We start from the raw sequence: 232,883 nt of genomic DNA on the forward strand, positions 1-232,883 counted from the left end.
GGAAATCATTTTCTTCCATGGTTTTCTGCTGCCCTGCCCGCCCCCATCTAATGTGCATTTTTGACTTTGATAATCCAATTATAAAAATAATTCCAGCACCAAAAGAGAATATTATCTGTATTTTTTTTTCCCAAAATAGAAAAATCAATTTATAATTTTTTCTAAATTATTTTTAAAAAAATCCATAATTTCTACATAATATAATCACTCCATTTCTAAAATTTTAAATACAATTTAAGAAAATAAATAAATTAGAAAATTTTCCAAAATTTTACCTTATAAAAATAAAAATAAATAAATTCCAAAAAAAAAATCTAATAAAAATTATTAATTTAAACTTATTATTTTCTTCAAAGTTTTAACCTTTGTCTGGAATTTTCCATTTTGATATTCCACCACCATCTTCAATGCTGTCAGCATTCTAGAAAGAAAAGTGGGTCACGCGACTCACACCCCACAAGCAGCAGCAACCCCATGCATATGGAATAAAAAAAAATGGATTATTCTCTTCTGATTGAATATCCAAACGCGCTCTAAGAGTTGACAGCATGCCTTTGATCTTTTGTACTAGAAAAAAAATGGTTGGAATAAATATCCAAATATAAGTTCTAGTCCATGCACAATAATGGTAAGAAAAAAGGAAAAGAAAAAGATGATGAACATGATGAATAATGATGCTATGATGATGAAATCATGAGGTAAGAAATTTTTAGATGTACAATTATCTCTTTGTGGGGACTAACCCTCAATAATCGAGGATTTGATGTTTTACTTTTACCCCTCAATAAAAATAAAAATCATATTAAATACGATAAAAATAATAAAATAAAATAAAATATGATGATAATCAATGATGTTGATAATCATTTTAATGATTAAGATCAAATATTATTAAAAAACATGATACCGGAACCCAAATTCTATAAGTTTAAAACTTAAAATTGATAGTTGAATATGATATAAAGTTTGGTTTACAAGGAAGTTAATATAATTCCAAATTCTGTCTCTATTGAATATGAATTCAAATTATGTGTAATTCAAATCTTATCGATTTAGATTTTTAAAAAATTAGTATATGGACATCGTATTTTTCACGATGCGTTCTCACTCAATGATACAACTCATTTTTTTATTTATTTGGTGAAAATATGATTTTTAGAAAAAGACTTGGAGTCGTAACTTATTTTCGTTTTATTTTTAGAGAAAAAACAAAATAAGAAAGAAAATCCTAAGTCTAACTCTTTATTTGGAAAATGCGATTCGTGAAAAACCAAACTTGGGTTTAGGGGTCATATTTATTAGGAAGGTACTGTAAAGACCATAACATCTCTCTAAGCCTTTAAAAACGAGTCTCTATTAAATAAAATGAAACAAGTGTAACAATTGATAAAAAAATTAATAAATACCAAAATGATCACATATCAAAAGCAACTCATGATAACAAATAAATAAACAAAGTGAGAATGAGAACATACCTTGACAGCAGGTAATAAAGCGTTATCATAAAACAATATTAGTATACATTGATAAGTGTAAAATATTTCACACAAAACCAATCAAAATCAAACAATATCAACCATACAATTTACCTGAATTATTTTCGAAATAAATGTTACGACTGTTGGCCCCACTATTGTTATGAATTAATTCTCATAAATTCCATTATTTTGGAATTATAAAAACTTAATCATTAAAAAAAATTGAAAATGAGAGTTTTGAAAACTAAATTCAAAAATTGGAATTTTGGAAAATTTATTTGAATATGGCATTTAAAAAATAAATAAATTTGGAAATTGGAATTTCGGAAAATTTATTGGAAGATGACATTTTAAAAATTAAATTTGGAAATTGGAATTTTTGGAAAATTTATTTGCATATGGCATTTTATAAATTAAATTTGGAAATTTGAATATTTGGAAAATTTATTTGAAGATGGAATTTTATAAATTAAATTTGGAAATGAAATTTTTGGAAAATTTATTTGAATATGGTATTTTAAAAATTAAATTTGAAAATTGAAATTTTTGGAAAATTTATTTGAAGATGGTATTTTAAAAATTAAATTTGGAATTTTGAAATTTTTGGAAAATTTATTCGAAGATGGCATTTTTTAACAAAAATTAATTTTGGAATTTTGGAAAATTATTTCGAGAATGAAATTTTGGAAAATTATTTAAAAATTGAAGTGAAAAAAAAAATTATTTGAAAGTTTGGAATTTTGAAAATTATTTTAAAAAAATAATTTGTGAAAACGTGTGAGCATAAAGGATCAAAAAGGAATATGGGCATGTATGCTCCAAGGATGGCCACCAAATGTTAATTGTGTATGCAGAAGCTTAAGATTTTTATAACAGGTTATATATAATAAAAAATACACTTTGTTGACTTCTTTTTGCTTGTTTCAGCCCTTGGTCCTTCAATTGCATGAATAACCTCAATGAACTCTCAACTTGCCCATTCCGAGATAATCCAAAAATGAAAGCATTGCAATATCCTACATCCATGTGATCCATTTGATCAAACACTTGTGACATCTCAGATGTGCAAGAACGCTTCCCGTACATATCAACAAGTGCGCTACTGACGCATTTATCTGACACAAGACCTTGCTTTATCACATAACCATGAATTAGTATCCCATAACCAAATCCTCCTAATCTCTAACAACCAAGGATGAAAATATCGGTAATCACGGATATATCGGTATTTCGATTTTACGGATATATCGGAGATATATCAACAAATATTTTGAAAAAAAATATCGGTAAGCTTAAAATTGTTAAAAACTCATGAAAATGTAAGGAAAACCTCATAATAATATAATTAGAAGTATAATAGACATTTTAAAGTTATTTTATTAAAAATTTTGATATATATATAACATGATTTATCATATTTGATAATAATATCGTATGCATCGATAAAAATGTGAATTTTATAAATGTACATTTATTATTAAATTACACCTAATATTATGATATTTGATTATAATATGTCTAATTTTAAAATATATATTAATATTAAAATATGATCCATTTAATTCAATTGTATTAAACAATATAAAATAAATTATGATATATATATTCACCACCCTTATTTATGCATTCTCAAAGTTTCATCAATTTCATCACACACTTGCTACTTTCTCTCAGATGCTCACCCGAGGCCTCAAGCCTAACAATCGTGCCTTCCCTAGTGTTGCTAAGGCCTGTGTTGGACTATCTGCCCTGAAGCCTGGCCGACAGGTTCATGGCATTGCCACGAATCCTAATTCCCTTAAGAGGTATATTGAAAGTCTATTATTAGTCCTAGAGTAAGGCACTCTATTTAGAGAGTAGGACAAGATGAGTAAAAGGTAGAGGCATAGCAGTTCACATGTATATTAAATGCATGTGGTTAGTTAGAGTGCTTTGGTTGCGACTTTTAAGAGGTTTTGAACCTGAAAGGTATCGACACACGCAGGTCAACGAAAGTCAGGGGATCGCTTACCATCTGGGCTAACTTGCCCTTTGATATATTATGTGCAATAAATTTATATATACTTAAATTCATTATATAAAGAAAATATTAAAAGAAATATAATTTTTATATTTTTGGTAATTAATTAAAAGATTTTGCATTTAATTATAAAATAATTATAATTAATTTGCTCTTTAAAATATTCTTTTAATATTTTTTTTATATAATGAATTTAAGTATATATAAATTTATTGCACATAATATATCAAAGGGCAAGTTAGCCCATATGGTAAGTGGGTGAACCCAAACCAAAAGGTTTGGGGTTCAAATCCCCTGACTTTCGTTGACCCTTGTGTCGATACCCTTCAGGTTCAAAACCTCTTAAAAGCCGCAACCAAAGCACTCTAACTAACCATATGCATTTAATATACATGTGAACCAAAGAAGATTGAACAAAATAATCTGAATCAAACCCAGCTACTGCTACGCCTCTACCTTTTACTCATCTTGTCCTACTATGTCTTACTCTAGGACTAATAATAGACTTTCAATATACCTCTTAAGGGAATTAGGATTCGTGGCAATGCCATGAACCTGTCGGCTAGGGAAGGCACAATTGTTAGGCTTGAGGCCTCGGGTGAGCATCCGAGAGAAAGTAGCAAGTGTGTGATGAAATTGATGAAACTTTGAGAATGCATAAATAAGGGTGGAGAAAGAGAAGACATTGGGCTTAGGAACCAAATCAAGAACAAGAGTTGCATCCGCAAAGCACATGTTAATAGCATAATGCGATAGAAATTTGGTGGCGAGATGGGTATCGTTGAAGAGTCTAGTCTTGAGGATGTGGGCATGAGCTTGACGTGTTTCAACATTGAGGATGAGAGGGAGCTCTTGATCAACCTTCCCCTTGGGATGCATTGTATGGTTCACTTCCTCAGCACCAAATGCATTTTAAATGGAGATAAAAACATGATTAGGCATCTCAAAGGAGAACCAAAACAGAGCCGAAGAAAGAGGGCCAAAACTAGACATAAAATACAGTAAAAGTAAAAAAAAAAAATCGCAGATTCCACAAACAGGCACAACATATAGTGTCCACAATCGAGCATCAAAATGAACTCAAAATCAATAGGAGGTAGGACATAACAATGTGAAGTAGAGAAATATGGAGCATGTTGTAATCATACCTGGACAAAACCGGTGAGCCCCTCCTCTACTTCTTCTTCAGTTCCAAATTTCCTTACTCCAGCTCCTTCCCCTTACAACTCTTTTTTTCTCTCAAAACCTTCGAAAAATCTCCCACCTGTGAACAACCTTCTTCTTCTCTCGCTTGCTCTTTTTTTTTTTTTTTTGTTTATCCGCCTCTCCTAGCTTCCTTTGCGAGCTTCTAACGGCTCCATTACTGACCCTTTAACAAGTCCCCATTTTCAACCACCACTATGGCAAGGTGGGCATATGTCCCATGCAACTCGTTTTCTAGAAATCGTCCCCCACTCCAAAACGAAATGATGTCCAATTCCTCCCGGGTGCTCCTTAAAGGTGGCAGGAAAAATTAAAATAAAAAACTATTAAAATGTAATAAAACAATGATAATAAATAAATAAATAAATAAATAATCCAATGATCTAAAAAAAAGGGGAGTCCACATAGTAGTTCGATAAATATTATTTATCACAAAAAACGTGGTTTCGATGAAAAATAAATTAATAATAATTTATTTTTGTCTTATTAATGTCAAAAGCATGTGAAGTCGTAGCGCCAATTTCCACAAGACAAGATAATATTGAGTTGTCTTATTGATTGGATGCTACCATGCTACAAAATATTTTAGACAATTAATAATTTTTTTTTCTTTTATCAAATAAAGTCTACGACCCTTTATGGAGTCCACGTATAAGAGCATAACTTGTAATAAAGTGCTTAAAAAATGTTGGAAAAAAAATATTTTTAATTGTTTTTATTATTTTATTTTCAAAAACATCTCTCCGTATCATGCCATATCTTAACTAAATCCAAAAAAGTAATAATAATATTAATGTAGGTGTTTAATCTAGGTTATATGGTCCCCGCGTTTATTCCGTTTTAGACCTACGCGGAAAATAATTTTGGGTTGGGCCCCATTATTGGGTTGTCCTCAGAAGAGTTGTACTGAGTTTGGGGTGTAGGGGTCTTAGGGTGTCAAAATTTTTAATTTTTTTTTAAATATTTTATTTTGGAAAATATTTGTATTTTTCAGATCTTGACTAAATCGAATGGCTATAATTTTTTAGATTAATAAATTTGTCACATTATGAATAGATAATTAATATGAGTAAGTTAATTGTTGGACCAACTACTTTTAATAATTAAATTTGCCCATAATTACTATTGGTGTGGGAGTTAGAAAATAAGTTGAAATGACAAGAATAATAATTTATTTTGGAATAAAAAAAGGTAAAAAGCAAAAATCAACTACATAGTTTTGTGATAGTCGTAAACCTAAAGGCAAAGAATCAAATCCTTATTAATGAAGATTTGTTTTCCAAAATCTCGAGGGGTTCATTTACTCCCATAAGCCTTATGTGAGTTCACTCTAGTCACTGACGGTGTTATTTTTATTTACGATCAAATTAAATTTTGAATGAAAGAAGAAAAGCTAGAAGAAGAGTTGTTTTCTCAAATCTAATAAGTTATAGCCCTTTTGGAAGTGATTTTGAGAGAGAAATATTTTTCTAATGTTTTGAAGTTTTTTCTTGTGAAAATTAAAGTGCGTTTGACAGTGATCGTATGAAGTGTTTCTAATATTTTTAATACTTAAAGTATGAAAATTTTCAAATGTTATAAAGATTAAAAATACTTCATAAAATCACAATCAAACGCACTCTTAAATATGTAATAAATTTTTTAATATCATTTTTATAATTATGAAGAATCACTTGAAATGATTCTTTAAAAATCACTTATCAAGTGATTTATTTCAAAAGTACTTTTGAAAAACACTCCAAACTAAAAATACTTTAGTTAAAATCATTTAGACTATTAAAATAAAGGTTAATTTCATTTACAATAAGAGTACGTTTGGTGGTCTTTTTCTTGAAAGTGTTTTTTAAAATGTTTTTAAAAGAATCATCTATCAAATGTTTCTCCAAAAAATAGTACAAATGTTTTTCAACTTTTTAAAAATGTTTCCTAATTTCTACCAAATGTATAAGTTTACCTCAAAAATACTTTCTAAAAGTGTTTTTGTCAATCAAAAGCCACCATTAATTTCAAATTTTGTTAGTTACTCCTATAAATGTGTTTCGTACATAATTTTTTTTTTTAATTATTAAATACATCTACTTAAATTTTTTTCATTTAAAATATTTCTAAAATTAATTTTATAAATTTATATGAGTGTTAATCCACGAAATTTGAATGATTGGATGTATTTACATCAAACATTAGGGTTTAAGTAAATTTAAGCCCTCAAACTGGGCTAAACCTGTACTGGGCCTAAGCATATAGGCCAGGAAGAAAGGAGTAAAGGTTTGGGCACAACTCGAACTGCTAACCCAGGCCCTGGCCCAAAACACTTCCAATTAATACCCGCCTAGGTTCTGATCCAGGCTGTAATTTAAGTTGGTGATTCAACAGCAAGTATACTATTTCGTCCCAAATTCTAGAATTTGATGACTGCTTCATTAATTGAATTACTAGTTGGGTCCACTCAACTCACCTGCTACAATTCAATAAAATATACATATAATTTAAAACAGCAAGAAGATATACAAACAAAACCTAATGTATAGGTACCTAAAAAATCAGGACATATAAATAGAATTACACAAGGAAAAAAAAAAAATTTTCTAATAATTTTTGTGAGCCTTCCATTTTTGAGCCACGGTTGCGAGTGCCTTTGTAGAAGACCCATCAGGGCTCAAAACTTTTGCGGCGGCGTCCTTAAGGTCCTTCATTCGACTGCGTACATCCTTTCCTTCTTCCTCTTCCATCAGACCCTTAACAATTTGGGCAATTTCATTACGATCGATTAGACCATTTTCGTTAACTTTTGGCCTCAATGCCACTTTTAAGCCGTTGGTTAATGTTATTGCGTTCATTTTTTGCTCGGCGTAGAGCGGCCAAGCGATCATGGGGACACCGCAGGCAACGCTCTCGAGAGTGGAGTTCCACCCGCAATGTGACAAGAACCCTCCGGTGGATGCGTGGCTAAGAATTTGAGCCTGTGGTGCCCAGGATGACACCAAGAGGCCCCGCCCTTTGGTTCTATCTACAAACCCTTGAGGTAAGAAAGAGAAAGGGTCATCTTGAGAATGGACACTGAAGAATGGAGAAGCAGCCACACGACTAGGGCTCCTCACTACCCACAAAAATCTTTGCTCACTCATCTCTAAGCCCAAGGCCAGCTCATTTAATTGCTCACTGGGAAGGGTCCCACCGCTCCCAAAAGCGACGAATAGGACGGAGCCAAGTGGCTGGTCGTCCAGCCACTTCAAACACTCGTTCTCACCGGATCCCACCTCCGGCTCCCTCCTTGTCAGCGGTCCGACCGGGTAGACCGGCGGTTTACCCGGTTCGAGTGTCTGCAGAGCCTTGAGCGGTCCAGGCTCCAACTCCATGAAGCTATTCACCATTATCCCTTCAGCCAGTCGATATCTCTTGGTGTGGTTTAGAACACACTTGTAAGCGTCGCTCCTCCTATCCTGAACTGGGTCGAGCAGCTCCGAGCCGTGGACCTGCACGCAACCAGGAATCGCCACCGGTTCATTCATGTCCCGAAATTCGCACGCCACCATCTCATCCAGCTTCGGCAGGAACAGAAACAGCGAGAGAGCCATCGCCGTCGAAGTGAAGAAAATGTACGGCGCCACCCCGAACTCCGCCGCGACGTCGAACGCGTCGGTTCCGAAGAGATCGACGACGAGCGCCACCACTCGAGTCTTCGAAACCAGCAACTCCAGCGAGCTCCGGAGATGGGAAAGTGACCGAAGCACAGTGAGAGAAATCATAGTCTCGATCTTCGTATCCGCCGGCAAGTCGTCAAAACTAACCGGAGGAAGAAAAATGGAGTCTATGCTGGGAGGGAGGCTCTGGAGCACGGCCTTTGGGGCTTTGAGAAAAGAATTTTCGTTGGCGATGATGAAAGTGACTGTGAATCCATGGTGGGTGACGAGGCGTTTGGCTAGTTCAATGAGAGGGATGAGGTGACCCATGCCAGGGGTCGGGACAATGGCTATGTGGGGAGGTTTTTCAGCCATTGAAGATGGAAAAAAGAAGAAGAAAAACCAGAAAAGCTGGGTGGAGAAATGATTGAAAAGGAGAGCTGGAGTAGGAGAGGAAGTGGGTAGCGGTGATAATGTAGTCGTTGGTCCTTTTTGGGGGATTTTGGGGTTATGCATGGCAGCATGTGGGGCTCACAGTGTAAGGGTTTGTTTGGTTTTCCTCGTTGGAGGGCTGTGGAGGAGAGGAGTGTGGAACACGATTTTTGCCTTATTTTATTTTATTAATATTATTATTGGATTTTTATTTGGGATAATTGTGTTTTGAATCAAATTGGCCTAAAATTTAAGCTTTGATTTCATCATTTAAGCCAAAAACCTAAAATAAGCGTGAAAATTGAGAAGAAGAATATGAATTTGATATATTTCTAAAAATAACCTTTACTCACTATAAAAAAAAAAAAATATTAATTTAAATTTTATTCCTTTTGTAAACCTTAATAAAATTTAATATAATTTAGAGATTTGGAAAAAAAAATACACTATTCTCCAAAAAAATAAAAATAAATTATTATTATTATTATTATTATTTAAAAATCAAACAACTTGAAAATACATATTTTTAAAATTGTATATATAAAAATAACTAAAAATATTTCATTTTTTTTAATTGATATATTTTTAGAATATATTTTTTTTACAAAATTAGTTTTCTAAAATTAATAAATTTTCAAAATAATTATTAAATAAAATTAAGATAAAAAAGTTTGTTAAATATTATAGTAGAAAACAATTTTGAAGGATATATTGGTCTCTTCATATTTCATATCCTCCCCATAAATTATTTTAGGTCTAATTGGGTCAAAAGTACAATTGTCTATTTTTATTTTTATTTTTTATTTTTTTTCTGATGTGGACATCTAAAGGTGTGACGTCGGTGAAGCATAAGGCTTATGTTATCACCTCATCTCATCAATAAGGCTTCATTAACCTATTTTCTTTTATTAAAACAAATATGATCTGGCCTTTTTATGCTAGGGGTTAGTTCCTAAATGCGCAAAAAGAAAAAAGAACTGTTACTTAATTAAGTAAAAGTTATTTGTTATTTTAAGAAAAAAAATGGTTAAATATTAATGTGGACCCCGTATTTCTACTCATGCACTTCCACTCAATGACGAACTCGTTTTTTATTTGAAAAAGATTTATTTTTCAGAAAATGACTTGTAGTCGCCACTTATTTTTGTTTTATTTTTAAAGGGTAAACAAAATAAGAAAGAAACCCTAAATGTAACTTCTTATTTGGAAAATATGGTATGCGAAATACCAAATATGGGCTCGGGGGTCAGGTTACTTATTGGGAATGTACGGTAAAGACCGTAACACCCCTTTAAGTCCCTAAAAACGGGTCTCTACTAATGAGATGAAGTAAGTATGACAATTGGTAAGGAAGTTAATGGATACCAAAATGATTAAATACTAGAAGCCAAAACATGCATAGAGAAGAATCGAAGTGAGAGTGCTACCGTGCCTTAGCTGCAAGCAATAATGCACTATCATGAAATGGGGTTAGTGCACAATAATGAATATAAAATATATCGCATATATCGCTAAACAGAGTAAAAAATCATTAGATATCATTCTTCACTCAAATTTATTTTTTTAGAGAAAAGATGACCAATGTTGGGCCCCCACCAAAGCCCGATTTATTTTTGTATAAATTAACTTCATAAATTTTAAATTCATGCTTATTTTAAAAAAATTTTAAAATCAAGGAAAATGTGAAAATTGCTTGCCGAAGGAAATCGCAGCAAATTTTTATTGAAAATGGGATTTTTGGGACCTAAAAATTCTAAGGATGAAGAAATGTGGAGTCAAAACAAGATTCTTTTGAAAACCAATTTTTAAAGACATGCATGAAGATGGATGAAGAAATATATGAGTTTGGAAAAGGAACATAAGAGGGTGGCTATGCAAATTTGGAATTATGCATGTGGGCCCGAAGTGCAACAGGTGTCGCACTAGGAGGTTGGTGACTGCAGCTACCCTCTTCGCATTATACCTGGTCACAAAGTTGATTGCCACCATTTTCCTCCCAAAACGTCTGCTATGCCCAATTCAATGAAGGTAAGAGAGACTTGTTGGGCACCAATATGTCACCGAGTATTTTGTGGTTGGATTGGCGTTGTGGATATCGGTATTGAGCTCGATGAGGAGACAACTATTGTTAGATTTTCGCTAGAAATCACCGACGATGCGATTGCACCATCGGATCCAGGTTCGTTGGGTCGCCCACAATGTTCTTACATGTTGGCATGGGAGATCCACAAAGAACCGCATTTCGGTCAAAGACGGACATAGGGAACACAGAAAGAGTTTTTGGTATTTCACCGACGAGGCAGTTTCCAGAGACGTTGAAGTCCTGTAGATTCGGGAGATTCAAACTTTGCCGAAAAATCGGTTTTCTTCCAGACGTAGAGTAAGAATATGCTAAGTGGTTGACTGTCACTAGAATCTGGCCCGATAAGTTGTTGTGAGACAAATCGAGACGTTATAGCGGGAAAAGAGACGGACAGAAGCAAGAAACTCCCCCGAGAACTCATTGTAAGAAAGAAAAAACAGCTTTAGAGCAGTGAGGTTGGAGATATTCGAAATAGGGCCAGAGAGACGGTTTCACTTGAGACTCATCACTCGAAGTTGAGTGAGAGATGCAAGGGGCCGGAAACTGCCTTGCAGGTCGAGACCCTTGAGCACGAGGTGAGACACTTTGTTCTGGAGACAGGAAACGTCATATCAGCTACACAGATTAACCGTTACATTCCAGGTAGCAAGCTTGTTAGCAACATTGACACTTTCTTTGAACGCCATCAAAGCTTCCAAATCAAAACTCGTAGAAGCGCAAAGTAGAAAGAAATGGAGGATGAAGAGAACAAAAGCAAAATCCAAGCTGGTGAGAGTGGGTTTCGCCATTATCGCTCTGCAACTGATTGAAATATTGGAGGAATCCATGACTTTGATGGCATCGTTACAGGCGCAGACAATGTTGAAGACTGATTCAAAGTGGCTGTTGGCATATTCCTATTCTTATGGTTGAGTTAGTCAAATAAGGAGCTTGTTGCTAAAATCGAGTTAGTGGGTGTAGTGGGTCAAGTGTTAGTGGTGTAGTGGGGCAGATTGTGTCCTCTTTGTTTTTTTTATAAATAGACATGTTTTCTGTAGTGGAATTAATGACTGCAATAAAATATCCAGAAGCATTTTCTTTGGTCTGGTGAAGCTCTGTTTTTTAGAGTTAAAGAGCTCTATTTTTTTCCTTGCTATTGTTTTGTCTTGTTTTTGTCCAACAATTTTTGGTATCAGAGCAACCAGGTTCCTTCTGAACTGGGCGAATAATGGCAACAACCAACGGCAGTATGGTGAGTGTGTCTCAACCAGCAATTCCCATTTTCAAAGGTGAGTGCTATGAGTTTTGGAGCATCAAAATGAAGACTTTATTCAAGTCTCAAGATCTGTGGGACTTGGTTGAAAATGGCTATCCTTATCCGGACGAAGAAGCTAGGTTGAAAGAAAATACGAAGAAGGACTCCAAGGCATTGTTCTTTATTCAACAGGCTGTACATGAATCAATCTTCTCAAAGATTGCAGTAGCAACCACAGCAAAAGAGGCGTGGACAACCTTGAAAACTGCATTTCAAGGTTCCTCTAAAGTGATCACGGTGAAGCTCCAGTCCTTGCGTCGTGACTTTGAAACCTTGCACATGAAAAATGGAGAGTCAGTGCAAGATTTTTTGTCAAGAGTTGCTGCTATAGTTAATCAAATGAGGTCGTATGGTGAAGATATTCTTGATCAAACTGTCGTAGCAAAGGTGTTAAGGAGTTTAACGCCTAAGTTTGATCATGTAGTTGCAGCCATTGAGGAGTCTAAGGATCTGTCAACCTATTCATTTGATGAGCTCATGGGATCCTTGCAATCTCATGAAGTGAGGCTGTCCAGAACAGAGGAGAAGAATGAAGAAAAGACATTTTACACGAAGGGGGAGACATCAGATCAGAAGAATGGAGGCAGAGAAGCTACTGGTAGAGGACGTGGCAGAGGAGGTGCTCATGGAAGAGGTGGACGTGGCAGAGGCCGAGGTGATGCACAAGGTGACCAAAGGCAGTCAACTGAGAAGAGCAGAAACAAGAGTAATATCCAGTGCTACTACTGCAAGCGGTTTGGACATGTTCAAGCTGAATGTTGGAAGAAAGAAAGGCAAGAAAAACAAGTTAACTATGTCGAGCAAGAGGAAGATCAAGTCAAGTTGTTCATGGCCTATAATGAAGAGGTAGTATCTTCCAACAATATTTGGTTTTTGGATAGTGGATGTTCTAACCACATGACAGGGATAAAGTCACTCTTTAAGGAGCTGGATGAATCACACAAGTTGAAGGTGAAACTTGGTGATGACAAACAAGTGCAAGTGGAAGGCAAGGGGACCGTGGCAGTAAACAATGGTCATGGTAATGTAAAGCTCCTTTACAATGTGTACTTTATTCCTAGTTTGACTCAAAACTTGTTAAGTGTGGGGCAACTTATGGTTAGTGGATACTCCATTTTGTTTGATGGTGCTACTTGTGTGATCAAAGATAAAAAGTCTGATCAAATAATAGTTGATGTTCGTATGGCCGCAAACAAGTTGTTTCCTCTTGAAGTGTCAAGTATAGAAAAGCATGCTCTTGTTGTTAAAGAGACTAGTGAGTCTAATCTGTGGCACTTAAGGTATGGTCATCTAAATGTCAAAGGGTTGAAGTTACTAAGTAAAAAGGAAATGGTGTTTGGACTACCTAAAATTGACTCGGTGAATGTGTGTGAGGGCTGTATTTATGGGAAACAAAGCAAGAAACCATTCCCTAAGGGAAGGTCAAGGAGGGCATCTAGTTGTCTTGAGATTATACATGCTGATCTATGTGGTCCTATGCAAACTGCTTCATTTGGTGGCAGTAGATATTTTTTGTTGTTTACAGATGATCATAGCAGGATGAGTTGAGTGTATTTTCTTCAATCAAAGGCAGAGACTTTTGAGACCTTCAAGAAGTTCAAAGCATTTGTAGAGAAGCAGAGTGGCAAGTGCATTAAGGTGCTGCGGACTGACAGAGGTGGAGAGTTCTTATCAAATGATTTTAAAGTGTTTTATGAAGAGGAAGGCTTGCATAAAGAGCTGACTACTCCTTATTCACCATAGCAAAACGGTGTGGCTGAGAGGAAGAATAGAACGGTGGTTGAGATGGCTAGAAGCATGATGAAGGCCAAGAACCTTTCAAACCATTTTTGGGCAGAAGGAGTTGCTACAGCTGTATACTTGTTGAATATTTCTCCAACCAAGGCAGTGTTGAATAGAACTCCATATGAAGCTTGGTATGGGAGGAAACCTTGGGTAAGCCATTTAAAGGTTTTTGGTAGTGTTGCCTATACGTTGATTGACTCACATAACCGTAGTAAGCTTGATGAAAAATCAGTAAAGTGCATCTTTATTGGTTATTGCTCTCAATCAAAAGGATATAAGCTATATAAACCTGTTAGTGGTAAGATAATTGTTAGCAGGAATGTGGTGTTTGATGAAAAAGCTAGCTGGACTTGGCGTGTAAGTGAAGACGGTGCTCTTGTGGAGATTTCAAGTGAAAGTGAAGTGGCACAGAGTGAAGATCAGCAGCCTTCTATTCAGATTCCAGCAAGTCCAACTCCCTCTCATTCACCCAGTTCCCCAAATTTGAGTAGCAGCAGTTCTTCACAATCTTCAGAGGAAACCCCTCCAAGGAAATTCAGATCTTTAAGGGACATCTATGAGACTACACAAGTCTTGTTTGTAGCTGATCCAACAACCTTTGAAGAAGCAGTGGAGAAGGAAGAATGGTGCAGTGCTATGAAAGAAGAAATAGCTGCCATTGAGAAGAATGAGACTTGGGAACTGGTGGAGCTTCCTGAAGACAAGAATGTGATAGGTGTTAAATGGGTTTTCATAACCAAGTACTTAGCAGATGGTAGTATACAAAAGCACAAGGCACGGTTAGTGGCAAAGGGCTATGCACAGCAACATGGAGTTGATTATGATGACACCTTCTCACCAGTTGCACGGTTTGAAACAGTAAGGACCTTATTAGCCTTAGCTGCTCATATGCATTGGTGTATTTATCAGTTTGATGTCAAGTCTGCTTTTCTTAATGGAGAGCTAGTAGAGGAGGTGTATGTATCTCAACTTGAAGGCTTCATAGTTCCTAGTAAAGAAGAGCACGTGTATAGACTAAAGAAGGCCCTTTATGGGTTGAAACAAGCCCCACAAGCATGGTACAGTAAGATAGATTCTTACTTTGTTGAGAATGGCTTTGAAAGGAGTAAGAGTGAGCCAAATCTTTACCTGAAAAGGCAAGGTAAAAATGATCTTCTTATTATTTGTCTTTATGTAGATGACATGATCTATATGGGTTCATCCTCTTTTCTTATTAATGAGTTTAAAGCCTGTATGAAGAAGAAGTTTGAGATGTCAAACCTAGAGCTGTTGCATTTCTTTCTTGGTTTAGAGGTAAAACAAGTAGAGGATGGAGTCTTTGTTTCACAAAGAAAGTATGCTGTTGATTTGCTTAAGAATTTCAATATGTTAAATTGCAAAGTAGTAGCTACTCCTATGAATTCAAATGAGAAGTTGCAGGCTGAAGATGGCACTGAAAGAGCTGATGCTAGAAGGTTTAGAAGTCTGGTTGGAGGCCTCATTTATCTGACACATACACGACCAGATATAGCTTTTGCAGTTGGGGTGATCTCCAGATTTATGCATTGTCCTTCGAAGCAACATCTTGGAGCTGCAAAGAGATTGTTGCGATACATTGCTGGAACATATGATTTCGGGATATGGTATGGTCATGTTCAAGAGTTCAAATTGGTTGGCTACACTGATAGTGATTGGGCAGGGTGCTTAGAGGATAGAAAAAGCATTTCAGGCTATATGTTTTCTCTTGGGTCAGGTGCAGTCTGTTGGAGTTCAAAGAAGCAAGTAGTGACAGCCTTGTCCTCTTCTGAAGCTGAATATACAACTGCAACCTCATCCGCATGCCAGGCAGTGTGGTTGAGGCGAATTCTTGCTGATATTAATCAAGAACATGAGGAGCCAACTGTAATTTACTGTGACAACAAAGCTGCCATAGCAATGACCAAGAATCCAGCCTACCATGGAAGGACAAAACATGTTAATATTCGGGTTCATTTCATAAGAGATCTTGTGGTTGAAGGTAAAGTTGTTTTGCAGTATTGTAACACCAATGAGCAGGTAGCGGATGTGCTGACAAAAGCTTTATCTAGAGACAAGCATGTCTACTTCAGAAGCAAGCTTGGAGTTTGCAACTTTGAATCAAGGGGGAGTGTTGAAGACTGATTCAAAGTGGCTGTTGGCATATTCCTATTCTTATGGTTGAGTTAGTCAAATAAGGAGCTTGTTGCTAAAATCGAGTTAGTGGGTGTAGTGGGTCAAGTGTTAGTGGTGTAGTGGGGCAGATTGTGTCCTCTTTGTTTTTTTTTATAAATAGACATGTTTGCTGTAGTGGAATTAATGACTGCAATAAAATATCCAGAAGCATTTTCTTGGGTCTGGTGAAGCTCTGTTTTTTAGAGTTAAAGAGCTCTATTTTTTTCCTTGCTATTGTTTTGTCTTGTTTTTGTCCAACAGACAATGAAGGAGCCGTCAAAGGCGACGATGAAGAGATCGCCTGTGTAGAATCGCTGCAGCGTCGGTGTGGACTTGTAGTTCTTCTTCAAGTCGGAAACGTCATGAGAGATGATGAAGTGTTGAGGGCAGTGCACGGGTTTGGTGGGTATGAAGGGAGTGGTGAAATTAAATGGATTTATAAGGTTGGGTGTTGAGTGGAACTATGGGTAGTGAGAGAAATGACTAAATGAGTATGAGAGGTAGACTAGGTAGGGAGATGTGAGCATGGTTTTACAAAGGTTTTGCGTGGAAAATGAGGGAGATAGTGGTTTCATCAACATTCACATCCTTGAGCACCGTGTCACCCTTGTTCATCAAACAACAAACATGTATTTTCCATGGCATGAGTTGCATTTGATCATCATGGATGAGAGCTTAAAGACATTGTTGGTGATCTCCGCCACAGAAAGCATCCCATGGTAAGCCTACTCGACTGACATGACATATGATGGCTTCTATGGTATCAGTGGTCTTATTACAGCATGATCATCTTCTTGTAAGGAGCGGCACTAGGTGGAAGTAGTAGTCTCATCATTGGCCCAGGGGATGTTCTTCAACGAAAAGATCCTTAATATTCAAATTTGCTTCATTCAATGATCCAAAAAATTGATATATCATTGCGACTTCTGTAAACACTACTAAGTTCATAAACAGTTCTCTTAGTGTCTCAGAATTTAGAGATTGAAACCAACTCATTGTCTAAAGGGCTTCTTATGTGTCTCATCAATGCACTCTCAGCTTCAGGACTAAGAAGATTAGCCGATTTTATAATCTCTATAGATCTTAGCTCATATAATAGCCAACACAGGACACTACTCTCCGAACCATCCCTGAACTGTGGATTCTCAATAGCAAAGGCACCCAAAGGTTGAATGAACTTAGAAAGCCCACTGAAAATTCTTATACAGCCTCCGAAAAAGGCCACCCGATCCAGATTTCCTTGTTCACATGCCTAACAAATACATGTATAAAGTCACCTAGCCATGACAAGCATGTTACAGCTCTTCATACCCACAGACTGAGAATACATACTTCGTAGTTCCTTACTCTCTCAAGCAGAGATGAGAAAACTGATGCGCACCATGGATGGACACCAAGAACAGAGGAAGACAACAAAATAGAGCACAAAGGGTAGAGACAAAAAATGAACTCGTACAAGTCGTGCTTCACATTTTAATCAACAAGCTTAGATGAGGGTGAGTGAAATCAAATGAGTACCAAATAAAAATCAAAATATGGTTGCAAATATCTTATGGGGAAACTGAAATAGGGCCAAACTGATCTTCAACAAGAATCATTAAAAAAAGAGATATGAACATGCTTACTCCCAACCATCAAACATCATCCAAGAATCAGCAGGAAAAGAGAAGAAAAGCATACCAGTTGAAGTGAATGGGAAATCCACAATAAACATACTTGACAATGATCATCTCCAGCAATGTCGGCAAGAACTCAGCAAGCCATCCTTCTTCTTCTTCTCCTAGTTTATTTTTTTCCTCTCTTCCCTTTCCCAGCTATCCTTCCTGCTCGAGCTTTCTTTTCCCTCAAACCACCCACACGATCCTCTGTAACCCAGCTCTCCAAAAGAAAATACCCCTCTAAACCCTCCACCTCCCTCTCTAGTTCTCTCCAAAGCTCCTCACTCGTTTCTGGCTAGCTGATTTTTTTCTCTCTCCAAGCTATCTCACCCCTCCTCTACTTAATGGTCTCACTCTCTCTATAACAAAATACTCTCCTCCAAATCTTCAAAAACCACCCAAGAATATTCTATCACACGTGTCCTTCCCTCATTGCATCCTCCACCCACCATTGTGATTCCCCAACAGCCTCTCTTGAGGCAACATGTGGCTCTTTAAGAGCCCTCCACCTGGCAAAATAATCTGCAAAAAAAATACACCCCAAAATAGGGGTACACAATTAATATTTTTTTCATATTTAATTTATTTTAAAATATACAAAATAAAATCAAATATGGTTAAAACCTGTAATCCATATCTTATAATATGTATTATCTATCCTATAGGACGGGATGTATCCACTGTATTTTTATAATATGGTTTTTTTTCTTTTTTTTTTTTTTTTGGTTTAAATTTATATTCAATGTTGAATAATTACTTCTGGACTGGAGATTTTTTGATTTTTTTATTTTTGTTGTCTCAGTGACAATGAATTGTTTTCACTTTGCACTAATTCTCAACTTATCATACAACATTCTGCAAATTTTCTCAGCGGTCAAACACCCCATTTCCATTATCTATGATGATATTCCTTTTCCCACTTCCCAATTTGTCAAAAGCCTGGAAATTTCGATTTTGCTGGAAATCATTTTCTTTCATGGTTTTCTGCTGCTCTCAGGGCCCCAGCTAATGTGCATTTTTTACTTTGATAATCCAATTATAAAAATAATGCCAGCACCCAAAAGAGAATATTATCTGTATTTTTTTTCCCTAAATAGAAAAAACAATTTATAATTTTTCATAAATTATTTTTAAAAAAATCCATAATTTCTACATAATAGAATCACTCCATTTTTTAAAATTTAAATACAATTTAAGGTAAGGAAAAATAAATTAGAAAATTTTCCAAATTTTTATCTTATAAAAATAAAAATTAATAAATTCCAAAAAAAATCTAATAAAAATTATAAATTTAAACTTGTTATTTATAAATCTAATAATAATTGAGGATAAGATTTTTACTTTTACCCCTCAATAAAAATAAAAATCATATTAAATATAATAAAAATAATAGAATTAAATTAAATATGATGATAATCATGATTAACGATGATATTGATAATCCTTTTAGTGATTAAGATATAATATTATTAAAAAACATGATATGAACTCGAGTCCAAATTCTACAAACTTAAAATTTAAAATTGATAGTTGAATATGATATTAAAGTTAGGTTTGTTGTGAGATTAATATGATTTCAAATTTTGCCTTTATGGATTGAATATGAATTCAAATTCAATGCATTTCAAATCTTATCCGTTTAGATTTTTAGAAAAAATAGTAGTTCGATAAATATTATTTATCACAAAAAATTTGGTAGTGTTAGAAACACGATAATAATTTATTTTTGTCTTATTAATGTCAAAAGCATGTGAAGTCGTACCGCCAATTTCCACAAGACAAGACAAGATAATATTTAGTTGTCTTATTGATTGGATGCTAGTTAGGGGTCTCCAACGGGCGGGCCGGGCCGTAAATAGGAGGCCCGCGGCCCAGCTCGGGCCGGGCCTATGGGCCCGTTGACTGGTCAACGGGTCGGGCCGGGCCGGGCCAAGGAAAAATCTTCGGCCCGCGGCCCGGCCTATGAGCCCGCGGGCTGGGCGGGCTGGGCTGCGGGCCGGGCTGGCGGGCCAAGCCTTGGGCTTTTTTAAATAAGCCAAAAGGCTTTAGAAATGAATGGAGAGGGGGGGATTCGAACCCCTCCCCTCATGGTTCAAAGTAAAGGCTCTAACCAATTGAGCCACATTACTTTTGTGTTTAATGTTAGAGTTAGTTATATATATATAACATAAAGTATATTATTTTTTTAAAAAAAATTAAAGGCTCCAACGGTCATGTGACCGTTGGAGCTCCAACAGTCCAACCCATGCTCCTAGCTGCCATGTGACCGTTGGGCAACGGTCACATGGCCAATTTTTTTTTTTTTTTTTTTAAAAAAAAACCTTCCTATAAATACATCTTCTCCCTTTTCATTTTTTCATCAAATTCTCTCTATTTCTCTCTCTATTTCTCTCACATTCTACAATATTTCAATTTTTTTTATTTTTCCCTCAAATTATACAATATTGTTGGTGGTGCAAAACAAGCATTGGTGGCTCCAAGAGTTCAAATTTGCTAGGAATTTCTGCATCGGTTCTCTAATTGAGTAACATACTTCACCCCTACTACTTTATTTTTTTGTTACATTTTTTTTTATATTTATTACTTTATTATTTTTGGCATAATATTTTATCAATAATTATAATATGACAACAAGTGCTTCTTCATCTAGTCCATGTGATGAAATATCATCAAACAAAAAATTTACTTCAAATATATGGAATTTTTTTGATAGAGTAGAAATAATTTTAGAAAATAATAAAAAAGAAATAAAAGCAAAATGTAAAATTTGTAATAAATTTCTTACTGGTGGCTCAAATGCAGGCACAAGTCATTTAAAAAGACATCACGAAAATTGTAAAACTAAAAATAATGTAGATATTAGAAATTATATGCAATTAGGTAAAAATGAAAGTGGAAATTTAAAAACATTTTCTTATGATGAATCTAACTGTCGTGAAGAAATGATTGATTATATAATAAGAGCAGAACAACCTTTCAACATGATGGAAACTCATGATTTTGTAGGAACAATTCAACGAGGTATTAATCCTCAATTTAAAGGTTGGTCTGGAAATACAGTTAAAAGAGATATTATGAAAAAATTTTATACACAAAAAGAAATTTTAAAAAAATTTTTTGCAAATTTTGAAGGAAATATTTGTTTAACATCTGATATTTGGACATCTTTAACTCACACTGGTTTTTTATGTATAACTGCTCATTACATTGATAATGAATGGAAATTAAATAAAAGAATAATTTCATTTAAATTAATAAATGCTCCACATAGTGGTAAAAATATAGCAGCTTTAATAAATGAAGAAATTATAAATTTAGGCCTTCGTGATAAAATATTGACAGTAACATTAGATAATGCTGCTAATAATGATGCAGCAATAAATAGACTAAAACTATATTGGCAAGTAAAAGATGATCATGCTAAAATATTTCATGTGCGTTGTTGTGCACATATTTTAAATTTAATTGTAAAGGATGGATTAAAAAATGTTGATGATACATTGGAAAAAATTAGAGGCATTGCATATAGTATTAATAGTTCTCAAGCAAAACATGAATTATTTTTTGATTGTTGCAAAATGTTAAATATGAAAAGAAAAAATATAAACTTGGATATGGCCATTAGATGGAATTCCACATATAAACTTTTACAAAATATTACAAAATATAGAAAAGTAGTCGAATTATATGAAATACAATTACTTAACAATGATTGTGATGCAGATATTGATGCATTAAGTGATTATGATTGGCATGTTGCGGATCTTTTAAGAGATCTTTTTGAAATTTTTGATACTTCAACAAACATTTTTTGTGGTGTATATTATCCAACTTCAAATCGAGTTATTATGCAAATAACTAATATTTTTATTGTACTTCAAAAATATTTAAGTTTTGAAATATTTAATGATACAATATTTGCAATGATAGAAAAATTTAGAAAATATTGGGGAGAAATACCTTTAATTTTTTATATTGCTTTAATTGTGGACCCTAGATTGAAATTTGAAGCTTTGGATGAATGGTTAACAATTATTTATTTTAATGACCAAATAAAAATTGAAGAAATTAAAAATGAAATAAATTCATTATTATATAATTTATATAACTATTATAAAGAAAAATATGGTAATGATATTAATACTAATAAATTACCACCTACATCTACAAACTCCTCATCTTTTTATAAAGGAGCTCTAGAAATGTTGAAAAGTCGAAAAAAGACAACAAATAGTTCTCCAAATAATACATCTGATTTAGATAAATATCTTAATACTGATATAATTCCATTTGAAGATCAAGAAGATTTTGATATTTTAATATGGTGGAAATCACATCAACACAAATATCCTGTGCTTTCTATAATTGCTCGTGATGTACTAACAGTTCCTGTGAGTACAGTTGCATCAGAAGCTGCTTTTAGTGCAGGTGGAAGAGTTATTAGTAAAAAACGATGCAACTTAGCGCCAGACGTTATTGAAGCAGGGATATGTGTAAAAGATTGGGAAATTGCAGAAAAAAGGATGTACGATTCCATTCGAGAAACAGAGATGCTTGTCGATATGGAATCTTTAAAACTATCAAGATCTTCATGGATGCATGATAGTTCGCCATCACCGCCAGAAAATAATGACTAAATGTATATTATATTTTTATTTTTATTTTTTGTGGTTGAAAAATACAAATGATTGACAAATAAATAGGTGCCAACCTAGTTGGGATGTATTTATTTTGTACTGATGTAAAATTTTCCCACATTTTTAAATGTAATTATACATTCAATGAATAAAATTTTGAAATGAATATTTTTTTTAATACTTTTTATTTTTGTAGTTTTTTTTTTTAAATGGGCGGGCCTAAGGGCGGGCCTACGGGCGGGCCTATAGGCCGGGCCTAATTTTAGGCCCGCGGCCCGGCCCACCCATAAACGGGCTCCGGCCGGGCTCGGGCCCGGCGGGCCTGGGCCGGGCCGGGCCTAAAGCGGGCCGCGGGCTTTTTGGAGACCCCTAGATGCTACCATGCTATAAAATATTTCAATTTTTTTTTTCTTTTATCAAATAAAGTCTACGACCCTTCATGGAGTCCACGTATAAGTGCATGACTTGTAATAAAGTGCTTAAAAAATGTTGGAAAAAATATATATTTTTAATTGTTTTTATTATTTTATTTTCAACATCTCTCCGTGTCATGCCGTATCTTAACTTAATCCAAAAAAGTAATAATAATAATGTAGGTGTTTAATCTAGGTTATATGGTCCATTGGTCCCCGCGTTTATTACTTTTTGGACCTACGCGGAAAATAATTTTGGGTTGGGCCCCGCTATTGGGCTGTCCTCAGAAGAGTTGTACTGAGTTTGGGGTTTAGGGCTCTTAGGGTGTCAAAAATTTTACTTTCTCTTTTTTTTTTTCTTTTTTTTTTTAAAAAAAACATCTGTATTTTTCAGATCTTGACTAAATCGAATGGCTATAATTCGAGAGATTAATAAATTTTGTCATATTATGAATAGATATGAAAATTGATAGAGAACCTGAAAAAAAATTACAATTAGTGTGGGAGTTAGAAAATAAGTTGATATGATAAGAATAATAATTTATTTTGGGATTAAAAAATAATAAAAAAGAAAACATTATCCACATAATTTTGTGATAGTCGTAAATTTAAAAGAAAATGATCAAATCCTCATTAATGAAGATTTGTTTTCCAAACTCTCGAGGGTTCATTTGCTCATGTAAGCCTTATGTGACTTCATTCCTAGTCACTAATGACATTATTTTTATTTACGATCAAATTACATTTTGAATGAAAGAAGAAAAACTAAAAAAAGAGTTGTTTTTTCAAATCTAATAAGTTAGAGCCTTTTTGGAAGTGATTTTGAGAGAATTATAAGTATTTTTTTTAATGCTTTGAAGCCTTTTCTTGTAAAAATTAGATGTGTGGTAAACTTTTTAGTATCATTTTTATAATGGTGGAGAATCACTTGAAATGATTCTTAAAAAACCACTTATAAAGTGATTTTTTTTTTCAAAAGTACTTTCGAAAAACACTCCAAACTAAAAATGCTTTAATTAAAATTATTTAGACGATTAATTTCATTCACAATAAGAGTACATTTGGTGGTCTTTTTCTTGAAAGTGTTTTTTTAAAATGTTTTTAAAAGAATCATTTATCAAATGTTTTTCCAAAAAAAGTGCAAGTGTTTTTCAACTTTTTAAAAATGTTTCATAATTTCTATCAAATGTATAAGATTACTTCAAAAATACTTTCTAAAAGTGCTTTTGTCAATCAAAAGCCACCGTTAATTTCAAATTTTGTTCGTTACTCCTATAGATGTGTTTCGTACATAAATTTATTTTTTAAAAGAATTATTAAATACATCTACCTAATTTTTTTTCATTTAAAATATTTCTAAAATTAATTTTATAAATTTATATGAGTGTTAATCCACGAAATTTGAATGATTGGATGTATTTACATCAAACATTAAGGTTTAAGTAAATTTAAGCCCTTAAACTAGATCAAAGTTGGGTGCATCATAGAAAAAATCTAACCATAAAACTGGGCTAAACCTGTACTGGGCCTAAGCAGATAGGCCCCGAAGAAAGGAGTAAAGGTTTGGGCACAACTCGAACTGCTAACCCAGGCCCAGGACCAGGCCCAAAACACTACCAATTAATACCGTTTCTATGGTGTTCTTCGGTGTTTGGCACGACAGAAAAAGAGGTGGCAGAGGAAGAAAAGGAAGAGAAGAAGATGATATACCGAAAATGGAGTCTGCTAACTGGCCCAGTTGCCATATTGGCAGCGATAGCTGTGCCTGTCACTATTATCAACTACATCATCGTTAAAGACGTGAGCATTTCTCATTCCCAACAAAATTCAAAACCCTAGATTTCTTTTTATTGCGTTAATATATTTTTTCTTTTTTTCTTTTCCTTCGGGAGATTTTTTGGTGGGTCAGTATGGATCTGGTTTGGAATTGGGTTGGTTAAAAAAATTAGGGTTTGGAAATTTGGGCCATTTCAATTTGTGGATCTGTTTCGTTGCTGGGAAAACTAAGGAAAAGAAAAGAAAACAGATTTTCGATCTTGTGTTTAGTTATTACAAGTTTTGTTCACTGTAGTTCGATTGGGTTTATTCGAATGGAGGGGAGTAAAAGGATGTCGTAAATTTAGGATTATAAGATTCTTTATTTCTTTTATTTTCCAGCATTTTCTTGGCTACCGAACGGAGGAGGATTAGGGTGTTGGAGTTTACCCGCCTAGGTTCTGATCGAGACTGTAATTTAAGTTGGTGATTCAACAACAAGTATACTATTTGGTCCCAAATTCTAGAATTTGATGATTGCTTCATTAATTGAATTGATTTTGCAATACCCTAAAAAAATGTAGCTATAATTGATTCAAAACTGAGTCTTGAACATTCGATTTGGTTTATTTCTGTGTACTTGAGGTCATTTGCATAAATTCTCGACTGTTTAAGAAAATCCAATCCAAGTTCTTGGTCTCCCATAGGCCTAATACTTGCCCATTCCCAACATTCGGAGGATTGGTTTATGGTGACCACTTTATACCGTGTTCAAGTTTGGTGGCATTTATGAAACAACGCAGGAAAACATCTTTTAGGCTCCTTCTGGTGTTTTTGGAAATTTAGCTCTTGGAAATGATAGTAACAGAAGAATAATAAGTCCTTTGGTGATAAGATCTAACCTTTCTTCAATGTCATGGCAATGTATTTGTAGCTTCGGCTACTGAACTCGGAGTACTATTGCACAGGTTGTTTCAGGAGTGACACTTGGACTAACATCATGTAATCTTTGGTTTGCAGGATTTGTTCCCTAGCCCGGAGAAGGTGAAGAATGACCAGGGATCAACAAACAAGTAGAAACAAGGGATTTGGTGCCTTCTCATCTCAAATTTGGTTTAAGCCTGTGTCAAGGACTTGAGGTCTGCTTGTGTTGGATATGTTAATACGCAAACTTATGTTTAAGTTGCAGTTTGGGGCATGGAATTTTTGTTGAATAATGTTGACAGTTTGAACCAAAACTTCTGAGCTAAGTTCAATAGATTTGGTTGTTCAACCCTGATTCTTGTGATTGGCTTTTGCTGTTAGTCACTCCATGGTTGCCTTGTCTCATTTCATGCTTGGCAATGGCTAATTTGTGCTGTGCTCATTCAACCCAGCATGGGTTTTGAATTCATGAAACAATCATCGAGACAGAGATCTCTAGATAGAAACATCCTTGATAGGCATTAAGGGTTCAAGTTATCGATCCTCTGCTTCGGCCACAAAACTTTGGTCTATTGCTTCGTGCCAGAAATGAGACTATTATCATCTAAGATAATTGATAGTTTAAGTCTCTGTAGTCATTAGGAAGCTGTCCATTCTCTAGCATCAATTTCTGATAATCCAAGACAATATATGTGGGCTTTATAGCCATTAATGTTATGAACATACCCAGGCTTCTAGCCTAAACATGGTTCCATTAATTTTATCACTATGTTCAGCTCCCTGTGATGGAGGAGTCTTGCATGCCGAAAAACAAGTGAGACCATGTTTGGAATGTTGGAATAGAGAATGAAAAATCAAATTTATTTCCTTTTCTTTAATGTATTTAGATTGTTTTTTAGAATGAAAAAGGGAATGGAAAATTCCTTGTTATGAAAACTACATATCAAAGGCAACCTAAATGGCTAGTATTCAGGTACAAGTTTGGAGTTGTAGTTTTGCCATATGGGTTGTTTTTCTATCCACGCTGGTGCATCAACATCAAGAATGTCTTATCTTTTTATGAAATATTGAGAGGTAATGCCCAGGGATGGAAACAGACTCCATGCCCTCTTAACACTACTCAAATAATGTATAACAAAAATCAGGCCTCTTTTTTTTTTTTTAATATATATAGAAATGACACAAGGATATGGATGGACAGGGTATAATTTGGTAGTATGGTAAAAAAATTTGGTATCGGATAAATACTTTTGCAGGCCAACAGCTTCCCAAGGGCCGGGGCATCGCTGGGTGATCATTGGTTCTGATCACCCATGGTGAGAACCTGTGTTATAAGCTATAAGAATCTCAAAAATCATGAAAATCAGAGTTAAACAAAATCTGCTTAGGAAGTTGAATTGTTCAACCATTAACCAGCATTTCCATAACCAAATCGTTCCAAGAATCTATGGGCCCTGGCAAGCACCAATGCAGACAGTCATTCTGCACTGTTGCATTTTTATCCTCTGCAAATGGATGGAACTGCCTGTAAGGCCCCGGGTGCCCGTCTGGCCTCAACAACGAAAGATGGGTAGTGTCTAGTAGTTTCAGAATCACACCCCTTTCTGTACCTGCATCTGCAACTACCTTCTCAAATTCTTCCAGCTCGATATCACGCATTATCCTGTCTATATCTCGCATATCTATCTCACCTTCTTTGAAGGGTACCATTCTTTTACATGTCCCTCCACTGAACCACTCTCCATTCTCAAAGTGATCTGGTGTGGTAGTTCTAAGGAATACAAAGCCCTTGTGATCGGACCCTGTGACAAAGTTGAGAATCATCTGGAGTGCTTTCCGATATGCAAACTCAAACCCAAGCTCAGTCAAGTTCCTTCCAGGGCAGTAATGGCAGCCCATGACTGTATCATTCACATAGTAGATAGCAGTCTTGAGAAACCATTTCCCACCAGCAATTACCACATAGTCAAAGCTCTTGTACTGTTCAGTCCAATTTTTGTCGAGTTTGTCGAGATGAAGCATAACATCAGATGAGGAAACTCCATTGATGTCTTCAAATATATCGGCTTCTATAAGAAAAGGGGTCCAAATCACTGAAAGGGTGAAGTTGTGGGAGGGAAAGTGCCATCTCTTGGATCTGTACTCCTCATCATGGTAGACCTCAACGGCTTCTTCTACCTGCAGTATATAGTAACCAGAATTTGATCGATAGCCATTAAAAAAGCTAAAACAATTCTCAAAAAGATGCAGACTAATGTCATTTAGAACAAAACACCATGTGGGGTAGGTGTAGAACGCAGCTTTGTTGGTTAGAAGTAACAATCTATAGTTCTTATCGCATTGATTGCAAATAAAGCCCAAGCAACAAGGATGGTTCATCAACCATTAAAGTTCCAGAGAAGACAAGAGGAGGGCATGGAAACGGAATCAAACCGAGGAAAATCATTCCACATGGTAATTTGGTAGGATACCCAGCTCGGAAAATGACTTTTCAGCCTCTAAAAGGAGAAATTTACAAGAAAACTGGAAGCTGTCATCCACAATGAAATCAAAATCTTCACATAACTTAGCAGCATCAAAGGGAATATTGAGAAAAAAAACAGACCACACAAGCCACCAAGCCTTGCCCTAATGTCTCAACATTTGACCATGGAGTCAGGGACCAGGACCCAGCTCCATCTGAGTAAGAGGTTGATGGAACAGTCCAAAGGAGATCCACCATAGAACCCTTAGATAGAAGGGAATGCCTTAAATCACAAGATGACACAGGAAACGATGAATCACAGACAAGTTCTGGTAATGATCCTGAGCTTCTTCTACTCGTTCTGACGAAATAAGAAATGTAGGTGGGTAATCAACCAACAAACAATGCCGAAAATTATGCAAAACCAACTGAAAAATAAAACAATTCTTAGAGGAGAAATCAACACAAGGGAGATGGGAGATTTTCAGGATACCTGTGATAGAATGCAAAGCAGTGACTGCACATGATTGCGAGAAATGGAGTCGCCGATAAAAGCCCAAGATTTATTCCTCATTAAATCGAGAAATCTCTCTGGATTGAACCTGGGCAGCTCACAGTCTCTTGGATTCCACCTCCAGTATAAATACCCGGAATCCGGTCTGCCATTTCTCATACAATTTTGATGATTTTCAATGGCATGGCAGCTCTCATTAGTATAAACTGGACCTGATGGGTCTGGGATCCAATCTCCAGTGAAAATATCACATTTTGCTGAATCTAGATTGCAGAAATGAAATCATTATCAGTGAGGTTGCAGGGCATACAGATTAAACTCAAAAACAACCCACCAAATATGAATTATAGCACACATAGAAGTCTGGGAAAAGACAAAGATTCAATCTAATGGTAGACATATTTGTCTATACCCAATGATAGAAACTACCATTAGACAATTGGGTTATTCATGAACTCCTTTCATTTTCTCGGGAAAATTGGATGAATGAAATCATAAGTACTCTCAGGAATGGAAAGCAGAGTTGCTAAATATGGGAAAACGAGCAGAAAAATCAGAAGGCAGGTTTAATCTACTTTATTATTTTAAAAAAATGAATTAAAGAATGGAAAATCCATATCCTGTTTGGTTTCTTAGCATGGAAGTTGGGAAAATTAAAAAGAAAAAAATTGAACAGGTCTGGGAAAAAAAAAAGGACTAGCCCATCGATTTTTTTTTCCCCTTTTTAAGAAAAAGAACACCCATTTACTTCATGTGATTCGAGGCCTCCTCATTCACGCATGGTATCAAAAAAAGAAGGAAACAGGAAAAAACATATCCAATTTTGATCTAAAAACAGGCAATTTTATAACTTACTAAAATGATTTTATTTTTTGGTTTGAATCAGAAGTTATACTCAAAGATCTTTATGGACAAAATGAAAAAAAAAAAAAAAAAAAAAAACCAATTCGAATTTTCTCATTCATGCATGACTTGAAGAAAGAAAGAGAAAATGGGAGAAAAATGGCTCACCTTTCTGGGAAGTTTGGTTATCATTTCCAGGAAAATCAACTGAAACTGGGGTTTGAATGGGCAAAGAATCTTCCAGAGACTCTGCCTTTTGTTCTTCAGGAGCCAGAGACTCTGTTTTTCCTTCAGGAGGAGTCTCTACAGAATCCACAGCACTAGAAAATCTGATTGAATCAGAAAACCAAAGGCGAACAGCAAGACCCATTAACACAAAACAGAGAGCACACTTCACAAATGTGTGGTTGTGCTGGTGAAGTGAAAATGGGTTCATTTCAAACCTCATTTCCTGCACCATCAAAGAGAGAAAATGAAGAAGAGAGAGAAAAGTTGCAGAGTTTTCAGAGCTACCAAACAGAGTTATAGCAGGACGTGCGTTAAATATTAGTTGAAAAGAGAGAGTAACTTGGAATAAAGAAGAGTTTATAAAAGGACATGTCAGTCAGTTCATTTCTCTGTAGGTGTGGGTGTAAACCGTGGGGCAATGAGTGATGGTTTTTGTTGGGCTCTGTTTGGTTGGTGTGAAAATGGGTAGAGAAAGTTTCATACTTCCTCCGTAAAAAAAAATTCACATTTTGAAGCCTCTGGCTGAAAATTAAATTTTTCTCTGGAGGCCCATTTAATTTCCAAATCTCAAAATGGATAGCATACTTCTCTTTCAATGGAAACTCTATAGTTTTTTTTTTTTGGTAATTTATAAGAAAATGAACGGAATTAAGGACCATATTGATGTTCTTCCATTATTATTTTTTAAATTTATTATTTTAAAAAATAAAATACATAAATTAAGGCATAAATATTGTATATCAATTACCAATCTCTTTTTCTCTTACCAAATTTTGTTATAGCATTTAATCGAATAATTAATATATATCTCATAATCAAAATCCTAACAAAAATAAGATTTGATTTTCTTCGAAAGACTAAATAATTCTATATTCCCATTCTTTATTCCAATATTTCGAACATATCCTAAAAAAACATGTTTTAGTCGCTCTCATTCCGATAAACATTCTCAATCATAGCTTATATTTTAATTAATCTTATTCACATATGACATTCTCATCATTGCTCATATTAACATCGTGTGACAAAATTCATATAAATATTATCCTAATTGACTAGTTTTAAAAATTTGATACCACGTTTATGTGTTATAAATGAATCACCATTGGTAACCTTGTTTGGGCAAATATGGACATGAAGGTAGTAAGGTTATTGGTGTAATATGGGCCATAATTTTTTGTGTATGAAAGGACAAAATTGTATACAAAAATAAAAGAGTAAGGGAGATATGAGCATTAGAAGCAGGGGAGAGAATCTATGTCAAATGGTCTCCAACTCTTTTGTTCTCTGGCTCTCTGTTTGCAAATGGAAAGTATGAAGGGGACAAAGGGGTAGTGTCCCCATGCACATGCCTTTGATCCCAACAGTGTATGGATGGTGTTATCACAGCTGTATCCTTCGCCAATGCTTTTATTGCTGGGTCACTTCTTGCCTGGACACCATTCATTTCCCAAAGCTGCATCCCTCTGTCTCTCTCTCTCTCTCTCTCTCTCTCACTCTCTCCCTCTCTCTCTCCCCCTCTCTCTCTCTCTCTCTTCCCATTTTTTTTTTTTTTGTTATGGGTTTTTTTGGGTTTTGAAAATTGAAGAATTTTATATATATATTTCATTAGAAATTTATTAATTTTTTTACTTTTGATGAATAAATCCACTCTAGGATGATTACCAACTTTTACACTAAGAATCAACCCATTTTCCCACTTTAATTTGATTTAACTTTTTGGCCAGTTTTCTTAGGTTTTGATTTAGGGTGTAAGTGTGACCTTCTAACTTTAGGGTATTGTAGGGACCCCTCCCCTTGGAAAACACGTGGCAAGCAGCTCATGGTGACGCGTGGCATGTGTTATCAGCCGGACCATCATCATCCGGATTCCCCTAAAGATATGCATGGTGCAGTTATCCTACCCGGACCGCCTCAAGGAAGAGCAAACGACGCTGGCAGAGCGTAGACATCCGGATAGCCTCTACAACACATCCGGATAATCAGCATGAGCCATCCGGATATAAATCGTCTGATGGTCAATTAAAGTAAAGCGAGTCTTACACACAATCACAACAAGCAGCCATGGCCCACATCCCATCACTTGCAGAATGAGAAGACAAGAGGAAGTGACAGCAAGTCACTTCCCACGATCATTCTACATAATCACTTCCCACAATCTCTGACAGCCGCATCACCTACCATGGTCTCTGACAACCATTCGTAGGACGATAGTGCTCCTACTGACACCTATTATCATCATCACAACATAAAATATCTCTTCACCATTAATGAAAGGAGCAGTACCCCTGAAGCTATATATATATGCCTTCACACGAAGAAGGAGGGGATCCCCTGGTAACCTCTTGATACCTAGTAAAAGGCCAACTGATTTATATATATCTCTCTCACCATGGCTAACAAAACCATCGGAGGGTGCATCCGGACACCCTGTCCGGATGCCTTTTGCAGGTACAACCGCTGAATCAAGAACCCCTTGTGTGTTGAGAATCACGTGTCCATCCATCTAGCAGCAACGTGGAGCGCCGGATACGCGAGGCGACAACATTGGCGCCATCTGTGGGAAGGCTTTACTTTTTATTTTGATTCAGTCACTAGCAAAGATGGCCACACCTTCCCAAAGTCGATCATCTGGTAGAGGGGAGGAAGATAATCACGAATGGCGTCAAGCCATCGAAAAAAGACAGTTGGCAAGCGAAAAACAGCTAAGAGCTCTCCTCCAGGAGACGGAAAGGTTAAGGGAAGAAAACGCTGTGTTACGCATTCAAGCCTCAACGTCAGGTCCTCCTCGTCGTCAGCGCTCAAAAGGCCAGGTGGCAAACTCAAGGCCAGAGCCAGAATCAATATATCCTGGGTCAACAGGAGCTGTCCCAGGAGCATACAACGCAAGGCCCCATGAGCCACGCACACCCATGCCTCGAGCTCCCCGTGAGGAAAGCTCAGATTCCACTCATTTTTCAGCAAAAAGACAACGTGATAGAAAATCACAGTTGTCAAGTTCTATGCGCGCAAAACTAGGCCCACAAGAGCCTGGGAGATCAAGGCCACCAGTAGCCACAACCCGGGCGCCACGCCCCGATCCTATGATCGTTCCCATGGTGCAGAATGTACCTCCGCATCGTGACCCCATGGTCACCCCAGCGATGCGGAACGTTCGCTCACACCTAGCAGAGCGACCAGCTGGGAGAAACCTCCCAAATGAGCCACTCATTGGCTCCATCAGCAAAAGGCTGGATGACATGCTCTCCATGCCCTTTTGCTCTCATATCACCCATTACGAGCCCCCAAGGGGATTCCTCGTACCAAAGTTTTCCACATACGATGGGACCAACGATCCCTTCGATCACATCATGCACTATCGACAGCTTATGACGCTCGATATTGGCAACGATGCATTACTATGCAAAGTATTCCCCGCCAGCCTTCAAGGGCAAGCCCTCTCATGGTTTCATCGCCTACCTCCTAACTCTATTGACAATTTCAGGGACCTCTCTGAAGCATTCGTGGGACAGTACTTATGCTCTGCTCGACACAAGCAGAATATCAGCACCCTCCAGAATATAAAAATGAGAGACAACGAATCCTTGAGGGAATTTGTGAAACGATTTGGCCAAGCCGTACTTCAAATAGAGGTTTGCAGCATGGATGCTGTCCTACAGATCTTCAAGAGAAGCATTTGTCCAGGCACTCCATTTTTCGAATCGCTGGCCAAAAAGCCTCCTACAACGATGGACGATTTGTTCAGACGTGCTAACAAATATTCAATGCTCGAAGATGACGTGCGTGCAGCCACTCAGCAAGTTTTGGTTGCCGGACGGGCTTCTAGAGATAACGCGGACAGACATACCAAACCTCTGGACCGTCCAAAACCAGTTGACCGGAGACAGGACGGGCCAAGTCGTCCGGATAGGCCACCCATCACACCCCTATCCGTATCGTACGAAAAACTTCTCCCAATGATCCAAGGGTTGTCCGACTTCAGGTGGCCTAGACCCCTCGAAACGGACCCATCCATGAGAGACCGCAGCAAGAAATGCGCCTTCCACAAAGACCATGGTCATACAACAGAGACATGTTGGTCCCTCCAATATCTAGTTGAAAGGCTCATCAAAGCAGGACATTTAAAACAATACCTCCGCTCAGATACTGGAGGAAGGGACGCATCTCAACATCATAACTCTGGGGCCCCGAGGGCCCCAGTCGCCCCCAAGGCTGTCATAAACTATATCAACGGGGGCCCATCTGACGAGGAATACAATTCCAGGCGGAAAAGGCAGAAATTGCTGCGAGCCGCGTCAATACGCGAACGCATTAATTCCATCTGGCCGGGTCTCACTGGGGAGGGCCCTCGCCCCATAGATGGGACAATCATTTTCCCACCAGTAGATCCCACCCGGACGCTACAGCCACATCGCGACGCCCTCATCCTCTCCCTAGAAATAGGAGATTTCGATGTAAGACGTATCTTGGTCGACCCAGGTAGTTCAGCCGATCTGGTGCAAGCATCAGTCGTTGGCCATATGGGACATAGTCTCGCGGGTCTCGAAAACCCCGGACGAATCTTATCCGGATTCAACGGGTCATCAACCACATCCTTAGGAGACATTATACTGCCGGTTCGAGCTGGCCCAGTCACTCTCAACGTGCAATTCTCGGTGGTACAAGAGTTGTCACCCTTCAACGTCATCTTGGGACGCACATGGCTTCACTACATGAAAGCCATCCCTTCCACATATCATCAAATGGTGAGTTTCCTCACCAACGAATGGCAAACTGACTTGTATGGCAGCCAATTAGCCGCTCGCCAGTGCTATCAAATAGCACGTGAAGCAGTCGCTAACCAGGAGGATGCATCTCCCCCTGAATCCAGCCATACGCATGACCAATAACAATTATTGGGCCCGGCGGACAAGGATCCCCCGGCAGCAGATCCCTTACAAACAATCCAAATCTCAGAAGAGAATCATCACCTCACGAACATCAGTTCCCTCATGACACAAGAAGAAACTCAGAGCATACAAAATATCCTTCGAAGCAACCATGACATCTTCGCATGGACACATTCGGATATGAAGGGAATTCATCCCTCTATTGCCTCTCACAAGCTTAACGTCTTTCCAGCAGCCAGACCCGTTCGACAGAAGATTAGACGCTTTCATCCGGATAGACAAAAAGTTATCCGAAACGAAATTGACAAATTGCTGGAAGCCGGATTCATCAGAGAAGTATCTTATCCGGATTGGTTGGCAAATGTAGTGGTGGTACCAAAGAAAGAGGGCAAATGGCGAGTCTGTGTTGATTACACCAATCTCAATAACGCATGCCCAAAAAACAGTTTTCCATTACCACGAATAGATCAAATTGTGGATTCCACTTCCGGGCAAGGGATGCTCTCTTTCTTGGATGCCTTCTCCGGATATCACCAGATTCCCATGTCTCCGGATGACGAAGAAAAGACAGCATTCATAACACCACATGGCCTCTACTGCTACAAAGTCATGCCATTCGGACTCAAAAATGCTGGCGCCACTTATCAAAGATTGATGACTAAAATCTTCAAACCTCTGATAGGCCACTCAGTAGAGGTATATATTGACGATATCGTGGTTAAAAGCAAAACTCGAGAACAGCATATCCTTCATTTGCAAGAAGTTTTTCACCTCTTACGAAGGTATGGCATGAAGCTAAATCCTTCTAAATGCGCCTTTGGCGTGAGTGCTGGCAAATTTCTAGGATTTATGGTCAGCCAAAAGGGCATAGAAGTCAGCCCGGATCAAGTCAAGGCGGTCATTGAAACACCTCCTCCCAGGAACAAGAAAGAGTTACAGCGCCTCACAGGCAAACTCGTGGCGTTAGGGCGTTTCATAGCCCGCTTCACTGATGAGTTGCGACCCTTCTTCTTGGCAATACGAAAAGCTGGAACGCACAGGTGGACGGACAATTGCCAAAACGCTTTGGAAAGAATTAAACGTTGTCTTATGCATCCACCCATCTTGAGCAGCCCCATCCCAAAGGAGAAGCTATACATGTATTTGGCTGTCTCAGAATGGGCAATCAGCGCCGTTCTATTCCGCTGCCCTTCACCAAAGGAGCAGAAACCTGTCTACTATGTCAGCAGGGCATTGGCAGACGTAGAAACCAGATATTCAAAAATGGAGCTAACAGCCTTAGCCCTTCGAAGCGCTGCCCAAAAGCTCCGGCCCTATTTTCAAGCTCACCCGGTGATCGTGTTGACTGATCAACCCCTTCGCAACATTCTGCACAAGCCAGATTTAACCGGGAGAATGCTACAATGGGTCATCGAATTAAGCGAGTTTGGAATTGAATTCCAACCAAGGCTATCCATGAAAGGCCAGGTAATGGCTGACTTCGTGCTAGAATATTCCCGAAAACCCGGCCAGCATGAAGAATCAGGTAAAAAAGAATGGTGGACTCTGCGAGTTGATGGAGCCTCACGTTCATCAGGTTCCGGAGTCGGGCTCTTATTGCAGTCCCCAACTGGGGAACATCTGGAGCAAGCCATCCGGCTGGGATTCTCCGCGTCTAACAATGAAGCAGAATACGAGGCCATCCTGTCCGGATTGGACCTCGCCCTTGCTCTATCCGTCTCCAAACTCCAGATCTACAGCGACTCGCAACTAGTGGTAAGGCATGTCCAGAAAGAATATGAGGCTAAGGACGCACGCATGGCGCGATACTTGGCCAAAGTAAGACGCACCTTACAACAATTCACCGAGTGGACAATCGAAAAAATTAAGCGAGCTGACAACGGGCGCGCTGACGCCTTGGCCGGTATAGCTGCTTCCCTCCCCATCAGAGAAGCCATTCTATTGCCTATCCATGTACAAGTCAATCCCTCTGTCGCAGAAAATTCCACTTGCAACACCATTGAGGCAGACCAAGCGGATGATCAAGAATGGACGCATGGTATTGCAGAATATCTCCGGACAGGCACTTTACCCGAAGATCCTAAACAAGAACACAAAATCCGGGTGCAAGCTGCCCGTTTCACCCTGATTGGGGGGCACCTGTACAAGCGATCCTTCACAGGGCCTTATCTTCGCTGTCTTGGGCATTCAGAGGCCCAGTATGTGCTAGCTGAATTACATGAAGGAATATGCGGAAATCATACGGGAGGACGATCCCTGGCACATAGAGCTCATTCACAAGGATACTATTGGCCAACAATGAAGAAAGACGCGGCGGCATATGTCCAAAAATGTGATAAATGTCAAAGATACGCTCCCATTCCACATATTCCATCGGCAGCATTGAAATCGGTCTCAAGCCCATGGCCTTTCGCGCAGTGGGGCATGGACATAGTGGGACCCCTCCCAGCAGCACCTGCCCAGAAGAAATTCCTCCTTGTCGCCACTGATTACTTCAATAAATGGGTAGAAGCCGAAGCATATGCAAGCATCAAAGATAAAGATGTCACCAAATTCGTATGGAATAACATTGTTTGCCGCTTTGGAATTCCCCAAATCATCATAGCTGACAATGGTCCACAATTTGACAGCATTGCATTCAGGAATTTCTGTTCGGAACTGAACATCCGGAATTCATACTCCACGCCGCGTTATCCTCAAAGCAATGGGCAGGCGGAAGCCACAAACAAAACTCTAATCAATGCCTTAAAGAAAAGGCTTGAGCAAGCCAAAGGGAAGTGGGTGGAGGAGCTACCCGGCGTCCTGTGGGCCTATCGAATCACACCCGGATGACCAACAGGAAACACTCCTTTCGCCCTCGCATATGGAATGGACGCAGTCATTCCCACTGAAATAGGCCTTCCTACTATCCGGACCACTGCAGCAAAACAAGAAGATGCCAACACGGAACTAGGAAGAAATTTGGACTGGGCAGACGAAGTCAGAGAAAGCGCGGCCATCCGGATGGCAGATTATCAACAAAGGGCATCAGCGCATTACAATCGAAAAGTTAAGCCCAGAAACTTCAAAAATGGTACGCTAGTACTTAGAAAAATTTTTGAAAATACCGCTGAAGTAGGCGCAGGAAAGTTCCAAGCCAATTGGGAAGGACCCTACATAGTGTCTAAGGCAAACGAAAATGGAGCCTATCATTTACAAAAGCTAGATGGCACTCCGTTACTCAGACCATGGAATGTGTCCAATTTAAAGCAGTACTATCAATAAAAAGTAGACACAAGTACAAATGAGAAAGAAGTATGTTTTTATTGATATGAATAAATGTAATTACAAAGAGACCTCCGGACCACAAAAATACAGAAGGAAAAATTACAGCAGAAAAATTGCAAAAAGAGATAAACTATCAGGAAGCGGGCTTCTCGTGGAGCTTCTTTTCTTCACCCGGAGGAATCGAAGGGGTATCTCGCTTGATACCATTCTTCTTCATGCAGCAGCGATACCCAAAGATAAACGTATCATCAACTTGTTGCTGGTAATCCGCTGCAACCTCCTCCCTTTCCACAGCAAACTCCCGTTCAAGTTCTTCTTTTTGCGCATCCAGGCGCAGCTGCAAGTCTTCCTTCTGTTTCTTTTCATTCGAAACTTCTGTCCGGAGTTGACTCACTTCATCCCTTAGTCGGGCTGCCTCACCCTCCGCCTCATGTAGGCGACCCGCAGTTGATTCTTCTCGACTCTTCGCCTCAGCCAACTCCACTCGGAGGGCTTCATTTTCCTCCCGCATGGTGGATAAATTGGCCTCAGCCTCCTCCATTCTCAGACGCAGCTGATTTTCAATCTCTTGGCGCCAAGAGGAGAAGGTCCTCATATAGTCTGCAGTCTGCAGCAGCTAAGTAAAAAGATCGTGTTGTTGAGCCATGCCGCGGAGGCCCCTCACCAGCTGACACGCAAACAAGAAAAGCAAAGACTTAAATCGTACTACAACAAACACATCAGTCCAACAAAGAATCAAAAAGCAAAAGCACAAGACAACGGTATACCGTTTCTATCATATCAAACATCTTAGCAGAGGGCTTGACGGCTTTCCAGTCGGGTGTAATCTGCTTTAGCTTAGCCTCCAACTCCGCGTAGCTGAAAGGGCTAGCAGGAGCTGCGCCGTCAGCAGGTTCCTCCTCAGATGAGGAAACAGAAGGTGACTCTTGTCCCGGATTCGGGACCCCCAAATCTTCGTCCGGACGAAGATGTCCGGATGCACCTTCAGCCGGAATTATTACCGGGGCGGCTGAGGTCTCAGTTGCCATCTCCACCTCGCCTCCATCCGGATGAGCGTCATGGGCAGAAGCGCAGCTAACTTCAATCTCTTGCTGCCGCTCCTGAAGCCGCCCAAGGAGTCCGGACCGTAGATCGCGCGTCGAACGCGGCTTCTTTGGAGGAGGCCCTTTTACCAGGACTATGGCCAAGCGATCCGGGTCGTCGGAAGGCTGACTTTGGCTTTCTGCCCCCGCTTCCTCCAACGGGGCCGTTTCAGCTGCATCAGCATCCGGATTAAGGTTGCCCGGACGGTTGATAGATGCAGTTTCCTCAGCCACGTTAGCCAGACGCGCAACCGCGGCTAAGGAAGGGCCCGAATGATTCAACCCCGACATGCGTCCGGGGCCGCTTGAGATAGAGTGCGGAGCAACGTTTACTGGCTCCTCTATCATTACTTCCCCCTCATAGGTAGTTTGTGGAGGAGGGAACTCCTTGGGAGGAGTGGGTTCCTTTACATCCTTCCCATGCTTCTTCACCAGCTTCCTCCTTTTTCCTGAAGTTTTCTTTGGAGGAGAGTCCGGACCCCGCTTTTGTCCAGGAGCCTTCCGGATAGTGCCTTCAGTTTTTTTCTGATCTCGATCCTCCAGGAGCTTTCGCCGTCTTTCAGCATCAGCCTCTTTAGCTTCCTGATAGAGGGGCAGCTCCTTCACAGTATAATGCTCCCCAGGCACTATCTCATCCTTTGACAGTTTCCTGGGAAGAATATTGATAACATATTCCTGGGACTCCCGGACGACCGCTATCAAATTCCGCGCGGAAAGCAATGTCTTGTAGGCCCTCTCCTTGGGGTTTATCTCGAATAATTTGCAGACACAGGCGAAGGACGCCTTTCCCACCCAATCCACAAGGTGGCCCCTGAGTTCCAGACCTGCATTAACAGCAACAAAAGGTGAGAATTCCGTCCGGAAAAATCAGAAAAAATCAGCAAAGTAAAAACCGGACAAAGAATCGCAAAACAAGATTACCCGGAATTTTTAAGGTATAATTTGGAGAAAAAGGCCTCGACGCACGCTGCGATAACCCCGCTCATACACCCCGGACCGCCACCAGCCCCTTCGCCCCCCCCCCCCCCCCCCCTTTGTCGAATCTGGCAGCTCTGTCACCATTTGAAGGGAGGGCAGGTGCGCGGACAAACTGAAGATATCATTCTTTGCTTTCTTCAGGGAATAGACAAAGAACACTTCCAGTAGCGTAAGGTCGAGGCTATACAGCATATTGATGATGCTGCATCCCATCAGCACCCGGACAAGGTTGGGATGAATAAAGATGGGTGGAATCTGGGAGAAGTGGAGGAATTCCTTGAACAACGTCGGCAGAGGGAACCGGAGCCCTGTGTTGAATTGTTCCTTTGTGAAGAGGATAACGTTTTCTTCACCTTTCTCAGTAGGCATAGCCGCCTCCTCGTTCACCAAGTCTATAGATACGCCATTTGGGATGAAGAACCGCTCCCGGAATTCATTCACATCTAATTTGTCTATCGCCTTTTCACCAGCCTCGCTAACCCAGGCAGATGAAACAGTCTTTTTTGGAGCCATTTCGTACCACAAAGCCAAACCACAACCTACATACAAAAGCAATGCAACGGTTCAAACCAAGCAGTCAGAAAATACACAAACCCTAACCCAAAGCAGTCAGAAAAACCCCTCAAAACCCCCCCCCCCCCAAGCACCAACAAAATACCAACATTCAACAACAATCGCAAGCGACTTGTCCAAAACAATGCCCAAGCAAGCCAGAAATCAAGATTAAAGAACCAGCAAACGCAAGCAAAGGAATGACAGTAGCAAAGAGGTACGTACCAAATAAAGCTCTGAAGAAGAAGAACGGTTACTGTCTCGGTACAAAATCACCAGCAGCAAACAAACGAAGTCGCAATACAAAAAACACCGGTACAAAAGAGCTTTCGAAATTTTTCTCAGAGAAGCAAAGGGCGCAGAAAAAGCAAAGAAGAACAAAGGCTCTCAAGAGAATGCAGTAAGGAAAAAATACAAAAAGAGGTACAATGCCCTATTTATAGCAGGCCGGCCCCTCGGAAAACCAAATCAACAGCCATGTTATCATTGAAACGACATATTGCTTGGGGATACACAGGGTCGGCGGCTCGTCATAAATGCCTTTTATAGCTTCCGCACCCCCCACTCGCCACGTGGCCCAGTCAAACGAAGGGACCTCTTCAATTTTCAAAAGCCAGTTATTTTTAACCCGCCCATTTTTTCGGGCAAAATAGGCAAGTTAAAAAGGGGGGCAATGTAGGGACCCCTCCCCTTGGGAAACACGTGGCAAGCAGCTCATGGTGACGCGTGGCATGTGTTATCAGCCGGACCATCATCATCCGGATTCCCCTAAAGATATGCATGGTGCAGTTATCCTAACCGGACCGCCTCAAGGAAGAGCAAACGACGCTGGCAGAGCGTAGACATCCGGATAGCCTCTACAACACATCCGGATAATCAGCATGAGCCATCCGGATATAAATCGTCTGATGGTCAATTAAAGTAAAGCGAGTCTTACACGCAATCACAACAAGCAGCCATGGCCCACATCCCATCACTTGCAGAATGAGAAGACAAGAGGAAGTGACAGCAAGTCACTTCCCACGATCATTCTACATAATCACTTCCCACAATCTCTGACAGCCGCATCACCTACCATGGTCTCTGACAACCATTCGTAGGACGATAGTGCTCCTACTGACACCTATTATCATCATCACAACATAAAATATCTTCTCATCATTAATGAAAGGAGCAGTACCCCTGAAGCTATATATATATATGTCTTCACACGAAGAAGGAGGGGATCCCCTGGTAACCTCTTGATACCTAGTAAAAGGCCAACTGATTTATATATCTCTCTCTCACCATGGCTAACAAAACCATCGGAGGGTGCATCCGGACACCCTGTCCGGATGCCTTTTGCAGGTACAACCGCTGAATCAAGAACCCCTTGTGTGTTGAGAATCACGTGTCCATCCATCTAGCAGCAACGTGGAGCGCCGGATACGCGAGGCGACAACAGGTATGATGTCAACTTCAGTGTGTTTATTGTTTAAAGCTTCATCTAACTTTAAGGCATGAGGTCACTATCAATGTCAATGCTCCCTCTCCCCAAATATTAGGTTAGTCTCAGTACATATAATAAAGAATTATAACACCTAGATCTCATTATTAATAAATCATACATCAATATTTGCCCTCCAAGTTTAAATTATTCTTTAAATATTTTAGTCATATTTTTACAATCAAAGATGGTTAGGAATTTGAAGCTAATCCAACCTATGGTAATCACCCTATAGGGGGGTGAATAGGGTGATGGTCTCTTTTTCACAAATTTAAACTATGCAAAAATAAGAGACAATTATATGTAAATATATAATAAATAAAATAAACACAATTGCATATAATTTAAAAGAGTTAGGGAAGAGAGAGTGCAAACACGAGAGTTTATAGTGGTTCGGTACTTCCTTGCCTACGTCCACTCTCCTCAACCTCCTAACTGAGTGAGGGTTCCACTATCTTGAAGCTTCAACCAAGTTTCCAATCTCTTTACAATTGGATTATGGTTCCAATTCACCCTCTTGGACTTTTGGCTCCAAGCACCCTTTACACTTCTTCAAGAGATATCCTCCTCTTGAATAACCTCTCAAGTGATACCCTTCACTTGATAAAATTCCTCACAAAGATATACAAATAATGATCTCACAAAAATCCTAGTAATAGAACTTTAGGCTCAAAGATACAAGAAAAACTAGGATTGAATAGTGCACTAAAGATATGCAAGTTATGAAACAATGGTGCACTAAAAAACACTCTTCTAATGCTCAAATAGAATCAAGAATGATTTGGGAAGGTTAAGTTTTTAAAACAATGAAGATTGGAGCCCTTTTATAGAAGAGAAAATCCAAACTAGCCGTTTGGGGGTTCGTCCGGTCGAGCTATGGGTTGACTGGTTGACTAGTCATTAGCATTTAATGTTGGCAGGTGACTGTTGGGCATCGACCGGACCTCGACCGGACCTCAACCGATTGAGGTTCAACCTTGACCGGTTGAACAAGCATTCTGGAAGAGAGAGAAAATTTTTGTACCAGTCGATCGGGTACTATTCATGGGTCAACCGGTACTGTTCATACCTCAACCGATACTATTCATACCCTCAACCGATTAAGTTAGGAGTCGACCTGTTACTATTCATCCGGTTCACCCGATTTAGCCGATTGAGCCGTTTTTGGCTCAAAAACCAACTTTTTCAACTTAAGACCTTTTAAACAAGTTTGAAATAACATTTGACACAAAGTTTTAGTTGAAAACATGAAATCATCCAATTTTAAAAATATTTAAAACAAAATAACTCTTTGATGATTTAGGTGCATAAGTAAGGAAAATAATACATGGAAATTCTAGTGCACCAACAACCTTACAAAGAGATCTTATGAAGCTTAGATCTTTGAAAAACACTTCTCTTTGAGGTGGTCTTCTTCTTCATGATTTCTCTTTGGCTTGAATTGTCTTTGTGATTGCCACTTTGGAAATCGTTTTGCCTAATCACACTTTGAAATATAATCATTAGTTATAAACTTTGCTTTGTTATCATCAAAACCGAGATTAACCAAACCTTGGTTTCACAAAGATATTATCACTCTTTGGTGTATTTTCCTTTTTTTTTTCAAAGATATTATTATTTCAAAGATTAACATAATTGATCCATGTGTAGTATATGTAGTTTCAATATGTTATGTTTGCTTCCTAAAAATATTATAAAAAGAAAAAAAATATTACAAAAAATTATTTTCTCATGGTTGATTTTACTATAGATAATATAAAAAAATATAATTAAAATTATACATTTTTAAATTATGTAATTTTACTATAATGGAGGGAAATAAATAAAATGAGTTTAGAGAAACGTATAAAAATCATTTATTAAATTTAAACTATTTTTTATTTTTCTTCTACTTTTCCTTTCTATTTGATTTTCTTTGTATTTTCCCTCGGGAACCAATTATAGTCTTATTTTTACTTTATGTATGCCATTTGTCTTTTTTTTTCTTTTTTTTTTTTTCCATTTCTAGATATATTTTTTAAGAAGTGAGATCTTGTTGAGACAAAAATGGTTGTTAAAAGTATTATTATATGGTATTTTTTAAAAACAAATATATAGCATTACTATTTTTATTTCTTAATATTAAAAAAATTATATTAAATGTCACTAGAAAACAGAGGCTATTATATTTACCAATGGCATTTTAATATTAGTTATTAAATTTTAATACCAACCACTGAATTTTAGCATTATAATTTGAGCCTTTTCATGGTTCATAATTTAATTTTATTTGTTAATCAATCATATTTTTCGTATTTTTTTAATAATGTATTTTATATCTTTAATTATATTTTTCATACCATAATCACTTAGAGGGCTAAAAACTTAAAACCCACAAAGGGCCCAGTAGGAAATATGTGTCCCACAAGCCCATAGGGGCCCAAAAGGCTCAAAACAGAGTGAGCCCACCACTGAGGGGCGCTGAGTCCCACAATCATTTGCTCTTGGACCTTGAAATTATAGGTGCCTACCCTCCCAAAGAGTACAGAAAAAAATATCACAATAATAATAAAAAATTAAAAATCCTTTGTCCTTTTGTACCATATATGCCAATGATTGGACTGCCCAATCCCAATCTCTTTAGTAGTTTGGGCCTTTCACTTCTGATCCAGCCAAGTCAACTCAGCGACCCAACTCAGTCAAAAGAAATATCAATTTCTCGTGTGGATGCAGGGAAACATAGAGAAGCAAAGTCCAGAAAGAACACAACAAAGTAAAACAATTTAATCTTGTTTTTTGTTTTTCTTCATTTTCCCCAACCATGAAAAAACAAAACAGCACAGCACTCAGGATATATTCTAAGCTGCAAACAAAGTTAAGGGTTCATTTGGAAGTGATTCTAGGAAGCACTTTTAACATTTAAAAATTTCATCTTTCAAGTATTAAAAATGCCAGAAATGTTTCTTAGAATCATTGTCAAACACACGCTTAATCAAATTCCTTCTATCTTTATATATTCAAGAAAAGTAGCACCCACACAGTATACAATGAGACAATATGAGGAATGAAGAATTTTCCTAATTTACAGAAACAGATGCCAAACAGCACAAATCAGATTACTTCAATCGAATCAAACTACTACTAAAAAAAAAAAAAAAAGCTAAATGTGATTTCCTATAGGTTGTATTTTTGGTATGGTAAGAAATGTTTGTACAGGTGTTATTGAAAGAGATGTTTTCTTTCAATAAAATTCAAGGAGATTGTATTTACTAGTCTCCTTCATAGCACAACTTCAAGATCTTCCAGATGTTAGGCGCAATGGAAAGGCGTGGTACTTCCAATGAGTTTTCTGTTTATGCAGCAGACCTTCGAATTTTCATGCCAAATCCTCGCTTTGCCTTCTCAACCCTGTTCAAAATGTTGAGTCAAGATTCAGTACTAGTTTAGGGGTGATGCAACCATTTCTATTTCAATTTTCACAGCAACAAGATGAAGAAATTCATCACCTAAAATGGAGCCATATCTAAGGATTTTCAGTGGAAAACACTGTTTTTATGGAGTTTTGACATTTTCAGGAGAGTCTCTATTTGATACTAGTGATTATTTCAAACCCGAAACAATATATTTTCACTCGAATTCTAATTTCATTTAAGCTCACCTGCTATGTGTCCTAAAGCAGAACTTAGATTTTACTCTCTTTCAGATCCCCATGTAACCCTTGTCCGATTTACATACTAAGAACCCCTCTGACTGTACCTGCAATTAGCACAGAGAGGAGTCTACATGCATTCTGGAGTTTTCCTAGGGGTGGGTCATTAAGCACAGTGGATGGTTGATGGAAACATTCTACTAATTCAAGCAATTAAAACTTAGGAAAACACCAGTCAGAGAATTGGGGCTTACGTTGGAGCGAGTTTGCCAAGGCTCTCTAGCACTTCACCAGTGTCTCTATCTTGAACGCCTCCTGAAATATCAATGGTGTAATCCCTGTCTCTGGTAGTTGGGAGTCCTCTACTGGCAAGCAAATCTAGATCCTTTTGGTTCAGTTCTCTCCCATTTACATAAACACCAGTATTTCCAGCAGCACAATTCTCTGGCATGGGGTATTTGAATTCTTCAATAAATGGCTACAAGAAAGACAACATTTTTCATCAATATAATTTTGGGTAAAACCCAGATGAACTTAAAGTTGGTTTCAGAAATAATTTATCTTACAGGAATTATGCCAAGACAGCGCCCACCCATCATACCCCAGAATCCAGCGTAGAAATCATACCTGATAAAGGCAAACAGAGAGGGAAAACTATTAATGCCCCTGAAGTGTGAGAACCCGATTATAGAATTAGCTAACAAGCACACTGAAAATGCAACAAAGCACAGTATTCTGGAGCACGGCTAAGGAAGAATCTCCGAGCTTCCATGTAAAAGAATACATAACTAGAATTCAGAAGGGACCAGGGTATATCTGAATACTTGGCAGACTACAATACTGATGGTGGACATAAAAGGTTACTCGCTTTAAATGTCAGATAATACCAATTTTCCCAGATAAAGCAAACACAATACTTTTGGGAGGAAAAAATTAATGCAACTGATGAGAGTCATTATATATAATATCCTTACCAGTATTCTCCCGGATGGATTGTTCCAGCTAGCTTTTCAGCCTTCTTAACTAGACGATCTGGTATAAGGTGCCCATTAACCATAACAATATTTCTGCCTTGCTCAATTGTCTGGTTAGGTCTAGAAGAGTCCCTAAGGTCCTTCTTAATAATGCCAGCTAAAAATGGTTCCTCCCCTTTGTTGATTCCCAGATGATCATGTTCTCTGCTTGCATCCCCTGAATCTTGGGACACTCCAGTATTCGAGAACTCGTTGAATGAAACCTCCATCTCAGTTGCCACTGATACATCTTTCACTGAACTTTGTTGGGAGATGGCCTTTGATGGTATCACCTTCTCATGATCTGAGCGGCTACTTTGGTTTCCATTCCCAAAACGGTTCAATGCAAGATTATTAGAAGAATAATCAAAATGCTCTTGAAGAGATGAACCCGGAGGTGGTGGAGACAGGACAGCTTTCTTAGGCTGCTCAAGGGGATTGTCCACCTCTCTTGGAGCAATCAAACCTTCTTGACTACCCTCATTCTCAGGCGTGCTGGGAGATGAATGGAGGTTCTGTACCCTCTCAGGCTTCCTTGAGTTCAAACCTTGATCTGTTGGAACTGAACCAGCTTCTCTATCCATCGACTGAAAATCATATGCAGAATTATCATAATCATCAGAAGAGAAATTCTCGCTATACTGGTTCACATGGCCATGTGAATTTGAAGGGCGCTCATCCACTAGCTGATTCGTGCTATCATCAATCTCCTTAGAAGTTTTCTCTGTTTCTTCATGAATAGAAGCAACAATTTTATGGCGGTTGACAGCAAGGAAGATTATTGCTGAGCAGGCCCCACACCGGATTTTCTGTTGATTCTTCTTTACAAGGAGTATCTTCTTTGGCAGTCGTAGCAATTCACAGCAATTACAGCATGTTATAAATGGGGCACCTCCGGCTAAGGGACGGCAATAGTGTCTGCCATTAAGGAGAACCTCCCTCTGGGGAAGGTGGTGAACAAAATCACTTGTTTGCGTGTTAAGGTCACTTGGCAATCTTGTGTGGGACTGTGAATCATGAGAAGGCATCGGAGGAGGATTGGCAGTTCTAGGATTATAAACCCGTGGACCAAATGCAACAGGATTTTCTCGATGGTATGACATGGGATCATTTGGAATGTCAGGAAACCTTCTATTCAATAAGGCATTGGTTGGGATTGACCCCGGAACTTGTTGATGTCTAGTGTAACAAAGAAAACAAGAGCAAGAAGGATGGTGAAGGTTGGGGTCGTGGGGGTATGGTTCATATGGATTGGAGTTAGGTTCCATGTATCCTCCTGAAAAGTATGCATAAGGTGGCTGTTGTCTGTAATGACCTGGTGCTTGATCTGGAGGTCGTCTTTGCCTAAGCATTTGGGGTCCAAAAACATCCTCATATCCTGGAATATGATTTGAACCGTGCATGGATGGATAGGAGCCATGCATACCCTTCTCATGCCTATTATCATAAGGAAATGGCTTGGTATAATGCTGGAAATAAGGAGGTTCTGAAACATGCTTGTCTAGCATGAAAAACGGCATTGAACTCCTTCTTGGTCCAGAAGAGCTAGTTGGAAACCAAGCCTCAGAATCCTCATAAGCCTCCTCATGAAACATTCTCCTATCTAAAGGAACCTTTTCTTTAGGTTTGTCGGTCACATCACAAGTACGATTTAATCGATCCTTCAACTCGTCAAGTTGTCTTATAAGCCTGGCTGGATCATGTCCAAAGTACTCAACTCTATTACCTCCATCTACGGAACTACTACCATCCCTCAATGGCTCTCCATAACCATAATTTGATGGTCCCTCGTCTGAGTAGGTAGATTGCGAATATCTCATACCTCCTCCAATATTTGTTCTTGGGTTTCTCCGAAACCCCTCCACCTCGCCTCTCTCCCCAAATCGCCAATTAGAACTCCGCTCTGATCTCCAGGATGTGCTTGCATTTTGGACATGGGACTTCAATTCCCCAGTTTCCTTTTCCATTTTTATACCACCCAATTCATCTCTATTTGTGTTCGTATCAAGAGCAGTCTCGACAACCCATTTATCAGCTCTGTCCTTAGAATGATCCGGACTTTTCTCAGCATCTGAACCCCTTTTACCAAAATTTGAAGAACTATCATTTGACTTGACATCTGCATCAGAAATGTCACTCAAGTTATTGAAATTCTCTGTTTCATTTTCCAATAAATTCCCAGAATTTAGGGAAACTCTTTCAACCCTTTCTTCATTGGACGTCTCTGATGAAGTGTCCACGCCAGATTTTCTATTCTTTTTCCCTGTAAATTAAAAGAAAAAACAGTCAAACCCCCAAATTATTGAAAAAACCTCTCAACACTCCGTTTGTTTCTCCATAAAATGGCCGAAAGCAAAAGAAACTAGAATCTAGGACCTCACGGTTTACATTGTTCTGATTTCAAAAGAATGAAAAACAATACCACATAGTTGAATTAGCAAATGGCACAAAAAGAATTCGAGATTTTTCATTCCTTTTCTTCTCCAGTAAATTCTCTCAGCAACCAAATAACGGTAAAGGAAAAACAGAGAGCAACAGAAATTGCGCAAAACACCTCTAAAACTCTGTTTGTTTGAAGAGAAAACATATGAAATTAAAGAAATCGAACCCTCTTGTCTCAACCGAGCAAAATAATTGCATCAGGAAATGGCAAGTAAATGATCCAATAATTTGACTATTGCTCTTTCCCATTATTTTCTCGGCAACCAAACAGAGGTTAAAGAGAAAAATCAGCAATAGAATTGAAGAAGCTGTAAATTTCGACCCACCCCAATAACTGCTTGGGCAAACAGCACCCAAATAATCCGAGATCTCTATTTCTTTTCATTTCCCATTACTTTGTCTCAGAAACCAAACAGAAGGAAAAAGAACAAAAAAAACAATAATAAAATAATAAGAAGCTGTAAAACCCCACCCACTCAAATCCTTGCAGAAGCACAACAGCGCCCAAATAATCCGAAATTTCTATATCTTCTCATTTCCCATCACTTTTTCTCAGCCACTAAACATAGAACCAAAGAAAAACAGAAAGCGTAAAAGAAAATTGAAGAAATCGTGCCTTGAAGAACAGCACCGCAACTGCCACAGAGATAAACAGGCACATCAGGACGCTCTGGAAGAATATGCTTGCACTTTGGGCAACGAACCAAACGAACTTTAGCCGATTCAATCATTGCAGAAAATCGTACAAAAATAAAAATAAAAATAAATTTTTGAGCTCTGAAGCTTCGAAAATCGCTTCCCAATAAAAGCAAAATGGGATTTTTTTTTTTTTTTCTCTTTCTGAAAATGAAAAAAAAAATATAGAATTTTGGGAATCACTGAGATTCTCGAGAGCTAGAGGGCAGACAAATCCGAGCTTCTCCTCTGTCTTTTCTCCCTCAATTCTTTCGGATTGAGAAAGAGAGAGGTGTGTACGAGTAGTGGCGGAGGCCGCGAGTACCCGGATCCTTTTTTTTAATGTTGCCACGTTGGCAATAAAGCACACCACTCAAATGAAGCGACGTCGTTTGGAGGAAGCTTGGGAAAAAAGATTTAATTATTACTCAAAATGATACATCGTTGCTTGCTTCATAAAAATGTTTAATAATGGATTTGAAAGCATTGTGAGACAGAAAAATTAGGAGTAATTGATTGATAAGAAAGAAAGGAATATTTTATTGAAGGGTTAATGATAATCCCTATTTTACAAATCTAACCCTCATATTTTAAAATATGGAATGTAATTTCTTTTTCTCATAAATATTTTTTGTTAATTTTTTTTAAGCTCTCACATTAATGTACTTTTAAAAAACAAAAATATTTATGTCTAATTGAGTTGAATCTAAAATTTTTAAAAATTTATCATTTTTCTAAATTACTTCGTCTAAAAAGAAAAAAATTTCAAGGGGGATTAATTCAATAATTATATGGATTTTAATAGGTTTCAATTTATTTAAAACTAATCTAATTAATTCAATTCTAGGGTTGATTAAAAGAGGTGTACTACACAAAAGTTTTAATTAATTAAGCCTAAGTTTTGATATTAACTAGTATTTTAATTTAATGTATAATTTTCACGAATGACAATAAGATGGGTTTTTTTGGGTATTTGCCCATAACGATTGAACCCTTCGATTTTGAACTTTTTCTTTCATTTCTTTTTTAGTTTGGTGCACCAAGTTACTTTCGATATTTTCTTGTTCTATGAGTAACCTCTTCTATTAGGCATATGAAGACACTGATGCAAAGAAACTAATAAAGAGAAGACGAATTTCATGAATTAGGAGACCTAATCCTCAAACTCATATCTCATCGACGAAAGCTAAATATCTTATTTTACTGAGTCTCTCCTTTTTACTTAGGGAGCGTTCCACCATTAACTTTGATTGATGCGGACATCGTTCCTTCGTCATGAAATAAATAATAAAAAGGAAGTCCTGGATCAAACCGCGTTTGTTATTGAAGAACACCGATTAAGGGATAAAACATCCCTTTGACTTTGTCCCAAGACATGAAGGAGTGAAAGAAAAAAGATATCATAGTTAATAAAAGGAGTCAACAACTCAAAAGTGAAAGAAATGACACTTCTCAAGAACGAAAGCATTCAACCAACAATTAAAGAAAAAGTCATAAGGCACAAACCAAAATCTATAACATAATATGAAAACCAAAATGAAAACGAGGTTTGAGATAAATAAACATATTTTAGATAAGTTTGAAAATTCATTTAAAATCCAGGATGGGCTCCAAGTGGGTTTGGGTATGACTTTGTCCTACCCTACTCAGTCCGGATTATGTATAATATTAAATAAAAATTTATTTTAATTGATTTTTTTTTTTACTTTTATATATATATATATAATATTATATTTCATAAAAATAAATTATAATATGTATAATATTTATTTAGTTATAAGTTGTGTTTATTTTTAATAAAATTTAATATTTTCAAATTAAAAAATTTTAAAATAAGATTATACATTAAGATATTTATTAGTGCTAAATTTAATTTTTATTTTCCTGTATTAGCTTTGCAATTGTGAGATTTTATTAAATTTTAACTCATTTTAAATTAGGGCATTTTGGAAAAAATGATTAAAATATGATGTTTGAAATTATTTAATTTTGTAAGTGAAGCTGTTCCTTCGATTAGTCTATTTTTTTTACTAGGTACAATTTGTTCACCGCCGGCTTGGAAGAATCGTAGCCTTGGCAGTATCAATTTTTGCTCTCGGCGGTTGTCGGCAGACTTTTCTCTTGGGCAAACGCTACGTGCGCTCCCAATTTGCTAACTTCAGAACCAATTGTGGTGGAAGCAGTAAAAATTGGAGCCTTTCATTGGTGGAGGGAGATCCGAAGCATGGGATTGGGGGTGGTGGAAAGAAGAGAACCCTGCACGAAGTCAATACGAAAAGTCTGACGCGGAATCGGTCTTTGATTCTCTACCCCACACCTACAAGTTGGTCTCGTGGTCCCTATTCATGGTCATTGTGTGCGTCTAGTGGTGAAATGACATATTATTCCCTATGATATGCCGCTATTCACGATATACTCCTTGAAACGTGCTAGAGTCACTGGTAGGAGGTCAGATTTTTCATGACAGCTCGGTTAAGGCCATAGGATCTGTTGAAACTTGAAAGTAGGATAAACCAAGCCTTTTCTTTTTCATTTTTAAGATTTTTTTTTTCCAATAAGTCTAGGCTGGCTCTCAACCACCTTAGGAATTGGTATTAAATCAAGTTGGTTGGTTCTTCAAGAAATTAAAGTGTTAGTTAGAATTTATTTAAGTTATTAAATCAAACCTTAATGATGATTTTCTATCCATTTAAACCAAAATTAGGATTCACATAAATAAAAAATAAAAAATAAAAATAAATACCATCTTGTGTCTTACTCATTTTTTGACCAATTCCACAAAAGAGTTTTTTGTGGTAGAGATTATGACAATTTGTTTGAAAAAATCATATTTTTCATTCATTAATTTTATGGGACCCTTGACTTACTTGAGCATTACTAAAAAATTTTCCAAGTGTCATGGGAAATTCTAAATAAATTAAAAAGAAAAACGTGTGATTCATCTTAAAATAACGCGTTAATTTTAATTAATACTTCGATAGATATGGGATTGATGTGATATAAAACATTACAAAGACCTGTATTACTTTCAAAAATTGTAAGGTGGCTACTTGAATTGACTCGAGAAAAAGGAAAGAAAGTGTACAATGTGTTTAGATTGTTGAATGTGTTTACTCGGTATATACAAAATAAAGTTTAATATTGTGTTTTTATAATTTGTGGTGGTTGTTATAATTAAAGGGCAATATTAGAAATTAAGAAGGCCAATTTTTTTTATTTTAATATTTTGTGCCTTCAAATGGAAGACTAGATTAGGGTGACGATTAGATAAAAGTCAACTTTCTAGGTGTGACCAAATAGTAGTTTCAAATTAGGACATTTAATAGGTCAAATGCAAACCATTGTATAGTGGTTGTTTTGGTTTTGAATCTTAAAAGTCATAAGAGAAAGATTAAGGAAAAATTTTGAAAGCAAAAAATTAATATTTTTCTTTTGTTTATTTAATACTTAATATTTGGATGAACTACAAAAATTCACTTTTATCTTTTAATTTATGTCCTCACTTTGATTTAAATAATATCACTATTAAATTATGCCTAAATATTTAATGGTTTCTTTTATTAGTGTTAAGTTATAACTCTTCTTTACCGTAAAGACATATAAAATTACAGAAAAAGTGGTTTGAACTCACGGTCTCTCACCAAATCGAGTTTATAGGATTTGAGTTCAAGATCCATATCACGTTCCTTAACAATTGGTATAAGCTTTTATATAATATATTTGAATATGTTTATATTTCACATTTAGTCATAATTTTAAATTTAAATTATTTTTAAAAAAAGTTTAGGCTATAAATTAAATACAATTTAAAATATGAGAATTTATTTCTACAAATAAAATCATCTAAAATGACTACTAATATATACAAATATTAGTATTTCATTTATAATCTAACATTTGATAATTAATTTTATGTATGCTTAAAATGAAAGCATCAAATTATTTCATCACTAAGGAAAAACGTGCGTTGACTTCAATTCATGCGTCTCCATATAAGCTATGAGTGCAATACAAGATATTAAAAATTATAATAATATATACTTTTGAAAATTAGTGTGGTAGCCATTAAATAATTAGAATTGACTTAGTATAAAAGTTGAAGTTTGATATTGGACTTGTACAACTTATTCTTTTTTATTATATAGATAAAATAAAAAATTGAGAAATTAATTAAATTTTTTTTGGCTAACTACTCTACTTGCAATTTGTAGAGTGACATTTAAATCAAAGCCAACTCTATATCTTACACCCAAATAACTTGATATTAGAGAAAGTAGGTGTGACCAAATAATAATTTCAAATGGGTATCTTATAGGTATAGGGGTTAAACCATTAGATAACAATTTATATATATTATTAAAACTAATGAAAAAAAAAACGGATTTTGATATTATAATAAGAGTTCATTTGATAGTAATTTGAAAAAGTATTTATAATTTTTTTTAATATTTAGAGTTTGTTTGACATTGTTTTTAATGGAAGTGTTTTTACTACAAATGTTTTATTTTACCGCACTTTTTGTGAAAAATGCTTTTATAAGAAGTTGAAAAAGTGATTTTAATTGTGTTTTTTACAACACAACGCATAAGTACAAAATCGCTTTTAATAATAATAAATTAATAAAAAGAACATTTATTACAAAAAATATTTTCATGAAAGGAAAGTAGAAGAGGAAGAGGAGAGTGAGAAGGAAGTGGAAAATGAAAGAGAAACGAAAAGATAGTAGGAAAATGTATTTTAGGAATATATAAAAAAATTTAAAGTGTTTTTTTTAAAGAAACACCTCTCAAGTGCTTCTTTAAAAAACACTTTTAAGGGTTTTTCAAAAGTGTTTTTTATAATATTATCAAACGTCCATTTTTTTTTACCTTAAAAACGCTTTTAAGTATTTTTAATACTAGAAACATTTTTAAAAAATACTGTCAAATAGACACTTATTTTTCAAATATTAAAAAAATTGGAAACATTTTTCTAATACCACTATCAAACATATCCTAAAAATGATATCTAATTCAAAGTATGAGATATATAGACAAAATATGTTATATTTATTTGTATCTCAATAATGAACTTATTTTTATTATTTGGGTTTTCTTCTTTTTTTATTTTTTTATTTTAACGCTTGTTCAATGGCTTTGATTAATGTTTGAAATTAAAGTTTGGTACAAAAAGAGTTGAGAATTAAATTTCATATGATAAAATTTTATTTTATATTATTTGAATATTTTACATACATTTATGATTGGTGTATTTTGGATATTTTAGGCAAACAAGAAGATGGATGCAAGTCTGCAATAACATGGCGGCTCGCAATGCTTTTTTGGGCTTCACCATATTCGGGCTTGTAAAAGGTCATTCCCAAGGCAAGGCCCATATCGAAGGCATGGAAACTAGCCTGAGCCTGATCTGCTCCATAAGGCCTATACAAGCCCAGCCCAAGCCCAGATCGGAAGATATGGGTCCCAGTAGCAAAGCTCCTTCGCGATTGGTGAGTGGAGCAGCGCGTGGCGGTCATTGCTTCTGCTTTGAAGGAACTTGTGTAGACATGGATCAACTAGGTTTTATCCAATCCTAATGCAAGCCCAATACATGACCCAATCTATGCGGACTCCACACAGCCCAAAACCACGGCCCATTTCACAAACTACAAAGGAAAACAAACAAAAAAGGAAACCATATGTTGGAAGCAAAAAGGTCAGGAAATTCATTTTACACCATGTCTACTTAAATATCAATTCAACATTATTAAAGATAATAAGGTGGTGTTTGGTTGTTTTAAACTCAATTATAAATAGAAATTAAAACTAAATGATGTTTAATAGTATTAAATATTAAGTTATTTATATTTCTAATAAATATTAAGAAGTAAAGAAAAACTAGCAAGTTAATTTTAACATTGATGTCCTACATTGAACAAGAAGAAATTTTCTACTGCTATATATGTATATGATCCTTTTAACTTTATAGATGTCTTTTAAAGTTGTGAGAACCCTTTTGGGGTCAAAAGTAGATAATATTTATATGATTGGATGTGAATTGTTACTCATTATATCAAATTCTATCCCCGACCCTGGTGTGGGGGTTTGTTTGACCCGTGTGGGGATTTGTTTAGTCCTATGAAGGGGATTTATTTATTTAGTCTCGTACTCTAGGGTGTTTGTGATATCACACATCGAATAGGAGAAAAAGTTTCTGATACTATATAAGTATGAGTTTCTCTTAACTAAGTAGGCAACTCTTAAAACTTCTTGGACCTAGAAGAAACAGTCTTTAAATAATTTTAAAATTTTAAGAAATAATTAACAATTTGAAATTTAAAAACAAATTACTTTCCGTAAAAGTTTTGAAAAACAAATAACACCTTAAAAAAAAATTTATTTAAATTATTGTGTATAAAGATTGTTATTAAGTATATTACAACTTTAAGTTAAAATGACTTAAAAATAATAAATCAAAATAATTGTTTTTATCTAAATCCTAGACATCATAATAATTAAAATAAATAAATTAAATTTATTAAATAATCTTAATACTTTAATAATTTAATAAACCGAAATTCATGGATGGCTTCACAATTATGGGAAGGCAACAAAAATTATATTAATTGAACTTGCTATGTATTCTTAGTACAACTAAATCATTCAATTTTCCTTAAGCATAACTACACATAATTGCTTTCTTTTTGGATGGTTATGGACTCATCACTCATGAATATAATTTTACAAACAGACTTTTGGCAATGGAAATTCACATAAACTTGAAAGTTAAAACTACATTCATATCCCAAATTATTTAAGCTTTTTTTTTTATTCTTAAAAAGTAATAAGGAAGGGAAAAATTTTATTAAGAAGAATAATTTTTTTATACATAAATGTTATGGAAAATGGTGAGAAAAAACATGCTAAATTAATAAAAGAGGAAGAAATATCTTTAAAAATAAGAGTGAGAAAAGTTCGAGGAAAATGTATGTTCTAATGGTTTAATTTCTTTTTCTTTTCTTTTTCTTTTTCTTATAATTTCTTTTCCTTAATTCTTTTTGGGACCAAAAGACTAATAAGACTTGTTTAGTAATTGTTTTCAAAAATAGCTTTGAAAAATAATTTTTAAGAGTAGTTTTTAAAAACTTTTGAAAAATAGTTTTTAAAAATCATTCTTTGATATTTTGTAAAATAGAAATTTGTTTAAAAACTTAAAATATTTTTAATTTTTTTAAAACCCTTTTGATAGTGATTATAGAAAGGACTTTTAATTTTTCTAACACTATAATTTGTTTATCTTTCAAATATTAAACAACTAAAAATATTTATTAGAGTTATTGTCAAACACATTCTTAGTATTTTTAAATATGTTTTAAAAATAATTTTTATGTCAAAGTGTTTTGTTTTTAATTATTTTACTTATTTGTATAATTATTTTTTAAAACGATTATTAGAAAACAAATAAAAACAATAGAAAATAACTAAAGGTGTATTTAAAAATACCTTATTTTTTGTTCTTAAAATAACTTTCTATTGTCATTTTGATTTTTTGTTTTAGAGATCAAAAAATTATTCTCCAAAATAATTCCATAAAAATAATAAAAAATGGTTGTGATAGGGTGCAAATATCATCCAAAAACTGCTAAATATCCATCATTACGTTATGAAAAAATAAGGTTGATGCATTACCAAATTGAGGGAAAAAAAATAAAAAAATAAAACACCCACAAAAACAAAGAAAAGATGAAGATCCAAAAACACTGAATTAGATCATTTGTTCATTGGGATTGGCTCCTTAATTTCTTCAACAAACCAATCTTGCTACAAAAGCCATAGAACTTATTCTCACACGTCTTGGTCGTTTCCTTCTTTTTCTTCTTCCCCACCAACCCTGCCATGGAAGAAGAGATTGAAAGCTTGTTTGATTTTCCGGTCCACCGGCATCGGTTGGATGCAGAGATCACAATCGGCAGGGGCTGAGAGGCCTGGGTGGTGGCGTAGGCGGCGGCTGCGGCCACCCTCTTTGATCTTCCGAAAGAAGGCAGTTTCATGAGATTTCTTTCGATGATACTGCTGACAGTAACCAGTTCATATGAATCATATAGAGGGCTGCCGCAGTCCCATACGCCTCTGCCTTTTTCTTCTTCTTCTTTTTCTTCATGAATTTTTGCAGTTTTCTTCATAATTTTGCTTTGTGTTTCTGAGTGAATTCTCAGATGGGGTTTGGGGTGGTTTGTAACGGAGAGTGAGAGAGGGACATTTTCTGCGACCAACCACATTGATTCTCTGGGCTTTTACTATTGAGGCTTGCCCCCTGAATTCGATATGCCACTGCCATTTTTGCTCTTTGATTAATTATGCCACCCACCATCCAACTTTGAAATCCCTAAAATGCCCTTTATTATATATGTCAAGGGTTTTTTTTTTAAAAGAACCTAATATATATATATATTACATGATTTTATATTTAAGAATTAAAATTTTTTAAAAATTAATGAGGATTTTCTATTCCTATTCTATCTAAGATGGGAAACAAAAAAGATATGTAAAATAAATTTATAAGTAAGATAGAATGAGAAAATCTTCCCTGATCTATCCTATTTGGTGTTGTTTATATCTTTATTTATATGTGAGTTTTAGTTATTTTATTTTATTTTATTTTTATAATTTTTAAAATTTTAAAAAATATACTACTTAAATTTAAATACGAGCATTTAGACAATTAACAATAAAAAAAAAATGTTTTAAAATGTCTGAGCTTGAGTCATGTGTCAATAAAAAAATCATAATTTAAAAAAAATGTTTTTTTACAAATGGTACTAAATTTTTGTTATTCTATTATAAAAATAATATTTCTTCTTTATTTTAAAAATAAAAATATAAGAAAATATAGTCCAACCTCAAATCCTTTTCCAAATAAGATTAAATTCTTTTTTAATACAAATAAATTAGACTGTATTCAATTACTTAAATTTAAATTTCTTGCATTGCTCAAAAGGATTTGTTTAAAAAAAAAATCTTAAAATGAACCATTAGATTGAAAATAATAATAATAATAATAATAAAGCTTAAGGGATTGTGTCTAATTCTATTTTACAAAATAATAGTCGCTATTTTTACTATTGGGCAAATAATTAATTGGTAGGGCTAATATTGTCTTTTAACAGAGGGTGCGCCATGTGACAATACTATGTTGCCCCAGACCAGTCCTTCAGGTTTGGTGAAGAAAATGACAGATGGGCTAATTTAATATTGGCTTACAATAATAGAAAAATTAAATATAAGGAAATATGCAGTCATACTTGAATAATTTCTAGCCTAACTTTATTAAGAAGGGTTTATTAATTTTTTATAAATAAGAATTTTCTATTAGTTGAAATTTTCATTTTGTATTTTTGCTATAAAAAGTTAAAAACATAATTTAAAAATCTGTGTAGATGTAAACAAATCTTAAATAAATACATATTTTTTCAAAATTTCTATTTTTATTTTAAATTCTCTATTTTTTTCTATAGGAGTAAACAAACTTTAGATATTTTTTTTTTGGGAAAAAATTTCTATTTTTAAGAAGATAAAAAAAAATTAAATAACAATATTGAATCATTTTTATTTGGGTGCAATTTGGATAGGTTGGATAGATCTAACCTGAATCCAACCCGATATTTAGACGGATTTGGATAAACATTTTTATTACTTTAGTTGAGCTTGAGTTAAGTTTTCTCAACCCAATTTCAATTTGGATTGGGCTTCGAGACTGAGGTCCGTACAACTTGAGTTTTATCCAAATCAGATTTAATATTTTTATAATATTTATAATGTCTATTATTATATATTGATAATATTCATTTTCTTTTTAGATTAAAAAAACTATAATTATATCATATAATTTTTTATTTTTTATTTTTAAAGATATATAAGTTTATTTTTACTTTTTTATTGTTATATTGAAATTTTGTATTACTTATTATTTAAATTTTAGTATAAAATATATAGAAAAAAAATGTTTTTAAAAACTATTATGGATGAATTTTGAATCTTGTAATCCAATGAACCCAAACAACTTGAGTATAATCTAATCAATTCAGGTTTAACCTAATTAACTCGAATTTAGAAAATAAGGTTGAGTACATTGGGTTAAAGGTTGAGTTAAGTTGAACTTGGATTAATTATTTCTTAATTCAGGTTGAACTTGGATTGATTATTTCTTAATTCAGGTTGGGTTAGCCATTAACCCAACCAATTCATCCAAGTTGTAGCCTAATTTTTATGAAACCCATGTATTTCTTTGGAAACCCATTAAAATAAATTAAAATAAAATTGAAATTTTAGTTAGTGGTTGACCTTTGACCTAACACAACATCTATCTACTCTTGAAAATGGTGTGCCACCTCTTATCCTATTAATTATGCAACTTTTTCAACTTATTATTATTTTAAATTTTTTTATCAGTCAATTATTATTAATTTCTTATTTTAGATTTGCTTAAAAAAAATTAATGTCTCTCTTTACTTAAATAAAATAAAATAAAATTAAACATTAGTGTGTAGAGAGAATATATATATATATAGGATTTAAATTGAACCTAATTTAGTATTATTATTATTTTTTAAAAAACTAGGTTAAAGGAAAAGTATTGGATCCAAGTGGAATCATGTTAGCACCTTGACCATATTGACATAGATGATGACAACTTGTCAAAATGTTGAATATGCTAACATAGATGATGGCACCTTATAAAAAAATTCAGATAAATTTCATGATTGTGACAAATACCATCTCTCAACTTTGAATGAATACATAGGATAGATGTTGGTTCATTCATATTGTCATTGTGGCCAACCACAGACCCATTTTATTTTATTTTATTTTTTTTTAAAATAACTCATTACCTCACTTTTCCCCCATATTTTAGGGGTAAATTAAAAAAAAAGACAAGTATGAAAAGAAGGAAAAAAAGAAAAGAAAAAGAAGATTTTGCAACATACATAATTTTCCAAGGTAAAATTCCATCCCCATGAATGGGCACAAAGTCCGTACTTTGTTGAAGCAAACCACTAATTGGCCACTTGAAAAGAAGATCAAATCAAATTGTTGCATATTGGGATATTGCATATCAACACAAGTTGAGTGGAATCAAAGTCACAATCCAATTTGTCTTGGGCTCTTATTTCTTGTCCCCTTCATGAAGTGGACCCTTTTTTTTTTTTTTTTTGGCCTTCCTTTTATCCCTCTAACATGTCCATTACAACAGGAAAAAAAAAAGGGGGAAGAAAACAATGGGCACTTTGGCTGTGGGCTAGTGGGTTGTTGGTTGCATGCTTCTACTTTTCTTTGGTGAGATGACACATAACAAAGCCCAACCCCACCCCTATATTCAAACCCTATTAAGATATTTTCATGGTTAAGATACTAGAGACAGCTTTCAATTTCTGTTTTTAGTAGTAGAAAAAGTAAAAACAACTAATTTTGTAATGTTTCAAGAATCAATTTTCTCACTGTTAGTATAATAACACAACTACTTTAAAATCACTTTTCTACTTTAAGATTCTAGTGTATGAATGATTCTAAAAAGCATTTTTAATCACTCTAATATTTAAAAAAAATTATCATTCTAGTGTTAAAAAAATCACATAATAAAAATACTTCAAAAATGCTTTAAGAATAAGAAGTTAAGAACACACACATAATCAATATTCAAACACCAACTAATATTTGATAAAAGTATATATTTATTAATAGAAGTGATATCACAAAGGTTCCATGGACTGAAGACTTTTTCAAGAGAATCACTTCCAAACAGCCATCAGAGCTAGAAACAGGAAATAGATGTAGCTAGATGTACCTATAATTTAATAATTTAATGGGGAGTCACTAACTTACAATTTGCAGTTCATTCACCCAAAGGCAGTACTGAAATGGCTCTTCACAACATTGGAGTACAGAATTTGCAACACCATGTTGTTATTAGGATTTACACATCTTGGTGTTTTGTACTGGCTCAAGACTCCTCCTATTCCTAAATAATGATCTAGAATCTTCTGGAATGTTCCTCTCCGAACGAGCTTGAGCTCGAGTGGCCCAATGCTATTGACCTTGCGAGAACTGATGTACCCTGCATCAACAAAAGATCGGTCCAGACAGTTGCAGCATTCGCTTGAGACCTCAACGCTCACTTCGCCGCTGATTTCCCAGAAGATTACATAGTGCCCAGGATCAGTCGATTTATCCACTTGGCTGGTGAAATCAATCACTTCTACCTTCTCTGGGGCCAGCACTTCGGCTGCTGCTTCAACAGCTAGCTGGAGATCCTTCTCTGTGTTCTTGTCGATGTTGATCGTCAGCAGAAGATTCCGCCTGCACACGAATTGGAGTTCTGGGGTCATGTTGTGGAAGCCAGCGATCTTCACCACATCACCTAACCTATACCGGTACAGCCCTGCAAGTCGATGCAAAAAATGAAGGTTTTGAGTAAAACCATGTTCTAAATCTTCATTTTGGAATCATTCCAACAATTAGAAATTATAAGCAGATATGGATTTTTTGGGTTTACACATGGGAAGTAGGTTTCATGCACATGGTATATGCAGGCCCAAAAAGATTCTTTGATTTGTGTGTAACGGTCAAATGATGAATAAGGATTTTTTTAACTCAGGATTAGGTGCAACCATCGGTCTACCAAACCCTAGACAACAGAACCATATTTTAGACACCAAGTGAAATCGATACCGACATGGGCAATATGTATACATAACATCTGTTTCCCTTAAATATTTTATATATGCATTAGGCATGTAAGCATATCATGAAAGCAGGTTATGCTACAGACACACATACAGAAAGAGAGAAGACAGCATCAAAGATTAGCTTTGAAAGCTATGGTTACTTGCAGATCCAGGATCCAGTCACCGATATTGAAAAATATAAAACTATCAGTCAAACTTTTTAATAAACAATTGTAGTTTAAATAGTCACTAGAGGCATAACCAAAGATGGTTTTGTTTTATATGGTCTAATTCAAACTTCTGCGGCATACCACATCAATAGATTAAGTGTACAATGCCACTAGAGCACACATTTTAGTTGGACTTTGTTCCATGTTTCTGGATGTATGATATCGATGCTATGGATCGAATCAAAATTAATATATAAGCAAGCACATGCGGACACGAGTATGATAAAATGACCAAAATACCCTTTTCAAATGTTCTAGAAATACAATAGCATCTTGAACCTTGCACTCTGTTTTTAGAATACTTTTCAGCATTGTCAAAACTATTGACTTGTCAAAAAAAGAAAAATATTCTTTATAGGTACACCAAAATATGGACTTCCTCAGTGCTCTGAAGCTTAAGAACATGGAATTGTAAATGTGAACATAGAGCCATATGCAGTTTGTTTTGTGTTTTGCAGCATGCGCTATTCCAAAGTTGTTGAGTTACATAAACAAAATACCTTATAACACAAGCCCCTGCCCCAATGCACACAGACCTTGTAAGGAGGATATTGTAAAAACATTTCCCAGTTACTGGGCTAAAAAGCCTCCCTCCACATAAAAGAAAGACAAAATAAACTAGTATAGAGTGAAGAAAACCAATAGTCATATCAGTTTATAGAAGCAAACGTTAAACATTAAAAACAATAGAAGAAAATAGAGAGAAAAAACAATCTTATCTCAAAGAACAGTGGCATGCACATGGAACAAGGAAACAGAATTCTTCTTTAAGAAGGCTTTATCTGAATCTATAAAGAAATAGATTTCATGGAGGTGTCCTACCGTAAATATTAGAGGCTACACATAGGTAAACATAAGAAATGGAGGGAAGTTTTCTAAGTTGCATATACATGGGACATTTAGAAATAGCAACTACCTTTCCACGAGACTATATGCTTACTGGATCTCATACGAAAATGTCAATCAATCAACTGTCTTTAATAGTTCATATGGTAATTCTATAAGCGAGATATTCAAAGATGCTTGGTGTTAGCCAGCTAGGTTAGTTCTGTCAACAAGTGAATTAAGAATCCTATTCGTGAAACTACAGAGAAAGTGTCTAATGATAGAAAGAAACGAGACAGTATGGAGAGGATGTATAATTCATCAGGATAGAAGCTGTTCTCTCTGAACCATACAACCACATGGTGAGCATTTAAGGAACTTCAGGATCCCATATACCCATTAGATGGATGAAGGGTCAAATAAACCAATGGCTTGACTCATCGATGATTTTAACAGCAAACAGGAGAATTTCATGGAAATTGCCACAAATATTATAGGCCAATTATTCAAATGATGCAGATGCAGGAATTGATGCTTATTCTTTTTCTTTTTTCTCAACAAACCAAATAATTTAGTACCTGCGAAATTTGTGACAATAATCTCATACTCTTCGCCGATCTTGACTTCAGTTAAGCCCACTGGCTTGGACTCAAAAGAAGATTGGATCTTGTCTTGCCTGTCCTCCTCAGCACTCCCCCTCAGAGGGATAAACTCAAAATACCCAATATTAGGAAGCACAGCATAAGTGGCCAACTCGGGGGGCAGTTTTGGATTGATATTTGCTCCGATCCATCCTTCTGAAGATCCATAATCAGCACTCAGAAGGGGCACGTCCCCTGCATAGTGCCTCAATTTTTTCAAATAAGGCTCCATTGAGCCAGTCATGATCCCATATACATACTTAACATTGGGAAAAAGGGCTGGTATTACTCCATACCAGTTACTTAACCCTGAGCATTTTTTATATATCCATTCAGCCAATTCAGGGTTTGGCTTGAGCAGTTTTGACATAACTGCACGAATAGAGGGGACGGTGACATCCTTGGTGAGAACCCCATCTTGTATATCTGCACAGAGCTGTTCCCAGACTTGTTCAAAGGTTCTGAATGCATAGACAATGCTGTGGGCGAATGTCGAGCTCACCAGTTGGATTTCATTATGGTGGATTAGTCCACAAAGGAGATGGCAGTACAAGGACTGACGGAAGTCGGGACCAAATATCACTTCATCAGGACTGCAACATGGGGACTCAATTGCCTTCATCGTAGTCTTGAACTGTGAGCTACTAAACACATTTGTAGTTGCAGTTCCGGCGAACAAACCCCCTTCTGTTTTGAACTGCTTGCTTCCATAGATAAATTGTAAGGCCATTCCATTCCTAACAGGGAATTCTCTGGAGAACAAAAATCATTGTTCACATTAGCAGAAGACTAATCAAAACATAATCGAGAAAATAAAGAGAGACAGAAAGCTTAAAATTAGAGTTTTGAAAAGCTCAATAAATGTAACATGAATATTCGTGCATGACTTGTCCGAAGCACAGAAAAATGCGTAGTGCATTTTCCATTCAAGTTCAATGCCTAAAGAAAATGTACTATCATATGAACAAAGAGAAAGTTTTAGCCACCTGCACAACTCTTCCTCTCTCTTTGTATGTTCACATAATGTCCATAATGGAACATCTAGATCTAGGAGTAAGAAAAGTAGAATCATCATATCTTAGCAGATTACAGAATAATTTACTTAAAATGACAAATGATTCAGTTAATTCCTTCACAAAAAAAGATAAAACACAAGGTAAGTATCCATAGACAGCAACTGGCTAAAAGGCATTGAAACAAAAACAATATAACCAGAAGCAATCTCCCAATTCAACGATCCATTTTACCTGTTTCTAAAGGCGAAAGAGGTTCGATAAATCTGCAGGGTGGTTTCCAGCAATTCATCATTGAAGGGTACATACTTTTGCTTCCCCTGCGTCGTCCCGGAACTGCACAAAGAATGACAAGAAGAATACACATACCTACATGAGCTAGCAATTCCTCAAAACTCAAGAATCACAAAGATTAAATTCAATATGCATTTCACACAATTGAACAAGAAATTCAGAACATAAAATGGAGACATTATGTATTATGCATACCTCAATGACATTGTTTTTATGGGTTTTCCGGTGAGAACGGGGGAAGTATCACCATCCGCAATTCTCTTAATGTACGGTACCAAATCCGCGTGAGTAACCAGTGGAACACAAGCCTGGTAGCTTTCGGGGTCGGTTCGACCATTCAGACCTTGCTTTTGCAGGTACTCTGCACTGGCATTATCCTCTAGAATCTTCTTCAGGGTCTCTCTTTGGACTCTTCCAGCATCCTTTGTCAGCTCTTCGAATTCTTCGATCACTTTCTCGGCTTTAAATTCCTCCATTTTCTCCAACATCTTCACAGGCTTCTACAATTAGAATTGAAAATTAAACTATCAGCAACTATCAAACAGCCTCTAATTCAAGAAATGGGTGTTTGAATTTGCAGAGCTGTAGAATAGTAGAGTCAATTCTTGGATATGGGTGTTCGGAGACTCTAGTTTTCTACTGGGACATTGGAAAAATGGAAATAAAACTCTTTTAAAAAGGAAAAAATGAATGGGTCCATAAAAAAATGCTTTGAAAAAGACTTACTTTCTCAGTATTTTCTCTCCTTTTTCTATCTGTTTTCACGGAAACCGAACCAAGTTTAGGAAAGAGAGTTGTATTTTTGAAAGCTTTATCTTTCCTTACCAGTGGTAAACCTGTTCAGCAATCAAAGTTTTACACAGAAAACGATTATCAGAAGAAAGAGGTTAAATTTTTTTGAAGAAATTCAAACTCCAGTTGATGAACCTTCGCCCAAAAGGAGGAAAAAAAATCATTTAATCCATTGAATGCAATCCCAAATTCAAGCTCATGGCCGAATTTAAAAGAAAGTCACAGTTGAGAAAATGTAAATAAAAAATAAAAAAAACAAAAAAAAAAACACACAGGAAAGAAAAAAAGGTCTGAATCTCCCATTTGACTCACTTAAGCTGAGACCTCCCGTTCCTCCGAAACCAAAAACACCCATCCCCAACAACATGCTCCTATTCTTTCCCATTGTTTTCCCAACAAACAAACAAACAAGCAGAAAAAACACACACCAATTCAAAAACAGAAGTCCAACAAACCCGACAGACCCAAAACCCAACTGCAAAAAAGCAGACAAACCCAGCTCCAATTCAATCAAAGCGAGAGAAAACCAGCAAGAACGAAGAATCAAAGCCAATACCTTCAACGACTACTCTCTATAAAGAAAAGAGAGTAAAAAAGGAGGTAGAGATTTACACAAAACCAAAGCTCGTGCAACCCCCTACCTTTTTATACTCAACTCAAATTTCCAAAAGACCAGCCTAAGAAAACTCCAGAAAGAGAAAGTCCAACATCTCCGTCTCCCTGCCAAACACCCGAAACCCAAGAACACAGAGCCTTTTTCTAGAGAGAAAGTGAGAGAGTTTCCATAGAGAAAATCATTTTCTCTCTCTAATTTTTTTTTTTACCTTATTTTCTTTGTCTGGCTCGCTGGCTTGAAGGGCTAAGATTCCTTACGGTTACATTTATATAGGCGCCACCAATCTGCCGTCCATATTTTTTTAATTCCACTTCCGCCCCTCACTTTTCTCGAAAACACCGAAGTTAATATGATGACGTGACGTTTTCCGAATTTCCATTTTTACCCCTGATTTGGAATCTGAATTACGTCCCAACTGATGCATCTTTGATGTGGATTTAAATCTTATTTTAATTTGGAGTATTCTGAAGTGTCCATGAAGTGTCCACCACCACTCAACATGGACGGTTATTATTATTTTTTTATTATTAAATCATTGTTGACTGATAAATTCGTATTTTTATGAAAAATGAGTTAGCATTTTGATATAAATAAAAAATATTTTTAATAATTTGTTATACATAAAGAAATAATTTTTAAAAAAAACATCTTTAAAAATTATTATAAGGCTTTTCTTAAATTTTGGAAACATCGTGTTTTTCAAATATTATATAACATTTTTTAGATTTAAAATGATTTGTAAGGAGATTGAAGTTGAGATTTTTTATATTATAATTTTATTTAAAGAGGTAAATTATAATATTCATGAGGGTTAATAATATTATTTTAAAATGTTTTCATATGTATTTGTATTTGAGATATAAAGAGACTCTTACGACTTTAAAATATATTTATAAGTTAAAGAAGAGTTTATACTTATATGCCATTATGAACTTACTTTTTTATTCGATGTGGGATATCTCAATTACTTAACCATGAAAACACATCTTTTTAATTATATAAACGCATTTTAAAGTCATAAGAGCTTATTTGAGTTTTAAAATAGATAATATCTACATAATTAGGTGCAGATTGTTACAAATTATATCATAACCAATCTTTGAACCCAGTGTAGGGGTTTATTTAGCTGATGAGATGTGTTTATCTATTTAATCTTGTAATCTCACAAGACAAAATGAGAATGTTATATTTGCACGAGATAGTGATTGTGATATCATATATCAGATGTGAGAGAAAGTTTCTAACACTATATAAGCATAAACTCTTTTTAATTAAATAATGTATTTTGAAGTCGTGTGATGACCCATTTAAATCTATAATAGACTATCTACATGGTTAGATACGAATCATTACAAGAAGAACTTTTAAAGACTTATAATGAAAATGAAATGAATTTTAAAAACTCATTAAAAAAATTTGAGATATTAAAGATTTTTTACCACCTAAAAATTTAAAGTCAGTTTAAGTAATTTTTAAAAACATTAAGTGTAAATTTATAATTTTATATTTTTTTTATAAGAGTTTCCATTTTTTTATATCAATTAATTTTTATGATGCAACAATTTTATTTTACACTAAAGGTATGTAATCTATACTATTAATAGGAATATTTTATTTTATTGATTTGATTTGATTTTTTGGTCTTTTTAATTTCCTACCTTATTATAAAGGTCAACACTTCATTTCTTTTTATTCCCAAATCTTTTCTTCTTTCTTTAGCATCAACCCATTAATGATTTTGAATAATTTTAAGTAATTGAGTGAATTCAAACTCTATCACAACATTTTAAAATTAAAATCATATGATTAGCACAACACATAATTAATAAAGACTTTTGTGACTAGCTGCCTTGAATCCTAAAGAGGATGAAAACAAATTTCAATTCTCATGATGACATGATTTTAACCAATAAATGAGACAATTGCTTAGCACAATGTAAGGGGGGGTCCAACAAGGTTGGATTCTATATGAAAATTTAAAATATTTATCGAAAAAAAAAAAAAAGAGAGAAAAATCCATGACTCCTCATCATCACAACAATCTAAATATTATGTTAACCAACATGTTTTTAACACTTGTTTTGTCATTTTTCAATCTAAATGGAATGGACCCATTGGAATGTAGTGCACCCCCATGTTGGTGGTCACAAGACCAACCATCTCTTATTAGGGTTTTGGAAGTATTAGGATTTTTTTTTCTTTTTTCCAAACATTAAATTAATTAATTTTACTTCTTTTGTTGACAATGATGTCTCCACTCTTCACAAGGTTTTTGTGATGGGTTCACCCTCTTGGCTGTGCTTTATCCAAATGTGCGTGAAACTTTCCCTCTTTTATATGACTTTCCCAATGCAACTTGTCTTGATTGATATGCCTTTAAATTAATTGCATTAGGTGGATAAGTTTTGGACGTGGATTACTAAACATGGGAAACCAACGAGCAATATACTATGCCTATGCTTCCCAAGGGCATGTGGGCATGTGACTATTCCTTGCAGCCCCTTCATTTGGACAACCCATATTCTAAACCTTTGTGGGTCCAATTACCTTAACCCATCACAAGTATTAAATATGTTGGTGGGGTGTTTTTTTCTTTGGATGGATTGGAATTTTGATTTATCTTTTTCTGAAGAAAATAGACTCGAGATGGGTGAACCAATAGACTTAAATGAATGGTCTTTTTTTAAAATTGACTAGACCATAGACTTTTCACACTAGTTTAGGACAAGAGTTGATACGCTTAAATAAAAGTTGAGATGTGGAAAGTTAATTAAAAATATTAATTTTTTATAACTACTAAATTAACAATGAGCAGATTTGAACTTCTCTCCTTTTTGTGGATGTAAATATGTCATCAAATCATATAAATTTTTTGTATTTAGTACAAAAGTTGTTAGACTCAACTGTCAAAAGTTTATTAAGATTAATGAATCTTTATAATTATTAAATTGATTATGAGCATCGTGGATGTAAACATATCATCAAATCACGTAAATTTTATATATTTAATAGTTTGGGACAAGAGTTGAAAAGCTCAAATGAAAGCTGAGATGTGAAAAATTAATTAAGAATATTGAATTTTTATAATTATTAAATTAATTATGAGAACTGTCGATGTAAATATGTCATCAAATCACATAAAATCTATATATTTTATTCATATTTATGTTTTTTTTATTGCTTGAGTTTCATGTAATAAAATAGGTTGACATTTAATTTATTTTTGGTGGTGTTCACAAGTGGTGGAATGGCATCACTTTCTTTTTTTTTTATTGATTGAACAAGAAACGAGGCAATAATTATACTATGTTTATTCATGGGTACAAATTTATGTTTGGTTAAGAGGATTAAATTTATCTCATTTAGTTTATATTTAAAGTTTACTTAATGGGATTTTGTTTTGAAATCATCAAATGAATAGAAAAAATATATTGTAGCTTCAACATATATATAGAAAATTTTCTTCATGATAATGCAAGAAAATTAGAGCGCTTTCACAAGTGAAATAGAGATATTATTTTTGAAAAGTTTAATAATCTAACAACGGAATTGTGGATTGCAAAAAATGATAATAAATATCTTAAAATTAAGGAAATTAAATATTATTTTCTAAATTAAGAATGTAAATTATGAGTATTATTATTACTGTATTATGGATTATAAAAAAGATAATAAATATCTTGAACAAATATTATTTTCTAAATCAACAGAATAAAATATTTTTAATATTTGATTGCTCTTAATTTATGGAAATATTAGCTAGAATGGATTCTTATTATCGTGCATTTCGTTTATGATTCTCTGCATCTCTATTATTATTTCTATTTTATGTCTTATCATTTCATCTCTTATTATCCTAATTCTTTGCATCTTCTTTACGATTTTCATTTTGTGTCTTGTCACTTTGTATCCTATCATTCTATGATGTCTTTTATTCTTTCTCACAATATGCTCTATCAAGTAGGAGTGAGAATGAACATGGACTGTTAATTTGCTTTCATGAAGACACCCTTTGGCAAAAACTTAATAAAATAATCAAATAATTATTTTTTTTGAGAATTGGGTGAAACCTCTTCTTGTTAAATTGAAATTTCTACATCTTCAACCATTTCAACCATTTACTATGTGGTCCAAATAAAAACTTATGCATACTCTAAAAATGTTTCTCTCAACCTTTTTTTTATAATGAGTGATCATTTATGTCCTTAAAGAGTTACTATAAATTGACTAAAAAAGGATGAATTGGTTTAGTAGGTACAATAAGTAGAATTTTTTTTTTTTTTTTCATTTCTATATCTTAAGTCATGAACAAATTGAAAAACTTTATCTTAATCAATTGACTTTTGATTGTGACAAGATTGTCACATATATTTTTTAAAGTCTCTTAAATATTTTTCAAATTTTTTTTCAATGATAACAAGGAAGCAAATGCTTTTTAAAAGAAGTTCATACCTCACATATCATGTCAATACCAAATGTCATATTGAAAATGTCTTCTGTCATGGTTCCATATATTCATAAAATGACAAATCCATCATTGTTAATCCAAAAGTAATATTATAAGATAAAATTTTTACTTCTCTTATCATCCTTAATTTCTTTGGTATGTTTTTTTTTACTTAAGAAATGACAGAGAACAATAATATCATGAATTAAGGAAATAATTTAATTTTACCATAGTAGAATTTGTGGTGTTTAATTTGATTGAAGTCAAACTAGACATCGATGGTATGGAGGGCCTAGATATTAAGATTGTTTTTTTATTTCCTCAAAGAGGAAGACATGATTTGTAAGGGTAAATCAAACATTTTTATGACATTCAACCACTTTTGAAAAAGGCTCAAGCCTCCTCCTACCCCCAGTTTTAATACTATTAATAGTTTGATAATTTGATAATAAAAACATGAATTTTATTATTTATTTTCAGAAATTTATATAAGAAAAAAAAATCATTGAAATATCAACTACTAGATTTTATGAAAATATTGGTTGAAAGTTCTCAAAAAAAAAAAAAAAAAAAAAACGAAAATTAGTAAAAAAAATTATGGAAATGTTGAATCAAATTCTAAGAAATGATTAAACAAAAAACAACACATATATACAAGCTTTTCTTTTTCTAAAAAAAATGTTTGTGCAGTAAAATTCGTGTCAAAGTTATTCTTTTATATATATATATATTAAAATTTGTGATAAGAAATATTTAAATAATTGAAAGTATTTAATCAATCCTTTAAGTTGATTAAAATTATTTAAATTCTTATTTATTTACCTAATTTTCTACTAAATTATCTTAAATTATTTTCAGTACATTTATATTCATTTATTTGAAAGGAAATTAAAATATGTGAATAAAGTTATTAGTTTTATTGAATTATTATATTTTAATTAAATAATTAAAAAATTTAAAATACAAATTATTTCTATTAATTCTTTTGATATTTCAGTTGTTTGTCAATAACTTTCTTTTTCTTAATTGTTTGAAATAAAATAATAAAAGTAGCAAATTTGAGTTTTAAAAAAATAGAGTGCTCGACAATTTTTAAATAAATATGAAGAAAATAAAAAACAAAAGAATAATGTTGAGTGATTTTATTTTTTTATTTTTGAAAAATTGATAATAAATCATTCACATCAACAGTCTAATTTTCATCCATAATTTTTTTCTAATTATCACCAAACGAACAAGTTTTCCATGGATAATTTTTTTTTCCCACGTGTATCATCGACAGTTAATTTCTCATACCAAATTGACATTTCAATCATTACATTGAAAAAAATTATCTTTCATAAATATTAAAAAATTCTTCTTCGAGATATCACATCTTCTGATTCACAAAAATATATTCTAATATATCACATCTTGTAATCTAGGTGATAGATCGATAAATTATACAATTTCATCTAAACGCATTCTGACATGATTAAAACCTCAATTGTTGAATGAATGACTAACAAAAGTATTCACTTTCTATGTTTTTTTTTGTTTGTTTAACTTTTCACCCATGCTTTACCTCTATTTCAAAATATAATTGTGCATCTAAAGCCATGTTCAATGTTTGCTATAATCAATTCATTGATCATGGACTAGGGCTGCCATGGACTCACATCAAAAGATAAAGTAAATAATTAAATTTAGAGCATATGATAAAAGTAGAAAAAGTTGCCTACTTACAATGTATTTTTCTAGGGTGATATGACACGGAGTCCACAAACTTGGAGTTCACTTCATTAAGTCCATTTATCAAATCTCTTGTTATATTGTCAATGCTGTAAAAAATATTATATATCACTCACTATTCTAAGATTCTAAGATTCTAAGACTGAAAAGATCATAAAGTTGTCCCTTTTTTCTTTTCACATGTTGTTTATTTCCTTTTCAAGTAATATGGAGTAATTTTTTAATGACATTTAAACCAAAAAGTTTCCATGTAATAATGTTTAAAAGCATTGATTATATAAACTATATGTTAGATCAAATTTATTTATTTTTTTAATTTAGAAAAATCATGTGATTTTTTTACTAACACAAGATCGTATTTGTTCCAAAAATAATTTCTTTTGTATATATTTGATTACCAAAACATCCTTTTTGATTTGCATCTAATACTGATAAATTCATCGTAAAAATGTCTTTAATTAAAGTGATGGGGATTAAAAATGCTACACAGTAAAGGAGTTTTTACAATAATCACTTCTAAATGGACCACGAGTATCAAGAACTTCAATCTGAAGGACGTGAAATATCATATTCATTTTCTACTATGATATACTTGTTATGATCAATTGATCACCTATGGCCAACCTTTATACACATTTTATTTGGGAATTGACTTCAACAAAAATTTATGACACCCTTGAAGTTTTGTAAAAGTCTTTATATAATTAATGGTTTGACCATTTATATACAAATTAAAACTTTTAGGAAGATGGGGAGGTAACTTAGTAAAGTCAATTTAGGCATGATTTTGAAAGGGTTAGAAATGTTTTCTAATGGTAGAAAATGCTTATTTACAAACATTCGATTGACCAACTATACACATTTTATTAGGAATTGATTTCAATAACAATTTATGATGCCGTTGAAGTTTCGTAAAAGTTTTTATATAATTAATCATTTAATCATCCATATATAAATTAAACTTCTAGAAAAAGAGGAAGATAACTTGAAGTAAAGCCTATTTAGATTTGACTTTGAAGGGGTTAGAAATTTATATATATATGTGTGTGAATACAATATCTTCAATACATTAATATGTGTGTGAATGTATGTGTGTGAATACAATATCTTCAATACATTAATGTGTGTGTGAATACAATGTCTGTGTAACACATCCACATTAAATAGGCTTCACCTAGCAAATAATATCTATCTCATTTCAACCCACTAGGCCCACACCAGATATACCATTGTTTTTTTAAACACCATCTAGAACCTACAATGCTTCAAACCTCACTCTATTCATAATTAATTTTCCCTAGAAAGTGACGCTGCATTGGTAAGATGAAGTGAATGGCATTTATTTCAAGATTTGAAAAGATACCAAATATTAACTGGTTCATTGAAAACAATATCTAAGAAGATGTGGAATTTCAGCCCATTCAAGGAAGAATTTATCATCAAATGTGAAATGATACATTCAAAGATACCCAAAAAAAAGTTTGAAAAGTAGATGTGGAATGTAAGGGTAACTTAAAATTTTAGTTTTGGGTTTTTTAGTACATAGTATCTCAAAATTGACTTGACCTCTTAAAAAATATTTTTTATCATTCCTTAACTTTGGTTATTTTTTAAGGTTTCAAAGCCTTTACAGAAATGATTTAAAATTTAATTTAATTTAATTTTATGTATTAAAGAGTACTTTTGTTTTTATTAAGAGATGAGAAGAGGAAATGCATCTTTATTTCTTTGTGATTATTTCTAATTGTGATTGAAAAGTTGGAATGATGAGAGATTTTTTTTTTTTTAATTTCCCTGATCTCATCATCAAACAAATTACCAATTTTTATTCAACCTTGCCCCAAAATGGAAATGGGGTGAAAGGTTACAAAGAAAAAGGGTGGCTTGATGGCATATGCTATAATCATCACAACACCTTTACCATCTTTTTCTTCACAATTGAAATCTATATATGATTGTCCCCTTTCTCAAAATTGAGTTAGTAGTTGGTTTTTTTTTTCTTTTTTCTTTTTTCTGTCCTGAGTAGTGGGAGACATTATATCATTACAATGTTGCAATTTGTGCATTGTATGCTAGTGTATGGTGGAAATGAGGTTGTAAAGTAAATTCTATGGCTATGGTTATACCATACTAAGGTGGGATAAGTTGTCTTGGAAGTGATTTGGAGGAAGGCTTGTTGCTTTGAAAAGATTTATGAGTAATTTATGTGTAGTAGTATTGTGGGACATGTTTGTATAGTTAGAGCTACAAGTATGCTTTGTCAAGAAATATACACAAATAAGTCATGTGTCAGTAATTAGATTTGACATGACGGTTTTGATCCTCCATTTTATTAATTTAGCTATTTGGACTTTTCTTCATGATTAATTGAATGATTTACAAATAAGTCATGTGTCAGTAATTAGACTTGATACGGCGGTTTTGATCCTCCATTTTATTAATCTAGCTATTTTGACTTTTCTTCATGATTAATTGAATGATTCGAGTTTATGTTAATTAGGAAGAAAATAAATACTATTAAATATTGGAAGGAGTTGAACCTTCAAAGATAAAGCCTTATGATTTCTAGAGTGTTTGACTTTATTGAGTTATTATATTGAAAATCGAACATGGGACATGGTCTTACACATAAAATGCAAAACCCTAGTTAATCAAAATAGTTATAATGAAGGCATAGATTGTCCACAATTGTCACATCCATCATTAAAAGTGATTGTCTAGTTGGTTGTTTGGAGGCTTTTACCACAAAAATAGTATCACCTATGCTAAATAGTAATACCAATGATACAACAACTAGCTAAATCACTACTAAATTATAATTTTCTAAAAGCTTAAGGCTGTTTTGGAGATCATGTAATGTTGTTTGGATTAAAAAAGATATATATTATGTCAATGTATTAAATTATCACAAGAGAGCACACAAAACTTGATAGAGAGTATAAGTCTAAATTCATCTTCATCTCTTTATACTTGTGTTACTAAAGCATAAATCATCTTTAAGCTAATTAGTACGCTACCGTTAATATTCAAAATTGCACCATCTTGGTTGTAAAACTTTTTGTGAAAATGCATTTTCTTCTGACCAATGAAGTTACTCAGAAAAATTCCAAAGGAACTCGCCCTCTTTCTTTTGGTTAATATATATTGACTTAATTTTTAATAATAGACATCTTCTTTTTTTAATACTCTATTATTATTATTATTATTTGTACATTTCACTTTTATCGTATGAATACAAAAAAATATTTTTTGTATCTCTCGTATTATGTAATGATTGATCAAGAAAATAAAAAAACCTAATAATTAAAAAATGTAAATCAACATGGATACCTTTATTTTTGTCTTTTTGTCTCTTCAAACTTAATGTAGATTTTTTGTCATAGTTAGGTTAGCATGCATATCGTGTAATTTCTAGGGATGTACTTCAAGATTCCTCAAGCTAATTAGTACAGTACCCTTAATATTCAAAAGGGTACCATGTTGGTTCTAAAGTTACCTAAGGATACATGTTCTTCACTCTCCTTCAATTGGTTAATATATCTTGAGGTGATATTTAATATTCATTGGATTCTTTTTAAGTACTCTATTGTTTTATTATTATTATTATTATTATTTCTGTAATTTTCACTTTTGTAGTATGAAAACTATAATATGTATTTCTGTATCTCATATTATCTAATGATTGATCAAGAAAATAAAGAAAATTGTTATTAAAGGAAGCAATACACATCTCCTCATTTCTTTCCTTTTCCTGAAAGCTTTTTATCAGAATTTCTCAATCATAATTTTCTAGCTTTTTATGTCAATGGTGTCTTATTCCATAGGATCCGATATATTAAATCCATTGTGCTTTTATGAGAAAGAAAAAAAAAAGTGTTCAAAAAAGCGAGATAAATCTTTGAATCATATTCAAAAGCTTCTCTAAAATTCGTTCTTCTCCAACTCTTTATTATGAAAATTTTCATTTATACTAAACTATTAAAATAGCATTTATTATAATAATATCATACAAATTAATCATGTGTCGGAAATTGGATTTGAATTAGTAACATAAGAATTTTTTTAATCTTCTACTTTACTAAACTATGTTATTCCGATTATTCCCGACTTATACATTATTCTCATTTTAGTCAACTAGGTAAACTTAGGAATTTTTGGACCTTTGAAAATAAATAGAGGAGTTTATGATGTCGTTGTGGACTAACCGTGATTGTTATATCCACCATCAAGAATGATTACAACGTTGGTGTGTAATGTTGTTCACCAACATAATAATATCATACTACTACTAACATTGATGAAAAAACAACTACATCACTATCAAACATTTGCTAAATGTTACGGATGTTTGATATCAATGGGATATGTTCAAGAAGATAAATTAAGTCATTAAATTACAAAAAGGAGAACATGGAACTTAGAGGAGTGTGTGTCCAAATTGCATCTTCATCTTTTAATACCTATACATCAAAGAATATTGGTTCATATATCCATTAGTTAATTCAAGATGCCTCTTATTGAAAAAAAATCACATGTTGATCCTAAAAATTGTTTTTAAAGATAGGTATTCTTCCACTAATAATATTGTCTATGAACATATAAATGGAACTAATCCTTCACATTTCGGGTAAGTCTCTCAAGTTACTTGATTTGCTAATTGACTTCTTTCAAATACTCCATTATAATTTGTTTTCCTTATAAATTCGGCTTTTATTGTATGGAATCTTTAATAAGTATTTCTAATTCTAATATTTTGGAATAATTAAATAATCCTTGTCGGAAAAATAAAGAAATTAAATAAAATAATCAAGAAATGTGGTTCAAGTAGGTTAATTCTCTTGTCCAAATTGCATTTTCAACTTTTTATACTTGTCTTATACAATAAAGAATATTAGCTTATGCATTCGTTAGTTAATTATGAATATTTTTTATCCAAGAGAACTTTTTTTTGAAGGATACGTGTTCTTGTACTAATGAAGCTTTCCAGGAACATAAAAATAAAATCAATCCTTCAAACTTCTCGTAAGTCTCTCAAGTTGCTTGATACACTCATTGACTTCTTTCAAGTACCCCATTAAGTTTTTCTAACAAATTTGGCTTTTGTTGTAAGAAATCTTCGATAAGTATTTGTACCTCTATTATATCAAATAATTAAACAATATGTGTGAAAAAAGTAAGGAAATTAAATTAAATAATAAAAAAATTCAGTTCAATAGTAAGTTAATTCTCTTCCCTTTATCTAATCTCTTCTACATCAAATTAGATTTCTCTTATACATTTGGATTATAACTTATACATAATTTCTAAAAATACAACTTCTAAAAAGTTTCATATAAAAAAAAATTAATTTCTACTAAATTAACATGCAAAAAAAAAAAAATAGTATATCCCGAAACTCACCATTCCTCCAACTTCGATGAGAAAAACACTAAATTTAAAATATTACTATTTTAAAATAATGGTTTAATTATAATCAAATATGATATCAAACTCTTTTTAACAATTTTAGAAAAACTTTTAAAAAAAAGGTTAAACATTGAAGTAGGATTTGTCCCTAAGAAGCTTAAGGGTATACTCCATTAACCCAACAATTATATATATGATATGAAGCAAGAAGAAAGTACATTATAACTTGGCATGAAGAGATTTTATAGGTAAATCTAGGAAGCATTTTCAATGCGCCAATGATTATGAACATAGAATTATAAATGGTACATAAAATTCCAGCACTAAGTCCACTGAGACTTCTGATGATTAGTGGGTTGCATACAAAGGATTGAATGTGTGCCACACGACCCACTCTTTCATTCTCCTTTCTCACTTGTCACTTCACTTTCACTCATGGTTATGTCTTTTCCATAATGCTTTGCCTAGTTGGTAACCAACAAACTAAGTACTAATAACTTGGCATTAAGCCTAACTGATTTTATGGCTAACTCTTTTAGGTTACCTTTTTGTTATTTCTTTCTAATACAAATGACACACAAAACATGCTTGATATTTCAACCATAAAAAGTTATTATTTGAAAGTGTTTGATTGAACATTTTTTTATGCAATTAATTAAAATACTCTTTAAAAAAACAAAAAGTTTTCAAATTTTAAAATAAAAACATTTTGAAAAATGGAAGCATTAAAAATGTCTATTAATAGCCAAAATAAATAAATTTTATTTTTTATTTTTAAAAATAAAAATTGGTTTCAAGCACTTGCTTTTTTAGAACAAGGAAATTGTTTAAAATACTCATTTTTTTTAGTCTTTTTTTTTTTTTTTCAAATTTAGAAACAGGAACATTTTGAAATAGCAAAAAATAAAAATAAAAATGGGTTTTTGAAAACAAGAAAATTTTTAAAATACCACTTACTTTTATATAATTTCTTTTAAAAAAATTCAATCATTATGTCTACTTTTTTTAAAAATTAAAATACTTTTGAAAACCCCATGATCAAACTAGCTTAAAAAGAATTATTAATAATCACACTTGCCATTTTAGGGCACTGCCCACCATCAAAAGGCAGCCAACCACCCATGGCCATGGATTGTTCTAGACAGGGACGAGAGAAGATCGTAATCCAAATGATAGAATATTCTGCTTCCTCCGCCCTTCTGAATTATCCTTCTCGGTAGAAAAAAAAAAAGAAAAAAAAGTCTTCCATTATAGTGACTTCAGCCTCATCCTGTCTATTTCTTTAATGGAAGATGATGACAAGCACTCACAAATTTCTTTTCTCAAAAAAAAAAAATAAATAAATAAACCCACTTTATTTATTTTGAATTAATTGGACCAATCTTGTGCTGACACCATGTAAAATCTTTAAAGCCCACCTGAAAACTAGTGGAAAATTTGATAGAAAAGGGACCCAAAATGTGGACAGTGGCCCTAAGTATCTGCCTTGAAATTATCAAAGGCATGTGTAGCTTCAAACCCTTTGGTCTTTGGTCTTTGTGTGGCCTTTAGCCGTTACTGTTAGTGTCCACACTCCACAATGGGACCGATCAAACATTTTTCAACTGTCGTGTGAGAAACGTTGTCTTCCTTTGCCCTCACTTGCTTCACTGCCGACCACACACTCACCGGCCGCAAAGCAATACAAAAGATTTCTAAATTCTTTTGTAAATTTTTTTTTTTAAAAAAAAAAGTTAATTTCACTCCATATTAAATTATTATCTATCATTTTCGGTTGTTATTTTTACTCATATTTTTCTTAACCCATAAAAAGATATAATTATAAACCGTCTTTTAAAATTTAAAATCACTTACCTCCAAGATTTAAGCTAAATACATTTAATCAATATTAACTTAAAAATTTCATCAAATACATTTTCTACCATTTTCAATTGTTATATTTATTTATAGTTTTTTATTTAAAATAAAAAAGTATTTGATGAAATTTCAAACTTAATATTAATTAAGTAAAATTTAAATATGTTTCAAGTAATAGTACGAATACAGTACAATCTTTTCACATTTGAAGTCACTTACCTTTGAAGTTTATAGGTTAAATACATTTTATCGTCAATAGCTTAAAACTTCATTAAATACTATTTTTATTATTTTCAATTATTATTTTTACTCATCATTTCTAATTTGGCTTCGTAACTAAAATAAAAAATGTATATAAACGATTACTAAATTATTCACTAATTGCTTATATGACTCCGAATTTGGATCGAAAGTTTGAATTTTTAGACAAAAAGATAATAATTTACATAAATTTTATTGGGTTTTACTTTGGCTTGAGTGTAACAATGATATCATTTAGTATGTATATTTTCCTTAAAATAATGTGTGTGATTTTGATGGGTACATTTTTCCTAAAAAAATGTGTTTGGGTGTATATAATTTACTTGAAAAATATTATTTATTTTTGGAGCTAAAATGGAGTTTCATCCATGATCTTTAGATCTTTAGAGGGTGTTTTACTTCATTAATTTCAAATTAGGGCTTGGCTACTAATTCTTTTACATTTTTTTTAATTATTCCCTTGGTTTGTACTTAAAAGAAGCTATGCTAATCGTTAATAAAATTTCTTTGTATTTAATTTTTCTCAAATTCAAGGAAAAGAAAAAAAAATTGAATTCAAAATATTATATTTAATTAAATTTAAAAGAACAACAAGAAAATAAGTTATTTAAGCCTTGTTGTTTGATCACTATTCTTAAAATATTTTTTATTTTTTATAATGAAAAAAGAAAAAAGAAAAACACATAATATAGCATTTTCAAATAACATTTTTTAATTGTTTTTATTTTTTCTCTAAAACTTATTTTAAAAAATAATTATATAAATATAAAAAATGATTAAAAATATAAATTACACATAAAATTATTTTTAAAAATATTAAAAAAAATGTTAAAAACATTTATTTTAATTCTATAAAACATCAAAAAATACTTTTCAAAAACACTTATCATAAGAAGCCTAAATTTATGTACTTGATGGACCCAAATTAATCAAGCTATCAATTGATAAGAAATAATAATAATAATAATAATAATAATATTTGGTCTAAAAAAAATGCCATACATCAATCAAAGAGATTGAGATCATGGGCTTGTTGGGTTGTCCATGGGGTGATGAGGTGGTTGGTTACATTGAAATATGGTAGCTGTTGAAGGAGAAAGGTCGTGGACCCACTTAATTAATATGGTTTAGTTTCTAGTGAAGGTGTTTTACAGTTAAGTCAATATTTAATGTGGAGAGTATTTTCCGACCAGTTTTCAATCAAAATCAATCAAACTCTTCATAATTTATGAGCTTTATGAGAAGTGCATGAACTTGACTCAATAAAAGCGACCATTCCACATTTTCTCTACTCCTGTTGGACAGCTCACTATCTTTATATGGAAAATTTATTTATTTTTCATATTTTTCTTTATAAACAAATATTATGATTTAACAATCGAATATCGCTACTTTTTAGCTTTATTTATAAGGACGATTGTGATGAAGGGGTAGTTAGAGTCTTTGTATGGAAGGGTAGAGCAAGTTTCTAGATTGCCCTCAACCATGTAAGCACATTTTATGAGCCAAAAATATATGGAATACTCTTAATGGGATTTTTTAAAAATAAACATGGAGTGATTGATTGATGTGATAATTATTTAATGAGAGAAAAATCCAAATATAATTATAATTTTAAAATTCATAATCTTTAAAAGATGTTAGTTTCTTTGGAAAGAAAAGTTGTTGAATGAATTAACGGTGGATAGAAATGGGAGCTGTGTCGGTTCTCAACCAATGATATAGTAAGGATCTAAAGACCAAATGGAAGATCGAAGGCTATTAGGTGGGTTGAAATGATCTACAACGATAAATCTTACAAAGGTAGTAGACTATAGATGCTAAACTTACAAAGGTCGTAGATTATAGATGCTTGGATTCTCAAATGATTGAATTAAGAGATACTCCTCCACTAACAAAGATGAGAGAGAGGAATGTAGAAAGGAAAACATGAGTTGTCTAAGAGATGACATGACTCTTGATAATGACATTTTAATCCATTATATTTCATATATTTATTATATATTAGATAACAGATGACATGACATGACATTTGGTAAAGACATTTTAATTCATCACATTTCATATCTTATTACTAATTATGCAAAATATGTAGTCTTTAAAATCATTATCAGGTTTATCTATCATTTTATCATAATTGTCCCTTATTTATACTCATCATGCAATTATTTATTTTCCTCTATGCAGATATTGTCTATTCTAACCTCACACCTTTGAATCAAGTGTATAAGGACCCTATATTACATTAAAGTTTCATGCAACACAATGTTCTTGAACCAAATAAAAAAAAAAATTCATATTAGAATCAAGAATTAATTGTTATACTATTTGAATGACTTATTTGATTCCATACTTTTAAGTCATCACGGCTTTAAAGCGTACTTATATTATTAAAAAAAATTCGTTCATATATAACGTCAAGATTTTTTTCTTATGTCAAATATCATGATTAAAAAATATTTTTTTATCTTACTTTATTTTAATGATTCTTTCTTAGAATAAAAATCAGTGTCTTTTTTAGGATATTTTTTTATCTTACTTTATTTTAATGATGCTTTCTACGAATAAAAATCAATGTCTTTTTCAGGATGGACTAGCATTTCTCGTTAGCATTTCTCTTCCAATCATCACCACCCTTTGAAGAGACAAACCCTTCTATGTCACAGTTGCCACTTGCTGCTACAACCGGCCATCAAGATTTATTTGCAAAACTTTTTGTGGTTTTTTTTTTCCTTTTTTGGTGAAATGAAAATGTGTTCTTGTGTTAATTGAGAACGAATAAATGCCTAATTTCTTGATAGAGATGGATGCCTCCATAGAAGACTTACCCACCAATTAGCTTATAAATGAGGATAGGCCCACTAATCTTATTGAATCCTATCCATATTGTCATATATAGATGTAGGGTGGTCAACTTGTTACGGACCCACAGCCACAATCTTCAATTTGATTTCCAAAAGCGTAGATATTTGGTAAATTAAATGTCCAAATCACCCAAAAAAATTTAAAAAATAAAAAATAAAAAAGGAAAATTTGACATTGGGATCATACCATTCATTGGGAAATGGAGTTAACATAGATACCCACTTTTTGAGAGCCCATTGGATGCATATTAAGGCATCAGTGTGAGTGCTCCTCCCACTTGATACTAGCATTGTCTTAGTCTTGGTCTTCGTCCTGGTCTTCATCTTCATCTTCATCTTCATCTTTTCAATTTTATAGATGATTGTCTGTCTTTAAATTCTTTACCTAGTTGATTTTCAAATCAAATTTGAATAATGCATGTCGAAGAAAAATCTACACTTTCAAAGGTTATAACCCCAACCCTAATCTTGACTTATAAAATCCATGCTAGATTAAGCATAGACAAGGATGAATTTGTTCATCTCTTCTGAAAAAATCTATTTAATTTGATATTTTTTAAAATTTCATTAAATATAAAATAATTCTCCATTATTTGACAATACGTCGAACCAATGAGCCTACTAATTTTAATGTGACAATACGTGTCAACTAAACCTACTTATAAATGAGGTTGCTAAAGCTTGATTTTCCCCATTTCTATCAACTCTTAACAATATTTTTTGGACAAACTCATAATGTTTTGGGGCCAAGCCCTTTCATTGATGGTTGTAGATATACTTATGGAATCCTACCTGCATCAAATATGGGGCTCATTAATATGGGGATGGATAATGTATTAGAGGATTTTGGTTGTTGGGAAGTATTGAATATGGCCTCTTATTTTAAAGTGTAGTTGGGCAGGTTGCATAGCTTTAATTATGCCAAAGGTTTATGTTATACACCATTATTTTAAGTATTAGGTTAAAATGAAAATTTGTAATTAATCATAATTTAATGATTTTTTGAATAAATTTATTTTTTCTAATTATTAGATTAAAATAAAATTATTATTATTATTATTACTACTAATAATAATAATAATAAATTTGAGATTGTTTTAAAAAAGGAGCCTTCACCGCCTAAAGGATAAACTAATTAAGATCTGAATACCATAAAAAAATAATTAATATGAATTATGAAAGAGTTAATTTCACTTATTCTTCCAAAAGTTTGGATTAAATATATTTAACCATTGTTAGTTAAAAATTTCATTAAATTTAAATTTTACATTTTGTAATAGATATTAAAACATTTAAAAAATTAAAATTGAATTCTAATGATAATCAAGGAAGAAAATAAGAAAGGAAATGAAAAGATATTACCTACAAATGACATTCTTCCTCGCGTTCGTCATGTTCATCATTTAGTATTATTGATTGTTATTTGTCAAAATTCTTTACATAGGTTTTTATTTTATTTTATTTTTTTATATCAAATTTCAACCTATTAGACTTTTGAAATTACTAAGATTTTCCCCGCTTTTGTCATCTTCATCATTTAGTATTATTGATTGTTATTTGTCAAAATTCTTTACATAGGTTTTTATTTTATTTTATTTATTTTTATCAAATTTCAACCTATTAGACTTTCGAAATTACTAAGATCTTCCCCGCGTTCGTCATCTTCATCATTTAGTATTATTGATTGTTATTTATCAAAATTCTTTACATAGGCTCCCCGCTTTTGTCATCTTCATCATTTAGTATTATTGATTGTTATTTGTCAAAATTCTTTACATAGGTTTTTATTTTATTTTATTTATTTTTATCAAATTTCAACCTATTAGACTTTCGAAATTACTAAGATCTTCCCCGCGTTCGTCATCTTCATCATTTAATATTATTGATTGTTATTTGTCAAAATTCTTTACATAGGCTTTTTTTTATTTTATTTTTTTATCAAATTTCAACCTATTAGACTTTCAAAATTACTAAGATCTACACGTTTTGCACATAAAATATTCACTAGATTGGGAATATAATTGGGTTGAATTCAAAATTGAATTATTTGACACCTACATATCATGTGTATGATATGGAAAATTTTAAATCTCTTATTAAAATCTATCTAATCGAGGAGCTTTAAAAATTCTTTTAAATACAATTTAACGTCATCATCATTAATCTCTCTTCGATCTAAAATAATTAATTAGATTAGGAATATGATTAAGTTGAAGACAACAAATTTTAAATTTTTTATTATAAATATATCAAAGCTAGTATTTTAAAAAAATTGTGCACATGATTGTCCTCTTCTATTGAAAAGTCCACCATAAATTGATATTTAAAATTTTCCTTTTAAAGTGTTGTTCAATACACCTACTTTTCTTCTACCTCCATCCATATCATTGAAAAAAAAATTAAAGAAAATAAACTATTTTAGAAAGAGAGAAAGGTAGATGTTTTATCATTTTTTTTTATTAAATTTAAAATAATTTATTATTCATATGATTGTACTACTCAATTTAAGAGTCTTTCGTAAACAGATATACATAATTGCCCTCTTATATTTAAGAGTCTTATCATCATATTTCGATATGTAACTTTAATATGATAATATATGTCAACTAATCTAGCTACATCTTGATTTTTCCTTTATTTATTTTAGGTTAACTCCTCTCATAATTGATGGTTGTAGATATATTTATGGAATGATGTCACATGAATCTAATTTGGGCCTGGGTTTTAATAATGTATTATAGTTGGATGGTTATCATTATAAAGAATTGAATGTAATTACTCATTTTAAAGTATGGTTGGACAATGCCCCCTCCCTCCCATCAAAGTCTTCATCATGTCATGTCTTATAAGATTGAGAAGCCACTAATTGTTAGGACCCAATTAGATCGATTTTAATGTCATTCATACTTGTCTCCTTCCTCTAAAGTAAATATTATTTGCTTTACTCCTAATAATCTTTCACAATTGTAAAACATATTTACATAATTCAAAGCAATTTATAAGATATTTGTTTAGACTAATAATTTCTAATGGGGTCTACCATACTTATATTCAAATAATGGAACCTACATTAGACTATAAATATCATTGACTATATATCTTCCTAATCAAACACCTTTTAATTGATATCTAAAACTTTGGTTAGGCTAATATTAAAATTCGTTCAACTTTTCCGATTCTACACTATCTCGTTATAAAAATAAAAAGAAAATAGAAAATATCGGGTTTAGAAAAAGAATCGCTCTATATATAGTTACAATTATTCATAGGGCTTCTGCTAATAATGATTTAAAAATCAAGTTTGTTAATTGTGTGATTAAAAATTAAAAAAAAATAGTATTTTGTTGTTAAAAACAAAATACTGTTTTTAAAAATTCTAGAGTCTATTTGGTCGTATGATTTAAAAATTGTTCTTTATTTTTAAAAATAGAAATCTGCTTTTAAAAATTTTTAATATTGTTTGGTCATTATTCTCTTAAAACAATTTTTAAAAATAAAGTGAAATAGATAATAATTTTTAGAAAACAAGTAGGATTTGTTTTCACTAGACTTTAAAAAATAAAATAAAAATGTGGATTTGTTTGATCATATTTTTTTTTAAAATTTGCTTTAAAAACCGGTTTTAAGTTTCAAAAAACATGGTGGAGCCCTAGTGATTTTTTTTGTCTTTTGATACAAAGTCTATTGTATCATTAACAACAAGAGAAAATTTTTGAAAAACACTAGCGGGTTTTTTTTAATAAAGGTTATGAAAATGAAAAATAAATAGAAAAGGTTTTAAAGTATTTCGAGAGTAAAAAAAACTTGTTTGACAAAGTTTTTTTAAACAATTTTTTGAAATTGTTATTCTTAATTATTTTTTGAAACAAAGCTTTTTTAAGAATTCAAATATGAAAAATAATTTTTACCGTTTATTTTTCATAAAGGTGTTATACATTTATGTGTATTACAAAATTTTTAAAGTATTAACCATATTTTCAATTGTTAATTAGGAAATTATATAAAATAATAATAAAATTATTCCAAGAAACAACTTGCTTTCAAAACAATTTTCAAAAAAAAAAAAAAAAACAAAAACAAAGGGTTATATGTTAAAAGTTTGTTATCCTCGAAAATAATTCTAATAACAAAGTTTTTAGAAACAATTCTTGGAAATAATTTTCATTTGTTTTCAAGAACAAAATTCTATTTTTTGAGAACCTAAATAAAAAAACTGTTTTCTAAAATTATTCTCCATGGAAGTATTATATATTTATATATAATATAAACTTTATATAAAAAAAAATTATTCATATTTTCAATCATGGCTTAAAACATTACATTAAAAAATAATTAAAGACGCCACAAATTTGTTTAAAAAAATTGATTTGTTTTCAAAACAAATTATCAAAAAACTTCAAAATTTATTAGAAGGAAATTCTATTTAAACTATAATTTTTTCCATTTACAATCAATTAATTCTTTTATTTTTATATAAAAACAAATTTGTAAATTACTATTATACCCTTGTCTTCAACTTTCACTATCCACCCAAAACCATAATCCTTATCTCTTTCCTCTTCACCATGTCTTTTCCTTCTCTCATCCTCTTTTGTCTTCTTTCCCACTTTAAATCCCAAAAGAAAAAGTACTAAAAATGAGCAATTTCACCTATTTTTTCTTTCTTTTTGGTTTCAAATGAAAAAAGAGATGAAAAGAGAAAGAAAACAGGAAAAGACATAAAATTAGAAAAAAAAACATATAAAAAGAAAAAAATGACTAAATTAGGGCTTTGCCTTAGGTGGAAGGATGAAGACGAAGATGAGGATGTCATGGTAAACGAGTTATTTGATTAAAATATGTCATTGAAACCCAATTTTGAAAATCTAACTAGTTTTTTTCTTTTTTTAATCTTATTTAGGTAAAAACATATTTATTATTTTTTTTCGTAAAAATAACTTTTTTTTTTAAACATATTGTAAATATTTAAAATAATTAAGGACATTTATATATAAAAAAAATGAGTTACTTAAAAAACAAAAAAACATAAGAAATTATAAATTCACAAATATAAAAAATATTTCATCCCTTTAACTAATTATTTCTAATTTCACATCTTTTTATTCATAAAAAATAAATAAATAAGACATTTTTTATTAAAATTTTAAAATAGAAAATTAATTGAGGGGTGGTAGGCCTAACCTTGTGTTGATCTTTCCAAATATAAAAATATATGTAAATAAAAAAAAATTAAAATAAAATAAATAAAGGAACAAAACAAAACAAAAGCAAAAGCAAAAACCAAAAACACACAAAACAAAAACTTCAACCGACCATTTGTAAAATATACCCTTACGGATAAACCCATCTACCCCAAAAAATAAAATAAAAATAAAAATAAAATAATAATAGTAATAACAACACATTGACATCAAGAGATTTCCCCCTATGAGGAAAGGGTATGTGCCCTTTTTAAGACCTTTCAAAGGGCCCACATTCAACAAAAAGTTGACTATGACAAGCCCCCCTTTATTGAAAGACTTCCAAATTCCAAACACTCGCACATGCCTTTGAATGCATCCGCAATAATGTTCAAGTAGAAATCTAGAAAATTCAACCTATAAATTTATTAAAAAAAATTATATATATATATATATATATATATATATATCTGTTTTCTATTTTTCTTTTCTGTTGGTATTAAATTTTAATTATAAAAATATACTAGTTGGGTTTATGTCACCAAACTATAATGATAAAAAAAAATAATAATAAAAAATTACAAATCAACTTCCTTTTTTCATCGCGGTAGGGAGTTTGGAGCTTAGTTGCCCACTGTTGGGCCTCTAAAGTCAAACCCAAAAAACTCCATTGCTGTGCTGGGCTTCTTACTGGGCCTGTCTCTCCCTCTTTCGGGGTAGTTCTACATGTACCTGTACTATTTCTCGATTAGATTAAGGAAATAAAAATAAAAACCTGGGTTTAGTAATTATTTTTTAAAACATAAACAGATTTAATCTTTTTGAGATATTTTCCACTAAAGATTCTTTTTGTTTTATTTTTTATTTTTTTGTCATGGATTCTAAAATCAGAAGAACCCAATGAAATGACCCTAACATTGTCCTACGCTAAATAAACACGAAAAACACATGGGCATGGTGGATATGGCTGCCGTCGGCCGCCCCCACGAGTTGGGGAAAATAATGGAGAATAATGTCTGGATCCAAAGCATGTGTCCTTTTGTGTTACCATAAAATAATTTGATTGCTTTTTACCCTTTTGAGTAATAGAATATGTAATGAGATGATTACCATTTAAATATCATTTTCACTTGTTTGTTTAACTTTAAGGTAAAAAATTGTAAAGAGTTGCCCACCGTAATGTCTTCTTAAAATTTTGTCTTGTACGACAATATTGGATTGCGTGTTTGAGCCCCCTTTACATATTTCAAAAGCGTTACAACATAAGACATGTGAAATCTTAGTAATAATGCAATCAAGACAAGACTCGACCATATTATAGTTTTAAATATCACAAATCTATCCATTTTGAAATCAAAGACATGCGTGCTCACAAAACAACACTTTACTTTAACATTAAAACCCAAACCCTAGATCTTAAGTTTTTAGCTAAATTTCTAACTTCAATGATTCTCACTTTGTGAAAAATAAAAAATAAAATATATATATTATCCAAATTTGTTGCATGCCAAACCCTAACCGTACAATTTATTGAGCTTCGAATCTGAATCTAAACTAAAACACAAAGGTCGACAATAACTATATGTCATTATCTATCACACCTTAAAAATATTAAAATAATTGCTGCAGATTTTGTTGTCGACAAATCCTGCTTGTATTCTCTGATATGCTATTGGGTTCTTTTTAACCAACTTAATTAATTCGAATAAATTATTTGATTTGATTTTGCATTTTGGGAAAGATTTCATGTCATTGTTGCTTCAAGTCCTTGGTTTGATGGGCCCTTAAACTTTGCTTTCTACGTTATCTAATTCAATTGGTCATGGCCCATGGATTTTATAAGGTCATCTAATTCATGATTTTTGTTAGTTATTGACTAGGAATGAGGTTTTGTTCCAAGAGTTCAATTGGAAACATGTTTGAGTTTGATGTACCACAATTTTTACTCTAGTGTGTTGGGCCTTGTTTGGGCCTATATTGTCATGAGAGCCACAGCCCCAGCCCAAAATTGCAACATTTCTTAGCCTGATACTTCTAATTGTAGCCCTCTTGGGACTCTAGGCCTGGCCCAAAAACTGTAGGTGTGACTAGGGATGTGAATAAGGTGGGTTCAAGATGGGTTGTCCCATTCCTATCCCATTTCAAACCCAAAGCCTTGTAGGTAGGGTTGGAGACTAGGGCTTTGTTTGAAAAGTATTTCTACAAACAGTTTTAAAAAATAATTTTTAAAAACCGTTGTATGTTTTATAAAACAAAAACCTATTTAAGGATTTGAAACGTTTTTAACCTATGCTTTATGTTTTTAAGTATGTTTTAAAAATAATTTTTATTATCGTATTTTATTTTTAATCATTCTTAATATCTATACCATTATATTTTAAAAACAATGTTAAGAAAATAAATAAAAATAATTAAAATATATTATCTAAATTTATTTTTTTGTTTTCTAGTTGTTAAACGCGTTTTCCCGCTTTCTGGGTGGAGTTAGAAATAGAATCAATGACAAAATGATTAAAATTGGTTTCAATAATATTTGGCTTCTGGTTGGTTTGTTTCTCTTTCAAAATTAAGGTCATAACGTCAATATTTTTTTTTGTTTTATAGGGGCCATGTGCCGCCCCTAAGCCCTACGTCCTACTTGAATACCTCATGGCCTACTTTTTGTTCCGACTATTTTGAAAAAAGTTGTGTTTAGATTTCCAAAATCTATTTTTAAAAAAGTTGTTAGAACATCATTTAAAATTAGAATAAATATGATTTATAAATAAACTAATTAAAATTTTCATAAATTTTACATTTTTCTTCTTATGAGATATTAACTGGCCTTCTAATTCATGTGTCCAAAAAGAAAATTAAACTAAATTAAGAGTTGATTTGCACATAATTTTGTAAAGGCTAAAAAGTATTAGAAAATGTTTAGAAGTGTTTTTTTTAATACAAAAATTAGGTATTTTACAAAAATTTTAAAATATGAAAAATCACTTGAAGTAATTACTTCAAGAAATCCACTTTTTTATTTATTTATTATTATTATTATATTATATATAATAAAAAATTATCAAAACAATTTTTTTAGTTTATATCAAACATTATGTACGTATTTTTAGGAATATTTATAATATAAGTATTACTAATAAAAGGGTGTTTAAAAAATTTAACTTAAAATATATTTTAAATTATCAAATTGACATATTTATCTTTATAAATTATAATTAGGATAAAAAAGGTTCAATAACCATGGAGGTGATGGAGTAGCAAAGGAGATAAATCGAAACAAATGAGTGTAAAAAGATAAAATAAATATGTGGATTTAAAAATAAGTTAATTATTTTTACTTATTACTTAAAGTTATTTTTAATTTTAAATCATACCATTAAATTATTTTATCAAATATATTTAATAATTTAAATTAAATTATTAAATTATTAAATCATTTTAAGTTCTTAAATTGGTTTACTAAACAACTGTTAAGACTAGGGATGGCAACGGGGCGGGTTTTTTCGGGTACCCGCTCCGCCCCGCCCCTAATGGGACGGGGTTGAAATTTAATAAACGGGTTTTTAACGGGTATGAGATTTTTTTTTTTAAACCCGAGACGGGTTCGGTATTGCCCCATCCCGCCCCGTTTACATATAAAATCAATTTTAAATTTTAATTTAATTTAAAATTTAAAATTTATTTTATTTTACTATTTTTAATATATAGATAATAATAAAAAAAATTAATAAAATAAGTTATAAAAAATATAATAATTTTATTATTTATAAATATATTTATTTTAATGTAATTAAAAATTTTAAAAGTAAATTTTTTTTTTAAAAAAAGAGGCTAAGCGGGGCGGGGCGGGGCGGGGCGGGGCGGGGCGGGGCGGGGCGGGGCGGGTTTGGGAATTCCCCATACCCGGCCCGCCCCCGTTTAATTTTTTAAACGGGACGGGGATGGGAATTATTTTTAATAAACGGGGCGGGGTTGGGATGGGGGCGACCCGTCCCGAACCCGCCCCGTTGCCATTCCTAATTAAGACATCCTCTAAATTTCATTTTCTACATTATAAAGAAAGATGGGCCAATGGCCCAATGTGGAGTTGGCTGGTACAATATCCGACCATACCACCCCAAATTTGTCGCCATATAAAATTCCCGCCCAATTGTCATCACTTTGGGCCTCCTTTGTTTATTATCAAAAGGACCTATGGGCTTTTAGATCATAGGCCGGGTCCATGGACCGTGAAACTAGAAACCAATATCACATGGGCTTCATATTGGGCCTGGATAATGTATGCCATAGATGCTATGAAGGTGCAGTCTCATCTTTTGGAAAATCAACATCATATGCTTAACCCATGATACCACCCACCTAATATTATCCATTTATTTGTACCCAATAGCCTAGTAACCTAGTTGATCAAGATGAATATTGAAAAGCGTCGTCTCGATAAGTGGCACATAGTCATAGTTATTGCGGAGTAATTAACACTTCGATATTTGGGTCTCTATGGAGAATTATAAAGGATTGATCATGAAATGTTTATCGGTTATAAAAATAAATAATTCATCTATTCATTTATTTTATAGAATAAAAAATATCCAACAAAAATTAGAAATTAGGAAAATGATGAAAGATTTTCCAAAATATATATATATATATATATATATATATATATTTATATGATAAGATGATCATGGTAGACAATTTATCTACTACTAATATTCCTTATATTGAATTTTCTAAAATATAATTCTCATTTAACATTAAAATTTATACCTATGATATCATCAATACGTGAAATAGAATGTTTTTTTAATTATTTTAATGACCTTTTTTTTTGTGTATTCAAGAAATATTTTTAATTTATGGGAATTTTTATGACACATTAATGGATTTGTGTAGAAAAATTAAATATTCTATGAACAATACAAACCATATTTATTATTTTTTTGAACTTTATATAAATATAAATATAAATAAATTAAAGAAGGAAATATGGAGCAAAAATGTATTAATAACTCAACTAAAGGGGAGGTCCAGCTATTTCTAAAGTGACTCACGGCTGTGGGGCCAACCAATGAAATCACGCCACGTTGCACACTTTGAAACGGCGTCAGAGGGGATCTTAGGTTTCCGTTTACAGAAATCAACCGTACAAATTGTACCAATACGTGGAACTGTAGGTGTTCCTGGCCAAAATGTGGACACCTTCAACTAACACCACCAGTTAAGGGCATTAACGGAAATTCACTTACATCAAGTGCATTCAAGACCATCAAAACTCAAAACACCCTCTGTGAAGGACCCAATCAGGGTTTCAGAATTTAAGTGTTTTGATGTTTTATTGGCTGAGACCAGGGAGATTCTGTGGACGACAAGTTTCTTGGTGACCACGTGGTCCTGAAGTAGCGCGAGTATCTTGTTTTTTTAACTACTCTGGAGAGTGTTTTTTAGAGCGATAGTTTGGTTATATATAAAGGTTTGGTTCAGGCGCCGTCACATCGCTCTAATCTCTGGACTCCGCCTCTCTCAGTCGCCACCACGCGCAGCGACCACGGAGGAATGTGGACTCTTCTTCTTTGAAAATCACCGGAGAGCTGATCGATCGCCGGGCAAACAGCAGGAAAGCCGAGATCTCGATCGTCGACGTAGGGCCTCCGTCGGACAAGTGATCCCTTACTTAGGGTTTCATGGCTTCGGAGGATGTTAAACCTAGTGAATCTGCGGTGACGACGATCGTGAACCTTGCTGAAGAGGCGAAGCTCGCGAGAGAAGGAGTCAAGGCTCCGAGTTATGCGATTCTCAGTGTTGCAAAGTCTCTGACTGCCGGTGGAGTCGCGGGAGGAGTGTGAGTTTCATTTTCTTCTCAATTTTTTTTTGTCTGCTGGTGTCATTCTTTTTCCCCAAGAGTTGCAGATTTTCTTTAATTATATATTTTTTCAAATATTTATTACAGAAGAAAGTTTCAGCGAGAAACCTAAATTTGCAGTGTAGAAATATTTTCTTTTTCTTCCCCCCCCAAAAGTTCGGTATACTGATTCTTAAATTCTCTCTAAATCCATCTTTTCGGCTTTTCCCAAGAAAACACTTTCTTTTCAAACAAATACAACTTAGACCCGAAAACAGTTACATTAAAGTTTTTCTGATTTTTTTCGCTGAATAGTTTGGCTAAAAATTCACTTACACATGAAATGCTTTTATTTTATGGAGTGAAACTTCATTTTCTCACAATCTAGATCATAAATCATTGAATTTTTTGGTGTACAATTTGAGAAACGTATTACTAGGAGGAAAGTTCAATAGTTTGACCACTATATTCATGCGGTTTCTGTGAGATGAGCTTTTTCTTATAGCTTTATTGCTTTTCCACGATGATTTTTAGCTGAATTTGTTGGTGTTGTTGTAGGTCACGCACTGCTGTTGCTCCATTGGAACGATTAAAGATTTTGCTACAGGTTGACTTATTTATTTAATTTATTTTAATTGTCTTTCTCAATCAAGTATTCAACTTGAAATTTTTCCGAAGATCCAACATTTCATTTTGTCCATTTCTTTCATTTATGAAGGATTACATGCTCTGTATCATTATTATTATTATATACAACTATGGTTGTAAAAACTCCACTTATGCTTATGCTTGTTTTCTTGTTTCTTTTTTCCTTTTCGCATACCTCACAAACACAATTTCTTATGCCTATTTTTCAAATATCTTGTTTCTATTTTTGCTATTATGACATGCAGGTTCAAAATCCTCATAACATAAAATACAATGGAACAATTCAAGGTTTAAAGTACATATGGAAAACTGAGGGTTTTCGGGGACTGTTTAAAGGCAATGGAACTAATTGTGCTCGTATTATCCCAAACTCAGCAGTCAAGTTCTTCAGCTATGAGCAAGCTTCTAAGTATGATTCCTTAGCAAATTTATTGTTGCAATGACTGTTTCTATTGATCTTAGGTTTGAATCTTTTGACTTTAGTACTGGACAATTGTCGCTCTGGCAATCAAGCTTAGCATGTGTGGATCTAGTCTTGTTTAATTAATTGTCTTTTGGATACATTCATTTAGTCGTCTTAAGAAAAACTTGGAGGGTTTTGGACCTTTTGATTCAATACATGCTGAAGATAGAAAATGCATTCATTTGTAAACTTGTATGCTTGTTTAAATTATGTAGCCTTCGATATAGCCTAAGGGAGGAATCCAAGGAAATTTTAATAGTTCTAAAACTGTCTTTGAAAGTTATTCTTTTACCTCTCTTTAAGGGATTGGTATTCAATCACTCTAGATGACTGATCGTGAAATGTTACATTTTCTAATACATCATAGGACGGGATTCACCCATTTACTATTTTCTTTCTTTGGCTGATTGTTCCTTGTTATTTTTTTTTACAGGGGTATATTATATCTATATCAACAGCAAACTGGCAATGGTATGCCTATCTTCATTATCCTTTTGTCATAGTGCTCCGTATTGTTTGCAGAAGAAAGAAAAGATTTTCCACATTTTATATATTATTCAGCATTTTGCTCAATTTTGTGTTGGGCCAGGTTGAAAATTTGTTTATGGGTCCCTATTGGAGAGCAGTTTGGTTCTGCTCTGGATGAGGCTAGGTCTATCTAATAATATTAAAAACCTGGTTTAGAAGACCTTTAGTCAAGATACCTTGGTTGGGCCCAGTGAGAAACACAACCTTATTTTGTTGGTATTATATTGGGTTTTATCAAGAAATCCTAATGCTAATTCATTTGAAATCTTGCTTAGGCAGTAAAATATGTGGTTTTATAAAATTTCCCTGGTGCTCAAATTGTGTCAATGTCTACTCCTGATTGGGATCTATAAATAGCTTGATTCTGCTCTTATGCGAGTCTTGAAAATCAGATGTTATATGGCACTGGATAGGGAACTTATGGGTTATTCAAGTCACTTTTTTTTGTTATTTCTTGCAGAAGATGCTCAGCTTACTCCTCTTTTACGCCTTGGAGCTGGAGCATGTGCTGGAATTATTGCCATGTCTGCAACTTACCCAATGGACATGGTACGGGGCAGGTTGACTGTACAGGTACTATCAAGTTTCCTTATAAAGGAAATTATAGTTTCAAAGATGTCCTGAATTTTATTTATTTTTGAATATTGGGAGCTGTTACTAGCATCTCAACGTTACTGCGATTTCCCCTTATCTGATATCATGTACTTGCAGACAGAAAACTCACCTTATCAGTACAGAGGAATGTTTCATGCTCTATCAACAGTGCTCCGACAAGAAGGACCACGAGCTTTGTACAAGGGCTGGCTTCCTTCTGTCATTGGAGTTGTAAGTCAACTCTTTGCATTTGTTTTATTTATCCTTGACTGATGATTATTGTCATGATAATTGCATCTAAGCATTATGCATTGCCTATTTCATGTCACATATGGCTGAATGGGTGGTTTATTATCCACAAGGTCAAGGTCTGAAGGATAGGAACCTCAATAAATGAATCATTACATGTTATAGAAGCCATGAAAGATAAAAAACAAAGAGGCCAAACCTGTTGTTATTCATATTTTCATGTAAAATTAGTACATCTCTTGTGAATTTTGTTTTTTTGTTTTTTAAAGATATGTTAAAAAAGGAGTTCATTTCAATATTAGCCTTGTGAACTGGTTCAGTTGTATGATGTCTCTTGATGATAGGTTCTAGTTGGAGAAATGAAGGAAACAACTTTTCATTTTTATTTTAACTATGCTAACGAATAATTTTCATCACTTCCCCTTGTCTCTCCATAAAGATCTAATTTATAAACAGAGTTTTTGAGGGGAATTTTTTTTTTTTTTTCTTCTTTTCTTTTCTCTAACTAGTGCCAACAGTCAATAGTGTCTTTTTTTTCCTTTCCAAATCATTACACTATTTGGTGCCTGAGAACTAAATGAAATTGTGGCTCTTGACAATGTTGACATGAAAGAGAGACATTACATATCACCACAACAGGGGGGAAAGAATGAACAGTGTGCTCCATTATTCACTATGAACAAAAACAAAATAGAGATGGTGCTCTTGCATTTTTTTTTCTTCTGTATGGGCAAATCTCAACATTTAAGTCTGGATCTTCTCTAATTATTGCAATTTGGGTGAAAAAGAGCAATGTTTTCAAAATTAGACCAGTCATTGAACCAGAAAAGTTACTAGTTCATGGTTCACTGGTCGAACCGCTTGAACCAATGATTTGGGGTGGAGGGGAGCTTTCTAGTGAGGGGGAGGGGGGTTTTGTTGGCGAGGGAGCGACGTCTGACCGACCAGTGGCCAACGATAGTGGCTTGGTGCTGATGACTATGGAAGGCAGTAGGGCAGCTGTGCAGGGGGGTTGCAGGAAGGACGGCGTAGTTTTGATACCGGGGAAAAAAAATAGTTGAATTGGATGGTTCGGAGGGAATCGGCCGGTTCGCCGGTCAGACCGCTGATTCAACTGGTTTGATTCCGGTTCGACCACTTTCCGGCCCAAGTCACCAGACCGGATCAGACCGGTCTGGTTTTTAAAACCATGAAAAAGATTGATGCAGTATAGAAAGTAAAATGCAAGGAGAGCAGTGTATAATTGAAAGTACCCTAGGAATCACTCCTAGAAAGCTTTAGGCTTCACACCCAAGTACTCTTTGTATCACACAAAGAAAATAGTGACTGCTAAAAATTCATTCATTCATTGATTTTTCTCAAAAGACTGATCAGCTACTATATAAAACTTTTCTAGGGACTTATAACTCCTTAGAACTAGACACGTAGTAATAATGCAACTTGAAAATAACAAAACATGGACTGACTACTAGACCACATTAAAGTATTGGAAAATGACAATAATAATGACTGAAAATTGTAACTTATAACCATTGATTAAACCCATAATTTGATTTCTGGAAAGTGATTTCTAGGTTGAATCCATATTGAATTATATAAGATTCCAACCAAGTCCATTATCATTTAGAGAGTGTCAAATTAAGGTTTGGGCCTTGGAGCCCACTCCTTTGTGCTTTTGATTAACTTTTAAAGGTAGCTGCCACTTGTCTTCATCAACTCCCCCCGGCTTAGGAAAACTCGATCCTAACAAGTTAAAAGGCATGAAATCTTTCATAAAGGTCTTGATTCAAGTGTTGGAATTCCCTATATGTGATCCAGGTGCAATTTGAAAGTGGCTTCCCTCTCCATTTGGCAAGATACTTTTGATAGCCCCCTCATCTAGTTGAAACAATTTGGTGATTAATAACATCTTCAATTTCCTCCTTTAAACAAGGAGCTGGTGGTAAGCAAGCATTTGGGCCACCATTAGTTGTAACATCTTCTTTGTTAAATTTACCTAACAAAAAAAAAAAAAAAAAACAAACCATCTTCAGGATTAAAACATAGGGTGAGGTCCTTGATGTTGATGATGTTACTAATGCCCATATTTTCTGGCAAATCAAGAAGATGAGCATTAGAGCTAATTTTCTTGAGCACTTTGTATGGACACATTCTTTGAGTGAAGTTTCTTGTATATACCTTTAGGATATTATTCAAGCCTTATCTTTACCATAACCATATCTCCTTCCCTAAAATCGGCAAACTTTCTTTTCAAATCAGCATGTGCCTTGTAATTCTCACTGCTGAGAGCAATCTTCCTTTGAACATCGTCATGTAAATCATGTATATGCTTACATGAAAGTAAAATTGATGCAATACAGAAAGTAAAATGCAAGGAGAGTAGTGTATAATTGAAAGTACCTTAGGAATCACTCCTAGATACCTTTAGGCTTCCCACCCAAGTACTCTTTGTATCACACAAAGAAAATAGTGGCTGCTGGAAATTCATTCATTCATTATTTCTCCCAAGGGATGCATATATGAGGGTTGGGCACAAGGGATGCATTTATAGACACCAGAACTTGCTGCAAACCCTCTGATGGTTAATCAAGATTATATATTTCTTGGTGCTATTAATTGTGCTTACTTGACTCTGGTTAAGAACAAGTTGTTTTGTGCTCATTCCTGTGCTGGACCTTATACTCTCATTTGACGTCTGCAGGTTCCATATGTTGGCCTTAACTTTGCTGTTTATGAATCATTAAAGGATTGGTTAATCAAAAGTAAAGCATTTGGACTAGTTCATGACAATGAGTTGGGTGTGACAACAAGGCTTGCCTGTGGGGCAGCTGCTGGAACTATTGGCCAAACTGTTGCTTACCCTCTTGATGTCATTCGCCGAAGGATGCAGATGATAGGTTGGAAAGATGCTGCTTCTATTGTCACTGGTGAAGGAAGGAGCAAGGCCCCTATCGAATATACTGGCATGGTTGATGCCTTCAGGAAAACTGTTCGGCACGAGGGCATTGGAGCATTGTACAAGGGTTTGGTCCCTAATTCAGTGAAGGTCAGTCTCATTCTGTTTTGTGTGTTCTGCACTGTAGAAAAGAAAATATAAAATAAAAATAAAGTCTTGGGATGATGATAGCCAATCTGCCATGCACAGTGGGAATAGGATGATTAAATGGAAACAATGGATTGGGATTTTCCTTTCTTCATTGTCTCACTCTGGCTACCTAAACATCCACTGGGGCATTCATCAGCTAAAACTACACGAGGCCTGTCATCTTATAGGTCCTACCCAAGAGATTACAGGGCTAAAATTAGGTTTGGTTGGATGCTTTTGAACAATTTGATTATACTTTTATCCTTTGTACTAAGAAAGGACTTAGAATTAGTGGCACATTAGTTCCACAAATCATGTGGTCCCCATAACTATCTACATGCTGATTTGCTCTATACATCTGTTACATAGGATCCTTCTAAATGTGGATTCTTAACCACTCTGCATGCCTTTGTTGTGTTGTTTTTTGCTTCAGAAACCAGGTTCTAGGTCCAAGAATTCATAGAGAAGTTGTCTAAAAGATGTTAATGGTGCTCAGAGTTTTAAGTGAAAGGAAGGTTATAGGACATGATTAGTTGGTCATGCATTGGCTCATGCCTTAGACTGTACATATCTGAGAAATATGTCAGCCTAATAGAAATTGTATATTTACCCCAAAATATGTGAGGGATGTCACAGTTTCTTCTTGGATGATTCATTCAGAAAGCCAATTTCTTCTTTACAACATAGCTCTTTTAACCTGTTATATTTGTGACAGTATATATTTTTTCCTGTTATAAAAAATTTGACTAAAGGAGAATTGCTAACACTGTTGCTATCTTGTTCAGGTAGTTCCATCCATAGCACTTGCATTTGTGACGTACGAGATGGTGAAAGACATTCTAGGAGTTGAGATCAGGATATCAGACTGAAGTGTGGAGAACTCCACCGTATTTATTGAACCAGTGTGCTATTTTTGTAGGCAAAGGGAAAGAGAGAAGGTAAATTAGGGTGATGTCTTCCTTTTTGTCACAGGATGAGAACATTTAGAAACCTGTCGGGGCCTCTATGTTTATATACCGCTTTCCCTTGTTTTCCTGTATTTCCCCATGAACATGCTTTTAGCTCTTAGATTCTCATTCATATGCAGCATCAATAAGCATTTGCAAGGAACAATTCAAGAAATGCATTTGCATGCCTTTCTATTAAAGTCGAGGAAATGGTTCTACTATCCTATTTGTAGTGACCGTTTATGGAGTAGAGTTTATCTCTGTATTTAACAAGTTAAATGTCTTCACTATGAATGGTCATTTTGATTATGGTTTTAAAAGCATACAAGTAGTGAACGAACCGGTCTTACATTGAGTTATGCACCTTCTCGAATGTGTTTGAGCACTCTCTTTCCTTATCTCTATCCATTTCCTTTTATTTATAGACTATTCGATAATTTGCTTGAGAATTATTGGAATTCTGCAACCCCTTACCCCGCAGAGCCGAGCCAAACTCAGGCTCTGAAGATGACTCTGAATTACAGACTAAACCTTCTACTTCAGCTCTTCAACCGGAGATCCCTTTGTAAAGCCCTTAAGATAACCCTTGAGCATAATAATTCTTTGGTGATTCTTTTCATCTCCAGATGTGTTACAAGAGAATTGTAGCCGAGTAAGGTTTATAGATCAAGCGATACAAATTAACACTGTACTTTTCTTTCTTTCTTTCTTTCGATTGTAGGTGATATGGTAATAGTAACAAAAATTCCCGAAAATAGTATAAGAATACATACTAGGCATCCTAGAATTTTTTGCAACACCCTTGGCCTGCCTTCTTTCCATGGCCATTCGTGTTTTTACGACATTCTTCACATCCTTCTGCAATGCCTGAACAGAGATGAAAGAAGCAAACTTGATCAGATTGTGATTGCGATGTTTAGGGCTCCGTGTAGCAAATGCTTTTGAAAACAAGTTTCAGAAAATATTGTTGTATCTCAAATATGAAAAACAGTTTTTTTAGTTCATTCTCTGTAAAGTTAATATAAAAGTTTTGAAAGTATTTTTTATATTTTTTTTCAACTATTGATTAGAAAAGTTCATAAAATGCAATCAACTTCTTTCAAAATTGTTTTATATCAAAATTTGGTCAAAAGTGTTTTAGATATTGGTTTTCTATCTGCAAAGGGTGGTTATATTAAGGACTGTTCTCAAACATGGCCTTACTTTTTTGTTTTTTGGTCTGAAGAGGGGCGGGGTGTATGACTTGTGTAAGAGAAGCCTAAGAACAACTAACCGGGAATCCTTGATCGTTGTCTGAAACCGCATACGTGGTGTTTGTCGTCCCACAACTTTGAATTCGTTCATTTCCCTTCTTCGAGGTTGTAATCTTGATGCGGCTACCTTTTCTTCATGGTTTTTGGGGCTTCTAACCTTGGTTCTCTCCTCACCATTCAAGCTTTCTTCAGTGGATGCAGAGAACAACGAAAGAACCACAATCAGTAGGTTTAGCTCAACAAGAGAAGATGTGTTCGACGGCACTGTATAACTCAAGTCGTCCTCCTCCTCTTCGTCTTCTTCCTCTTCCTCAACCCCATCATCTTCTTGATTTCTTCCAACACAAGGTTCCACTATTTTCGCGCTATCCTCTCCCTCTAGGTGCTCATCTTCTGCGTTTTCCTCCATCCTTCCTTTACGGTGTTCTGCCATCTTCGGTGTCCGATTACAGCTGCCGTCTTCTACTTCTTCCTCCTCATCGTACTCCTGATTTGTTTCTTTACTAGGTTTCACCATCTCCTCTATCACCTAACCAAAATCAGCGTTAGTTTGAGCTCAAAGATTATGGCTGGATCGATTAATCTTCTGAAGTTTTCTCCCTCGCTGAGAAACCGGAGGAAGAAGAAAGAAAATATGATCGTCCGCAGAAGAATCTATCTTGTCCTCTGTTTCCTCCGCAAACAAACAGAATAAAAAACTAAGCTACGATTCTCCGAAAATCAAACAGAGTTTACTTTTGTTGTAGTGGCCCCAAAAATAAAAGAATCCATGGTTAGAAAATTCAAAATAGAAAAATCAAGAGCCTTGAAAATCGGCGGCTCAGAATTAAGGGTCCCACATTGGGATCTTTTGTCGTTATGTTAGTTAAGCTGTTGGTAATAAACGATTGTGGTTAAAATAGCATTTGAAGGTCTAGGCCCTTATCGTGGTATCATCAACACGGAGCAATTGCTCTCCTCGAAATGACAAGACTACCCACATGTACTAATCACGTGGTCTTCATATGAGTGCCATCGCTATTTCACGTGACATAACCCTCGCATGCTTCAGAAGATCACGCCATGTGTCCCATCCAACGACCCAGGTTTGGCGCCTTACAAGTCGGGCGCCGCTGGTGCACGACAAGCCGATACCCCAAACAAGTCATCTCCGGTGCTCAAAAGCGTGCGGCGGCGTGAACACCACGTCGTGTGATCACCCTGGCACACGTGATTCCCACGTGGCTGCCGGAGGCCGACAATTGGATCGGCGACGTGTTCTCATCTCCTCCTCCAACTTGCTAGCCGAAAAAAGAAAACGACATAAATAGAAAAAAAAAATTATTCGACAAATGCCGCTGAAGTCGGGAGAAATTACAGTAAGACCCTCATCACAAAAGTCACCCATGTGGGCCCAGTGATCAGTGAATGAGGTCCAGTGGGCTTAAAAACCTGGGCCAGTAGTCCCCAGAAGTAGACAAATCGACAACAAAGACTAGATTCAAGCCTTCTGCAATAAATAAGTAAATAACTCGTAAATGGCAGTCAGATGCAGCAGCTCGGAGTTCTTCACAATTTGCCAGCTATTTTTTTTCCTGTTTTTTTTTTATAATTTCATTGCCATCATGTCATTTTTCTCAGACCCTTTTTTTTCCAGTAAATTTGATGATATTTTATTAAACATTTTCAATAATTTAATTTGATTAATGATCATTAATTAAAATAACTAAATAATAATATCTCGATCCAGTTTTTTGGCTCTGGTGCATAGGCGGCGTCCAGAGTGGCCTCGAACTCAGGACTAAGGCCTTGTTGTTTGTCCTCCTGGTACCATCTGAGTTAGGAGGGCAGACAACAAGACCTTAGTCCTGAGTTCAGAATGCCACGGGCGCCGCGCAGAGCCAAAACCTCGGGCGCCGCATTGGCACGGCCTAAGCACCAGATACAAATGTACAACAGGGAGGATGGGGCGTTGCGCTCGCCCTCGGGGCGCGTGATAGAAGGAAACAGACATGCATTCCTAGGCGAACTGCCGCAGCCTTTTATTAGATTTCGGCGCGTTCAGTAGGCTGCAGGAAAGACAGGATGGCATTTCGTAAATAAAATCGGAAATGAGCCCCATTCCATAAAATAGTTAAATACATAAATTTTTGCAAAAATAAATAAAAATATCATCGTGGCTCCTGTATTTTCCACAGTTGTGGTGGGCGAGCTGACGCCTACCAGCCACCAGGGCCTCTGACCAACTCACCACCCCTAAAAAAGAATAAATAAAAATAAAAATAAAATCGCATTTAAATTAAATTATTAAAAAATTCAAAAACCAAATCCAGAAAGTTTCAGTAAACTCTCGTATAAATATCTTACTCCCTCCCTGACAAGACTTTTTCACCGTTATTGCTATCACATTGTGAGCACAGTGATTCAATTATTTTCTCTATTCTTTTATGTTTGTTTTTTTGGATTGCGAAGATATTTTCCAATTTTCAGGCAAGTTTTCATCTCTCCTTCACATATTTTTCTATCTGTGGTTTTGGGTTTTTGTTGGTTTTTTTTCATTTTTTTGTTCTTCAATGATTTAAAGGTTTGGTGCTTCATGTAATGGTAATTTGCTTCGGTTTGGGTTCAGCTTGGACCGAGACTAGTGGGTGCGGTTGCATTTCTTTGATTTTTGTTTGTAGCTTCTTTTTTATCTTTGGGGTTTTTGGGATTTTGAAGTAATGGTTAGAGTTTGTCTTTTTTTTTTTTTTTTTTTTTTTTTTGTGATGATGTAATGTGTGTTCTGGTCTCTGTTGGGCAGTGAATCCAGTTGCATATGTGTGGATTGGAATTTTGTAGGTTGGGATTTTTTTTTCCCACTGAGATTTTCTAATTGATAATGCGAATTGTGCTTCTCTGCCTTTTTCTCTATGATTTTGTGTGAGAAAAGTGTTCTTAAATGTGAGATTTCTAATTGATCATTTGATCTTGATTCTGCTTTTTGAGATTCACAGTTGGGATTTTTAATTTATTGATTATCAATTCATTTCTGTGTACCCGTGGCTTTTGATCCTTACACCCATTCCCTTTGTGTGATTCTCCTCATTATTAGTGATTTTTTTTTTCTTGCAATCTTTTATTTGGGTTGGTTATTTGTGGAGTATATATCTAATGAATTTATGTGTGGATGAGGAATTTATGAAACTGGGGTTTGGGTTGAGATTCAAAATTGGTTTTTGAAGTTATCTAGTGAGATTCCTTGGTTTTGGTCTCTCATATTCACCTCACTGTATAGATCATTTTCGGTAATTCTTGTAATTTTTTTGTTTGGGTTGTGTATTTGCAGATTGCATGATGTATTATGATTGAATGAGGCCTGTTCTTTTGGTATGGAACAAGCTAGGGAGGAAATGGATGCAAATAGTGTAGCAAGGGCTGCAGAACTGAAGAGAAAAGGTCTTGATGCTCCATTGATGAAATCAGAGGGTCACTATATGTTAGGATCACCAATGAAGTACGTATCTAGTGGTGGTGATTGGCCCAAAACCTTACCCCATGTCTACACCAATATGTTAGGGGGTAGTGGTTTAAATAGAAGTATAACATCCTTTGATGGATCTGAACCGGTGTGTACTAGTCCTTCCTCTATGAAGGATCCTGGACTTACAGTCGAAGAACTTACTGTGAGAAACTATAAGACCACAAATTTGTCTTCAGTTAGTAGTTCAAATAGTAGAGAGGGAATGCGTCCTAGGCAGAGTCAGTGGCATCATCTATACCAGCTCGCAAGTGGGTCAAGAAATAAGATGACACCAAATGTCAGGGAGGATTTGACTGGAATGACTTCTGAAATTTGGGATTTAAAACCTTTGTTGAGTAAGCAAACCAAAGAAATTTCTGCTCAGTTTACTGGTAGTGACAACAAGATCATGTCAAGCAATAAACTGCCTTTTGGGCATGCACAATCAAAGATATTATCTGCATCTAGCTCTCATGAGGCTTTTGTGAAAAAAACCTTAAATAGCAAAGGGATTGTTTGTAAAGGTGCAGAAGCTCATACCGGATTTGACATTTCATTCATGGGCCAGAATACTGAAAAACAGGCTCCTGTTGCATTGTTGAACTCAAGTGCTAGCATGGGGGTTGTTTGTAGAAATATGGAAGCTTGCAGTGAATCTGGTGTTTCAGCCATGAACCAGAATAATGAAAAACCAGCTTGTGTTGCATTGTTGAATTCAAATACAAACCATGACCAGCATTCTTCGCATAGTGCTGATAAGGCCAATCATGAATCTTTTGATGAAGGAATCAGCTTGAGAGATAGGCTGAAACCAGGAGGTAGTACATTAAATAAAGTTGAGAGCATGCATTTGTTTAAGCAGATTGTGGAGTTAGTGGATTTTGCCCATTCTCGTGGAGTTGCTTTACGTGATTTACACCCAGCCTGTTTCACTTTGTTGCCATCAAATAGGATTAAATACACTGGATCATCAGCTCAGAGAGAATTAGACACTGTTGTATGTCAGAATATGAATAAGAAGAGGTCATTACAACAGGATATGGTACCTTCCAGTAGTTTGGGTGCAAAGCAGCCAAAGCTGAGGGACGATGTGAACTCATTAAAAAACCAATCTCAGTTAACCCTTAATCATGGTTTGAGAAGTGGAAGTGTGAGTCATACTGATATTCATATTACTGGTCAAGATTCTGATTGTGCTGAACACATGGTTGGAAATGTTTCCGGCTACCAAAGTACTTCTATTGCAACACAGCAGCGGTTAATTTCTTTAAATGTCCATTTGCAAGACAAGTGGTATGCTAGCCCAGAGGAGCTCATTGATGGGATTTGCACATGTTCCTCAAATATCTACAGTCTTGGGGTTCTTTTATTTGAGGTGAGATGACTATCCTTCCAACTATTTGTTCTGTTAACTATTTTTGCAAAATGAAATTTCTTTGTGATCTTATTTCTTGCAATTTATTGTCATCGATTTTGAAATTAAGTCATGTAACTCAAAATTTAACTATGAGATTTCAGAGAGTACATTATTGATTCTTATATGAATGGATGCTCTAACTTGAGAAATTGAGATATATTTGTGTAGATATACCTTGGTTTAGCATTATATTACATGCCCTTGGATTAGTATTAGTTAAGGAACACATTGTGCTGCTCATATTACTACATCCTTTTCATTGTTATTGGAGCCTCGTAAAAACTACTTAGGTTAAAAACATGAATTGTTTTCCGCAATCAAACATATCTACATTCCTTAGCCATGTCATGTTGTATGTTAAATTGCAAGTGAAGTATTTCAGAATAGAGTTGATTGGTCGGGTGCTTTGTAAGGGGCGGGAGTTGTTTTTGTTTCTCCCATCTTGATCTTTGCCTTTTGGGTTGCCCTTTATCTATGCCTTGTGTACTTTGGCGCGCCCTTTTGCTTGGCATTTTTAATATTATTTTTTGCTTGCCTATTAAAAAAAAGGGTATTTCAAAATAGAGAATGGGGATTGATTAGTAGAAGTATATGGAGCTTATTGTATGCAAAAGCTGAGAGGATGTGAGTCTGTCTATCTATGTATGGATTATAAAGCATCCCATTTTAGGAGCTGGGTAAGTAGGTGCCATCCTCTTCCTACTAAACCCTAGAATCAATATTTTGTTTTAACAAAACCTTTAGCTTTAGAAAGTGGTTTAAAAATGCTAGTTCTTTGAGTTTTCAACCTACTATTAATTGGTAGAAAAAGTTGATTTTAATGTGGTGTTGTTTTTTCTGTTGATGAATTGCCTGAGCTCATTAAACAAGAATAATGGTATACGAATCATGATTTCTTATATATTGCAATTGAGAGAAGACATTTCTTCCAGCTTCCATCTATCCTTATGTCCCAACTTGACTTTGTCTTCAATGTATAGCAATCCAACATGTATCTGAAGAGATTTGCAACCATAACTGAAAAACCTCAATTATAAGTTCGCTTAGTTGCTTCTCAGCCTCGTTGATTAGTTTCTATTCATTGCAAGTAGTTTTTGCTTCTTTTTTCCTCATTTCACTTTCTAGATAGATCGTCATACTAGGAATTAAGTGGAAAATCTGTACTTCTGTGCTGATATGGCTGTTTTTTATCAGCTGCTATGCTCTTTTGAATCATCAGAGATGCTCTTCGCAGCAATGATGGAATTGCGCCAACGTATCCTTCCTCCAAATTTTCTTTCAGAAAATCCAAAGGAAGCTGGCTTTTGTCTTTGGTTACTTCACCCTGAGCCTTCATCGCGTCCAACCACAAGGTACTGCTTATGCAGCATTTTCGCTTATCTACCACCTTCTACAAAAGTATTGAATTTATAAAATTGTATGAATCTCAGAACTAGCAACTTTAAAAGCATGAACTGCTGAGGCATCATTATTGCATATTACATTGGTAGTATGCTCTTAAGAAATGAGGTGTAAGGAAGTGAGAATGTGGATGCCAATCTTCCTTTCTGTATTTCTTCGATATATTGGAAAATCCAACCATAACCCTGTTCAAAAAGGCATCTACTATCACCCCCCAACACCCGCTCTAAGGGTGTGACAGTCATTTCACACCTCAAGCTTAAAGACTCAAAGTGAAAACAATACAAACATTCATCTTGTAACTAGATGGTTTCCAATTACCAAATTTTTGTTTAGAGTAATAAAATAAATAAATTCTATAATCATCAATTCTCAACTTTAAAACTAACACATCAACCAAAGTATTATTGTCCAAATAACTCCAAACTCAAATATTTGAAACGGGAATTGAATTTTAATATCTAAGCAATGTCCAAAATAAAGTTTGAACCAAAATCCTAATAAAGAAAATTCCCCAACCTGGCCATTACTCCTCACCCGAATTGAGAGTACTTGAAAATTTGTCAACGAAGGAGAATGAGCTCAAAGCCCAATAAGGAAAATATTAATACAATTTCATGGATCAAACATTTTCAATTATAATTGCAAATAAGAGATACAATGTATAATTTTTTTCATAAAAACTTTTGAGTTCAAACATGCTAATACATTCAAAACTTTTCAACTAAACATTCTCATATCCATTTCAAAATAATTTCATATTAAATTCAAATCAAATAAATTCAAAATATTTTTACTTTAATTATCGAATAACAAATGATGCCTAGTTACATGGGACTTTACAAATGAGTGACTGACCTCAAATTTGGTGGATGAAACCAAAGGTCAACAATTATAACCCGTTGACTAGGGTCATGAAGTCAACTATTATAACCCATTGACTAGGGTCAAACAAACTAGAGTCAAACATTTTGTTTTATTTATTCAAACTTACAAAAACATATATCTCCACATTTTTCTATTATAAAGAAAAGAAAAGTTCGAACATATTTTTCATACAAAATATATTTGATTCATGCATAGAAACAAAAATAACATTTTGCACATTTCAGAATAATATATAAAAAGAAAACTATTTTCTTTTACAAAATCTACATTAATTTCCCTTACCTCAAATAAACATTAAAAAACCTTGGAGAAAAATAATCTTGAAAAATCTACTCTTCACCTAACATAACATAAGAAAAATAACTATTATTATTGCTTATTTATCTAAAATTATAGGTTTGACAATCCTAAAAAAAAATTCCCTATGTTGATATTTTTAGCACCTATATTATTTTTAACTTCCTAATCAATAACAATTTAATGAGCGAGTTTCCAAATTTTCAAAAAAGTTGTTACTTTTCCAAAAAGTTGTGACTATTTATTTAAAATAATAAATTATATTATTTTTAACTAAATCTCTCAAAAATATGTTCTTTTTATTTATTGCATTAAACTATTATTACTATTATCTTATTTATTAACTTAAAATTAAATATTATTATTTTTATTAATTTTCAAGTCCAATACTCAACGAACCCATTACCCTTTTATCTTCAGCACACACAAAACCCAAAGAAATAAAAAAAAAGTAAAAAAAAAATAAAGTTTCTTCCCACTACCATTATTGTTATTATAATAATAATATATATATCTTTTTTTGGTTTCCCAACACCTAACTTTCTTCGTAGTGCACACGCATCCCTTTCTCTTTTTCTTTCTTTTTTCTTAACCCTACACTACACCGCCACTCCACACCCCTCATGTTATTTATTTATTTATTATTATTTTTTTCTTAACCCCACAACCTATTATACACGCATTCACACTTATTTTTTTCTTCACACTTCCAACAATCACGCAACTTTTATTTTATTTTTATTTTTATTTTATGTTTTCTTTTTATTCATTTGAATATTAAAAATTCCTCTATTTTCATCAATAAGATAACCTATATTCATAAATTTTCAATATTGTGATCTAAAAATTAAATAAACTAACCCTAACCTAGATTGAAATCTTCCAAAGAATTTTTAAACAGTTCAAAACTAATTAACGAATCTAAAATAATAATCTAAGAGTTAAAATTTTACTTGGAAAACTGATATTCAAAACCTCGAATTCTTCAGCCCTAAGTTGCCCTACATTCTCTAATCTCTCTAATCTCTGTATAAAGGGTTTTTTCAATAAAGAAGACGACAAAAATCTAATTTATACATAGGGCTTTTAAAAGTAAAAAGACCTTTATACCCTTATTAAATTTATTTAACTTATTTATTTTTAAATTATGGTTTTACCCCTAAATTGGGTTTGGGGCATCACATCTACTACTTGTTCATGTGTAACTTAACCACCCACATGCTGTAAATGGTACCAATTAAAGACAACAAAAAAAAAATTCCAACACTCAAGTCCTTAGCCTTCCAATTAGATTATAGATTAAATACCATTCATCTATTACCATTTTTGGTCCATGCATAGTTATATCCATCCTACCAACATCGATGGGCATTTGATATGGTACAATTCAAACAAACAATTTGAATTTGTGAACCCCATTGCTTGTTCTCTCACCTTGAAACTGATATTGCTTCTTTCTACCTTTGCTCACAAGTATGATATGTATCTGTAATGTTCCCATGTTTCATAAACATATAGAACCTATACTTCAATTTCAGAAGTTTATTGGATACCTTATGTTACATATAAAACCTATACTTCAATTTGAAGTTCATTGGATACCACAGAGAACAAATGAATTCATCTAGATCGGCACTAAGTTCCACCTGGAAAACCTTGGAGGTGAGGATTATCTGAATAGCATGAATGCAAATGATTTAATCATCCCATTCTTCAAGACTCTGAAACAGGGAAATGTTCCAGGAGGGAAATAAAAACTTAGTGCAAATTGTTGCTATTATAGCCATATGAATTGCTTAACTTTGGCATAAAATATTTTCCAGGTGGAAAATCACTTCACTTGTTATTCTGACTTTTATCCGCAGGCCAGCACTCCCATCCACCACTTTGAATTTGCATGTTCTCTGCCTTTCTTTGTTTGTTCTAATTTTGATTAGATATGTTATTTTTTTAACCTGGTTATGTCTAAATAGATGACTATTATGAGCTCAAAATACATATAATTACTCGATACTATGGCATATCATGACTTGTAGGCAGGTCCTGTAGCCTTTGTCCTTGAAATATAGGCAATTATGTTTTTATTTGATACATTCAGAAGCCCTTTTTGTGTGCTACAGGGAAATCCTGCATTCTGACTTAATTTGTGGAGGATCTCAAGAATTGTATTCAAGAGATGAGTTTCCATTATCTGCTGATGATGATGATACTGAGTCGGAGTTATTACTTTACTTTCTTACTTCATTGAAAGAACAAAAGGAGAAGCATGCCTCCAAGTTGGTGCAAGATATAGCATGCCTAGAAGCAGATCTTAAGGAGGTTGAGACAAGGAATTTATTCAGGACGTCCTCCACTGTTTCTTGTACACATACTGACTTTCCCCATGGAAGAGGAAAACAGGGCCTTTGTCCTGAAGATCCTCTGAATTCCAGTGTTCATTATAAATCCATCCCAGGCTCAAATGTAAATGAGGCAATATTGATGAAAAATATCAGGCAGCTTGAGAGTGCATATTTCTCACTGAGATCCAAAATTGGGCTTTCGGAAACTAATGTGGCAGAACGCCCAGATAAGGATTTGCTGAAGAACCGTGATAAGTTGACTCAAGTGCAAAATGAGAATGAGGAGTTGAGCATGAATCAGAAGCCTAAGGATCGGATTGGAGCTTTTTTTGAAGGTTTATGTAAGTTTGCTCGCTATGGTAAGTTTGAAGTGCGTGGGACATTGAGAAATGGAGATCTCCTCAACTCCGCAAATGTAACTTGTTCTTTGAGTTTTGACCGTGACCAGGACTACATTGCAGCAGCTGGTGTGTCAAAGAAAATCAAGATTTTTGAGTTTGATGCACTATTGAATGACTCTGTTGATATTCATTATCCTGTGGTTGAGATGTCAAACAAATCTAAGCTTAGCTGTGTTTGCTGGAACAACTACATCAAGAACTATTTGGCTTCAACTGATTATGATGGCGTGGTTCAGGTGTGTATTCTTTACAAATATCAAGAGGTTTTAGAACTATAATTGATCAGGTCATCAGGTCAGTCTTGTCCTGGCTGCCTTTATCTCATGTTATTCTTGGTAGATGCTTAGCTGCTGCCACCACCACTAAGCCATTTCTGCCTAATTCCTCCACCTTGCCATACTAACTACGGCAAAGCACCACCTCCTGCAGGGTCCCTAGTTAAATGGCAAGTTGGAGTTTGGATATTGCATCAAATTTATTCATATTTATTCTCAGAGAAAGTGCTGCTAAGTTGATTAGTTCTCTGGTTGGGGTTCTATATTAGTAACACAGATCCATAAGCATGTTAGCCTTCTGCTTTCTTTTGGTATATATTTTTTAAGATATAGAAGTTTCTGTCTTTGTTATCAAGGCCATCAAGGGTTTTTTGTTTATCAATTATCAATATCATTGACCCTAAATTGTTTGCCATTTCAAACTATTAATTTAGTTGTTGTCGTTTTTCTTGTTGTTCTAATTGTTCTTGCTTCTTTTTTCTTATATGGTTTGCATGAATGAAATGCAGATGTGGGATGCAAGCACTGGTGAAGGATTTTCCCAGTACACAGAACACCAAAAAAGGGCTTGGTCTGTAGACTTTTCTCCAGTTGACCCAACAAAGTTTGCCAGTGGAAGTGATGATTGTTCTGTGAAACTTTGGCATATTAATGAGGCATGTTCCCTCTTGTATAATTTAAAAAACAGCTTTGATATGCATTTGATACGTCCACTATTATGAGTTAGAATGAGGGTAGTTTCATATTCCCCTTCTCTTTGTCAGGGTTTTATATTAGGAAACCTTAAAAAAAAAAAACCGGATTCTATAGAAATGATAGATAATATATTTATTCGTTAATACTGTTTCTATTTTACACATAGAGATGCTCATCTGCTTTGTTTTTCCATTAAAATTTTTAATCACACAAAGTTTAAAATATAAATTTTGAATTTGACTGTTTTTACAGAGAAATTCTACCAGCACTATCTGGAACCCTGCTAATGTGTGCTGTGTTCAGTTCTCTGCTTACTCTACTCATCTGCTGGTTTTTGGATCTGCCGATTACAAGATCTATGGCTATGATCTTCGGCACACTAGAATCCCTTGGTGCGTTTTAGCTGGCCACCAGAAAGCTGTCAGCTATGTGAAATTTTTAGATTCAGAAACTCTTGTTTCTGCATCCACGGACAACACTCTAAAGCTTTGGGATCTCAACAAAACCAACTTAGATGGGTTATCCTCCAATGCTTGCACCTTAACCTTTACTGGTCATACTAATGAGAAGGTTGGTTCCTGTATTCTAAATAAGCTTTTTGAGCATTCGGTAAATACAATTTCTAAGCTTTCTCTTTTGCTTGATCAGAATTTTGTGGGTTTATCTGTTTTGGACGGATACATAGCATGCGGTTCAGAAACTAATGAGGTATATTAGTTTTAATCCTGACATAAGTTCGAATTTTTGTGATTAATCATGATCCTTTTGTTCTTTGGTTCGAGTCTTGGAATTTAGTTGTTCATAAATAAGTCTGTTGTGCATGTACTTTACATGGGAAGATGTCAAGCATACTGTTTACACCCTGTAGTCTTTCACGGAAAGTGACTGAATGCAAAACTCCAAATACAGATAAAATAGCATGCAGATCACAATCAAATGCCTACGTCCCCTTGCCCTCGTGACTTTAGAATTATTACCATGTATTCAATTTCTCATTAATTGAGCTGTTGTATTTCTTCTCAGGTCTATACTTATCATAGATCTCTACCAATGCCTGTCACTTCTCACAAATTTGGATCCATTGATCCTATTACTGAGCATGAGATTGTTGATGATAACGGACAGTTTGTTTCAAGTGTCTGTTGGAGACAGAATTCGAACATGGTCGTTGCTGCAAACTCAAGTGGAAGGATAAAATTATTGCAGCTGGTGTGAAATAAAGCTCAATCTGTCTTTATTCATCCTGAACCAGATTTTATTCCTTGCAAGTTTCTTCACCAATTGGCTGTCACAAAGATTTACCTTTATGTCTTCTTAGGGCGGACAATGACTGACTACAGGAATTTGACAGATTGAAGACAAAGAAGGGGAACTGAGTTCACATGGAGCCCTCAGTTGCATATTGTGTCAGTTTGTGTGGGGTTTATGGCTTTCAAAAAGCTAATAAAATCAATTGAATTTTCTGACTCAAGCAGTTGCACCCTGTGAATCTCTGGGCTGATGCTAATCCTGCAAAAATGGATTGATTCATTTCAGTTCCCCATGTTACATTTGTTCAACTGAGAAAAATCGGAACTGGCAAGAATTTGGCTACATGTGTGCATGACTGAGAATAACCAAGGCAGCATGGTTGCCAAAATCATGTTTGTCACTGAGGCATGGTCACAGCCCTTCTCGACAAGTTCACCACCAAACCAGGCTGATACTAGATGTAAGATGGATGAGCTGGTAGTAATGATAGCTTCTTAAGGAGTGCCTATCCTCTACAAATTACATCAATAAATTGATAAAAGAAGAACTATCACAGTACTTTGCAATCCATTTTAAGGAGTGCAGCTACTTCTGTGAGTGCTCCTCAGAACTGGACATCAGTGGGTCCAAGGTATGCATACTTCACAGCTTCTGGAGTATTTCTTCTTTGTGCTACAGATAAAATTTGTTAAATCTTCAATCAGTTCAATTAAGCTCGTCATTGAGTTGTATGTATACAATTATTCTTGAATAATTACACAAATGTACATCAGGTGTAACTTTACTGACTTTTGGCAGGACATGAATGAAATGCTTGTTGTTTCTTAAAAAAAAAAAAGTAATTAGTATATAATATTTGTCATCTTGTCTTCTCGTATTGGATCCTTTGGTTCTGATTCATGCCCGCCATTGTATGTATTCACTGTTCTCCCATATGGGATCTCCTTTGCCTCTTGCTGAAATGAACTAAGCTCCCCATTCCTCACCTTTTTGTTGGAGGGAATGATCATGATTTTATGCCTGAGTTTGTTCTGGAATTTTTTGTAAGATTAGGTGTTCAATTAACCAATACCAAAATGTGAGTCAGGCCTAATAGGTTTAATTTTTGATGCATAAGGATGTATTAACTTAAAGACATGCTAGAACCCAAAATAATCCAAAGCAAATCCCGGCTAAAGGAAATTGAATTTTTTCATAGATTAAGAACTGTGGTTGTTCAGATCAGATAACTCTTCTCCAGAATCACAGATTTTGGGATATAGTCTATGCTGACTAAACTGTTCCTACCCTAAATCACATACTAGATACATAGATTGTGGGAACAAAACTGTAAGACAAAGGGAAGGAAAGGAATGTTTCTGGTCTGGCAACCACAGATTGTCTGGGAAGTTGGACTGATGATTTCCTGCTGGCATAATGATTTTGTACATCGAGGCCTAGGAGAGCTCAGAATCTGAGGCATGCCCACGTGTTCTTCGTGGTTTTGGGATCATTGCCACTAGATGCCCCTCGGAGCTCAGTCTGATAGTACGCCCACATGGGCTCATCAGTGGAGGTCTGAGCAATTGTCCTTTAGGTGTTCCTGTAAAACAAAAGCCATCAAGATGATGTTAGTCTAATGTATGAAGAGAGCACTGCTCCTAGCTTCTTGCAAAATCCTTCATAGTTCCTGCTGTTTCTGTCATTAACCCTTGACAAAAATTAACAGCCAACTCTAGTTGTTTTCCAGGAAAATGATGGTGCATGACTAGAGAAAGGAAAATTAGAGATAAGATATAACCTGTTTGCTTAATGACTTTCACACTGGAAGATTTCTTCAAGACTGAAATTTTTTTGCTCGTAGTTTCAGAAGAAACTGAAGGCTTCTTTTCAGTCATGGGTGGGGGTGGATCATCAATTATGGTCAGAGGCTCATCTCCACAGGTTGAATATCCATCACTTCCTGATTCTGAACTCTTTTGTTTAGGAATTGCATGTAATTTCTCCTTCTCCACAGCTCTATAGACAAAAATCTGAAATGGGATGTCTGATATTGGCAGTGGATCAGAACTTCTCCATGAGGGTATCGTCTTCAGAAGCCCTGCCTCAATGTCACAGAAATCAACAAGTGGCACTGGGGCATCTGGCTGGCTGTGATCAGGGTTCATAGCTAGGAACCATTTCGTATACCTAAGAATCCTACAGATGGATGAGAAGCTTGGCCGCTGATTCGGGTCAGTATGCCAACATTTCTTTGTCAAGTTTGTTATGTATTTTGGTGAATTGGATGGGAAAAGGGGCCTCTCCCCTGCCCTAATATTTCGACTCATCTTATCTCCTTGAAGATGGCTATCCTCAAAAGGGACTTTCCCAGTCAAGAGTTCAAAACAAACCATTCCAAAACTGTACACATCTGCCTTCTCTGTGTACTTGAAATTCCCAGTTTTACCCAGCTGTTCTTGATCTGCTAGAACTTCTGGAGCATGCCATATAAACGGGAGATTCACAGCTTGATTTGGAGAAGTTTTCTGGTTTAAGTTTTTAGTGGAAGATAAACCGAACCCTGAAACTTTGGCATGCAAATACCCTTCTGTGGAGATGCTCCTTGCTTTAACAAGAATGTTAGAAGGATTTAGATCCCCATGGTAGATTTTCTTTGAGTGGAGATACTCCATTCCTCTTGCAACTTGAAGCATAAGATCAACTGCAACAGGAAGAGAAAATGGAAGTCTCCTCCTTGGTCCACATATCTCCTTGAGATGGCTGCAGAGATCTTTATACATTAGTTCCATAACCAAAAAACACTCTCTCTTTTCCTCATCAATGAACCCACAAAGTAAGCGCATTATATTCGGGTGGGAGAGGGACAAGAGTTGGGATATTTCAGGGACAAGAGGCTCAATCTCCCCGTAGAAGTGTCTTAAAGCAAAGCTTTCACCCAACCACATGATCTCCTTGTACTGGCTCCCGCTCCCTAGCCGCCGCCTCACCTGGTAGTCCTTAGAGCCCAGTAGGATTGAACTCGGTAGGAGCTTCCCATTCAAAGGCTGTGACACATCCAAGTTCTTGAAAAGGAGATCCCTGAGTCGTTGTTCATACTTTGTTAAGCTCACTGAACCTGAAGGTCTCTTCCCTTGGATTTTGTTGAGGAGAATCCACCTATCTTCTCTCCAAACTTCATCTACCCGGCTGCAGAAGTCCTTAGAGATCAAATACTGCTTCCCGAATCTCCATTGAAAGAGTTTCGGGTCTTGCCATTCTTTCTGATACTTCGTGGAGAACAATACCCTCTTCTTCTGTATCTCATCCTGGTCCCAACCCGAGTTTTCTCCTGCAATTTCAATGGCTTCAATGACCACTGGAAAGCAGCAGAGCAAGTTATGGATGTGAAACTCAACGCTGTCCGTGTTCTGATAGAATATAATGGCTTTAGCCCACCATTCTTTCGTGTCCAAACACTGTCTTACGTAGTGTTCTCCTTCTTTGAATACCCCGTGCAACTCCCTCAGGGGCTGTTCAAGAATTTTCCATTTTGTATGCTTCTCGTCTAATCGAAGATTCTGCTTCATCTCTTCTGCTACTGTGTGATAAGCCAAGTCGAGAACATCCAGCAACAAACAGCATTGCCTCTGGTTGATCTGAATATCTTCCCGGAACACCATAAATGCCTTCAAACTCCCCAAAACCTCTCCCATTTGCCTGAATTGCTCCATCGCTGAACCTGAAAATTTACCTCCAAATGTCATGAAAGATTAGCAGACATTAGAAACAAACATAGATGCGGGGATGAAGATGAAGATGAAAAAGTTACCAACCGAGGAATGGTGGGAAAAATGGTAACCGGCGAAAAAAGGAGGCCTGAGAAACTGAGCTTTAATGAGAGTTTGGATTATAAAAAATCAGCAAGTGGGTGCCCGAGAAAATGTGAATTCCTATCAAATTCTCACGAACCCAGCAGGAATTCAGCAGAATCGAAGCTACCCGCCTCTATTTCCTCAGCCAAATTCCCGAACAAACAGAAAGAGACCGGAGTTTGATAACCAGGAATCACTCAAAAAGGTTGATTGCCAACAAAAGTTTGGAAACAACTGCAAGCAAATCACAAGAAACTGATTCCTGGGAAATTCTAGCATCACCGGGAGACCGATGGAAGCTAGAGTTTTCCCAGGAAATTTTTCATAGACTGTTTGGGAATTGTTGAGAAGTTTTTGAAAAAGGAAATGCAAACCAAACATTTGTTATCTTTGTTCGTATTGGTGGCTATGGCCGTTGATAATCCGCTTTCTTTGCAGTTTCAATGTATAAGATTTCCCGCGAGTTTAGATGTTGTTGTTCTGAGATTGGTGATTCATAGTCAGACATGCATGTTAACCGTTTTAACTGACTTCGGTTATTATTCCCGCCTTCCTTCTTTATTATAACTACATAATTGTTTTAATAAAAAAGTACCCTGGATTTTTTATTTTTTTTTTCAAATTAGTTTGGAATCATAGTGGGGTTTTAGGCGATAAAAGATTGATTTGGACACAAATATGTTATTTTTATAAATAAATATTTAATTCTATTTATAAAATTTTTATCAATATTTAAATATGTTTCTTGGATTTAATTTATAAAATTTTATTTCATAAATAATCGTTTGGTATTTATAAAACTCCCTTTTATGATTGTTTGACAATTTTTTTTTTTATGGTTTTCTATAATTTTTTATACCCACCACAGGCTAGTTAAATGCTAAAAAAAGAAAAAATTCTTAGAAAGTGTTTGGTAAAACTTAATATTCGTTACTTAATAACTAAGTTAGATTTTAAATTAAATTATATTTAAATTATGAATTTAAAATTTATTATTTAATTTTTATTTTAAGTATTAAGATTATCTAATAAAATTAATTTTAAATTTATTCTCACATATTATAATTATGATAAAGTAGGTTAAGTAATAATGAAAGTATCGTGAAATAAAAAAAAAATCATAAAGGTAATTGGGACAAATATGAGTAAAAAAGTAAAATAAAAAATATCAATTTAAAAATAAATTAATTATTTTTACTTATTACTTAAAAAAAAAATTTATTTTTAGTCATATCATTAAATTATTTATTAAATATACTTAATGTCTTAAATTAAGTTATTAAATCATTTTAAGTTATTAAGTTGATTTATCAAACACCTACTTAATTTAGGTAGATTTTTTTAATTTTTATTTTTAGACATAAAAAAAAATAGTAACTTGTACATAAAATGTGATAACTCTTATATTAAAAAAGAATATGGATTTATATTATCTCCTTGATAATTATTTTAAAGTTTTAAGAAAGTAAAAATTTCTTAATAGCTAAAATTTCTCTTAGTGGTTTTTAAAAGTTATTATCTTTTTAAATTTTAACAATTTTTTGTATTTTATATAGGAATTATTATTATTTTTTATTTAAAAAGAAAAAAGAAAACAAGACGCTTGCAAAAATTTAAATGTGTTTATTTTCTCAATTTTTGTTGTAATTTAAAAATAAAAAATAAAAAGTGAGTTAACAAATATAGTTTTTAAATTCTTCATATAAGAAAATTGCAACCAAAAATACAATATAAATTAAAAAGAAAAAAATAAAAATAATAATTGACTTTATTAAATTTATAATTGAGATCGATTTTGAAAAAATATCCTCAATTTCAAATAGAGGAAGGGTTCTCAAAAGTTTAAATAAACTTTAAAAAAAAAATCTTAAAAAATAAATTTTTAATTAGTTGGATTTATATTATTGATTTTCAAACTTAAAACGAATCTAATATGAACATTAGAAATTTTTGTTTTTCATAAATCATATTTTGAGTTATATAATTTAATGTAATATTTAATAAAAATTATATGATATTTAATTTGTACTTTCAACTCCAATTTTAATCAAAACCGAAAAATAATCACAAAAATTTAATTGTATTAGCAAAAATTATACGAAAAATAAGGATATATTTAGCAATTGTTTTTTAATAATAATTTTCTATTCTTTATAATAAATTAATGGAAAAACACATTTTAAAAAACTATTTTTTGTTTACTGTTATTAAAAATAGAGAATACGGTAGCAAATAATATTTTTTAATTGTATTTATTTATTTTAAAAACTAATTATATAAATATATCAAATGATTAAAAAAAAATACTAAATTTAAAAAAGATTTTTAAAACATATTTAAAATTATTAAAAACAAATCAGGTTCCACGTGAAATTTTATTTTTATAAAATATCAAAAATGGGTTTTCAAATTTTTTTTTTTCCTTTTTTTTAATTGAAAAGTGGAATCAGGATATTTTAAATTTGGATAAAACTTATAATTAAATATTTTAGGAAAAAAAAATTATCACACAAGAGAGCCTCAGTGCTTTACAGCATCGAAAACGACGCCGTTTTGGCTTTAGTCCTCTCTTGTAATTAACAGCTAGCCACATGGAGAAGGAGACTTCAGATTCACACTTTGCTGGAACTGTGGGTGGAGATGCAGTGGTACTTCGTAGCTTCGCTTCTCACCATTCTCACCAGTTCTCAGGTAACCCTAAGGAAACCCTAAGACTTGTTCTCGTTTTCCCTATTTACGCCTTGCTCCACCGAATCATTGCCCTCACGAACCCTAATTTCAATTCTGTTTAACTGGGTTCGTTTTTGTATGACATGAAGATGTGTAATTTTGACTCAATGCTCGAGGAGAAATCGTTTGGATTAAGTGGGTTTCTCGTTTTATGTTGACCCAAATTCGTCTGATTTGGTTGTTTTGTTTGAAAATTATGGGTTGGTATAACCAAATTTGTGCAGTGTGAATATTAGTGTGTGATTTAGGTGGAAATATTGGCTGCTGATATGGTATAAAATACCCACAGAAAAGTCAAGAAGGAAGGGTTATCAATGTGGGGTTTTGGGATTTTGAATGGATTATGAATGCGAATTGTGGGTGTGTGTAGAGTGGAATAGGGTTATTTTTTGATAGGCAAAGAACAAATATGGTATAGAAAGTTTGGTAGGGCATTTTTTGAGAAGTTTCACTACAATATTTTCTTGGAATATCGAAGTTGTTGGTCGGTCGTTTTAAAGATGGTAGGTGTTTTAACAGCTGAAGATGGAAGACAATGGGTTTTCAAACATGTCTGTTGTTTAATGAAATGGGAAAGGGTTTCTGAAAAAACTATTTGCATTTTGCTGTCTATGGATCATTTGGGTCTCTGTTGCTGGCATTGGGCATGGGAAATTCCATTAAAAATCATTATGGAAATGAGTATTGATTTAGATTGCATTCATCATTTTGATAATGAACAGTTTGTGATTTTCATTTTAGTCTTCTGAGTTCAAGGGGGTGTTTGAAAAAAGGAAAAAGGAAAGACAGAATAGATGTAACATTTTATTATTCTGCTATTTTTGTAGACTTTAGATTCATAGTCTTGTTGTATGTCAGGGGATTTTGACCACACTCTCACAGAGTAATGGAGGTTATAAGTATGACTATGCCACTGTTCCTTTCCTTGCCGAAGTGTTTAAGGTACTTCTGATTCCATTAGATCCAACCTCTGCTCTCATTCAGAAAACATGTTTGTCCCTAAATTCGATTCTCATTACAATAAATTCTGAGTTGTCCATTTTTTAATTATTGATAATCCTTCATTACCTTGCTGACAAAATATTTTAATTGCAGCTTCTGGTATCTAGTGTTCTTCTTTGGAGAGAATGCAAGAGATCACCTCCTCCCAGAATGACTACAGAATGGAAGAGTATTCGTTTATTTCCCATTCCTTCAATCATATACCTTATTCATAATAATGTTCAATTTGCCACCTTGACCTATGTGGATACATCCACATATCAGATAATGGGAAATCTGAAGATTGTTACGACCGGAATATTATTCAGGTGCTTCTCATATATACATTGTTTTAATATAAATTAATGCTCATAAAGGAAGGTCTGCTTCTGTTGTTGTTGTGATGTTTATAATTAGCAATTATTTCTACTTTATGTTTCAGGCTGTTCTTGAGGAGGAAGCTCTCTAATCTACAATGGATGGCAATTGTTCTATTGGCTATTGGAACAACAACAAGCCAGGTTTATTCCTTTCTTTGTTATTTAGTTTATACAGTAATGTCATGTAAAAAGAATTGGCATTTAGATGGCTTTAAGCTACTAGGCTAAAATTTAGATGCTTGAGTGGTCCACAACTGAAGTATTTTTAATAGGAGTTACATCATACATAATAATATGAGAGAAACATAGCTCAGAAAAACCTGAGGACTTGCCACCATATTAACATCTACCGTGGAGATGGGAAGATTTCTGAGTCGATTTCATCTAACAAAAAGAAGTTGCTAAAATAATCATGGACTTTGCAAAGGAAACATGATATTGCAATGATTGAAGCCTTATGATTTGATTGGTTTTGCTGTCCTATTTGCTTAGGTGCCATTAATACATATCCGTTATTTGCCCATCAAAAAAATGATTTCCACTATTCAATTTAAGTGAAAGAAACAGCATGTGGTAGTAACTAGAGGATGATCCAAATGCTAAAAGGGCAAATGACAACTTGGCTAATTGAGTCCATATATTCATTACTATGATGTGATTCATGATCATTAAGATGCCAATGCAACTGAACATGGTTCAAGCATGACAACAAAGAGACATGAAGAAATCTTCAGCTAAGAATAAGTTGTTTCCGTAGCTACACTTTAGTCCTAAATTGTAGGGGAAATGGTAGCTTGCTCATAAAAAAGAGAAGGTAACCCCATCCCACCTCACAATAAAGGAAAAAAAGAAAAATGCTGAACTTTCGCTCATTTTGTTAGAGTGTGTCCAAGTGAAGGCATTGCCCCTATACGAATAGGGTAAATGATAGGTTCAGTTATCATGCAATATTTCCAATTTGCCAAACCCTACTGCGCAAACAAGTTGCTATCAGAGGCTTGTGCGTGATTGCTTTTAGCTAATAAATAAAAGTTTACCATAGCTTAACCAAGATTTCAAGGTTCTTGCTAAATGTGTAATTATGAAACTTATAAAAAAAAAAACTAAATGTGTAATTATGAAATCCAGTGAGAAGGAGGCATTTTTTATAAGATAAATAAAATAAAACCTTTGAAAGTTTTTGTATATTTTCTCTGTCAAACTAGAGCCTTTCCAACTCCCTACCCAGATATTACAATTTCATATGCAAAAATCTATAGCAAAGCCATATTTCTTGAACATATGTCACTTGACTGATTGTTTTCATGGGTAATTGAGGCAAAATATTCCCTAGACACCTGTGTTGTCATCATAATTGGAATGCCTTGATATAGGTTAGAGGCTGTGGAGAGGCTTCATGTGACTCCCTTTTCTCAGCACCTATTCAAGGATACATGTTGGGAATTCTGTCTGCTTGTCTTTCAGCACTAGCTGGTGTTTACACGGAGTTCTTGATGAAGAAGAACGATGACAGCTTATACTGGCAGAATGTACAGTTATACACGTAAGTTGACCTTTTTGTGCACAAATCATGTAACCATGTAAGCATATAGAAATGCCAGTCTATTCCTCTTCACAGGTGTAGTAGGTATGAGCATTGAGGTTTTTTCAATTAAGATAATTTTTTGTTTCAAGTTTTAGAGTCTCTTAGAGAAAGTGATTAAAGTGATTAAGATGACTAAAATTCATCCTCCAAAATCTGTAATTTAGAAAAGGTCGTTTGCAGGTTTGGTGCAATTTTCAACATGGCACGACTTATCTTGGATGATTACAGAAGCGGATTTGAGAAAGGGCCATGGTGGCATCGCCTTTTTAATGGATACAGTGTCACAACATGGATGGTGGTTTTGAATCTAGGGTCTACTGGTCTTCTGGTTTCATGGTTAATGAAATATGCTGACAATATTGTAAAGGTATCTATCTCCTTTATCTATATCTTACCAGAGAGTGGGTACAGATCATGACAGTCTGATATCATATATTTGCCTATTTTTCTCACAGATCTCTTAACTGCAATTTTTTTATTTTTTATTTATTTTAAGGTGTATTCTACATCAATGGCTATGCTGCTGACAATGGTTTTATCTGTGTTCCTCTTCAATTTCAAGCCAACTTTGCAGGTAGGCTTCCAGGCCTATGAAGTTTGATTGTTCTGCCATCTTTTGCATCTCCTTTATTTCATTGTGATTTAGCTACCACTTGAGTAATTTATTCCTCAGGACTGCATGGAGATGAAATCATTCTATTTAGCTTTATGGAAATGTTAAATAGGGTATATTTTGTTGCATGTGTAGGATCATTTTTTGAGATTTGTGAAAGAACTTCATCTCATTCATCTACTAGTACTCAGAAAAGCAAAACATGATTTATTATAGTTTTTTTTGTGGTGGCTTGATACTGTTGCTGCATTCTTCACTGTGAATTTGGGCCCTTAAGTAGCATTGGAGATGAAACAATATCCTTCTCAAGTGGGTACCCAAATGTCCGCTAATTGGGTGAAAACATTTCAGTTGATGTCCTCGATGAATCTATGTTAATAGCAAGAACTTCACAAACTTTGTCTTGTCTGATGCTTATTAGAGCTGTGTTTTCTCGCCTTTTGTTTAGTGATTTCTAATCATTGATCTTCTATCTCTCCCTTTATTTGTGTGATACAGCTTTTCTTGGGTATTGTCATCTGCATGATGTCTCTACACATGTATTTTGCCCCTCCAACCATGCTTGTAGATTTGCCTCTGACTGTAAAATCAGCTCCAGAGAGTCATATTGATCGAAGAACAAATTCTTGATGTATCTATCATCTTTATTGAATCAAGTAATTCTTTGGTAAGCTTCCAATTCAAAAGAAAAAATTAACTTAATGAAAAGTTGTTTATTACTTTGTATAGATGAAATTTGTTTAGATTCAATACGACCAAGATATGTAGCATAGAATATCACAAAGAGGATGAGGATTCGTGACTTGGATGAGCATAGAAAACACTGTTTTAACAGCTCAAAACTCATTTGCCTTCTATATGAGGATTTTGATTTAATCTTGCTTTTGAGAAATTCATAGTGATTTGTGATGAACAGATACATTTTTATCTCTTAGAGGGTTTTTTACTGCTTGTAGTGACTAGTGTTTAGGGTTTTGAACACAAAATTAGAATGCAGGGGCTTCGTGAAAATACATCAAACTAGATTCCCAAAAACAAATAAACAAACAACACGACAGAGTAGTTGGCCAGGTTCTGGTGGGTCTCCGGCATATCCAATGCTGGTGGTGGCGCCACCTCACCCACCGACAAATCTGATAGGAGGAGTGAATGAAGACATCTTCACCATATGTGGCTCTCATTTGTTCTTTTGCATTCTCCTTACTCATCATCACAAGATTTCTTAGGGGGAAGCTATGTTCAATAATGGAATTGAGTATGGTACCGCCCCCGATATTGAATGCTCCCTCCCCAACATTTGCTTTTCCTTCAAGTGACTGTGTGGATGAGAGCCATTTGAAGAAAATCTACTTATGAGTCCATTGATTAGAGAATAGAGAGTACGAAATGGCCTTGTGGCTCCAATTTTATTGCCATTAAAACCTTGAAAACTTGGGTTCATTCTCGAGGGAAGGTTAGCAATCCTTATCACTCACCAACTCTTATTATGGCTCTATTTAGTGTGGATGTCACGTTAGGCCTTGTTTGGGATGTGACTTATTTTTTTACCTTCTTACCTCATATTAAGCACTTTTAGCAAAGTTACTCAAAACACATCAACAAACTTTACATCATGTTTGAAAATTACTCTTAAAAATAGTTTTTGAACTCAAAAACATGTTTGATAAACTTTTGACAAAAAAAAAAAACAGAATTTTTAGAATTTGTTTTCAAAATTGGTTGTTTTGTAAAAACAAATTTAGATACTTTCAGTTCATTTATTTTCGAAAAACATTCTCAAACATATTTTAATCATTTGTTTCTCATAAACTAAACGAGAAAGGGTCTTTGTTCTCCTACCTAAAACAAACTTCAATAAAGCCAAGATCTCGAGACCCATTAGGTTATGTTTGGATCTCGAAATGTTAAAGAATATAATTTTCTCATGTTTACCATTAATGATATATCAAATAAAATCAAATATGATTGAAACTTAGTTAGAATTTTATGTGTTTTAAAATTATTTAATTTTTATCTTATTGGTTCAAAATTGTGAAATGAATTTGAAATAATATATAAACATAATTTATTGCTTTTAAATCTAATTTTTATTTTTATTTTCTTGCATTTTTCTTCAATTTTATTGGGGCCAAACATAAATTTAGTAAAACTAATAAATATCTTCTAGTTTTAAATAAAAAATAAAATCAAACATAAGGAAAAAAAATTTCAAAACTAAAGACAATTTTGAAGGTGGAAAATGAACAAGATGATCATGAATGAGACCCTGGGCAATGATAGAAATAGAATGATTTGATTGCTTTAATGGAATCATTTAATACATTCGCGGACTCCAAGTGTGTCCCACATCGTGAATAATGAATGATAGACGGTTGGAAACCAGCCATTAAAAGGCTGGCTACAAACTTACAAATGCAAAATGAGCTGTGTGTATTCTAAAGCTAAAACCAATGGAAATGGCTGACCCTACTTTGACTACAAGCTGGCTGCTTTTCTTCACAAAGCCCTTCTACTCCCTCAAATTACCACTATTGCCTCTTTTCTCATGTGCTCTGCATCCTTTTTCTTTATTTTTTTAGGACCGTAACTTTTTATTTTTAACTTTAGTCCCTGAAGTCAATATTAATAATAAAATTTTTTTTATTAAATATGAAATAATTTTATGTAGGTATAAAATAACTAAAAATGCCTTAAATTTATTCTAAATAATAAATAAATTCTTACACCTTTTGAAAGGGCATCGACACGTCCGCTAAACTTTCAGTATGATGGGGTTCAAATGCAAATTTTTATTTTATCATAATTTATATATTTTCACAAAAGAAGAAGAGTTTTGGGTCAAAATGGCCCATTTTTTAAACTTAATGTTCAAAATGGGCACATTTTGAAACTATTGTTCAAAATGGCCTCTTTGATGCCACGTAGGCGCCACATCATTAAAAAATATTTTTTTTTCATCATTATAGTGAAAGCCGCAGTTGGGAAACGCGGCTTCATTTTTGCACTAAAGCTGCATTTGGCAAATGCGGCTTCATTTTTGCACTAAAGCTGCATTTGGCAAACGCGGCTTCATTTTTGCACTAAAGCCGCATTTGCCAAACGCGGCTTCATTTTTGCACTAAAGCCGCATTTGGCAAATGCGGCTTTAGTTAATTTTTATTTAAATTTAAAATTTAATTAAAAAATTATTAAATTACTTAATATACTTAAAAATAATAAATTATTTATATTTAAAAATATACTTAAATAATAAATTATTTATATTTAAACTTAAAAATCTAGTATTATTTCAACAAACATAAATTGATAAATAGAAGATATTATAAATGAATATTTGATTTATTAATAAATTAATAATCTTAAAATAATAAACTTATATAACATATAAATAATATATAAAATTGTATAATTTATTAATTTAAATTAATAAATTATACAATTTTATATATTATTTATATGTTATATAAGTTTATTATTTTAAGATTTATTAATAAAATTAATAAATTATACAATTTTATATATTATTTATATGTTATATAAGTTTATTATTTTAAGATTATTAATTTATTAATAAATCAAATATTCATTTATAATATCTTCTATTTATCAATTTATGTTTGTTGAAATAATACTAGATTTTTAAGTTTAAATATAAATAATTTATTATTTAAGTATATTTTTAAAATTTCAATCATAAATTGTGATTAATAGTTTTTAATTAAATTGAAAAGTAAAAAAAAAATATTATAATTGAAATATCAGTTATTAACTACTATACTATTATTTCGATAAAGATAAATTTATCATAATATAAATAAATTAATATCTTAAAATTTAACAAATTAAATATATTAAATTAATAAATTATACAATTTTATATATTATTTATATGTTATATAAGTTTATTATTTTAAGATTATTAATTTATTAATAAATCAAATATTCATTTATAATATCTTCTATTTATCAATTTATGTTTGTTGAAATAATACTAGATTTTTAAGTTTAAATATAAATAATTTATTATTTAAGTATATTTTTAAAATTTCAATCATAAATTGTGATTAATAGTTTTTAATTAAATTGAAAAGTAAAAAAAAAATATTATAATTGAAATATCAGTTATTAACTACTATACTATTATTTCGATAAAGATAAATTTATCATAATATAAATAAATTAATATCTTAAAATTTAACAAATTAAATATATTAAATTAATAAATTATACAATTTTATATATTATTTATATGTTATATAAGTTTATTATTTTAAGATTATTAATTTATTAATAAATCAAATATTCATTTATAATATCTTCTATTTATCAATTTATGTTTGTTGAAATAATACTAGATTTTTAAGTTTAAATATAAATAATTTATTATTTAAGTATATTTTTAAAATTTCAATCATAAATTGTGATTAATAGTTTTTAATTAAATTGGAAAGTAAAAAAAAAATATTATAATTGAAATATCAGTTATTAACTACTATACTATTATTTCGATAAAGATAAATTTATCATAATATAAATAAATTAATATCTTAAAATTTAACAAATTAAATATATTAAATTAATAAATTATACAATTTTATATATTATTTATATGTTATATAAGTTTATTATTTTAAGATTATTAATTTATTAATAAATCAAATATTCATTTATAATATCTTCTATTTATCAATTTATGTTTGTTGAAATAATACTAGATTTTTAAGTTTAAATATAAATAATTTATTATTTAAGTATATTTTTAAATATAAATAATTTATTATTTTTAAGTATATTAAGTAATTTAATAATTTTTTAATTAAATTTTAAATTTAAATAAAAATTAACTAAAGCCGCATTTGCCAAATGCGGCTTTAGTGCAAAAATGAAACCGCGTTTGGCAAATGCGGCTTTAGTGCAAAAATGAAGCCGCGTTTCCCAACTGCGGCTTTCATTATAATGACGAAAAAAAAATTTTTTTTAATGATGTGGTGCCTACGTGGCATCAAAGAGGCCATTTTGAACAATAGTTTCAAAATGTGCCCATTTTGAACATTAAGTTTCAAAAATAGGTCATTTTGACCCAAAACTCAAAGAAGAAGGACATAACGCCGTGACTAGGGTGGAATCTAGCATCATATCATGGAATATACTTTTTGTAGTTGAATTTAAGGTTACGTTAGGTGGTGAAGTTGTTCGACTTTATAAAATAACATTTAATGCCATAAAAAAATTCATTTTATTTAACATGTCATCCAAATCAATTAACAACTAAACTCTTTATGTAGGTATTTCCCTCATTTTTACATGTTTTATTATTACTATTATTATTTTTTATTATTTTATTATTTGAGATTTTTTTTTCTCTAGAAACATTATAAATTAAAATTTTAAACAAAAAAAAGTTTATTCTAGTATTAATTAGTTAAAAATAAATTCATATTTTTGATAATAAATAAATTAATAATAAATTTATATTTATTATATAATATTCATAATTGTTTAATATAATAGAGAATAAAATTTATTGTAAGAGTTTTTCAGATATAAAATATTTTACATATGATTATACTATGATATATAGTATAAAAATAAATAAATAAGTAAATATTTTATATCAAATAAATTAATCATAATTAAAATAATTATATATTATTATTTGTTATTTAATAAACAACCTTCAAACTTTTTGAATTGATAATTAATCAGAGAAAAAATAAATAAATAATAAAATAATAATAATAAAACATTTAAAATGAAAATATCTAAAGAAATGGAAATATCTATTCTAATTGTCAATTGATTTGAATGACATGTAAAGTAAAATGACATTTTTTTAAATAATTTAACAATTTATTAAAAAAATGCATATATTTTAAATTATATTTAAATAAATAAAGATAATATTAATTTAAAATTTTAGAGTTTTTTTTTCATATATTTTCATATAAGTGAATTAAATCTCATTTTTTCCTATAAAAAAATAATATGAATTTAGTTATATATAAATATTTTTATGATCACATTCGTGATTGTAGAAAAATACGGGGTCTTTTTCACAATTTCCCAAATAAAAAATCATCTCATTTAGGACTTTGTTTTCTCAGAAATGACTCCGGACCTCGATAATGTACATGAAAAAAAGAAAAACATCCTCTATAAAAGGCGACCATCCGGCTTAAGCTCTAAAACCCCTCAAGAGGTCACCGGAGAAGACAACCCCAGTGACGACGATGGAGTCAGTAGCTCGTTCCATACCCACCGTGGGCAGTGCCGGGGCAAATGGGCTTCAAGGCCGTGACCGGTGCGGGCAATTCCAAATGCCGCTGCACTACCCGAGATACACGCAGGCCGACTACGAGACCATGCCGGAGTGGAAGATCGATTGTTTGCTCGCGGAATACGGCCTCCCGGTCACCGGTGGTGTCGAGCAGAAGAGGAAGTTTGCCATGGGAGCTTTCCTGTGGCCCCGTTAGAATTTTATTTAAAATTTGGGGGCGGAACAGCTAAACCGAAAAATCAATGGAGCGTGTAGTGACACAGGCTTGGTTTTTGGTTATGGGGAGCTTGGAAGTAGCTAAAGTGGGCATGGAAGAAGCAAATTTTTAGTATGAGGGCTTTTGGATTAGTGCTAGTGGTGGTGGCCATACATAGTTTTTGTGTGTGATTTTTGTGATTTTGCCCTGTATTGAGCTCTTTTGATTTTAAGTAATGAACTATGGATCGATGGTACCAAGTTCTATGTTGAACTATTTCTCTTTTGGCTTCCTTCTAGATTTTCTTCAAAGCGGAATTTTTGACAAATTTATGACATTAAAAACAATTTATAAAAAAATTGAGAAAAAAAATTATAAAATATGGTAAATTTGGGCATGTAGATGATATTTCTAATGTGATTTTTTTAAAGCCAAATTGTTTCTTCAAAAACATATTTGGATCAAGGGTATAAATTTTCTATCCATAGATTTTTTTTTTTCTCTTTTTTAATTTTTGATAACGAGACAAAATTTGAGAGCAAGGGAAGAATATTACTAAGTGGATTGATTAGATCTATCCGTCAACTACTTTAAAAATGATATATTAAGGTTCTATTTAAATCATGAAAAATATGAACCAGACAAAATAAATAATATCGATGAAAAACATAAAATACGGATTTACATAATCTTTGTGTAAAAGTAAAAAACCAAAATTAAATTAAAAGATAAATGAGTTTTGACTCGTTAATATAAAAGTATATGGATAAAAATCTTAATTTTTTAAGAAATAATTATACGATTAATTAAAAATTATATATATTTCAAATTATTTTTAAATAAATGAAGATAATATTGATTTTAAAAAATTTAGGTTTGTTTTATATATATTTTCATATTAGTGAGTTAAAACTTACTTTTTTCATTAAATTGAAATAAATAATTTATTAAATTTAAATTTATTTTTTAAACTAAACTTATTTAATGTTTGATAAAATTTTGAGCACAGGAATAGAATGGTAGATTTTTAATATGATGGTATATTTTGAGTTCCATTGTTTCTTATGAATCACATTTTTTTTATAAATAAATTTATACTTTGATTTCAGATTTGCGTAATCAATGGTTAAATAAAAATCATTTAACCAAAAGAGAAAAAGAAAAAGAAAAAACCCACCTCCCTCCATTATCCAGGGTCTAGAACTACCCTAATCGGTGGACAGAGGAACCTTAAACCTTCATTGGGACACAGTAACCCCTCTCCCAAACACCGGCACAATTTGCCGGCACCAAAAATAAAATAAAATAAAACCTTTCTTCACTTCACAGTCTCCAGTATAAAAGCGTCCACGAGGGGGAGACCTTGTAATTTCCAGAATTCAATTTCTCGGGATTCTAATTTTTTCATTTTCCCTCTATTTTCAAAAAGGTCTCCGCGCGAGAGAAGAGAAAAAGATCTCGAAGTTTCTTGGACTGAAACCCTAACTTTCCCGAGAAAACAAGCAAATCATGCCGCGAGAAATCATCACTCTGCAAGTGGGACAATGCGGCAACCAGATCGGAATGGAGTTCTGGAAGCAGCTGTGTCTCGAGCACGGCATCAGCAAAGAAGGCATTCTAGAGGATTTCGCTACTCAGGTTCTGATTTCACCTTTTAGCCTCTGTTTAGTTGCTGAGAAAAGAGAAGGAAAGAAGATGGAATAGTGTTTTTGGATTGTACTTTTTGTCTGCAGTATGGTGAGGAAATGGGCGTTGGATATCTAAATTTTGAAATATGGTTTCTCTCACTGTTCTTCATTTTCTCGGCAACCGAAGAGAGCTCCTTTTTTTTTGGCTTAGATCTTTTCATTTTGACGAATTTCCTTCCCTAAACTGCTACAATTTCGAGACGATTATGAGTCTGAACTTGTATTATTGCTACGCCTACGCCAACTTTTCCCTTAGTTATTGTGCTATTGCTTGGTTAGACTTGTTGATTATATATATTGATAGGAAAGGGGATGCTAGCTTGATTGACAGTACTTACTGTGTTATGCTAATATATAGGCTACAATGTTACATTGGGTTCTAATATATAATTTTTGGTCGATGCAGTTCAAATATATTTCTGTGTACTTTTCTCGAATTTATTTTACTATAATTTTTTTTTTTTTGTTTGAAATCTGAACATTCAAAACAAAATGCTTTTCTGAGAGCTTTACTACTTGAAGTAAGCATCTCCACAAGAAAGAAAAAACAAGAAGAGGCTCATAGGATGATTTAAATTAGGCATCATGCTGGAGAGATTACAAATTGAATGATATTATTATTCTTTGTCCAGATTCCCCACCACGATTTGTGAGGCAGGGGCACTGTTGCAGTTAATTGAATTGTGGTGATCATTGTTTTTACAATGAAAGGAAAAATTGGCAGGCCATTTCAATTAGGACGAGTCTTCGGGATGTATAGCATTCCTCTTACAAATCATAAAAATAAAGTTCACTAAGAACTTTTACAACCTAATTGAGCTTGGTATCTAGAAGTATTTTGTCAGCATTACCTGTAATACTATTTATGAATGAATTCTTCATGTTTGTTGAAATTGAAATTCTGCAGGGTGGTGACAGGAAGGATGTGTTCTTCTATCAAGCTGATGATCAGCACTACATACCACGAGCTCTACTGATTGATTTGGAGCCGAGAGTAATTAATGGTATTCAAAACAGTGAATATCGAAACCTCTACAACCATGAGAACATATTTGTTTCAGATCACGGAGGGGGTGCAGGAAATAATTGGGCCAGTGGATATCATCAGGTCGGTTGCTCGGTTGTTTTATAGTTAGGTTTCTCTTGTAATAGCTTTATCCTGGGGTTAGCTTTGGTGATTGGTGATTAATGGCCATGTGAGGCTTACTCTATTAACGAAGCAATATTGACTGTTACATGTGATGCATGTTGCTAGACTGAAGGCTTTTTTTTCCAATCCATAGAAAATGTTTGAGTTTATCTCAAAATAAACTAAAAATATCCCATTGATAATGGCATAAACTTCTGGTTGTCACAGTTGAAAGATCCTGTCTAATACTTAGTTAAATAACATTGAGATGATTTTATTTATTTATTTATTGTTAATTTCTCTAGGCTGCATGGGCCTTTGTGTTCCTTGCATTTGTCCCCCGATCTGATTTTTAACCAGTTCCACTTTATTATACAGTTACCTGTTTACTATTAGGAAAATTTAACATACATGAGTGTGTAATTGCTGAGAATGAAATTTGGTTTAATGGCAGAAGTATTTATTCCTTTTGCTGATCAAAATTGTTATTTTATCTCAATAAACGACAACCCATCAAGGGTCTAATAGCCAGTGTTGTCAAAAGCAAAAGACGATATCAAGGCGATAAGACTCCTTTTAGCCTTAGGCGAAAGACGAAAAACAAGGTGATAACCTAACTATAGTAAGGCGATAAAAAATATACATATATTTACCTATTTGATATTCAACCAATATAAGTATTGTCTTCAACAATCAACACTATTAATTTTTCATTACTCACGATGTCTTATAAAATTAACAAAATAGTAATAATTTATTGAAAGTGTTAAATATTATACCCCATATTATAAAAAACATCATATTGTTTAAAGATATTCATCCTATCTAAATGTATATTCTAATTTTTCAAACATCTAAAAAGCAAAATAAAAAACAAAATAAGATATTGAACATTCTAGAGAAGCTTTAGGCATCATTATCATAGTCATTATTGAAATTAAAATTCTCATTGCTTCCATCAAGACTAGATTGATAACCCTCCATCTTATTATCTCTATGATTGATAATACAATATTTTATCTTATACTTTGTCTAATCCAATGTTAGATTGAATGAAATTATAATCTAAGTATGTTTAATCTTAATTCATGGTCAAAGGCGACCGCCTCTATGCCTTGTGCCTTATCCCAAGGTGATTGCCTAGGCGTTGCCTCTTTGAAGTCGCCTTGCCTAGGTCTTCAAAAGGCGACTTTTATCTACTCTGCTTGGCCTGATGGCCTAGGCGACCCAGGTGATCGCCTTTGATAACACTGCTAATAGCTAACTCATGGTCATGTTCAACTTGATTGATCTTGCCTTCATTCTCAGTCATGCAAGCATTTAGTAGTGCATCACTTGCAATTAATTATTAGGTCAGAAAACATGACTAAATATCGTAACGGTGAGTCCATTTGTTGACTTATGTGATTCTGTTATTAATGTCTATAAATGAGAAATATTTCCATTCTGTAGTATATTTGTGCTCCCTTGGTTATATTAGTGGTGATCTTAATTTCTGTTAGTGAAATAACATAAATTGTCCAACAAGTTGGCTAGTTTAGGATCAAATTTACAATTTTTTAATTTTTGAATCTCAATACAAGACATGAATGCAGGGGTGTGAATGCATATATGTGTGTGTTTGTTGTGTTTGGGGCTATTAGATCAATAATGTCCTCCAAAAAAAAAAAAAAGAACACAATAATATTATGATACTTAAACATATTCCATGGTATCATAGTAAGCCTTCTTGATCTTACTTTGTAAACTAGTAACAACTTCAAGCAATTGACTCACCCTACATCCATTTGAACTTTATCACAATTCTTTTCTGAGGCTTGTTGAAAAAATTGGCCTAATAATCTTTCTATTCTGTCACTTGCATGTTTGGGATGTGTCTCATCTGTGTTTTGACATGGTTGCTAATTTCTGATCAGGGAAAGGGTGTTGAAGAGGATATAATGGATATGATTGACAGAGAAGCTGATGGAAGTGATAGTCTTGAGGGTTTTGTTCTATGCCATTCAATAGCTGGAGGAACAGGCTCAGGTTTTCTTAACTCTCATTACCATCTTTGGCTGTTGAGGTGTTGAAAGTGTTTTTTCATTTGGTGATATTTCTTTATATCTTTCAGCATTTCATTTTCATTGTTTATATTTGCTTGATTTGTTATCCAATTGATTCAGCAACCTAAATTTAAATGCTAAAGTGGTCTCTGTAAGCTGGTCTTACTGATGAATTATACACAAGAACATCTACAACCTTGAAGATCCTTATAGTACATCAGTCAAAAAAGTTTGCTTCAATGACTGGAGATTTTCTAAAAGAGGGAATGCTCTCCTGATTTTTAATCTTTTCCATGGATCCTATATCAAAGTGTATATTTGCACTTTGTAGTTATTTGATAGCTTGTTCATGACTGTTTTAAATGCCTTCCTGCTAGAGTAGCTATCGAGTTACTGATATCAGGTTTCCTCCTGTACCAATAATCATCTGCTTTGTTGCAGGTATGGGTTCATATCTCTTGGAGACTCTGAATGATCGCTACAGCAAAAAACTTGTTCAGACATACAGTGTATTTCCTAACCAGATGGAGACAAGTGATGTTGTGGTCCAGCCATACAACTCACTTTTGACACTCAAGCGACTAACACTAAATGCTGATTGTGTTGTTGTTCTTGATAATACTGCACTTAATAGAATTGCTGTGGAGCGCCTTCACCTATCAAATCCTACCTTTGCTCAAACAAATTCTTTGGTTTCTACTGTAATGTCTGCAAGCACAACCACACTGCGGTATCCAGGATACATGAACAATGACCTAGTTGGCCTTCTTGCCTCTTTGATTCCGACACCTAGGTGCCATTTTCTAATGACAGGATATACACCACTCACAGTGGAGCGCCAGGTAAGATTCCAATTCGAAGTTTTCTTGTCCAATTAGTCTTGTCATTTCAGACCATAAAGACTGAGGACAGGGAACTCTTATGTATTTCATAGTTTTATTTGGAATTCAAGTTTCCCATCCAACCTGTTGGATCATCAGAAAATCCACAAAGAAACCTTTTCAGTTTAGCCACTGGTCTGATTTCTACCATACGGATGATTTTGGTAGTTCATTTTCTCGTAAAATTTGAATTTGGCATTTTAGATTTCCATTAGTAGAAGCAGATTAAAGCCTATCAAAAATTAGTAGAAGCAGATTAAAGCAAGCACATCTCTTTTTGGCAGGCTAATGTGATTCGTAAAACTACTGTACTAGACGTCATGAGAAGACTTCTGCAGGCAAGAGAGACTTTCTTTTTGCTTGTTCTGTCAAAGCACATCCAGTCTGCTTCTGACACTTATCTGTTTTGCAGACCAAGAATATTATGGTTTCCTCATATGCTCGTACAAAAGAAGCTAGTCAAGCAAAGTACATATCGATTCTAAATATAATTCAAGGAGAAGTGGACCCTACTCAGGTAATACTGATAGGTTCTTCAGTAGAACTTTTGAAAATATGTGTCACAATGATCCTTCTGAAAAGTGAAAGGGACCTTTGTTCCATAATACAATGCAAAAAGATGTGAACATATCAGAATATAGCTGTTGCTATAACAACAAATTATACTTCTAACACCAGTTTTAATAAGAGAGGAGAAACACTGTAGTGTGTTCATGGTTGAGCTTCCTTATTGTTTGCAACTGTTAGCAACAATATCTAGATATTAGATCCAAACTCATATATTTGCTATATGCAATATAAATAATATTGACTATAAAATCATAATGCACATTTTACAATTTGCAATATTGGCAATTTAGCATATCCGTGGTTTGATGTGTCCCTGTCCATGTATCTTTTTCCTTTTTCTTTGTCATTGGGACATTAATCTTGTTATTGATTGAGATGCCATTCATTTCAGTGAAGGTTTCTCTCTTGCTCAGAATTGTGAATTCTACTAGAGGTGCCACATTTGATACTTTTTATGATCTTCAAATCAGGTTCATGAAAGTTTGCAGAGAATACGTGAAAGAAAGCTTGTTAATTTTATTGAATGGGGACCTGCAAGCATTCAGGTTTTTCTCCATGCTAAAAGCATTTATTTATATCATTCAGTCCATTCTTCTATCTACTATTATGTGGAGTAAACATTATCTTTTGTGATTTCTGTTCTTTTGCAGGTTGCTCTATCTAGGAAGTCTCCCTATGTTCAAACTGCCCATAGGGTAAGGATTACTTAGTTTGCTATGCTTGTATTTGCTTTTTGTTCTTAAGAAATTTTTGGAGAATGTAAGCATTTCTATCTTCAGTTTGTAAGTTTCATTCTTCCAAATATAAAATGCGCATTTGTTTTAGAGTAATGCCATGATTATTGGAAGGTTAGTTGGAAAAAAGAATGAAAAGAAAATTATGTTTGTGCTTGCATTTTTTAGGTCAGTGGTCTTATGCTCGCTAGCCATACAAGTATCCGACACCTATTCAGCAAATGCCTGAGCCAGTACGAGAAGTTGAGAAAGAAGCAAGCCTTTCTTGACAACTATAGGAAGTTCCCAATGTTTGCTGTAAGTTTCCATCCTAACTACTATAATAGTTGCTTTTCAACTATCTTTTGCCAAATTTCTGCTATCCACCTATGTTATTCATTAATTCCATTTATTTCTACATCCATAGATGCAATGCTTGATCTGAAGTTATGAATTGTCATAAATAGAAAAATGGATTTATTCCAGTTAGCCAGCCCTAAACAGTTGGGAGTAATGGCTTTGTTGAGTTGAGCTGAGCAAAACTATTGTATTTCATTTTCCTCTTGGCAAATACTCAATTTTGATTTTCTTTTTCCAATTTTCATTTTCTCAACTACTGATGCTTTGGGAGGCTCAATTATTATGTTGTAAAAAATAATTTATATTAGTTGTTAATATAGGAACCGGTTACTTTATATGAATCATATACTTTTATCAGTGATGGGATTGATTTATAAATTGTGTGCATTTTTCTTTTTTGCCTTTGTCCATCTTTAAAATCATCAGATTTAAGGATGACCTTCTAGTTCATATGATCTTCAAGTTTTGTAGTCCTGAGATTCAAAGTCCTGCAATTTCTTTTTAGCTTTCTTCTCATGATCAATGTTCATAATAACCAAATTCAGATTAACATGCAGTTCTATTTCTATTGTTGCTCAGTGTAGGGCCATGTAGGAACATGCATTAGTTCTCACTAACATTCTGAATCTGCTGAAATGTAAAGTATCCTATCTTTTAGAGGGAAGAATAGCTTAAGGAAGGATTCAAAGGAACCTCCATGTAGATGAACTGCATGCATACATCCCTGTCAAAAGTTGCAAATGAAATATATCCAACTGGAAGAGAAGGAAATAAGTTTTGAATTGATGAATTGCTAAGCAACTGTTTTTGTCTCATTTTTCTTGAAGCTAAGATCTTTAGTAATGTTACTTTCGGCCAAACCCATTGACCTGCAGGAGCATGATTTACTGCTATAATGGATTCTGGCTGAAGATTGTGCAGCAACTAAAACCCCATTTATTTCTTCTTTTTCTTTCTCTATGACAATCAAGTGAGCTTGTTGTAGAAGGATTCTGGTTTCCATTCATTGCAACTGAAAACAATGAGTTGTTCTGGAACTGTTATATCAGAAAATATCACGGGATAATGCCAAGATATCCACATTTGAAGCTCATTAACCACATATATAACACTGTAATTTGTTTTTAAGCTCAGTTGAAACTAACTCTATTGTTAACTACATTTGTTATTATCCCTGGTGGAATACCTTTCTGATTAGGTGAAAAGTGAAAATCCTTGATAGATGGATTCCCTCTGGGTTGTGCTGGTTTATAGAGTGGTTGTTTTACATGAGTCTCATTTCAATGTGATGTGGGCAGGACAATGATCTTTCAGAATTTGATGAATCAAGAGACATTATTGAGAGTTTGGTTGATGAATACAAGGCATGCGAGTCCCCAGACTATATTAAATGGGGGATGGAGGTATAAGAACTTCTGGCCCTGATCTCACCCATCTTTTGTATAATTTAGATTGTAATGGTAAATTTTAATTTGTGCAGGATCCAGACCACATTCTAACAGGAGAAGGCAATGCTTCAGGGGCAGTGGATCCAAAGTTAGCAGTGTGAACCAAGTAAGCTACAGGGACCTGTTCCAAGGAAATTACTTGTGTGTGGTTTTTTTTTTTTTTTTTTTTTTATTCTTTCGTGCTTTCTTGTGAGCTAGGGTGGTGGGTGGTGTTGTCTCTTGAATCATTATTAAGTGGGAGCGCTGTTCTGGCTGTTTCTTCATTTCATAGCTGACTAACTGTTTAAATCCGTGGGAAAAACACCCCTTTTCGGAGCCTCTATTTCCCCCAAGAAGTGAAGTGTATAATGGTTCAAGCAAACACCAACTTGAGGTGGGGCCACACATCAACCTGTCTTGGTCTTTAATGATAAAAATGCCTCCTCATTGTTCTCATTAGCAATTACTTTTGTTTCCAGGATGTTAGTTCTTTATATTCTCACTTCCCAATGATTCTCTCTCTCTCTCTCTCTCTCTCTGTACTCTAGTGTCATGTTATTAGCTTTTGAAAACTTATTCTTCCTGTCTGCAGGAGGAAAGTGTCTTGCTTAACATTTTTCCTGTGGCAGGTTTTAGAGTGCTGCTAAAAGGGCTGAAGTGGGACTGTAAAGCGGATTTACCTTTATATTTGATTTCTTGGTGCCTTGTGGAACATGGAATGGTATGTAATGACATTTATCTTTGGGTGTTTCATTTTGTTAATCCCTTATATATTCACATATCCCAGAGAGAATGAATACTGAGTCTCACTTTATACATGAGCTTTCCCAGCTTTATTTTTATATGCTTTACTTCCGGATTCCATCAGTAACTAAAGTTTAATTATAGTACACCTGGAAGTCAGGGAATCCAGTCAACGCTCTTGGACCCTGGATTTCCTAGGTGTTAGGTAACTGATTTTCGTTAGGCAGAAGGTTCCTAACCTGGTATAAGAAAAAAGAAAGAAAAATCTGCTCTACATGTGGCTTAATTTCTTCAACATAGCATGAGATACTTGGTGTGGTCTTGTCTGAGACTCCCACTATAATTAGGACGGCCTTAGTCTAGCATGGTATAGCAGATAAGAGTAAAAAGAACAAGAAGGGACATAGCTCAATCAGTACCGGAAAAAGCCTAAATGTGCTGCTTGAATAATAAGAGTATCATGTGCCCCTTAGCATGTATGAGTGTTGAAGATCCTTCATTTCTTTGTAGAAATCTTAGCCTTTGCCGCTTCACTTCCGGGTTTCTTTTATTTGGTGTGCAACTTGGACATCTTTCTATTCTGTTCCTAATCAAAAAATGATAACGGATCAAGATATAAGCATGTGGCATGTCTCTCTGAGTGGGGTGGTTGCCTGTGTGATCCTCATAAGTCATCATGATGCTTGGGAAGTCATGGCATCCATGTGGGATGTTTCGTCTACATTTTAACACCATATGTAGTAAATGCTTTTGGAAGAGTTGTACATATGGTGCATATATACCTTTTGGAAGAGTTCCTCCATCCGAGTCCATGCATGAATCTCTTCAATTAGAGACGCGGAAAAAGCGGTCCTGAATGATCAAAAAGTCTAGATGATAACGTCTCACATGTGGCTGACGTGCAATATCTTCAAACTCATTTCAATTTGTCCTTTCCAGTAGCAATTAAACAGATAGGGGAGATGGGTGGTAATGCTGTAGGGGACAGCCTGAAATAGATTGAGAAAAATATGCGACCACCAAATTAAAGAATTGAGCATTTCAATCTTGGATAATTTGAGTGGGTGGATTCATATTTGTTATTCGATTCTGAGGTGGTTTAGCTACAAACTTAGGTTGTTTGTTTTTTTACTTAATTTTAAATAGAATTTTAATGCTTAATAGTGTTAAATATTAGGTTATTTGTTTTTGTAGTATTTTATTTTTATTAAGTATTAAAAATTAAAGAAAAACTAATATATTGTTTTTTCTATTTAAAAAAAACTATATATTTTGGCTTTTTTTATTTAGTAAAAAGGTTATAATAAATCATGAAAAAGTAGAAAAACAAACAACCTATATTTTGAAAATAAGTTGTTTTCAACAAAAAGTCAAAAAAATAAATACCATCTTAAATTTAAATTTTTAGTAATGATTTTCTCTTATGTTATTATTATTACTTTACAATTGGGAAGGTGGGTTTTTTGCAGCTCACTTGTGGATGGGCTTGGTTTGATTATGTCTTTATTGATAAGTTCTCTTGCTAATTGATTATCCCCAAATTGAATTTTTTTAAAAAAGTTTAAAATCGAAAATGGTTGTTTTTTTTTTTGTTCTAACGCTAAGATAAGACGCAATTTTTAAATCTTAAATTTCAAACTAAATGAATTTATTTCAATTATATATATATATATATGGGCTTTTAAAGCTGTCTATGGAAGTTCTACTTGCCACGTGCGTAGAATGCAAAAATAAATTAAATAATAATTATAACAAGATTATAAATTTTAATTGTTTTTAAATTTAAAAACAAAGATATATTGCACTTAAAGTTTCGAAATTATCAAATACATTTACATATCATCAGGCTTTTGCTATAAAAAAAATGAAAAATAAAGCTAAGACCATAAAATATATTCGAAGTTGTTACCATCAAACTAGTAATTTCTTGTTTTTACAAAATAACCTCCTGATTTTAAATCCTTTCCCACTTGAACGATTTCTCCCATGTTCCCAACCTACTGCGTCCCCAACGGCCAAGGAAAACGCCAGTGGTGCACAACTGTCCATAGCTAACTCCGGCCCCACCCCACTAACTAGCCGTTATGATCTGTTAAAATGAAAAGCCTCCAATAATACTAAAAGTTGGAAGAGCAAAACGGCGACGTTGGAAAGCTGAGCTGACAAAAGCCACAGATGGGTTGGAGTGTTAGCTTGTTAGGGCGGCCACATGAGCTTCAAATTTTGAATACCAACAGTGGGGTCCACACCAATCTGTCAAATTCCAACTCAAATTCTTCCTCTTATAATTTTTATTTTACCTATATAAACCAAAAACTCTTCCGGTTCGCAGAACCAAAACCATCCCTGCTTTTCTCTCTCTAGCTTCCGGCCTTTCTCTCCTCTCTTTCTCTATATATATATATATATAGATAGCTTTTGATCCGTACAAGAGAGAAAGGGAGAAAATGGCGGGGTGTTCTAGGGTTGGCATTGGTGCTCCTGGGTTTTTCGCTTTCCTTTTCGTCGTTGTTTCCGCCTCCTTTGCTCGTGCTCAGTCGTCGGCTCCTGCTCCGGCTCCCACCAGCGATGGTATGACTTCTCTTCTGTTTGGATCTGATGGTTCTTATTTGTTTTGATGGAAACTAGTTTCCAGGATTTTTTTTTTTTTGGACGTTTCAGACTCCATTTGTTTGTTCTTTCAGTATATATCTCTCCAAGAAAACAGAGTTTCGAATGTGAATTTCGATTCGGGATGTGGATGCATTGGGAGCCTTTTTCTTCTTTTTTTTTCTCGTGTTTGTTTTAAGGAAATTATTCTCGAGGGATTCTATTCTTCTTCTTCAAGAGAAATTTCGATTTAGGATTTGGATACATTGTCCGAACACTTGATTCTAGTGTTTATTGATTATTTCGCTTCGTTTGTTTTGATGGAAAATTGTTTGAAAGTTTATCTTTATCTGATGAAAGAAGCTTGATACGGGATATGGATGCATTCTATATGCTTTCATTAATATTTTTCTCGCACTTTTTCAGATCCTTTAGTTTCGATGGAAAACAGTTTCCCGGAAAATTTCCAATAACTCCATCTTATTCTTTTTTCAATAAATAGAACAGAGTTGACATGTAAACAGTAGAGAACGCTTAGATTACTGTTTTTTTTTTTCTAGTGTTTATTCATAGAAAATTCAACGGTTTTGTTCCAATTGTATTGGAGTTTTGATGTCAGTAAGTTAATTATTGCAGGGACTGCAATTGATCAGGGGATCGCATACGTGCTAATGCTAGTGGCCTTGGTGCTCACATACCTCATCCATCCGTTGGACGCATCTTCCTATAGCTTCTTCTAAAATTGGTGCATCAATTCGGAGAGCAAAATGCAATGCTTGTAAATGCCTTAGAGGATTTATTATTTTTCTCTCCCTTTATTTTCTTTTTCTCGATTTTTTCTGGTGCTGTTACACCTCTTGTAGCAGTTTGACATATTCCAAATTTAGCAGTTCTTTTGTTGTACTTTCCCCATTAGTTTCAGATCCTATTTCATCTGTTTCTTCTCTCTCTCGTCTCAATATCTTTGAATATCTTTTCTTTTTCTCGGAATATTCTATGGCCATGAATGCAGCCATGGAAGTTAAAATTTTTAGTTTTGGATATTGAATCCTTGCACCTCTCTTAGCGAATTAAATTTTGAATTCAAGCTATTTATTTCTGCATAACGCCTTAATTTGAAAGTGTTGCTTTCACATTTAAAATAAAAATTCAAATTTTATACTCTATTTTGATTTATAAAATCCCCCTTCAATCCACTTCCCAAAATTTTCATCCAAAAAATAAATCAACATAAATTCTTCCTCTGTAACCAACTCTAAACATGACTTTTGGAATGCCCATTTTCAAATTAGATTTTTTACTTCTCAAGATATTGAGAGGGTTTCAGAAAAGTAAAAATATTGAGAGGGTTTCAGAAAAATGAAATCATGATCATTGATGATCTCCTAATTAATTGTTATCGATACTTACTTCACCTTATTTAGTAGAGACTCATTTTAAGGGATTTAGAAGGGTGTGGTCTTTACATAACCTAATTTGATTTTTCATTTTTCAGTCTTTTTCAAATAAAGAATCACACTTAAGTTTTCTTTATTAAAAAAATGGATAAGAAAAAAATATAACTAAAATTTTATATAATACACATAATATACATTATTATATTATATTTATTTTTATTTTTTTTTAAAACTAGAAAAAATACTTTCTAAATAATTTTATCAAAACTCATACTCAAAACAAGTGTTTAAGGGTAAATTTTATATATTTTTAATTCCTTTGATGTATAATTTTCTAAATAATTCATAAATGCACAATTCTTTCAATGAAAATAAACCCATATGTAATACTTTCAATAAGAATAAACCCAAAAAGTTATTTTTCACATTTAAGTCCTGAATCTAGGATTTTATTCTTGACAATAATCATCAGCAGCCTTTAAAACTGTTTTGAGGTTTTAAGCAGACTGCAAAACTATACATTATGGAGCAATTTATTTGTTGCCTTAAAGGAAACAATTTTCCTGGTCCAATACCAAAATTGGGTTATTAGCTTTCTACAGAAACAAAGTGAGAGAAAGAGAGAAAGAAAGAAAGAATGGGCATCCCAGGGGTCTCCATCATTGCCGGTTGGCACGTCTGCCATCCATGTTAAAGCGAGACTCTTTATCCGAGAAAGAAAATAAAACTTTGGTGTGGTCCTATCCAGTTCCATTGTTGAGCTGCCGTCTGTGATGTAAACCATACTTCACGACTTCATAGAAGGACACCACAATCCCGACGGACGGGCCGGCTCGGCCAACACGTGGGCCGATCCCTGTAAACAGTCCTCTCATTCCTCCATCCCTGTTCCAGACCAAAGATGGGATCAGACTTCATTCCTTTACAAGGGAGGAACCTCTGGATTCATGTTTTAAAGTAATTGCAGAATTACAGAGAGAATGCAGCTGACCTCCAGATTTCTAGCAAAGTTTGTCTGGTCGTCATCTTCCATGCCCGGGTAGGATCCTTCTGAGATTACAAAACATACCCAATCAGTAACAGGAAGAAATAAAATGGAGGAATAAAAAAATGAAAGAAGTGATCTTCATATATTTGAAATTAGTATGTGAAGACAATCAAGGATGTTGCAGTGCTGTTCATATTTAGCTTTCGGTACAAAGATAACCGATTTTCTACTCTCTACACCATCAGCAAGTTCTATCGTGGCTCCAATAAGAATATGGGTTCTTTTGCACATTGAGGAACAATGAAAGAGCTGATTTGCATACTTGAGCACGCGAAATTGATTTGCATACTTGAGCACACGAAATTGATTTGGCCAATGGCAACTTCCCCATCAAAATTCTATTATAACTCTGCCAACTCACCAAAAGACTTTTGACTCTTGGGTTAGGACATCTAACTGCATATTTTCCTCCGCATTAGGCGCATCTTAGATTTGGCTCACTAAATTTTGGGCTCCCCCATTGGGTAAGATTCCATCATTTTACCAGTTTTCATATTTTTCGAAAGCTCTTAGTTTATTTATGACGGAACTCTTATGTTTTATACTGGGGTTGAGAAGGGCACAGTGTCCAAATCTGGAAAATGAATATGAATTTAAAAGAACTTGATTTAGAGAAATGACCTCTATTTGCCGTCGTGTTTTTGCAACATCTAGTGGGCATGTAGCAGCAGCTGCAAGGCTTCCTGCAACAAAACCAGCAGAGAAGTTGGCCCCAAGGACACTGGCTGCAGTGGCTTCATCGCCTATTAGACCAATAATTCTTCTCCTTATCTGCATACATGGGAAAAAAAGAAACAAGTAAAGGATTGGATGTGTGGAAAGATATAATTAGATATGTACTATCCATGAAACTGCTTTAGAGAATGAGGTCTCACTGGCTCAAGTGTTGACCAGCAGATTGCGGAGAAAGGAACATCGCGAGCGAGTTGCGCTCCAAGGCCAGTCCACAAGACACGGTAACTTTGAACTGCCAAAGAATGCCATTTACAAATGTATTAATTAAATGCTAGAAAGCATCAAAACATGATTATAAAACCTAAGACTGTCCAACATTCTAATGCAGCCTGAAATACCTCTAAATTCAACATGTAAAAACTTGATACCCATTGAAAAAAACTCATGAAGATAAGACAAGTACAAAGAGAAAAAAAGGAAAAAGAGAATAATCCATAATCAATTAAACTTTACTAAGATATACAAGTAAAAACAATTAAGAAAATTTTGAATAAGTATTCAGAGAAATGGTGTCTAATGTTACATTTTTGGCACAAAAGCCACTTACAAGCTATAACAATAAAAATTAGAAAGTCATGGCACATGCAAATTTATTCTGAGTGATTAAGGATCCAAAGGAAGTTTATGACTTTGAATGTTGCTTAAAAGATGAATCATACCAACTAAAATATTAAAGAGCAAAAGGGAACCATTGATCAAACAACCAAAGCTCAGCATATCTATTATTTCAACACTCGATTGATCCATGCATAAAAACCATTTGGTACCGGATTTAAAGGATTAGCGCACTGTTCAAGGCAACACATGCAACAATCCAAATGGAAGAATCTCATGCGATAATACGTAAAAATTAGATTTAGAAATGACTCAACAGACTGTTCTTTTTGTGATTTGTATTGCAAAAGGTTAATTGATCGTTCGTCACCTTGTTCTCCATCAGCTAGGGAATTTCTTTAGATAAAGAACTAAGCTGAAACTAAAAAAATCAATTGAAGAGTCAACTTACAGTTTTGAATGTTGTTTGTGCTCCTGACTGGGGAAATGACCCCATGCAGCGTTTTCCACACTCCAGGAGGCTTTGTGCCAGACTGGGTTTCTTTAAATGCCTATTAAAATGAAAGAGAATGACCAGAATGAAAGGCAGAATCCAAAAAGCGTTTTCCAACTAAATAGTTCTCTGCAGGAATGCAGTGAAGTAGATAGAAAATTGATAGTAGCATAAGTAGCCACTCATTGAAAACTAGTTCATCAAAATTTGAAATGAATGGTGTAGTACTTGATAACGATGGCAAAAGTACATATTAAATGAGATAATTTTGAATGCTATATACCTGCATGCGTGTTCTTGCCAGTTCAACAGGATAACAAGTAATACAAGCTAATGAGCGTGCCAGTGAGCCTGCAACTAAGGGTACATATGGTGTCAGGCTTGGGGCATTCTGCGTTGTGAATTCTTCCATAAAGTTGCGGAATATGTCATAACAAGGCAAATAGATGCCCACCTGCTTGACAATAGAAGTTAATAACCATCAAGAAGATCTTCTCCAAGAGATGTAGACACAAATCTTAGGCCACCTATATGCATGGGGTCAAACCTTGAAAGAAGCTGTAAAAGATTAAAGATGGATCCCTGCCAAGAAAGAGACTTACAGTTGGCATGGCCAATGCTAAGCTTGCGCTTGTGCCTCTCCACAATCTCATAAACCCTTCCTGCACAAATTCATTCTTGTTAAGCCCTGATAATACAAATGTGGTAAATTTAATAACAAGATGCCCTGTAATCTAATAAAACAATCAGGCATATATACAAGGTCTTGAAAGGATATCCCTACCACATGATGCTATAAGAAAACCTAATTATAATTGGACACATAGTGTTATGCAATATCTAAAGAACAGATTTTGTAGGTTGAAAACTTTGAAGAAATGAAGAATGTTTTCACTAACCTGACGTATCATCTTGGAGAAGACATCCAGTGTTCCTCTATACTGAAAACAATCTGGCGGGCACACAGGTACATCACTTAGAGCGGCACGAGTGCAAGATGGAGAATATCTGACATCTGAAAACATCTATCAAAAAATTCAAAAACAAAAATCAATTATGGAACTGTACAGGACAATGGAAAATAGAATTCATGCTTTACAAGCATTCATCAAGTGTCAAGCCTGTAAAGGAGCAATTTCAAAGAAACGTGAAAACCAAGTAACATGTAGAATCTCATATTTACATGGCCTAGTATTCCATTTCCTTTATTTACATCTTAGGGAATCAAGACAAGAATCAAGCAAAGGTACTACTTCAAGTTGTCCCATCCAATAAAGAATATTAGCTAGTAAAGAACCATGAAGATTGTGTACACTTACCGTTTCAAAAGGGGCCATACGACATAGGCCATGATAAGATACTCCAGCAGCCTGTGCTTGCAACCTTGTCTGTATAGCAGTCAAGTAGAAATGCATAACATCCATTAAAATCCATCATACATTCCTGACTTCAAATCAGAGCTCTGACAGAGATCAACAAGCTATATCCATTAGACCAAGCATAATGAATGCATATCCAATAACAAAACAACAAGGAGAGAGTTTCCCTCTGTACATGACGAAAACATTCTCTGAAAGATGAATGAACTGCCGAATGGCATCTTCCTTAGTTAAAACAAATTGCATTCAAAATCAGAATAGTAAGAAAGCATAGGAATTGGGCACGTTCTACAATTGCAAGGAATTTAATATAACCACCAATAATCTCTAACAGACGATAAATTTAACAAATGGGTATCTTCCAAAGGGAAACAGAATTGAAACAATCAGCAACTATCTCTAGAAGATGAACAAATTAATAAATGCTTATCTACCAAAAATTAAATCAAATTGCACATAGGGCAGTAACAATCTCTGGAACCTCTCAAAATGATTCAAAAAATTGGGTAAAAACCGCCAAAAATCTCCAGAAAACGAACAAATGGGTATCAAAACGATTAAAAGAAAAGAAAAAAGAAAAAAGAAAAAAATCCACCAAGAATCTTCAGAAAATGAACAAATTAAAAAACCGGCATCTCCCAAAATCAAATCAAATCGCATGCAACAAGAAAACAAATGGTAAACTATCACCTTCGCAACATCGAGAGGGTTAACGATGATTGCGGAAATGAAGGCGGCACCAGCCGCGGAGAAAGCCCTTTGCCCAAAGCCTAAATCCCCGTCAGATAAAGCCTTGGAATATTGCTCGGGCGGTGCAGACTCTTCCCTATTCTCTCTAAACATCGTGTCAGACATCGACGACACATTCCCTTCAATATCCACCCTTGTTGCCGCTGCACCAATCCATGAAGGCAGGCTCGGCCTTGATCCCACCATTGACAAAAACTCTTTTTCTCTAAAAACCCTTCTGAAATCTTCAATTGAAAAGCTAAATTTCAAACTCTTCTAAATTTCAAGCTCTTTTCTCCTTGAAACTCTCCAGAGAATTTGCAGAGCTGTTCGAACATATGAATTAAAGCGGTTGGAGACTTGAGATCGAAACGCTGCGCTTTGATGGTGGTGATTCTAGAGAGTTCTACCTTTACTCTGCATGGGGAAGAGGAGTGCGTGATTCGTGGCGTGGAACCGAGGGCGCCAAACAATTGGGGTGGTGGTCAGCAGTGGAAAGAGAAACAAGAGAGAGAAAATATGATTAATGGATGGTTGTGATTCGTTGCAGGAAAAGTCCGATGAGTGGATGGTTCCGATTCACTGAAACGAATGTCTCTTGGGTCATTGCTTGCGTAGTGTTCTAACTTCTAAATGGCAACGGAGAATCGGGCCACGTTCCTGATCCAACACCGGCCCAATTGAGAATGTCCAACCAAGAAGGGCCCAACTTCATACGATGCGCAATATTTTAAGGCCCAACTAATTTTTGGTAAAAATTTAATTTATTTGTTTTGTTGGAGTTTTAATATTGATTATTAATATAATAACATGAAAATAAAAAAATAAAAAGATACGAAATTTAATGTGATTTGATCGCATATATTATGTAATCTCATATCCGACAGGGAAAGAAATTTTCGAAACACCCTTTAACTATGTAAACATATTTTTAAAGTCGTGAGATTATAAACTAATTATTTACCTGGTATCGTATCATATTTCAATTTCTATGCATTTAAAACATAACATATTGAAAATGAGAACAAATTTCAAAGCCTTCCAACAAATTAAACTATGAAATTCCACTTCTACAATGCCCTTTGAATCCACTCCATGCCATTAAAAAGGAAAAAGGAAGAAAAAAGAATAAGAAAAAATAAATCATCCTCTGCCATCGAACACATCTAAAGGACTGTTTGGGGTGGTGAATAGAAACTCATTTTTCCCAGCTTCTTTTGAATTCATCAATGCCAGAAACTTTGTTTGGGAGGTCCTGTACTGTTGCCTAGTTCTGTATAAATGGATTGTAGATGAAATACTGGCCGAAACCGCAATCAATCTCACTGCAACTCCAGCTGCCTTCTGCCATTTCCATGGATAGGCCAAAATCTGAAAGCAAGAAATGAAAAAATTGGAACTCCTCTTCTGCCCATTGTCAGCATCGCCCTTTTCCTCCATTTTCTCTTTCAAATTCCAGCGGAAACCACTTTCTCCATTGCCAAACAGTGCATTCAACTCTTCCAACACTTGAAGTGATCTTCCTTGATGCTGTGTTACCTTCTGGATGAGAAATAGCCTGCTTTCTTCCAACTGGGCAAGTGCTGAATTTTGATCCATCTGCTGCCATGATTCTAATTTCTGCATAGAAAATTCAACGGAAAATTTACTTATAATTGAATTCTAAATCTCTGCTGCTTTTGGATTTTCCCGGAACCTCAAGGAACCAAGCCTATATCAAGATGACGCAAATCAGTAGTACCATTCATTTTCTTTCATATTCTTTTAGGATTTTCGTAAAGGTAAAGGAAATGAGCATAGAATAACTTCCTTAGTTTTCCACATTGCTTGAAAGAAAAGCAAGGTAATGTGCTAAAAACTTTGCAAATTGCAAAGTTTTTGAAACCCTTTGGAGTATTTGGACATTGTGGTTTGATGCTTTTTAATTTTTATTTTATTTTTTTGGTAATTGGTTTGAATCTTGTTAAGGGAGATAGGTATGCTATGAAATGGTTTTTCCTTCAATGTTGTGAATTTCAAATGCCAAAAACTTCCAACAAAACCAATGAATTGCATATCACAAAGTGCCTGGCATGTTTGGTTGGAAGGAAAATTTTATGACAACTACAGGGAGCAACTATTTTTGTTTGATTTTGTTTTCTTGGAAGCCCATTTGGGTTTTCATTTCCATTGTCTAATCACAGATATGGGTTTTAGAATTGGCAGGAAAGAATAGATTTTATTTTTTTCAAAAAAAAAAAAAAGGAAAAAGAAAGTACTGTGGAGGGAGACAAACTCATGAACCTGTAAAAACACAAGCATTTTCTCAACATTCTTCAATGAGTCTCCAATGGCAATCAATCTCTGCCTCTCCTCAAATGGGGTCTCTGCATCTCCACAATAGCAACCACTTTCTGAGCAAAACCTGCAGAAGCTGCTGCAACTGGTGTTGATTTCATCACTGACCTTTTCATTCAAAGCCCTTGCTCTCTCAATGAGAGCCTGCAAGTAGTTTTTCATACTTCCATCAAAAAGAATAACTGTGTCAACCCGCCAATCAAAGCCCACTTGTATTATACCTCACAGCCTCTCATTTTGTTGCTTTTCTTTTTCCCATGTTTTCCCATCCTTTTTCAGATTTTCCTGGATTTCTTTTTCTTTTCTCCTCTTTTCTTTTTCCTTGGCTGTGGTGGAAGAGCCCCGAGAGCGGAGGCCATTTGGGGCCTCAAACCCATCTCTTTTCTGGGTTTTTTGCATCAGGTGTGTATGCGCTCCAAATCATTTTGGTCACTTTTTCTTTTTTGTGGGTTTTGCTTTAAAGGGAAGTTTTGTTTGGAACTGAGAGGCCTAGCTGTTGATGCCCCCACACCCATTGTCCCACTCTGAAGTCTGATCACATGCATGCATTGATCATGACATGGTTCCAACCCCCTTTCGCCATCATCCCTCATCATGTACTACGGAAAACCCTAGAACCCATGTGCCTCCCATCATATTTTTTCAATCAAATTTTTTAATATTTGTTTATTTTCTTCAATCTCTTTATCAAACATGAGAAAAGATTGAAAACTTATGTTTTGACGGGGCCATTTGGGGAAATATATGATTTTCAAACCCAACTTTATAAAATATGAGAACCAGATTTTAATATGGAAAGTAATATTGCTATCATAGTCGACTCCATTTTTTGTGTCAAGATTGCCCTTCTGGGTCACCATTACTGATAAAAAAAATAGATAGAAGTGCATTGTAAGAAGTTGGGTTTAACTATAATGGTGGCAGCGATGATGGACTGATGTGGAGCTACGGCGGCCTTAGCACCTTCGGATTTTTCTTCCACAGCAACATCCAAGCCTCCATGTCAACACCGATCAAAATTTGAATAGGTTTCCTGGCTCATCTTTTTTATTTCTTCTCTTCCTTCATCATCTTCTTCATTTTCTGGGTTTTCCCACTGAAAAAGAGAGAACTGAAGTAGAGTCACCATGCGATCGTCGCACAGGGTGAGCGTCGGCCACTGTTGCCATAATCACCACCAGCTTCCCCTCAATCGTGGCCAAAACCCACCATCACTGTTGCAGCTTCTTCACATCTCCAATTCTGGCAACTTCCAACTCTAAAACCATCTATGTCTTCACCACACCAAATTCTAATCCTTCAACACCTATTCGTCGTTGATCCACCTCCATCTTAACAATAGCCGTAGCAGCTGAAGGAAAAGAAAAATCTGGAAGTGCCAAGGTCATTGCCACCGCAACTCAGTCCATCATCGCTTCCACCACTGTAGTTAAACCCAACTTCTTATAGTGCATTTCTACCCTTTTTTTTTAGATCGGTAATGGGACCAGAAGGGTAATCTTGGCATAAAAAAATGGAGCTAGCTCAGAGTGCATGAAAGCAATATTACTTTCCATGTTAAAATCTAGTTTTCATATTTCATAAAGTTGGGTTCCGAAAATCATATATTTCCCAAATGACCCCATCAAAACACAAGTTTCTTAAAAATATTACACGTGAAATGAGTCAAAGAGTATTGTTATAGTTAAAACGGTCAAAAAAATGTTTTACTTTTTGAGATACTCCGTCAAGTTAGTTATAAAAGATGTATCATGTATGACACATCAATCAAACTTTTGTAAAATAAAGATTATATTCTCTATGTGTACTAAGCAACAAATTGGATATTACCCAAAAAAGGGTAACCTTGCTCTTTTTTATAAACTTTTATTTCACTTATGGGCGCCCATGTTGTAGAATCCTCAGTTTCGATAGACCAGGCAAAACCCATACAAAAGTGAACCATAACAATGAAGCCTCTCTGCCAATAGGTACCAACGCTGCAACCTTTTCTTTTCTTTCATCCATTTCACTATTTTTGTATGGTCATCAAAGGCATTTGTGAGCCCACCAGAGCCAACTGCCAACCCTTTGAATGTAGAGCCCACAAGAGTTCTAGTCTAATCGCTTCTCTTCTCATTCACCATGTTGTTGATAGCTGCACCGGGCCTCACGGTCCTACCTGTTTGCCCTGCCAAAAATAGTTTTGAAGATCAAACGAATGATGACCACTCCTCGAGCTCCCTCCGCCTCGATCATTGGGCCAATCCAAGTCAAAAATGGCCGATGACACGTATGTTTCATGTCATCAGCAAAGTAAAAGAAGATGAGTTTCTATTTTTTCTTTCATTTAAGATTTAATTATGCTTTTGATCTACTAAATGTCTTTTGAATTCAATCTATTTCTCTTCTTTCATCCTTACATTACATCCCATGCTGACTAGGGTTAGTATAGGGGCCTATCCCAACTTGCATAGGACGACCAAGGGTTGTCCCATTGAATCAAACTAATGCGATCGTGATCTAAACAAGATATTATATTTTGTCGTCTCCCATTAAAATTTTCAAATTTTTTTGGCTCTACTCCTTTTTCTTTCCATCAATGCTTCACTTAGGCTTTAGTATTTGCCTTTGGAAGCTAGACAAACTAAATGTAGGTCTAATAATTTGCCATTTCAAGACATTTGTTTTCATGTTCATATTAATGGTAATAGTAGAGGTGACAAGGAGACAAAGATGAATCAATTTCATAGAAACCTTTCCAATATTGTGGCCAAAATGACTTTACAAATCTCAGATGGGAGATGCCACCAACTTTGACCAAATTCCAATCATGTATGTGGTAGCAACACATCATGAATTTAATTCAAAAACATTACTCTAAATTTAATTGACATGTAATAAGCGAGACCCATGATATGTTTCATAAAGACTCATCTCAATTTAGAAGGTGTTTATTTTTTTAGTTTTTTGCTTAAAATAATTTGTTTTCAAATTTTAAATTATTTGTTTTTCTATTTTTTCATGATTTATTATAAACTTTTTGTTAAATAAAAAAAATTACAATATTTTACTTTTTCTAAATAAGAAAAATAATATATTAGTTTTTCTTTACTTTTTAATATTTAATATAAATAAATTGTATAAAAAAATTAACAAATAACCTAATATTAAACACCATTAAGTATTAAGTATTGAAGTTTTATTTAGGATTAAATAAAAAAACAAACATCATTTTAAGTTTTCGTAGAAGTTTGATGACCCATAATTATATTGTATCGTGCCATTATGTTGGACTCGAAACAAACCCATTTGAGAATTCTCTAAATTTCTCTTAAATTTAAAGTAACAAATTTTTAACCATAACTTTCTATTGGTTGATAGTATGTTTTGTCGATCATATTGATAATAATTTGATGAAAATGATGTTAAGTGTTTCAAAGTTAATTAACATGTTATCGAATGATGAGAAATAATATTAAATAAGTCTTCCATCTTTGTTTTTAAAATAGTAATTTTCTAATACCATACCAAAAAATATCATCAACTAAAAAGCGTTACGTATATTTTTAGTATAATTTCATTGTTTTTGTCCTTTTATTCTATTTATTATTTTTTTCGAATATAAAAAACAAAAAAGTGGAGATAATGCCAAAAAAAAAAACTATTGTAGAGAGATGCAAAAGACACACATGGACATGGACATGGAGAGAGTGTCGTCTTGTGAGAGGCATGGGGTTCACGCTTGTGGGGGACTCATCAACGTGAAGTGGGCTTCTGACACGTGGACAGATCCTCTGTGCTTCAAAATCACATCAACTAATCACAACGTGGCTAATGTCGTTTCAAATATTTACATTATTTATCACCATTTGCTTCCATTAATTTTGAAAATGATTGATATGATATTTGATTTTATGTACAACCAAAAGCCAATTTACTTACCAATATCATGAAATATTTGTGTACTATATTCATATTAATAAAATCAAAAAAATTTGTGCCATATTTGAAATTTAAGGTCATGAAAGTTAGATATATTTTATATAAAAATTTTACTTGAATTTATATAATTATCTAAAAAAAAATCAACTTATATCCTATAATGTCTTGTTACGGTACTATTAAATTTAAATTCATCGTATTTATTTGTACTTCAATCTCATATCATTTGTCGTTCATCGATTTATATTATATTATATTTAGTATAATAACTCGTTTTCTCTATACAGATATTATCAGTTCTGAATTTAATAAATTTTCATAATTTTAAAACACTTCAAAAAAAATACACTACATATATTGTATTTATATTAAATTTGTCTCATAAATAATATTAATTGATTGAGTATTAGAGATCAAAAAAAAAAAATTAAATGATGGAAATGAATGCAACATATCAAAAGAAAAAAGAAAAACAATAATCTTGATATGATATTTTGGGAATTATGGTAAAAGTATATAAATAAGGTGGTGGAGAAGTACTGTTTGAATGTGGTCCAAAAATTTCCAACAATTGAGACGTCATTTATCTCCAAAAATGTAGATTTTACATTAAATGTAGGGAAATAGTGATGTGGTAGGACCTTGTTTGGTATTGAATTTATAGTGTTATGGTTGTTTGAAAAATGATCCTATATTCATTAATCTCTTACTTCTTCTAGGTCAATATGCTTCGTATCAAACAAATATGCTAAAATTGAAATCCAACAAAATAACTTGTTGCATGCAACAATTTGTAATTTAAGGAAAAAAATTATCCAAAAAGAATTTTGATCAAAATATGATGTAATTCTAATTTATCTATGGGTTAATTAACCAATAATATTCTTATAAAATTAAAAGTATTTATAATTAGATACCCGTCATTGATGTAACGTAAATTAATTAAGTTTTGTTATGATAATTTTTCTTTTGCCTTTTGCTTCAAGTGAAAAATGAAGTTGTGCTTAGAATCTTCTTATTTTATAAATGGTAAAAAAAAAAAAATGTTTAACACAATCTCGATAATAGTTTTTATCACGAAAATATTGGTTTCCACATAAGTGCTTTTAGGAATTATGTGAGAAGTTATTTCATTTTTCAATTTAATAGGCCTTATAATATTAATTTTTGTAGAAGCTCTAACTTATATTATAATATATTTTATATTTAATAATCTTTTCGTATAAGTCTATATTATTTGCCCTTCTTAACTTTACAACATGTTACATGTGAATCATTTAAGAGTACCCAAAGTCTAAAATTTATACAAAACATATTTTTGTTATACTAGCAAAAGCATTCATGTCAATAATATTAATTTCTAGTTATATTCATGAATGAGAAAAGATTTTTCAACTATACAATAAAAAACATTACAATGAATGAGATCAGATATAATAATTAGATTTTTGAAACATTTCATATTTCTTCACTTCTTATATCCATTTTTCCAATATTTTTGACTAATTTTTAATTTTTTTAATTATTATTATTATTTTTACAAATCAATGAAAATTGGAAAAATTGCAATTTAATAAGCAATAATTTGGTGTTTAGGATATTGATATTAAAAAAATTGAATATAAAATAACTTTAATCCCACAAGTTTTCAAATATTTTGCATTTTTTTTGGTCGTCTCTTTACTTGAACACACTCCAAAACAAAAATAGAGATGTCCATCCAAAATTAAACTCAAATCTTAACACAAGCCACAAGATTTTTTCACTTCAGCCTCATTAAAAAAATAAATAAATATATGTATATATATATATATATAAATATATATACCTCAAACGAAAAAATCACAAAAAGAAAAAGAAAAAAAATCTCACAGAAGTAAAATAGAATCTTCATAGTAAGCGTCTACGTCCCAGGTACAAGACCCGATATCCTCGTCTAACCGAACCGAAATATCGCCGCCGATACTTTCGGCCAAAATCATGTCCGGTATGTTCATTTCTTCGAAGCATATCGGTGCCGGAGTTTGAAACTCGTTCACGAAGCACTCATTCAACATTTCCATTACCTGCTCAACAGGCCTCCATTCGGTCTCCAGGTGAGAGTTTGAATCTATCAGGCAAAAATCATGTGCAAAAGTTGCTTCTTCTTTAACCTCCCAAAGCGGTCTCCAGTCGCTCTCTGGTTGCGATTGCGACTGCGACTGAGGTTCTTCGCTGGACTGAAAGCGAAGAACTGATGTAGGAGAGCAAACACTCCGGGAGTCTCTGCCGGAGTCATAGCCGGAAACTGAGGGGTTGATCTCCGGGGGGATGGTTTTCGGCGGCGGCTTCGCGAAGTTGGTGAGAGCATCGGGACCTCTGATTCGAATCGCGGCATCATCGTAAACCATGGCCGCTTCCTCCGCAGTATCGTAGGTTCCGAGCCACAACCTGCCTCGCCGCGACGGATCTCTGATCTCCGCCGCCCACCGCCCCCACGGCCGCTGCCGGACGCCACGAAACTTCTTGCCGCCACTCACCTGACTCCGATTCGAAACCTTCTCTGCCTCCCGACACTTCATCCGCTCCGCTCTCGTCGCTTCCACGACTCTGATCTCGTTTACATGCTTTTTCACTCTCACTCGGCAATACTCCTCCTCCTCTTCGTCAGAGTCCGTCGCATCAGCATCCGTAACCGAAATCCTAATCACTCTCCTAGTTCCGCCATTGCTGCACCTCTTCTCCTTCCCAAGCGGAACCTTCACCACCTTACTCGTAACGCTCCGGTGCTCCGTGTACTTCACCGGCGTCGAAGCCGTTGATTTTCCGTCCATTCCCACTAACAACAAATCTAAAGCTGAACGGAAAAGAACAAAACAGAAAATTTTCCCAAGATTTAGACAAAAAGCAGACAAGAGGGAAAGCAGAAGGTGAGCTGAGCTGAGCTGAGTCGAGTGGCAGGGAAGAGGGAAAGGAGAAGAATCGCTGTTTTATAGAGGGGAACGAAGAGGATCTTCGGTAAGTCTTTTACTTTTTTTGGTTTTTTTTTTTTTTTTTCGTTTTTAATTTAAAAAATGGAGATTTTCTTCTTTTGTATTTTTTTTAAACAATATCTAAATTCCTACTACAGGACCGGTTCTCGCCGGAGATTCCAAAACGGCACGCCGCATCTCCATTCTGGCGCGTGGCACTTTGGCCCGGTAAAAGAGCGCAAGAAACACTCACCATGCACAACTCCACCCACGCCCCACACCACAGAGCGTGCAGTCACGCATCGGAGAGAGTGCGTTCCTCACGTGAGTGGCATGATTACATAACCGACTAGTCAGTGAAGGCGTTTGACTGATGACGTTGGTTAAATCTAACTAATTCTTAATTAGTGATAATCCGTTATGCATGCTTGTACTAATTATAATTGCTTCCCAATCAAGTACAATTTTGAAAAATTATATATTCTTTTTGAATTTTCACCTCTGTGGGAAGTTAGAACCCCGACCCATCGTAGCCGTCCACGTGGCCTTAATCATGAACCAATCGCCCACCTTGTTTGACTTTTCTAGCATTTTAGAGCCTTTGCTTTTATCAATACATTTACCAATTTCGTATATTCATTTTTAATTAGTATAAATATTTTAAAATAGGAAAATAAAAAGGTCGAGACATCAGACAGGAGCATTAATGGGTGGGCTGGTCCACAGTCCTTAGAGTTCAGTGAGAGTGGCTTCTGTCACAAGCGACCGCGGAGACTTTTTTTCTCGTTCTTTCTTTCCTTTTTGTTTTTTCTGATAAAATACATAAAAACATTCGTTGAACAACGTTAGGGAACTGAAAGACTTTCACTTGTTGCTGTCAGTGTTTTTTCCTTCCTTATCTCTTCACGTGACCCTACTTTCCTTTTTTTGTTTTTTCTTTTTCCTCTTATATTTTCGAATTAAAATTCAGAAATGGCAAATGATTGTTAATAATACAGGGGAATGGTTGGGTCCAGCTCGGTTCCAGCTCGGTTCTTATTGTTGTTGTGTAAATAATTTCATTCCATAAAGGTGAATTGATTTTGAAAATGACATTGATCTTGTCATAACAGTTAGAAAGAATCAGTTCTAACCCACAAATACTTCCCAGTTTGTAAAAATAACTATAAAACAGAATTACAGTAAGAAAATTTCATTGATTTTTTTTGTTTTTCCCAATGGGTGGTTCCACTGTGGGGTGAGAACCATGGGCCATGACACGTCCAATGGTGCAGAGGTGCGTGTAGAGAGAAAGATCCTAGAAAACACAAGTTTTAACTGCAATCAGTACAAAGTGGCACATGGTTATGACTAGGGTGTGGGTCATATGCTCATACCCACTATTATATGTTTTGGTTTTTGGAATCCCACCACCACTACTTCCATTTTCCCACTTCTCTCGTGCCATTTCTCTGCTTTTTCTCTTTTGAAGAATCTCCTTTTCAAACATCAAGATGTAATTTGGATGCGCTTAAAACTTACCTTATTATTCCTTAAAATGATAATGATTTTTTAAAGCAATTTTTAAAAAACATAAAATAAGTATATTCCTACAAACACTCCAGTAAAGACGATTCTTAATTTTATCTCAAAAGGTTAACAGCAGCCAAACCATTCTGCTAAAACAACTAGCAAATAGCAAAAACAATAGTTTGTGAAGCTTGGACCCAAAAACCTGAAATATGATTTTAGGCATTTTCCACAGAAAACCAACTGAGATTCCACCTAATCCCACTGGGGCACTCATCATAACAGTAAAAACCGAAAGTTGTGATTAATATTAATAAAAAAAATTAAACATGTTTACAGATGCCAGGTGATGCTTTCATTATGATAATAAGATGCTGGTAAGCTACCAAGACAGATAGAACTTAAAATAAAGCAATGACACAATATAAACAAATATGGTAATGTAAAAAAGGATACAATGACAGTAAACAAACATGCATGAGAGACATTGAGTCACAGTGTTCCATGAAATAGTTAAACTTAACTCCAGAAATCTAGGTTTTAATCAGCCCAATCAGTCATGGGAAACTGAAACATTGAAAATGCCATTGGTTTCCTGGCATGAGGAACAGGATGATGAATAGACTGAAATCAGTACAGCTAGAACTGGTATGAAATCAAAGAGCCTATGGACTTAAAAAAGATAAAGAGGTCTATTTTTTAGATGTGAGACAGTGAATGAGAAAAACAAGTCTTATTTTTGTGAACATCAGGAACTACACATCTTCCATAGTTTCAAAGTTGGATTTCCACACAGACAAACTAAAGCATTTGTCTTTGTTTATGGAGGGCCACATTTCAAATCTATTCTTCATTTGTCGATTACAAGAGTAAAAAGAGCACAAATCACACTTGATTTACACATAAAAAGTAAGGAAGGAGCAAGTCCTAGATGCCCTCACCATAAAGCAGACTTAGCCCATGGCATACTTCTGGGTCCAGCTCCTGGCGGTTGTCTCGTACTTGGCCCTGTCTGTCTTGTACATGTGAGCAATCTCTGGTACCAAGGGGTCATCAGGATTTGGGTCCGTCAACAGGGAGCAGATGGAGAGCAGCACCTGAAAAAGAAAACAAAAACCCTTCCCACCCACTTAAAAAACAGCAATGATGAAAGGGAGTGCCAAGGCTGAAAAGTGATTGCTTACATTTCACATACTACCAGCATTCTAGAATTCACTCTCAAACAGTTTCTAAGAAACAGTAGGGAGTTGACCTAAGGCGTTATTTCCCTCAGGAAAAAAATCAATTAATGACAAAAGTAGATAATCATCTTGATTTTGACATAGAAACTATTGTAAGGGCCCATCATATGCGGGGCCATAGACCATCACTCATGTGCAAATTGGCCTACAATAGTGATTAGAAACCATGTTTGGGATCTGAGGTGCATGTGCAAGGCACAGAACTTTATATAATGCAAGCTCACGATGAAAGTGGCTGCATCAAGACCTCCAAAACCAAAAATCAACATGATTAGTTGATCATCATTAACAGATTTTATCCTCAACATTCAAGGTACTTTCCATGCCTATGGTTCATTTTGAGTTCCAAGGAATCCAAAACCTACAAAGAAGTAGATGGTGAAGACATTGCAGAGTTTAAAAAACCAGAACCTTAGATATAGTTAGGGCCGGGCTCCACTGCTCTTTTAAGATGTCAAGGCAAATACTGCCATTGCTGTTGATATTTGGGTGGAAAACCTTTGTTCTGAATGCAACCTGCAAAAACAACATTCAAATGCATACAGAGCATTAGAAGTTCATTTCTTGATTGAAAGGACATAACAAGTTCTCAATGGAAGTTTAAACTTGATGCACTCCTTTCAACAAGCAAAGTTACAACCTATAAATAGGTGGTTGGAGCACTATAATCAATGACCTAATATTTCCTTTTATTCACTTGTAAATTTTATCCTTCTCTAAAAATCGTCTTCACCTGCATCCACCTCTGGAAATATTGATCTACCTTGTTTTCAGAAGTAGAACTATAGAACTGGCCACATCAATGCCTTTTTGCCCAATTTTTAAGACAATAAAACCAAAATATTTTTTTAGGCAAATTGAAATAAATACGTAAAAAGCACCAAACAAAAGAGGAAGCACCAACCCAGGTACACACAGTATGTATAGAAAAGTAAACCAATTCCATCAACTTGTCCCCCACATCACTTTTTTGATAGATAAGATAAGATAATGTATTAAAAGAACTTGAAAAAGGGTGCACCAAAGTACACGTGATAAGGTGAAAAAAAAGGAAAACAAAAAACAACACCCTCTCCTTACTTGGAACTCAACCAATCTACAAACTCTATCATGGTCATAAAACAGAAACAAAGGGATTTGATTGCTTGATCCAACCATTCTGCATCTTCAAAAACACTTCTATTTTTTTCCTTCCATAAAGCCCAAAACAGAAACTAAGGAGCAACCCTCAAGTTTTCTTTTGCTTCTAGCCCACAAAAAATCATGCCAACTTTAGAGAGTTCCTCTTACAAATAAGTACATCACTCAGGCCACTTCAAACAGAGAAAAAAAAACCTACTACAGGATTCTTGCTTTGGAATGGTGAGAAAGCATATGATCAGCAGACTTGTGTTCCCCTCTTAACACATGTAACATCTATTCCATATACTTCATCCCCTCTTTCCTGAGCTGATCTATCGTTAAAATCCATCCCCCTCCCCTAGACAGCTTTCCAAGCAAAGAAACCAACCTTCTTCAGCACTCATGGGTCCAAACCATGCTTGAAAGAAAAGACTAACTTCTTCCCCATACTAAGGAAGTGTCATAGGATTTGATAGTTAACTTGTGACTTTTCATTCTCCCCCTCAATCACATCACTTAACATCGATAAAGGATGTAAAAGTTGCAACAATGATTCCACGACTAGCATCTCCCTATCTGAAAAGTTTCTTCTGAATCTATAATGCCAAAAATTCCCATGCCAAAAACCAGTCACCCAATCATCCTTCTAGACTGCATATTGAAAAACTCCAAAAAATGGTGCTTTAAGGGATCATTGCTGTACCAAGCACCATGCCAAAACTTGACCCCCTCAAGCCATTCCCCATGGCAAATCTTGCTCTATGGAAAAAACCAGCCTAGCCTTTTCTTGTGGCTTTCCAAGGCTTCAGTCATAAGCACCCCTAGCACACCAGCTGATGAGGGCACGGCTAACAAATGGAATGCAAATCCTATTCAAGTTCTAGTTGGTCTGGTTACAAGGGCTCAAGCTAAAATGTTCAAGGAAACTCTCAATGAACTGATTCAAAACATTTGAGCTGAGGTGAATTAGTGGAGGCCTAAGGAAGATGCTCCACGTGTTCCACAAAGTTGGATTTCCATGATTCAAGCTTTTGAATAATCTAGAAGAATCCCTCAAAGAGAATAGCTCACAAATTGTGTGGATTGAGTTGAGTTTTCTAAATTGGTGATTACCCAATTTTGATTCATCAAGGAGAATGGTTGGCTCAATTTTAAAGCAATCATTTTAAGATAGCTAAATTACCTTTTTTATTTATTATTATATTTTATTGTTGAGTTGTATGGCTTGCATGCCAATTTAGATACTTTCCATAATGGCCTTTTAATTTTCGAAATGTATGGGGAAGGAAGGAATTTGAAATTCCCTTATTTCCTTTTATTTTGGCGTAGGCATAATTTTAGGAAATATTGGATTCAATTTTCAGAATTCAACTTAAGATATTTTAGTTTCCCTTTTCTAGCTATATTTGCGAATCCTAGGCAGGATATTTAGGGATTTTCTAGCTTCCTAATTCGTGAACCTCTTTGTACTTAAATATCCATTAGCTTCCTAGGCAGGATATTTACTATTTCTTAAAGTTAGAGGGGTAGATTGAAAAGAATCACAATAAGAGGGTTACTTCAAAAAAAGAAAAATAAAAAATTAGAGTAAGAGAGTGAAGTTTGGGAAGAATAAATGGTGGTGGGGTGAGCCTTTATATGTATCTTTCCCTTCTCTCTATGTCTTAGTCGTATCAAAAGATGCTTCAATGGTCTATGGGACCAACCAGGGGAGAGGGGTCATTGGAACCCTTGTTTTTCTAAACCTTTGAATGATTGGGAGTTGGACAATGTAAGAGGTTTTCGTATCTAGGTTGCAAGGAATGTTGCTGAATGGTGAGAGGGGGAACAGGGTGGTGTGGATGGATTCAATAAAAGATTTGTTTTTTGTAAGTCTTTATATGCTACTTTGGAACCAAGGGTTTCAATTCCTTTTCTGATGAGTGTAATTTGGAATTCTAAAGCAACTTCTAAAACCAATTTCTTCACGTGGGAAGCTAATTGGGGAAAGGTGTTGACCCTAGACCAACTTTAAAAAAGAGGGTAGTCATTGGTTGATAGACATTATCTTTAAAAAGCCAAAGGCGAATCTATTGATCATGTCCTCAGTCATTGCACCAAGACAAGAGTTGTGAAGCAATTGCTTTCCGCTTTGTATGATGTTTATTAGGTGCAATCCCCATCGGCCCAAGGGACTCTTTTAGGGTGTCATGGATCCTTTGTTGGAAAAGGATGTAAGAAGGAATGAAAAGCAACTTCCTTGTGCATTTTTTTGGACAATATGGAAAGAAAGAAACCGAAATTCTTTTGATAATGAGGAGCAATTGGATCATCCTCTAAAAATTTCTTTTCCTAGTAATCTTTTCTTGTGGGTGAAGTTGTTCGTAGATTTTGTTGATTGGTTAGGCTCTCAACAAGGGAGGGAAGTTGTTTTTTGTATCCTCCATTTTAGAACATGTCTTTTAGTGCCCATTGTATACATCATGTGTACCTTAGGGTGATTTTTTTTGCGCATATTTATAAAATTTTATCATTTGCCTATTAGAAAATAAAAAATGTGACGCCATAAAAGTAAAGTTCACAATGCTAGAGATAGGCAAACATGAACCAAGTCATCGGGATTATCCAAAACCAAATGAATGAATGAGAAAAACTACATGTTTCATTAAATCCTTGATTTTTTTTTTTCCTGATAGGTATATATATATAAGGATAAAGGTGTCAATCAAAAAGCGGCGAATACAACACACTAGAGGTATAGTTGTGCAAAAGCAATGAGAAGCAACATACAACCACAGCTCAACCAGAACTAAGTATGCAACCACTAAAAAAATCTATCAAGGATAGCAAACCAATTTGACCATCAACTAGGAAATGCCCTAGATGTACAAATTAGAAATGATAGAGTCCTTAAGAGCATGGTTAGTGCTTTGCACCCCTTTAAAGGTTCTTTGGTTGCCTTCCTTTCATATTGTCCAAAAAAGCTAAAGATGAGTTATCATCCAATTTACTTCTCTTCTTGCCCACGAAGCTTCCATTCCAACCCGTTAATAATTCCATCACTGAATATAGGTGAACCCACGAATGCCAAATAAGGAAAACATAGGTCCATCAAAACCATCATTTTTAAAATGTTGAATCTCCACAAACAACATTTCAAGAAGATTCATTTCTTTCTATAGAAAATTGTACAATTATAACAGGCCTCCCATAGCACAAATCCTGCTATTTGATTCCAGCCTATTAAGAGCTGTGTAACTCAAGCTGATCTGAATGGTAGGATGCACAGACCCATTCTATTTAATAAGGTATAACATGTAGATAAGGTTCAGACAGTAAATCAGTATTTGTTACAGAAACTTAACACAAAAGAAGAAGAACAAGAAGAAAGTAGAATATAAATTGTCAAACCAAAGATTCATGCTGCAGTCTCCAATTGAATATACGCTCCCTCAAAAGAGATAATTACAACCCTTTTATGGATCAAAAACACTAACAATTTATCCTGTTTTCCTATTTATTCTTTAAAAATATTTCTTCTACCTCTCAATTTTGTAGTAGTTGACCCACCCAAGTTTCTTCAGTTGGAACTAAGGATTTGACACACCATCTTTGGTGTGGGATGTTTTTCTATCACTAATGGATAAGGGTAGGGAATCTAGGGATAACAAAAAAATCCACAGTTACGAAAAAAATCCAAGAAAATTTCAAGAGAATAACAAAGAACAGAATTGAAAAGAAATGTCAACTTTTATAGAGAACAATTAGAACCGAAGCCATACCTTAGGTGGTTTGAATGGATAATCTGGAGGGAAATGAATGGTAACTAGAAAGACTCCCCCTGCATAAGGGCTATCAGGAGGACCCATTATCGTTGCTTGCCAATGAAACATGTCTTCAGCAACAGGGCCTGTTAGAATAGGATATACGAAAATGAAAAGAACATATGTCAAAATTTGTTCAAAATAACTGAGAATGCTTGCATGAATAAACCGGATGGAATGATTAGGAGTCAAATTTTTAATAAATCTGGTTATACAAGAGATGACTTTTGCCTGCATTAAATGGAACATATTTATTTCATGAAAAGTTCAAATAAAAACAATAATCAGAATAAAGCAAAAAGAAACTCAAACCAATACCGAAACCAACATTCATCCAAACGGAACAACCCCCACTCACACAACCCCAAAGAAAATGGTAAAAAGAAAAACACTCCATGATCCATATAAAGTAGGGAAGTCATATCTATTCAGATAACAACTTTTGAGTTTATTTTGACAACATCAAGTGAAATTTGTTTAGCTTCTCACCATCATGATGTTTCTGAATGAAGAATTTTCATATGAAAATGTTCTTTAAGCTGAAGGAAGCTCAAAGTACCTTTGTAGCATGTTCTATTGAAACTTGAAAGGCAATGAAACCATCACAAATTGTTAAGATCCTATGAATAACATTTGAAAGCTCTATTTGGATAATGAAAAATGTTAAGGAAAGAAAAGAAAAGAAAAGAAAAGTTGAAGGAGAATGAAAAAGCAAATTTGAACTCAATAAAACCTTCTCCAATTTTATTCCCATGAATGTATAAGTTTTTAAATAATTTTCAGCGTGTTATATTTTCCTTTATCTTTTCATGACAAACCGAATAAGGGATACAAGATCCTTTATTTTTTTCATTTTTCCTAATACTTTTTGAGATCCAAACAGGCATTAAGTATGAAAGCTTGTTATCTAATTTCAAGACAAACTAATATATTAATCTAGACCCTTTTTTATGGGCAATACATAAATCTAGATATGCAACATTCAATTTTAAGAGACAAGTGAAATCTAGGATTCAATTTCCCAGTCTTATTTTTTCCTTCTTTCAATCACTACCGGCTCCAAATGGTAAACCACTAAGTCTTCATGTGATTTACAATTTCAATGAAAATAGCCTTTCATGCAGGGTACAATATCACAAATAAATAACAATTCGATTACCCTTTCACTTGGATATATTGATACACTCCTAGATTGTTGGCCCAATACCTGAACTAGAAATTCTTGAAAAAGCTGTCATTTGCTTATCCCTTGAGATATGTCTAGCAAAACTGTAAATTTTAGTGAAACAATTCTCCTAAAGATTCACCTAAAGAAGGGACTTATATTGAATATGTAAAAATAAATTTAAATCCTAAAACTTCCTTCCCAAAGCTCTTTTGCAAAAGCATCCTAATTCCAGCTTTACTAAGTGAATTTAAATCTCAAACCTCTACTAGTTGTAACTAATACATTATAGAATTCCTTTAATGATTCAAAAGGAACTTTAGGCCATTTGAAAAGCTACACTAGAAAAGACCTTACAGCTCCAACGAGGTAAGGTTTAGCTCAAGCCTTGAAAACCATATTACATTACAATAACACAATGGCAACCATAGTGTTATACATCAACCATCGATCATTCTGATGGACTCCAAAAATAAATTGGACCTACAAAAAAAAAGCATCTCGCTTTTATGCAGGGTCCCTTCTAAATCCCATACAACCCATTACCAAAATAAATCTTCCACAAATATACAGACTTGTGATGCTTTTTCATGAAAACACAACCCTACATGACTACAGAATTACATCAAAGGCTTTCATTTCTATATATAATTTAAGAAAAAAACACATACCCAGAAAACAATTAATTATAAATTTGAACAATCATCCATCAAATAAATAAAAAACAAAAAAAACTATGACTTCATTCTGTATCTATAAACAAACGCATGATCAGGATTAACTTGCACCTTGTGTAGCTTTTTGCGAAGTCTCAGTTTCCCAAAACCTGCAACATTTATGTTTATATAGTGTCCTAATCAACTCGCACCTGTTTTAAAACCCCTCATTCTTCTAAACCCCGAATACTTTTTTCCCCTTTCTATCCCCTTTTATTTTTTCGTTTGGAGGAGTTTGCGGTTTGCCATGCCTAAAGTAACATAATATATTCGACTCATGTTTCAAAAGCTTGTAAAAGATCGATTTAGTCCGAAATCAAAAGATATATTATCTACGTAATTTTCAGGACTAGTGTAAATTTTAAATTATTCCAAAAAGAAACAAAAATCCATGGATTCACGAGCAATAAATATGTAATTGTATGTATATTGAAACATATGTTTATATAAGTTTGTACTATTCACGAAACTCGTAGATCGACCCCGAAATGAGCATTAGGACCAAGGGAAACAAGCAACAACTCTAACCAAAAGAACAGAAACGGAAAACCGAATACCGTTCAGATGCCGAGAAATTATCGCAGAAAACGCGGAACCAGAAAAAAGGAAAATTAAAATCAGGATTTTTCCGTTCATTTCCTCCGATTTCTCAGCCACCAAACAAACCGCTACAAAAAAAAAAAAAAAAAAGGTCTTTTACATAAAATAAAACAAAAGTATACCAGCACTGCAAGATGTCGGAGGATCTTTCTGGAGATCCTTGAGCTCCTTCAAGATCCGCTTCGAGGCCATGCCGAAACCCTAACTCCGACCGCCACGGACGGCTCTAATCTAGAGAGAGAATTTTAGAGAGAGAAAGTTCAGAGCAAATGAAAATAAGTGGGGAGACGGAGAGATGAAGAGATAAAAGTGAGGTGTACGTCTACCCGACGATTTCAGAGTCTTTCTTTTGCTGAGTTTCTGGTTCAGAAATGATGGCTATTTCTTTAATATTAAACGGACGGCTGTGGTTGAAGGAGTCTCCACAGTTCCTGTGATTGGTTGTTTTTTTGGGCCCCACTTGACTTTTCCGAAACTGGGTTTTTACTGGTTGAGGTTGTTGACCCTTAACATCAATGCAATTTTTTAAAAAAAAATTTAATAATTGGTCGAATAATCTTGGTTCTTTATTAATTCATCTCATCAAGTCTTAATTTTATAATTGGTTTATATTTTTCATATTTTAATCATTTTTTTTTTTACTAATTTTATCAATTTTTTTATTTAATATCGCACTTCAAACCAAAAAAAAAACATTTTTTAACATTTGAGATCAAGTTTTTCAAGTCTTTGATCAACATTGTTTAAATAAGTTTGAATAAGGCCAAAATTAAGGTTGTTTGGATAAGTTCAACTAAGGCCTAAATTAAGCCAAGCTTAAGTCATGTAGAGGTCCAAGTCATGATAAGATTCAAATTATGCAAAAGCTTTAAGTCTAAACAATACCCCAAATCAAGTCAAGACTTTATATTAAAAGTTATTTATCAATTATTTTAAAAGAAATTTACAACGTTTTCTAATACTTTATTGTATTTTTCATATTTGATCTTTTTTTTCTTTTTTCTTTTTTATGGAAATAAACTAGGAATTAGAGTATTTACATATTTGATTGAAAGATGAATCAAGATTATATTCAAATCCAAACTATATAACATTTTTAGAAAAAAATTGACCTCTAAATGAAAAACTAAATTATAAATATTTTTTTTAACTAAATAATTTATTATTCTATCTGTTCTTTATATATTTGACGAAAAATATAAGTATTAAAGTCTTGATTTATCTTCCATTAATAACATAATAGAATTAGAAATGTTACTTTTTTTATTATAACTATTTATCACTATTTTTTAGTCACCTTTATTTTTTAGATTTAAGAATTTATTGTTCTTCGTAACTAACACGTCATCTCTAAAAGTCATACATTTTACAATAATTATTGATGCATTACCTCATATGTCTACTTATAGCCATTTTTATCATACTATTAAAATATCTAATAACATAACATAATGTACTTATATTCTCTACTATTGGATCATCAAAATTTAATTTAAAATTTTTGTTATTCGGAGGAATTCAACGAATCTTAATTTCAACCATTTTGAGGGACCTCACATCTTTCATTTTAAAAGATAAAAGTTAGTTATATATTACATATTCTTGTAAATTTTGAAAGTTTAGGTAGTTTTCTCAATAACAAGAAAGACGTTGCGTTTGATCTTCTTAAACATCATATTATTTATATGAATCCATACATTCCACGAGATGATGACAACTTTTTTTTATAGGAAGGTTGAAAATTTTGTAATTAATTTTATAGTTTTTATACACCATTTCAGTCTAAAATAATAATAGTAATAATTAAAAAAAACCACCTTCAAACAAAAAGATGTCTAAGACAATTAAATTTGATGTGATCCCAAATTATTTTAACAAAAGTACAATTTTTAAAAACATGGTCAATGCTTTCAATGTCTTGATGGTATAGACGACGCATGTTTGAAAATTTTATTTTTCTAGCTATTAGGTACTCCTAAGTAAGAAATACATTTCTATTAACTAGCCATAAGAAATTTTGTATTTTTGATATAAGATTTAATTTCCAAATCCACCCTAGAATTTTAAATTTAGAATGCATTAAAGGCTTTCTCATTGTTCAATTAGTTGACTTAAGAATGAACTTATAACCTTAAGAGAAACCCCGAAAAATCCTATTACAAAAAGGAGACGATGGAATAGGGATTGCTTTAATATTTGATAGAATACTTGGATGAAGGATTCAAAAAATAAACGGTAGATTTCACTATTTGGAATTATAATTTATAAAGTCATACACTTTGACATCACAATTGATGCAATGTAAATGATTTTCATCTACAAAAGAAATAAAGGTGACATGTAAACCCAATAATCTATTTATAAATAGGGTTTCCTCCCATCTCCTATGCACTATTTTAGCCCAATTTAAATATATTTTCTATATTTACTAACTTTCTTCCAAACAATGAAATCTTTTTTTTTTTTTTTTTTTTTGAAGAAATTAAAAAAATCGTTGTTTCTAACATACTTTTCTCTCACAATCCTAACCCAAATGCTATTACTATCCATAAATTTCTCAACCCTAGTTTAGTAATTAAAGTTTTATTAATGTCTTCATTCCTCTTAATTCCTTAAATTTAAGTTTACAAACCTCTTCCCAAACTATCAAAGGAAATCCCCTAGGCTTATGAGATCTTACAATCTGGTAACCATAAGAAGTTTTTATTAATTATATCTAAATCTTCGTTATTCCTCTTTACAAGTTTAAAACAAAGAGGGAGGTTAGTCAATTTAGTTAATTAAGGCTATTATGCTAAGTTTTTTTTTCGGGATTTAAGAACTACTTGACAAAAACTATTTATGTTAATTTTACCTTGAATTATTAGACAATCAAGATATTTACTAATGTCACCAGGAATGCTTAAAGCTTCCCCTAGCCTTTTTTTTTTTTCATAGCTCTTTGAATATTATTACTAGAAATCTGGACGGATGATTTATGAAAATTCACAAGCTATCCTAACAAGACACAAAAATTATTCCAAATATATATATATAACCATAGAAATGGAGAGTTGGATGATACGAAATTAGTACCCTGGTTTTTCTTCTTTGGAAAATGTACTGTACACGGTTTTTATTTTGGACTGTGTGACACCGTATTTCCAAGACATCAATAATGATTCAAAGTACAAATAAGGGCCAGGCCATCCGAAAGGGTCCTTGAAGTCTACCAATCTTTATGGTCCAACCTAAAAGAACATTCACGCACGATTTCTGAACAAGAAATTTAAAGTTGGATTTGACAACTGCAATTCCAATCCAATCTTATCCCTAAACAAAAGGCATTATAGTGTCGGCATAACTCCCACTTTATATTATATCATTACAAAATTAGCCTGAAATTATAAATTTTTTAAAAATCATTTTCTCAAATCCACCTAAATATTAAAATTATTACGTGGAAATGAGAATTAATATTATTTTTTTTTTCTTATAAAATAGTATCATAAATAATGGTAAACTATAAAAAAGAACATGATCATTTGGATTCGTTTGATTTCAATCCCACGAAGCAAAGGACAAAAGGGGATAAATAAAGATTATCTTTCCACAATGATCGATTACAATATGATTAAAATCACAACTCAATAATCCTAAATGAATGTAAGAATCTTCTCTCACTAAGCAAAGTGGCAATCTTCCATTGCCCTTTTCTTTCTTTTTTCTTTTTGCTCTTTTATGGATCTTGTGATACGTTTCTCAAATACACGTTACACCTTTATCTCCCTTTTTTCCCTTTCTCTGTTCTCTGAAGTAATGATAAACGGACAGCTGTCATGATCCTCCATCAATCCATTCAAAAGGAATTTTATTGTTATTATTATTATTTTATTTTTATTTTCCTTTTTGCCTTTTTGAAGCAAAATAAGAAAGAAAGGAATAAATCCCAACAAATTCAATCAAACCCAAAAACCCATGTGTCCATCTTTTCTTCTCTATAAGGAAAGAATATAGGTGTATATAAATATTAGATTATACATACACATATATAATATATATATATATATATAAACAACCCCACCCCAACCTCAGCTTCTTCAAGTGAAAACGATTTCAGTGAAAGTTGATCCTGCAAACAACGCAACCCACTCGATCAGAGGGCGAGCAAATCAAGTGTATAGACCATGACATTTCACCCATGCAATAGTCGCATTAATTTATAATTAATGGTACCAAACCCCACTTAATATTTTTTTCAGAACTCTTGGTTTATGTTTGAATCACAAATGCAGAAAGAAAAAGAAAAAAAAAAAAATCAAATATAATAATAATTAAAAAGGGAAAGAAGAGACATAAAGTTTGAAAATATAAGAGAAAAGTCTAATAAGTTTAAATATGTGTTTTTTTTAAAAAAAATTACAGAAATTATATGTGTGCCGAAAAATAAAATCAGGGGTTTAATCCAAAGTTCAAAGATTTTTATAATAAGATTTAGAAGGGAATATGATTATAGGAAGTATAAACATTCTTACCATTTGAGCACATTAACGGTGCATTTGGGCATGTCGCCACCGTCGAGCTTCTTCAAGGCGACGTCCCCGCATGAAATATGCATCCCCACGGTCCCTATCCTCCAACCCCCCACACCTAAACTGACCCTAGTCCGAACCACCACAGAAACCACCATGGCTCTGCTTCGGTACCGAGCCTTCAGCTTCGCTCCAACCTCATCAGCGACCAAGACATTCTTCTCATGTACAGTCCACTTCACGACCGTTGTACTCTTCTTCCCTTGAGTGAACTCGCCCGAACTCCCCGATCCCAACTCGGTCTCATCCTCCCCAAGCCCAGCGGTCAGCGTCACACTTGTCTTGCCGTATCTGAACGTTATCTTGTCGTTAGGGTTCCTCACTTCCACCTTGACGGCCGTTTGCGAATCTATATATGTGGCATCAGATTTGACGGTGACGTTGAAGCGTTGGATCTTGAGAGACTGTAGATGAAAAACCGGAACTTTCGGATTGAACCAGAGGTAGAAAAATGCTCCACCAAGGAAAAGGATAATTATGAGAATGAAAGAGAAAATGCAGAAGAAGCAGCAGAAGATACGACAGCAGCTCCTGCGCCTCCTCTTCACTGGAAACGTTGAAGGAAGAATCGGCTTTCGGAGCCCCGGTTTCGGGGGGAGCCGCACTGGCGCGTTGGGGTCTCTGTAACCCGGTGGTTTCTGGAGAACTGGTTTTGGCGGTTCGGCCATTCCTCAATTCGATTTTTCCTTTTTCTTTTTTAACTATGCTCTGTATGGCTCTCGAGAATCCTGCAAAAACAAAATTTATCTTGCTCTATTTGGTTGCCGACAAACCTGCAGAAAAACGAAAATTGTTCATATCGCTTGTTTTGGTTTCTGTAAATTGAGAAGTCGCCTCGACTGAGCCGGATACTTGAATTAGGCTCAGTTGAGTTGAACTTCTTTTGTTTCTAAATCTTCTCGCCGATCGAACGGAAAAATGTGATGTTCACATTAAAAAAATTCCCCATTACGGCCGTGAAAATTTGATAATTGTTTCCGGTAGATTTGAATGCATTAAACGAGGCTGCATCTGATGTTAGAAATAACAAGCGATGACCGAAATGGAATCCAACAAAATCTGAGAATTCAATGCCATTAATCCTCCCAAACTTGTGATGCAAATCCAGATTACTCAATCACGAACAACAAAATTTGAATCAAATTACACGCAATAAAATCCGAAACAATCTTGAAAAAACGAAGGGAAATTATAGGAAAAAAAAAAACGGCAGAAAATAACATGCAGAGACATACAAACCTCAACAGGAGCACATTGGCGCAAATCTCGAGAAAGAAATCCAGTAAGATGCGGCCCAAAATTGATGGAGAAACTGAAGGAGATTAAAGATTGGGAGATCTGATCTGACGAGAAGGAGAATATGGCCAAACAGTCCAGAGATAGAGAGAGGAGAGAGAAGAGAAAGATTGTCTTGTTATGGAAAACTCGGGGTGGCAGAAATTTAATCAGCGAGATTCACGCGCGGCTCTCATATGCTGACATGGCGGGAAAGTTTCTGCCACTCTTCTCCTCAGCTCTCTACTCCAGCTTTCCTCTTTCATTTTCAAAATTACAAAAATACCCTTCCTAACAAACCAAAATTAATTCCTACAAACTAAAATAAAAATAAATTTATTAAATATCATTATAAATTGTATATTAATATTTGTTATTGATACTAAAACTTAGATATAATATTCTTTTATACTATAAAATTTTAGTGACCAAATATGATTACAGTTGTAACCCAACACTAACGACTAAGATGCAATTATTAATTCATATGAAAAATCATAATAAAATTTAAAGTAGCAGACAGCTGACATTATGATATAAAGGATAGTTTTGGAAATTCATATTTGTGCAAGGACAGTATAGTAATAGTGTAAATTCATATAATTATTATTTAACGATCTAATTACAGGTGTGATGGTGGAGCGGAGTTGAATGCTACTCGTTCGTCCACGTGGACGGGCTCTGGGCAGCCGTTATCCAGTACGGTGTCGTTTTCGCTAACGACAACTTCCAGAAGAATACGTTGAAAGCCTTTCTTTAATTACGCCAATACCCTTAACCGCGGCCCTTATTTACAATCGATGTCACTGTAGTATATAGTTTATGTAACGCAGAAGCAATCACATCACACAGTTGGGGCTTTTGGTCATTTTTGATGTGGTCCGGGACTATATTCATGGATTAAAAGAAAAAAACTATTTTTTATTAATTATTATAATTCATTCATTAAATTATAATTATAAACTTTTCATTCCCCTACTTAAAAAATTTAAAAGTTTGTTTAGTCATAGGATTTAAATACGATTTTCTATTTTTAAAACTAGAAAACCGTTTTTAAAAATTTCTCACATTGGTTGTTAGTATATAAAATCATTTTTAAAAATATTTAAAAATAAGTATAAGTTATTTTTATCAAATTTTAAAAATAAAAGGACTTTTTGACCATATTTTTTAAAAGTTATTTTTTGTTTTTTAATTTAAAAATATTTTTAAAAAATAAATTTAGAAAATATAGTGAATTGGATGCTTATGTTTTTAAAATATTTTTTATTTTTGAATAAACTTTCAACAATATATAATGAAAATTTTATTGATTTTGTGCAGAAAGGCATTTTATAATGATGATAAAAGGTCATGGATTATGACCTAGAAAAGAAAGTATTGTTTATGAATTTTATTTTCTCGGAAGGCAATCATGTATGTATGTTCCCCCCTGGCACTAAAATTGAAACGATACATGACCCACCAAAGTGGCAGACAACCCAACGGTTCACACAAAATTAATACAAAATGCCTGGAAAAAATGACAACATTAGAATCCACAGCCCATCCCAACAACACCGACCACCTTTTTATTTTTTTTTTCCGCCCACCATAGCATGGCCTCACATTATTAAAATATGGTAGATAAGGAAAAAGATTGTAGACCTCAAAACTATCATATATATATATATATATATATATATATATATAAATGTAAGAGAAAGTGAATATTGATTATTAATTTGACTTTTTAAAAGCTTAAGTTATATTTTTGAAGTATTTTTAAAAAATAGTTTTGAAAAGAAAATAATTTTTAAAAACTGTTATATAATATTTTATAAACAAAAGCTCGTATATGAACTTGAAATGTTTTTTAGTATGAAAATACATTATTTTTTATTTTAAAATATATATATATATTTTTATTTTCACTAATATTTTTATTTTGTATAACAATAACCGTTTAAAAGCATAATTATCAAACTATCATTAAAAATTAATGATAGTTTATATAATTTGGTTGAGGAATAAGAAATTATTTTTTTGTATTTGTTTAAATAAAAGTAATTATATAAACAATAAAATTTTTGAAAATAATAATAGTGATGATTCACGAATCTTTTAATAAAACTATTAGTGGTGTTTGAATATATAAACATAATAATAATAATAATAATGATTTTTGACAATAAGTATATATAAAAAAATTATAAATAATTTTTTTTTGAAGTATTTGAAAAATTATCAAAGGATGGTTTTCAAAATTTTATCCAACACTTCATTTTTATTAAAAAAAACACTTTTATAAGGATTAGAAATCATGTCTAATCCCTCTTAAAATCACCCCCAAAAGAGCCGTTAATTATAATATTAAAAATTAAACTATTTTGAAGGATAAATATATGCATAAAATGAGTCAAATCCATTCAGAAGACTCCAAACGGTCAATGGAACACACCCATTGCTGCTCTAACATGGGGGCGAGTGTAATATACTAATATCTTGAACAATGCAAGGGCCTTTTAGTCATTTTGCAAATGAGGATAGAAATTGAATTAGAAAATTTATTTAAGTTGGGGAAATGGGAGGCCGCTATTTGAGTTGGGTCTTCATTGTCATGATGGTTGCTCAGTCCATTTTTCTTACTTTAATTAAAATTTTTGTCGGCAAAATATTTTAATTATTATTAAATTTAGTATTGATCTATAAATTTTTATTCCAATATTAATATAACTTTATATATAAGAGTTGGGCCCAGCTTCGGCCCAATAAGGTAGTTGGGCCCAGCTTTGGCCCAATACGGTAGTTGGGCCGGGGTGGCAGTCACGTCAGACACACAGTTAGGGTAAACCAAAAAGTGAGTTGGATTGGGCTGGGCCAATACACTCATTTTCTCCATCTTTTTTTCCACATATAAAATAATTACAAGTTTACTAATTTTAAGAATAAAATAAAAAATTTAGGAAAACTTTCCATTTTTTTTCCTTGTTTTTAAATTACGGGTTGGGAACTATTTTAAATAAAATTAGGAAAACGCGTTAAAAAAATTATTTTATATTTTATATTTTTAAGAATAAAAGATTTGTGTTTCTATAAAATATTGAAGGTTGTTTTAAAAAATAATTATATTAATATATAGGACGATTAAAATAAAATATTATACATAAAAATTATTTTAAAATATTAAAAATAGATTAAAAATATTTTATGTTGTTAAATATTTTTTTTTATAAAAATTAAAATTAGTTTTTATAAACTATTTTTTTTTTTAAAATGTTTTTTCAAACGGTTTTTACGGGTTTTACTGATCTTTGTATTTTGTTAAGGGTTGAAATATTGCTAAGTTCACAAATTTAAAATTACAGATGAAAATTTTATTTTCTAAAAACTAACATAATTTAGCCTAAATAAAATAAATAGAAAAAAAATGAAAATTTAATTTAAAACCCTTGCAAAACCCCCGAACGTGCTGTTCACCCTACACCTTGCCGGAAGGAGAGAGAGCACTGGTCGCCCTCGCCATCGATACGCCTCCACCGGGCACCACTTCTAGGCCTAAACGGGTTCGTTTTTCTCTTTTTTGCTCTCCCTATTTTTTTTTTTTTGATCTTTTGGAATTTCTTTATCATCGTACCTTAATTGAGTTTCATTCTCTGTTGTGCATTTCTGATAATTGTTGGTGAGGATTGATTTGGGTTAGCTGGGTTTCTTGCTTTTGGTTAAAGGGTTTCTGGGCAAGTGATTGTTTTCGAGGAAAATTTCAATTTATTCTTGAATCTCGATGTTGATTGTAAGGTGTAAACATGTATTTACTCATACAAGCGCCACACCCAAATTTGAAAATTGCATTATCAAGCTAATAGTTCTGAAACATTTGTTTGAAAAAGCAATTTTTAGCTGTTTTTAAAGATTATGAATTTTATATCACTCCATTGAGATGATACTCTCAGCATCAGGAGTCATCTCTCCTTGGGAAAGTGTACTTCTGTATTTGAAATTTCGTGAGTAAATGTGTAATCTGTGTGTTTTCAATTTCCGAAGTTGAAACCATGATTGGGAAGTATGTGATCAAGGGAGGAGGTTTTCTCTGGGAGGTCTTGGGTTTTCTCTCCTTAATTTTCATTTTTTGATGATATCTCATGACACATAATTAGAAGTTCAGTTTGGGGTTTAAATCCCTTCTTGCATGTTTCCTTTTTTTTTTTTTACTGTATTTTTTTAGCTTTATCCAGTGATGCTAAATGCCATTCTTTTATTTGAATTAGGGTTTCCTTGCGTTTTGTTATTTTGTAAACTAACGGTCCTCTAAATTTTCCTACTATTTACAACTTGAACTTTTCTTTAGTTCAGGATTTGTAGTAATTATGGAGTTTGTGAGCCCTGAAGGACTTCGCTTGGATGGCCGCCGTCCCATGGAGGTATTCTTCTCTCCCTCTTTCTACGTGTATTTGTGTTGATGTTTTTCCTGAAAAAAATACACTGATAGTGTGTTTATGACCATATGTAACATGTGTATACTACATACTATGGCCTGCTTGATTGCTGAGAAATAGTGAGGGAAAGAAAAGAAAATTGAAACCCTGGCTCCAAAAAGCATTGTTAATGAGTTTTGTTATGTTGTCAGATATTTGGCCGAGTTAATTAGAAGTCTTCTTCATTTTCTAGACGGTGGAAAATATTGAATTTCACATTGTGTTTCTTTTTATCTTTGTCAGTTTTCTTGGCAACCAAACAGATGGATAATGTAATTAAATTCCATTTTCTCAGGCGCCTAATGACCCATTAACTTCTTTTTTTTTTTTTTTCCTTCTGGGAATCTCAGATGAGGCAGATACGAGGAGAGATCGGTGCTGTGGCCAAGGCAGATGGGTACTAAGATTTTGTTCTGCTAATATAGCTTCTGGCGTTTCTTTTATTTTTATTTTTATTTTTCTTTTCTTTTCTTTTTTCTTTTTAATTTCAACTGTTACATAATTGCAGTTCTGCATTTTTTGAGATGGGCAACACCAAAGTAATTGCTGCAGTGTATGGCCCTAGAGAGGTACCCTTAGATTAATGCCTTCTAACCCAATCTTCCTATCATCAACTGTTTTTTAGCATTAGTTTCATAAAAATGGGAGAAGATCTATCTTCTTTCAATCAAGGACTTAATACTTAAAGCAAAATTCCCACCATACCACTGCATATGTTTGGGTGTGCATCACCCAAGATGAGTTTCTACCTCATACAGGGGTTTGGGAAAGATGGGGAGACCCACAGCTACTGGTCTGAAAATTCAAGAGTGAACTACAAAGTATACTGAAAAGAAAGGAAATTATGAAGGTTCCTGAATGGACAACATTATGAGTAAATTAAGATATAACAAGATGAATATTTGTGGTTCAATGACTGCAACTTAATTTCTTTGTTGAGGTTTAAGCATATGTCCTTAGACCTTGTTTTGTAAAAGATTTCTGAGTGATATTCGGGTATGTATTTGGGAAACAAATAACCATGATCCAATCTCTTTGGGGTTGGGAAAAATTGAAGAATTCGATATTAATACACTCCAGATATTTAAAATAGGCTTGCTATACTGCAGGTGTGTCTATTCAATTTTCTGTCTCTCATTTTATCTATAACCTATCACTGTAAAACTGTTCAATGGTTTTTATATTCACTTTTATAGAATGGGCTACTTCTATATGTTTTGACTGATCTGTTCTGTTTTCCAGGTTGAAAATAGGAGCCAGCAAATTAGTGACCAGGCACTGGTAATATGTTTTTGGTTATAATGTTGTTTCTTTTGTTTTTTGGTCCATTCATCTATGGTTTTTATATTATGTCAGTATTAATACTTCTTTCCAGGTTCGTTGTGAGTATACAATGGCTAATTTTAGCACTGGAGATCGTATGAGGAAACCAAAGGGTGACAGGTTATTCTCTGTTATTTATCATTTTACTTTCCTGTCACTTGTTTCTGATATATTTGTCATGGTAAAGATTTTGATTGGTTTTGAACATGAATGCATCTGCTGCATGAGCAAATTAAAATATATTATATATTTATATATAAGGGGGGACTTCTTTTAATATTGTATATATGTTTTCTTGTTACCTGCAGGCGATCCACAGAGATATCTCTAGTTATTCGCCAAACTATGGAAGCATGCATATTAACACACCTAATGCCTCGTTCTCAGGTGCAACCACATTATTTTATGGGAATTTTTCTCCATGAGTTGGTACAATATCTTTCACTGAAGCCTTGCTTGTTTAATTTGCAGATAGACATTTTTGTTCAAGTTCTCCAAGCAGATGGAGGTAACTCAAAACTCAAATTAGGAGTGCCTATACAGTGTGAACTTCTTGATGACTGCAGAGTTCCTTTTTATTTAGCTTTTGTTTTCACTTAGCTTTTATATTTATCACCCTCTGTTTGTGTGTGTGCATGCGCTTACCTCATGAAATTTGTGGGATGAGTGAGAATATGTCTCTGTGTGTGCATGTGAACAACATACCTCATGGCATGTGTACATATGTGTGTAGTTATCACCCTTTGTTTGTGTGTGTTTACCCTAGCTCATAGCATGATGTGGAATGATAAATAACTTAGCATGTGTCTGTGTGTGTATTTATTTTCATCCTGTGTGTGTGTGTATGTGTGAGCATGTGTGAATGCACTTACCTCATGGCATTTGTGAGATGAGTGATAACATGGCTTGTATATGTGCTTGCTTGGGTATTTATCGCCATCTTTCTGTATGTCATGGCATGCTTATACACGTGCTTACCTCATGGCATGCATAAGATGAGTGATAACATGGCATGTGTGTTGCGTACAGACACACTTACATCGTGGAATGTGTGAGATGAGTGATAACTTAGCAAATTTAGCAACATCAGATCATTTTATTGCTGGGGAATCTTTTTGGCCAGCCTACAATGAGGGAAGCTATTTAAAGTTTAATCTGTTTAAAAGGCTAAATAAACATGATGTTTTGGAGATCTCTCATTTGATTGATTGCTGTGTTGAGTGTGACAAAGGAGCTAATATCCTGGAACACTAATTGGGAGGCCTGTTACTTCAATTTGTTCTGTTATCATATGTAAATATGCTGAGTGAATATTTTGATGTGATGAGTCCATCTTCTGGAATGGGAGAAAGGTTCCCTAATTGAGGTGTCAGTTGCCTACAGGAACAAGATCTGCATGCATCAATGCTGCAACTTTGGCCCTTGCTGATGCTGGGATTCCGATGCGTGATCTTGTGACTTCATGTAGTGCTGGATACCTTAACAGCACTCCACTACTTGGTAAACCAGTGCATCCTTCCCCCCTCACCTTTACACAACTAAATCTCATTTCCAAATGAGGTTCTCATCTGATTCTATAGCAGGTTTTATTATAATTGAAACCTTTTATTTCGGCAGATCTGAACTATGTTGAAGATAGTGCTGGAGGTCCTGATGTTACTGTAGGAATTCTACCTAAGTTAGACAAAGTGACTCTTCTTCAGGTTCATATCTCATAGTTTCATTTTCTTTCCCGATCTTCACTATTTCCTTTTGTTAATCAACATCTCAGGTTATTCCTGCTGTACTTGAACATTGACAAAGTTTCAGGATTTGCAAAACAGCTCTTTCCTAACTTTTATTCTTTTGAAACCTTTTCCCATGTTACAAACAAATATTCTGGAAAAACATATGAATTATGGATTCCTTTTACCACCTTTTAATCTTATGGTTCTAGGATCAGATGTAACTTTTATCATGTGTTTGAAGCTAGAATTTTTCCTTAACATTCAACTTCTTTCACCCGTTTTGCCTTTTTTGCATTACTCAAAGTAGTTTGGTATTGATGTTTTTCATTATTTGGGTGAGGCACTTTGCTCAAGTAAGGAGACATTAAGATTTCCTCTTAGGTTTTCATTGGTGATGTTTCTCTGCAGATGGATGCTAAGTTACCAATGGATATTTTTGAAAATGTCATGCAACTTGCAATAGAAGGCTGCAAGGCAATAGCAAATTACATTCGCGAAGTAAGAAAATCTCAACTTGATTTGCTCGTAGTCACACACAATATTGGTCTTGCTTCCATTTTAAAATTTAATCTAGCGACTCTGCATTCAAGCATGCTCATTCACATCAATATCATTGCTTGGTTTTCTTTCTTTGAAAAAGTTGGTATCTCTTTTGTTGGTGTGGTTGGCAGGTATTATTAGAGAATACCAAGCAACTGGAGTATCGTCGGGGTCCATAGCTTAAAAATCAATGTAAGAAGCTAAAGGCCCCCCAATTTGAAGCCTCAATTTTGTATTTTAGAAGGATAGTGACTGACTGGTTTCTGCTTTTCAACACAATTATTTGACCCAGAAACTGCTTTTCTATGTTAAATCAGAAAAATCATTCCAAAATTGAGCCGTGAAGTAATACAGCACGAAAATAACAATTTACCATACCATCGTATAGCTTACAGTTTGCTCAAAATTTCTATTTCAGGTATTTGATGTAAAAGCCTGTGTTGCCTCCATGGTCATCTGCTTGGTGTTGATATTCAGCACGTCTGATCTTTACATGGGAATTTTCTTGGATTCTGGAATTGGCGGGCATTGTTTGCTAAAATCAGCTTGTACAATGTCTCAAAACTTGTACTAGTCCTCTTGTTTTCATTTTGGGATACTTTTCTGGTACTTTAACACTCAGACAACTGCAGTTTTGTATTATGCAATATCTTTGTGAAAAAAGGTAGTTGTGTTAAAAGAAAATTGTTGACATCTGATACTTCTGGGTTCTGCATCACATCCTACTGCATTAACAGGGTTTTGATACCCGAAAATTATCGTATTCTGAGATGAGTTGGTTAATGTTTTGCTCAGTATTAACATATGCAGATCAACAGGAATCCACAGAAACAAGCTCCTTCTGATGGCTCCACCTGTTTCTATGGAAAGCAAAAGTGGGAAGAACTCTTGATTTCCACAAGAGACGAAAGCTGATGGTGAAAATGTAGAAGCAATTGGAGACGTAATCTCCAAATAAACTCTGCCTTTTCCCAAACACAACACCCAAGTCAATATCGTAGGTGGGTAAGACCGTAAGAGGCTAGACCTAATGCAACTTTGTGAGACATTTCCAAAGAAAATGTTTTCCTTTCCCCCAAACAAGTTTGACCACCTTTTTCAAAGTTATCCAAATTCATGGAACCAGATCTCTTTTCACATTTCAATTCATCTCTAATTTTTCTTGGGTCGATGGGAATCTTCCATATCTCAACAAAAACAATTAGAAAAAAACAAAAAAAGGAAGAAGCTCAGCTGCCGTTCTTGAAAAAGAACCAAGGAATTTTCTAGTCAATTACAGGGGGGTAATTTCTCATGACCCTGGTCTCAGAAAACTGCAACTTGATTACATTTTCATTCTTTGTTTTAACACTACAAACACGTCTAAAAGTAGATTTGGACAATTACAACTAACAACTGGGGGCCACAACTTGTACAGTTTTCTCAGTGACATCTCCCTCTAATGATCTAGATACTCACTGCAGAAACTTGAAGGCACAACTGATAGCTCCAAACGCCCGGTCCATTCTTCACCAGGCTTCAAGGTGATGGGTTTCTCAATCGCTGCCCCATCAACACAAAGCATCTGTTTGTACTCCTCGTCGCCAAAATCTGCCATTGCCTTTGATTTCTTGTCCCATGGATTCCAAACCACTGTGTAAATATGGAAATAAATTTGTCATAGATCTGAGTTGAGCCCCATGTACCATCAACAAGTCAAAACTCATAAATTTAACTTTTATAACATATCAAAGGCATCTCACCGATGTCTGGTAGGCCCTCCTTTCTTATTACAAATGTCCGCTTCTTTTCATGATCAAGGACGGCAATCAAATGTGATGAGCTAAGATACACCCGATCCACCTGCAAGGGACAGAAAATATGCTCATCCAAGCTTCACTCCCTCTTTTACCCAAAAGTGCATAGAAAATGGAAACCGACGTTAATTCATGCAACTTTAAATGAAACAAAATTTGGTATTTTGCCATGACCGACATTTTCCCAATCCTCTAGAGTCCCCACCCTAAGGAAATTTTGTGCCTTAGCTCCATTCCTGATATAGTCACTAATATAACTCCTTAACATGTCATACTGTAGTAATCAAGAGGATGCTGACCTCAGATTCAAAAGTAATGGCATCTCCTTGTTCTGTGAACCGCTCCCTTTGGCAAAGGTTGTCTAGGTAGTCAAGGGTTTCCAAGCCTTCTATCCTCACTTCACTGTGGATATAAATCACGTTATGTAAGTCCCAATACCATATATCTTGCATGAGATTGAACAAAAAGTTGATGTTAGTCCTCCTTGACAACACAGGTATCCCATACTTTGCCTCATTTATGATTGTTGGATGTAAAAGAGGAGAGAAAGAAAAGTAACTGTATAGATGCGTACAAACTACTTTTTAATTCAACAATATCCTCCATACCTTATGTCGGAAACTGACAGATATGTGTGATAAGCAAAAGAGAAACTAAATGGCCTGCCATTGATGTTCCTGATTCGCGATATCAAGGTCAAAACTCCATCTGCTGCAAGAGATATCCTCAGACGAAACTCATAACTGAGGCGAAGAAAGAGGTATGTGAGCAACATGCAGTCATGTTAACAACCACACACTTAAAAAAGACGAACTCCATTAAACATGCAAGAGCTTTATACATAAAAGCTACTTAAACATAATGAGATGAAGTTCTGAGAGGCTATTTGAATCTTCATGTATCACAAGATTTGACGCTAATGGCTTTATATGGTGAAACATTTAGAGATTCCACCTTGTCTAAGTTCGTACCTATGTGGCCAGCCCTTCAGATCTTCTTCAGTTGGCTTGAGTAGTAAGTCAACGAAGGATTTGCCATGGGAATCATTTGGGGGCAGAGGTGGAGAATTTTCATCAATTGTCCAAAGCTTGTTCCTTGCAAACCCATGTTGTTCCAGTGATCCACAGTTTCCAAACTTCACAAGCATTGGCATAAAACCTACCATCAGTTAGAGATGTCCAAAGACCATTATTTGCTTTGCCATGAAAAACGGGATTGAAAATACCTGGGGAAAACAAATAGGGATTCCTCCCCTCATTGCTTTCGGGGGCTTAAAGATCGCCTACAATTGACACAAGAACAGATAATAAATCAGTTGCATATCCATTTCTTGGTTTTTTCTGCTTGCTGATATACAAATTATCTCATGAATGTAGTCAGCATGTGCAAATTTTCAACTGATGGCTACCTGTTTCTGGTAGGTCTGTGGTGATCATCTAATAGTGATCAACTTGTAGTTTCAGTAACCCAAAATATCTTTTGTCTATTAACATAGATCATCAATATTAGTCGGAGCCAACACAATCAAGAAGATCATTTCAATTGGATAAGTCCAAAAAGAATCCTTCATTTAGCCATGTCCTAGTTTTTTATCAAACAATGTTACAACACGCTGCTGGGTATGATTTTATTGGCTTGGTCCAACAAACAGTGCAGTAAATGTCATAAGCACCGGTATGTAACAGTCAAAATGCAAATTTCTATCAAAAATCAAAGTTAGCACAACTATAGAATGCAGGATATCGAGCCATGTAATGATGAAAACTCAATAGAACTTGTTTGGATCAGTAGCGGCCGGACAGCCCAATTAAGAAATTAACCCGAACAGAACAATAACTGGAGTACCTAAAGGACAGGTGGGATTGGAAAACCAAACCTTACTGCTAGTAAATAGAAGTTCTTCCCCTTGTTCATTTCTCCAAGAAGTAACCTGGCCTCCATGCAAGCTAACCTAAATTCATCAAAAGAAAAACATCACACCATCAAACCAAAACCATTTCAACATAAATTATCATCAGACCCAACACAAAATTTTCTATTACAGATAAAACAATTAAGCTAAAATTCTTCAAATTCATCAAATTAATCACTGTAATTGATCAAGTAGCAATAAAGAGGATGAAGAGTGTAACCCGTGCTGAAGCTCCTTGCGGGTTCCGGAGCACAACCTGATCGATCCCATTCCAGTCCTTTGTAACCTCAATTGCTGTTCTATGATCCCAAACTGCTGCAGAATGCCCCATTCTACTCTCTCCCCTCCTTGGTGTCTCTACAATCTAGAAACTGACTCAGACTCCTATGGATTCTAGGCTCTTATCCCACTTCTTGAGCATGAAAAACTGACGGTGATATAGAAAAAAGGAGCAATAAAGCCACTGGGTTAGCTGAAAATCAGAACACAACCCAACACCTATCCTGTGACAACCTTGCGATCCCGTGAACCAAAAGCGAAAAACCAGCTACCAATTTAACTTTCCTAAGCTTTTTATGCAGCGGTTTTCTCAGATCCAGAAAACCCTCTTGCTAGAGAAACCCCTAGAATGCTAATTTGTGAGAGAACTATCGGAGAAACCCAAAGCCTAAATATAGGAACATCTGGCACTTGAAATAAATGACAAATCCTCAAAAATCCAACCTTTAATACACTAACAAATCCACAGAGATTGTCCTATTTACATAAAAATAAAATAAGACAATCAATCAAATGTAATCCAAAAGGAAACAAAGAACCCCTAAATGTAATCCCAAGTTCTAACTTCAACGAAGAAATTTCACCAAACCTCTCACTCTTTCTACTTAAAGAATTAAACACTAATCCCAAATCCCAAATACAGCCTCCAAATCTCAAAAAATCCAACAAAGAAATTGGATTTTTCAGAAAACTGAGTGTCTGTGAAATCAATCCAAATTCCCCTAATAACTAAATTCCAACAAAATCCTCTTGGGAACGCCAAAAGCAAGAGTAAGTAGACCCATTAAAACAATGCCCATTTGAGAGAAAAATGAGAAAAATGAGAAAAATTCAAAACTCAACACGTGAAAACAAGGGAAGAGATGATCTTTCAATCAACCCCTCTTCCAGAAGGGTTCATATATATAAAACTTTGTGTAAATAATGAAAGATTTGAAGGAAAATGATTCTTAGAAAAGATTGTCGAAGCTGAGAAACACTGAGAAAATAAGGGAAAATGTGCGGACAAAAAACCGGTTTTCTTTTTCCTCTGCTAGACGAGGCGAGGACGTTGAGATACGTGAAGTATATGTACGTGCTGTACAAACGGTCAAAATTTCAAAAGAAAAAAAAATGAATTTTAAGATTACAACTAACAGAAATAAATAAATAAATTTAATTAAATGAAGTTGTCTAGGATCTTGTCTGCCATATGGATACCGTTTCTTTTTGCCAAAATCTATCTCCCACACCCATTATTTTCTTGGGGTCCAAACAAGTTGAGAAATATTGGATAAGGTTCGTAACTTTTCATTATAATGAATCCGTTCACTATCGAGATCCATTTAGTCAAAATTATATGGCCATGGAATTCAACTTTTATACTCAACCATTGATATATATATATATATATAAATTTGGGTTATTATTAAAAATAAAATAATATTTATGTTAAAATATTATTGATTTTAATAGATTATTATAGAAACCATTTAGTTTTATTTTAATTTTTAATATCTAAAAGGTATAGCAAATTGTTAAAATATTATAAGAGTCTGTTTAATTATAAATAATTTTAGAAAATATTTTTAATATTTAAAAATTTATATTTTTCAAGTATTAAAAATATTAAAAATATTATCAAACATATTCTAAAACTCGCCTAATATATATTTTTTTTGCTTAAAATTTTAGATATTTAGATAAATTTATTAAAAAAATATAGTACTACTTATATCACTAAAGATGGAAATAAATCACAAATTTTGACATAAATTTTATGGATAGATAACTAATACCTTTCCTTAAACAATTGCCTATCATAATTCATTAATATGAGTTTAAATTTTATCAAGTTTGAACAAAACCCTAGACCAAATTTGTGGAAGGGTCCATTTTGGGTGAATGGGAAGACACTTTTCCTCAATTGAAAATGTGACATAGAGTCATGACAAGCCAACCCAATTAGAAAGAGAGGAATTTGGCTTTGAAAAAGTACAGTTTTCTTTTTCTTCATTTGAGAAAAAAAAGTTGTTTTGGTGGAGTCCCAAGCATTGGCAATTTTTCCACATGTTCATATTCCACACCATTAAAAAATAGTTGATGATGTATTCACATAATCTTGAATAATAAGTATAATAACATAATAACTCGACGATTAAGTCATAAGTTTGAATCTTACATCAATGCATTAAATAAAAAGATATCATAATCATATTAATATGTTTTAAAGTCTTGAAAATTCAGAATGGATAATATCCATGTAAATGGGAATGATTTGTTTTATTTTTCATTCAAAAGAATGATTCATTGATCAATCGGGTTTGTGAAAATCTTTTTCGAGATATACTAAAATTAGTTAAAAGTTTAAACTTTTGAGTTGGAAATATAATTTTATACAGAATTAAAATTGTATAATCAATATTTATTTAATAAAACTATTTTATGAACCCATTAATCAAAAATAGAAATTATGAGAAAGAAGTATGAAACCCACTTCTAACAATAATTAAAATACAAGACATTGTAGCTAGCCATGGTGGTTGAAAATGAGACATGTGAGGAGGCAAGAAGTGAAGGGGGGAATAAAGTGATGAACATCAAGGAATGGGAAATGGGGGGTTCAAGGAAAATGCATTGAAATTGGAGAGGAGACACATGGGAGGCAATCTTTCCACTGTTTGGTTGTCCTCTCCTTCTGAATCATGTGGCTGCCAGCCTTTGACTCTGTGGGCCCTCATGGGATAGATGTGTTTTTATTTTTTATTTTTTCAAAATTTGGAATAATTTTTTAATATTGATTTTAGCCAAAATTTAAATCACATGTTAATGTTTGATTTGGGCTTGGTTAGAAGTCCATGCCAAAATCATTTGTAGAAATACATTTTATCTAATTAGGAATATATATATATATATTTATTTTGGCGTTAGCTCACAACTAAAGTCAATATCAAAATCATAAATTTAAAAGAAAAAATTATAATTAATATTATAATTTTTTTTATTAAATATGATATAACTTTTTCTACACGTTAAAATAATTTATTTATTAAAAAATTAACTATGATGATAGAAAATTGATTTATTTAGTTTAGGAGTGAATAAATGAACCTTTTTAGTCAAAAGAAAAATAATATCTTCAATTATTTAATTATCTATTTTCAATAAAGTAACACACAAGCAAAGACATAATTTTATATATGAAAAACCATTTATACACGTAAGGATTTGAAAAAAAAACAGATGTAAAACTTCTAATTACCAATCTAATAGTCCAAGATATATGGTTTTACATGGGGAAAATTATTTTTAAGTTTTATTCTTGGTAGCATCAAATCAAAAACTTTTTTTATAAGTTGAAGAATTTGGTGAAATCTTGAATTTTCCCACAATAAAGTTTTAAAAAATTTAAAAAATGAATCTCCGAGATTTTAGAGAATTCTAGACGTTGGATTACTTCACGAACACTTGACCATTCATGGAGATTTTGATCGTATTGCAATATCAAGTCTTACAAAATCTAGAAATATCTTAAACTCAAATGAATAAAATAAAATTGTTAATCTTAAACTACATAACCTAATACACTATAAAATACAAATTACATAAACCCTTAATGCTTTCAAAATGAGTTCATAGATCTTTCAATAACTCTTATCTAAACCAAATCATTTTTTATCATGCTTATGATGATTAAATTGTATATAAGATCGAGTAATCCCCTAAAACCTATAAAATAAATTTTTGTACAAGTTAAAATAATTTGTCTTTTAAAAAAGCATGTTTTAATATTTTATATTAAATTCATTTTTTAAATCATAAACTATGATAACCAAATTATGTCACACTATGAAAGAAATTCACTTGAAAACCTTATTTTTATTTGTAAAGACTTGTCTTAAAATTACTTTCTATAATTAGTAAAATAAATTAAGATAATTTCCCTATTTAATTAATAATATAGATCAACCTAGCCTCATCTTCTTTGGATAAGTTACAAAAAAAAAAAAAAAGGGGGAGCTACAACCTCTACCACCTCTGAAAAGCCATTTGGAATAATCAAATCAAAGAATTTGTCATTTCCTTAAATATCCAATATCATCAAAATTCATAAAAAAAAAAAGGAAAAAAGAAAAAGAAAAAAGAAAATAAATATCTTATTTTTCTAATTATTTGTTCCTTTTTTTTAATCTTAATCATATTTAATAGAATTTTTTTATTATAATTATATAAATATATCAAATAAATTTTTTCTTTTTAGAAAATAGAATAACAAAAAAAAAAAAAAAGAAGGTAAAAGCAGCTGCTTTTAGAATTGTTCCAACGGTCAAGCTCACAAAAAAAATTTAGAAAGTGGACTTCAAGTCTTCAACTAAATTTGTAGTCTTTTGCGTGGCAATGACATGGTCTAATCCGCATGCCTTTCAAACTTTCTCTTCTTTTCTCTCCCACTTTCTTTGTTTTTGACTTCAACAAAGACTGGCTCCCGCTGTTTGGACCATGCGAAAACTGGTCCAACCCCTAATCTTAGAGGGTACTTCTCATCCATATCTGCTTAGAATGCCACAAGGCTAAGAGCTTTTTAATAAGAAGTGTTTTTCTCTTTTAGTTATAAAAATATTTGTTTTAAGAGATATACGACTTTATTTGATCAAGCTTTTTCGAAGTATTTTTAGTTTAATATATATATATATTTTAAAAAAATTGGAGAAGAGTTTCTAATTATTAAAACAAAATATTAATATAAAATTACCTTATTTAATATTGGATGAAGCTTTTTTTAATACTAAAATAATTTCTTTAAAATATAATTTTTTGCTTTCATTTGAAAATGCAAGAGCAAAGCAAAAGTGTAAAAGACCCCACCCCACAAATGACATACCCTCCTCCACCTTCCCCACACTCCTCCCCATGGGCTGCCCTCACAATTTGTCGGAAGAAACCATTCTCAATGGACAAGCCCCTACAACCTTAAAGATCATGTTGCTCCCCACTGTCTGGTTGTCTACTCTATAATCTATGTTTCTGCCATGATGCATGTTCTTTTTTTGTAGAGGTTTGGGTGTAAGCACAAATGAAGATGTTAATAATATAATGCCAAAAACTTCTTCGATCCATCTTCACTCTTCTTAGCCCACCTGTTCTCACAGGTATCAAACCAAACCCTAAACCTTCTTCTACCTCCTCTAATAAATCTTTTTGAAGTCTCACCCAACAGTGAGGAAGCCTGCTGCCCATCCTAGCGCTAATATTAGTGTGAAGAAACAAAATCTCCAGCAAAATTTTGCCTTTCTTTTTGCAAATGATTTAGTGATTATAGAGGTGAGACACTTGGGGGCACCTTATTGGTATCATCAAGTGTGGGAATCATGAGTAGATGGCATTAATGGAAACACAAGCCCAGACAATGGTATATAAAAGGGGTCTCATACAGTGAAAAAAGTGAGGGGCGAAATCAAAAGCAGTGAGTACAAATTGCACAACCACCAGATATTATATTATATGGTATATTAAAGGTTCGAAGATTCTCCCCCAAACAAAATCTCTCATTCTCTTCAATGTACACTACCTTTCAGGGCGTCAATCCCACCACTCTGAAATCTAAAATATAATACATATTGGTTTTATCATCAGAGAAACTAAGTTACAGGTAAAAATTAGAATCCAGTTTTTCTTCAGATACTCGTTCTATTCACCTATTTTGTTAGCAGTAATTTTGGGTTTGTAATTATGACCAAAACCACAGGATTCACTTTTAAAAAAGTTGATGAATGATAAAAGTGGCAGCAGATTTTTACAGGTGACTTGATCATCCAGCAGCCACTGCATCTGCCCTGGGACTCGTATCCAGAAGTTGGTGCAGCTTTGCGCCAGTGTTTGTGTTTTTCTCGTACATGTCGCCTTCTTCCTCAGTGCTCCTGTCGACAGAACCTGAATTATTGACTCTGGAAAGTAGGTTCTCTGTGCTGACAGGCAGGACTCTCTTGTCGTCGACCTTATTCAAATGTGTATCTTCTGCTTGTTCTAACTGTGCGCTTTTTAGTTTCTCCTGTAAATTGGAATTGAAATTGAAATCGAAAGTCCACAGTGAGCAACACATTGGCGTACGATAATATAAAGAATCTATGAGCAATGAAAGGAGAAGCGAAGCGAGAAGGAAGCAAGGTTATACCATTAATGTGGCATTTTCAAGCTTCAGTTTCTCTGAATTCTCTCTTAAGCGATTAATTTCAGATTTAAGTACCGAATTCTCAGTATTCAAGCTTTCAACTTTCAGTGCAAGTTCTTCGGTCTCAGCCTGGATGACAAGAAAATTAAAAGCATTAAACTCTTAAGGTACATGGACCACACAGATCTTCAAACTGAGAGTAGATAATTCAACATTAAAGGATGGCATATCTGTGCTGTACCTGCTTCCTCAACCTTGACCTTCTTGCAGATTCTCGATTAGACTGTTTTCTCCTCTCACGTTTTATCTCCCTTTCATTCTGACTCAAGTAAAACAAATCATCAGACGTTAATTTCAGGACAATAAACAAGTAGACAGCACACTAGATCCATATCCTTATTTGAGGCATTGAGCCTTAGAAGAGCATCAATCCAAAACCTTAGCACATAGAAGATGCATTTTTTATCAGTGGGAGTGGCGTCTAAACACTAACCTAAGCAGGTTAAAAACATGGACAAGCAGGAGATCATACCAGTATCCATGTGTCAGAAGGCACCATAGCACCAGGTTGAGGGATGCTACTCGGACTAGTTTTTGCATTCACACTAGGAGGATTTCTGAGCTCCAATGCTGTGCTCATTCTAGGAGAAAGTACAGCTCCTGCCAATTTTCCTGTGACACTAGTGGGAGGGACAGCAACACCCAACACCTTATCAGAACCTGCATTTACCTCTGCAGAAGGAGCTGAAGTGGCCTGTGTCTCAGTTTTCCCATCTCCACCTGTTGATACAGTGATTGAGAAAACATGAATAATAAATGTCTAAAAATGGATCAAATTCAGCAGAGAATCTTGTACAAGGTGCATCATCTATTCCACTATTTTTTTTTGTCATTTATTCCACCAATTCAGAGGTAATCTTTTCTAAAATATTTGAGAGGAAGCAGTTTCTTCAATCTTTGCATGATGAGATTCATGAGATGATAAAATAGTTCCACCATGTAGAGCTCAAGCAATGCTATTTCCGAACCTATCAGTTATTAAATCATTCCAAAAAACAATCCTGCATAAGAGGACAAGCGATAAACTCTGAGATGGAATATTGCACACAAGAGTGCTTTTGCTCAAATAGACCACTGGCATTCAGAATTAATCAGGTGCAAAGACCACAATATTGCACACAAGCTCCGGATTAAAGGAGGACCCAAATTGGAGTAGCAACATGGCAACTCTTGACGCTAGTTATTATCAGAGGAAAAGAGGTTTTGGTACACACCCAAATTTATGAGGCAGGACTGCTTTTGCTCCCAACCCCACTTTTCAGAAACAAATATTATTTTCAATATAATTTGTTGCAACCAAAATTTAAGATAAAATCAAACAGCAATTCATTTAATCACCACATTGAGAGATGCAGAGCAGTGGACATCATAAGCTTTGACAACCAATAAGAGCCACTCTTCTGCAATATAAAAGGCCAGTCTTATTGTTGCTCTCACTGGTACCCATGGCTCATGCCAAGTTTACAATAGGAGGGAAGCTCTGATAGTGAGAAATAGAAATCCTAGGCCAAATCTACTGTTCATTGATATATGGTATTAGGTGAAGAAAGCAACCATACCTATAGGTGGTGTTCCCTCCCGGCTTCTTTTCCTTCTAGTTTGATCTGCCTGGCATAAGATGGGAGATCATAAATAAACAGATAAACTCTGTGCTTCAATATTTTATAAAACAATGACATTTGAGCTTTTATGAAAAGCTACTAGTAGCAGAAATATTAATCTTTACCCCTGCTGTATTCCCATCACTTCCATCACTGGAACCTTCAGTTTCTCCACTGTTCATGTGTCAAAATTTGGATGTTAGTCTAGTCACAAGAAATCTACTATGAAGAACACATTGGCTGGGAACATTTCCTATATACAAGATGGAGAAGGAAAAGTTCCAACCTCCCAAAAATAGACCATCTAAATCCCAAAATAAGATAAATGCACATAGAGAAGGAAAGGGTTGGGGGGCAGGGTTGTTAGTTCAACCAACCTCTGAGATAATCCATGATCAGACCCACCCTCGGTGCTCTCACCATTGCCATTCCCTATGGACATTGCAAGCCCATCAAACCCTTTCAACTTCTTCATTAAACCACGGTCTGTATTTCCTGATGACTTTGCAGGTGTTTCTATGCTCAAAGGAGGTGCAGCCTGCATCATAGCACCTAATTAGATGTATCTGTGACTACCTGCACAGCTAAAAGACACAACTTTGCTTTGTCCATCACTGATGCATTCTTAGTCACATTATTCTGTCCATATTTGCAGTACAGGGCAAGAGAATATTTAGTTAAGGGAAAATTTAAGTACCAATGCTTCGCTTACAACAGGTGATGATTGAACCCCATGCCCATGTGAATGTGACCCCTGGATGCATGGAAAGCAATCAATATAGATATATTAGACCTATTCCTGTTAGATTGCACACTGAGTTTCATTCAGAAACTACTTTGCCTAGATGGTAAATGAAAGCTATATCTACCATAAACAAATTTAAAAATTAAAAATTAAAATAAAAATGCATTCTTCTGTTTGATTCAAGTCACCCGAAAATGGGGGAATCCAAGCCAAGGAAGATGTGCACCAAGAACAAAAAACTGCTATCATTACACAATTAGAATTTCAGGCAAGTGGATGTCATGTATCCTTCCCATCAAAACTGCACATAAGTTCACAAAGCCAATCACTTATACCAAGGCACTAAAGGAGGCTTAAACAACCATCAAACTTAAACTTTGAACACATAGAGACCAATTCCCTCTAAGTAGAAAAGCAAAGTAAATGCCCTATAGTTAATAAAAATGTTGGACTTACAAGAGGAACTGCAGGATGTGGATAAACACCTCCAGGCGAGTAGATTGCCGCATATGGTGGCCCATAAGGCGGCATCATTGGCTGAGAAAAAAAGAAAAGTTTCAAATTATCCGCATAGAGTACCATGTAAGATGGCTATGATATATATGATTGAAGGGAAAAATCAGAAAAAATAGAAATTTTCAACTTATTTCCTGCTATGAATAATACCTGTGGAGGGCCCCAAATGTAAGGATGAGGAGCATGACCAGATGCCATAGCTGAATTGTAATATGGAGGTAGAGTGACCCTGGGGCCATAATATGCCTGAAGACAAAACAAATAATATAATCAATTCTTAAGAAAAATATTTCATTAATTATTTCATCGAAACTGGGAAATGCATGTATGTAAAATGTAGATAACCTGCATGGCTGCCCAATCAGGATACACATGAATATTGGCTTGATCCTGTCAACAAAAATGGTTTGACGAGTGTTCAGACTCAGACTCCAGACCTCAATCACCAAATAATGATAATATTGTATGCTTATCCACATATACAAATAGCAAATTCTTCTCCTTGAATTAAAAAATCAAGACAATAACTCAGATTAGATGGTTCCAACAAAAGTAACATGTATAATTTCTCAGCTTACCGGTGGTGGAGGTGAAGTTGGTTTTTCAGGCTTAGGGGACTTCCCCTCTTCTTCATTCCCCATGGACAAGCACCAATGCAGGAACTCTCAATTGATTGAGGATGATAAAGAAAATGCTTAGCCTATTCTGTTTCTCTGGTTAAAATCTTGTCAGCTGCATTTAGGGTTACCGTGTCAAGATGTGATTGTTAGGAAAAAAAAAAATGCAAGGTGAATGAGAACAGTCTAAAGGAAATCAGAATTTATGACTTTATAGTTAACCCAGATATTGGTCCAATTCATCCACCAAAAAAATCATCACATAACATAAAAGAAATGGGCCCACATTAGTAGATGGAGACCTACCATTAGATTCCACTTAGCCCACAAATCAAGCAGATGATTGTAACCACAAAGTTCCCCTAATTACTACTACAACTGGACCATATCTCTACATCACTTTTCCAATTAAACTTGCTAACCCAGGGTCACAACATCACTTGTGCAACCACAAACTTGTTTGACGTGCATGGGTTCTGTATTGTTTTTTGAAACACTGAAGTTCAAAGTCAATTTGGAAATTAGGGTTGCTCAGCTTGTTTGGAACAGGGTAACAACAGAAACACAACATGATGCTCATAACACCATACAATTAGAGAATAAATACTTTCAGATTCAATGGAATCTCTACATATTTCTCCCCCCAACATGAATCCACAAGGCTAATTCAACAACTAGATTCTGCTTCACAAAATGAGAAGGATATATAAATCTCCAAAGATGAACTTCCCCTCCTTAACTTTCCTTTAAGAAACAGTGCCACTAATGAACGTCTTGACCCAACATGAATACCAGAGGAATACACTAGACCCAAACTCTCCATTCACCAAAGTTCTAGCAGCCTTTATACTGGGAACTCCACATATAAAAAGGTTCAATCAGAACCTTCTAACAAGAGTAGCACAATCAGACCCAACAAAGCATTACCCTGAAATATTTCGGATAACCTACAAAGACCAATTTCTGCAAAAATCGGATAACAGATGGGGAAGGTTTACTTTCACAATTCAGGAGCCCTTGGGTAACTGTCCATGTTAACTCTAACCAAGTGAGAGGCTGCTTTGTATTTTGAGTGTTGAACCTCACATAATTGAGATTAGTCAACATATCTTCACCAGAAGATGACCCTAAGATATTAGGTATAGCGTGTATGAGTTAGAAACTACATATAGCTTCGGTTGCTTCATAAACATAAGAGAAAACAACTCAATATTTTGGAAGTATTACCAAAAAAGAATAGTAAGTAGCTGCATAAACAACATTCCATCAAGCCAAAAACCATCTCTAAAGGAAGAATTTAGACTGTTATCACTCAACTAAATCACTCAATATGATTAAAGGTCCAACGATTCATTATATAATCTATAAGATCCTCCAAGAATACAACCAAAATTTATTAGATCTATATATTCACACAAGTTATTTAACCCACAACTACAGCAGAAAAGGTTATTGATCCACACGATAAAACAAATAAATAAATAAGAAAAAATTTAACGGACAAAAATGGAAAAAGAAAAAAAAAAAAACAAAAAAACAAAACAAAACAAAACAAAAAAGAAAGGGTCATCAATGTCTTTCCACCATCCCCACCGATACCAAGAAAGCGAAGGGTAGAAATGATAGAGTAGCAGCAAATCGATATCACCGAGATAGTATGGAAACTAAATGACAAAAATATCCTAGTATGTGTTCATGAAATAAAGAACTCAATTTACTCTCTTTTTTTTTTTATTTTTTGGAAATAATCTACAGAAATTTCTATTTTCTGAAAACAATGCTTCCAGTGAGTACAGTTTCACTGCTCATCATCCAAATGGACTCTTAGAAATTATAGAAACCTAATAAAACTGCAAATTATAAGAAAATTTCCCATGGAAGAGCGCAAGAACACATCTAAAATCAACATAAGTAAACCGGCACTCAAAATAAGTGCGCAAAAGTTCATAGCAGGAACAAAGACCGATTAGAGAGATCCAGATGAGTTCCAACTCTCCTCTTCTGTTTGGCTCCCGAGAAAACGAAGGAAAACAAAAGAAAAACAAAATTCCGAGTCCTCTACAGCATTTAAATTTTGTTTGACAAACAAAAAACAAAAATAGAAAAGAAACGCAAATAATCGAACTCAACGACAGCAAGTTCCGCTTAGTTAAGTGTTTCCTTAGTCAAAATTTTGATTTCCCTTATTTTCCTACATTTCTCAGCAACCCCTTGACTTAATTGACTTTTTTTCCTTTTACAGAAACCAAAAACACTCGCATAGAAAAAGAAAAATAAAATTATAACTTCGTTTTCTCTCCCTTTCCCTTTCCCCGTTTTCTCAGCAACCAAACAGAGCCAAATGTCGGAACTCCACCATCAAATCCTCCAATCCGAATCCAAAAATTCAGACAAATCAGACTCCGAATTCCACGTACCTTCAAATCTCCTCCTCTCCGCTTCCCAAACCAAAACACCCAAGAAAAAAAGAAAACAAAAAAGGGCAAAACCGTTCCGGAAATTCCAACAAGCTTCCACTCTCTTCAATGGCGAAAAAAAGATCGCACACGGCACGCCACACACAACACACCACAACCCCTAAATCTAGCCCTAGCTTCTCAGCCTCAGCATTTTCTCTCTCTATGCTTCCACTTTCTCTCTCTAGAAACGGAGGGAAAGAGTTTTTTTTCCTTTTTTCCCGTTTTTTTTTGTTTTTGCAGAGAGAGAAAGGGGGGAATGAGGAGAAGAGATGGAGAGAGGGGAGGAGGTGGTGCGGTGACGAGGCACCATCCACGTCATCATACACGTGTCGTATATCTGATGAGTGTACAAACATACGATGTACATACGGTGGCCGTGGTGGTTGTTGAGCTGGCTCATCGATATTCGCTCCCAGACCATTTTGTTTATTCCGCGTCACCTCTACCGTACACGTGTTGCCCAATGAGTCGATCTACGCGTCCCCCCGGCTAGGCTTCTGAGAGGGCCAACTAATTCCACCCGTCATGTGGCTTACGTGGTTGGTTTTTGCCTTCTTCTTTAATAAAAAAAATTTTAAAATATTAAATCCCAGATTTAACTCTATTTGATAGGCCGTTTCGAATCCGGGTTTCGCCAGTTGGTGTGGTCCTTTTCAAATATATATATAATAAGATTAAATTTAAAATTTTTAAAAATTATTATTATAAAAATCAAATTTTAATGTAGCCCGCCCATACCTATGTTCCAAGAAAATTGGGAAAAAAAATTTAAAAAATTTAAAAAAAAAATTTTAAATTAATAAATTATTTTTATATATTATTTCAAATTCATCTGATTTATTTTTACTTTCTAATGTAAATATTAAATAATTTAAAAATATATAAATTTTTAATTAAATTTATTTATATATATATATATATATATCTTATGGTCAATATGTTAAATTTTCATGTTAGAATGTGAGTTAAATTCCAAGTTAGGCTAAAATAATTGCTATTTTTGGAGCCCGTTTGGTAAGACTCAAAATTTAAAAAAAAATTAAGTACAAATTTTTTTTGTTATTATTATTATCATTATTATAATTTTTTAATTGATTTTATATTAAATGATAAGATAAGATATACTTGTTATAGATATCATAACATCATATTTTATTTTTATTGAGATATATCGATTATATCACCCCATGGGTTGAACCTACGGGAAAGAGGAAAAAAGTGAGAAATGGGCAAAAATTTTCCCAAGTCACATTTGCTTTATACCTTTTTCTTATATATATTAATATATATATATATATATATATATATATATATATATATATGTATATATAGTACAACCTTTATACTATGAAAAGCCCCACAATGTTTCTCCTGAGTTACCCCACGTTTAAAAAAAAAATCAGTATAAATCTTTTCTGAAGTATATTTTATATTATTTATAGGGAAATTAGAGTTCAACCATTTTCCATGATTGGTACAGTGGCGGAACAGGACCTAAGGCCCGCATTTTCTTACCAACCCCATTAATTCCCAAAAATAATAATAATAATAATAAAGAAAGGGCACTACAGCCATATCAGGAAAAGGCTAGGGGCATTAGGATAAGTTCATAGGAGGGACACCTCACTTTCCGACGCGGAGAGCACTCCATCTCTGACGCCTGATCCTTTGACTCGCAGCAGCACGCAATCATTAAATCCTGGCCGTCCATTGCCAGATTCTCCCATCTCCTCTACTTTTTCCCCAGTCACCTCATCTATTGCCCACGTGTAAGCGCAGGGCTCGCCACACCTAAAAACACAATAATAAATTAATAATTATCTATTTCACTCCTATGGCCCCCACATCTGACGCCACCGCATCTGACGGCTGCGGTCTCTTTGATCTGACGGATGGAATCGTTCCACGACATTCAGAAATAAGAGATTTTTTTATTTATTCACTGCCAACGAGGCCCTAAAAGAAGGCATCTCGTACGCAAGGGATGAGTGGGGCCCACGGGGCTTTTCGTTGATGTCGGTGATGCTGGTCCCACTCACCTACGTGTGCCGTCTAGACACGATAGAGCGTGGGGCCCACGGGCATCGGAAGGTTGCGTAGCCAGCTCACGCTTCACGACTCTTGGGACTTTCTAGAGATCTTAAATGGCCCACGTGTCACCTCTTTGCTCCACGTGGGAGATCTCCACGTGCTGCTCCATTATTGGATGGCACGTTGTTATTTTTAATTCTAATTCACCTTTTAATAAAAAAATTAAAATAAAAAATTATTAAAATAGAAAAATATTCATATCCTAATACGAAGCGTAAATCTTTTACATAATTTTTCCGATAGAGATAATTAAGTAGATCCAGGGCCGATATTGAAGAGAGCGAGCATGTGACAGGTGGGCACAATCGTGGGGAATGACGTCAGCGTCAGAAGGTCCACGTCAGAGAAAAACGTGACCCGTCGGATGTGGCTGAAAACGGACGGAGATGCGTGTTTTGCGGTTAGAGTAAGAAAGTGAGATGTGACTGAAGGTGTCTGACGTGGCGGCCTCTTTTTATGAAATCTCTCCCGACAGGGTGACGTGTCTGGCAGGCACATGGTTTACTACGCAACGTATGGTGTGGGGCCCAGTTGACGTGGACTATAAGCAAAGGTTGAGATCCGATCTGAATATCCCTGATTTTTCTGTTTACCTTTTATAGTCAATATTTAATTTTTTACCGGTGTTACTTTAATGCCCCTGCTTTTCTTTCATATGGACGACAACGCCCTCCTGCCGCCTTGTCAGAAGCGCGTTCACATTGGTGACGTAAGTATTGGGCTTCATCCTTGGGGCCCAACAATATGGGCCCAGGCAAGGGACTCGGACTGCGGCAAACCAGAGTGGTAACGTTTAAATTTTCATTTTGAATTTTGAAAATATGGACAGAGAGAAAAATAGAAAAATTAAAATGCAAGTTTGATGAAAAATCAAAAACAAAATACGAGAAATAAAAATCAATTATAAACTCTCATCTATGAGTCTCGCCCTTTCTAAAATAATTTATCTGTTATTTTCTTTAATTAAAATTTTAAAAATAAAAGCATTCTTAAATATAGTTCATAAAACAGTTAAATGTCATACCAAACAGGGCCTTAAATAGCAGTAATAGAAGTTAAGGGCTCATTTGAGACTCATTTTGATAACGAGTTTGTCAATAACATTAAGAAATGTTTTTATGAAGAAACGATTAGGTTTTTGAATATTAAAAAAATGTTTTATAACTATAGTTGGTTTCCAAAAAGTAAAAAAAAAAAAAAAAAGTTTATGTTTGATTTCATAAAATATTGAAGAAAGAAAAAAATTTTATTTGATTTTATAATAAAAAAAATACGAAATATAATTAAATATAATTAAAATTAGTTGAAATTTTAAATATTTTAAATTATTTTATAGTTAAATTAGTTTGTAGTGACTAATAATAATAAATTTTTTATTTTTACTGATCCTTCCCTCAGGAGTTGGTTTTATGGCATTTTTAAAAAGTGCTTATATTTTATAAGGTATTTTTTTTTAGAAAATTTAAGAGGTTTAGCAAAATTTGAAAAGTTGCAAAAACCACTTTTATTGTTTTTTTGACAAATGATTGATAAAACATTTTCCTTAAAAGGTATTTAAAGGAAAAACATTATTTTAATTTTTTATAAATTTTTAACAACAAAGATAACGAAACATTCTTCTTTCCATATATATCATGATACAACGTGTAAAAGTCAATTACGTAGATAGAAAAATTATATTATATATATAATGTTGGAAACTTTATCTTCTGGTCTATTGGATACAAGCTCTTAAACACCAATTTGGTGACTTTAAGAGAAATTAAGGGCCCCATTGAATCAAAATTGAGGCAATTTGTGGATTTGGTGCGTGAACACCATACGACATGAAAATGTGAAGGAAGAAATACGAGTGTGAGTGGGCCCAACGGGCCTGTTGTTGAGTGGAATGGGCAGGGCCCAATTCTCCTTAGTCAAAAGTGGGTCTGACATTTGGAATCAGCCTTTTGATTTCCTAAAAATCCTTTTCTTATCATCCTACAAAGCACATTTATGGTTTTAAAACTTTGAAAGTTCCTTTGATGGAAGATACTTTTAGTCAAATTACCCATAAGAATATTTTTTAGAATTATTTTTTTATAAATTAATTATAAATATTATATTTATTAAAATAGTTTTTTAAACACTAAAACAAGATAAAATTTTGATTCATTTATGATTTGAAAAATAATGGTAGCTATATTTCATTAAAGTGTTGATTTATATATATATAAATTTTAAATTAGTAAATTTTTTATTTTTAATAAAAAATTATTTTAAACATGAAATTAATTACATAATAAACCTAAAAATAAAAATTATCTCAACCCCATCCTTAAATTTTTAAAAACATTTGTGTATTACAAAAGTTGGGAAAAATAGATTAGAAAACTAAAATAAAGAAAGACGGATAAAAAAGTTATTTTTTATGTAAAGAATAAGTTAAAGTACAATAATGCAGCTCTTAAACTTTAAAATAAATTATTGAATTGAGACACTTAGAATATAGTCACATATGTGATATTGTTATATTGAATGTAATAAAATGTTTGATTTATTATTATTAAATTTATTAAATTTTAAATAAAATAATCAAAATCGAATTCAACTGAAACGAAAATCGTTAAATGTCATAGATTTTTAATAACATTATATTTGTTTTTGTTTACATCACAATATTTTAGAAGACTTGACTTACTATTTATTTATTTATTTTTGAAAAATAAATATTTTTTATGGAATGGGAAATGTTGAATGAAAGATATGAAATGTTGGATGGTGGGTGATGAGTCAAAAAATGGGGAGGAGAGAGGAAAGCTTCACTTTAGAGATTGGATCACAAATGTTGGGGAAATGGAAGTTTAGGGGTAATGGGGTGGAGGGTGAGGTGTTGGTTGGTGCTCTGACTCTAGACCCCAAATGCCTAGAGGTGAAGTGACTCAAACCTCCATACTCCATACATAAATGTGAGGTAACCCTCTTTTCTTAAATCTTTCCTTCATTTCATTATTACCTCCTCTCCCATCCTAAGTATCCTTAGGGGCCTATTCATTCAACACCCACTCATATTTACTTTGAAAAATACCCCATTTGTGGGATTTTGTCCTTTTTTTCCCCCTTTAAATGTTATGTTAGGTACAAGACCAACATAAAATCTACTTCCCAAAGGGAATGATCAAATTTGGACCATTCAATGGAAGCATGAAAAAAAAGAAATACAAAAACAAATAAATAAGATTAAAAAAAATAAAGTTGAATAAAAAAATTAGCGAGCGACCCTTTGGATTGGAATTTCCGACTTTCTGATATTAAAAAATTAATTTCTTAGTGACATAGAAATATATATTTTTGATAAAATTTCATAAAATATAGAAATTTTGAAAAATAACCCCTCTAAAATTTCAAATATTTAGAGAAACTCAATTAAAATATTATACTCTATGTTACTCCTTGTTGAATAGAGGGCAACAATGTTTAATCCCATTTGAAGGGTCATCACCAAGAAAAAGAAAGACATGCCAACAAAAGACCTCTTATTTAAATTATTTCTTTTATGATTTTTTTTTCTTAAAAGAAGTATAATTATCAAACAGACTTTAAATTTTTTATGAGTTACAAATTATTTCTACAAAACCGAGTTAATCTATTTAGAATATTGAAAAAAAAAAAAAACACTTTATCTTTGTAAAATCAAATCCAAACCTAAACATATGGTATAGGATAAGCTAGTAATTGAATATGGTTGTGGTTTTGTTTGCATGCATTTGGATTTGTCCCACGATTCCCAAATGGTGGCCTTTAAAGGGTTTTATTTTATCTTACTTTTTATAATTTATTTTTGGTTATGGATATTTTGCAAGTAATTAAGAATTTAAGAGATAGTGAGTGTGACCCACAAATTCAAATGGAGACAAAATGAAATGTGGTTGTCCACCACATGTACTTGAACCATAGGGGTTCATCCATTTGTGTGGCTCATATCATGAACATTGACCCCAAAGCAAATCTTCCATTCTTTTACTTATTCCTTGTCACACTATTTCTCTCCTTTGGGAATGTTTATCATTTTGTCACCTTCTTATATAAATATTTCCCTTATGTAGGATTGTGAATAGGTGTCATCTTTTAAGCTAATTTTGTACTTGAAAATGTATTTTTTTTATATTTAAAATAAGATAATTTTGACCTAAATTCAAAATTGCTTTCTTTTTCATTGAAGAAAAAAAAAAGTAGTAGGAGTTCAATTTAATGTTATTAATATATATATTTTTAAAAAAATTTAAAGATAATTTTTTAGTATTTAGGAGAAATAATATATTTTAGCCTTGGAGTCTTCTTTGTTTTTCATTTAAGTTTAAAATCAACTTTTAATTTATTACTCTATTAAAATAATTTTTGACTGAATAAAAAGGATTAATTCGTGTACTTTTATTAAAAAAAAAGTGCTTATTTGGTTGCCCTTTCTGTTTTTTGTTTTTAAATATGGAAAATAATAATAATTTTATTTATTATTATTTTTATATATAAAAAAAGATGAATTTGTCTTATGTTGGTAAACTAGGGTAGATTTTTTTTTTAAATACCTTGAATTTTTAAATAAATTTTTTAAATCATTATTTTTTAAGCTAAGTTTCAAAAAATTCTTTAGTTTCATATAAAAATTACTATCATTTTCTTTTTTTTCTTTTTTTTTAAACCACACACAAATTTTTCTTTTTTCTTTTTTAAGTTGTTCAATACTCCTCCCAAATTTTTGGCATCCACTACCCGAAATCTCCAATCAATAATTTTTTTTTTTTTGCTTTTTTATTATTATAATGAATATTATATTATATAATAATTTTCTAATATCATTTCAAGGTTAATAAAAATGAAGTTATTCTTAGACTTTTGTTTTGCAGTGTTTTTGAAAAACATTTTTATTCTAAAAAATATTTTTGAAGGAAAATGAGGTATTTAACATAATTTAAGAAATGCTTTTAAAATTTTCAAAAATCATTCCTAGTGTTTTATGGAGAAATATTTGATAGGTGATTTTCCTAAAAACTGTTAAGAGAAAACACTTTCACTAAAAACACTTTGAGTAAAATCATTACCAAAAACACTTTTATGTTTTTAGCTCTCCATTGATGGCTTAATATTGGGCTTTGGAAGCAATTAGTTATCGTGTTTACAAGAATAAAGAGTATTGACTTGGGCCTAAAACTCATATTGGGCCTAAAAATTTGACTGACGTCATTCAGCTCAAGCCCAAGCAAGCTGTCTGGATTTATTTTGGGCCCAGCCACTGTTTATCAGGAATAAAAAGAATGCATGACTTGGGCCCAGGCCCTCCAAGTTAAATCCAATAAGGTGAAAGTGGATAGCGTCTATACGTCTATATAGAATAATCAAATTTCGGATAAGAATATAGAAAAATAAAAATAAAAAATTCAAAAGCCATGCGTAAATCAAGTAAATAAGGCTAAAAGCACTTTTGCTCTGTTTTCTCTTCCCAGTCTGCTTCTCCAAGCTGAAAGATGAAGCTGTCAGCACCAGAAATTTCCACATTCACAGTGATTTTCGTAGTGTTTATGGCAGTCTCAGCACTTTCAACTGAACCCAAGTGTGAATTCAAGGCTATCTTTAACTTCGGCGACTCAAACTCCGACACCGGCGGCTTCTGGGCAGCTTTTCCGGCACCGTCTCCACCCAATGGCATGACCTTCTTCAAGAAGCCCTCTGGACGGGCTTGTGATGGGAGGCTCATTCTTGATTTCTTAGGTAATTTTCAAGACACCAAGTCCAAAGTAGTTGGACAATTTGAACTCTTTTAGTCATATGACCCAGAATCCGTTTCTGCTTCTTTTTCCTGCATTTTTCTTGCTAACCAAACGGAGGATAATGGGTTTGTCAGAGGAGAAGAACGTGGGTGTCTCTGTTTTTTGTCCTGAAGAACGTGTAATGTAATTTGACACACATTGCATGGTTCTGTAAACTAGAACTGGGATTAGGGGGTGTTTGGTAGGTGGGAATGAATGCAGATCCAATGACTCTGTTTTCCTTGACTTTTTCACCTCTGTTTAGGAAAGTTCTGGCCCACTTCAACGGGGAGATGGGCGGTTTCAGCCTGTTATACTTCCCAATCCCAACAAAAAGACACAAGGCCTAGCTGGAAAAAGCGAGGCTGTCAATTATTCTCAATGAGGAGGATACATCAATTATTTGTAGATTTTTGTCTGAAGTTCATGAGGTACGCTTGATATGATTTTGAATTATTGGCTCCTTCAACCCCACAGTTCGGCTTCACTGTCTTCTAGCTTTTTAGTTCACTGAGAGAAAAATAGATTCTCAGGGAAGGAGAATTAAGGTTGCGTTTGGGAATGATTTATTAAGGGCTAGAAACGCTTTATCGTGTTTAAAAATGCTTTGGGACGCTTAGAAATTTCAGAAAAGTTGGACTTGCATTTTATAATGTTTAATGACATTTTCTCACGCTTAGAAACAATTTTTTAAGATATTTAAATGTTTGGAAAAACTTGACTTTCATGTTTAAGTTATCAAAAAGTCATCATTAATCTGATATCATATGTATATTTTTTTTAATATCGTTATTTGTACCAATCTTATTTACTTGTATTATTATACTTATGTTCCACTCGTTGGTACTATCATTAAATGACTTGAATCTTATCACACGTCCACCAATTTAGATTTCTTATTTTATAAGTGACTAAGTGCTACCATAATATCATATTATTTTCCTAATGTTTAAGAATATATTCGACCATTAAAAAAAGCCCTTTTACATTGTTTGAAAAAACTTGGACTTGATTTATCATTTTTTTTTCACTCATTTTTCTACTAGCACTCAAGACAAAAGATATTTTGAAGAAAAATGTTAACAATAGTAGAGTTCATTTGAAAATGATTTTGATTAAAATATTTTTATTTGTAATATTTTTGTTAAAAACATTATCATTAAAAATGCTTTAATAAAAAATATTAAATAATTAGATATAAACTATAAAAAAGTATTTTGATTGTGTTTTTAGTAATATATATATAAAATGATTTTTGGAAAAATTACGATCAATTAATTACTTAACAATCATTTTAAATATTTTAAAAATTTTAGCAAATACCTAAGTTTTTAAGGGAAGCACTTTTTAACCCCATTCAAAATCATTTCCATACTTATGAACAACTTGTTCTAATATATTCCTTCAAATCTTTTGAATGAAGTAAGACAAATTTATACATGGATTTTCAAAATAAGAGTGGATTTCAAAGTGCTTTTAGTTGATTTTTATTTTTTAAGATATTTTTTTGGGAAATCACCTATCAAGTGCTTTTCAATTTTTCAAAATTACTTTCTAAATTTTGCTAAAGGTTTAATTTTGTTTAAAAACGTTTTTTAGGCTAAAAATATTGTAAAACGGAGTCTAAATGTGTTAAGGTTTAGGAAAATTCGATTAGGGAATTGGGTAATTTGAATGAAATCATGATTCATTCGGATTTCATAATCGCATGCTTCCGATCTTGGGAATATTGGTAGCCTTCAAAAAGCCAAAACTGCAGAGCCAAGTTAATTGAAATAATCCCTCCTTTTTATTTTTTTCTCTGGCAGCTCAAGCTCTAGGGCTGCCATTTATAAGCCCATATCTGCAGTCAATTGGGTCTGATTATAGACATGGAGCCAACTATGCAACATTGGCATCCACTGTGCTCCTGCCAAACACTTCCTTATTTGTCACTGGCATCAGCCCATTTTCCCTGGCCATTCAGCTCAACCAAATGAAGCAATTCAAGGTTCTAGTTGATGAACATCACTTCTCAGGTACCATCTTTACATCATTGCATAATTCCCACGTCTCGATTCGATCTTTTTCTTCAGAATTTGATCCTTTTAATGGACTTAAACATGTCCCTAAATGTTTAGTACTCTTAGTTCAGGATGATAAACTTTGCCTTGATGTTTCTGAAGTTTAGCTATTGTTTCTAGGATCAAGTTATCTTCCTCAACCTGACATTTTCGCGAAATCCCTCTACACGTTCTATATTGGTCAGAATGATTTCACTTCCAACTTGGCTGCCATTGGCATAGATGGAGTCAAGCAGTATCTTCCTCAAGTCATCTCCCAAATTGCAGGCACCATCAAGGTGAGTCTTTCAAGTCTAGTCTTTGATCCATTTGCAGCCTTGAACTAGCCTACTTAGCTGAATGAGCTTGAACTTGAAGGAGCTATACGAGCTAGGCGGCCACACGTTTCTGGTTCTTAATCTTGCACCGGTAGGTTGTTATCCAGCACTTCTGGCGCAGCTGAAACACAACAGTTCAGACATCGATGAATTCGGGTGTCTAGTCTCTTACAACAGGGCAGTGGTGGACTATAACAATATGCTGAAGGAGGCACTGAGCCAAACCAGAAAGCTTCTCCCAGATGCCTCTGTCATATATGTGAACACTCATGATGTGCTGCTAAAGCTCTTCCAACACCCCACACTTCATGGTATTGCATGTAGCATGAAAAACTGTTACTTTGTCAGGTTTTTGGATCTTTGCCATTGTTGATTTTTTTCTGGCTTGATTTGGGACAGGTCTCAAGTATAGCACCAAAGCATGCTGTGGACATGGGGGTGGTGCCTACAACTTTGACCCGAAAATTTTCTGTGGAAGGAAACAGGTGGTGAATGGTAGGAATGTCACAGCAGAAGCTTGTAGTGATCCTCAGAGCTATGTGAGCTGGGATGGGGTGCATTCAACAGAAGCTGCAAATAAGATTGTGACAGAGGCCATTCTCAAGGGCAATTATTTTGATCCTCCTTTCCCAATCAGTAAGCTCTGTGACCTTCAACCTATAGGTTGATTTCTTAATGGAGACTCATTATGGTGGGGATTATTACTCTTAGATACATTATTCAGATAACTAGAATTCCAATAACTATAAGGGAGACTCTCATCAGAGGTAATAAATTAGACCTTCTTGTCATGAATCTAGAACAAATTTTTCTTTGATTAATCTAATGTGTTGGAATACAAAAGTATCTGCATTTTTGTGTAAAGATGGTGAAAAGAAAACTGAAGGAGAATTCAAGGAACATATGCATTCTCAAGAACAGGCGGTGTTCTGATCATTGTTGCAGAAGGGATTTTGCTTCTCCCTATCCAGATTGTGTTGAGAGCTTCGCTGTTTTCTGATTTTCTCTCCATTTCTTCCAGTTTCTTCTTCTTCACTACCTTAACAACAGCCAGCACAGCCACAGCCGCTATAATCAGTCCTGCAAAACCGCCTCCGAATCCAACTGCCCACCACTTCCACCACCTCTGTTTCTTCACTGGTGAAGCTGGAACAACAACAGAAAAATGGCCTTGGCCTTGTGCAAAACACACATTTGGGGTAGTCATGTTACTGAATTGAACCGATCCATCATCTCCAAATGTGACACATTTGGTCTTATTTTCATCTTTTGGTACTAAAATGCTGGGAAAATGAATTGAAATGGGGTCCCCCGAGATGCTGAAATTGATCTTGAGATTGCCTAAGGCGCTCAGATTTGTGGCATCATAGGCCATGAAGCCAACAACAGGGGAAACAAGCGAAAAACCGGGTACTTTGTAGTAATCAGAAGACCAGTTCCCCAAGTTTTCATAGACTATGGCCAGCCTTTTCACATAAGGCATTGGCAGAGTCCTTCGAGGGATATGAAAGGAGCTGAAATTCACTCCTCTTTGCCATAAACTCCCACTTCTAAGACGAACAACAGAGACTTCCATGGTGGAAAAATTTGCAGGGAGGTGAACTCTGTACAGTCTGCCTGTATAAGGCCTTACCAGAGCCTTCCAAGCTTGATGATGAACAAAAACATCTAAGGACTCAGGGTCATAGCCATTCAGACCTTCCACAAACGACAATGCTGATAAACAAAACATCACCCAGATGCTGCAACCCCATCTCCTTCTAGACCCCATCACCATAATTAGCCAGAAAATTCTTCACAGTTTCATGCCAATTCCTTGAACTGAACTGGCCTATAATCATCAAAAACCCTGCAACCCCTCAACCCCACATCCATACTCAAGACCCCCATGAAACAACACGAGGACTTGAAGTGAAATCCCCCAAAATTATCTGGGAATTTTCTAGGGAACCTGAGGGAATTGGTGGGTGATGATGGGGATTAGAAATTGGGTGGTGAAATGGTTGTCTTTGTTGTTGTTGGATTGTATGGGGGGAGAAGGCCATTTAGACCGGCACCCAGAAAAGATTGGTTCCTTTTTGAGTTGTTTTTTGGGGTTTGGTCTCTGATTTTCTTTCGTGACAACTCATTCTTCAAGTCCTTTCTCTTGGAGTAGTTTCTTCATTTTCCTTTATTCTCCTAACTCAGTTTCGGGGCCCCTTTTCCAACTTGCTGGACGGGTTTGTTTCTTCATTCTTTTTTCTTTTGATATTTGTTGGGTTAGTTGAAATCTTATGATACAAGACGGTGCTGCCAACTATGTCATTGGGTGGAATAAGCCCACAAGAGAGGACAAGGTTGTGCCCTTCCAAGAATAATATCATTATTCTATGGTTATGCTTGGCCACTCCCCTTCCTTAACTTATTCATACCGATATTTCTCAAAGGCAATAAGTTAGAATTATTTTTAAAGGATAATATTGGTATTATAAATTTTTTATTAATTACCTTATATATAAATTAAAATAAATTTTTTATGTGAAATAATTTTTTCCTCTTTTTTAAGTTATGTATTCTTTAAATAAAGTTAGAGTGCAATTCACCGTAATTCTAAAAAGCGGTTTCAAATACCTAATTTTCGTAGGAATTGTGAGAGGGGTATTATTGTCTTTTTACTAAAATGTGTTCGTCAAAATAAATTTTTGTTTTATGACCTAGACCTACTAATTATGAAATTAATAATTCAATTAATTTTCTTTAATGAGTGTATTAATTGCGAGTTTAGCAGATAGGAAGTAGGTGATTGTCTGGCCGGCACCAATCTCTGGATGACACGTGGAGGATCGATCTTATGGTGCTGGGTCAATATAGAAGGAATCATATGGGCTGTAATGTAGCTCATTTCGGCCCGATGGTGACTTGGTGAGAAGGAAGGGGTGGGTCCAGTTGGGAACCCAAACTTTGCCACATGGGCTGAAAATTTCAGATGTGAGCCCATTCTTGTTAAGAAGTCCATAACCCAAAACAATCCCACTTGCGGTCCTTATTCATTCTTGTTTACAAAGCCATTAAATTAAAGTTATAAAGCTTGAGAAATTTATTAAAAAAAAAAAATTATTAAAGACATGTTTCAAAATTATAGTAGAATCATAATTATTTTATGAATTTAAAAATAATAAAATAATTATAAAAGATAATAATTATTTTACTTTTCCCCGACCATAGGTCAAAAACATTGACGTTCATCTGGTTTAAGAGTAGTATGGTTGTACTCGAATAATCTCTCCAATATGACACTCTCGTGGTTCAAATCTAAGACCTTATCTTCGATAGACTATTTTATCTGAAAATCAATTGATGTTTATTAGTGATAGATCATTTGATTACTATCATTTAGGTAACTTGTTCACTAAACTTAAAAGTAGCATTGTTGTAGCCTACCAAAATTAGCTTGTTTGAGCCTATATTTTTATAGGTTGGGTTTAGATATTTGAATTCAGATTGGGTTTGGAAAACATAACATGGTGTTGTGTATGGAGTGTGACCAAGGGAGGAGGATTTGGAGATAGGCCAATCAACCAATGAAAATACTCCATTTCTCCACGTGTCACTCTACAGGCTCAAAAGGAAAAATCTAGGTATGAAAGGACTGAAGACCAAACGAATGGACTCGAAGAAGATATAGCAAAGCAAACAACACTACGCTGCCAAGAGTTGATTGATTCCTAATCCATGGCAATGCCTTACGTTGCTGTAGCTTCCTCTTCCATGGCGGCCACGCCGGTCCTAATGCCTCGCCTCCCGGCCACTGCCGCCGCCAACGCCGCCACCCGCTGTTCCGCCTTGCCTTATCTCCCACCTCGTTTGTCATCCTCTTCCAACCACTTTTCAGGTACACTGTTTCAACTCAATCAGGCGCTAATCTTAATTATATGGGATGCGTTACTCAGCTCCATATACAGTGTGGGTGGTGTACAAAATGCTGCGTTTTTATCAGGGTGTGTCGTTTTATTCTCTGTATGCATTTTTTTTTCCCCTGATTGGGGGATTTTGTCGAGCAAGTGGTGGAAATATCCTTGCTAAGTGTTTTCTAAAGGGGCAGAGTTTTTTTCTTTCCTTTTTTCTTTGTTTTTAAAGAAATTTAGTTTGATTTTTGAGTTGGGTGGATTCCATTTGAGGGGTGATAATTTGATCTTTCTGGGTCCTGCATTTTCTCGGGAACCAAACAGGGAAAATAACTATGAGGTATATTTCTTTATATGTATCCTGATGGAAGAATTGTTAATTGGGAAAAGATAATTTAGAATGAATATGATGGAATGCATGAAAAAAGGTACAGGAAATTGAGAAAAAAATTATAGCAATAATGGAATTTAGATCCTTCACTGCAAGGGGTGTTGCTGAGGAAGTATTCATTTCTAAATGCCTTATATTTGAAACTTTAGAACTCTCATAGCATTTTTTCAGTGGGGTTCATGTGGTCATTACTAAAAACCATCAAAGGAGTCCAGCCCCAACATGTTTTTATGTTGAATTCACCTTTCCATATATTCTTAAAGATCAACTCTACACTCCTTTTGTGCCACTGATGGGATATCCAGAAATTGGATGAGCGGCAAATGGCAATCATCTGAAAAGCAGTATATCCCCTCCCATCTCTTGTGCTCCTTTTTCAGGTTCTTTGCATAGATTTGGGCCTTGGACCGGCTTGGTCATGTGGACTTGTGTAATGAAACTCGGTGGGTTGAAGTGGATGGTAATGGGAGTGATGGTGTCTATGTGCAAAATGTAAATATGCCTTTGATGAGAATTAGGCTCACTGGTACAGGCTGCTGTGCACTGTGTGGCGCTGAGTAATGATGATGAAGGATGATAAAATGCAACATTCAATGTGTAGCTGGAACTAGAATTGGCTTGTAAACTGGAGATGAGAACAGTATATGATAGTCATCATCTCCCCTGATGAAATAAAAGAGAAAATCTATATGAGCACAAAGGTCCCATGTTGCTTATTGAGCATATATCCCTTTCTGGAGCAGCAAACAAGCAAACTTTGAGAATTATACAGAAAAGGAAAATTTGGGCACAATCCCAGAAGTTATATTTTCCCTTTGCCCGTCATTTCATGAAAAAACCAAATTGTTTAGTCTAAAAGGCCCTTTGGAAAAAGAAATTAGGGTAAGAGTTGCACTTGTCCATAAAACATTGCCCTGTAGTTTGCAATGAACCAGCAAGTTTCTCTAAGCGAGTAACCTTGTCCTTTCACATGAATGTTATAATCAACCTTCTTTCATGATCTATTTGATAACTATACATCTATCTTTTTGTTTTTGTTTGGAATAGGGTCTCGCAGGTTCTCTTCGCTCCAGGTTAGAGCCTCTTCTTCAGAAGAAACATCTTTAAATACTGAAGAGCTATTCACTGACTTGAAGGCGAAGGTGAGAGCATCAAACCTGGCACTGTTGTGAGGCAAATCGCCTTTTTTTTGGCCTCTCAATTTCTAAGCGACTAGTTCTAGATTAAGCCTTTTGTTACTAATAGAGCTTCTTTCCATCAAGTAAAATCGTCATTTAGCTCAAAGAATTTCCTTCTGTTATCAACAGTGGGATGCGCTTGAGAACAAATCCACTGTATTTCTCTATGGAGGCGGTGCAATAGTTGCAGTTTGGCTGTCCTCAGTTGTTGTTGGTGCCGTCAACTCCGTTCCATTGGTGGGTGGTTTGATTAAGGAAAAAATCCAAGCTTCCCTTTCTTCAATTTGACTAAATAAAAAACGATGAATGTTGACTCCTTGATTAACCTAGCAGGATAGGTTTTCTTTGGCAACATATGATATTGTTTTCTTTTGATATTCCCCTGAACCAATCTGAAGTATTCCTCTCCCTTTATCCTTTTCCTGAATATTACCAGCTTCCGAAGATCATGGAGTTGGTAGGACTTGGATATACAGCATGGTTCGTGTACCGATACATTCTCTTCAAGGTAAAAACTAAAACATTGGCATGCTTCAGATCGAATTTACTTTCTCTACCAAATATTTTCCAGGTGATCTGATAATAGGAGAGATGTAATGGCCTAATGAAGACTGTAATCAAAGGAGTTTGAACTAACACTGATTAGAGATCATAAGAGCCGATTAAAATATATCTGAACCTGAGATTATCATGATATCAATCTTGATTTTGGTTGAACTAAAAAACCTTTTTGAGTCTTCTCCAAAGTATACTTCTACTTGCAAATTATACTTTGTTGGCTAACATGTTCACACTTGGTGGGGTTTTTGTTGTCACTTTTCAGTCAAACAGAAAAGAGCTGGCCACGGACATTGAAGCACTGAAGAAGAAGGTGACGGGAGCTGAATAGATCAATATGATCAAATGCTGAGTTTATCCTTACATTTAGTCTCAACCCATTGGTTTAAATTGGTTCTTTTCTGTATCTTATGTAAAAGGGCCATCCAAGCTCTCCTCTCCTCTGCAATGTAGACTAGTTTTGCTGCTTTTGCATGCTTTCTTGTCACTCCTGGATCTCCCCGGGCTCATCCTTGCAATAAAATTTGCCAATTTTCTTGTTTGCTTTTGTGATTGTTATCGATGAGAAAGTGTTCGATGCCTCATCACCTCTGTTTTATCGCAGTCGATGGTTGATCCGGTACAATTTTTCGTTTGTTACCCTTATGATATCGTGTATATAAAAGCATACTTTTCTCTATAATTTTTTGTCACCTTTGCATGACGTGTCATGTCAAGGATTTTTTTTTTTTACAAGAGTACGACAATTTTAAAAAATAATTCATAAATTATCGTAGTAGGAAAAATAATTATAATTTTGTCGAGATAGGGAAGAGAGAATAATTTAGAAGTGAAAAATCGACGATTTATGAACTTTTAAAAAAATTATAAAAAAATTGTTTTTTGAAGACACGATTTTTAAAATTTCATTTTTTATATGAGAAATCGTCTTTTTAAAAGACAATTTTCATAAAAAATAAAATAAATTAAGAAGTGAGAAATCATCTCTTGAAGAGACGATTTCAAAAAAAAAAAAGTTGAGTGAAAAATCGTCTTTTAAAGAGATGATTTTCACAAATATATATATATATATATATATAAAATTCTTACTTTAAACAAAAAAACCAAGAAGGAAATCGTATTTCAAAAGAGACAATTTTCTACATCACAAAAGTGAGAAATTCTTACTTAAAATAAAATAATAATAAAAAAAAAGAAAAAAATCCAAGTGGGAAATCATCAAATTATAAGTGAAAAATAATTCCTCACTTGGGTTTTATTTATTTATTTATTTTTATTTTTATTTTATTTTAAGTGAGAATTTCTCACTTTTGTAGTGTGGAAATCGTTTCTTGAACTTGATTTTTTTTTTTTGTGAAAATCGTTTCTTCAAGAGATGATTTCTCATTTTTTAATTTTTGAAATAATCCTTTTAAGAACGATTTCTCATATAAGAAAAATGAAATTTTAGAAATCGTGTCTTGAAAATATGATTTTTTATAATTTTTTCAAAAGTTCATAAATCGTTTTTTAAAGATATGTTTTTTCATTTACAATTTCTTTTCTCTTTTTTATATGGATAAAACTAAAATATATTTGAAATTATTTTTCTTATTGCGATAATTTAAAAATTATTTTTTAAAATTATTGTACTCTTATAAAAAATCCATACCATCAACATGGTAAAATTTGAAAGTAGTAGAAGTTTTATTCCAAAATAAAATTTATATAAAAATGAATTGATATTAAATTATAATTAAATATATTTAAGTTTTAAGTTTAAATAAAAATATATGCCAAGGCCCACTCGAATAGAGCTCTTTCTTATGCTCTATGTATCAAGATGATTCAAATTTAAAAATTTTACTAATTTTATTTTAATTATTGTAATTTTTCAAAAATGCTTTTTAGTCAATTATTTAGAAATAATTATCATAAAATGATTTTTAGAGTAAGGAATAAGGATTATTTTTACTGTGGCTGAAAATATATATATAAATATGAAAAAGTGAAAATAGGGGGAGAGGGAAACCCTAGACTGTTGTTCAGCTGCTGTCACTACTCCGGTAACTCTCGATTTTCTTCTCTTTGCAGTAGATTGTTTGGTTGCCGAGAAAATGAGGAAAAGTGAAAAAGAAGCGGGATTCTTATTCTTATTCTTCGTTTTCTGAATTATACCCCAATGAGGGGTTTTATCCCATGTTAAAAAACGTCTGTTTCTCAGCAACCAAGCAGATTCTTACTAGTTTGATTTTTGTCTTTCGGATTTACCCAGTCAAGGGTTTCGGTTTTCTTCGTTCCCAAGTAATGCGAAAATTCAGATTCAAAACTTTTCTCTTCCAATTTCTCGAATTTCTCAGCAGCCAAACAAGAACGTTGCTTGTTTTGATTTTCTTTTCTGAATTCCTCAACGCTACCCAGCAAGGGTATTTTTTTTCGCCGTTCCGAAGTATTGCAAAACCCCATAATCATTCCTGCAGTCTCTTTAATTTTTCCGCACTTCCTCAGCAGCCAAAGCAGACTGTTAAGATTTTGATTTTTTTTTTCATTTTTTTCAGTAATTGCACACTTTAAGAGGCAAGATAGTGGTGTAAAAGATGATCCGAATCAGTGGCATTGCGAAATCGAAATCTTGCTTATCCCATCAATTCATACAAAAATGCTTTGTAAGTCGAACTGCAAAAGGTAAAGGCAAAATGAAAGATGGGCAGCCGTTGAAGCGATCGAAAATAACAAAGAAGAAAGGCCCTGTTGATGCTGCTGCGGCTGACCGAGGTCCCAGGAATGAAGCCAAGGTGAAAATGGAGCAACTGGAGAATGCTTGCCTGACTGCTCCAACGCCAATCCGATATCTGACTCCGAAACAGAAGAAGAGGGAGGAGGAGAGAGAGAAAATGGGACTTACTAGCAATGCAAGAAGAGTGGAGCTCGAGATGTTGAAGAAAAATAAGTCCAAGAAAAGTGAACTCGACTCCCCGATGATAATTGGGACTCCGGGTTTGGATTTGATATCCCTAGGGCTGGTAGATGCAGAGAGTATTCCTAAATATGAATTGACTGTTGAAGATGGTCGTCGGCTAGCTAAAGAGTACAGTAGGGTTTTAATGAGGCGGCACCGGGCTAGGCAGGCAGCAGAGAGTACAATATTGAGGTTGAAGAAGGAAGCCATCGAGGCATTGCCCGAGAATCTGAAGGCTGCAGCATTGGTACCAGATTTGACTCCATTTCCAGCAAACAGGTTTATGGCTACTTTGACACCTCCAATTGAAGGGTACATCGAGAAGGTTATGGAGGCCGCAAAGAGAAGCATTACCAAGGAGAAGCTCAGATGATCAGAGGTTAGTGTTCATTTTCCTTATTGTTTTTTACTTCCTGCATTGATATTTTGAGTTTTTTGAGCGATTAATTGGTTTTCCGATGTTGTATGGATGATTAAGAGCTTTGTCTCCAATGGAGAAACTCACATTGAATCTAATTGCTCACTGGACAGTGGACACCACTGATCCTAAAAAGACACCACTTATTTTAACACTCAAAATGATATTTATGCAAAAAATTTATGCTGTGGTTCCCTCATGCTGGTCTAATAAAAGTTTTCAAAATTTGATGTTATGCTCCATATGGGTTTTAAGAATAATGGAGGAAGAAACAAAACTTTTTCTCTTATCAAAAGCACCCCATTTCAAATGTCAAACGTATTCTAATGAACAAAAAATTGTTTTAAAAAATGTTTCCAAAAAAGGGCCTAAAATTTTAGACCATTTTTTCATAATTAAACTGTGCTTGGGTCAGATACTTTTTATGTAACTGTTTAGGCTAAATCATTTTTCAGTGAGGCAGTGAAGAATTTGTGATTCCTATATTAGTTAAACATGGTTAACAGTGATTGAGTGTTTTACTCGTTCCATGGATTTATTGCTATTTGCCCATGCTTAGTCAGGTTTGATTTTGTAATTGCAAGGACCGTAAAGGGTTTGTAGCTGTGATCACTAAATTTCTTTACATACATTTTTGAGTTGCATCCTAACCCTATGCTCTAGGATAAATAAGCTGTGATATTTTACCAAATGATTGCTTGGATGGTTGCTCTCATTTCTTATTCAAATTCTTCAAGTTCAATATTACAGCTACATAAAACTTGTGTTTGATTCTCATAGAGATTTTGCTCGTAGGCTTCAGAAAAGGTCTCTCTGAGTAATTCTCATCTTGTCAATCTGATTAAACATAATATCTTGATGAGGTCCAGCCCGCTTATTCTTCATTTTATTTATTTTTTGTTTTGTCAAAAGGAATTCACTCTGCCAGTGAGAAAGGGGGTTCATTGTCAGAGGGCACTGCCATTGATTATTCTCAAAATGCAAATTCTTGTAAATATAATTAGTACATCATATACCTGCCAGGGTAGCCAAGTTGGTCAAGGTGAATACTAGGAAGTGTGGTCCTAGTAAATGGCACATGGTCCTGGGTTCGAATCCTGTCACTGATAATTCTCCGAATTTACCTTGTACTGGTTGTTGTGGGGCAGTCAGCACCCTGAGGTTTGGGTCCCCATGGAGAGTCTTAAGTACATCATATCTTAGTTGATCTTCCATTAACCTCCCTCTGTTATGACCAATTCCTTATTCTTATCCAGTTCTGAGTACACTCGACTGCCTTCTTATGTTCTCATCTTCTCTTGCAAATTTTTTACGGCTCCATGTCTTCATAGGTTGCTTGTGCTTTTTTTGAACACAAAATTGAGGCTAGAGAAACAAATACTCTTCCTGCACATCCCACATCATCCAAGGAAAATAGGATCTGTAGAATAATTTTTTTTTGATAGGCATCTATGAACAGTGCCTAGAAATTGGGCAGAGACCAATGTCTGATGTATCTAATAGGTGCAAAAAGGAACCAATGTCTGTAATTGATTTTGTTGATTGGTTGAGTTCTCATTGAGGAAGAGAGTAGTATTTTGTAGTTCCCTCTTATTTTGGTTGTGCCTTTTGGCAATTGCTATACATGTCTTCTGTACTTTGGTGTGCTCTTTTATGATGCTTTTTATATATTATACTCACTTTATTTACCTATCAAGAAAAGGAAAAATTGGAGAAGATTGTTTTAGATTATTAAAAAATAGAGTTGGATGATGATACTGTGATGTGGGATCTTAAAAAATTCAAGCATTATAGAAGTTATTTCTTTGTTCTATAATGCTATGATAGGTCAAAGAAAGCAAAAGAAAAGAAAAAAAAGAAAAAGAAAAGATAGATCCTTTAGCAATCACACCAAGGTTCTAGGTAATCACATCCTCAAAGATGCTAAAAACTTTTATTAGAAATTTGATTTTTTTCAACTTTGAAAGACTATATAGGTGTATATTATAGTAGACCATTGTGATTCTTTTCCCTAAAACTTCTCTAATTCCTTATCTTTTCTTGCAAGAATGAGAAAAGATATAGGAATGAGTATTCTTTAGAAGCTAAAAGACAATCTTAATATAAAAAGAAGACTAAACGAATTAGAGACTTGATAAAAAAGTAAATCACTAATTAAAATAAAATCTTAATAAACTAAAGTAGAAACTTAACAAAAGACTCAAGCTTAACCTAAACCAACTATGGTAAGTCTTAAGAGGAACTTAAATCATCATTGGCATCCCAAATTAAGGGCTGGGCATTGGAACTAGCTTTTCTCTTTCTCTTCTTGTTAGTTGAAAATTTTCAAAGTATATTTATTTTTTGATTGGCAAATCTTCAAGGTGTATTTTCAATGTTGGTCCCTTTCTCAGGAGGTCCTTGAAGAATATATTTGAGCTTAGTTTCTTATCAGTTTCAAACAAAAAACGTGTGTGCATTCACGATGTAGGATTTATTGGTAGATCATGTGAAAGATAATTTTGTAAGAGGAATCATGTCTTACCAAAGCTTGAGAAATTGAACTTGAAGAGAAACTTAAAACCCATCTATATAATTCGAATTGTTTTTCTTGATCACTACAACAAATATGATGTAGATACTTGCATCAACATCCCATCCATTACAATTAGTAAAAATAAACTAAAAGTATATTACAAAAATCACATTATACTTTAATCTGCATCTCAATTTAATCCATGAACTTTTTGCAATAACGTCTATCTCAAATTATACCCAAATGTCAAATAGGCTCTTTTGTTAAGATTTTCTGTCAATAAATAGATGGAGAAATCCTTGTAACAAGAATATACATGTTGGCATGAGTTTTTATATAATATATTTAAATATATCAAATTTGTTAATGAGTTTGTTCATCTATTTTGATTGAAAATCTTAATAAAAGGACCTATTTGACATTTGGTTATAATTTGGAATTGACGTTATTGCAAAAAGTTCATGGGTTAAAGTATAAGGTTTTAGTTGGAGAAAATGCTTGAGGCAGCATAAAACTTAAAGAAGAAGAATTGCGATTTTTTATTTTTGATAGGTAAAGAAAGCTCCTTACTAAGTATATGGATGAAAAAGAATTTGTCCATCGAAAAAAAAGATGAAAAAGATTTTGATAGGGGAGGAAAAATTGTAATGCATGAAATTGTGATTAAATTATTTGAAGATGCAACCGCTGCTCCAAGCACATGGGTGAAAAGAATTTTGACAGTGTAGGGAAAGATTGTGGTTCATGTGGTGATTAAATTTTGAATACTGTCACATGCAATGAGAAAAAAAACTGAGACTTGGACTTGGTGTTCTGAGATTATAGTCTCTAACAGAAAAGCTATCTGAGAAGTAGGCTTCTTTATTGGTAACATGTATTATGCTATGGAATCCTTCATCGCCAACAGCTGATGTGGGGTAATTTTGAGAACCCAAAACTTGTTTGATACTGTTATTTCCACTGAGAGAACATTCAAGTTTGTGTATACTTTTAATCCTTTTTGGTTTCATTTTGATGTGGTCTCTTATGTTGTGGTGCAGATGTGGCTATTTTACTCTGAGTTGTTGGGAGTGACCATGGTGGATGCAGAAGTTGGAAGTCCCTCATATTTATGGGGTTGAGGGAAAGCAGTGAAGCATCCAGCAGCTCTTGAAATGCAATGCAATAAATTGTTTCGGGGTTCTAAATTGGAACTGTTAGCGTTGGTTTTTATTTTTTTAGATATTTGAACTTCAACTGAACCCATAAATACATGACAAAACATGCTTTGGTTTTTTCAGGCCACACTCTCTCTCCTTTTGATGTGTCAATGGTCTAAAAATTTCAATTTTCTTTGTTTCCCTTGGCTTTCGTAGCAGCCAAACAGAGGGATAACTAATTCGTCTTTCACGCTACTGTAAACCAAAAAAATGCAATTCGTCATCAAATTCTTGATGATATGAGAAAAAGAGGAGATAGAATTGAAACAACACAAACAGGAACATCAAAATCATGAAAGGTTAATTTTAAAGGAAGTTCACTATTATTGCATAGAAGTCACCATATTAATATATAAAGCCGAAATTACCCACACCGTAACCCTAACATTCAGTATTACAAGCAATCCTCAAGACCGCAATATTCCGTCCATCAGGTATCCAAAAAGTGAAAAAAGAAAGAGAAAAAAAACCCTCGCCGATATACGGAGAGAGTGAGCGAATAAAAAACCCTAGATCGGCATCTAGATTTTGTCGATGTCCTCGTCCTCGAACTCGATGTAATCGTCGCCCGCGCCTTCGTCCTCCTCGTCGAGGCCGCCGGCGATACCCTCGTTGAGCCTGGTGTTCTCCGGAAGCTCACCATACGCCTTCAGAAGACGAGCCTCGTCGGGCATGTACTTGAGGATGACGTCAGCCTTGTCGTCCTGGTAATCACGAAGACCGACTAGGATGATGTCGCCGGCGGCGATCCAGACCTTCTTGTGCATCTTGCCTCGGATGTGGCAGAGGCGCTTGGTGCCATCGATGCACATGGCCTCACAGCGGCCGTTGCCGAGCATACGGAGCACCTGAGCGTACTCCTGGCCGTCTTCCTTGAAGACAAGCTCCCGTTTCTCATCGTCGGCCTCGTTCTTTCCTCTCTTCCTGTTCTTACCTCCCTTTCCCTTGTTCTTCGGCATCCTTCTCTCCCGGAAACCCTAACCCTAGATTTCTTTCGATTTCTGTTTTCGCAGACCCTAAGCTCTCGATCTTCAAAATCTTTGGGTAACGTTTTGAAACGAGTCAAAGAGCGGATCTCTGGGTCTTATATATATAGGATGGCGTTGGGCTCACGCATTTGTGGATTTAGGATGGGTTTACTTGTGGCGGTGCGGCTGACAACAGAACTCTTAAAACGGTGTCGTTTCATGATGTAGAAATAACCTACTTTTTTTGATGCCTTGCCAGGCAAGTTTTTGGATTTAATGTAAATTTTTTTGAACATATTCCATTTTTTTAAAGGAGAAAAAAAAAAAAAAGAAAAGGAAAGAAAGGGAAAGCACACCTTAGTTTCTCAATCCAATATGATGTAAAAACTTTCAAAATATTTTTTTATATTTTTAATTATTATTTAAATATTCTATAAAAATATAATTATTAATATTAAAAAAAAACAACTTATTTTTAGAATAAATTTCAACAATTTTGTTATTTTTTTTCTTTAAATTAGAAGATTTTTTTTTCTCTCTCTAAAAAGTAATTAAAAAAAATGTCTTACCTTTTTTAAAGATAATTAAAACCCCAAAAGTCTTAATCTCAAAGCTCATTTTTGGTTAAAAACTTTTAATAGTTTAGAGACTGCCTTTATCTAATAAAGATATTATTAACGTATTTTATTTAATTGAAATTTTTTACTAATTAGATGCAATATATTTCATCGGGTCTTATTAGTTTCAAAACGACTTTGGACTTTAACAAATTCAAATTCACATCAAATTCAAATTCGGGTTATTTGAAACTTTAAAATTTAAGGTAGATATTTATTTATGATTGATAAAACTTTAAAAATGATTAATACAAGAAATTACAAAGATAATGCTTTATATTTCATAATTTGATTTCTATTATATTTCTAATTCAAAAAATTGGCTTCGATAAGTTTTAGAATTGTGTTTATTTGCTCTTTTGTTTTTATAAAAATTTTGCAATATGTTTTAAAACTAAGTTGATCTCTAAATTTGCATTTGATTCTAAAATAAAATAAAATTTTTTAAATAGAGATATTTTATTTAATAAAAAAGATAAGACTTTTATGAATCCAAAGACAACATAATGTGGAGTAGGAAAAGGATTAGTAGATTATTAGACCATTCACGGTTTTTAACACCAAATACGATGTTCATTACTACGTTTAATTTTACTTATATTAAAATTTATAATAAAGTATTAATTTGAGAATTAATTTAAAGACCACTTATTCAACCCTTCATACTTTCATTATATTAAGATTAACCACAAAATTTCTTTTAGATATTTTTAAGAAAAAAAATTGTAATATTTGAAAAAAAAAATGTATTTTGATATACATATATTTGAAAGAAAAAAATTAAATTTATCAAAATCTAATAAATTTATTTACTAAGAGAGAGATTATTTTTAATCACTTGAATTAATTTTACGCGGTTCTACCATTCTTTTTATCTAATTTTTTTCAAATGTCTGCAGCAAAACACAATCTTCCCATTTTAAAAATAGGTTATCTAAAGTAAAATCCAATGGAAAGTTCGAACTACAATCCAAGCCAAAAACTGGCTAAGAATAGACGCAAGAGAGAGCAGTAGATTGACTTGTATAATTTTCAAATTAAGTTCTTTTTTAACTGAACCAGTTCAGAAGAACAGAAACAACCACCACCACCCAACAACAAAACACAAAACCATCACTCACCCCTAAGTCCCTAACACAACCCCAACTCCTCCCCCTCCGGCACTCCACTACTCTCCCTCTCTCCTCTCCTCTCCCATTTACACTTTCCTCCATTTCCATCCTGGACCTCAGTTTAGGCCTGGAACAGAAGCAACATCTTATATGATACATCCACTACCACTTCAATCAAGCCAAGGGCAGAAAAGGGGAGATCAGCCTGAAATGCTTTGAGGGCAGAGATTCAGGGGGGATGTGTATTAGTGTCTGATGGTAAGCTCGGCCCTGAGATGGAGGATACCGTTGATGAAGTATAGACTGTCTTCAGCCACAAAGGAGGTCCATGGTATGGCAAATAAGTTTCGGTACCCAACTGCCTTGCCTCCTGTGAATGTGTAGTTTCCTTTGTATTTGCTGATGTACTCCTCTGTTGGTTTTGACCTTGCTGCAAACTCGTAGTCTACGGCGAAAGTCACTGAACCCTTTTCTTGCATTCCCAGAAACAGGCCAAAGCAATGGATAGAGCTCTGCTGGTCCATGTTGCAGTGTGCTGAGAGGAAGAAGCCTTGTCCCCCCAAGTGGAATGCCTGAGAATATACCCGTCCGGATGGGAATAGATTTATGCACTCCTCCCGCTTTAGATCCAGGTAAACAACACATTGCTGTCGAGGAAGTTCAAACTCCACAACCTTGACTGGACGATACTTGTAGGCCCGCTCCACGAAGCGACGGTTGGTGAGGGCGGAGTCCTCTGCAGCCAGGCTTCGCTGCCGATGAGGGGCCTCAGCCTTGAAAAATAGAGCCTCCAGCACAGCCTTGGATGCAAGGTCGTGATCAAAGTCATTGCAGGTTAGAACCTTCTTAAGCTTCCTGCAGGTCATATAGGGGAAGCGGATGAAGCGGCCCAGGCGTGTACCAAGGATTTCACGCCGCTCCTCCAATTTTGGGTACTGAGCCCTGGCCCACTTCAACACAAAATCATACACTGCATCCTCTGATGCAACCTGGAGATCATCACTGGACAAAACTGCCTCAATCCCAGCAAGGGGCAAGGCCATCACCTCTTCTTGAAACCTGGTTTTAAATGAAAAAAGAAAACGAAATCATGAATCAGCCTCCAAACACTATCATCCCCACGGATGTTAAGGACTGTTTTCCAGATGAATTTTGCTTCTTTTTTCACACTTTGTTCTTCTAAATGCATATCAATTCACCATATTTTGGTCCTCCTGACTTTTTAGTTTTTAGTGCAACAACCAACTCAGGCAATGAAGATGCCCATTCATTAAGAGGGTAAGGAAAAGGAAACGTTGTGAAAGGGTTTCCAAATATCAAGTCAGTGAATAGACTATACTATGTGTGAAAGAAGCTTACTTGGTTATGTCCTTGTAACGACCAGCAAGGTACTGCTTGGCTGCATCTGTTAAAGGCTGAACTGCCTCGGCCATTAAGACACTAGAAGGAAGCTCTAGATAGAGCAATGCAGATTCAGGCGTCATGGATAAGTTCCTTAAGAGTCTGCTGCAGTGCCTCATACATGAAGCAACCTCAAATTTATCAGCAGCCATCAGCACATCCAGCAAACCAGGAGCTGTACTTGTGGATAGGGTATTGCTATACATGAAATTCAAGAGCTCCATGAGAGCAGCTTCCTCTGTATCAATGAGTAAAAATGATAAACGGTTGGAAAGGTGGGTTTAAACCCAAACTGAAAAATTGCTGAAACAAAACACATATTTCAATGGAACAATTGGAATACATGAATGAAATTTACTACCAAAAAAAAAAAAAAAAAAAACCACAACTTGCATGCAGACAAATCTAAACCAATTTCATATGGCAATACAACTACAACTGACTAGTGATGGTTAAAAATGAGCACCCATCATTGAGCAAAAGATCACCAAACCAATAATTTACAATTTCCATAAAGTGAACCGACTCAGAAAGTAGAAAGAGGTGATAACTGTGCATACCAGAGGCGTTAATTCGTAAAGTTACATGCCTCTGCTCTGACTCCCTCATCCCATTTGAGAAGAGCTGAAGATGGAAAGGAAGAAAAGTAAACATCATCCAGCAATTTAAGCAAGTAATAGAATGAGATCAACTTCCATTATAATAGCGATCTTTACCTTATAGAAAAATGGACTTTTTGCAGCTAAAATAGGAGAGCTAATGTGTAGAGTTTTAATTCTCACAACTGTAGAACAATCCATGTTCCAGGCTGAATTATTGCCAACTTCAGCTTCATCACCTACAAAAGTAGAGCAGGCTTGAAAATTTTCTAGTAACAGATGGAAATATGGAGCCCGAGAGTTAACAGTTGCAGCCCTTAGATTGAAAAAAAGTCACCCTTGTTACAAGAGCCAAGAGTTACAACTTTACTGTGCACCTTAAATTATTCCAATACCTGATGCAGATTCTTCAATCATCGCAACTGCTTCCTCGTCTTCATTTTCACAGGCCACAACATCATCCACGTCAGGCTGGTTACAATTTAAAATCTGTTCCTCAGGACAAGCAACAATATCTGCACCTAAAACAGATAGTAAATATTGATTAACATCAATTTAAATACATATATAAGCATATAAGGTAATTAACTTCTGAAATATGCATGATAGAAGCATATTATTATAAAGCATTAAACTTATTATGCAACGAAACAATAACAGAGTGAGGCACTGCCACCCAGGATCCATTGTTAGCTCTCTACCCTCTATATAATGCTCTACAAGAGTTTATGGGAAACACATGCATCAACATGCAGCATCACATCACTGCCTATTCTGCTATTAACCATGATTATATTTAATTTAAGGGGTCAAATAACACGAACTGATCCCGTCTGTAAGCACACACAACGATCATGCTAAGAGAGAGAGAAGGAGAGAGATCTGTTATTTCAGACTCACACAATTTGAATTTGCTTCTCTCTACATTGATTCATTCCAAATTGTCCATTATGAGGACAAGCCAACATGACACCCATTACTTCCACAAAAATAACATCATGACAGCCTGACAGTGAGCTATACAATGGGAGAAACTAACTTGGGACATCCTCAAATCCGAATGAAAAGAGGTAATGACAAAGCCACAAGAAAAATGAAAGGAAAACCAGGGATTCTTAATGCTGTTTTAGGAAAAAACAATATAGAACTCATAGGGCATGGAACTTTCTCCTCCAAAGTCAAGACACTCATTCTATGAGAAAAAGTTTCTCCTCAAGCAAGATCTTTAATATGTACCTCAACCCGTGACAAAATTTGGGCTTGCATAATATTTTACCATCTCATAGATATTAATTTTTGACATGCAAATTGATATGTAAAACCCAAGTCAAAATTATGTAACAAGCACTATATGAAGAGAATTTACACTCCATCTAGTTGTTATACACAAGAAACCGTTTGAAACCTCACTCTACAAATTAATATCCAAAGCAATATTTTAAGTCTAAGGAAGGAACATGTACAGTAAAGTTTTTCCTGTTAAAACAAAGGATTGAATATTGAACTTGAAAAAAAATAAATTCAAATAACACTAAAATACTCTGTTTGGTATCTGAGAAACTAAAAGAAGAGAAAAGTGAAATAGAAACTCTCTTAATCATAATTTGTGTTGCTTTGGGGCCAAAAATGTATAAGTCAATTCCTTGTGCAACTGTTCATTTTGTTAGGCACCATCTAAAAGAAAGATTTGCCACAAGTACAACTCAAATTATTTTCCTTTTTGACTATAACACAGCTTAATTTCATTTTCCAAGATACCTACCAGTCAAGTTTTCAAGTTTTTCTTCTTTTCCTCAGCTATGTCAACAGCCAAAGAGAGGGCATACAATTCCATTGAAGGCTATTTTTCGGTTGAATTGAGATGATTATTTTTTGCCATCCAAAAAAGGTCCTAAATTCATTTTCTTTTCCCTCCTGTGCTTTCCCAACAACCTAACGGAGGCGATGGAAAATAAAGAGAAAAACGCAAATCGATCTAAGATCAAGAATGAAATTTGATAATTAGATGGCTTGGTCTCATTTCCCAAAATACCGAAAAAGTCAAAATTTCAGTCCTCTTTTCTTTTCCCAACCTTTTCGGCAGCCAAATAGTGGGCATACAAACCCAACCAACGACTAGTTAGCTTGATAGAAAAAAAGGAAAAAAAAAAAAAAAAACCTAGAAAAACAAACTAATTATCCTCTAAAATTTATTTTCTTCCCCGTTTCTCTCTGCTCTTCCAGCAACCGAAGAGGGGGTACGAAAATTATTTTGAAAAGAAACCACATACCATATCTCAGAAAATCCATGAAATTGGAGATTACTTAGCTTAGTTTCAGTTTCCAAAAGACCTAATAAGTCAAAATTTCAGTTTTCTTTTCTTTTCCCCAGATTTCCCGGCAGCCAAAAAGAAATTATCGACCTAATTTTCATTTTCCCCCACTAAACCAAAAGAAAAGAAATTCACCGAAATTAATTTTTCTTTCCCCCTGTCCTCTGCTTTCCGGGAAACCAAACAGAGGCAAAAAGAAAAAAAGAAAAAACACACAAACCGTTCTCCTTCTTGATATCTTCTCTCCTCCTCTTACGGTGCCTAGCCCAATCAGCGATGCTCGTGCATCCCTCACCTTCAGACCTCGAATCCTGCGACCCCGCCATGATCTCGATCCGCAGAACCCGATCGGAGAAGTTACTGTCATTGAAGGCGAATCCGAAATCGCAAGACGAAACCGTGGGTGTGGATCCCGGTGAGGAATCGGAGTCCATGGCCGTTCTCGGGTCGAACAGATCCGTGTTGGAATCTCTCATCTGGGGTGTCTTCTCTCTCTTCTCTTCTATCCTCTTCCCTCTCCTCCACAGAGTCGAAGATGGAAGATGGAAGATTGAAGATGGAGGAGAAAAACCCTAGTGTCGATGAAACGACGTCGTTTAGCTGGAGATGAATCGGGTTCGAATTCCAACGACTGACAAAATATATATTTATATTGAAATCGACACGGAAAAGTCCTCTCCTGTGAGCGGCCTACCTTCCGTGTAAATGAACTTGTTATTCTTACAAATTTTAGCACGTGGCATCATTTTATTGGTCCATCACTGGCAAAAATTTTTAATTTTTTTTATATAAATATGTAGTAAATCAAATATTAAGAGAATTTCTTTATCTTTATTTGTTCATTATTTATTATATTACATTTTCTAATTAAATTTTCCATTTTTGGAAAGATGAGTTTACAAAAATGAAAAAAGTGAACACTAATTTGGTATTTTCAAAATTTTCTTTAATAAAATGATATATTTAATATTAGAATAATTTATTTAATTAATCACAAATATATTAGAGTTTGATCGTATGATTTAAAAATGGTTTTTTTTATTTATTTTTAAAATTTTTAATGTTGTTTAGTCATCATTCTCTAAAAATAATTTTTAAAAGCAAAGTGAAATAGAAATAATTTTTTAAAAATAAGAATAAATTGTTTTCACCAATTCTTTAAAATAAAAGGAAAATATATACCTCTTTGATCATGACTTTTAAATCTTATTTTTGAAAAACTATTTTTAACTTAAAAAATAAAAAACAGTTACTAAAAACAAGTTTTCCAAGTCATCATTATTTTGAATTAACATGATATTGACTTTTTAGACTTGACCTATTCAAATTTAGTTAATATTAGGATTATCAAAAGACAATGACCTAAAAACTTAATAAATAAAAGTGAAAGAACCCGAATTTAAAAATTAATTTCAAAAAATATTTTCTAAAAACTAATTATTTTTAATAAATTCTAGAATTGCCGTGACTTAGGGATTAAAAGAGATGTCAATAGCCCATGTAAGGGTTTTGACATTTAAATTACTACTTTGACAATTGAAATTAAAATTTTATTACCCAAGTTTAAATTTATTTCTAGAAATAAAATATTTTTATACAATTTTGTTTTTAAAAAATATAAATGCTTTATTTTCATGGTCAAAACTGAAATCATTTTGGTTTTTATTATTACATAAATCCTAAGAATTGCCGGTCAATTCGGGAGTCAACAAAAGTCAATAGCCCATGTTAGGGTTTTGAAATATAAACTGATACTTCGATTAAAAAAAATAAAAAAAAATCCTATATATATAGGATGAAAATAGAAAAATAAAGGAAAAAAAATATAAGGAAAGAAAAAGTGAAAAAATAAATTCAAAAGGAATTAATTATTTTTATAAAATACATAAAATTTTAATTATATTTATTTAATAGTAATGAAATTAAACAGAAACCATTTTTCTTATTATTTTTTTAAATTAATTGATTAAAACAGATGGAAATAGCCAAAATTTGTAAAATTAATATCCCATATTTTTTAACTTATTTTTTTTTTATGTAAATACCCTTTAATATTTAGATTATTTACATGTGTTTTAAAAGAAAAAATATATATATATATTTTTACAAGAAAAAAGAGAGGACAATTTTGTCCAAATGGGTCTTTTTTAAGGTGAAAACAATTGGAGGGTTAAGATTTCCAAACGAGGATGATTTCATTTCTTTTAATCAAATAACTTTTTTTGTTTTTTAGCACTTTCCGAGAACCAAACATGGCAATTACAAAAATCAAGCTAGACATTATTATTGGAACTTTGTTTCTAATGGGTTATGTGATCAAATTACATATGACGAAGTCAATAGTGAATAAATTATTAAATTTAAATATGATATTCACCATGGCCAAATGCATACTACCATAAGAAAGCATAAAGAAAGAAACAAACTTTTGGATTCTAATTAGACCAATTTGAATGATAGCCTAAGCCTACCTTTGTATGCGATAAAAAGCCACCATGTTTGGTAACCATGAATTGAAAATTTTGGATTTGAGTCGTGTTGACCTAAAAGGCAAGAATATTAAATTTACAATTTAGCTTGAAAATTATTAAATAATATTTGATTCAAAGAAATAGAATTGGAAGTCACCAACCCACCATATTGGATTTTTAATTTTATTTATTATTTTAGAAAATAAATAGTATGAAAATGTTTTTCACCTGCATAAACAAAGTTGTAGATGGATAAAGTCTAGGCCAAATTTCTTTCTCCTTCTTAAAAATTTGAATAAGAAATAACTATATCAAATTATTTTAATAAAAATATTTCTTATTTTATAAAGGATCAATATAATATAAAGGAAAAGTTAAAGTTACTTTATACGAATCATATTTTATTTATCATTTAGGTAAGACGTAATTTCATATTTAAATCTATTTGGATTGGAAAGTTACAAATTCTTTTGTAAGTTCAATAAAAAGTTTTTATACTTGTTTTGTTAATTTTGTTTGAATAGCTTATAATTTTAAAAGAAAACTTAGCATGAAAGTTATGAAGATGTTACTTTTTGTTGAAAGTTCTTATTGACTTGTGTAAGAAGTTACTTGTAACTTTTTGTTGAAAGTTATTTTTTTAATATTAATACTTTTAATTGAAGTACATAATAAAAAGTTATTCCAGACAAGGAAAGAAAGTAGAAGGAAAAAAAGGGAAAAAAAAATAGTTTTAGGCTATATTTGGTTCTTGAAAAGTTCTAAGAAAGAAAAAAAAAGTTAAAAAAATATTTTTCTCATATTTGATTGTTTAATAAAAAAAAAAATAATTAAAACTAATTATGAATTTATATATTTTAAAATTATTTAATCTTTATATCGAAGAGTTAAATATAATTGAAATAAATTTAAAATAGTAAATATAAATAATTAATTGATTTTAAATTGATTTTTTATTTTTTTTTCATTTTTTATTTTTTCCTATACTTTTCCTTTTATTTTTCTTTAAATTTCCTAGGAATCAAATATAGCCCTAGAATTAATAAATTATTTTTATATTCTATTTCAAATTCAAAGATTAAGAGTGTGTTGGATGGTATTTTTATTTGAAATGTTTTTAATAAAAGCGTTTCCTATAAAGTGTTTTTAGAAGAATTACCAATGA

At 33.9% G+C, this 232,883-nt stretch overlaps 27 protein-coding genes and 1 long non-coding RNA gene across 53 annotated transcripts; 11 read left to right on the top strand and 17 right to left on the bottom strand.

Annotated features, from left to right (window-relative positions):
- Positions 1-7,145: 7,145 nt before the first annotated feature.
- On the bottom strand, positions 7,146-8,966 carry LOC100248268 (hydroquinone glucosyltransferase). The gene has a single exon (XM_010663593.3). It carries the CDS (start codon positions 8,835-8,837, stop codon positions 7,287-7,289), a length of 1,551 nt encoding a protein of 516 aa, XP_010661895.1. The 5' UTR covers positions 8,838-8,966; the 3' UTR covers positions 7,146-7,286.
- A 15,386-nt stretch (positions 8,967-24,352) lies between these two features.
- On the top strand, positions 24,353-25,820 carry LOC104881929 (uncharacterized). Its single transcript, XR_787812.3, has 2 exons — positions 24,353-24,592; positions 25,568-25,820. It is a non-coding gene; the product is annotated as an uncharacterized LOC104881929 (long non-coding RNA).
- A 1,020-nt stretch (positions 25,821-26,840) lies between these two features.
- On the bottom strand, positions 26,841-29,901 carry LOC100263682 (protein trichome birefringence-like 25). The gene is made up of 3 exons (XM_002276719.5): positions 29,461-29,901; positions 28,429-28,712; positions 26,841-27,649 (listed from the first exon to the last, which is right to left on the bottom strand). The coding sequence occupies exons 1-3, from the start codon at positions 29,750-29,752 to the stop codon at positions 26,873-26,875; spliced, it is 1,353 nt and encodes a 450-aa protein (XP_002276755.2). The 5' UTR covers positions 29,753-29,901; the 3' UTR covers positions 26,841-26,872.
- Positions 29,902-44,741: 14,840 nt separating this feature from the next.
- On the bottom strand, positions 44,742-49,847 carry LOC100246542 (protein ENHANCED DISEASE RESISTANCE 4). Its single transcript, XM_002276682.4, has 5 exons — positions 49,474-49,847; positions 46,377-48,678; positions 45,969-46,029; positions 45,657-45,880; positions 44,742-45,161 (listed from the first exon to the last, which is right to left on the bottom strand). Exons 1-5 carry the CDS (start codon positions 49,586-49,588, stop codon positions 45,107-45,109), a joined length of 2,757 nt encoding a protein of 918 aa, XP_002276718.3. The 5' UTR covers positions 49,589-49,847; the 3' UTR covers positions 44,742-45,106.
- Positions 49,848-57,138: 7,291 nt separating this feature from the next.
- On the bottom strand, positions 57,139-57,834 carry LOC104881928 (uncharacterized). The gene has a single exon (XM_010663591.3). The coding sequence runs from the start codon at positions 57,787-57,789 to the stop codon at positions 57,289-57,291; it is 501 nt and encodes a 166-aa protein (XP_010661893.1). The 5' UTR covers positions 57,790-57,834; the 3' UTR covers positions 57,139-57,288.
- A 3,387-nt stretch (positions 57,835-61,221) lies between these two features.
- LOC100251627 (jasmonoyl--L-amino acid synthetase JAR4) lies at positions 61,222-66,953 on the bottom strand. 5 transcript variants are annotated; one of them, XM_010663586.3, is made up of 6 exons: positions 66,852-66,876; positions 65,962-66,071; positions 65,431-65,735; positions 65,176-65,277; positions 63,866-64,680; positions 61,222-61,946 (listed from the first exon to the last, which is right to left on the bottom strand). In XM_010663586.3, the coding sequence occupies exons 3-6, from the start codon at positions 65,721-65,723 to the stop codon at positions 61,405-61,407; spliced, it is 1,752 nt and encodes a 583-aa protein (XP_010661888.1). In that variant the 5' UTR covers positions 65,724-65,735; positions 65,962-66,071; positions 66,852-66,876; the 3' UTR covers positions 61,222-61,404. The 5 variants fall into 5 exon arrangements, with proteins under 5 accessions (XP_010661888.1, XP_010661887.1, XP_010661889.1 ...); XM_010663585.3 differs by lacking the exon at positions 66,852-66,876 and adding an exon at positions 66,669-66,845; XM_010663587.3 differs by lacking the exon at positions 66,852-66,876 and adding an exon at positions 66,584-66,845.
- A 26,727-nt stretch (positions 66,954-93,680) lies between these two features.
- LOC100256750 (mitochondrial adenine nucleotide transporter ADNT1) lies at positions 93,681-100,960 on the top strand. Of its 2 annotated transcripts, none has more exons than XM_010663584.3 (8): positions 93,681-94,225; positions 94,784-94,832; positions 95,119-95,282; positions 95,770-95,807; positions 96,328-96,437; positions 96,576-96,689; positions 99,409-99,753; positions 100,578-100,960. In XM_010663584.3, exons 1-8 carry the CDS (start codon positions 94,068-94,070, stop codon positions 100,659-100,661), a joined length of 1,062 nt encoding a protein of 353 aa, XP_010661886.1. In that variant the 5' UTR covers positions 93,681-94,067; the 3' UTR covers positions 100,662-100,960. The 2 variants fall into 2 exon arrangements, with proteins under 2 accessions (XP_010661886.1, XP_002280675.1); XM_002280639.4 differs by having other exon boundaries at positions 93,778-94,225; positions 96,325-96,437.
- Positions 100,961-101,325: 365 nt separating this feature from the next.
- LOC100261843 (uncharacterized) lies at positions 101,326-103,265 on the bottom strand. The gene is made up of 2 exons (XM_002280618.4): positions 102,013-103,265; positions 101,326-101,606 (listed from the first exon to the last, which is right to left on the bottom strand). Exons 1-2 carry the CDS (start codon positions 102,507-102,509, stop codon positions 101,588-101,590), a joined length of 516 nt encoding a protein of 171 aa, XP_002280654.1. The 5' UTR covers positions 102,510-103,265; the 3' UTR covers positions 101,326-101,587.
- Positions 103,266-104,254: 989 nt separating this feature from the next.
- LOC100256812 (protein SUPPRESSOR OF PHYA-105 1) lies at positions 104,255-118,801 on the top strand. 5 transcript variants are annotated; one of them, XR_009467780.1, is made up of 10 exons: positions 104,257-104,461; positions 105,297-106,845; positions 108,082-108,239; positions 111,594-112,452; positions 113,001-113,147; positions 113,440-113,757; positions 113,836-113,895; positions 114,211-115,069; positions 116,282-116,361; positions 116,478-118,801. XR_009467780.1 is itself a non-coding variant. In XM_002276649.5 (8 exons), the coding sequence occupies exons 2-8, from the start codon at positions 105,340-105,342 to the stop codon at positions 114,400-114,402; spliced, it is 3,240 nt and encodes a 1,079-aa protein (XP_002276685.3). In that variant the 5' UTR covers positions 104,255-104,461; positions 105,297-105,339; the 3' UTR covers positions 114,403-115,286. The 5 variants fall into 5 exon arrangements, 3 of the variants coding, with proteins under 3 accessions (XP_002276685.3, XP_010661884.1, XP_010661885.1); XR_009467781.1 differs by having other exon boundaries at positions 116,288-116,361; XM_002276649.5 differs by lacking the exons at positions 116,282-116,361; positions 116,478-118,801 and having other exon boundaries at positions 104,255-104,461; positions 114,211-115,286.
- On the bottom strand, positions 115,612-118,163 carry LOC100267034 (uncharacterized). Its single transcript, XM_019225699.2, has 2 exons — positions 116,219-118,163; positions 115,612-116,020 (listed from the first exon to the last, which is right to left on the bottom strand). The coding sequence occupies exons 1-2, from the start codon at positions 118,161-118,163 to the stop codon at positions 115,875-115,877; spliced, it is 2,091 nt and encodes a 696-aa protein (XP_019081244.1). The 3' UTR covers positions 115,612-115,874.
- Positions 118,802-120,833: 2,032 nt separating the features above from the next.
- Positions 120,834-125,452, top strand: LOC100244718 (CMP-sialic acid transporter 1). The gene is made up of 8 exons (XM_002280512.3): positions 120,834-120,962; positions 121,860-121,943; positions 122,097-122,311; positions 122,425-122,503; positions 123,736-123,905; positions 124,128-124,314; positions 124,444-124,521; positions 125,059-125,452. Exons 1-8 carry the CDS (start codon positions 120,912-120,914, stop codon positions 125,188-125,190), a joined length of 996 nt encoding a protein of 331 aa, XP_002280548.1. The 5' UTR covers positions 120,834-120,911; the 3' UTR covers positions 125,191-125,452.
- Positions 125,453-130,677: 5,225 nt separating this feature from the next.
- Positions 130,678-131,306, top strand: LOC100261908 (uncharacterized). The gene has a single exon (XM_002280495.5). It carries the CDS (start codon positions 130,791-130,793, stop codon positions 131,031-131,033), a length of 243 nt encoding a protein of 80 aa, XP_002280531.1. The 5' UTR covers positions 130,678-130,790; the 3' UTR covers positions 131,034-131,306.
- An 891-nt stretch (positions 131,307-132,197) lies between these two features.
- On the top strand, positions 132,198-140,688 carry LOC100267092 (tubulin gamma-1 chain-like). 2 transcript variants are annotated; one of them, XR_787811.3, is made up of 13 exons: positions 132,254-132,671; positions 133,629-133,829; positions 135,767-135,878; positions 136,337-136,737; positions 137,061-137,114; positions 137,189-137,293; positions 137,817-137,891; positions 137,997-138,041; positions 138,249-138,377; positions 139,718-139,822; positions 139,900-139,973; positions 140,066-140,240; positions 140,476-140,688. XR_787811.3 is itself a non-coding variant. In XM_010663580.3 (12 exons), exons 1-11 carry the CDS (start codon positions 132,543-132,545, stop codon positions 139,966-139,968), a joined length of 1,425 nt encoding a protein of 474 aa, XP_010661882.1. In that variant the 5' UTR covers positions 132,198-132,542; the 3' UTR covers positions 139,969-139,973; positions 140,476-140,688. The 2 variants fall into 2 exon arrangements, 1 of the variants encoding a protein (XP_010661882.1); XM_010663580.3 differs by lacking the exon at positions 140,066-140,240 and having other exon boundaries at positions 132,198-132,671.
- Positions 140,689-142,906: 2,218 nt separating this feature from the next.
- LOC100250031 (arabinogalactan protein 20) lies at positions 142,907-144,125 on the top strand. Its single transcript, XM_002280458.5, has 2 exons — positions 142,907-143,161; positions 143,816-144,125. The coding sequence occupies exons 1-2, from the start codon at positions 143,038-143,040 to the stop codon at positions 143,917-143,919; spliced, it is 228 nt and encodes a 75-aa protein (XP_002280494.1). The 5' UTR covers positions 142,907-143,037; the 3' UTR covers positions 143,920-144,125.
- Positions 144,126-144,978: 853 nt separating this feature from the next.
- On the bottom strand, positions 144,979-150,068 carry LOC100244773 (mitochondrial carrier protein MTM1). Of its 2 annotated transcripts, none has more exons than XM_010663577.3 (10): positions 149,477-150,068; positions 148,727-148,795; positions 148,307-148,432; positions 148,010-148,069; positions 147,691-147,861; positions 147,366-147,465; positions 146,500-146,591; positions 146,246-146,395; positions 145,568-145,626; positions 144,979-145,461 (listed from the first exon to the last, which is right to left on the bottom strand). In XM_010663577.3, the coding sequence occupies exons 1-10, from the start codon at positions 149,720-149,722 to the stop codon at positions 145,317-145,319; spliced, it is 1,218 nt and encodes a 405-aa protein (XP_010661879.1). In that variant the 5' UTR covers positions 149,723-150,068; the 3' UTR covers positions 144,979-145,316. The 2 variants fall into 2 exon arrangements, with proteins under 2 accessions (XP_010661879.1, XP_010661880.1); XM_010663578.3 differs by having other exon boundaries at positions 148,727-148,869; positions 149,477-149,593.
- A 466-nt stretch (positions 150,069-150,534) lies between these two features.
- Positions 150,535-152,270, bottom strand: LOC100249906 (plastid division protein PDV1). The gene is made up of 2 exons (XM_002276562.5): positions 151,799-152,270; positions 150,535-151,135 (listed from the first exon to the last, which is right to left on the bottom strand). The coding sequence occupies exons 1-2, from the start codon at positions 152,012-152,014 to the stop codon at positions 150,659-150,661; spliced, it is 693 nt and encodes a 230-aa protein (XP_002276598.2). The 5' UTR covers positions 152,015-152,270; the 3' UTR covers positions 150,535-150,658.
- A 5,184-nt stretch (positions 152,271-157,454) lies between these two features.
- On the bottom strand, positions 157,455-160,522 carry LOC100255049 (pathogenesis-related genes transcriptional activator PTI6). Its single transcript, XM_010663576.3, has one exon. It carries the CDS (start codon positions 158,587-158,589, stop codon positions 157,645-157,647), a length of 945 nt encoding a protein of 314 aa, XP_010661878.1. The 5' UTR covers positions 158,590-160,522; the 3' UTR covers positions 157,455-157,644.
- Positions 160,523-160,954: 432 nt separating this feature from the next.
- Positions 160,955-169,284, bottom strand: LOC100232965 (ubiquitin-conjugating enzyme E2-17 kDa). 2 transcript variants are annotated; one of them, XM_010663575.3, is made up of 5 exons: positions 169,210-169,284; positions 169,006-169,114; positions 166,361-166,488; positions 161,889-161,993; positions 160,955-161,333 (listed from the first exon to the last, which is right to left on the bottom strand). In XM_010663575.3, exons 2-5 carry the CDS (start codon positions 169,073-169,075, stop codon positions 161,190-161,192), a joined length of 447 nt encoding a protein of 148 aa, XP_010661877.1. In that variant the 5' UTR covers positions 169,076-169,114; positions 169,210-169,284; the 3' UTR covers positions 160,955-161,189. The 2 variants fall into 2 exon arrangements, with proteins under 2 accessions (XP_010661877.1, XP_059599095.1); XM_059743112.1 differs by having other exon boundaries at positions 169,204-169,262.
- A 3,467-nt stretch (positions 169,285-172,751) lies between these two features.
- LOC100260268 (NDR1/HIN1-like protein 6) lies at positions 172,752-175,002 on the bottom strand. 2 transcript variants are annotated; one of them, XM_010663574.3, is made up of 3 exons: positions 174,694-175,002; positions 173,398-174,227; positions 172,752-172,994 (listed from the first exon to the last, which is right to left on the bottom strand). In XM_010663574.3, the coding sequence occupies exons 2-3, from the start codon at positions 174,120-174,122 to the stop codon at positions 172,979-172,981; spliced, it is 741 nt and encodes a 246-aa protein (XP_010661876.1). In that variant the 5' UTR covers positions 174,123-174,227; positions 174,694-175,002; the 3' UTR covers positions 172,752-172,978. The 2 variants fall into 2 exon arrangements, with proteins under 2 accessions (XP_010661876.1, XP_059599104.1); XM_059743121.1 differs by lacking the exon at positions 172,752-172,994 and having other exon boundaries at positions 173,163-174,227; positions 174,694-174,925.
- A 3,143-nt stretch (positions 175,003-178,145) lies between these two features.
- On the top strand, positions 178,146-183,471 carry LOC100265488 (exosome complex component RRP41 homolog). 2 transcript variants are annotated; one of them, XM_059743113.1, is made up of 13 exons: positions 178,146-178,274; positions 179,062-179,129; positions 179,534-179,580; positions 179,692-179,752; positions 180,426-180,464; positions 180,559-180,626; positions 180,815-180,893; positions 180,978-181,014; positions 181,890-182,006; positions 182,124-182,209; positions 182,642-182,731; positions 182,905-182,965; positions 183,192-183,471. In XM_059743113.1, exons 2-12 carry the CDS (start codon positions 179,076-179,078, stop codon positions 182,950-182,952), a joined length of 726 nt encoding a protein of 241 aa, XP_059599096.1. In that variant the 5' UTR covers positions 178,146-178,274; positions 179,062-179,075; the 3' UTR covers positions 182,953-182,965; positions 183,192-183,471. The 2 variants fall into 2 exon arrangements, with proteins under 2 accessions (XP_059599096.1, XP_010661874.1); XM_010663572.3 differs by having other exon boundaries at positions 178,164-178,274; positions 179,057-179,129.
- Positions 183,472-183,993: 522 nt separating this feature from the next.
- On the bottom strand, positions 183,994-188,057 carry LOC100243178 (putative glucose-6-phosphate 1-epimerase). Its single transcript, XM_002280184.4, has 8 exons — positions 186,702-188,057; positions 186,446-186,520; positions 185,795-185,851; positions 185,541-185,704; positions 185,178-185,312; positions 184,869-184,971; positions 184,516-184,615; positions 183,994-184,405 (listed from the first exon to the last, which is right to left on the bottom strand). The coding sequence occupies exons 1-8, from the start codon at positions 186,810-186,812 to the stop codon at positions 184,212-184,214; spliced, it is 939 nt and encodes a 312-aa protein (XP_002280220.1). The 5' UTR covers positions 186,813-188,057; the 3' UTR covers positions 183,994-184,211.
- Positions 188,058-192,204: 4,147 nt separating this feature from the next.
- LOC100248302 (common plant regulatory factor 1) lies at positions 192,205-199,440 on the bottom strand. 9 transcript variants are annotated; one of them, XM_002279930.5, is made up of 13 exons: positions 198,865-199,440; positions 196,409-196,562; positions 196,176-196,220; positions 195,981-196,076; positions 195,771-195,851; positions 195,267-195,323; positions 194,947-195,107; positions 194,695-194,743; positions 194,528-194,576; positions 193,441-193,688; positions 193,150-193,227; positions 192,912-193,037; positions 192,205-192,788 (listed from the first exon to the last, which is right to left on the bottom strand). In XM_002279930.5, exons 2-13 carry the CDS (start codon positions 196,469-196,471, stop codon positions 192,549-192,551), a joined length of 1,293 nt encoding a protein of 430 aa, XP_002279966.2. In that variant the 5' UTR covers positions 196,472-196,562; positions 198,865-199,440; the 3' UTR covers positions 192,205-192,548. The 9 variants fall into 9 exon arrangements, with proteins under 9 accessions (XP_002279966.2, XP_059599100.1, XP_059599097.1 ...); XM_059743117.1 differs by having other exon boundaries at positions 198,411-199,434; XM_059743114.1 differs by having other exon boundaries at positions 197,675-199,434.
- A 6,927-nt stretch (positions 199,441-206,367) lies between these two features.
- Positions 206,368-210,000, top strand: LOC100265354 (GDSL esterase/lipase At4g01130). Its single transcript, XM_002276489.4, has 5 exons — positions 206,368-206,739; positions 208,586-208,795; positions 208,961-209,118; positions 209,198-209,468; positions 209,557-210,000. The coding sequence occupies exons 1-5, from the start codon at positions 206,496-206,498 to the stop codon at positions 209,823-209,825; spliced, it is 1,152 nt and encodes a 383-aa protein (XP_002276525.1). The 5' UTR covers positions 206,368-206,495; the 3' UTR covers positions 209,826-210,000.
- LOC104881924 (uncharacterized) lies at positions 209,949-211,432 on the bottom strand. The gene has a single exon (XM_010663570.3). The coding sequence runs from the start codon at positions 210,932-210,934 to the stop codon at positions 210,050-210,052; it is 885 nt and encodes a 294-aa protein (XP_010661872.1). The 5' UTR covers positions 210,935-211,432; the 3' UTR covers positions 209,949-210,049.
- Positions 211,433-212,589: 1,157 nt separating this feature from the next.
- LOC100253425 (protein CURVATURE THYLAKOID 1A, chloroplastic) lies at positions 212,590-215,715 on the top strand. Its single transcript, XM_002280078.4, has 5 exons — positions 212,590-213,028; positions 214,480-214,574; positions 214,740-214,847; positions 215,047-215,118; positions 215,434-215,715. Exons 1-5 carry the CDS (start codon positions 212,869-212,871, stop codon positions 215,497-215,499), a joined length of 501 nt encoding a protein of 166 aa, XP_002280114.1. The 5' UTR covers positions 212,590-212,868; the 3' UTR covers positions 215,500-215,715.
- Positions 215,716-217,130: 1,415 nt separating this feature from the next.
- Positions 217,131-222,323, top strand: LOC100258561 (uncharacterized). Of its 3 annotated transcripts, none has more exons than XM_002280100.2 (3): positions 217,131-217,213; positions 217,706-218,485; positions 222,080-222,323. In XM_002280100.2, the coding sequence occupies exon 2, from the start codon at positions 217,745-217,747 to the stop codon at positions 218,477-218,479; it is 735 nt and encodes a 244-aa protein (XP_002280136.1). In that variant the 5' UTR covers positions 217,131-217,213; positions 217,706-217,744; the 3' UTR covers positions 218,480-218,485; positions 222,080-222,323. The 3 variants fall into 3 exon arrangements, with proteins under 3 accessions (XP_002280136.1, XP_019081155.1, XP_019081156.1); XM_019225610.2 differs by having other exon boundaries at positions 217,174-217,451; XM_019225611.2 differs by lacking the exon at positions 217,131-217,213 and adding an exon at positions 217,446-217,573.
- Positions 222,324-222,538: 215 nt separating this feature from the next.
- Positions 222,539-223,464, bottom strand: LOC100263709 (eukaryotic translation initiation factor 1A). The gene has a single exon (XM_002279902.4). It carries the CDS (start codon positions 223,195-223,197, stop codon positions 222,760-222,762), a length of 438 nt encoding a protein of 145 aa, XP_002279938.1. The 5' UTR covers positions 223,198-223,464; the 3' UTR covers positions 222,539-222,759.
- A 1,375-nt stretch (positions 223,465-224,839) lies between these two features.
- LOC100241455 (BTB/POZ domain-containing protein POB1) lies at positions 224,840-229,945 on the bottom strand. Of its 2 annotated transcripts, none has more exons than XM_002279879.5 (6): positions 229,468-229,945; positions 227,331-227,456; positions 227,053-227,174; positions 226,897-226,960; positions 226,295-226,574; positions 224,840-225,994 (listed from the first exon to the last, which is right to left on the bottom strand). In XM_002279879.5, exons 1-6 carry the CDS (start codon positions 229,721-229,723, stop codon positions 225,181-225,183), a joined length of 1,662 nt encoding a protein of 553 aa, XP_002279915.1. In that variant the 5' UTR covers positions 229,724-229,945; the 3' UTR covers positions 224,840-225,180. The 2 variants fall into 2 exon arrangements, with proteins under 2 accessions (XP_002279915.1, XP_010661871.1); XM_010663569.3 differs by having other exon boundaries at positions 227,331-227,450; positions 229,468-229,929.
- Between the last annotated feature and the right edge of the window lie 2,938 nt (positions 229,946-232,883).

The sequence above is a fragment of the Vitis vinifera genome, chromosome 15, assembly GCF_030704535.1.
Source record: "Vitis vinifera cultivar Pinot Noir 40024 chromosome 15, ASM3070453v1".
In the NCBI taxonomy this organism is placed as follows: Eukaryota; Viridiplantae; Streptophyta; class Magnoliopsida; order Vitales; family Vitaceae; genus Vitis; species Vitis vinifera.

Excerpts from the sequence above, each read along its gene's own strand:
- LOC100248268 (XM_010663593.3), bottom strand. The coding sequence starts at position 8,837 with ATGCATAACCCCAAAATCCCCCAAAAAGGACCAACGACTACATTATCA.
- LOC100263682 (XM_002276719.5), bottom strand. The coding sequence starts at position 29,752 with ATGGTGCAGGAAATGAGGTTTGAAATGAACCCATTTTCACTTCACCAG. Across the intron at positions 28,713-29,460 it reads TAACCAAACTTCCCAGAAAG|ATTCAGCAAAATGTGATATT; the intron begins GTGAGCCATTTT and ends TCTGCAATCTAG. Across the intron at positions 27,650-28,428 it reads TGCTTTGCATTCTATCACAG|GTAGAAGAAGCCGTTGAGGT; the intron begins GTATCCTGAAAA and ends TATATACTGCAG.
- LOC100246542 (XM_002276682.4), bottom strand. The coding sequence starts at position 49,588 with ATGATTGAATCGGCTAAAGTTCGTTTGGTTCGTTGCCCAAAGTGCAAG. Across the intron at positions 46,030-46,376 it reads ATCCATCCGGGAGAATACTG|GTATGATTTCTACGCTGGAT; the intron begins GTAAGGATATTA and ends TGCCTTTATCAG. Across the intron at positions 45,162-45,656 it reads CTTGGCAAACTCGCTCCAAC|GGTTGAGAAGGCAAAGCGAG; the intron begins GTAAGCCCCAAT and ends CATTTTGAACAG.
- LOC104881928 (XM_010663591.3), bottom strand. The coding sequence starts at position 57,789 with ATGTGGTTGGTCGCAGAAAATGTCCCTCTCTCACTCTCCGTTACAAAC.
- LOC100251627 (XM_059742978.1), bottom strand. The coding sequence starts at position 66,412 with ATGGGAAAGAATAGGAGCATGTTGTTGGGGATGGGTGTTTTTGGTTTC. Across the intron at positions 65,278-65,430 it reads ATAAAAACAATGTCATTGAG|TTCCGGGACGACGCAGGGGA; the intron begins GTATGCATAATA and ends TTCTTTGTGCAG. Across the intron at positions 61,947-63,865 it reads TATTGTCACAAATTTCGCAG|GGCTGTACCGGTATAGGTTA; the intron begins GTACTAAATTAT and ends ATCGACTTGCAG.
- LOC100256750 (XM_002280639.4), top strand. The coding sequence starts at position 94,068 with ATGGCTTCGGAGGATGTTAAACCTAGTGAATCTGCGGTGACGACGATC. Across the intron at positions 96,690-99,408 it reads TTCCTTCTGTCATTGGAGTT|GTTCCATATGTTGGCCTTAA; the intron begins GTAAGTCAACTC and ends TGACGTCTGCAG. Across the intron at positions 99,754-100,577 it reads TGGTCCCTAATTCAGTGAAG|GTAGTTCCATCCATAGCACT; the intron begins GTCAGTCTCATT and ends TATCTTGTTCAG.
- LOC100261843 (XM_002280618.4), bottom strand. The coding sequence starts at position 102,509 with ATGGTGAAACCTAGTAAAGAAACAAATCAGGAGTACGATGAGGAGGAA.
- LOC100256812 (XM_002276649.5), top strand. The coding sequence starts at position 105,340 with ATGGAACAAGCTAGGGAGGAAATGGATGCAAATAGTGTAGCAAGGGCT. Across the intron at positions 106,846-108,081 it reads TTGGGGTTCTTTTATTTGAG|CTGCTATGCTCTTTTGAATC; the intron begins GTGAGATGACTA and ends GTTTTTTATCAG. Across the intron at positions 108,240-111,593 it reads TCATCGCGTCCAACCACAAG|GGAAATCCTGCATTCTGACT; the intron begins GTACTGCTTATG and ends TGTGTGCTACAG.
- LOC100267034 (XM_019225699.2), bottom strand. The coding sequence starts at position 118,163 with ATGACATTTGGAGGTAAATTTTCAGGTTCAGCGATGGAGCAATTCAGG. Across the intron at positions 116,021-116,218 it reads GAAAGTCATTAAGCAAACAG|GAACACCTAAAGGACAATTG; the intron begins GTTATATCTTAT and ends TTTGTTTTACAG.
- LOC100244718 (XM_002280512.3), top strand. The coding sequence starts at position 120,912 with ATGCAGTGGTACTTCGTAGCTTCGCTTCTCACCATTCTCACCAGTTCT. Across the intron at positions 120,963-121,859 it reads CCATTCTCACCAGTTCTCAG|GGGATTTTGACCACACTCTC; the intron begins GTAACCCTAAGG and ends GTTGTATGTCAG. Across the intron at positions 124,315-124,443 it reads ATGCTGACAATATTGTAAAG|GTGTATTCTACATCAATGGC; the intron begins GTATCTATCTCC and ends ATTTATTTTAAG.
- LOC100261908 (XM_002280495.5), top strand. The coding sequence starts at position 130,791 with ATGGAGTCAGTAGCTCGTTCCATACCCACCGTGGGCAGTGCCGGGGCA.
- LOC100267092 (XM_010663580.3), top strand. The coding sequence starts at position 132,543 with ATGCCGCGAGAAATCATCACTCTGCAAGTGGGACAATGCGGCAACCAG. Across the intron at positions 137,892-137,996 it reads GGGGACCTGCAAGCATTCAG|GTTGCTCTATCTAGGAAGTC; the intron begins GTTTTTCTCCAT and ends GTTCTTTTGCAG. Across the intron at positions 138,042-138,248 it reads ATGTTCAAACTGCCCATAGG|GTCAGTGGTCTTATGCTCGC; the intron begins GTAAGGATTACT and ends TGCATTTTTTAG.
- LOC100250031 (XM_002280458.5), top strand. The coding sequence starts at position 143,038 with ATGGCGGGGTGTTCTAGGGTTGGCATTGGTGCTCCTGGGTTTTTCGCT. Across the intron at positions 143,162-143,815 it reads TCCGGCTCCCACCAGCGATG|GGACTGCAATTGATCAGGGG; the intron begins GTATGACTTCTC and ends TAATTATTGCAG.
- LOC100244773 (XM_010663577.3), bottom strand. The coding sequence starts at position 149,722 with ATGGTGGGATCAAGGCCGAGCCTGCCTTCATGGATTGGTGCAGCGGCA. Across the intron at positions 148,796-149,476 it reads ACCCTCTCGATGTTGCGAAG|ACAAGGTTGCAAGCACAGGC; the intron begins GTGATAGTTTAC and ends ACTGCTATACAG. Across the intron at positions 146,592-147,365 it reads CACAAACAACATTCAAAACT|TTCAAAGTTACCGTGTCTTG; the intron begins GTAAGTTGACTC and ends ATTCTTTGGCAG.
- LOC100249906 (XM_002276562.5), bottom strand. The coding sequence starts at position 152,014 with ATGAAAAACTACTTGCAGGCTCTCATTGAGAGAGCAAGGGCTTTGAAT. Across the intron at positions 151,136-151,798 it reads AAATGCTTGTGTTTTTACAG|AAATTAGAATCATGGCAGCA; the intron begins GTTCATGAGTTT and ends TTTTCTATGCAG.
- LOC100255049 (XM_010663576.3), bottom strand. The coding sequence starts at position 158,589 with ATGGACGGAAAATCAACGGCTTCGACGCCGGTGAAGTACACGGAGCAC.
- LOC100232965 (XM_010663575.3), bottom strand. The coding sequence starts at position 169,075 with ATGGCCTCGAAGCGGATCTTGAAGGAGCTCAAGGATCTCCAGAAAGAT. Across the intron at positions 166,489-169,005 it reads TCCGACATCTTGCAGTGCTG|GCCCTGTTGCTGAAGACATG; the intron begins GTATACTTTTGT and ends CTATTCTAACAG. Across the intron at positions 161,334-161,888 it reads CGGCCCTAACTATATCTAAG|GTGCTGCTCTCCATCTGCTC; the intron begins GTTCTGGTTTTT and ends TTTCTTTTTCAG.
- LOC100260268 (XM_010663574.3), bottom strand. The coding sequence starts at position 174,122 with ATGGCCGAACCGCCAAAACCAGTTCTCCAGAAACCACCGGGTTACAGA.
- LOC100265488 (XM_059743113.1), top strand. The coding sequence starts at position 179,076 with ATGGAGTTTGTGAGCCCTGAAGGACTTCGCTTGGATGGCCGCCGTCCC. Across the intron at positions 179,753-180,425 it reads CAGTGTATGGCCCTAGAGAG|GTTGAAAATAGGAGCCAGCA; the intron begins GTACCCTTAGAT and ends TCTGTTTTCCAG. Across the intron at positions 180,627-180,814 it reads AGGAAACCAAAGGGTGACAG|GCGATCCACAGAGATATCTC; the intron begins GTTATTCTCTGT and ends TGTTACCTGCAG.
- LOC100243178 (XM_002280184.4), bottom strand. The coding sequence starts at position 186,812 with ATGGGGCATTCTGCAGCAGTTTGGGATCATAGAACAGCAATTGAGGTT. Across the intron at positions 186,521-186,701 it reads CGCAAGGAGCTTCAGCACGG|GTTAGCTTGCATGGAGGCCA; the intron begins GTTACACTCTTC and ends TGATGAATTTAG. Across the intron at positions 185,705-185,794 it reads TCCCTATTTGTTTTCCCCAG|TTTGGAAACTGTGGATCACT; the intron begins GTATTTTCAATC and ends ATGCTTGTGAAG.
- LOC100248302 (XM_002279930.5), bottom strand. The coding sequence starts at position 196,471 with ATGGGGAATGAAGAAGAGGGGAAGTCCCCTAAGCCTGAAAAACCAACT. Across the intron at positions 196,221-196,408 it reads CAACTTCACCTCCACCACCG|GATCAAGCCAATATTCATGT; the intron begins GTAAGCTGAGAA and ends TTTTGTTGACAG. Across the intron at positions 195,852-195,980 it reads ACATTTGGGGCCCTCCACAG|CCAATGATGCCGCCTTATGG; the intron begins GTATTATTCATA and ends TTTTTTTCTCAG.
- LOC100265354 (XM_002276489.4), top strand. The coding sequence starts at position 206,496 with ATGAAGCTGTCAGCACCAGAAATTTCCACATTCACAGTGATTTTCGTA. Across the intron at positions 209,119-209,197 it reads AAATTGCAGGCACCATCAAG|GAGCTATACGAGCTAGGCGG; the intron begins GTGAGTCTTTCA and ends TTGAACTTGAAG. Across the intron at positions 209,469-209,556 it reads CCAACACCCCACACTTCATG|GTCTCAAGTATAGCACCAAA; the intron begins GTATTGCATGTA and ends GATTTGGGACAG.
- LOC104881924 (XM_010663570.3), bottom strand. The coding sequence starts at position 210,934 with ATGGTGATGGGGTCTAGAAGGAGATGGGGTTGCAGCATCTGGGTGATG.
- LOC100253425 (XM_002280078.4), top strand. The coding sequence starts at position 212,869 with ATGGCAATGCCTTACGTTGCTGTAGCTTCCTCTTCCATGGCGGCCACG. Across the intron at positions 213,029-214,479 it reads CTCTTCCAACCACTTTTCAG|GGTCTCGCAGGTTCTCTTCG; the intron begins GTACACTGTTTC and ends TGTTTGGAATAG. Across the intron at positions 214,575-214,739 it reads TCACTGACTTGAAGGCGAAG|TGGGATGCGCTTGAGAACAA; the intron begins GTGAGAGCATCA and ends TGTTATCAACAG.
- LOC100258561 (XM_002280100.2), top strand. The coding sequence starts at position 217,745 with ATGATCCGAATCAGTGGCATTGCGAAATCGAAATCTTGCTTATCCCAT.
- LOC100263709 (XM_002279902.4), bottom strand. The coding sequence starts at position 223,197 with ATGCCGAAGAACAAGGGAAAGGGAGGTAAGAACAGGAAGAGAGGAAAG.
- LOC100241455 (XM_002279879.5), bottom strand. The coding sequence starts at position 229,723 with ATGAGAGATTCCAACACGGATCTGTTCGACCCGAGAACGGCCATGGAC. Across the intron at positions 227,457-229,467 it reads AGATATCAAGAAGGAGAACG|GTGCAGATATTGTTGCTTGT; the intron begins GTTTGTGTGTTT and ends TATCTGTTTTAG. Across the intron at positions 225,995-226,294 it reads CGTTACAAGGACATAACCAA|GTTTCAAGAAGAGGTGATGG; the intron begins GTAAGCTTCTTT and ends ATTTAAAACCAG.